The following is a 275788-nucleotide window of genomic DNA, read 5'->3' as shown; positions in this document are numbered from 1 at the left end:
GAAATACTATTGGATACTAAGATATCTCTTGTGGGAAATATTTTCTATTTTTCTATTTATTCTGTCCAGATAAGTATACAGTAGTAGTAGATAGGTAAACATGAGGACTCTTTACTGCTCATGTGGCATAAATTATTACAGCTCTCTGGCAAGTAGCTCTTTGTAAGATTTCTCCCAAAGACATCTGATCCCCCAAAATAAACCTCAGGGTATAAGTATAAAGTTTAAAAAATGCCAAGAAATCATGCCAGTTAACCATATTTATTTTAATATCTATCAGATTTTAAAAGTTTCCAAGCAGTATTACAGCTTTGAGACATTAATTAAAACTGTACAAATACACATAGCCTTAAAGATTAAACTTGTGGCACATTATCATCAGAATAAATCTTTAGATTTTAACATTTTCAACAACTTCTGTGGCAAAAACACCATATAATTATTATTTTATAATGTGCCTTTGGATAATGCCCTCAAGATGACTTACATTAGCATTTTTACAGTCATAAAATACATAAAAATATCAGCAGTTGATAACATTTTTTAAAAACATACAGTACTAACGTCCATAAAATGGCAAGTTTAAATAGAATAATCCTAAATTTAAAATATCTATTTTAAATACCAATTTGGAAATAAAAAATAAGAAAAAAATGTATGTACTCAGTGAAATCACTGCTGTAGTAACTGCATACATTTGAGAGCAACTGTAAAAGTCAGAGCAGAGTCCATGATCTGCAGCAGCAAGAGTTTGCTTTGGGAACCAGCTTGCACACCTCAGCTTTGTGTACCGTAGGAACATGGAACCGAAGTGTTTTGAAAGCCTGATGAACAGACACCCAGCCGTTTCAAGAGCTTTCTTAATGATAGAACAATGAGAGAACTTTAACTTGGTTAATTTGGAAGTCATTAAGCAAGGAATTAACAGCATTTGTATTGGTCACATCCATGCTAGAGACTCTTTTCTCCATTCAAATCCAATGGCATAGTTTTAATATTCTCTGTATTAAAGATAAATTTATTTCTAAGGAAGACATCTTACTCAAGATTAGAATTACCTTCACTTCTGTAGTTTCAGAGTAGAAAAACAAATGATAGACTACAGTCTATCTGCCATTGCCAAAGTGGTAGAGTAAAGGCTTACCCAAATGAACTGTTAATGGACACCCCACAGGGGTCTAATTGCTACTAAAAAAACAAAACCCACAAAAACCGACTGAGGCCATCACTGCATAACAATGCCGTGATGAAATATTAAATAATTGAGGCAAACACACAACAAATGAAAACTAAAATTCTCTAAACGCTTACTCTCTGGAGGCATTTAAAGAAAAGATTTTTGTCGTATTTACCATCTATTAATTTGCAGGTCAAATACTTGGTACTTTGGCAAATAGTTTATTCAACACTTTGTACTGTCCTACCTGTATATCAGCACTGTTGGCAATGATGCTAAGCAAGTGCAATTCCTTTCTAGGAAAGGAATAAAATAGGAGACGACTTTTGCTCTTTAAGGTACCCACTATAGCATAATTTTCCCCAGAACTCAATAGAAATAGACATCTGTAGACATTTCCCAGGGTCAGGTGACTAGCACCCACTGAAAGGAGCAGTGCTGCGGGTTTCACACCAGAGTGCTCCTACCGGTGGCCTCCGTACTTGGCCACCCAATCTGTCCTCCCGTGCACCGAGTGAACGGGCTGTGCGCGGCTCACAATGCTTAGATTTTTTGCTGTAGGAGGGTATGTAGGTCCTGAAAACTGCCCCCGACTAGTTTTTGTGTTCCAGGTATATTCTGAAAGAAATCAAAATCAGAAATTAGAGTTTTATTCATTTGATTATCAAATTCAAAACAAAGTGCTTTATGGGGGAAATTTTGAATTTATTTTAAAATGATTAATTCCATGGTCTCTTAAGGATTTTTATTTTAAAACCAAGAATTCTAGCAGAGTATTATGTTCACATCAATTAGAGTTTTCAGTCACTTAAGAGCCAAAATTTTGGATTTATAGTTCTGATTTGAGTTTTCTTGAAACAGCCATCCAGAGAGGCAACACCAAATAGGATGGCCAAGGAAAAATTCTTTGTTCAAGTCCAAAAAATCACACTATGGTTAAATATAAATATTACTCAAATGCAGTATTACTACAGAAAATTTATTTGGAATTAAATCCTAGAAAGCTCTGGATTCATGGAGCTACAAAGTGGGGCCCTATACTTCCCTTTTAAAAATGAAAATGTGACTTCTTATAGTCAAGAAACTTAATTTTTGATTGGGAAAATTATGGATGATAATATAACCCCTTTGAAATATAATGTGTTCCTAGGATCCCAAACCTTTAATCACAAGGTGTGTTTTGTTCATACATTTGGCTGATTAAAAATCTGTTAAAATTTTAAAATTTCTTAAACATTTATTGTTATAAGAGCCAAAATTGCTTAAACATCTCAAATGACAAAACACAGCACGTCATTTTACAGAGAACTCTGACTTTGACGGACTGTAAAATGGTCCCTCCTTCAACCCCTTTCACTTCAAATTGACAGCTAGATATCATAGGTATTCTATCTGAGGAGGGAGGCTTGACTTTCCATTTAGGATTTAAATATCTTCTCTCATGGGACAGCATCTGTCATTCTTGAATTAAATTCTAAATGTCAATATGAAACAAATGTGACAGTTTTCTGCCTGGAACACTTGCTGTATTACCATATTTACTTGCATGTTTTCTGTCTTTTTCTCCTTATACTTTTACTGTAAAACTGGGAGCAGAGGAGGAAATTATGTGAGTATATGGGTACTGGTGTGCTGCTAAGCTCAGTTTAAAATGAGCAAAGCGTTAAGTGAGGAACAGTGCTGGATAAGAGGGTCATCGATCATGCTGGGCAGTTTGGTTGGAGCAGGGAGGGCTGGAGCCCTTCCCTTGCTGGCTTGATAGGTTGTTGCATTCCACTTTTATTGGGCTTGAAATTCTTCTAATTAAAGCCACTGAAGACTTACATAACAAAGGCAGGGACTAGAAGGGCCAGTTAAAATGCACCATGTTTTCCAGGAACGGGCCTTTAGTCATAACCCGTTAGACTATAAACAAGCATTAGTCTGTTAAATTGCTAAGTTGACACATCAAGTCTGGAGGTCAAAGTGGTACCTTGGACATAGGAGAGTGCTATGGGGAGCAGGAAGCCATAAACCCAGTGATTGATTCAGAGAAGGGGAAAGGGAGAGCAGACTTAAATTAATGGAAGAGGCTCCTGGGACGAGGAATTGAGGGATTTATGGAATAACAAAAAGGGAAGCTATTTTCCAGGCCATGGAGTAGCCTAAATCAAGTTCTAAATGCATTTAAAGGAGATGTGTCTAGGCCAATATTTAAAAAAAACTTCAAAGAGAGAATCACTTTGCCAAGGGATCAGAAGGTAGTCATGTTGACTTTTAGGATTTATTTCTTAGAAATAATACAGCCTTGGGGAGGAAGAACCCAGCTGGCAAAGGAACCCAGGTCTCCTGGCCGAGCTCCAAAAGGCTTTGTCTTTTAGCCCACCCATCCCACAGCTTGCTGCTCCCCAAGAGCAGTGCAATCACCTCTGGAATGCAAGCTGAATATTTATTTATTTATTTATTTATTTATTTATTTTACATTTATTTTTAAAAACTGCATTTGTCTTGTAAAAGGCATTTAACTTGCTAGAGGAAGGAATTTGCCTCTAGTTATGGATTTAATTGATGCCACTACTATATAACTTTTAGTAAGAGATAAAACCTCTGTTAAATGGAGATCATAATAGTACCCCATAATCAAGCCACAGGGAGGAGTAAATGAGTTAGTGTATACAGAACTTAGGACAGGGCCTGTGCTTCCACAGGGTGTCTCTAAGTGCAAGGAGTCACACCTCAAAGGCTTTGTGATTTTCAAAGCAGGGGATGAGGGTACTAGGACGTTTGGGTGAGAGATTACAGAGGGAGGGAGAAGAAGAAAATACTTTTGTTTTTCTTCTCAAAACTTGACAGTGAGGAACAAGAGCAAAGAGGGAAATTATGAGAGGAGGAAGAGTAGTCAAGTAAATATGGTAATGACCTGGTTTTATTTTCTTGTGGGAAACTGTCACACAAGTGGGAGAACTGGAGACACATCTCTTAACAGAACAATGTTTTCCTAAGGATTTGCCTTTACCACTTGAGAGGGATTAATATTTACTTCTTTTTTTTACCTTTTCTCCTATCAGCATCTGTAGAAAAATCTGATAAGCAGAGTAAATGAAGAGATGAAAAAATTATGAGAAAACATTTACTTAAAAAAATGAAAGCAGGAATATGCATGCTAATCTGCCAGAATAATTAATATATAAAGGCCTTCAACATCTTACAAAAATAATTTTAAAAATACCCACTCTTCAACTAAACAGACAATGACAAGTGCAATCCATATCCTGGGATGGAACTAATAAAGGAGGAGAATGGCCCAAAAGAACATTATTGGGACATGTGAAAAAACTGGAATATAGACTATAAGATTTTTACCAGTGTTAAATGGCTTGAACTTGATAACCACTTCGGTGGTTACATATCTATGTTCTAAGGAAGGATACATGGAAATATTAAGTGTTCAATGAGCATGATGTATACTCTGCAATGTTTAGAAAATGAAAGAAAGAGTGAGAGAGAGAGAGAGAGAGAGAGAGAGAGAGAGAGAGAGAGAGAGAGAGAGAGAGAGGGAGGCACGGGGAGGGAGAAAAGGAAGGAAGAAAAAGAGAAAGGGCAAATGTTGCAGAACATTAAAAGTTGGATGTGGGTATGTGGGTTTTGCATTATTTTTGCAACTGTCCTGTAAGTTTGAAATTATTTCAAAATAAAAATTTTTAAAAAACCATACACACACATTAAAACACCCACTCCTGGTTACACAACATTATGAATATACTTTATTAATGCCACTGAATTGTGGCATTCATTCACTGAAGTTAATTAACTGCGTAAAAATGGGTAAAACGATAAATTTTATGTTATGTATATTTTTACACAATTAAAAAAATTCCCTCTTTCATTTCTAAGAACAGATACCCAGATAAAATAATTTGAAACATTATGATTTGTGGCTTTTATATTAAAAATTGCTACTAAGTCACAGTGAATGACTCAGTTAAGGCTGCTTTATAAAGATCATTGCTGAGTACAAAACGTTTACTTATTTATTTTATTTCAGCAGAGAGATGAAGCACTTCTTGTCACAGAAACTGAGTACTGTTTACTTTAAGCAGCTCTACTCTGGTAAGAAGAAATTACTGAAGTCCAGTGCACTGTTTTTGTTTGTTTGTTTTTTGTTTTTACATTTAGGCAAACTTTAAAGTTTGGCCCCTCCAACCAGGGTTTTGAATGTAAGATTCAGGTTAGAACAGGGAGTGAGAACACTTCTGCAGTGAACTTTTTAAAAATAACTGCAATTAAGTATCTTTCCAAACTTCTGATTATGTGCCTTTATGCTTATTTTAGGTGCTGTGATAAGATAGCTATTTTAGATTTTATTAATTGAGAGAACATTCATAGTCAAATCTGGAAGCTGCAGCAGAGAATCACCGCCCTAAATTTCAAGGACGTGCTCTGAACATGGCTGTTGTGGGCCGTGCCACAAGAGCAGCAGACATAAATTCATCATGACACTGGAGGGCAGAGGAATAAATCTTTCATCCCCAATACACAAAGCAAAAGCCATGGTGTGCAAAGGCCACCACAGCTTATTTCTATATTCTAAAATGGAACAGTAGAGAAATCGCATATAAATTTATAAATAAAAACAGTATTAACTTCTATTAAGCCTTCTCTCTGTGCCAGGTGGCATCTCATTCCATAGCATAGCAGGCTTTTGGGAACTGGACAAATCGAGTTTCTGTCCCAGCTCCCATATTTACTAGCCGTGTGACCTTAGGTGAGATACTGAGCATTAATTTCCTCCTCTGTAAAAGATAGGTCTACCCTGTCAAGATTGTGAGGATTAAATGAGATCATCCCCCGTAGAGCCATTTACTCTGTGCCTGGCAGAGAGTAAGCACATAAAGAGGTAGCTCTTATGAGACTCTCAAACCACATCTTTGGAAGAAAAACAGAACATTTTGCCAAAACAGAGCTGTGTTAAGGTGAGATTAATAAAACTCGACACTTGGGAAAAATGACTGTATAAACTTGAAAAAGGAAAAGAAAAAGAAATAGCTCCTTTCTGATGAGAAATCCCCAAAACTGTATCTAAATTTCTTACCTGCAGCTGTAGCACCTAGAGGTGCTAAATGTATCCTCTGGCCAGCTGACCCAACTTCTTTTTTGAGAAAGGAAGGAATATATCCTGACTGATTGTAAGTAGCATAACTTCCAAGATTTCCTAGTGACGTATCATAAAGTTTCATAGTCAGAAGGTAAATATTTTAAAGCACCAATTGAATAACTGAATACTACCCTTACTACTTCTACATCTATTGATTTGAGCATCTATTGTATTCCAGGCACTGCACTATTTTCTTTACAGATATTCTTACTCAGTCCATATTAACAACCCTCTTAGATGCACAGTTTAGCCACATTGTGTGGCTCTTAGATATTAAGTAACTTGCCTAATTTCTCAAAGTTGATAAGTGACCAAGCTTGAATCAGAATCCAAGGTTAAGATCACCCAGAACACAGCAGGCTTTTTATGACTCCAGTTGTTAACATGGGGGTATATTTCCTTCCAGGAAACATACCTTTCCTGTAGCCTTTGCTGTGCCTTGCTTTATTTTGTAACATTGTAATAGTAAGTGCACCTGTTGTCATAGGGTTGTTGTAGGGATCAAATGAGAAAAATATGCAAAGCACTTAGCAAAGAATCTGTTACTCCATAAATATTAGCTACCATCATCATCATCATCATTATCATTATATCATCACTGTTACCGAATGATCAGTCTGGGGACAGTATGGAGTGTTGGTGGGCTGGAGCAGAGGCAGGGGACTCTAAAGGAAGAAAACCCGTCAGGAGGTCACTGCTGTACCTACAATGAGGGAGGATGAGGTTCTGAACTAAGGCAGTCATGGAGGGTGAAGGTGGTCAGGGAAAGAGAGGGCTATAAACACCTAAGTGTCTCTCTTAGGTGACTAGGTGTTATCTAAGCAGAGCATCATAGGAGGAGAAGCTGGTTTAGGGGAAGCCATGGTGCCTGCAGATATCCAAGTAGTGGAGATCTAGGAGGCAGGCTGGGAGAACTCTGATGATCTGGATAAGGTAGACATGGACAAGCAAAGAGATGGTGGAGTGTGAGAAGCCCTAGAATGGAACTCCAATGAGTACCAGAGAGAACAGACAGAGAGATACATGGAAGAGCAGGGTGTGAAGATTCAAAAGAATACAGAATGTGATGAACGAAGGAGTGCCAGGTGAGGCAGAGAGATCTAATGGGATCAGCAGTGCCCATTGGATTTGGCCATTCGGATAAAGCTAGGACCTAACAGGAGCTGTGTGGGTGAACTGAGGCAGGCTAAGGACAGACTACAGTGAGTTGAGGAGCAAATGGGAGGAAATAAGAGTAAGCAGTGAATATAACTTCTCTTCCAAGGAACTTAACTGTGCAGGAAGGAAGACGGATTGATAGCTAGAAGGTAAAACAGGGCTCTGATATTCTTGGCAGTTTCAAAGAACTATTCATTTGGCAGCTTCGACTGAAGCCTTTTTTACATATGATTGCACATCTGGACGCTTAGCTCTGTATCCCTGGTATCTGGCACAGTGTTGTAAACAGCAGGCGCTCAGTAAGTGTTTGCTTTTGAGTCAACAAGTGTCAACAGCATTATTATTTATCAGACCCTAAAATATATTCCATAGTAAGCACATATTATCTGCCTATTACAATCTTTGACACTACTGAATTTTGCATAAGCACGGCTGCCTAAATTGACCTTTCTCTTCAACTTGGGGACTCATTCTGAATCACTCATCAGTGATTCAGAAAACTTTTTGAAAGGGAAGTTCAAGGAAGCTTCAGAACAAAACTCTCACTCTCATCTTCATCATCAGAGCCAACATTTATTGAATGCTACTGTGTGACAGAAAGCCTAGATATGGTTGTAAAATTAAACCTACTTTAATATGATTTTCTCCATTTTATAGATGGGAAACTGACATAGGGAGCCTAAATAACTTGCCCACAGTTATAACTGACAGAATGAGGGAAATACGCAGACTCTAAAAGGCATGCATTTAACAATAATATGAGGCTTCTTCGGCACTAAGAAAAAGATGAATGGAAAATTAGGTCTTCTTAAATTATTTTGGCTAATTATTTTATTATTTGAAGTACTTTTTGAGCTGCAACTTTTCAGGTCAGAGTCAGTGGGTGGCAGTGTTTAAACCAGTGACACTAAACCCCTAGGAAATCTATCATCTCTATTAACCTGATTAAGTTTTGCTTTTAAATGATTTCAAAATTTAAGAAATGGTTTTTAGAACTCTTTTAAAAATATATTCTAGGAATACTGATTACAAAATTAGAAAAAATCTTTACTATTTTTCAGTAGAATTATTTGCTTGGATTCTATAAATTGCCATAATTTAAGAAGACGTGTAGCACTTTTGAGAGAGAATTAGTCTTAGAATCCTCCCTCCTGAAGGAAAAGGTCCTTGATGACATGGAACACTACTCTTCTTTCATGATCTGACTTTGAAAAGCAGGTGACCTTGGCCTTCATGGTGGCCTTTTAAAAGGATTAGGGGCAAGTGTTGAGAAGAAAATTGGACAAGGGATCCAAACAACTAATTGTACTCATCTGTAATGCCCAGAAATTACCTTTTGTGTCCTCTAATTTTTCAGGAAAACTTTCATTGCATGATAGTTTTTCAATTGGTTTAATTATGCTTTCTTCTAAAGAGAAGGCAGATGGAAGGAAAGAATGAATAGTAAGGAGACTGTGTTAGGAAAAGCAAAGAAAAATGAGTTAGATGATTCATGAAAAGATACAGGAAGCACTTTTAAAATGAGAAATGTTCCCATGTGTCAGTCACAGTTTCAACTTGATGCCCATTGTACATTCTCCTGATACTCAAAGGTCTAGTGCTAGCATTTAAAATTATGTGTATAATCAGTTAGTTCAGAGTAAATGTTAATTTGAAATAACTGAGGAAAAATACGCAAATTATACTGCTGCAGTGCATGACAACTCAGAACTATTAAATGGTTGAGTCTTCAGAGAGACTGGAAAATTTGTAAAAAGTCCAAAGTGTGTTGATGTCACATCAGAATACTTCAGGAAACTACTCAAACTCTTTAGAACCAGTACTATCTAAATGTGTTTCAAAAGTAGTTTGTACCTATTCACACACTTGTAAGTTGATATCTAAAATTTTTCAGTTGCAAGGATGTAATTTCTGATGTATTAAAATTATTGACATGTAAAAATGAGACTGTTACATCTCTCCTTTAAGTGTAACCAGTGGAATCTAAATACCATAGTGATTTTATGCCTACCAATACCAGTTTAAAATATACATGAACAAATTCCATTGTAACAGTCAGAAATTTTACATGAATCCCTTTTTTTCTTAAAATTGAATTTTTATTCCATAGCCCACCCCTCAAGTTTTATCCACATATAATTTTAGGCTTTAAAATCTTTAATTTATTGCACCCAAAATATGTGATTACTAAACATCAAAAGTTTTTTTTTTTTTAACATATCTCTTGTGAAGGATGGGACTTTTTTCAAGTAGTTTGTGTATTCATGAGTAAATATTACTTACTGCTAAAAATCATACAGGGTTCAGCACCAATTCTCTTTCTTTTTCATATTTATAGATGGGAGCATTGAGGAACCTTGTTAACATAACTAAATAGTTGGGAATGAAAAGTGTTTTACTACAGCATTGCCACCAAATTATTTTAACTCCTTCCAAGTTATAGGCAAAAATAATATAGTGATCTGTCATAAAACATGTTTAATTACTTGTCAGCAAACATCTCAAGTAGGTCATCCTCCAATTTTTTGAAAGCTGAAACTGGAAACCAGGTGACTTTAGAAAGGATTTGTTCCCCAGTCATCAGAGCAATTTACCTTCTCAACACTGACATCAGTTTGTCAAACAGTCCCTTTGATTGGCACCCCAGGTATTTCTATACCTGGGGGTGGGAATGGAAACACATGGTAGTAAATAGTGGGAAGTATTCTTTACTTCTGTAAAGTGGGAGAAGGATGACTACATAAAGACACCTTTCTCAGGCAGCTGAGTTTTAGGAAATAATCCGTAGGGAAGTTGAGGATCTGACAAGTGATCCCACTAATGAGCTCCTTAAAACTATCTGTTCTCAAGTACTAGTTGGAAAATCTTGGGGTACATGAATCTGTTAGAAGAAGGCAGCAGTGATAGATCTTCAAGTAAAAACATGTAGGAGAAAAAATATGTAAATTTATATTTTCAGTTTACTCTTGCTTTACCTGCATTACTCCTTTTGAAAGGAAAGTCAGCCCCAGTGGGTCCCAATGACTTAGGGAATAACTGATTACTCCAAGTGTATGGGTACACATTCTTTCCACTGGCTAACAGGGACACGTTCTTAGGATTTACACCTTGGAAGAATAAAACAATCATTTCAAAGGTTAGGGTAAGATCATAACCTTGAAGGAGACACATCTAATATCTACAAAGACTAGAAATATCTTGAGAAGAATAGTAATAGTTTAGGTTAAACTGTAGCAAATGTTTGCTTTTTAATGAACCCTAACATGATGCTATGACCTAAATGCAATCACTTGCACTAATATTACCCCAATAATTAAATAAGTAAATAATTTCAACATTCTTTAATAAATAATATTTAACATTCTTGTAAAAATTGAGAAGACACAATTATTTTTCTTCAAAGAGATGACATTGCCACATCATTCACATGCTTATGAGTGTGTGCTGTGTGTAGTGGGGGGTTATCAACACCAGACCAAAGATTCCAGGGCAACCTGGGAAGTTCCGAAGCAGATGTATCAACTTTGTGGAGCTCATTTATGGTTTAGACATAGTAAAATCTACACAATCACCTGTGAACCAAAGAGATGATATTGGAAATTGCTTTGAAAAGAGGACAGTTTAAATTATTTATGAATTTCTGAAATCTGTGAACTGCAGAGTCAGCCCTGAACTTCGGTACTAGTGGCCAAAAGGAGTTGTTTTAATCAGTTTCAAAGAGATTTGAAAAACTCTTGAACTTTTCTTTTAATGATAATTCAATGTGATTAAGCTTGTGAATTGGTAGCGATATTATAGAGTCTAAACCTTTGATTCATGCATGTAGTGTTTTCTTTAGTCAGAACTGTTTCCAGGTAGTCTCAGCTCTTGCTTTTTCACAAAGGGAATTGGTTAGAAAGGTTTCACATTTACGAGCTACAGAAAAATAGCCCTTGTTTTGAAACCAGAAGTATTAAGTCTCAAAGGTTACCTATTTTTGGTTCTCTAAGGATACACTCTATCTGGGAAATAAATTTCCTTTCTCATAGGTTATACTCCTTATGGATTTTGGCTTCTAATAAACACAAAATAGAACTATAATAGGCAATTACCTGGCAATAAAATATGCACTATGTGGCAGTTACTCATATTAAAAACACCTTTACTTAAAAAGAAAGTGCCAGTATGGGAAAAAATAATCTCTTTAAGTCAATACAGTTTTTATAAATATAGTTCAACAAAGAATAGGCCCTGAACATTGTAATTATTTTAATTCAGTTAGCCTTGGGACTATCCCTAGTTTTTTTTGTTGTTTTTTTTAAGTCAATTTATACAATATTGAAGATGATTGGTTTAATCCTAGATCTTTTTAAGATGAAAAGAGACTTCAATTTGGTTTGTAATAGACACATCCTAGAATTTTAAATCATTTATTTATTAGTTTACAAGCTTTTATTGGGCACCAAACACTATGTAAGGGAGAGGCAGAAATCAATATACTATCAGCCCTCACCTCAAAGGAGATTAAAAGTCAGTTAGCAAATATTTACTGAGCACCTGCCTCATGCCAGGCAGTGTGTGTGGCACTGGAGAACAAGCGATTTAGAAAACAGACCAGTTTCTACCCTTTTGGGTCCTACAGTCTACTCTAATGAAGATTAGTTCTAAATGATCTTCTAAATAGCAGTGTGTGAAGCATTTAGAAGAATCTGGTGCTGGGGGTGGGCAAATAACAGAAGCAACAAGGCTGTACTTTCTTTAAAAAAGTAATTTTTAAGCTGGAATGTGAAGGATGATTGGGGCTCAGCCAGGCAAAGAGGGGAGTAGAGGGTGGGGAGGGTGGGGGGGTTCCTGGGAGAGGCACCGGCACAGGCAGAGAACCTGAGACAGGCGAAAACCCAGAGAAGTCAGCATGGACGGAACAAGGGAAGCAACTGGTGAGGGGGGGCCAGATCGTGGAGGAATGTGGGTGTTGGGCTAAGAAATTTAAGATGTGGGAGGTAGGGCAGGTATAGAAATGACACAGGAACCCTGAATAAACAGGGTGGAAAGAAGGATGGTGAGTGATGATGGCACTAGAGAAGTATCTGCAGAGCAGGGTTTCAAAAGTGCTAAGGTGTGAGCTGCTCTTCCGGCGAGTCCTGGTTCTGGGAGCAGGGAGTCAGAGGGCAACCGCCGACAGAGGGTCAGTGCTTCCATTGCATACTCTATTTGCAACTACCTCACAATAATTAAGTACCTAAGGCTTACAGGGTGAGCTGACAGGTGGCCGCAGTCCCATTGTAAGTAATAGAAAACAGAATTTCAAAGTCTTGCTCCAAGTACACAGCCGGTCAGTAGCAGGTCAATTACTATGACTCTTGTGTCTCTTTCCCTGAAGGCCAGTGTCATAGATCTGCCAGTCCTTGTAGTACAGCGTCATGCTGCCCTGCAATTATATGGTAAATTTCTAGAGCTCCCATAATCCTAAAGGTTGACAATTAATAAGACCTTTTATACTTGGCTTTATGGTGAAAAAAGAGGGCCCCCAAAGATATTATTTTTTATTCCTGACGATATCTGACTCTAATAAAAACTATGGATCATAAATAAACTGTCCCTGGTTCACGAGAGGTGCTCAATAAATGTTTGTCTAAGAGACTCGAACTGAGCTCAAGCCTAGTCTCAAACCTCATCCAGCTCTGGAGGGGCCATCTTCAAGACAAAAGAATGCAGACAGGGTCATCATAAGGCTCTTATATTTCAAACACTCCTTTTTAACGTTGAGTATGTTTTTAAAGTCTAAATTATAGTCATGCTTTTGACCCAAAGTAATTTTCAGAATTTCTTACAGCATTTTAGTTAAAAAGGAAAACCACATTAGGAAGCAGAGCTATGAGAAACGGATGTTTTGGATCCATTTATCCTTTGCCAAAAATTTACGGTAGTCTTTTCCACCACCAGATGGCTCACTTCAATAGGTAAGATAAAATACTGACTCGCTAAATTTCAGTCATTGAAGTGAACTTTCTTTAAAAAAGAGGGAAGTGTGTCCCCACCACCACCCCATCCCACCCAATGTCTTTTTACATCCCTGCTTTTGCAGTCAGTTTGGGACTCTCACATTGTTTCCACACCAAAATTTACAAATTACTGCTCTCTAAATAGAGAACAATTCTGTTTTTCCTTTGATTACAACAGAAGACTTATCTTTGCTCCTTGCAAAAGTGAACCCCACACAGTTTGGGGGGAAAAAAAAAGAGCGTTGAAAGAGACAATGACAATTAAATGCAGTGCATGATCCTGGATGGGATCTAATAATGGTGGGGGAGAAATGGCTTTAAAAGGACATTATAGGAACATATGAAAAAATTGGAATACAGATGGAAAGCTTTATATCAATGAACTTGATGACTGCACTTAAGATGGTTACATAAGTGAATATCCTTGTTCTTGGGAAATATACGTGGAAGTATTATGTGTTCAAGGAGCACGATGTATACATCCTACACTCATAGGTTCTAAAATAGAGATAGATGATAGACGGATAGACAGATGATAGATAGATGATAGATAGAATGATACAGAAAATGTGGCAAAATGTTAAAATTGGTGGATGTGGGTATCTGGGAGTTCTCTGTGTGGGTTTTGTTTTATTTTTGTAACTGTCCTGTAAGTTTGAAATTATTTCAAAATGAAAAGTTAAAAAAAAAAAGTGAGCCCTGTCTCTCATGCCAATTCCCACTCCTCTCACCTTCCTAAGGACTTCCATCTCTCCTTCATCCCCCTCTTCCCTGCATCATCAATTCCTCCCTCTGCGCACCTCCATCCCCATCCACATGCATACCTGCTCCAGAGCCCCTACTGTTAGAGTCCACTTCTCCCACCCCCAGTCTGCATCCCATTCCAGCTGTGGCTCCATTTCTAAGCTGCTCTTCACAGCAAAATGCCCCCAAAGAGCTGTGTACTTCTGCACTCCCCTATTCCTCACCTCTCATTCACTTTTCAACCCACTCCAACCTGGATCCTCCTTCACCATTCCACTGAAACCGCACGCCAGGGTCATCCCCCTAGGGACCTCTGGGTTGTTAAATTTAATCAGACATCTGTCCCACCCTATCCAACTGCTCAGCAGCAATCAGCTTGCTCTTTCAGGTGAACTCCTCCTTCTTGGCCTCTGGAGACCACCTTTTCTGGGTTTTCCTTTCACCTGTCTGGCCGCTCCTTCTCTGTCCCCTTTGTTAGGCGCCTCCTCCTCTACCTCTGCTCCCTCTAATGTCAGGCCCACTGTCCTTCCTCTGTCCATCTCTCCATGGGCGAGCCTGTCCAGTCCTGTAGAGTTAACTACTGTCACGCCTCCCTCAACTGTTATCTCAGCCCAAGTCCCTCGTTAGGCTTCCAACTACCCCCGACCTCTCCACGTTGTAATGTGTCACAAGCATCTCAAACGAGACATCTCCAAACAACACAAAACACCTTTTCCCCCACAATCCTGACCCTCCTGAGTCTTCCCCATCTCAGCAGATAGCACCACTATTCACCCAAGATCCCAGCCCCAAACTCACTTTTCCCTTATTTTCTACCAACAACCCATCCACAAGTCCGTTTCCAAATTATAACAAGTGTACACCTCTCCCTAGAACATCATCTTTTAACTAGATTATTGCAGTAGCTTCATAAGTTGCTTCCATGTTTCACGTTTGCCCTCATATAATCCATTCTGATTATGTTTTGCAAACATAAATCAGATGTCACTCACTTCATTAAGCCCTCCCAAAGGCTTCCCTTGGACCAGGAATAAAATGCAGATTCCTTTCCATGTTTGAAAGGCGCTATATAATCAGAGCCCTGCCGACTTCTCCTTCCTTACCTCACACTACTCTCCCTGACACATATTCCACTCCACATGTTTTCTGCTCTTCTCACCTCTGCCTGATAAACACAGCTTTTCACGGAAAGCTCACTTTCTGTCTTTTAGGTATCAAAGAGGGCCCACTCCAATGGAGTTGTTCTTGATTTCGTCTCCCTGTTTTCATAATAATTACACTGATCACCTCCTCCTAAATTTCTTTTTCTCTCTCTTTACTGGAATGTAAGCACATGGGAAGCGGACACCTTTGACTGTCTTTTAAATGCTATAAATCCAGTGCCTAGAACAGTTAAGTTCCTGGCACATGTTAGGTACTTAATGAATAATATTGAATGAATGAATAAAACAAATGAATCACCTGAATCAACAGAGAATGTTTCTGCTGCCCCCTCTTCCTCGAATGTTTCTCCCTCTTCTGCATGAGGAGTTGCTCCTCTTGCTTTAAGGATCAGCTCTCTCACCTCTTCTGTGGAGGCTCTGCCATTGTTCTAGCAGGGCTGGATGCAGCCCTCCTCTGCCCACCCCACCCTCTCACTATTTGTTACAGTTCATCCTTCACCGCCCTCTTTCCTTCCCTCCCAAGATGGTAAGCTCCCTGAGGACAGGGCCTGTCTCTGTCATTTGGGAATCCCCAACACCACCCCCATGCTCCTTGAATGAGTAATGAGGAATGAATCAAGTGCAGTTACTTTTAAGAAGCGCTATCAAAGAATCAACAGATAAGAAGCAGTGAAAGTCAGGCTGTGTCTTCATCATCTAAGAAGCACAATTATACACTATCTTCTGATGAGGGCATTTTTTGGCTGAGTAGGAAAATGTACATCAAGGCCGGGAGAGCCAGTAGATGAGGCATTCCAGGCTTTTCCCTGGCAATCCTCTTCCGGGAATACTGAAATGGAACCTAAGAGTGAAGCCACTGACTTTTCTGTCAAAAGACACTGCACATGGCGGCCTGCCCTAGCCTCTCCCTTCTCTTCTGGATTAGGTGGATGTTCAGCACTTCCTTCTTGTGGCTTTATTTCTATCTGCTTGAATTTCATTCTGCTTATAAAGGATTCTTCTGATAGGATTAAGACCCATCCTGATTGAGGTGGGCCACAGCTTAACTGCAATAACCTCATCAAAAAGTCCTATGTACAAGGGGTTCACACCCACAGGAATGGATTAAATTTAAGAACATGTTTTTCTGGGGTACATACAGCTCCAAACCACCACAGTTAATATTCAAAACTCAATCAATATAATTCACTTCCTTAAAAGAATAAAAGAGAAAAATATGATCATCTTGTATTTGCAGAAAAAAATCATAATAAGATTTAAATATCATCTATAATTGAACTTTTAGGAAGACAAAGTTTTTTTTCTTAATAAAATAAAGGGAATGAGACAAGGATTCTCACTATCAGCATTTCTGCTTAACATTTACTGAAGGACAATGGGAAAACAAAGAAATAAAGGGCACAAGTTTTTAAAAGAATAATATTGAAAGACCATTTTTCACACATGACTCATGTTAGTATTTATCATATTTTATGGTTGTACTTTATGTTAAAATATACTTCTTTTCATGTAAAAAAAAAGAATAGGGCAAATCCTGTTTTTTTTGTAACTGCTTATGTCATACACACTATACTGCATTGATATGTTTCACTTATCAGTACTACTTAGAAATGTTCTTATCTTTCTCCATATACACCTGCTCATTTTTTTTAATGGCTGAGTTTTATTCAGTGATGTAGAGCTACATTTAAGTAACTAGATCCTACTGTTGTGCATTAGTTTGTTTACTTACTCTTGCTGTTCCAAACAATTCTATGTTGACTGTCCTTGTGTATGTATCTTTATGCTTATATGTCAGTACATGTGAAAAATAAATTCACTGAAGTGGGGAAAAAAAAAAAAAAAAGAGTGAAGCCACTGAGGCCAGAGTGGAGTCCTATGACTTTCTGAAGCCTGGGACCCTCAAGGGACCCTGATTTTCTTAGACTTCCATAAGAGGAAGCAGCTTAAGTGAGTACTGCCATTTTTACAGTCTGATTGTAAAGAAAGCTGAGGGCAAATTAGTGCCATGGCATGAACATTTCCTGTACAAAATTGGGATTAGTTTCAATACTTTTTCTCACTTTCAAGGATTAAATTCTTAATGTCACAAATAGAAGACTCTTTCCCAAACCATAGGAGGGTTTCCAATTGTGAAATTTTGGTATGAGGAAGAAGAATAGGGATTTTAAGGTCAAGAGTAGAGTCCCAAAATTTACAAAGTATTTCCAATTTTTTAAAAACTGAAAAAATAAAAAGACACTAGCAAATGCCATGTTCACATCTTCTATCAGTAAAAATTTACTGTATAGTGGATTTTCTAATTCCCATCCCTTGCTCACAAGAGTCAGGGTCTCTTCCCCTAGCTATTTTAATGAGATACTTGGAAACTCATTTGGTATATGCTACTAATAATATAACAATAATTTTCTTTGTTGTTTATCTTTCCACCCTGGAGCCACAGAGCCTAAATAATTTGCTTCAAACCAAACTAAACATTATTTTACCCACTTAGATCTTTGCAGTCAAGTGTTTCTCAACAGCATCTCCAAATTACAGAGGGTTGTAAAGTTTTCTCTCTGCCCTTGGCAACTTCATACCAATTTCTTCAACCTTTCTTAGACAGATTTCAGCTTCCTCCATATTAATCAGCATAGGAGTACAGTCCTAAAGTCCTGATTTGCTTTTCATAAGTTTATTTCAATTTCTTTAACACATGTTGCTAGATCTATACATCCACTATGCCTTCTGTTTTCTCTCCCATTCATTTCTAAATCCTTTCCTCAGTTCTATTTTTTCTCTCTTTAATTACTGACAACAGGATTGGATCCCAGTTAGATTCCTGGAACTGAAATTTATATGGCTGCCTAAAAGTTACACAGAAAAATAAGTTAAGCACAGATCTCTTGCTAACAATTAAATCTCAACCTTTTCACTTGTCTTCCCTACCTCTCTTCCCCAAAAAGCTTCTGGAAAATTAAGACTGTGGCTTACTTCAGGAGACTTAGATGTGAAAGGCAAATCTTCCACAAATGGACACAGCTCACTGCATTTAGAAACCTGGAAATGAACATGCCCACAAAAATACAAGAGAAAAAAAATGATCTCCTCTTTTAGACTAAAGATATACCTTTACAGCTAGGCAGTGATTTAAATTTTTACTCCCTTTTAGATTAAATGGAATTTTTAAAATTTGTTTTTAAAGTGGATTTGGAGGAGAAAATGCTACTTGAAGGGACATCATAACCCCCTACCCCACCTTCCATCTGTCTAGATCTTTCTCTTTGGCTCCAGATTCATATATTCATATATCCAGTTGTCTACCAGACAGATCAGATCAGGTGTTAAACAGGCATCCCAAACAGGCATCACCATCTGTCTACCCAGTTGTCAAGTCAAAAACCCAGATGACACAAATCCTTTCCATTCTTTTGCCACCACTTGTGCCAGTCTATCAGCATGTCCTATTAGTTCCATTACCAAAGTATATCTAGATTTTATCTACTTCTATCTCTACTTCAGCCACTCTGGAACAAGCCATCATCCTCTTCTGTCTGGACATACGCAGTAGCCTCTTAACCAGTCACCTTCACCCTCGTGAGCCCCTTGTGGCCAGAATGATCTTTTAAAAACATAAATCAGATCATTTAGGAACCAGTATAAAGAATGTCTGCATTTTATAAAGTTGTAATGGGTATATGGAATTTTTAAAATAAAATTTAGTAATTACCAAATCTATTTCCTAGGAAGTAATGTTAATTTCCTCCCTCTCTCCAACCCTTTCTTTCCCCTCCCTCTCTCCCTCCTTCTCTTTCCCCTCCCTTCCTCCCTCCCTTCCTCCCACCCTTCCTTCCTTCTTTTCTTTTTTAACAAAATCTAGTCTCCAAACCATGCATAGCTTTAACAGGCAAGGGGTTGGGGGGTGGTGAAAAATTATTTGTCAAATCATATTCATTGTGTTGATTTGAGCAGACTTCAATTAATGGCAGAGGTACAGGCAAAGCACCCTGTGATTCTTCTTTTTATTTCTTTCGTGCCCTTTCTTCAAAGATGCCAATACACTTGAGCTTCACTGTTATCTGTATTCTAGTTAGTGTAGACATTTTATTTTCCCTACTTACCTGGAAGGTATCGTGATTGTTTTAAATAGTACTGTTTAGCCGTTGAAGCAGTTGACAATTCAGAATCAGATTTTAGGGGAACAGCAGCAGGTAAGCTCTTGTCTTCATCTGCTGAGTGATTGGAGCCTGAGGGTACTGAGTCTGGAATCCTTCAAAGTGAACATAGGTAGAGTTACAGCTGCAAGAAGACAAGATGACAGCTACTCTCTTCCTGCCCACCTCTGTAGATCATCTCAGACCAATCAATGGGATCTCACTTAAATGGTTTCCATCAGGCCCCTTCTGCTTACAGAAATATGAACAACTTCCCCCCAGTTGATATGAGGCAGCACATAAAATCATTTCTCATATTCGGCAGTATGTGACAGAAAACTTTACAACTGAGAGGCAAATTGCCCATGTATCAGGTTTGTGTTTTTCCTGCAGTTGCAGCAGTTGTGGATTTATAGTATGGGAAGATGGCACATTGAAGGAAAGACCATCATAGCCATCTCACCTGACTGCCTAAATAATTTATAATCTGTAAGGTTGTTTGGGGCACAGTTTGGATTGCGCTAAGGGAACTGAAGTGTGAGAATAAGTGCTCAAACATTTCCATTTAGCCTAGTGACATACATAGGAAATACATATTTGTTGAGATGTGCCTATTCCCAAATAGAACAGATGTGTCCCAGAGTTAACCCATCCCGGCTAGCTGTTTAGTGGTGTCAGGATTAAGATGGACTCTCTGCCTCTCACCCCCTGCCTCCCAGAGGTCTGTTCAGCTCTACGAACTGAGAACTTCCAGCTTCCAGGCTGAGCTCTGTTTAGCTCCTGAGGCCATTTTAACCAGCAGTACACAAGGCTGCCCATCACTCCCAGTGGATGAGGCTGTAATCTGCTTTGCTTCTCGTTAGTCAGTATGCTGCAGCGAGCCCTTTAGACTTTTCTCCCTACTACCCTGTGACCAGGCCTCTTTCTTTGCTGGGAATGCACTGCCCAGCTCTTGTCACCTGACTGCAACATCCACAGTTACCACCTAGAAGATTCATACTACCAAGTCCTACTTGCCAAATTTAGCCTATTGGAAATGGACACTAACTTGGTTGGCCTTTTGAGCTCCTGCCCACCGGCTCTGGAGACAGCCCTGGAGACAGGTAGGTCTGCTTAACTGGACAGCAGCCCCACCCATTTCTGGCTTCTTTCCCTTCCCCTCTGCCCAGTGCTGTTAGACCACCTGCTGAAATTCTACCCAACCCTCAAAACTGCCCACTCTCAAAAGTCTTCGCTCTTTCACTCAAAGTGGAACTCAGATCTTCCCACAGCCCCATCACTAATGGCATTTGATACACTGTCTTGTGTTATAGTATTTCTGCTACTATATGTTTGGTGAGTTGAGAGCAGGCTATAGCATGTTCATACCTTTGCTTAATACCAACTGGGTATTTAGTAAATGTCTATTGAGTATAAATACAAGTCTAAATATAAATGTAAGTCTCTTGTTTTTGTTCATGTAAAGAAAAAGCCAACCACTAAATACAATTTTTATAGTCTAGTATCTGGTACTCTGTATTCTTTATTGGGAAGCCCCGGCTATCTGAGAGACTAAGAGCAGGGCATAGCAGAGCCCCTTAAATCCCCCAAGTGTTTGAATTCCTATTACCTAAGAGGTAGTCTGATGTAGAAGAGAGAAAGTCCTGGATTTGAATTAAGCCTCAATTGACCTGGGAAAAGTTATCCAACCGAGTCTCAGTGTCCTATTTGACAGATATTTTTATGGGAGTCATGAAAGTTTCAGTAAGTGCTTAATATATGGTAGTAAAATAATAATAATAATCATTGTTAATTATATCTAGAATTGTGCAAGGCAATTAAAAGATACCAAAACTATAAAATGTAAAAGACATACATGAAAAATTCGCTCTCATTCTTTTTTAAAAGAATTTCAGAAAAAAGGGATAATTGAAGTAGCATGTTGAGAAAATTTACTAACTGTTCCCTTGCCAGAATCAAGCATATAGATTTCAACCTTGATTTTAACTACAGGTTTTGATTCATACCTTTTCCATCCCTAAAAACATATGGATAAAGTTCAGCTGAAATTAGAATTTACACAGGTTAAAAAAAACACAAAAACCTTAAGATAGTCTTAGTATTCAATTCAAGAATGAAACAAAGCTCTGTGTGTGATTTCCACCACTTTCTTTGCCGAATTCAAAGATGATTATTAAAATGTTATGACAGCAGGCAAATGAATACCCTTATCAGCTTATTATCTTCCTCAATTCCATTCCCATTTCCCACATTTGCCCCCTTTCCATATAAAGGGTGAATAAATGAAACCAAGAATAACAAAAATCATGTTTTATTCACTGATAATGTGGTTGTTTTATCTTTTTGGTCATTTTTTATAGTTAATACCCTCAACAGAAAAACTCCTACAGCAAACCAGAATTCAATCTGGCAGTCACAGGTTGCCTTTTTATAATGATTTTTTTTCTTATGTTGGCTATAAGTTTTCAAGTTATCTCCATACTTGACCAGTGGTCTTCAAATTTTTTTGCTGCCATTCCAAAAGAATTGTTTAGAAAACACTCAAATATGCAGCTACCTGCACATTTTTAAGTTGACATCTATAATTTTCATCATGTTAAATTTATGTCTTGTTTCTTGTTAATAAAGGAGATAGAAAACAGTAAATATTTTATAAGATGGAATATTATGATAAACTATTGTAATTGGAGTAAATATTTTATGATGACTTGATAAAGTAAGTTTTAACTACTTTAAATCATAAAATATTCCAAGTCTTCAAAAAATCATCAGTTTCATTCAAGAGTTTTGAAAAATCAGATGGTCCCACAGAACATTCTAGTCCATTTAAAAGAATAAGCATCACTAGGCTGTTACTTCAGTGGTTCTGAATCTCCCTGCTTTCCAACATTGGCTAAGATACCCTATTTCTAATTATGGGTTTTTCCCTTAGGAGATATACATATATATATGACAAGGAACAACAGAAAGCTTTTTGAGTTTTAGGTGCCAGTCTTCAATTTCTCCCTTTGTTTAGCACCTCAAAAGTTGTTATACCCCAGTGCAGTGTAATATTTGAAATGGCTGAGGGGTGTGGGAGAAGGATTAAGCAGGTTTATTCTCAACTTCATGTATTTTAAGGAACAGTACCTATGGAACGTGAGCATTTGGAAATTGGTCACAAATTATCCAAGCATATGTACCCCTTAGAGAGTCTTTGTGTATGCTCAGGAATATGTGTATCCTAAAGTGGAGACTTCTACACTAGACAATGATAAAGAGCTATAAGATAAGCATCCCTGACTCATGCCACACACTATTTCTCCCTATTCCTCCTCCATGCCAAAGAGGAAAAAATTTCAAGTATCCTTCCAAAATGTTCACCAAACATCATCCATCCTCACTTCAAAATTGAATAATGCACTAATGACTGACCCAATTTATAAAAAGAGAAGTTCAGAAAATGATAAAAGTTGAGAATAGCAAGCAAATTAATAACTAAATCTTTTTAAAATTTTTTAACTTTATCAAAAAATAAAAAAATCAAAACAAAACAAAGCAAAAGAATAAAACAATTATCCTAAAGTAACTTCATTACTTCCAGAATGCTCCTATCATACACAAAAAAATTAATGAACCATAGTAATTCCTGAGCATTCCCATATCATTAGGATTACCCTCAATATCTTATCTGTTCTTATGATATCATTTTTCCCCCCCTTCACTAACTGCTGTCTATCTCTAGGTGCTGAAAAAACCATTAAGGTTGTAGATTGTGCTTACTTTCTGCAAATACGCATGTGAATTTAAAATAATACTGATGATCAGAATTCGTAAGTGCTCCATAAAAATATAACAAGAGCCTCTCTCTCCCAACCCTTATCCATTAATACTGCAAATGATTACTGTGAAAAGTCAAGACTTTATGTGTAGAGATTTAGGTTTTGTGGAAGAAAACAATATTAAACCACCCATCTTTTCATGTCTACATTTATATTTAATGAGTCAAGTTGGTTATGATAAAAATATATTTTCCTAATGAATTTGAAATCTTACCTAAACGGAGAATCCTTTTTCCTCTTTTCTTTCAAAACACCCATGCTTGGCTTCTTGGAATGGGAGGCTCCAAAATCATATTCATCAAACTCTTCCCAACTATCTCCAGATTTGAACACAGTCTGACCCCAACGCCTCCTAGCACTTTTATGTCCCAACGTGCCATTTGGCTTCTGTGGTGGAAAATGAGTCATCATAATCTTGGTAATTATTTACTGAATGCCTTTTATGCACAAGCTATTATATTCAACACTAAGAGTCCCCTTCCTCAAGAAGCCTTCCCCATACACACATCTAAAAATACTAACAAAAATAGGTAGCAAAGACAAAAAAACTATAGGAGTGCACAGGGAGGAAATATCTCTGTGAACTTGGGTTAAAAGGAGACTTGAATTCTTAGGATCCAAGTTGACTTAGGATCTGGAAAACTGCCACTTGGCTGTCTTTTTGGACAAGTGATAACTTCTAAAGGCCTTGATTTTCTCATCCTTACATGAGGATATAACATCTTTATCTAATTTAGTGTTTCTGAATTTAATGGTAAAATACATCAAAAGTCCTTAGTTATAGTAAGGGCTACCACATAATAAGAGTTATTAAAGGGTAGGATTTATTATTACTATCATTATTACTCTAGAGTCTGGAAGAGGAAATGTAGAAAGCCTTTTTAATAGGAAAGTACCAGGGCAGCATCATATATGGTATTAAACTGATGTGGCCATCTTTGCCTTTTTTTTTTTTTCTTTCAGTCTAGGTAAATAATGTAGAACTCTATTGAGATGTTGAAATTCCTAAGAACTGGGCTTTCGGTATCACCATGTATTAGACAGGGACAGCAGTTGAAAAAATTGATTGTTGAACTGAGATATGCTTACGTAAGTGTCAAAATGATAGCATAGGGAAAGAGTAGAGGTGGTGGGGGCATGTGCATTCGGAATTTGCTTGGTGTTGCTGTCTTAACAGAATGGGATAAACAGGTATGAAGACATTTTTTTGGTAAATTGGTGCAGTATGGTTTTATGTAAGCTCAAAAACTTGACCTACTCTTTATAGATATCATATGAAAACTAACTTGAACAATTTTTGTCTATAATATATAATTGTACATTTAAGATCCTGTGAAATGAAAAATAACTAACAGACAAAAGTTGGTAAGATGAACTATCGGTAGCAGGATGAAAATCATTAGCTGAGAGGAAAATTTGTCTTTAAATGCTATGAACTGACCATTTTAAAACTTGTCAAAGTTTTAAATCTTTGATAAACTTGTCAAAGATTCTGTATAAAATAAATATGAAATTAATGACTGAAAAAAGTACAGGATTCTCATATACCATGCCATAATTAACACATAGCATTGGTGTGGTACATTTGTTACCATTGATGAAAGCACATTTTTATAATTGTACTATTAACTATAGTCCCTGGTTTAACTTAGGGTCACAGTGTAGTGCATTTCCATGGATTTTTTTATTTTTATTCAAGTAACATATACATAACCTAAAATTTCCCCTTTTAACCACATTCAAATATATATTTCAGTGTTAATTATATTCACAATGTTGTGTTACCATCACCACCATCCATTACCAAAATCTTCCCATGATCCCAAATAGAAACTGTAAGTTTTAAGCCTGAGCTCCCTCTTCCCTAGCCCCCACTCCATCCTGTCAGAGGAAGTAGGGCTTAATGTAGAGTGATCTTTTACGTCTTCCTCAGTGTTCTTAGAAACTCCTAGGAACAGAATCCTAATTGAACTAGTCAAACAATTTCATTGCAAGAATCATTTTTGGCAACTTACAGTCGGCATGGTTTTGACAATACTTGGAAAGAGCGTTTGCGGCTGTTTTTGTTGACTCTGTTGTTTCGGAGGTTGCTGGACGCTCATGTTCTGCGACAACTGAATGGGCTGCAGCGGTTGATGGCTGACATTTGGTTGGGGCTGTCCGACAGTCTGATCAATTATGTCTGACAGAGGCTTAGGTTCTAGTTCAACTAAAGATGGCTTTGATTCTAGTGGTTGTAGATGCTTACTTAAAGACTGTTTCGATTCCAGAAGATGTGAAGACGGGCCTAATACTTGACCAACTTGAAAATATGGATGTTTCAATGCCTATAAAAGCATAAAGATAGCAACATACGAAAACGATTCCACCGAAATTGATTACACACTCTTGGCTGGGAATATGCTAGGAATATATCCATCACTAGCTGAGTTAAGCTTCAAAGATTTAGAAAGTATCCGATTTGCGACTTAAAAAAAAAAGATAGCTGGAACAAAAATGATTCAAGAAATACATTTCATTTTTTAAAAAGTAAAAGTTATAAGTTACCAGAAAGAATGTTAAAACTTGTTTGCAATTTTCATACCCAAAGTAACTGATCTGTTTTAAAACTTTGTATGAAAGCAAAATATATTTTTAAGTATTGGCTAAATTCAATGTGGTTAATTCAAATTAAAATGCCAGATACTGATAATGGCTTAAAGTCCAACCAAAGGCATTTTAAAAATGAGTTAAGAAACTCTTCCACATAGCTTATTTAAAAATGATTAACTACAGCTTTAGATACAATTCAGGGCCACTCTGAGCCTAAGTATAACATACCTACCAGCAACAAAAAAAATTCTAAGAAAGGAGATTACAAATATATGTGTGTTACAGCTTTTATCAATACACCAACTAGGAGAAGAAATTGTCAGGAAGAAAATATGAAAGATCATTGAGCTTTAATTAGATCAGTCATCTAATTGTTGCTATTACATGGCTAGGAAACGATGATGTGGATGGCACAGACTATATCAGCGGACCTCAAATGAGGCCAGTTTTGCCCCCAGGGGACATCTGGCAGTGTCTGGAGACATTTTTGGTTGTCATGACTGGAGAGGTGGGAGGTGCTCCCGGCATCTGGGGGGCAGAGCCCAGGGATGGTGCTGAACATCGTGCAACACAAAGGGCAGCCTCAGGAGTGCTGAGGCTGAGAAAATTTGGTCTTGAGAAATGTCTGAAATCTTCTGTGCTGTTCAGCTACAGAAAAACTCTCCTTATCAGCATCATGTGCCTGGTAAAGGAGGCATGGTCCCTCCTTCAGTAGTTCTGCTACCTCTTGGCTATTTGGGGGCAGGGGGAGTTTAAGATAGCCCAGCCTTTTTCCCTTGCACCTCCTGCCCCTCTGTGATTACAGCCTTGACTGATGGTTAGGTAAACTTCTCAGAAGTGTAAGGGTAGATTTTAGAGGTTGAGAGGCAGCCCTGAACTTTGCATGGTCCCCATATCCTACCACTGGCTAGGCCTTTCTACTTCCACTAAAAAGCAGGGCTGTGAAAGAGAGTGGAAAAGGTAGAAATTAAGAGTTGAGGGAGGAGACCGGGAAATATATTTTGGCAGAGGTGAAAAGAGTTTTTATTATAAGATGTTCCCTACTGCAACTGATGTATAATTATATAAATATTGCTAACTAAGACACAACAACTATAATTTAAATATATCAGTACTCGGTACACAGAAGGCACTCAAATTCTGAATAATTAAATCATTAACTAATTAGTATGTTAACACTCCTAAATTAATAATGCCTATTTTGGAGCTGGAACCTTTGTGAATATGTTTTCTAATTTCAAGACTTCATTTGTAGCAAAGGGAAGCCCTTTAAGATACCAGTTACCATTCTTCAAGAAGAGACTCTTTGAAAAATATTCTTTTTTCGCTGATCATCATAGAGAATAAGGAATGTATAGAAAGTTTTCAGGAAGAAAATAAAAATTATCTGTACTCTAACCACTAACATTTTGGATATTTTTCTTCTCAGTTTTTTTTCTAGTCACATAGCATATGTATATATATTTTTAAAAGTCACATGTCTAATATTATAGGCTCCTTTTTAAAACTTAGCATATGAGCACAAAAATTCTCCCATCCTATTACTTTATTTTTAAATAAAAATTTAAAAATTTTTAAAAATTCATTTTTTATGGCAGCAAAATATTTCACATGAAGGATGTGTGTGCTTTAAATTTGGAAACTTTTAGGTTATACTTTTCAATGGGCAGTTTTCAACCAGCATACATCTTTGGGCATAAATCTTTATCCAACAATCTATTTGTTTCTAAAGTTCTTCAAATATATCACAAAATCTTTCCTTTACTAAGAGAGAAATAGTCTTTAAACTACTTTTTGCTAATTTGATAGATTCTCATTTTTATTTGCATTTTATGAGAGTGAACAAAGTTTGAACATTTAAAACACTTTTGGTAATTTTAACTTCTTTTTCTGTGAATGCTTTCAGGTCTCATACCTACTTTTCTTTTTAAAGTAAATTTCAAAGATTTTTATTATAGTTTTCTTACAAAAATAATAAATTAGAAAATATAGGTAAACATCTTGATATTTTTCTTATATTTATTTAGGAACCTTACATTACGGATACAAACACTGTCATATTTGTTACAAATAATTTTCATTATTTTGTCTTTCAATTTTACCATTTTTATAGAAAGAAGTTTATGTAATCAAATCTTATGAGTTTTCCCTTTGTGGTTTCTTCTAATACTTTCATACCAATCTTTTTCTTACCTTGAGATTGAATATTCACTTCTGTTTTCTTTTAGTTTTTAATAGTTCAGGTGTTTTTGTTTTGTTTTGTTTTGTTTTTAAACACCTCATCACCTAAACCTTCTGGGATTTATTTGTAAAGTATTTACTTTTTCCAAAGATTTACCTAATTGTCCCAGCATCGATTCATTGATCATTCCCTCTAAATCAGTCCAAATCCTCCCCCCAATTTATGATGCCATGTTTACCTTTTAATGCAACATCAAGCTACCTGTTAATTCTTATGCTAGTACCTTCCCTGTTTTATCAATTTATAGATGTTTTCAATATCTGATAGGGCAAGAAGTCCACCCCATCACTGCCTTCCAGTTACTTATTGTTTAAACATGTTATCACTATTCTTTTCTGTTTGTTCTTCTGGATGACTTTTGGGAAAATGTTCTCAAGTAAAAAAAGAAAAATAATTTTTTGGTAATGTTCATACTGAATTTATATTTAAATAATAAGAAGAATACAATAAAGCTTATTTTACTTTTTAATTTAAGCCTTTTACAGATAGACCCATGTCATTTTCATGAGACCTGAAATGGATGTGTGTAAGGTATAGTCACAGTGGCACTGAGCCAGACGCCCCCTGGTGCTGCCCTCTTGTGGGAGCCAGAGACTGAAAATTACTCTAGTCCTAGGGACGGATGATACTCTTGTGTAAAATGAGTAAGAATCCAATCCCTAAACTTTAAGGAGAGCATAGAAAAGTCTACTCTGTTGCATAAATTAAGAGATGCTTTTGGCACCCATGACAAGTACACTTGAATTTTTATCATTAGAGGTTGATTCCTTTCAGTCTTTCTTAACTGGGGTTCTTCATTTGAACCAGAAAACACAGAAAATGAGTGGGGTGACTATTTTTGCAATTTTCCCAAGAATGGTATATAGCTGGAAATTAATTTATCATAAACATTGGATGCCCTAGGGTTTACTTCTGTTGGTAAAACTCTGATTGAAAACAGACTTGTCTTTCTAAATGAAAATATCCTTGATATTGTAAAACCTCAAAATTCACACATTTACAATTGTGATAATTCAGTACTCCTATGAGGGCACTTGAAATTCATAATGAATAATATATTTAAATACAAGTATTTTAAATAATGTAATTTACAAAGGGCATAACAGAGAGTTTAGTCTTACCTGGCTTGCTGTTGGTCGTTTCTTTGGATCCCAACTCAGCATTTCAGTCATAAGCTGAATAGCTTCATTACTGGCATTGGGAATAAGAGTTTTTAAGTTTATAGGAACACACTGGGGAAAGCGGAAATTCATAGAGGATGCAAGCTGGTAGCCTTCTGGCCAGTCACTCTGTTTAAGGAATATAGAAGGGGGACAACAACAGAAAAAAAAAAAAAATGGGACATGAAAATTAAAAACTTTTGTGCATCAAAGGACTTTATCAAGAAAGTAAAAAGACAACCCACAGAATGGGAGAAAATATTTGGGAACCATATATCTGATAAGGGTTTAATATCCAGAATATATAAAAAACTCTTACAACTTAACAACAAAAAGACACCCAATTTAAAAAAAATAGGCAAAGGACTTGACTAGATATTTTTCCAAAGAAGATATACAAATGGCCAATAAACACATGAAAAGATGCTCAACATCTTTAGCCATTAGGGAAATGCAAATCAAAACCACAATGAGATACCACTTCCCACCCAATAGAATGGCTATTATTTTAAAAAAGGAAAATAACATGTATTTGGAGAAGGTGTGGAGAAATAGGAACCTTCTTACATTGTTGGTCTGAATGTAAAATGGTACAGCCACTATGGAAGACAGTTTGGCGGAAACTGGAAAATTGTGTATGTTGAGGGTATAGGATTTGGGAACTCTATACTTTCTTCATGATGTTTCTGTAAACCTACAACTGCTCTAATTAAAAAAGAAAATAAAAAAGTGGAGGGAGGTTGGGAAGAAAGGTTTTTTTTAGTAATTAATTAAAAACATAGCAATTATATAAAAATCACTCATGAAAATTTTAATACTGGTTTACATAAATGTGAGAATAAAATGCTAGACACCATATACAATTCAGTGCTACAAAGAAGATAGAAAGAACTTTGAACTGAAAGAAAAAAATGAGAAAGCACTTTTGTAAATTTCAAAATATTAACACTTGTCTGGTATTTAGATGTTGATGATGATGGCACTCTGAACGGAATGATGATGATACCTGTGTAACTGAACAAATAAGGACAAATGCTTTACAAAGAGCCTGATTATTAGAAAGATCCTCATTATATATTATACATCGTATTCAAAATTAAAAACTGCACATCACTGGGAAATTACAATTACGTTAAAGTTTTAGTATCTACATTTACTTGTCTAATGTTAACTACAAAGCACATACTAATTTAATTAGGATGGAATTATACATACACTTATTAAAAACAATTCAGAAAGTAAGGTCTAACTGAAATGTGATAGTTAATTGAAAAGCACTCCGTTTAAGACATCAAATTTCCATACTAGAGATATATAGAAGAAAATAAGAAAAGGTTAAGAGAAATTAAGGTCCAGGACACCTGGGGTTAATGAGTCACTGCCAATGGACATTCATAGAACAAGTACGAAAGAGTCTAAGTAAATCTGTGATGTGGTTGCCAACTGGTCAACCGAGTTAAAGGTACACTCTAAATTATCAGAATTTTTCTTTTAGTTGTTAAGGAAAGGCAAGCACATTTTTTGTTCATTCTGGTGAGATACGGACTCCTTGCAATCCTCACCTCACCCCAATAAAAAATAAGGATTATAAGAAAAGTAACTATTAAAGTACAAGTCTATTTGAAAATGAAAATACTGAATATCTTGTAAAAAGTTATAAAAACTTAGGGGCAAGAGTACTTACCTTTTTGGGAGTCCCTAATACTTGGCAAATTTTAAAGATTTCATCAACCTCACTTGTCCCTGGGAAAAGAGGTCTTAAAGTATATAGTTCAGCCATTATACTCCCAACAGCCCATATATCAATGGGAGAGCTATAAACTGAAGATCTTAATAAAACTTCAGGAGCACGATACCTTTGAAAACAGAAAACAGAACAAAATAAAAAGGATTATTTTGATTGTAGTTTCAAAGATAGATTGGCAAGAGAATTCTATTTGTGCTCATGTATTTCAATCAAGGAACAGGTGTTAAGTGCCTTCTGTGTATCAGGCATCTGTACAATGTACTTGTTTCAAACTGGACATAGCCTGTGTTCCCTGGCCACAAATCACTGTTGGGGCTGGAGTCAAATATAAATGAGATGTCCAAATAGCCTAAGATAAGATTATCTTATTCATTTAAGATAAGAACTCAGATGAATAAATGCAGACATAAATGCTATCTGATTGATAAATTAAGGAAACAGATGGGTGGGAAGCATGTTACAAAGTATTCTATGCAGTTTATATTCATATGAAAGATACAAAGCAAAAGGCTAACAAAGAATATCTGAGTAGTGGAATATATATTTTTTATTTTTTTCCTGCTTATCAGCTTGAAGTTGCTGAGTCCGTCAATTGACTCCTCCTCTTAATATGACCACCATACTTTTAATTGAGAAAATATTCACCTTACATGAGCAAAGGTACCTGGTAAGTCCAACACGAAGTCTGCTAAATGGGGGATATTATCAATTCTAATTTTTTGTATTGAATGTGTAAATATTTTAGTCCAACTATTTCACAGTACTGCCTTTTTTGCTTCCAAAATATTTGTTGACAAATATTTTTGACAGTATTTTGGATATATAACTCACCTACTATACAATTTGCCTATTTAAAATGTATAATTCATTGGCTTTTAGTATATTCACAGAGTTGTGCATCCATCACCACACTCAATTTTAGAACATTTTCATTACCCCAAAAAGAAAACCCATCTTCCTTTTCCATCTCCCAGCCCAATCTCCCCATTCCCCCAGCCCTAGGTAACCGCTAATCAACTTTCTGTCTCTAAAGATTTGCATATTCGGGACATTTCATATCAGTGGAATCATACAATATGTGTCTGCCTTCTTTCACTTAGCATAATGTTTTTAAAGTTCACCCATATTGTAGCATGTATCAATACTTCATTTCTTTTTATTGCAAAATAATACTCCATGTATGGTTATACTACGTTTTATTTATCCATTTATCAGTATGGACACTTGGGTTATTTCCACTTTGGGACTATTACAAATAATGTTGCTATGAACCTTTGTGGATAAATTTTAGTGTGGGTATATGTTTCCATTTTTCTTGGGTGATGTCTAAGAGTGGTAACTTGAGGAACCACCAGACTGTTCCAAAGTGGCTACCCCATTTTACATCCCCAGCAACCGTGTATGAGGATTCCAACATTGTAGTTCAGTTACTCTAACTCCACGTGGGTATAACTTATAAACTCTGACAACTACAGTTTGTATTTTGATTGGTAAATAACACCATTTATTTGGATTCATTTATAAAACAGATGTGCATCGTAACCAATTCCAAGTACATTTCTTCTTTCTAGGAACAATACTCTTATATGATGCTGTTCTTTACTAAAAGTTGTATTGCTATCATTGCTGCAAAAACAATTTTATCTTCAGTGTTGGACTTTTTAACTGAAATTGCAATAGCATTGACAGTAATTTCAGACATTTCCTCTTTGACAAAAAGCTTTCCTTTGATTCTAAGACTTGAATGAAAAATTAACCTTCATTAGAAATATTATAACTGGTTTTTCACTTTGAAGCACTTGAAAATGCTGATTTAAAACTGGCAGGGGTTGACTATGGCTTTTTCTCGCTGCTAAAGGAGCCTGGGCCTTCACATCCGTCACTTTACTTCTCATGCCTACACAAGAAAACTTGGAATAAAACAATGAATGAAATTAATTTAGAAGAACAGCTGTTTGCTTTGAATGAAAGGCAGTGCTTCACTGAGTAACGTGGAAGCTCATCCTCTGAAGCTGCACTTGCTAATGGCCTTCTCTGGCATGTTCTTCTTAGCAGAGCTACTACTTGTGAGATAGATGCTTCTGCTGCTTTGTGGGTTCCTGTTCTCACCAGGTCAGTGATTCATGGTCCCTGTGGTGGGCAGTAAAATGCCAACGAGCGTTTTATGTAAGTTCATCAGCAACTTCTCTTGAAATACAGAAATGCAATACTTAGTATTCTAGTTTGCTAATGCTGCCAGGATACAAAATAACCAGAAAAGGATTGGCTTTAAAAAGTGGGTTTATTTGGTTACAAAGTTACAATCTTAAGGCCATAAAGCGTCCAAGGTAAGACATCAACAATCGGGTACCTTCCCTGGAGACAGGCTATTGGCATCCAGAAAACCTCTGTTAGGTGGGAAGGCACGTGGCTGGCATCTGCTCCCAAGTTCTAGTTTCAAAATGGCTTCTTCCCAGATGTCCCTCTCTAGGCTGCAGTTCCTCAAAACTGTCACTCTTAGTCGCTCTTGGGGTATTTGTCCTCTCTTAGCTTCTCAGGAGCAAAAGAATGCTTTCAAAGGCCATCTCCAAAATGTCTAAGCTGTAGCTCCTCTCTCAGCTCCTGTGTGTTCTTCAAAGTGTCCCTCTTGCTGTAGCAAGCTCGCTCTGTCTGTCTGAGCTTATGTGGTGCTCTAGTAAACTAATCAAGGCCCATGCTGAATGGGCGGGGCCACACCTCCACGAAAATTATCCAATCAGAGTCATCACCCACATTTGGGTGGGTCGCATCTCCATGGAAACACTCAAAGAATTACAATCTAATCAACACTAGTACGTCTGCCCACACAAGATTACATCAAAGATAATGGTGTTTTGGGGGACATAATACATTCAAACCGGCACACTTAGTTTTCCACTAAATAGTGGAGCTCTTTGTTAATAAGAGTTCAGTGCAAAATTTAAAAAGCGGGACCAAACAAAAAATATTTGAAGATTAATACTATATGAAAACTACTGTAGAGAGAATATTCAGAGCACCTCCTCCATGCTGTATAAGAGCACTGCTCAGCGTTTATCTCCCATGTGTATTTCCTGTACACCTGATCTTTAAGTTTCTGCTTTTCCCATGATCCCACCAACTGGCATCTGCAAAGCCATGGCGCTGGCACCTCTGGCTGGTAGGGGAGTGGAATCAAATACTTCTCCTGCCATGCCCAAGACTGGAAGGAGTTAGCTGAGGACCACTCCTGTCTAAGCACATATTGTCACCGAGCTTCAGGTAAGGGTTGGGCATCGAGATATGGATCACTGACAATCTTTCATATTTAACCACTTGTTAAGGTGAGAACACTGTCCACTGTTTATGTGTCTCCAACATTACCAGATAAGACCATGGAGGGAGTGGTAAGCATGCAGCAGAAGTCTATTAAGCCCACCTGGCTTATTTTAATGCAACTATTAATAAAAGTATTTCAGTAAAACATGAAAGGTCTGGCACAAGTGCTAAACTAGATGGGATGCCAGCATATAGGCATCAGTTGAGACTGTCCTGGGCAATCCAGGGCATGTAGTTACTCTGTCTAAGCTCAGTCCTTAGACCTCTTCTCTTCACTAACCACACTCACTCCCTTGATCTCATCCCATCTTGTGTTTTTGACGCTGAGGATTCCTACATTTATCTCCAGCTCAGACCTATCCCCTGAACTCCAGAATCATACATGCAACTGCCTATTTTGACAGTTCCACTTGGCTGTCTCATAAAACATCTCACTCAGTCCAAATTGGAATTGTTCTTTTCCCTCAAAGAACTCCTCCTGCAGCCTTGCCCATTACAATGAATGGTGACTCCATCCTTCTGGTTGCCCAGGGCGGAAACCCTGGAGTCCTTCACTCCATTCTCTTATACTCCACTTCTCATTCATCAGGAAATCACATTTTCTCTACCTTGAAAATATATCCACAATCTACAGCTTCTCACCGCCTCCCACTGCACCAGGTCTAAGTCACTATCATTCCCCACCTGGATTACTGTGATAGCTTCTGACCTCCTCTCCTTGCTCTCCCTTTGCTTCACTAAACTCAACCAGAATGATACTTTTAAAAACATCACCTGGTGGTGGTGATGGTTGTACAACATTGTGAATGTAATTAATGCCACCATAGTTAATCATTGTACATTTGAAAGTGATTAAAATGGAAAATTTTAGGTTATATATATGTTACCTCCAATAAAATTAAACAAAAAACATAAGTCATGGTGTCACACTGTTCTCAAAATCCTGCAATGGCTCCCATTTCACTCAGAGTAAAAGGCATGGTCCTTACACAATGACCCACAAGGCCCTGTGTGTGGTGACCCCATAACTCTCTGACCTCATGTGCTACTACTCTCCTGCTTATTCATTCTGCTCTTTGCAGAATTCATACCTGACATGCTCCTTTCTCAAGGCCTCTATCCCTAGCGTTTCCTCTGCCCCAAAAGCCCTTCCCCAGTACGTGCTTGGCTGGCCACTGCTTCTCCTTGTCACTGAGGCCTTCCCTCCCCTCTCTTTAAAATAGCAACATTCCCTTTCCCTCCACTATCTCCCTCAACTCCCTGTCCCCTTTCCATATTTTATTTTCTCCATAACAGTGTATCACCATCTGACATAATAGATATGTTTAACTTTTTTTATTGGAGTATAATATACATACCAAGAAATGCATTGTAGTAATACAGCCTGATGAATTCTCACAAGTAGAACACACCCATGGACTCAGCACCCAGATCAAGAAACTTCATCCCAGAAGAAACCCCATGCCCTCTTCCAGTCACTACCCACTGCACGTGTAACCACAAGCCTGACTTTTTTTTTCTTAATTCAGTTTTATTGAGATATATTCACATTCCATACAATCATCCATGGTATACAATCAACTATTCACAGTACGATCATATAGTTATGCATTCATCACCACAATCTATTTCTGAACATTTTCCTTATGTCAGAAAGAATCAGAGTAAGAATAAAAAATAAAGGTAAAAAAAAGAACACCCAAACCACCCCCCTCATCCCACCCTCATACACTAGATAAAGGGAGTGTGATCCACAAGGTTTTCACAATCACACTGTCACCCCTTGTAATCTACATTATTATATAATCGTCTTCAGAAGTCCAGACTACTGGGTTGGAGTTTGGTAGTTTCAGGTATTTACTTCTAGCTATTCCAATACATTAAAACCTAAGAGGTGTTATCTATATAGTGCATAAGAATGTCCACCAGCGTGACCGCTCAACTCCATTTGAAATCTCTCAGCCACTGAAACTATTTCATCTTATTTTGCATCCCTCTTTTGGTCAAGAAGATATTCTCAATCCCACGATGCGGGGTCCAGATTCATCCCCAGGAGTCATATCCTACATTGCCAGGGAGATTTACACCCCTGGGAGTTGGGTCCCATGAAGCGGGGAGGGCAGTGAGTCCACCTGCCAAGGTGGCTCAGTTAGAGAGAGAGAGAGCCACATCTAAGCAACAAAGAGGTACTCAGGGGGAGACTCTTAGGCACAATTATATGCAAGTTTAGCCTCTCCTTTGCAGTAATGAGCTCCATAATGGCAAGTCCCATGACCAAGGGCTCGGCACATCAAACCGCCAGTCCCAATGTTTGTGACATCAACACCAGTCCAGGTGAGGAAGTCCAGCACTTCTGCACCTTCTTCCAGCTCCTCGGGGTGGGGGTGGGGGCTGTAAATATATTTTTTTCTCTGCCCAAATTACTTTGGGATGTGTCACTATTTCACTCTAACCTATACTAACCTACTGTATCTCACTTCCTATTCAAAGTTCCATGTAACTGTTGTGTTTGAACAAACCGATTGTAGAGTTATACTGTTTAGAAAATATAGATCCTGCACCAAATAGACATCTCTTCCCTTGGTCTCACATGGAAGTTGACGTTTTAAAACACAGTTTCAACCTTTACCCTTTGGCCCAGTTTGCCCTAGTCTTAACCAGATCTGCTTCATTCATATCACTAATTGAAGTCTGGGCTCTTTTTCAGCTTTTTTTTTTAACAGTTGCTGTATGCACTAATACTGACATTCACATCTGCCAAGCTCTAGCTCTGAGTTTCAGGTGTCTCAGTGTAGCCTGACTTTTAATAGCATGGATTTTCTTTCTTTCTTTTTGCACTTTATATATATGGAGCTATATAGTGTGTGCTCCTTTTCTGTCTGGCCTCCTACATTCAACACTTTATCTGTGAGATTTCAGCATGTGGCTCAAGACCTTCCAGTCTCATTGCTGTAAAGTACCCCATGAAGTGGATATGCTGTGCTACCACTGATGGATAATTGTGTAGTTTTCAGTTTGCAATTATTACCTGTCTTTTGTGAATGTATATATATATATGTATTTCTGTTTGTGAGACATAATATTTTTAAATTACTGATTTTTGTATTGTCTGTCATATAAGCAGCAGGAAAGCATATATATATATTTCTGTTTTGTTCACTGCTGTGTCCCCAAGGACTAAAATAGTGTCTGGCACATATTAGGTTTTCAATAAATATTTGTGAATGAGTGAATGAATGAATGAAATCTTTCCCCCTTATTTCATTAATCAGAACAGTCATCAGCCAACCCCTCTCTCTTTCTAAAGGAAACATACTGAGTTTATATTTTGTTTTTTAAACACTCAATATGGAACCTTTGGAAAGATACATAACAATACACTTTAGGAAAACTTCAACATAGACTTATGCCTAAGGAGAGTTGTATAAAACTTCTTACCATCTGGTAGATACATAATCGGTATATGGTGGCTGTGATCTTAATTCTCTCGCAAGTCCAAAATCAGCAATTTTCACAAGTTCTGGACCCATACAAAGCAAGTTTTCTGGTTTCATGTCCCTATGAAAAAAACCTTGGTAACAGAGAGAGGAAAAATGTAATAAATCCTCATGTTTAAACATAGCTTTATTTGATTTAAAATAAAATATAACTGAGCCTCTCTATTATAATTAGAAAGATGAATTTAGAAACAAAAATAAACCATATTTATTGTCTAAAGAGGCATGGGATTTGGGGGTCCTACTTTCAAAATAATTTAGCAAGAAAGTTCACACAATATGTATCATTAAAAAATAGCAACCCACTTAATATATATTTTTATTTGTGAATCCTTAAATTCAGGCAGTGGGCTAGGTAAGGGCACTGTGAAGGGTAACTTCATATGTCAACTTGGCTGGGTTTTGGTGCCCAGCTGTGTGATCAACCAAGCACTGGCCTGGTTGTCACTGTGAAGGAGGGTATTTCATGTATTTAAATCATTAGTCAGCGGATTGCATCTACCTCTGATTGCATCTACAATCAATAAAGGAGATTACCCTCAGCAATGAGAGGAATCTCCTCATCCAATTAGCTGGAAGCTTTAAAGGGAAAACTGAGGATTTCAGCAGTCAGAAAGAATAATTTCTATCTCTGCTTCAGTCAACCAGCTTCTCCTTGGAAAGCCCAAATTGCTCCTTCTCCTAGGGAATTCAACATCACAAAAGAACCCCAATTTATGACCTGCCCTATGGAATCTGGACTTCCCAATCCCCCTGATCATGTGAGCCAATTCCTATAATAAATCTCAATATATATCTCCTGTTGGTTCTGTTTCTCTGGAGAACCCTGAGTTTAAAAAGCTGTATTATTATTATCTCCATTAATTTGCACAACAGCTTTAAGGAAGTATTGTTATCACTGTCCTTTAACAGATCAGGAGGTTGTGGCCAGGAAAGAAGTAGCCTCGTTGATGCTCGTGGAGGACTTCGTCATCAGGCTAAGCCAATGAGGCTGGTTTTACTCTTTATCACATTGAAGTTTAACATGAGATTCCTTGAATACAATCACTTGTTTAAAAAGTCCATTAGACAAAAATGAACTACATTTCCACACATTTAAACTAATCCCTTCATTTAAAACTATTTTATTCAACAGTTCAGTTCCCTCTGGTGGCTGCTTCATTGAAAAATCAGATAATTATAATGCTTACAATACCAATTCAATATATAAGATAAATGTTTAGTCACAGAAGCTAACGGGCAGCCCAATGAAAATGAGGCAGAAAACTCAGGAGAAAAGAAACACTCTAAGTCCTTCTTTGCAAATTAGACTTACTTTGTAAGGAGCCTTTTTCTAAAGGAGATCTAAAGCATGCTGGGTGCATACGGATAGCTTGAATTCTAATAGCTTTGAGAAATGTATGTGGTGGATTGAGTTACGTACCCCAATTTAGACATATTCTTATTCTGCATTCCTCTGGGTGTGAACCCACTGTAAGTAGTACCTCTTGAAGATGTTAATTTTAGTTACGGTGTTGCCCAACTGAATAAGTGTGGGCTTAATCTGGATAACTGGAGGCCTAAAAACAACTGGAAAGTCACAGAAGCTAGAAAGGAGAGGACATTGGCAGGAATACAGCCAAGGAACCCCACGGGCTACTGGCAGCTAGCCAGGGGGAAAGCAAGCTGTGCTGATGTCTTGATTTTGGACTTCTTATAGCCTAAAACCATGAGCCAAAAAATCCTGTTTAAACTGACCCGTTGTGTGGTGTTTGTGATAGCAGCTCTAGTAAACTAAGAGTATTAATGAAGAGCCTGCTTATCAGTGTAGGTGATCATCATGGGAGGGTTTTTTGAGGGGTAGATGGACAGAAAGATTCTCTAAGCCTAGATGATTTTAATCACTTCAAAGCCAGGGTGGGCTCTATGTTTGTGACATCCGCAGCACCTCTGTACTCGGTTTATCTGGTACTTCTTATTCAAAATAGCTGTTAATATCCATTTCACTAATTTCTAAGAGAAACACATCATACTTATGTGGAGATAAGTAGAAGAAAGCAACATCAGTCCACAATATCTCGGAGCATTAAACCAGTCGCTTATTTGCATAGTTGAGGTTTTCCCCATCTTTGCTAATATAAATATATTGGTCATCTGATCCTTTTTTTTTTTTTTTTTTTGGCATTAGTGTTTGGTGTTTATTTATTGAGTCTCCCTCCAAAAGGGCATGCAATAAGTTTGACAAAACTGTAACATGGTTATTTATCAGAAATCAGCCATGTCTTGAGTAACTATAGTGAGTACACTCAATAGAATGAAAACAAAAGTACCCATGCAGTGTGGCCTGTGTCAGTGGAAAAGGATTTGCTTCTCTAGAAACACCTGTTTGTGGAAGGAATGATAAACTAGGACAACTCAGACCAAAGGTCATCATCTGTAATAATGTAACTCATGTGGCTATCTGGACCAGCGCAGGGAGACTGACAGGCTTTGTGCATCAACATTCACTTGAACTTCTATGATCCAGTGTTTGCAATGGCTGGAGGAGGGCAGGCCCGGGTGTGGCCATGAGCACCTCAGGCAGAACCTTGGGCTTGGGTGGCTTGAAGTCTGCAGGGGTCAGGGAGAAGCCCCAGCCCTGCACGGGACTGTGTGCAGCGGACATTGTACGTTCCAGCCACAACTAGAGACTGCCAGGCTGCCTTCTGCCACACTGCACAGGGCCCAGAACGACCTGTGGGGGGCCCTGGACGGAACAGAAGACCCTGCCATCTTGTGTTTAATGCTGGTTAGGAATATGCTTGTTGCTCCTCAGGGTCCTTCCTCTCCTAACTATCTTGGAAGCATAAGCTCGGAGGAAGGAGACATTCCTTATGCTCCTTGGATCAGTGATTATCAGACTGGGTCACACCCATCAGGGGATCATGAAATTAAGTTTATGGGTGACAATCAGCATTGTATTATGAAGCAGAATAGAAAATATTAGGATACAGAACATGTAGAAAGAAAAAGTATTATCTCTTGAAACTTTTCAGTTCTACATATGTGTTTGGGTGTGAATCAGATCGTGCTGCAAAGTGAATTTCTCACTGTGGGATTCACTGTCCAAAAAGTCTCAGAAACACTGGACCAGCCACAGTGTCCAGGCTGCTTCCTCAATTTTTCCAAAAATATGTCTTGCATTCCTTCTGGAAGTAAACATAACAAGCTTCTCATGCATTCTGTGGCATTTTCTCAGTGACTTAAAGAGTTCTTTTTATACTCCTTAAAATAAAGAAGCAGGTGAAAGCATCAGCACTGCCCTGTCAATATTTATCAAATTGAGTTTGAAAAACACGTACAGGTTCCCATTCATAAATGAGGAATGCCTTCACCCTAAACAGATGCTGAAAGGAAGTGGCGATTGTATTCTTGGAGGCAAAGTGGGTGTCTCTGGGCCCAGTCACTGTTCACATATGTCCATCGGAGGGCCTGCCTAGGAGGCTGAGGGAGCAACAGACAATAGCTCCTTAGTGGGGTCTGCTGCTGGACTCTAAGTGGGATCGTTTGCCAGAGGTCAGCACTCCAGGATGGCTTTCCTCCTCAGGAAATGTCCTCTTGTAGCTCTGCCCATTGGACCTTCCCCGGTGCCACTTGCAGATGTCAGCATTCAGAATATCCTGGATTTCCTGCATAATCAGTGTCCACAAAGAGACGCAGGTGAAACATGTCCTGGATCTCGTGGCCTTAGAAGATAAAAATGCCCTCAAACAGAATCATGTCTGCAGGGTAGACCACTGTCATCTCTAGTAACCTTGAGTAGGTCACAAAAATCGTAGGTTGTAACCTTAACAGTTTTGCCCTCCACAATGTTTTTCAGAGTCCTGTGCTTCAAATCATAATCAAAAGCATCTGGGTGGTCAAAATTATACAGTCCTGACAAGGCTTTGGCCTTCTGCTCTGCCGTCAGGACCTTATAGAACTTCCCTTAGCTTACAATGACCAACTTCCGCTGCCGGTGGTCAACTTCATTCTGCCCCAGCAGCTCCATGATCTTCTCATAAACAGTTGACTTCCCGCTGGTGATGCTGCTGTTCAGCAAGGGCGGCTTCCAGCTGAAGCCATCTCCAGCTCTGCTTTCCCCCATCGAGTTCCTCAATCCCACCCCTTCCCCAAACCCGGGTCCGACCCCCACCTCTGCGCAAAGGTCCCATTTGATCCTGTTTTAATTAAAACACAAATCTTCTTTTTTGACAACTACTTTTTAAAAATATCTGTTTTCTCAAAGTATTACATCTGAGATGCTTATCAACTACAGCAAGCACAATGTGGCCTTTGTAAAATTGTCTATTGTGCTTGGAGTCTGGTTCCCAAAATCAGTAGATAGTAAACTATGTAGATAACCTATATGTTATTGACTTTAGGCCACAATATTTAAATCCCAAGGTAACTTTCTCCTTCAATCCCTATGCTTTGGAAGTCACTTCTAGGTCATATATATCCGAGGCACCAAATCAAGCTTAAAATAGTATCACTGAAGCACAAAGCTGCTTCCAAAAATCAAAGAATTTGATTTGATGAGGCTATGGCTTGTCCACATCATATCTACTTCCATGAGCATAAACCAACCTGATAGATATTGAGTTACCATACTGGAGTTTAAAACAACTAAAACAATTAAAATAACATATATACTTTATCTCTATGTAATTAATAAATTACTGACCTTCACCAGTGGATTGTAGTTTATCATCATGGTTTTAAATATTTAAAAATACCAATAGTTTATATGGGACAGATAAAATATTAAGGGCTAGGAAATGTTCTTACAATGCTTAATGGAGTTGTACACAGTGTTTTTAGGAGATAAACTATTTCCTCTAGCAGTTAAAGGAGAAAGGAAAAAAGAAAATATGAAATATAGGATGAGACAAAAAAGGAGGCTACTGATGGGGATTTTGAGTGCATATTTTCAGAATGTGGCAATTGTGTGGCACAAAATTTTCTAATTTAATATTTAAATATCTAGTGATTCGAAACAAATCTTCATTAAAAATCACATTGATTTTTTTACAACTAATTATTTTGGTTTGATAGATATGTGAAAACTACATAATTTTAAATTACATAATATAACATGTAGAAAATAAAAACAAACATTTGCTTTAATTTCAAAGAGTTGAAACAACTGAATGTAAATACTACAGAAAACTATAAAACACCAGATTATGGGTCTTTTAAACTATTTAAATGTTAATAATTTATAATTGTAGGTCAAAAGATTCCAATCTTTTCTATAAGAGGGCCCTATTTTTTTATTGCCATAATAAAATTAGGGGGAATGAGGTTGCAAGATGGGTTTATGATGATTGAGATTCACAGAATGGATGACCTGTTAGAAAATTCTGCTATAAAGGAAGATAGTTTGCTCAAACTATAGAAATTTTCAATTTTTTTTACATAAAATGTTGTAGTTATCCAGTATTTACATTATGTAGTATTACATTATGTAGTTATCCAGTATTACATTATTTAATGACCTATATAAATTCCTATGTGTCATCTTTTTTTTTTTTGAATTTTTTTATTAGAGAAGTTGTGGGTTACAGAACAATCATGCATAAAATACAAGATTCCCATACACCTCCCCACCACCAACACGTTCATTGCTGAGGAAAATTTGTTACAGTTGATGATAGCACTTTTTTTGTAATTCTGTTTTTTTAACAATAGTTGCATTTGTTACAATTGATGAAAGATCATTAAAGTAGTATTATTAACTATTGTCCACAGTTTACGTAGGGGTATTTTTTCCCCATATTCCCAAACTATTTTTTTTTTCATGCATGTCTTTATTTTATTACTCATCTACCCATACACTGGATAAAGGGGCTGTCAGTCACAGGTTTTTACAATCACCCTGTGTGAGATCTTCACAGTAATCTAAAGAAGCAGGGAAATGAGACATAAAAGGAACTTACCATGTTTATGAATGAATGCCAGTCCTTGCAATATCTGATACATAATATTTCTGATGACTGACTCAGGGAATAGCTTGTTTCTGTGAAGAAATGAATAAATGAACAATCACATAATTCTGTCAAGCCTTTCTTAAGAGAATTCAACCAACCAATACAAACAAGAAAGTGGGCATTCCTTCTCTCTTGGAGCCCCTGTTGGCCTCGTGATACTGGCTAAAGTTATGATCTATGGATTTATAATGCTAGAGATCATAAATTTAAAAGGTGAAAATTGGATTTAAAAAAATTTTTTTAATTTGGTAAAAACTCAAATCCAACACTGAATGCATTACAAATATTTACCAGCTAAATTCTAAACTGCCCCAAAAGAAGCAAAGTAAATTGGAAAGTTGAATCAGCTCTCAGATCAGCCAAGCATATAAATATGTATAAATATAGGCTTTAAGGGTTTGGGGGCCATAAATGCTTCCGTTCCATACTTCATATCAGTGCTGTAAAATAGAGATATAATGTGAGTCACAAAAGAGAGCCACGCATATATTTGAAATTTTTCTAGTAGCCACATTAAAAAAGGCAAGAAGAAACAGGTGAAATTAATTTTAACAATATATTTTATTTAACCCAGTATGCAAAATATTATCATTTCAACATGTAATCAATAGAAAAATTACTAATGAACTTACATTCACTTTTTCAGACCAAGTCTTCAAAATCTGGTGTGAATTTTATTTTATAATTCATTCCGGCCATGTTTCAGCAACTTAATAGCCACATGTGGCTAGTGGCTACTGTACTGACAGCACAGCTTTATATGATATTTAGATAAAGTCTAAAGTAAGATTTTAATAAGGGTTAAATGAAGAGAGCTGAAAAATATTCATTGCTGTCCTGCCACAGATTAAAATGATCAATAACTAATTCTTTTACCCCCAGGTCACTCCATGTTCTAGAAGATATCAATTGCTTTAAGCTTTTTTTTTTTTTTAATTGAGATTGTTCAGATACCATACAATTATCCAAAGATCCAAAGTGTACAATCACTTGCCCCTGGGTACCCTCATACAGCTGTGCATCCATCACACTCAATTTTTGTTCAATTTTTAGAAACTTTTCATTACTCCAGACAAGAAATAAAGTGAAAGATGAAAAAAAGAAAAAAAGAAAAGGAAACTCTAATCCTCCCCTATCCCTAACCAACCCCCCTCAATTGTTGACTCATAGTATTGATATAGTACATTTGTTACTGTTTATGAAAAAATGTTGAAATACTACTAACTGTAGTATATAGTTTGTAATAGGTATATAGTTCTTCCCTATATGCCCCTCTATTATTAACTTCTAATTGTATTGTCATACATTTGTTCTGGTTCATGGAAGCGATTTCTAGTATTTGTACAGTTGATCATGGACATTGCCCACCATAGGATTCAGTTTTATACATTTCCATCTTTTGACCTCCAACTTTCCTTCTGGTGACATATATGACTCTGAGCTTCCCCTTTCCACCTCATTCACACACCATTCGGCGCTGTTAGTTATTCTCACATCTTGCTACCAACACCCCTGTTCATTTCCAAACATTTAAGTTCATCCTAATTGAACATTCTGCTACACTAAGCAACCACTCCCCATTCTTAAGCCTCGTCCTATATCTTGGTACCTTATATTTCATGTCTATGAGTTTACATATTGTAATTAGTTCCTATCAGTGAGACCCTGCAATAATTGTCCTAATGTGTCTGGCTTATTTCACTCAGTATATTGCCCTTGAGGTTTTGTCATCAACCCATTCTTTTTTAATATGGTTTTGTTCACTCACCATACATTCCATCCCAAGTAAATAATTGATGGTTTTCTGCATGGTCATACATTTATGTGTTCACCACCTTCACCACTATCTATATAAGAGCATCTATATTTCTTCCACAAGGCAGGAGGGAGAGTCAAAGAAGGTAGAGAGGCAAAAGAAAGAGGAAAAAAAAAATGACAGCTAGGAAGCAGCAAAAGGAAAAATAACCTTAAATCAAAGTAGAATAAAGAATCAGACAATACCACCAATGTCAAGTGTCTAACATGCCTCCCCTATCCCCCCCTCTTATCTGCATTCACCTTGGTATATCACCTTTGTTACATTAAAGGAAGCATAATACAATGATTCTATTAGTTACAGTCTCTAGTTTACACTGATTGCATCCCTCCCCCAATGCCTCCCCATTTTTAACACCTTGCAAGGTTGACATTTGCTTGTTCTCCCTCGTAAAAGAACATATTTGTACATTTTATCACAATTGTTGAATACTCTAGATTTCACCAAGTTACACAGTCCCAGTCTTTATCTTTCCTCCTTTCTTGTGGTGTCTCACATGCTCCCCACCTTCCTCTCTCAACCGTATTCATAGTTACCTTTGTTCAGTGTACTTACATTGTTGTGCTACCATCTCCCAAAATTGTGTTCCAAACCACGCACTCCTGTCTCCTATCACCCTGTAGTGCTCCCTTTAGTATTTCCTGTAGGGCAGGTGTCTTGTTCACAAAGTCTCTCATTGTCTGTTTGTCAGAAAATATTTTGAGCTCTCCCTCATATTTGAAGGACAGCTTTGCTGGATACAGGATTCTTGGTTGGTGGTTTTTCTCTTTCAGTATCTTAAATATATCACACCACTTCCTTCTTGCCTCCATGGTTTCTGCTGAGAGATCCGCACATAGTCTTATTAAGCTTCCTTTGTATGTAATGGATTGCTTTTCTCTTGCTGCTTTCAGGATTCTCTCTTTGTCTTTGACATTTGATAATCTGATTATTAAGTGTCTTGGCGTAGGCCTATTCATATCTCTTCTGTTTGGAGTACGCTGCACTTCTTGGATCTGTAATTTTATGTCTTTCATAAGAGATGGGAAATTTTCATTAATTATTTCCTCTATTATTGCTTCTGCCCCCTTTCCCTTCTCTTCTCCTTCTGGGACATTTCATCCTTGAGTTCCCAGAGACGTTGCTCATATTTTTCATTCTTTTCTCCATCTGCTCCTTTGCGTGCAGGCTTTCAGGTGTTTTGTTCTCCAGTTCCTGAGTGTTTTCTTCTGCCTCTTGAGATCTGCTGTTGTATGTTTCCATTGTGTCTTGCATCTCTTGTGTTGTGCATTTCATTTCCATAGATTCTACTAGTTATTTTTTTGAACTTTTGATTTCTGCCGTATACATGTCCAGTGCTTCCTTTACAGCCTCTATCTCTTTTGCAATATCTTCTCTAAACTTTTTTTTTCCTTTTTTTTTTAAATCATCATTTTATTCAGATATATTCACATACCACGCAGCCATACAAAACAAATTGTACTTTCGATTGTTTACAGTACCATTACACAGCTGTACATTCATCACCCAAATCAATCCCCGACACCTTCACTAGCACACACACAAAAATAACAAGAATAATAATTAGAGTGAAAAAGAGCAACCGAAGCAAAAAAGAACACTGGGCACCTTTGTCTGTTTGTTTCCTTCCCCTACCTTTCTACACATCCATCCACAAACTAGACAAAGTGGAGTCTGGTCGTCATGGCCTTCCCAATCCCACCGTCACCCCTCACAAGCCACATTTCTATACAACTGTCTTCGAGATTCATGGGTTCTGGGTTGTAGTTTGATAGTTTCAGGTATCCACCACCAGCTACCCCAATTCTTTAGAACCCAAAAAGGGTTGTCTAAAGTGTGCGTAAGAGTGCCCACCAGAGCGATCTCTCGGCTCGTCTTGGAATCTCTCTGCCACCAAAGCTTACCCCATTTCCTTTCACATCCCCCTTCCGGTCAAGAAGATGCTCTCCGTCCCACGATGCCGGGTCTAAATTCCTCCCCGGGAGTCATATTCCACGTTGCCAGGGAGATTCACTCCCCTGGGTGTCTGATCCCACGTAGGGGGGAGGGCAGTGATTCCACCTTTCAAGTTGGCTTAGCCAGAGAGAGAGGGCCACATCCGAGCAACAAAGAGGCATTCAGGAGGAGACTCTTAGGCACAAATATAGGGAGGCCTAGCCTCTCCTCTGCAGCAACCGTCTTCCCAAGGGTAAAACTTATGGTAGAGGGCTCAACCCATCAAACCACCAGTCCCCTATGTCTGTGGTCATGTTAGCAACCATGGAGGTGGGGCAGGCGAATACCCCTGCATTCTCCACAGGCTCCCCAACGGGGCACTACATCTTTTTTTTTTTCCTTGTTTTTCTTTTTTTTTTTTTTTTTAACTTTCCCTTCTTTTTTAAATCAACTGTATGAAAAAAAAAGTTAAAAAGAAAACAAACATACAATAAAAGAACATTTCAAAGAGACCATAACAAGGGAGTAAGAAAAAGACAACCAACCTAAGATAACTGCATAACTTCCAACATGTTCCTACTTTACCCCAAGAAAGTTACATAATATAGCAACATTTCTGTGAACTTGCTCCCACCATATCCATCAGAAATTAACAGACCATAGTCATTTCTGGGCATCCCCAGAACATTAAATAGCTTATCTGTTCTTGGATTATTGTTCCCCCTTCCTTAATTGCTCTCTACTGCTAGTTCCCCTACATTCTACATTATAAACCATTTGTTTTACATTTTTCAAAGTTCACATTACTGGTAGCATATAATATTTCTCTTTTTGTGCCTGGCTTATTTCGCTCAGCATTATGTCTTCAAGGTTCATCCATGTTGTCATATGTTTCACGAGATCGTTCCTTCTTACTGCCGCGTAGTATTCCATCGTGTGTATATACCACATTTTATTTATCCACTCATCTGTTGAAGGACATTTGGGTTGTTTCAATCTCTTGGCAATTGTGAATAATGCTGCTATGAACATTGGCATGCAGATATCTGTTCGTGTCACTGCTTTCCGATCTTCCGGGTATATACCGAGAAGTGCAATCGCTGGATCGAATGGTAGCTCTATATCTAGTTTTCTAAGGAACTGCCAGACTGACTTCCAGAGTGGCTGAACCATTATACAGTCCCACCAACAATGAATAAGAGTTCCAATTTCTCCACATCCCCTCCAGCATTTGTAGTTTCCTGTTTGTTTAATGGCAGCCATTCTAACCGGTGTTAGATGGTATCTCATTGTGGTCTTAATTTGCATCTCTGTAATAGCTAGTGAAGCTGAACATTTTTTCATGTGTTTCCTGGCCATTTGTATTTCCTCTTCAGAGAACTGTCTTTTCATATCTTTTGCCCATTTTATAATTGGGCTGTCTGTACTATTGTCATTGAGTTGTAGGATTTCTTTGTATATGCAAGATATCAGTCTTTTGTCAGATACATGGTTTCCAAAAATTTTTTCCCATTGAGTTGGCTGCCTCTTTACCTTTTTGAGAAATTCCTTTGAGGTGCAGAAACTTCTAAGCTTGAGGAGTTCCCATTTATCTATTTTCTCTTTTGTTGCTTGTGCTTTGGGTGTAAAGTCTAGGAAGTGGCCTCCTAATACAAGGTCTTGAAGATGTTTTCCTACATTATCTTCTAGGAGTTTTATGGTACTTTCTTTTATATTGAGATCTTTGGTCCATTTTGAGTTAATTTTTGTGTAGGGGGTGAGGTAGGGGTCCTCTTTCATTCTTTTCGATATGGATATCCAACTCTCCCAGCCCCATTTGTTGAAAAGACCATTATGGCTCAGTTCGGTGACTTTGGGGGCCTTATCAAAGATCAGTCGGCCATAGATCTGAGGGTCTATCTCTGAATTCTCAATTCGATTCCATTGATCTATATGTCTATCTTTTTGCCAGTACCATGCTGTTTTGGCAACTGTGGCTTTATAATAAGCTTCAAAGTCAGGGAGTGTAAGTCCTCCCACTTCGTTTTTCTTTTTTAGAGTGTCTTTAGCAATTCGAGGCATCTTCCCTTTCCAAATAAATTTGATAACTAGCTTTTCCAAGTCTGCAAAGTAGGTTGTTGGAATTTTGATTGGGATTGCATTGAATCTGTAGATGAGTTTGGGTAGAATTGACATCTTAATGACATTTAGCCTTCCTATCCATGAACATGGAATATTTTTCCATCTTTTAAGGTCCCCTTCTATTTCTTTTAGTAGAGTTATGTAGTTTTCTTTGTATAGGTCTTTTACATCTTTGGTTAAGTTTATTCCTAGGTACTTGATTTTTTTAGTTGCTATTGAAAATGGTATCTTTTTCTTGAGTGTCTCTTCAGTTTGTTCATTTCTAGCATATAGAAACATTACTGACTTATGTGCATTAATCTTGTATCCCGCTACTTTGCTAAATTTGTTTATTAGCTCTAGTAGGTGTATCGTTGATTTCTCAGGGTTTTCTAGATATAAGATCATATCATCTGCAAACAATGACAGTTTTACTTCTTCTTTTCCAATTTGGATGCCTTTTATTTCTTTGTCTTGCCGGATTGCCCTGGCTAGCACTTCCAGCACAATGTTGAATAACAGTGGTGACAGCGGGCATCCTTGTCTTGTTCCTGATCTTAGAGGGAAGGCTTTCAGTCTCTCACCATTGAGTACTATGCTGGCTGTGGGTTTTTCATATATGCTCTTTATCATGTTGAGGAAGTTTCCTTCAATTCCTACCTTTTGAAGTGTTTTTATCAAAAAGGGATGTTGGATTTTGTCAAATGCTTTTTCAGCATCTATTGAGATGATCAATTGATTTTTCCCTTTCGAGTTTTTAATGTGTTGTAATACATTGATTGTTTTTCTTATGTTCAACCATCCTTGCATGCCTGGAATGAACCCCACTTGGTCATGGTGTATGATTTTTTTAATGTGTCTTTGGATTCGATTTGCAAGTATTTTGTTGAGGATTTCTGCATCTATATTCATTAGGGAGATTGGCCGGTAGTTTTCCTTTTTTGTAGCATCTTTGCCTGGTTTTGGTATTAGATTGATGTTAGCTTCATAAAATGAGTTAGGTAGTGTTCCATTTTTTTCAATGTTTTGAAAGAGTTTGAGTAAGATTGGTGTCAGTTGTTTCTGGAAAGTTTGGTAGAATTCCCCTGTGAAGCCATCTGGCCCTGGGCATTTATTTGTGGGAAGATTTTTGATGACTGATTGGATCTCTTTGCTTGTGATGGGTTGGTTGAGGTCTTCTATTTCTTCTCTGGTCAGTCTAGGTTGTTCATATGTTTCCAGGAAATTGTCCATTTCTTCTACATTATCCAGTTTGTTGCCATACAGTTGTTCATAATATCCTCTTATAATTTTTTTAATTTCTTCAGGATCTGCAGTTATGTCACCTTTTTCATTCATTATTTTGTTTATATGGGTCTTCTCTCTTTTTGATTTTGTCAGTCTAGCTAGGGGCTTGTCAATCTTGTTGATCTTCTCAAAGAACCAACTTTTGGTGATATTTATCGTTTCTATTGTTTTTTTGTTCTCTATGTCATTTATTTCTGCTTTAATCCTTGTTATTTCTTTTCTTGTACTTGGTTTAGGATTGGTTTGCTGTTCATTTTCTAGCTTCTTCAGTTGGTCCACTAGTTCTTTGATTTTGGCTCTTTCTTCCTTTTTAATATATGCGTTTAGTGCTATAAATTTCCCCCTTAGCACTGCTTTTGCTGCATCCCATAGGTTTTGGTATGTTGTGTTCTCATTTTCATTCGTCTCTATATATTTAGCAATTTCTCTTGCTATTTCTTCTTTAACCCACTGATTGTTTAGGAGTGTGTTGTTTAACCTCCAGGTATTTGTGAATTTTCTAAGTCTCTGATGGTTATTGACTTCTAATTGTATTCCATTGTGGTCAGAGAATGTGCTTTGAATAATTTCAATCTTTTTAAATTTATTGAGGCTTGTTTTATGTCCCAGCATATGATCTATTCTGGAGAAAGTTCCATGAGCACTAGAAAAGTATGTGTATCCTGGTGATTTGGGATGTATTGTCCTGTATATGTCTGTTAAATCTAATTCATTTATCAGATTGTTTAGGTTTTCAATTTCCTTATTGGTCTTCTGTCTGGTTGATCTATCTATAGGAGAGAGTGATGTATTGAAGTCTCCCACAATTATTGTGGAAACATCAATTGCTTCCTTTAGTTTTGCCAGTGTTTCTCTCATGTATTTTGTGGCACCTTGATTGGGTGCATAGACATTTACGATTGTTATTTCTTCTTGCTGAATTGCCCCTTTTATTAGTATGTAGTGGCCTTCTTTGTCTCTCAAAACATCCCTGCATTTGAAGTCTATTTTATCTGAGATTAATATTGCTACACCTGCTTTCTTTTGGCTGTAGCTTGCATGAAATATTTTTTTCCATCCTTTCACTTTCAGTTTCTTTGTGTCCCTGTGGCTAAGATGAGTCTCTTGTATGCAACATATTGATGGTTCATTTTTTTTGATCCATTCTGCGAATCTATATCTTTTAATTGGGGAGTTTAATCCATTTACATTCAACGTTAAAACCGTGAAGGCATTTCTTGAATCGGCCATCTTATCCTTTGGTTTATGTTTGCCATATTTTTACCTCTCTCTATTAATATCCTTTATTGTACCCATACCGAATCTCTTTAGTACTGAACCTTTCTCCAAGTGTCTCTGTCCTGTCTTTGTTTCTCTGTCTGTAGGGCTCCCTTTAGTATCTCCAGTAGGGCAGGTCTCTTGTTAGCAAATTCTCTCAGCATTTGTTTGTCTGTGAAAAATTTAAGCTCTCCCTCAAATTTGAAGGAGAGCTTTGCTGGATAAAGTATTCTGGGCTGGAAATTTTTCTCACTCAGAATTTTAAATATATCGTGCCACTGCCTTCTCGCCTCCATGGTGGCTGCTGAGTAGTCACTACTTAGTCTTATGCTGTTTCCTTTGTATGTGGTGAATTGCTTTTCTCTTGCTGCTTTCAGAACTTGCTCCTTCTCTTCTGTGTTTGACAGTGTGATCAGAATATGTCTCGGAGTGGGTTTATTTGGATTTATTCTATTCGGAGTTCGCTGAGCATTTATGATTTGTGTATTTATGTTGTTTTGAAGATTTGGGAAGTTTTCCCCAACAATTTCTTTGAATACTCTTCCTAGACCTTTACCCTTTTCTTCCCCTTCTGGGACACCAATGAGTCTTATATTTGGACGTTTCATATTATCTATCATATCCCTGAGGTCCATTTCGATTTTTTCAATTTTTTTCCCCATTCTTTCTTTTATGCTTTCATTTTCCATTCTGTCATCTTCCAGGTCACTGATTCGTTGTTCAACTTCCTCTAGTCTTGTACTGTGAGTGTCCAGAATCTTTTTAATTTGTTCAACAGTTTCTTTAATTTCCATAAGATCATCCATTTTTTTATTTATTCTTGCAATGTCTTCTTTATGCTCTTCTAGAGTCTTCTTGATTTCCTTCATATCCCGTACTATGGTCTCATTGTTCATCTTTAGTTCTTTGAGTAGCTGCTCTAGGTGCTGTGTCTCTTCTGGTATTTTGATTTGGGTGCTTGGGCTTGGGTTATCCATATCGTCTGGTTTTTTCATATGCTTTATAATTTTCTGTTGTTTTTGGCCTCGTGGCATTTGCTGAACTTGATAGGGTTCTTTTAGGGTTTGTAGACCTATTGAAGTCCTTATCTCTAATTTATCAGATCTACAGCTTCGTGGAGTACACTTTCTCTAACTAACCAGCAGGTGGTGTCCACGAGCCACCTGTTCTCCACAAGCCAGTTCTCCCCTGCTTAGCCTTTTTGGTGAGTGGGGGAGTGAGTCTTGTGGGGCCCAATTGGTGTACCAAGCTTGCGTATGTAGTTGGTGTTGCCTGCCCTGTATGTGGGGCGTGTTTCTGGGCAGTCGGGGAGGGGGGGTGGCCCTAACAATCAAATCTCTCTGATGATCCTAGAGTTTTAAAGGTGCTGCAATAGTCTAATCCTTCAGTTCAGTCCTGCCACAGTTTGTCTCTGCCACTGACCCACAGGTCTTTGGTATTGGCGTATGGCTCCTGAGACTTGCAAGTTGGCCCCTCTTCCAGGCTGTGTACCCCGGGTCCTCTGTTGAGGGATGACTGTGCTATGTCACAGGTGAGTGCCGTCCCCCCAGGGCAGTTCTGGGCTGCTGGGCTGTGTAGGGAGGCTCCCAGTCTGCTCAAATGATGGCTGAATGGGGCTTTGTTAATTCACACTGCTCCACCTTCCCAGCTCTGGGACAATCAGCTGAGGTTGCAGGGAAGGCTAATGTCCACGCCCAGTTTTGTGGTGTGTGCCTGTTATTTGAAGCACTTCCGTCACACTGGGTTGTCTGGGGCAGCTCTGGGCTATGGGGCTGGTGATGGGCAGGAGTGTTTCCTGTCCCCCAGGATGGTGGCTGTGAGCGGACACCCCCATTTTCTTGGGAAGTTGTGGTGTTTAGTGAATTTTCTCAGCCACTGGATTATTGCCTTTTGTCTCAGAGCTCTCTTAGTTCTGCTCTTGACTTGACGTGCCCAAATTGCAATTCTTTGAAGCTTTCTGTATTGGGCTTCTTAGAGTAATTGTTTTAGAAAAAGAAAAAAGGATTAAAAAAAAAAAAAAAAAAAAAAAAAGGGCCCTCCTCAGAGATCTAATGGGTTATTGAAATGCTAATAGACAAAGCAACCAGGGCCATTAAGGAAAGGTCCACAGGGCAGAGAGATCAGCTTTTCTTCGGGATTTGCATATGCGCCTCAAGGCCTGAGCTCCGCCCTTCCCCTTTCTGTGTTCACCAGAACTCCAAAAATCCTCTGCTTTTATTTTGGAGTTTTTCGTGTTATTTTTTTTTTCTATGCCTGTCTCCTCTCTGCTGGGCTGGCAGCTCTCAGATTCTCTGGTGTCTGGTCTCAGTCTATCTATGGTTGGAGTATGGATCAGTAGAATGAGTTTCCGAGAAGGGCTGCCACTGCAGTTCTCCCTTCTCCTTCCCGGAGCTGGCAGCCCCTCCTCCCACGGGACTGAGCCTGGCAGGGAGGGGCGCGGTTCCCCTGGCCGCAAAAACTTACAGATTTCGTTGATCTCAGCAGTTCGACATTTTCATGAGTGTTGTATGAAGTATGCCCAAAGACAGATTGCTCTGTGGTGTCCAGTCCACGCAGTTCCTGGCTTTTTACCTACTTTCCTGGAGGAGTAACTAAAACTTACAGCTCACCAGTCTGCCATCTTGCCCCGCCTCCCTTCTCTAAACTTTTTGAATTGATTTTGCATTAGTTGTTTAAATTCCTGTATCTCAGTTGAAGTGTACGTTTGTTCCTTTGACTGGGCCATAACTTTGTTTTTCTTAGTGTAGGTTGTAATTTTCTGTTGTTTAGGCATGGTTTCCTTGGTTATCCAAATCAGGTTTTCCCAGACCAGAACAGGCTCAGGTCCCAGAGGGAAGAAATATTCAGTATCTGGTTTCCCTGCAGGTGTGTCTTAGAAAATTGCTCCACCCTTTGATGCTTCGGGTCACTGTGCTTTTCTGCTCAGCAGGTGACACCTGTTAGCCTATAATTCTTGACTGGTGTGAGGAGGTATGGCCGTGTTCCCCCAGGCTCTGGGGTCTGGTTCTGAATGGAAAGGGCCCCACCCCTTTCCTCCTAGAGAAGACACACCCTTCCGGTGGAGGTCATTAGCATTTCAATGGTCTCGCTCTCTGCTTGTGGTGTCTCTACCCTTCCCAGAGTCACAGCCCTGGAAACTGAAAATGACTGGGGCTTTCTCCACTGAGCCGAAAAAGAAACAGATAGTCCCCTTCAGACCCAGTCCAAGGCGACCCTCCGGCTCTCCCAGGTCAGTCGTCACCCAAAGCCTCTGTCTGTTTTTTGGGGCTGCGTACCTGTAGTGAGCAGTTCACACTCGCTACTTAAAACCCCAGTTGGAGCTCAGCTGAGCTGTATTCGCTTGCTGGGAGAGAGCTTCTCTCTGGCACCACGAGGCTCTGCAGCTCGGTCTATGGGGGAGGGGGTCTCCCGACCTGGTTCCACCGGTTTTACTCACAGATTTTATGCTGTGTTCTCGGGCATTCCTCCCAATTCAGGTTGGTGTATGATGAGTGGATGGTCTCGTTTGTCCCCCTGCAGTTATTCTGGATTATTTACTAGTTGTTTCTGGTTTTTTGTAGTTGTTCCAGGGGGACTACTTAGCTTCCACTCCTCTCTATGCCGCCATCTTGCTTTAAGCTTTTAAGCTTTTAAGCTTTATCGTTAATTTCAACATTTTCTATTATCTTTATTTCAGCATGTTTGATTGGACTTAGAGGGTCAATTCAAAATGCTCTCAACATACATAAAATGGCCTATTTTCCAACATTGTATTGTTAATCACATAATATGTCTATATTATATTCTAAACTGTTCTACCATTCAAATCTTTAGACCACCAAATGGATTTGAATCCCACAATAGACAGTAAAAGATAATCTCTTGTTTTATCTCAAATTGAAAAATAATATTAATCATATATTACTGAAATATTTTTAAAACTCACTTTCATAAGTTATAAAATTTCAAAGTAACCAACATATTTTTATTCTTGCTAACAATTTAACTTTATAAAACGTATGCTATATCCCTAAGGCGCAGTTATAGTATCAGAGCAATTAAATTAAAATTGAAAAGAAGCATAAATGAATAAAGAAGTTTTAGGTTATTTTCATCCTCAAAATAATGTTTCAGAAAGTTAAACTACCCAAAACAAAATGTAAAAATGTCACATAATCTCAAGTAGCCCTTCACCATTCACTATTGTTCATGGCAGTATTTATTCCTTTTACGTTGACTAATAAAATATAATTCACTTGTTTCCATTTAATTTAGAAATCCAGAATTGAATCATAAAATTCAAAAGTTGATTCTTTGTAGAATTCATTTGCTATTTTATTAAACCATTTCTACTGTCAAATTTATATATTTTTAAAAAATCAGACTTAAGCATAGGATTTCATATATTCATGTGGAAATTGAATTTATTTTCTTTTGACAAGTACCCTGCATTTATTTATCATTTTAAAATGCATAAACTATTACTAGATGCCAATAGCTATTTGTCCTAGTTAAGTAAAGGTTGGTATAGCCATCTAACAACACAGTAGCCATGGCAATGAAGAAGACTCAGTATCAGCATATAAAAGATAGTTTTAAGTGAAAGAAATTATCACCACTAAAATTACAACCCAATAAAAAGTATGTATGCCCACACACGAAGGCTAGGAGGAAATACAGAAAAATCAAAACTGACTTGAGACGTGGAAATTTTCTTTTATTTTAATGGCTAGTAACATTATCATGTTATCTGCCTGACAAAAATAACAGGCATTCCACAACCATTTTTTGAAAGAAGGAAATATTTGATTAAAGAAAAATTCACTTACTACCCTCAGACCTCCATTGTGTATGTGGGGGTTTGTGTGTGCACACATGTAAAAGAAAGACAAGGGAGAGAAATCAACACCCTTATATTGGAAAATTATTTTAGAATATTTCTAAAGTTTTTTAGGGTCTTTTGTCAAGTAACTCTGACTTTAAAAGAAGGAAAAATGAACATTAATCTCCAAGATGTAACTAGGACAACCAATACCAGGACATTATCTTCCCCAAGCCCTGGTGGACAAATGAAGTTCACTCATTGGAGATTCTATCGGTAGGTTTAAAAATTAAAATGAGAATACCACCGGGCTCAGTAACAATTAAGTCTTATCATTCTCTTATGCAGTCTAATGAGCATGTATTTATTAGATCTTTTCTTGAAAGCTACTTCATTTGCTTCTTCATTCTTTCATTAACCTTTTACAAGATGCTTGGGAGAGCAATGAAGATAATTTTCTCAATTTTTCCCAAGGCCAGCTTTATTACTGAGTATTAAACTATATAATTTTTATTTAAAATATAGATACCATATGTGTATATGCAATATTTACTTTGACTTTTAAGGAATTACAGTAGAAAAATGTTAGCCACATCATAGCTTACCCTTCTTCAATGTCAAATGCTATCCTTTCATAAATAGAAGTAATTGATTTAAATTCACCTCTGGCAGTGCTAAATCTGTATATCATAAAGTGTGATATATTTAAGAGATCCAAGGAGCTGACGGAGAAAAGAATAGGAGGAAAATTACAGCTTTCATAAAATAAAGACATACCTGTCTTTCATTAATTGATAGAGGTTTTCTTTCATATATTCAAATATAAAATAAAGATGGTCATTTTCTCTGATAACTTCTTTCAGTTTAATCACATTGGCATGATTAAGTTTCTTCAGAGACTGTAATACCACAAATAAGCATTAAAATTCTTCAAGTTACAGAAGTTGGCAAAATCTCATCAATGTTAAGTTATGATAACTACCATAAGTAGTTTTCTCCTTCTTCTGGATTCATTACTAAATTACAACATTTTAATATCTACATAACTTAAAATTATCTATTTTAAATATACCCACTTAAAGTAAGCAATAATTGTTTTAAATAATGCATGTGAGTGCAAAAACAAACCAAATAAGCAATAGCTAGCAAACATTTCTTTCCATGTGTCACTTGGGTCTATTAAATAAGTCTAATATTCCTCTGACTTAACTATGTGAAATTCCATGCAAAAAGTCTCCAAAAATTTATCCAAGTAACACAGCATAAAATATAACTACCATAAATGGTATGTGGTGATTTAAAAAGTTATCTTTCCTATGATTACATGGATTAAAATGATCTTTTATAAGTGACAATCTACTTTCAAATATGAGGATATAGTTATTTTCTGTTCTGTACTGACAGCAGAACAAGAAGAAATGAGCTGATATTACTTTAGAAAGAGAAAGTGAAAGCATAAGAAACATAATTATCTTTGGGATGCTGTCCACAGAGAAGAAAATAATCTCCTTTAGCAGCTGTCCTCAGAAATGAAATAGGCATGAGGTAGAATGTTCAGTTAAGGCCTTCTGGGGTTCTCTTCATTTCAAAGATTTTACCTTCACTTCTCTCAAGTTCATACATTCATCCCAAGAATAGAACTTCCTCTTCATCCTGAAATAAATAAGTTAAAGTTTTGTGTACACAGACTGAGGATTCAAGGACACAAAATACACCATGGGCTTTCTAAACTCTTATTTTGGGCAAGCTATGATATCTTTCTCAGTTTCCTTTTCCTTAAAAGAAAATCACCTTCCTTCTATGCATCTCAAGGTTAGTGGATAAAGGCTCAGAAGATGCCTATGCGATGTCCAAAATTCTGTCTGGGCACAAAGGTGATGGAAGTACTATTAATATTTCTTTCTGGCTGAGTTCTTACACTTCTCTAATTGTGCTTTTCTGGGCCTTTTCAGATTTCCTCTCTCTTTCCAGTACTTGATGGCTAAATATGACTTATACTTCCTATAATATACTTCCTATAGGGATAGGTGAAGAAATATTGGTAGGGAATTTAGTTGAATAATTTGATCTGCCAAACTACTTTAGCATTAAGCTCAGTTTTAGACAAGAGGCCATAAAGTTAAGTGATTTAAGTCAGCAAAGATGAAGAAGTAACCAAATTTAAGCAATAGCTTTCTTGGATTTTGTTCCTTATTTCCCCTCTTCCATCCTAAGTTGGTTACCATTAAGGAAAAACAGGCCAAAAGAATATTTAGGGTAACAAAGTAATTCCATGATATACACCATAGAGAAAGGTGGTATTTTTAGGTGAATCGAGTTCTAGTCAGCATATAAAATAGAAAACAAGGAAAAACAGGATTCCTGTTCTTAAAAATGTTTCTTCAGGTGTGGGAGTCACACAGGTGGGTTGTGAAAATTAAAGTAAATATGTCCTACTTCTTTTATTTAGCATTATCATCTTTTCTTGAAATATTCTAGAAGATTCTCAGGAATCTTAAAATTACATTTGTTAATTAGAATAATTCCTATAATCCATAGCCTGAGAGCATAATACCCAAATAAGGAAATAAGTAAAGAATTGGCAACATAGCATGGTGGTCAAGACCGGGGGCTGTGGAACTAAACGGCTGGGATTGAAATCCTCACTCTCCCCCACACTAACTGTATGTTCTTGGGTGAGTTACCCAATGATCTCTCTGTGCCTCATAAAATAAGTTTACTGCATAAGATCATACAAGTTTATTGTCAACTGCCTAGTTCAGCCCATGGTAAATACCAGATGTTCTTATTTATACCAGTATCTATGATAGAGTGTAATAAGACATGAAGAGATTCACTGCTATCGTTTCTAAAATATCCTTTAGTGAATCACAATTTCACTTATAGTTATTGAAGTACTAGAAATCTGTGAAGGAGCTTAATGAAATTGAGGGTTTACCAGCTTACCAAAAGGTACTTTTTAGTGCAATAGGTTTGTGTAATGTGTCTTACTAAAATGCGAAAGGTAAATCTGGCATAATGATGGATTTAAAATAGAAGTCAATTCAAATATAACAATAAAGAAAAGTAATTTAATAAAATGATCACATATAAAACTGCAATATAATGTGCTACGATTCTTAAAAAGTAATTTCAGAATTTTAAAAATCCAATCTTTTAGAAGCCAGATAAAAATATGTTCAAGCTAATTTTCACAATTTAGTAGAAATTCAAATGTTTATTCTACTTGTAAAATCTGTACTTGCTTCATCTACATTTACCAATATGCTACTTATTAAAATTCAATTTTATTTAAATTAGAGTAGTTATAGGCTTACGGAAAAATCATTTAGAAAGTATAGAGTTCCCTTATCCCCCTACTCATGCAGTTTTCCCTATTATTAACATTTTGCTTTAGTGTGGTACCTTTGCTATAACTGATAAAACCTTATAATTATAATTATATTATTAACTATAATACCTATTTTACATTAGGGCTTACTCTCTGTGTTGTACAGTCCTATTCTGATAACATAAATATAACCTAAAATTAATCATTTTAACCACTCTCAATTATACAATTCAGTAGTGTTAATTACACTATCTTGTGCAACCATCACTACCATCCATTACCAAAACTCTTCCATCACCCCATAAAGAAACTGTACCAATTGAGCAATTACTATTCGCAGAAATACTACTCTAAGGTGACGCATATATCTATCTGCAGCAAGTAAAGAAGACTCCTTACACAACAGTTATCCCAAAGACAAACCAATTTCTTGGGATAGCTGAGAAAAGGCACTCTTTTACACCCCCTGCCATCTTCTCTTTCATTTATTCATTCTGACAACAGCTACTAAATGCCAGGACAATGAACAGAGATGTGGTTACTGCTGTGTTCACCATCTAATGGAGGAAATAGTCTTGGAATCTGTTAACACAAGACACATTAACAAATCAGTTATAAGGAACATGAGTAGAATACCAAGGAGGAATTTTTTCAAGACTTAATGGCCAGGGAAGGCCTCTTTGATAAGGCAAGCGTTCAACTGAGACCTGAAACACAGAAGTGCCAGCATGTGAAGACAGAGAAAAGGAAGTGTCAGGCAGACAGTAACAGCATGTGTGTGGGCCCTGAGGCTACAAAGAGCTGCTGGCTAGTGGAAATAAAAGACCCTTATTTCTCCAATGCCCAAGGCTAATTTTCATGGCTATTTCCAACTACTGTCATCTTAAGAAATAACAATGCTGTTACCATCACCTGCTCTGCTCTGCTCTTTGTTTTTCGAAGCACTTATCACCGTCTAACATACTATATAATATACTTATTTATTAGGTCTAGTTCTTCTCCCCTCTCCCCAAATGTGAGGATACCCCCAAACACCTAGATCAGTTTCTGGCACACAGTCGATACTACATAAATATTTTCCAAATGACTGGATGAACTTCTGTACCCACAGGTGGGCTCTTGAGGGACTGTCCCACAGACAGGAACCCTCAGACTTGGAATTGCCACTCAACTCCTTAAAGGGCAGAAAGCTTAATAAATATTTGTTAATTTAATGAGTTGAGGGAAACTTTACCATCTTCTAGCATGAATTGTATCTTCTAGATTTCTTTGAAACGGCAGCAGATAACACAAAATTCCTTACCAGTGAACTTTCATCTTTTCGTCTTTTACCTTTTCTCTTGTTATTCACCGCATTCTCCTAACTTCTAACTGCTCACCCTCCAACTCATCCTAGCCACTTTTTACCACATTTCAAGCCTGTTCCAAAAAGCCCTGCCCCACTGCTTACTGAATTAAATACAAACTTTCTTCCTTGTGTTCAAGATTCTCCAGTTATACCACCTTGCCCATCACTTACCAACTGCCAGACCCCTGTTTTTCCTAGTCATCTCAGTATTATGTTAGCTCTCGGGCTCTTCTCTGTTTTGCTCCCCAATACCATTCATAACTGAGCATGTATAATTCCAATAGCCAATGACCCAAATGACTCCTTGGTTCTTTTTGGTTTTTGGAATGAAAAATACTTTCTTCCAGATGATGTAATTTCCCTTCAAGGGGACATGTTTACTGCCCTCCTTGAGGATTAAGGATAGGTAGATCTTCATCTGATGCACAAAATTTATGCCACATGGATTTATTCAACATGGATTTATTTTTTAATTGAGGAGAAAGGCATGAACATTAGATTTAAAGTGTTATGCTTGGTGCTACTGGAAAGTGAGACCTCCAGAATATTTATGGTTTAAATTGGGAGTGCCTAAAATTTCATACCACTAAGGATAAGATCATGGTCCTGATTAGATATTATGGGATGTGGGTAGTTAGGGTGACCAATAGGGCTAAACTGAGAATGGAGAATAAGGGGCATAGCCTCCTTGTCTGATGCTTGTAAGTGACATAAGGTCGAAAGACTATCTTAAGATTGTATCTTATCCTCACTATTATAGAACCTTTAAAGAGTAATAACAGTAGTTAATATTCATATCCATAATCCTGCCAGTAGCCTTCCTTCACAGTTTCATAACTTTAATGAGATGTTCGCCTCTATCCTACCATGGTATCTTAATTTCCTGGCTGCTAAAACAAATAACCTATAACAGGTTGGCTTAAACAATGGAATTTATTAACTTATGGTTTCATGGCTAAGAGAAGTCCAAGATAGAGGCATTGACAAGGCAATGCTTTCTCCCTGAAGACTGTGGCATTCTGGGGCTGGTTGCCAGGGATCCTTGGGGTTCCTTGGCTTTGGTGTCACATTGCAATGCACATGGTGGTGGCGTCTTCTCCTTTCTCTTCTGGGTTCCACTGACTTCCAGCTTCTGCATGCTCCCTGTGGCTTTTCTCTCTGTGGCCTTCTCTTTAAGGCCTCCAGTAATAGGGTTAAGACCCATTCTGATTCAGCTGAGCCACATCTTGACCAAAGAAACCTCATCAAAAGGTCCTAATTACAGTCAGTTCACACAGATTGTAATTGAAATGGATTAAGATTAAGAGCTTGTTTTTCTGGGGTACCTAATTCAATCTGCCACACAAGGTCACTGGTAAACACCTCGTGTCATGAGAAATAGTTCTGCTCTCCAAGATCTCATACTTTACAAGTTCAGACTCTCACCATAACCTCCTATCCTTTTCCCACCATCATCATCAAATTTGCTTTTTACATCCACTGGCTCAATTTCTTGCCCTTCCTACAAGAGTCTGCTCAGCTTTACTTGCCTCCTCTTTCAGCTTGAACCCTGTGATCAGCCTTTTACCACTACCCTCTTGAAAGTACCCACATACTGTCCCCCTCTCCCAACATCCCACCAGACTCTGGTCCTACCCACCTCTAACTAAGATTCCTACTCCTGTCTGGTCATCCTGTGTCCAGTCTGGGCCTTTTCAATTGGGACTCCACTCTTTTGCCAAAGAGATCATTCTCAAACAATATTGATCACATCAACTCTCCTGCTTAAAATCATTCAATGACCTTCTATAGATCTCATGATATATAAACTCCTCATGACTTCACCCTTCTTATCTCTTTAGCCTCACCTTCCTCCTCTGCCCCACTCATAATCTAACTTCAGCCACCTAAACTTCTTTCCGCTACTCAACCCCAGTCAAGCATTCACATTCTCTCTCTTGCCTCTGGGCCCTGGTACATACTATGCTTACTGCGCCCAGAGCAAGATTCCCCCCTCCTCTTTTTCTTGCTAATTTGTTGCCTTTCTTTAGTTCTCAGTTTCTATAGGAAGCCTTCTCTATGTTACCATAGAATCCAATATTCCTATAATTTGTCTAATTTGTTTATGTCTTCCCCACTTCACTGTAACCCATCTGATCACCATTTGTACCTAGCACCAAGAGTAGTAGGAGCTTAACAATTTTGTATTGAGTGAATTTCTAAATTTTCTTCAAGCTTTCCATGTGACTCCTCCTCTGATTGATTTTTTGCTCTATCCTTGTTAAGCTAGAACATTATCTGGTACATAGTGGATATTCGATGTGGCAGACATTGTTAGTTGACCACCCAAAAGCAATTCTTCTCTTCTTCTTTACTGACAGGGTCCAGTTTTTGTACAGGGATACAAAATGCCCAGATAAATGCTCAATTTCCCAGCCTCCTTGTAGTTTGTGTGTGCCAAGTGCTATACTTCTGGCCAATGAAAAGAAACCAGAAGTCTTTTGGACAGGAGTGTTGAAAACGTTTGTTTCCCTAATTTAAAAAGAGGCAGTAACTAACTAACCTCACCTTTTCCCTGCTTCCTCCTGCTTGGAACTCATACTCAATGTCTGGAGCTGTAGCAGCCATTTTTTGAAGAGAGAGGAGCCTAGGTCTTTGATTATATCATTTGAGACAAGGTACTAGCCCTTAGCCACCTACCTCAAGATTTCTTGTTATGTGAGAAAAATAAATCTCAATTTACATTACTTTTGGTTAGGATTTTTTATTTCTTACAACAAAAGCATTTCTGAATTATATAATAATGACCTCTTCTATTTGACTTCTTATAGCATTTTGCCCCTGAATTCTCCCAAGGCTTTACCTAATACCATGCAGGTTCATTTTATGAAATTTAAGAATATAGCAGTCATCATGTTCTTGCTACCCAGAAGGAATAATTAATATTTTTGTCATATAAAACAGAAAAGTTTTAACAACCTGTGACCTATCCCTCAGTCTCATTCTCTTATCCCTTTCCCAGAAGCGATAGCTATTATAAATTGTATGTGTATCCTTCTAGACCTTTAAAAATACTCTTAGAAAATGGCAGAAGATGGCAGCATAGAGAGGAGTGGAAGCTAATTAGTCCCCCTGGAACAACTAATAAACCACAGGAACAACTAGTAAATAACCTGTAATAACTTTGGGGAGACAAACGTGACTGTCCACTCATCATACACCAACCTGAATTAGAAGGAATGCCCGAGATCACAGCATAAAATCTGTAAGTAAAAACTGTGGACCCAGCTGAGAGCCCCTCCCTCATGGAAGCCTTTTTGGAGCTAGAGAGCAGCACTCTTTGAACAAGCAAATATACCTCAGCCCAGCTCCAACTAGGGTTTTAATGTTAACTGCTCAATACAGTCTGCAAATCCCCAACAAGCAGACAGAGGCTTTTGGTGACGACTGACCTTGGAGAGTCAGGGGACATATCTGTCTTGGGATGGGGAGCCCAAAGGATCAGGTGCTATCTCTGGCCAGTGGGTGAATCTGGGGGCCATAGACTCACCCTGAAGGGGGGGCTTTCTGTCCCTTTCTCTGTAAACCTGGGCAGCTCAGTGGAGAAAGCCTTAACCATTTTTGGCTTGCAGTGCTCTGCAGTAGAGAAAGTCAGCCATTTTAAACTCACAGCACTCTGACACAGACAAGGGTGGAGATAGCAGAGTCAGAAAAACAAAGAATCTATTTATATGCAAATGACCTCTCTCTAGGGGGCATATCCTCCCAAGAGGAAAGAGGTGGGGCCCAGCTCCACTACCTGCCTTCCATTCAGAACCAGACCCCAGAGCCTGGGGGGAAACAGCCACGGGCCACACCTCCTTACACCAGTCTGGAGTGACAGGCTAACAGGTGCCACCTGCTGGGCAGAAAAGCACAGGGTGTGTCAATCCTCTAAGACACACCATCAGGGAAACCAGATACTGAATTTCCTCCTTCTGGGACCTGAGCCTGTTCTCATCTGGGAAAACCTGACTGGGGTGGCCAAGGAGGTCAGATGCTTAGACAACATAAAACTACAACCTACACTAAGAAAAATGAAGTTATGGCCCAGTCAAAGGAACAAATTTACACTTCAATTGAGATACAGGAATTTAAACAACTAATGCTAAATCAATTCAAAAAGTTTAGAGAAGATATGGCAAAAGAGATAAAGGCTATAAAGAAAACACTGGGCATACATATGGCAGAAATCAAAAGTTCAAAAAAACAACTGGAAGAATCTATGGAAATGAAAGGCACAACACAAGAGATGAAAGACACAATGGAAACATACAACAGCAGATCTCAACAGGAAGAAGAAAACACTCAGGAACTGGAGAACAAGGCACCTGAAAGCCTACACACAAAAGAACAGATAGAGAAAAGAATGGAAAAATATGAGCAATGTCTCCGGGAACTTAAGGACATAATGAAATACAAGAATGTACATATCATTGGTGTCCCAGAAGGAGAAGAGAAGGGGAAAGGGGCAGAACCAATAATAGAGGAAATAATCAATGAAAATTTCCCATCTTTTATGAAAGGTATAAAATTACAGATCCAAGAAGCACAGTGTACTCCATACAGAAGAGATATGAAGAGGCCTACACCAAGACACTTAATAATCAGATTATCAAATGTCAAAGGTAAAGAAAGAATCCTGAAAGCAGCAAGAGAAAAGCAATCCATTACATACAAAGGAAGCTTAATAAGATTATGTGTGGATTTCTAAGCAGATACCATGGAGACAAGAAGGAAGTGGTGTGATATATTTAAGATACTGAAAGAGAAAAACCAACAACCAAGAATCCTATATCCAGCAAAGCTGTCCTTCAAATATGAGGGAGAGCTCAAAATATTTTCTGACAAACAGACAATGAGAGACTTTGTGAACAAGACACCTGCCCTACAGGAAATACTAAAGGGAGCACTACAGGGTGATAGGAGACAGGAGTGCGTGGTTTGGAACACAATTTTGGGAGATGGTAGCACAACAATGTAAGTACACTGAACAAAGGTAACTATGAATATGGTTGAGAGAGGAAGGTGGGGAGCATGTGAGACACCACAAGAAAGGAGGAAAGATAAAGACTGGGACTGTGTAACTTGGTGAAATCTAGAGTAATCAACAATTGTGATAAAATGTACAAATATGTTCTTTTACGAGGGAGAACAAGCAAATGTCAACCTTGCAAGGTGTTAAAAATAGGGAGGCATTGGGGGAAAAATACAATCAACATAAACTAGAGACTACAATTAACAGCATCATTGTATTATGCTTCCTTTAATGTAACAAAGGCAATATACCAAGGTAAATGCAGATAAGAGGAGGGCATGGGGGAGGGGTGTGAGACTTGGCATTGGTGGGGTTCTCTGACTATTCTACTTTGATCTAAGGTTATCTTTCCTTTTGCTGCTTCCTAGCTGTCATTTTTTTTCTCCTCTTTCTTTTTTCTTTTTGTCTCTCTACCTTCTTTGACTCTTATTCCTGCTTTGTGGAAGAAATGTAGATGTCCTTATATAGATAGTGGTGAGGGTGGTGAACACATAAATATGTGACCATACAAGGAACCATCAATTGTTTACTTAGGATGGACTGTATGGCGTTTGAACAAAACCATCATAAAATAAATGGGTTGATGACGAATCCTTTAGGGCAATATACTGAGTGAAATAAGCCATACACATAATGACAAATATTGCAAGGTCTCACTGATAGGAACTAATTATAATATGTAAACTCATAGACATGAAATATAAGGTACCAAGATATAGAACAAGGCTAAAGAATGGGGAGTGGTTGCTTAGTATGAGCAGAATGTTCAACTAGGATGAACTTAAATGTTTGGAAATGAACAGAGGTGATGGTAGCGTGTTGTGAGAATAACTAACAGTGCTGAATGGTGCGTGAATGTGGTGGAAAGGGGAAGCTCAGAATCATGTATGTCAGAAGGAAACTTGGAGGTTAAAAGATGGGAATGTATAAAACAATCAACCTTGTGGTGGGCAAGATCCAAGATTAACTATACAAATATTAGAAATCTCTTTCATGAACCAGAACAAATGCATGCCACTACAGCTGGAAGTTAATAATAAAGGGGCATACAGGGAAAAAATGTATACCTATTGCAAATTATATACTACAGTTAGTAGTATTTCAGTGTTCTTTCATAAACAGTGGCATGTGTACTGCGGGTCAACAGTGGAGGGGGAGTGGTTGGGGATATGGGAGGATTTGAGTTTCCTTTTTTTTTTTCCTTCTTTGTCTTTGTTTCCTTTCTGGAGTAGTGGGGTGTTCTAAAAATAGGACAGAAGTTAATTGTGGTGGTGGATGCACAGCTGTGTGATGGTGCCAGGGGCAACTGATTGTGCACTTTGGATCTTTGGATGATTGTATGGTATGTGAACAATCATGATAAAAAAAAAATAAAAAAAATACTCTTACACACAAATGTATTTATGCATAATGAAGTGTTTCTTTGGGAGAAGTTATATGGTCACATACTTAATCTACAAATAAGGATGATACTTTCTCATTTTGTCTAATACCTCCTTTCTTTTGTCTCTCAGTGTATTAGTTAGGATCTTCAGGGCACTCTTGATCAGTAGGGGCACCAATATCTTACATTAAGATGATGAATTATATAGGTTTTATCTGGCTAGGGAAGTTTCCTTTTATTCCTATTTGCTAAGAGTTTTTTTTTTTTTTTAATCATGAACGGGTATGATATTATATTAAGCCCATTCAGTAAATATTTCATGTCAGTTGTTGCTAATAATTGATAATAATGGCTATTTTAAAAATGTTTTAAAACATTATTTCCTTAAATATATTTTAGAGTATTACATTTAAACTTTTAATATTTGATAAACATATGTCAAAGCACTTAAATTTCAGACCTTCCTCACTTGGTGAGTGTAGTAGCCAGTTTCTAAGACCCACTCTGGTGAAAGTCAGCTGCCAGGTCAGGAGGACACTCAAGAATCCCTCTGGAGAGGTGCATGTGAGGAGGAACTGGGTACCAACTTGCCAACCAGGTGAGTGAGCCATCTCGGAAGCGGATCCTCCAGCCCCAGTCAAGCCTTCCGAAGACTGTAATCTTGGCCAGTACCTGGCTCAGGAGAGATCCCAAGCCAGAACCATCCACTTCGCCATTCCTGAATTCCTGATCCACAGAAACCTTGTGAATTCATAAATATTTGTTCATGTTTTAAGCCACTAAGTTTTGGGCTAATTTGTAATGCAGTAGTAGAGAACTAATACAGTAAATTAAAAATAAAATATAATTCTATTTAATTGCTAGACCCAGGAAAATACCATATGCCATTCAGAACATAATTTGAGTGTTTGCTTCTTTTGCTTTTCAGTTTTCTATACTGCACAATTAAAAGTTTGAAAAAAAAAAGTTATTTTAAAAATCTTAAAAAAAAACAAAACATAATTTGACATTATGAATAACATCTGATTTGAGACCTGTTGTTTTAAAGAAGTAAGCTTTACTCTGTACTCTAAAAGTTCAACTTTATATTCTAAAAACATTCAAAAAATTATACCTTCACTTTCAGACAAATTTATTATGCAGAATAAGAGGAGCACTTACAATTTTTGGCTCATCAGTGTAGCTGGACAAACTAGGAAATTAAAATATTATACACAAGGATCACCAGAATTCCTTTTTGGTAATATTTTTTCCAGAATGGCATTCTACACTGTCCAAATTGCCCTGAGGACTAAACTAGACCTCTCTCTGTGTTTGTCTATATTCTCAAGCAAGCAAAGGGAAATCAAGATCAGAATTTTAAAGGTAAGTTTTGCCTTGCAGCACAATGGTACCTTTTGATGGCCACCAGCTCTCCGGATTCATTGCTCTTGCCCATAAGGACACTTCCGTAGGTTCCATCTCCCAACTGTCTCATAGTTGTATATCGGTTCATTGTGGAAAAATAGTGCAGCAGAAATGGTTGACTGAAACGACTTCCTTCTTGAATAGAAATTTAAATGCTTCTTTATTTTTATTCCGTTTTGCCCTCAGACCATGGTTGTTAGACTGGTGATAAGTTTTGTCATCATTAAATACTGACTTGTCTCCGAGATTATGTAGGTTCATGAGACACAGCAGTTAGGGATCTGGCAAGGAAACAGTGCTCCCATTCTTATGAACACCCTATAAAAAACAAAACAAGAATAAAACAAATGTTCATTAAAGAGTTTCTTTAAAACATTTACATCTCTTTGCTCTTCAGGCTTACACTCTACTGGAGCCTTCCCCTAGCTCCAAAAATGTGCTATTGTGCCTATTCAAAGATAATACTGATCTCTGTCTGTGTGTGTGAGCAAAAACATCAGAGCGAAAACATCAGTGCTTCACCAAAGCATGGTACACATGCAGAGAGAGAAGGAGGAAATAATCCTATAACTGAAAAGTCTTCTACACTGGATCTTATCTCAATATACTTAATTCTTAGATAAACAACAAAATTTACTTTCAAAAAAAATAGAGGCAAATATTGTAGAGTCCCAGAAGCCCGACTGTTCTTCAGATGTTTTGCCACATGATTACACTCCACAGTTCTCTTAATGTTAAAATGGATATTTAAAATATTCTTAAGAATAGGAAACTGCCAAAAGGCTGTCCCCAGTGACTTAACACAGAAGTATGTACATAATCAAAATAGTGAATTTCAAATATACTTATAATCCTTTCATGTCTCTTCAACAAAGTTTGGAAAAAACACATTTACTGGCAACCTAGAGTACAGGGGAAATTACAAATAGTATAAATATGAATGTGTTAAATTTTTGTCAGGAAATCATTTGTGCTATGTGAAATGAAGTTCACACATAATAAACTTTTTTATAATAGACTCTTTATACTCATTTATTTAATCCTTCATTTATATGGCATTGTGCTGTTTATCCTATGAATGCTAAATGAATATTGGCTTATTGATATGCATGATTTACATTTTATTGAATATAATCTATGGTACTGCAAACTACACCTTGGCAAATCTTACATTTTTCATTCTTTTAGTCAATTTTTGCATCATATTTCATTTGGCACACTGAATTTAAAATTATGCTCTTTGTAAATTCCCTGTAGAATACAAGTACCTAAATCAGGTAAGTTAAGTAGAAAGCTAACTGGTGTTTTATATGAAGAGAAGAGCATCATAAAAGAATTTCATATTCTATTTAAATAGCATGCTATTTTATTTTACAAACTAAGAAAGCTTATCAAGTACTAATTCATAAAAGGAAATAAGAAATGTAAAACTACATTTACATATTTGTGTGTATTTGAGATTGTATATGAATACTTAAGAGGAAATTCAAGAGACAGAACCTGAACATTTTGGAAAGCTGTGTTTCATTAAATTGTAAAGAGCCCTGGGATTGGGAAAAAGGGGACTGAGGTTTGAATCTCAGCCCAGTCTCCAACTCCCTGCATTCTGGCAAAGCCTTTAATCTATTGAACACTTGAGCTAACACAACCGAGGGCATTCTGGCTCAAAGATTCCATTAGTCTATGTTTGTGCATTTTCCTAACACTTTGAACACCTACACACACACACAGACACACATACACACCCTTATACTTATACATGGAGTTCTGCAATTATTACAGCATCAAAAAAAACCCACAGTCACAGACACACAGAACAGACACAAAGGCACTCTTAAAACTGAAAAGGCTCAAAAACACAAACCAAAATCAAAGTTTAATAAAACTGCATTTTCTTACCATTTCCTCATGATGGCACATTTTGCCCCAGTGGCCCTCCTACAAGTGCCAGGTAAAAGAGTGGCCCATGTCACCCTGGGCCAGTGCCTCTCAGTGCTCCCAAGTCCTCCAGTTTAGTGGTGGTTTGTGGAGCTAAATTTGTCAGTGGAGACCTCATCTAGCTTCATCCTCAAGGATCCTGCTCTTTCACACAATGAATACAGTACACCAAAGCAAAACCCATCAACATAATTCCCCATAACACTTTTAAGAAAGGAACCCAATTATATGAAATGGTATAATCTTCCAAGTATTCCAAAAACGAATCACAGAACATTAAAGCTGGCATTAAGCTCAAAACTCTCATTTGATGGCCAATCATTTCCTCTAATTGTTGCGTGTTTATTTTTATTGGAAGTACAGAAATATATTTAAGCAAATGACTGAATAAGCATAACTGTGCCTAGTTATTTTCTGCCTTTGGATGAGAGGCTCCTTCCACCCTGTCCGTGGCATGTGACGTGCAGCGCCCCACTGTGGTAGGTAGGTGTGCACACAGGAGCACCGCTCCACTTGGTCATCTGACTTGCCCTGGCCAATGGAGAGTTAGCAGATGGGCCAGAAGCCACAGATCTTGGGCTCTCTTCAGGTGAAAAAGGAGCAGCACCACTGCCAATGGCCGCCAAATGGTGATGGGAGTGAGAAATAGAGCATTGTGGTTACAGGGTCATTTATTACCAAAGCAAAAACAAACACTAAACAGAGCAAGGGTCCTAAGTGCCTTTTCCCCTCTTAACTGTAAAATGGTTATATAATTGATATAAAAGCCTCTATACTAATAGATTACAGGTGCTTTCCTTCATGGAGAGGAGACTGCAATCGATATTTACTTATAATGCCTAATCACAAGATAATACATGTTGAGAACTGAGCAACTGCTCATGTACTCTGAAAACAATGCCAAGCATCAGTCATCTTTAAAACAGCAAAAGAAAACTCCTGCAGACTCCCTGTCATTTCCAGTTTTTCAATAATTACATTCCATAACACATAATACAAAACTTTCCAGAGTATGCTTATGTAAGGCTGCCCAAAATTCTGTAATGCAGTCAGACAAATGACAAGTCCAGAATTATTAACTGACATGCCCAAAGTTATAGTGGAGGGTGGTACAAGACCTAGTTCAAGATCTAATGCAAGGCTGATTCTGCCCGATTCTGCTGGAAGCCATGCCTGGAAGTCTTTGCTGACTTAGAATCAGAGGTGACACTCTCTCTGGGCAGTAAAGTTAGTAAAGGTGTTGACCAAAGCCAAAAGCCACAGAAAACTAACACCCCTAAGAGAAGCACTATGATTAGAAATTATAATATAGACATAATTTTGGACAAATATCCATGAATACTTGTAACAACATGTATATATACTTCTATTTTGAATTTCCCTTTAACAGAAATTGATTAAATTTCTCTCAAATGGAAATAAGAACTAATGATTTGCTTGTTATTGCTTGTGAGCTAGCATCAGACTGATGTTGGCAGAGCTTGAGTTACAGAGTTGGGGGTTTTTTTTGCATTTGTGTTTTATTTTGTTGATGTTTTTAGTATCCTCTTCTAATGTATAGGCCTTTTAATTTTTGTGTTTTAAACTTTTAATTTAGAAATAATTTAAAGCTTAAAAGTAAGTTGCAAAAAAAAAAAGTACAAAGAACACAGAGAATACACAAAGAACCCACATTTACCTATTGTTAATATTTTGCCCCATTTTCCTTATCATTTGTATACTCTTTATACTCACAAACTCGTAAAATTTTCTTTTTCTGAAACATTTAGGGTTAATTTTCATACATCATGGCCCTTTACCTCCATTTAACATTAATACAATATTTTAATGCACCCTTCACATTCTAATTTTGTCAGTTCACTCAATCATATAAGTTATAACTTTTTTTTCCTCCAATACAAGGATCCAGTCTATTATCAGGTATTACATTAGTTGTCATGTGGTTATACGATTTTCAAGTACATGACCAGCTACAAATTTAAAGTAAGGCATAAAGTAATACCAAGTTTATGTGTACAGTGACTATAGATGATTTTTCCTTATGACATTAGTGACCAAGAAATTTATTTTAAATGTTGATTTTATGAAAGGTAAATAAATGTATAAAGTAGATTGCCTTATATCATCTCTTTGAATCTCAAAAGGAATGAATCCAGGGTTCCTTCAGAAAGGACTCAGGAGGGTGATTTTGCAAGTTGTCCTTTGGGCAGTATACTCATCAAAGTTAAACCTTTCCCCTTCCTAACTCATTTTCCGGTTTGTGTCATGCCATCAGGAGTGGCCATTATCTGATTGAGCAGAATGGAACCATGATATTTATTAAGGAGTCACATAGGAGTGGTGTTGACATAGAGAATTTTGTACAGGCCCATGATCCCTCATGTGAAACTCCTGGATGTGGTGTGGAATTCAGAAATGTTCATATTTTAGAAAAGCAGTATGGCACATATACCACACATTATATAACATCTCCAAGTAGTGCTTTAATATATCTGCAGAAAAATGTATAAAAAGTAAAATAAATGGAGACTTTAAATGGCCTATGCCTTTTGGGTTTGTTAGCCATGTGCTCCAAAAGAAAAGAACTTTCATTTCTAGAGCTTTTTGGATTACAAAAGTGCAGTTAAGGGATTGTGGACCTGTTACATTTAGATACCTTTAAGGCTTCAATAGGTTCTGATTTTATCATTGCAATGAAAGGAAAACCAAACAAAACATGGCTTTAGTTTTACAACAAAGTTCAGTAGTTCCCTCCAATTGTTTTATTTTAGTTCTGCATTTCAATCAACTGTTTCTCCTTGCATACCTATTCATCATTCTTATTCTGATTTTAAAAATCATCATTCTGTTAGGAGGCTTTATGCTTAGTTAAAGATGGTAACAAAATGCTTGGCACCATTAAAATAAACATACTTTGTTTTTAAATGCCTTTATAATTTGATGCTTCATTCAAAGATTATTTTTCTCTTGCTGTAGTACCATCTCATTCCCACAAAATAAAATCATAGAAATTGCTTCTCTAATGTGCAGAAATTTAGGACCAACGAGGATATGTTGTGGACATCATAGTACCTAGGGCTTCCAGAAATAGGCTTAAACATCAACATGTGCAGGAAAATAAAGTAAAACTATGTTGTTTTCCTATATGAAGGAATGTCATTGTTCACAGGACACTTTGGAAGAATCCGTGGGGCTTTTAAATAACAGAGGATGTGTATTAATTTATCATTTATCTTCATACAGATAGAAAGCCCTTCAAAAGCACATGTGAAACAATTTAGACTATGCTAACTCTGGGCCTGGAGTCTCAAAAAGGAGGACAGCACAGTAGCTGCAATTTCTGTTCAGAGATTTCTTAATTTTTCACAGCTTAAGTCTGAGCTAATGGCCTGAAAAATTGCCAGTAAATGTTTCTTCATTTGCTCTGCAAATGAAGAGTTTTTTGTAAGTGGTTTTTTTTACATTATAGACACTGATTGTAAACAGTAAGGCATTATTGCAGAAAAAGGCAACACCTCTCTACCTGGTTCCTGACCCAAACAGATATCTGCCATTAACATTTCTTCAATCTCTATAAGCAAATGTAATTTTGAAATATCTTTGGGGTTGCTTATTTTGTTTTGTGCTACATGCTCTGATTGAACAAAGTCTGAACTAAAATATATTTCTTTTGCTCATTTAGCATTTTCTTTAATCAGCCTTTTGTCATTTACTACCAGCATATTAAATTGCTTTGCATTCTTTTCTAGTTACCTTATTTAAGATGACAAACACCTGTCTCCCTTAAGGAACTGTGCTCTCCATTGGTTTCCTGATCCTTTCCAGTTAAGTGACAATTTAGAGAATGCATTTGTCTAAAAGGCCATCCCATCCACCATGTCAGTAAGGTTGTAAAAAACACAGAAGGACTAAATGTCCCACCAATGATCAGCCAGAGAATCAGTGATGAAGTCAGTCCAATACTTGCATTAGGTCTGAAGCTATTTGTGCTTTTTATAAACTTATAAACAACCTGTTCTTATGAAATGGGGCTGGCTTTTGCAACCTCTGATGCAGCTAAAGGAAACACCTATCTTTCCTCCCAAACCATGCAGCCTCTACCTGACAACCTAAACTGCCCACCAACCTCCACTTTCAGATTCCTAATCCAACTCCTCCCCCTAAAGTACCAAGCACTACTGAGTAACTGGAAAGTGCAGAAGGTACTGCTCCCTACCCCAAGACTAAACCCTGAAGGCTACAGCTGGGTCATCTAGATATGCTGGAAGGACACTGTGAAAAACAACAAAGAGGCCAGAAACCATGAAGGGAAAGAAAGTGTGAGATGTTAGGGCTTGCCGATTACGGAAGAAAGAGACTCTCGCTGGACCTCCCCTAGAGAAAATTATTGAATTAAGAAATTCAATGAGATAACAGCATCTTCTTTTTGTTTGTTTGTTTTTAATCAAATTATTTTCATGTTGACACCTCACCAAGGACAACAAGCATTGAGGGCCTGATAGGTGGAAAGTAATTTAGGCAATTCTGGAAAAGGACACATTGCTTGAGAAGGGAATGAACCAGGGAGCTGCCTCCGGTAACATGAGGGTAGGGAGAGGAGGTGGGAACAGAAATTCAGAGAGAAAACAGTGCCAGAAGCAGTTGTCAACACTTTAACCTTGCGTTGGCCCAGCAACCTGCAGAAGTGGTGGAGCTAATTTCCTTTTCCTCTTCCATATTAAGGCCATCACACCTGCCTGGGCTGGGAAGAGCCATCCTCTATGGGCACCACTATTTTTGGCACCATAGGATCATGCAGCCAGTGGTAACTTTCTGCAAAGGCCCAGAAACCCAAGCAGTGTTTGCAGTAGCTGTTGTGGAAACTGCATTCCAAGCCTAAGTAACCAACTTACAAATAAACAGTGGAAACACAAATGTTTAAATTTAGGAATGCTATAGGATAGTGTACTTAATGTTTGGGGAAGAACAAACAAGGACTGCGGCTGTTTTCCAGGTTCTTTCTGTTGGAGGGATGGAGTAGGGAGGATTATGGATATGACAGGGAATAAAAAGTTCCAATCTGTGGCTCTGTGAGCATCTGTTCAGTTTGAGCCCTGACAGTTAGTTTGAAGTAAAACCAATTTAAACACTCCATGCCTAAGCAAAAACTTTGGAAAAGCCTGTTCTGAGCCAGATTAATTACAAAATAAATTTCTCTCCTGGAGTGAGAAACTGACCATTTCAGCTGTCCCCTCCATCCTCCTGACAATATAGAGACAATGGCCTAATGTAAACAGGCACAGATACAAAGATGAGAGTTATTCCTTTTATTATTCCCATTTACCTATTCATTGATAGCATGTAAACAACTACTTCTATCAGTGTAGCACAGCAAGGTCCTAAACTGATTACTAGTCAAAAACCAGAATATGTAATTTAAGAAAATAGACTTCCTATGGTCCTCAGTTCACAAACAATAACAGTGCTGTCCTACAAGTTAACAAATATTCCTCTCTGTTGACCTGTGGAAAGCTAACTCTGCAAAACAGGGATATATTAACAATTTCTTGCATACATGAATATATAATTATGTAAATATGAATATACATACTGTTTCATTTCCACAAAATAAAATACATAAAAACATATATGTATCTTTATATCTCTCTCTTTCTATATATATATACAACAAAACAAAGTCCAAAGTAAATGTAATACTGCTATGATCCTCAGTTAATTTAACAGAACTGTTACGTACTCTGTTGGAATTTTCTACAATCAAGCTACAATATTTATTGCCTTTCTATGGGGAAACAAACCTTATATTCTGATTTAAATAAAAAAGGCATTTTTTTAGAGGCTCAGTTACACACCTATGTTAAATAAGTGCCCTTATAATTTTTCTCCCATTCTGGTTCTTATTTTTATCTAAGGGCACAATTACTGTTTCTCTAAGTGCAAAATTATTGTACACTTGAGCGTTATTCTCAACAGCTTCTGCCAGCTAATTAGGGAATAAGAGGGGATTAAAGAAGATTAATATAGAGGGCAAATGGAGGATAAAATTTGTGACTGACAGTCACTGAACAGATGACATTTTGGATGTCTTCACTTTGTCTTTATAGAACACACTGAAATGATACCACTCCAAAGCTGGCATTAATGTAAAAAACAAAAACAAAAATGGTAATTGATGTTTTAAAAAATCACTAAGTTTAAAAAGCAAAACAGAACAATGATTTCAAACTAACCAAGTCATATGTTTACAGAAATTAAGAGGCACAGTTAAAAAGAGGAAAAGAAAGATTATATCTTTAAAAAAAAAAAAAAAGCACAGTGCTCCGTGCTAATATTCACAAATTATTAAAAAGCAAAACCAAAAACCACCCCAAAGAAGAGTTCAGACATCCCTGCCCAAGGCCAGCTTTGTATAGTCTGTCCTTCTGGGGAAGGACGTTTCTCCCCTGGAGGGTGTGGGGAGACAAAGGAGGATCAAAAGCCTGGAAAGTGACTTTTGCCCACATCACTGTTTTGCCTTAATGGGTTGTTTTTCCGATCTAAATAAGTAGCAGAACTTTTGGTTCCTTCTAGGAGAATTCTGTTATCATTAGAACAAGTGTCTGCTCATTTAAAAAGATTCTCTAAGCACAATCACAAATCTCTTTCCTTTTCGAATTGAGAGTACTGACCACCAAAACCCAATTTTATTGTTCCCCCACTCCCCAACACTCGACTCTTGCTTGACACTGTCCTTAAATTAAAATGTCTTATTTGCAGTAAAGAAACAGTGTGTGTTTACGTGGATCGTCTGATCCTTTTCGGCATATCAGGACCCTTAAAAGACTCCCGGGGCGGGTGTGATGGGGATTGCGGGGAAGGGATCGTCCCCCCGCGCTGCGTGGGCTCGGCGGGGCGCCTCCTTGGAGCCCCCTGCGCAGAGATCCCGCTTTCACTCGCGCGTCATTTGGGACCCTCGATCGAAGAATGGCTCTGAACCCAGATTAATCTTTCTCCTTCTCCCTTTCTGCTTTTCTACAGTTCTGAACTCAACTCCACCGTCTTCCCGGACCCGATCCCGCCGCTCCCTCCCTCCAGAGAGAACTGTCCCCTCAAGCCCCAGCAGCAGAGGTAGCGGGGTGGGAGGGTTGGGGCGGGGTCGCTCGGACAGCTGGAAGCCCCGCCGTCACCCGCGGTCTAGGAGGGCAGGGTGTCGTCGAGGGGACCTCGGGGAGCCCCGACCGGCGGGCTGCAGCGCCCCCTGCCAGCCGCCCCGCCCCTCCAAGGCCCTCCTCCCTCCGTCCCTCCCCTACCGGCGTCTGGGCCCGGGTTCTCGGCGGAGGCTGGCCCTGGAAGGACAGGGCGCCGGGGGGACATGCCGGGCCGGCCTCGCAGGACAGGCTTGGGCTGGGTCGGACGGAGGATGGCGGCCCCGCAGCCCGCTCGGGATTACCTGCCCGCGCCGGCCGCTTACCTCGTTCGCTCCCTTGTGAAGCTCCGGCGTCTTGCGTGTTTCATCTCCTAGGCGACAGCCGGGCGCACTCACGCCCCACCGGGAAGGGGGCGTGGCCTTGGTGGCAAAGCCACGCCCCTCCCGGCCCGCCTCCCGGGGGCGGGGCTTAAGGAAAACTGTTGAGCTAGTTTTCCCCGCCCTTTAGATTTTGGGCTAAAGAGTCTTGACTAACTTTCCAGTTCTTTGTTGGAAGCTGGTTTGTTGGGTCTTTTGTTTTTTGTTTTCCCTCCGATTCATTCGATAAAGTCTTGATTAATAAAATCGGGTTCCCAGACTGGACAGAAGGAGAAGAGAGCATATGTGTGCCACTGGCTTATATTTGTTTACTCGTATACTGCTTGGGCAGAGACTAGTCTTGTATTAAAGTTCTGTATATTAGTCAATTCCTCAAGTATGGATATAGAGCTCTGGAGGAGGAATTAGCCTTTGACGGGGGTAAATCACTCCTGAAGTAAGTAAACAAGGTGCAGATTGGGGTGGAGGCTGGAGGAAACTGGGTGGTGCTGGTTGGGATTGTGTTTTGATTAATTCAGAGCTGGGCAGTGTATACAGCTGTGTTCTGTGTTCTATGAAAGCATTACCAACGGCATCACTCCTCCCCATTTTTTTTTTTTTTTTTTTTTAGAGGAGCTAAAGGGAAAATAAAGTTATTTGACAAACTTCATTGAGCACCCACTACATGCAAGGCTCTGTTCTAGGTACTGGGAGGATACAGCATTGTCTTTCTGAGGATGAACATTTAAGCCAAGACCTGAGGGATGGAAGGAGCAAGCCACATAAAGACCAGGGCAAGGATACCACGCAGAAAAGGGAACAGCAGGGGCGTGTATGAGAGGGGGAGGATAGGACCAGATGAGGTCAGTGAGGAGGTAGTCAGGGCCCAGGAGTTTAGATTTTATTCTCTGTGTCATGGGAAACCTTTGCAGGGAATTCAGCAAGGAGTGATATGATCAGAATTACATTTTAAATACTCCACCACCTATCACCATCCCTGCCCAAGCCAACTTCAGCTCTCACCTATCCAATTGCAATCATCTGCTAACTGATCATCTGCTTCCACTTTTGCCTCTGTTTTAGTTTCCTACGCTGTTTTAAGCAACACCATGAAATGGTTCGGCCTAAGCAATGGGGATTTATTTGCTTACGGTTAGAGTCTGAGAAAATGTTCGGATCAAGGCATGATCAAGGCAACAATAAACTTCCTGAAGACCAGCTGCCTGCAATCCTTGGCTCCTCTGCCACAGGGCAAGGCACATAGAAGCATCTGCTGGTCTCTCCCTTCTCTTTCAGGTATCCTGGCTTTCAGCTTCTTGCTTCCTGTGGCTTTCTCTCTCTCTTTCTCTTTATTCATCCCATTTGTAAAGGATTCCAGTAAGAGGATTAAGACCCATCCTGAATACACCACAGGAATAGATTAACTTTAAGAATACGTAGCTTCAGTCGGGGCTTCTCGCCCGCCTGCCCCTCCCCGCGGCGCGTCGGCCTTGTCTAGCCCCCCGCCGGCCTGGCTCCCTCCCCGGCCCCGGCGGGCTGGCGGGCTGCGCTGAGGAGGCGGGGAGGGGAGGACTGGGCTGGCTGGCAGGTGGGCGACGATGCCGAACTTCTGCGCTGCCCCCAACTGCACGCGGAAGAGCACGCAGTCCGACCTGGCCTTCTTCAGGTGTCCGCAGGACCCGGCCAGATGCCAGAAGTGGGTGGAGAATTGTAGGAGAGCAGACTTAGAAGATAAAACACCCGATCAGCTAAAAAAACATTATCGGTTATGTGCCAAACACTTTGAGACCTCTATGATCTGTAACTTTTTGCAGAGGCATCAGAAAACTAAAGAAAGATTGGGTTATTTTATTTCTCAAAATTAATTGAAGCAGGTACTTGTGAAGTCATTGAAAGAGCCTTTATAGGACAGTTCTTCAAGATAATGCTATACCAACAATATTTGATCTTACCAGTGATTTGAACAATCCACATAGTAGACACAGAAAATGAATTAAAGAATTGAGTGAAGATGAAATCAGGAAACTGAAACAGAAAAAAATTGATGAAACTTCTGAACAGGAACAAAAACATAAAGAAACAAACAACAGCAGTGCTCAGAACCCAAATACAGAAGAAGGGGGTGAAGAACAGGATGAAGATATTTTACCTTTAACCCTTGAAGAAAAGGAAAACAAAGAATACCTAAAATCTTTATTTGAAATTTTGATTCTTATGGGAAAACAAAACATACCTCTGGATGGGCATGAGGCTGATGAACTCCCAGAAGGTCTCTTTACTCCTGATAACTTTCAAGCATTGCTGGATTGCCGAATAAATTCTGGTGAAGAGGTTCTGAGAAAGCGCTTTGAGACAACAGCAGTTAACACGTTGGAAAACACAGCAGAAACAGATGCTAGAGATATGTGAGAGCTGCATTCGGGAGGAAACTCTCAGGGAAGTGAGAGACTCACACTTCTTTTCCATTATCACTGATGATGTGGTGGACATAGCAGGGGAAGAGCACCTGCCAGTGTTGGTGAGGTTTGTGGATGAATCGCATAACCTGAGAGAGAAATTTGTGGGCTTCCTACCGTATGAAGCTGATGCAGAAAGTTTGGCTGTGAAATTTCACACTACAATAACTGAGAAGTGGGGGCTAAACATGGAGTACTGCTGTGGACAGGCTTACATTGTGTCCAGTGGATTTTCTTCCAAGATGAAAGTTGTTGCTTCTAGACTTCTAGAGAAATATTCCCAAGCTAGCTATACACTCTGCTCTTCCTGTGCCTTAAATATGTGGTTAGCAAAATCAGTGCCTGTTATGGGAGTATCTGTTGCATTCGGAACGATTGAGGAAGTTTCTTCTTTTTTCCATCGATCACCACAACTACTTTTAGAACTTGACAGTGTAATCTCAGTCCTTTTTCAGAGCAATGAAGAAAGGGCTAATGAACTGAAGGAAATTTGCCACTCTCAATGGACAGGAAGGCATGATGCTTTTGAAACTTTAGTGGAACTCCTGCAAGCACTTGTTTTATGTTTAGATGGTATAAATAGTGACACAAATATTAGATGGAATAACTGCATAGCTGGCCGAGCATTTGTACTCTGTAGTGCAGTAACAGATTTTGATTTCATTGTTACCATTGTTGTTCTTAAGAATGTCCTATCTTTTACAAGAGCCTTTGGGAAAAATCTCCAGGGGCAAACCTCTGATGTCTTCTTTGCAGCCAGCAGCTTGACTGCAGTGCTACATTCACTAAATGAAGTGATGGAAAATATTGAAGTTTATCATGAATTTTGGTTTCAGGAAGCCACAAATTTGGCAACCAAACTTGATATTCACATGAAACTCCCTGGCAAATTCCACAGAGCTCAGCAAGGTAGCCTGGAATCTCAATTAACCTCTGAAAGTTACTATAAAGAAACCCTAAGTGTTCCAACAGTGGAGCACATTATTCAGGAACTTAAAGACATATTCTCAGAACAGCACCTCAAAGCTCTTAAATGCTTATCTCTGGTACCCTCTGTCATGGGACAGCTCAAATTCAATATGTCGGAGCAACACCACGCTGACATGTACAGAAGTGACTTACCCAATCCTGACACACTCTCGGCTGAGCTTCATTGTTGGAGAATCAAGTGGAAACACAGAGGGAAAGATATAGAGCTTCCATCCACCATTTATGAAGCCCTCCATCTGCCTGACGTCAAGTTTTTTCCTAATGTTTATGCTTTGTTGAAGGTCTTATGCATTCTTCCTGTGATGAAGGTTGAGAATGAATGCTATGAAAATGGACGAAAGTGTCTCAAAGCATACCTGAGGAACACTTTGACAGACCAAAGGTCAAGTAACTTTGCTTTGCTTAACATAAATTTTGATATAAAACATGATCTGGATTTGATGGTGGACACATATATCAAACTCTATACAACTAAGTCAGAGCTTCCCACAGGTAATTCAGAAACTATTGAAAATACTTAAGAGACTTTTAAAATAGGTTTTCTCTTATATTTGGAGGAAGAACTGTAAGGTGTATGTAGGCTGCTTAATCACTGACTATCTTTGCCTATAGGTCTCCCATTGAATACATTTGTCATTAATAATCTACCTATTTAAAGGGCCCCTATTTGAACTCTCATGCTTTGAAGACCTGTCTGTTCTTTCAGAAGGTAGCATTGAAAGTGCCACATTTCATTTCTGCATGCTCTCCATTAGTGGCACTCTGGAATTATTTTAGTTAAGTCATTTTATACACAACATTAATCATCTCTGTGGCTCCAATTGTCAAGTTACCAGTCCAGTTATCAGTACTTTGAAGAAATAAATTTTGACGAGGTATGGAAGGAAGGAATGCATTTCATAAAGTGTTACAATGAGATTCACTATTGACCTTTAACTAGAAAGACTTTAATGTATGTTGTTAAAATTTATATTGGACAGTTAAGGGAATTACCAGAGAGTGAGAGAAACTGAGCTCGCCAAGCAGGGATTTCAGCGTAGATTTTGTCTTTATCAAATGAACCTAAAGGAACAAGTTACAGTTCAAATGCCTTTTTTCCACATCTGGTTGTTGCTGTTTACATTCCTTTATTGAGCCCATGCCTTCATAAGCTGTTTAGCAGGTATGTGTTGAACATTTCTGTTTCATGGTCAAGACAGAATCAGAGGCCATGGATACTGACTGCTGATTTGTCTGATTTCTTCTGTCTATTTCCATGACTATGTCTACTGCCTCATCTTGATTATCAGCAGAACCTGGAAAGCCTACAAAAATAAGTGTTTTTTGGTTCATCTAGGAATAATACAGAAAATATTGCTATTATTTTTGGTGAAGAAAATCAATTTTGTACAGTTCATTTCAATCTAAATAAAATGTGAATTGTGTTTAAAAAAAAAAAAAAAAGAAGACATAGCTTCAGATATAAAATCCAGAAAGTGACCCAGAACACCAGTTCCAGCGATGCACCAGCTGGACAAGGTCTGCTAAATCCACAGGGACCATGCACTTGGTGAAACCAGGAGTCTGCATTCTGAAGTGAGTGAGTAAGCCTGCTGAATGTTGGCCAGCCACACTGCAGTGTGGGGAAACTGTGTGTTGGCATTTGGAGGCTTTTTTAAAAAGTACATTTTAAAAAAACCCAAAATCAGCTACCGATACAGCAGAGAGAACTGCACAGTGAAGCGTGGCAGGAACGGGCTGTGCAAATGCCTCAATATCTGGCATGGAAGATAGCCTTTTGCACACCTGTTGCTAATTGTCTCAGAGTGAGGAAGGCAGAGCTGAGCCAAAAGGGGAAAAAAACCACACCCCTTACAGCCATCTTCCTGGAGGGCTGGGAATGCTCCTGCCCGGCACCAGAGCCACAGCCCAGAGCTGCGCCAAAAAACCCAGTATGACGGGAAGTGCTTCCAGCAACGCACATACACGCCACAATATTGGGCGTGGACAATAGCCTTTCAGGCACCTGCAGCTAATTGTACCAGAGCTAGAAGGCAGTGCTGTGTGAAAAGGGGGAAATTAACCTGCCCCATTCAGCCATCCTTTCAGCAGGCTGGGAACACCCCTACATGGCCCGCTGGCCCAGAACTTCCCTTGAGGGATGGCGCACACTTCTGACATAGCACAACCTTCCCTCAGCAGAGGCCCTAGAAGGGCACAGTTTGGAAAAGGGACCTACTAGGAAATCCCAGGGACCATACGCCAATACCAAAGACTTGTGGGTCAACGGCAGAGACAATCTGTGGCGAGACTGAAATGAAGGTTTAGACTCTTGCAAAAGCCTTAAATCTCCTGGAACACCTGGGAGGTTTGATTGTTAAAGCTGCCCTCCTTCCCTAACTGCTCAGACACACACCCCATATTCAGGGCAGACAGCACAAACAACACACTCAAACTTGGTGCACCAGTTGGACTACACAAGAATCAGACCCCAACACGCCACAAAGACAAAGTTGGGGAGAACTGACTTGAGGGGAATAGGTGACTCGCGGACGCCATCTGCTGGTTAGTTAGAGAAATTGTACGCCACCAAGCTGGAGATCTGATAAATTAGAGCTTGGTGTCTGAATAATCCTATGTATCCTCAAAGAACCCTATCAAGTAAAGCAAATGCCAAGAGGCCAAAAACAACAGAAAATTTTAAAGCCTGTGATAAAACCAGATGATATGTGTAACCCAAACCCAAACACCCAAATCAAAAGATCAGAGGAGACACAGTACTTGGAAGAATTAATCAAAGAACTAAAGACAAACAATGAGAGCATGGCACAGGATATAAGGACATGAAGAAGAGCATGGCACAGGATATAAAGGGCATGAAGAAGACCCTAGAAGAGCATAAAGAAGAAATTTCAAGAGTAAATAAAAAAATAAGTGATCTTAGGGAGATAAAAGAAACTGGTGACCAAATTAAAAAGATTCTGGATACTCATAGTACAAGACTAGTGGAAGCTGAACAATGAATCAGTGACATCAAGGACCACAGAATGGAAAATGAAATAACAAAAGAAAGAATGGGGAAAAAATAAAAAAAATTGAAATGGACCTCAGGGATATGATAGATAAAATATAATGTCCAAATATTAGACTACTTGGTGTCCCAGAAGAGGAAGAGAAGGGTAAAGGTCTAGAAAGTGTATTCAAAGAAATTGTTGGGGAAAACTTCCCAAACCTTCTACACAATATAAATACACAAAGCATAAATGCTCAGCAAACTCCAAATAGAATAAATCCAAATAAACCCACTCCAAGACATATTCTGATCAGACAGTCAAATACTGAAGAGAAGGAGCAAGTTCTGAAAGCAGCAAGAGAAAAGCAATTCACCACATACAAAGGAAACAACATATGACTAAGTAGTGACTACTCAGTGGCCACCATGGAGGCAAGAAGGCAGTGGCATGACATATTTAAAATTCTGAAAGAGAAAAATTTCCAACCAAGAATACTTTATCCAGAAAAACTCTCCTTCAAATTTGAGGGAGAGCTTAAATTTTTTCACAGACAAACAAATGCTGAGAGATTTTGCTAATAAAAGACCTGCCCTACTGCAAATACTAAAGGGAGCCCTACCGACAGAGAAGCAAAGAAAGGAGAGAGAGATTTGGAGAAAGGTTCAGTACTAAAGAGATTCAATATTGGTTCATTAAAGGACATTAAGAGAGAGAGGGAAAAAAATATATCTGACAAACATAAACCAAAGGATAGGATGGCTGATTCAAGAAATGCCTTCATAGTAATAAAATTGAATGTAAATGGATTAAACTCCACAATTATATAAGATATAGATTGGCAGAAGGGATCAAAAAATATGAACCCTCAATATGCTGCATGCAAGAGACTCATCGTAGACAGAAGGACACAAAGAAATTGAAAGTGAAAGGATGGAAAAAATATTTCATGCAAGCTACAGCCAAAAGAAAGCAGGAGTAGCAATATTAATCTCAGATATAATAGACTTTAAATGCAAGAATGTTATGAGAGACAAAGAAGGCCAGTACATACTAATAAAAGGAGACAATTCAACAAGAAGAAATAACAATCATAAATGTTTATGCACCCAATCATTATGCCACAAAATACATGTGGCAAACACTGGCAAAACTAAAGGAAGCAATGGATGTTTTTGCAATAATTGTGGGAGACTTCAACACATCACTCTCTCCAAACAGAAGACCAATAAGGAAACTGAAAACCTAAACAATCTGATAAATGAATTTGATTTAACAGACATATATAGAACATTACATCCCAAATCACCAGAATACACATTCTTCTCTAGTGATCATGGAACTTTCTCCAGAATAGACCATATGCTGGGATATAAAACAAGCCTCAATAAATTTTAAAAAGTTGAGATCATTCAAAGCACATTCTCTGACCACAATGGAATACAATTAGAAGTCAATAACCATCAGAGACTTAGAGAATTCACAAACACCTGGAGGTTAAAAATGAGGGGGAGATGAAAACATTCCCAGATAATCAAAAGCTGAGGGATTTCATCACCAGTAGACCAGTCCTATAAGAAATGCTAAAGGGAATTGTGCAGGCTGAAAGGAAGGGACACTTAACAATTGACTGAAACCACATGGAGAAATAAAGATTTCCAGTAAAGATCATATGGTAAATATAAATACCAATACTACTGTATTTTTGATTTGTAACTCCACTATTTACTTCCTACAGGATCTAAAATACATAAAGTGTAATGATAAATCAGTGGTTTTGGACTCAATATAAAATACATAATTTTTGACAAGAACTACGTAAAGGTGGGGGAATGGAGGAGTATAGAAACATAGTTTATGTGTCCTATTGATGTTAAGTTGGTATCAAAGAAAACAAGATTGTTATAGATTTAAGATGCTAAATTTAAGCCCCACAGTAAACACAAAGAAAGCAGAGAATATGATCATAGAGATGAAAAATAGAGTATGGGTTACGAGAAGTGGGGGGGGGGGATATATAGCTTCAAACCACCACACACCACCCTATGGCCCCCCAAAAGATGTGTTCTTTCCATACACAAATTCATTCATTCCATCACAATATCCCCAAAGCCTTAAATCAGTTCAGTAATAATATAAAGAACAAAGTCTCATCAAAATCAATTGTTAGTGTGGTGTGTCCTGGGGCACAAGTCCCCTCCATCTGTGGACCTCTGAAACCCAAGGAACAAGTTATCTGTTTCCAATCAGAGCAATAGGTATTGGTTTGCCTACAATATTGTGACTCTCCACAAGATAGCAGTGTTCTGTAATATTCCAATTCTGAAAATGATTTGCAATAGTCCATCTTATTAGGAAAATCAGTCTTTTAGTTATTTGTTGTTTCCCTGGTTAAAAATATGAGTTTCACTTTAGTTCTTATTGATACCTAATCATTTGTGAGTGATATTAACAATGAACAGTTAAGTAGATACAAGTGAAAATGCTAACGCATACCAAGTATTTTTTCTTTACTGATTCATTTTATTGAAATTTCATTTGGTAAACCATACATAACAATATGTTAGAAAATAAATAAAAATTATGTGCTCTCTCTACTGCTAATATTTTAGTGTATGTCACTTTAAAAATTTTTAATAAACTTTATTTTTTAATAAACTTTTTATTTTGGAATCATTTTATGTTTACAGAAAAGTTGCTAAGATAGCACAGAGAGGTTCCATTTGCCCTGTGCCCAGCTTCCCCTATTAGTTGTATATTTGGGACAACTATTGAACTAATAGTGATACATTATTATTAATTAGGGCCCATACTTTAATCAGATTTCTTTAGTTTTCCCTAATGTCCCTTTCCTGTTCCAGACCCTCATTCAGGTACCACATTACATTTAGTCATCTTGTTACTTAGGCTCCTCTTGGCTGTGACAGTTTCTCAGACTCTCCCCTTGTTTTTGAAGACCTTGACAGTTTTGAGGAGGACTGACCAGATATTTTTTAGAATGTCCCTGAGTTGGATTTGTCTGATGTTTTTCTTATTATTAGACTGGGTTATTATTGTGAAGGAGGAAGACCACATAGGTAAAGTGGCATTCTTATCTCATCACATCAAGGGCACGTGTATCAATGTGACTTACCACTGTAGATGTTGATCTTGATCACCTGGCTGAGGAAATGTTTGCCAGGTTTCTCCACTGTAAAGTTAATTTTCCTTCCCTTTCTATTCAGTGTGCTTTGGAAGGAAGTCACCATGCATAGCCTGCAGTTAAGGAGTGGTGAGTTATGCTCCACCTCTTTTAGAGCAGGGTATGTACATAGACTATTTGAAATTCTACGTGGGTGATGTGGTAGTTTGAAGCTGTCCATACCCCAGAAAAACATGTTCTTAAATCTAATCCATTCCTGTGGGTGTAAACCCATGCTAAGTAGGACCTTTGGATGAGGCTACTTTAGTTAAGATGTGACCCACCTCATTCAGGGTGGTTCTTAATCCTTTATAAGCAGAATGAAACTCAGAGGGAGATAGATAAAACCACAGGAAGCAAGAAGCTGAAATTCAATCGACTCAGAAAAGAAGGGAGAAGCCAGGAGATGCCGCCTTGTGCCTTCCCATGTGACAGAGGAGCCAAGGACCAAGGACGATGGGCAGCCAGCCCCAACAACGCCAGTCATTGGGAAGAAAGCATCACCTTAATGAAGCCTTGACATGGACTTTCTTTTAGTCTCATAACCGTGAGTGACTTAATTCCTGTTTTTTAAACCAACCCATTGCATGGTATTTGCTTGAGCAGCCCAGGAAACTAAAACAGATTTTTCTCTTTGCCCCCATTTATTTAATCATTTATTTATTCATTTCAATGGACTCATGGATATTTATTTTATACTTTGGTTTATAATCCAATACTACTTTATTTTTTTGCTCAAAATATTCCAGCTTTGGGAGTTCTTTCCTGTCACTCTATGTCCCTTTGACATTGTGTAGTTTGGGGTTTGTTTTTTTGTTTGTTTGTTTTTTGTCACTTCCTTGCTTTCTGGCACTCTAAGATACTCTCAGCTCATCTTATTTATTCCCTGCCTTAGCCATAGAATCAGGCATTTCTCCAAGGAGCCCTGACAACTGTTCTAAATAGATGATTTTCTCCTCCTCCTCCTCTTTTTTGTTATCTGTTGGTTTGGTTGATAGTTATTTTGCTGCCTTTGTAAACATGCCACACAGTGAGATATCTTTTCAGCATGAATATCTGCTTTCTTCAAAAATATGATATTTGGTGTTGGGAAATGTGGAATAATAGGGTATTAAATCAGATGTATATGATCTAAGGTAAGATTAAGGAGGATTCCATACCAGGAAAAACATCTTTCTCCTATGTTGTTTTTCTCATCCTTTCCAAAGTCAAAATTTGTAGCACATTTCCAGTAACAGTGCATGAACTTTTATTTTAAACTTTATCAAAAAATTAAAAAAAAACAAACAATAAAAAATTTTCAAACAAAACGAAGGATTAAGAAAAACAAATAATCTAAAATAACTACTTTGCTTTGAACATGTTCCTACCCTACCCCAAGAAAATTAACGAACCATAATCAAACAATGGAATAAGAAAAATAAACAATCTAAAATACTACATTGCTTCCAACATGTTCCTACTATATCTGAAGAAAATTAATAAACCATAATCAAAGGCATAAGAAAAACCACATAACCTAGAATAACCTCATTGAAGCTAATTTTTTAAATGCAATGACTTTTTTTTACTTTATCAAAAATTAAAAAAATTCAAACAAAACAAAGGAATAAGAAAAACAACCTAAAATACTGCTTTTCATCCAATATGTCCCTGCCGTACCCCAAGAAAATTAACAAACCCCAATAAAACAAAAGAATAAGAAAAACAAATAATCTAAAATAACTACATTGCTTCCAACATGTTCCTACCATACCCCAGAAAATTAACAGTGCAAGAACTTTTAACATGGGTTATTGTATTATAGCCTTAAACTTGGGCTCTATTTTCTTTCCCTACCTGTATGCTCCTTTTACCCAGCTTTTTCAGCTGTTCATTTGATTTGATTGTATGTGTTTGTATTTTCAGAGTTTTTTAAAAATGGTGAAAGTAAATAGATCAATGCAATTTAAATGAGGACATGGCACAGGGCTATTTTAGATGTTATGCCAGATTTAGTCCCCCCACCCCCACCCCGTTCAATACGTTTTCATTTCCTAAACCCCTTCACAGGCCACCAGACGATGCATTCTGAGTCTCTCTAGGTACAGGGGCTGTGAAACCTTCTTGGAAAGTTCATTTGCCACAGTCTTGCATTAAAAAAAAACAAAATGCTAGAGTTTATTCCCACTCACATTGTGTTTTATATCTTTGGAATTGGTGAGAAGTTGTGATAGCCAAATGAAAATTTTAAGTCCCCAAATTTTCTTTTGAAATCATCACATTTTATTTTATTTTGTTTCTAACTCACATTTTGAAATATTCCAAGCCTACGGAAAATTTGCAAGAATAGTATAATGAACACTCATATACCCTTCACCTGGATTTTGCCACATTTTGCTTTCTCTCTCTACATATATTAGTATTATTGTTTGTAGCTGCCATTGTGCTATTCTCAGATTTGCTGAACCACTTCATAGTAAATTGCAGGCACAGTGACCCTTCACTCCTAAGAACAAGAATATTCTCTTACAATGACCACGATATGATAATCAAATGCTGGGAAGTTTAACACTGATAAAATACTGTCATCTCATATACAGTCCATATCCAAATTCTGCCAGTTGTTCCTATAGCATCCATGATAGCAATTTTTTTTTCCCAATCCAGAGTCTAATCCAGGTCACACATTGCTTTTCGCTGTCATGTCTTTCATCTCTGCTAAACTGGAACAGTTCCTTAGCTTATCCTAGTTCTTCCAGACCTTGATAATTTTTGAAGGTCCTGTGCAGGCCACTTGCTTTGTAAAATGTATCTCAGGCTGGCCTGTCCTATTGTTTCCTTCTGATTTGATTCGGGTTTTGCGCTGTGGCAGGAATATCCCCTCTGAAAAGCTGTGCGGTGTGCCTCTCCAGGCATCCTATCAGGAGGCACATGCTGTCAGTCTGCCACGTTGCTAGTGATGTGAGCTTTGGTCAAGGTGTCAGCAAGGCCATGCCTTCTCGTCAATGTCTGTAGTGTTCTGGTCCTGGCTTGCCAAAATCCTTGAGGTCCCTTGGCTTGCATCTCTGCCTCTCATCCCATGAGGATCTCTCACTCCCTGTGTTTGCTCTTCTGGTTTCTACTGACTTCCAGATTCTGGCTCTTCTGGCTACATCTGAATTTCCTGTCTTAATAAGGCTTCCAGTCATATGGAGTAAGACCTACTTTCATTTGGTTTGGCCACACCTAACTAGGATTTTAGAAGATCCTATTCACAAATGAGTCTGCACCTTAAAATTGATAATACAGCTTCAAAGGGTCCTTGTTGCAAATAAGTTCACACTCACAGGACCTCACATTAATCTTAAGAACATGTTTTTGTTAAGGACAAAATTCAGTCTATCTATATATTTATATTACACACATATCTCCATCTCTCATTTATCCTCTATCTATATTTAAAGAACAATGTCTTCCTACTGATACCTCTAATTGCAATCCAACACCACAGGTTCTTTTCTTCATTCCCCAGCTCCATAATTTTAACTTGCTTTTCCTACAGAGAAATCTCCAGCCCCTCAAATTTCAATATACTCACTCATTTGCTCAGTCTTACAGTGCACAAAAAATGGTTGCAGAATGGCTGCACCCATATCACTAGCTACAATGAAGCCACTCAAATAAGGTTCAAGGTATTTCTGTGGGTATATAGTCAAAGGGCTGTGTTCAAAAGTTACTTGGACTACTTATTTTTGTCTTTTGTGGTTATGTATTTGATTTGATATACAGTTAGGTCAAGACTGAAGTTGACATCCTCGAAGAATCTGAAGAAAATCCACCATTGGGAAGTTCAGTATTTTAATGCAATTAACAACTCAAAGTTGTTCTAATCTCTACTATTGATACGTGCAACTACAGAAGATCCTGCTAGTTGAATGCATATTACTATTATTATTTTTTCATTGTAGCATCATCAGTGTTGGTATTTTCTCTTCCCCTCATCCCCTCTCCCTTTACGTTCTTCTTATATCCACTCTGGTAGGGCTGCCATGTTGTAGAATGAGAGCGGAGCTGGGTGGGTTGGGTATTAGGAGCATGAAGTTTACCACAAACTGGCTGTATGATGGTGGCAAGTAGCTGAACTTCCTCCCATTTTTTATTTTCTAACTATTATTAAAATTTATATTAAAATTCTGCTTTTATATTCTTATCTAACTATTCCAAAGAGGACCTTGCCTAGTGTACTTTTAGGAAAATGCAGGTTTACAACTCCTCAAAGAAATATGAAATATGGACAAAAATCTACAAATGCAACCATTTAAGGGAGTTGAGTACTTCCAGTTGCTTAGGCCAAAAATCTTGGCAAATTTTCTCTTTCTCCTGCACCCCCAACCAATTTGTCCATCAAATTCTGCAGGCTCTACCTTCAAAATACATCCAGATTCTGATTACTCCTTCCCACATCCACTGTTGGTCCAAATCACCATTTATTGCAATAGCTTCCTACAGGTCTCCTTCCTTCCACTCTTGTCCCTTACTGTAGAGGGCGATTAAGGTAGCATGTATAAAATCCACCCTCAGCAATGCCGGAAATATGCAACATGGCCGCCAGGGCTGATGCAACAACAGCTTAAGTTACCCTCAGCCTTCTTTACGGAAGTAGTTCGTGCCAAAAGTGCTAACCTTACATCTGCCATCTACCCTAGCAACAGCAGCCACCAATCCTAGACCGCCACGAGCCCTTGCTAGCCACTTCCCCTTCTCCTAGAGTATATATACTCTGCCTCTTCAATAAAATTTTGCAGCTTGATCAGAAACCTGTCTTGCTGTCGTTCCTCGCGTCTCTTGTCCCATACCATTCCTCCCTCACAGGATTCGGAGTCTCCGTTGAACGTCCCGCGGGCCGGGACACCTTACAGTCTATGCTCAACACAGCAATTAGAATGAACCTATTAAAACACAAATCACATTATGTCATTCCTCTGCCCAAAACTTTCCGATGGCGTCCATCTCATTCAGAGGAAAGCCAGAGTCCTTCCATTGGGTTTATAAGGGCCCGTAAAAGCTGGCCCCGATTATTTCTCTTGGCCTTTCTCCTATTATTCTTGCCCTTGTTCACTTTGCTCTGGCCACACTGCTATCACGCTCTTGTGCAAGGAGGCCAGGCACATCCCCACCTCAGGGCCTTTGCACAGCCGTGCCCTGTAGCTGGAGCTCTCTTCCTGAGAGATCTCATGGCTCCCTCCCTCATCTCTTTCTAGTTTTTGCCTACCGATGGGAATGAACTGATCAGTATTTAAAATTGCAAGCTATCCAGCAAGCAACCTCTATCCACTTTCCTTGCTAAATTTTTTTTTCATGGCACTTACCTTGTAATACCCTATATAATTAATTATTCATTTTGTTTATTGTTTGTTTTCCTCTCCATCCCCACTAGACTATAATCTTCACAGGGTAGGGATTTCATGAGTTATGGTCATTGTTGTTTCTATAACACCTAGAAGAGTGTTTGGCACATAGCAGGTGCTCATTAAACATTTGTTGAATGAATGAATGAATGAATGACTCAGATTCTGCCTGCTAGCAGCTTATGTTCTAGAATGGGACTTTGCAGTTTACTTAAGAAACATATAGTCTAGTAGGGGCTATGTGTTTTAGGTTTGATTTACTTTCATTGTTATATAGAGATTCTTAACAAATTGTTTCTTGGGTTTGTTTTTCTGAGCAGCTGCTTTGCATGAGAGGCATTTTATTTTTTAAATGTCTTTTATTAACTTTTCTTTTTATTAGAGCAGCTGTAGGTTCACAGAAACATCATTCAGAACATACAGAGTTCCCATATACTGCCTCCCCCCAAATACACTTTTCACTATTATCAACACTTTGCATTAGTGTAGTACCTTTTCTACAACTGATGAACAGATATCACTAAATTCATATAGTTAAGTGCAGTCCATATTTTACATTAGGGTTCACTCTTTGTGTCGTGCAGTTCTATGGGTTTTTAAAAAATCTTTATCCTAGTAACATGTAAACAAACTAAAATTCCCCACATTAACCACTTACAGGTAAATAATATTTGGTATTAATTGCATTCAAAATGTTGTGCTACCATCAACACCATCCATTACCAAAACTTTTTCATCACCCCAAACAGAAACTCTATACCAATTGAGCATTAACTCCCCATTTCCCACCCTGCCCCCTGGTAACCTGTATTCTAATTTCTGACTCTATGAATTTGCATATTCTATTTCACATAGGTGAGAACATTTATGTCTCTCCTTTCATGTCTGGCTTATTGCGCTCAACATGATGTCTTCCATCATGTTGTAGCATGTATCAGAGCTTCATTTCTTTTTCTGGCTGAATATTATTTCATTGTATAGAGACATCACATTTTGTTTATCCATTCATTTGTTGACAGACACTTGGGTTGCTTCTATCTTTTGACAATTGTGAATAATGCTGCTAAGAACATCGGTGTGCAAATAATCTGTTTGAGCCCCTGCTTTCAATTTTTTGGGGTATATCCCTAGAAGTGGACTTGCCGGGCCGTGTGGTAATTATAAGAGGTGTATTAAATTTTATTTTTAAAATATAACATTTATTTTCAATGTTTAAAATACAAATAAAAAGTAAGAAAGTGGAAAACACAAGCAAGTTTAAAAGGAGAAAATATATTATTTTCCTCTCCTTACTGTTGAATATGTTGATATATTTCTTTCCATTTTTAATTATAGTAACATATATACAACTCAAAATTTCCCATTTTAACCAGTTTCAGGTGTACAATTCAGTAGCCTTTATTACATCTATGATATTGTGGTACCGTTACCAATATCCATTACCCCAACTTTTTCAACAACTCAAACCTCTCCATTTTTAAAACCAGTATCTTTGCTTATAAAATAGAAACTGGTATCACTGAAGAAACCAGTTCCTCAAATTACATAAAAAAAAATGCAATGCTTTTCCAAACAACCCCTTAAACCCCGGACATAAAGGAAACAGCTTCACATCACATGTAAATAGATTTTCTACTAAAGTGAGAATATGTGAGAATGTATTGGGTTTCCTAGTGTCCTCAGCTTGTTGCTTTTTATAAGAGCAAGAATGTCAGTGCCATTCAATTATCCACAACAACAACTTAGTTAAGTGGCATCCGCTCCCTGTTCTGGGACCTTTTGCACTTACTTTGTGGTGGTCCCAGAGGTTGCAGGCAGAAACTAGGGAGGCCCCATATGGAGATCAAAAGCTAGCTAACCCCAAACACTCACTGGAACCGAAGGCACACAAAACATCCCAATGCATGAACTTTATAGTCTCCCAAAGGGTCCCAGGCAGGGATGGGAATCTGAGATATGGTCTGTCTGTCAATAAGTAACTATTTCACTGAATTACGTTTGAATAGACTCTTCAGTTCACTTCGTCCCTTTCATAAACAAATCTTGAGGTTGTCTCGCTTAGGAGGAAGTAATAAATTATATCGCCTCAAGTACATTTGTTTCTGTCAAAACGAATTTGTGGAACTGATCTTTATCAATATGTTTCTAGGTCCAGCAACTTTGTTGATAGTTTTATTCACTGACTTAGAAGGTTTTTACAGTAATATGATATATCATGAAGTTCGTGCCCAAAATGAAATTGAAGAGGCCTGAAATAAAATTTTTAAAATACTAGAGAACATAATAAAGAAAGGCGATTATTAAAATTTTTATTCCATTTCCAGCTTCTTTGATTTCTTAAGGTGTATACTTCTTGATTTGGATAACAATGGGACAGTTGGGGGAGGTTGTGTTTTACTCAGGAAATTCATGCAGTTTTTTAAGCAGAGGAGGTAAATATAAGCTGAAGATTTTTAAAACACTGCATAAGCCTTCAATTTGTAAGTGTAGTTTTTAAACGGCTTCATACTGACATTTTAGAGAGATTTATTAAGATACCTGTTGCTTTTATTTATGTCCAAGTCTATGGTCTTTCTATAGAAGAAATGTTTGTTCTGGTAAGTTCACCAGTTACATAAATTAAAAATTAGACTTAGCCCAATCCACTAGGTATGTTGATAATAACTGCTGCTCAGCTTTTGTTTGTTTTTGTACAGTCACACAAGGCCTAAATCTTGGGTGAATGAGGAAAAGGAAACTACTATTCCTGAGGAAAAATGCTCACCCTTTCCACGTAAAGACATAAAGACAAGACTAAATGGCAAACGTGAAGGAAGCTGATTCTGGCTGCAGAACTTAGATGAGGTTCAGCAGTTGGGTAAAACAGGGATCCTTGGTGAGGCTGAAGGCAAAAGGATTGGCTGAAAGTTTGTCAAAGTAGCAGTTAGACACCAGATCTTGTCCTATATCCCACTCAACCAGGCGACTGCCCCTCCTTTGCACAGAAGGCACACGTGACACCCCTTGAAAATAGGAGGGTTAACAGACAGATGCGTTTTGAATCCTGAGACCTGAGTCCACTTCTTCTGTTTGGTTTCCAGAAAGCTGGTGGCTGGCTTATGCCTGCGTAAGAGATTAGAAAATTCCTCTCTGGGAAAATGGATTAAACCATGAACAAGTCCACTGACAGCTAAGTCCGCTCATTGGCAAGCCCCACCCAAATAAGAAACACATGCTATTTGAAGAAATTCTGTAATTCAGCAGGAAAAAAAAGACAATGCAGGGAAGCTTAAAAATAAACCACAACTAGGCCCCTGCAAATGTCAAGGGCCATTGCTTCTGGGCTTTTGGGCAGAAGAGACAGGGCTTAATGGGGAGGGAGTGTTGTGCGGAGGTGGGAGGGTGATGGAATTTCTCTATAAAAGGGGAAAATAATAACCAACTGGTTAGGGCCAATATTTTTGTTGTAAATAGTACTTGACATGGATATTACATTAAATTCTGATGTCTACTATATAAAAAAATAAACTACAAGTATACTTAATACACTGCAAGACATAAAGAGGAAATCTTGTATCCATGGAACAGGGGAAGGATTCTATTAAAAAAAAAAAAGGTAACATTTGGAAAACAAGAAAGGCCTCTTGGCAAATAAAACCAGAATAGCTGGAATTCAAAATAAATTCTGTAACAGTGGGAGACAAACTTAAGGAAACCTCCTGAAAACTGGAACAATTTAGCACATAGTTAAAAAAAAAAATAGCAGGAGAGAAAAGATGAGAAAATGAGAGGACCAATTCAGCAATCTTTCCTCGGACTAAAGGAAGTGCAGAAAAGGAAAGAAAAGAGGAAACAGAAAGGGATCAAATATCAAAGAAGTAATACGAGAATAACACAGAATTTAAGGACACTTATTACCAGATTGAAAGAGCCCACCAAATGCCCAGTGAAAGAATAGGGGGAAACACACACATCGACACAAGGTTGTGAAATTTCAAACAACTAGTGGTAAATAGAAGATTCTAAAAGCTTCAAAAGATTAAAAACAGATCACACACATGTGACTAGAAATCGCAATGGTAGCTGATGCTGGAAAGCAGGGAAAAAGCCAAACAAACAGAAAAGAGCAATGGCTTCAAAACCTGAGGAAAAAAAGGATTTTGTACCTTAAGTTTGAAACTCAAGCCATCCCTCAAGTTTGCAGTTTGCTCCCTTTCTCTCACAACTTCTGAGGCATCCTTTCTCAGAGTGCCCCTGGAGGATGTGATCTGTCAAGGAGAGAGAAATCAATAAAGAAAATGTAGGGGAAAAAAACAAGCAAACAAACAAACCAGGATAGTAGTGAAAGGAAGAAATAGCCATATAAACATATGGTTTAGAAATAGGGCAATAAATATCAGAAGAAATGCATGAGAGGCTTGAAAGTGGTTAGGGGCAACCCAGGGACTGCTAAGCTTATTACACTATTTGATATATATGTAGGGGTATATGTGTATACCCCTACATACATATATAGTTAGGAGTAATTTTAGAAAAAAATAATCTTTAAACTTTTAATGGCTTCCTAGTGGTATTACCAATTACAATGAAGATTCTGTTATATCAAAATACTGATTTGAATGAATTCTTTATTTCATCTGAATAAAGAATCATCTTAGAGTCATCAAATATGTTTGCAATTTAAATTAAGCATCACTTCCTTTTCACGGCTGGGATAAGTCACGCCTAAGTGCCTTCTGTTAGTTAAGGATGATTGAACGGTAAAGCAAAAATGGCACACACACAATCACTTATGAAGAATGACGGTTCAGGATATCTACTATTGTTAAATCTGACTAACTCTCTAAATGAAGAGCTATCTAGAAAATCCAACTCTCTTTTTTTCCCCATCTTAATATACACAATTCCAGATTTTTAACTTTGGAGCAATTTGTATTATATTGGCAATTACCTCAATTTTCATTTTCACTTTGAAGATAAGGATTTAATTTATGCTTTAAGCCAAACAACAAATGCTGTAGGAGGAATATCATTGGATTCTATTAGTGCACATTACTCTTTTGTTGGGTCATTTTAGGAGAAAGTTACGGCCTTAAAACATGCTTGTGCACTACTCTTTTCTTTGCATTACCAAGATGCTATGGAATACTAAGTACTCTACAATGTGCAATATTAATTAATACTCCTTCTATAAACCTAAAAATTTTTTATTTTTTTTAAATAGAGAGGCTATAGATTTACAGAAAACTCATGTAGAAAATACAGCATTACCATATGTTCCCCTATTGTTGACACTTTGCATTAGTGCAGTGCCTTTGTTACAATTCCTGAAAGAATATTAAAATATTAGAGTTAATGATCATTTATAGTTTACATTAGGTGTATTTTTCCCATATGTCATCTTATTAACACTTCAAAATAGTGTTGTACATTTGTTATAATTCATGAAAGAGCATTCTTATATTTGTACTATTAACTACAGTCCATCATCCAAAACAGGGTTAACCGCATTATAGTCTCATGTTTTATCTTCTAACTTTCCTTCTAGTAACATACGCAATCCAAAACTTTCCCTTTCAACCACATTCACCAAAGTAATTCAGTGCCGTTAATTATACTCACAATAATGTGCTAGTATCACCACTATCCATTTCAAAACATCTACAATCAACCTTAATAGAAATTCTGCACAAATTAAGCATCAGCTCCCTTTTCCCTGCACCTATTCTATACCCTGATAACCTATATTCTAGATTCTGACTCTAACGGTTTGCTTATTATAATTAGTTAATATCAGTGAGATCATACTATATTTGTTCTTGTGTGTCTGGCTTATTTGACTCGACATAATGTCCTCAAGTTTCATCCATGTTGTCACATGCATCAGGATTTCATTCCTTCTTACAGCTGAATAATATTCCATCATTTGTATACACCACATTTTGTTTATCCATTCATTGGTTGATGGAGACTTGGGTTGCTTCCAACTTCTGGCAATTGTGAATAATACCTCTATGTTGGTGTGCAAATGTCTGTTTGAGTCCCTGTGTTCAGTTCTTCTGGGTATATAGCTAGTAGTGGGATCGCTGGATCATGTGGCAATTTTATACTTAGCTTCCTGAGAAATCGCCAAACTGTCTTCCACAGCAGCTGCACAATTCTCCATTATCACCAGCAGTGAATGAGTGTCCCTATTTCTCCACACCCTCTCCAGCACTTGTAGTTTCTGTTTTTTTAATAGTGACCATTCTAGTAGGTGTGAAATGATATCTCATTGTGGTTTTGATTTGCATTTCCCTAACAGCTAGTGAGGTTGAACATCTTCTCAAATGGCTTTTTAGCCATTTGTACTTTCTCTTTGGAAAAATGTCTATTCAAGTCTTTTGCCCAATTTTTAATTGGGTGGTTTGTCTTTTTATTGTTGAGTTGTAGGATTTCTTTATATATTCTGGATAGTAAATCCTTATCACATATGTAGTTTCCAAATATTTTCTCCCATTAGGTAGGCTGCCTTTTCACTTTCTTGACATAGTCCTTTGAAGCACAAACATATTTAATTTTGAGGAGGCCCCATTTATATATATTTTTTCTTTCATTGCTTTTGCTTTGGGTGTAAAGTCTAAGAAACCACCACCTACCACAATATCTTGAAGTTGCTTCCCCATATTTTCTTCTAGGAGTTTTATGGTCCTGGCTCTTATATTTAGGTCATTGATCCATTTTGAGTTAAGTTTTGTATAAGGTGTGAGATAAGGGTCCTCTTTCATTCTTCTGGCTGTGGATAACTAGTTCTCCCAGCACCATTTGTTAAAGAGACTTTTCTGTCCCAGATGAGTGGATTCGGCAGACATGTCAAAAATCAAATGACTATAGATGGGAAGGTCTATTTCAAAAGTCTCATTTTGATTCCATTGATCAACATTTCTATCTGAATGCCAGTACTGTGCTGGTTTGACCACTGTAGCTTTGTGGAAGTGTGAGTCCTCCAACTTCTTTCATCTTTCTCAAGATATTTTTGGCTATTTGGGGCTCCTTGCCCTTCCAAATAAATTTGATGATTGGCTTTTCCATTTCTGCAAAGTGGACTGTTGGAATTTTGATTGGGATTGCACTGAATCTGTAAATCAATTTGGGTAGAATTGACATCTTAACAATATTTAGAATTCCAACCCATGAACATGGAATGGCCTTGCATTTATTTAGGTCTTCTTTGATTTCCTTTAATTTTGTGGATTTACGGGTCCTTTACATCCTTGGTTAAATTTATTCCTAGATGTTTGATTCTTTTAGTTGCTATTGTAAATGAAATTTTTGTCCTTGATTTCCTCCTCAGATTTCTCATTACTAATGTATAGAAGAAACACTACTGATTTTCACGTGTTGATCTTATATCCTGCCACTTGGTTGAACTCACTTATTAGGTCTAGTAACTTTGCTGTAGACTTTTTGGGACTTTCTAAATATAAGATTATGTCATCTACAAATAATGACCATTTTACTTCTTTCCTTTCCAATTTGGATGCCTTTTATTTCTTCTTCTTGCCTAATTTCTCTAGCTAGAACTTCTAGCACAAAGTTTTATTACAGAGGTCACAGTGGACATACTTGTCATGTTGCAGTTCACTTTCAGGCTGCAAGACTACCTTTAGTATTTCTTGTAGGACAGGTCTCTTGTTAATGAACTCTCTCAACTTCTGCTTATCTGTGACTATCTTAAGCTCTCCTCAGTTTTGAAGGACAGTTTTGCTAGGTAAATAATTTTTGACTGGCATTTTTCTATTTCAGTAACCTTAAATATATCATACAACTGCCTTCTTGCCTCCATGAGAAATTGGCACTTAATCTTATTATTGTTTCCTTGTATGTGACAAATTGCTTTTCTCTTGCTGTTTTCAGGATTCTCTATATTTGGCATTTGATGTTCTGATTAGCATGTGTCTCCACATAGGTCTACTAGGACTTACTCTATTTGGAATACGTTGCACTTCTTGGACATGTATATTTATGTGTTTTATAAGAGTTGGGAAATATTTGGTCATTATTTCCTCATATATTCTTTCTGCCCCCTTTCCTTTCTCTTCTAATTCTGGGACACCCATGACACCTATGTTTGTGCACTTCATGCTGTCATTCAATTCCCTGAGACCCTCTCATTTTTTCTTATTCTTTCTCTATCTGTTCTTCTGAGAGATTTCAATTGTCCTCTCTTCTAGTTCATTGATTTTTCTTCTCCTTGTTCAAATCTGATGTTATATGCCTCTACTGTATTTAAAATCTCTTCATTTGTGCTTTCCTTCCCATAAGTTCTGTTTTTTCCTATTCAAACTTTGAAATTCTTCTTTATGATCACCCAGTGTCTTCACAATATCCTTTATTTCTTTCGCCATATTTTCCTCCATCTCCTTCAATTCATTTAAATTTGTTTGAACATCTTTGATTAGTTGTTCCAAATTCTGTGTCTCCTCTGAAATTTTAATTTGTTCCTTTGCATGGGCCATATCTTCCTGCTTTTTAGTATAACTTGTAATTTTTTGGTGATGCTAGGCATTTGATTATCTTGATAAGTTTACTCTGAAGTTCAGCTTCTCTCTCTTACCTCAGGTTTTATTGTTGCTTGGCTTTGTTTTGAAGCTTTTTTTTTTTGACACTGTTCAACTTATTCTAGACCTTTAGAATTGCTCATGTTTGATCAGGTTTTGTTGGTTTTTTGTTTTGTTTTGTTTTTTAGCTCTTCTTCATCTGATTCTTGCCCTAGGTATATGGTAAAATTTTTAAGATTGCACTGTGTGTGCCATTTTTTCCCTCCCAGGGGAAACTTTCCTTTCCTCTATTCCTTCTCTGGGAATCTTGATCTGTTCTGTTTGTTTCTGTGTTGTCTGTATCATTTTTTTTTTTTTTTTTTTTACTCTCCTTTCATTGCCTCTAACCACTTTTGCCTGGAGGGCAAATTCTGAGAGGAGGATCACACTGGAAAGAACTTTCCCAAGTAAATATTTCATAGCCAAAACAGGACCAGGATTACATGAAGGAGACCTAAAATTTTTTTGTAAACTCTTATGGAGCAGCCTGAGAATGTATATCCATGTTCAAGAATTTAGTATTTCTCATCAAAACACTTTTCAGTAGGAATAAAACACTTCCTTAGGCTATTCACCTCTCTAAAGTTATTTAATTTCCAGAAAAATATACATATAGAGTTTTTTTTTTTAATTTGGGGTAAAACTTGCAGACAGCAAAATTTACAATTCACTGGGTTTGATAAATGTATACACTTATGTTATCATCACCCTGATCAAGTTATAGAACATTTCTATCACCCCAGAAAGCTCCCTGTCCTCAACTAGCCAATCCCTATCCTCCATGGGCAGCCTTCATTTATCATCATAGATTATTTTTGCCTATTCTTGAACTTCATGTAAAAGTATTGATAGAGTAGGTACTCTTTTGTGCCTGACTGCTTTTGTTCAATATAATGTTTTGAGATTCATCCATGTTGTTGCATGTATCTGCAATTCATTTTTCAAATTTTTTAATAGTATTCCATTGTTTGAATATACCACAGTATTTTTTATCCATCTTCCTCTCTGTCATTTCCAGAACCAGAAATTCAAGAATTTGCTTTTAAGTATTGATACCCTCAAGTTTTCAAAACAATTTTGGATCCCATGATCTCAAATATTATTTCTATTTTTATTCCTTGGCATGTAGATAGGCAATAGCAAAATGGCAGAATATATATTCTGATCCTCAACATAACATCATGATTTGCAGTCATTTAATATAATAATTTTTTTTCTTGGGATTACCCCCTATACTTTCATACTTGTGTTTTCCATAAATTGTTTCATTCTCAAATAATCAATTTTTCAGTGGTTAAATCTTAATAGAAATTTCTTTTGATTCATCTTACAATGTGGAGTGCTTAAAAGGATGTATGTTTTTAAACTACCAGCATATTTCTTATCAAAGTTTGGTGGTATGTCCTTCAGTACATGATTACTATCAAAACAATGGCTGACCTAGCAGCTTCATGCTTTCTCAAGAGTGTGCATTTCACATTTGAGGTTTTCATTTCCTCAGAAGATAAGCATTCTTGAAGATGTCATTATGCTGCCTTTTAGAAATGCCAATTAATAATACTTTGTAAGACTCTAAATTATTGAGAACTCTGAACTTCTTAGTATTTAATATCAGAAATAAAAGCATTGTGGAGTAGAACAAGAAAAACTTAAGACTTGCGTAAGTCCTATTTTCCTAACAAATGTGTTCCACTTAAAATATCTTTTAAAAACTATCTTTAGTGTTCCAAATAGAGGGCTTGGTGTACCAGTTTGCTGTTGCCTTATATTCATGAGTAATTGCTAGATAATGATACTTTATATTTGAGAAGCATTTTACAATCTACAAATGCAATGTATTATTATATGCTGATGACTACCAAATTTGTATCCCCAAATCTGTGCCTCTATCCTGAACTCTGGACTCATATATCCAACTGTCTGCTCAACACTTCACTTAGAAATCTAATAGTTTGAATTTAACAAGTTCAAAATTATGCTCCTGATATTTTCACCTCGTCCACCCCCCCTCTTCCAAGCTGCTCCACCTTCAGCCTCCTTCTCAGTTAACAGGCAACTCCTTGTTTCCAGCACTCACCATACATTTGCTCTGTCATCCTTGAATGTTCTCTCTCTGATTTTCCTACTCATTCCATTAACAACAAAACCCACAGCCTTTCCTTTATAACATATCCTGAATGCAGTCATTTCTTTCCAATCTGCTTCCCACAAGCCTGGTCCCAGCCAGCATCATCTCTCACCTGTATTATTGCAATAACCTTCTAACTAGTCTCTTAGTTCTACACTTTCCTCGGTCTATTCCAAACACTGTGACCTGTTTTAACCTGTTAAAACACAGGTTAGATCATGTCTCTCCTATGCTTAAAGCCCTCCAGTGTTTTCCCATGTCACTCCAAAGAAAAGACAAAGTTCTTAAGACCTACCAGTCTCTATCCTATCTTCTGCTATCCGCCCCCCTCACTCAGATACAGCTTGTAGCTTGCCAAATGCTTATTATCACCTCTGCCTGAAATGCCCTTATCCTATATATCCACATGGCCAGCTTTCAGATTTTCTTCAGATTTAACCGAAAGTCGTATTCTCAGTGAGGCTTTCCTTGGTCTCTCTATCTGAATTTGCAACACCCCCACCCCCCACAACAATACACACTTCCATTTCCCCTCCTTTGCTTTATTTTCTTCCTTAGTACATGTCGCTAGATACTCTAGTATGTATTTCTTATTGATATCTTTTTTTATTGTCAGTCTCTATGACTGGAAAGTAAATGCGATTTTAGCTGGTTGTTTACTGCACCTTCAGTGACTAGATTGTGTCTAGCACATAATAGGAGCACCATCAATATTTGTTGAATGAACACCAGAGGGCACTTTCATACATACTGCCACATCTAATCTTACAACTTTGTGATATGGATATTGACTATCTCCATTTTACTATGTTCAGGGTGATTACATGACTTAATGAAAGGCACATGGTCCATTTAAAAGACAAAAATCAAACCAAGATTTCTGAATCTAGATTCAGAGACATTTCCATGGCACCACACTGCTCCACCCCAAAGTTGAAAAGATTGTGGTCCTGAATCGCCTGAATTCAAAGGATAAATCAGATGCTGTATTCATCAACCAATGAAAGTTGTTTCAGGTCTCTAGGTGTCTCAATTTCTAAATTATTATACCTTCCTCTGAACTAGCCATACAGATTTTTAATGATAGTTTTTTGTTTTGTTTTGTTTTGTTTTGTTTTATTTTACAGATTATGTTATGATAAACTTAGGTAGTCAGAAGAAAACTTGGAAAACCAAGAAAACCTCTCTGTGTATCTGTTTCTTCCTTTTTAAATCAACACTGAGATGTTTCTACCTTTTTTATTGCACTATTGCTAGGTTCTGTTGGCTTTCGAAGAAAAATATCTCATATATAGCACAGTGATATATACATTTTGGGGGGATGGTTAGTATTACTACTCATAGCATATTCTTGATACTTACTTTAGAATTGTCCATAAAGTATACTTCATATTTTCTTTTGTTAGCCAAGAGCTCTCTTTGGACTATAGGCTTTCTGTAAAATTGTAATACTTTATAAATATAAAAGTCTGTTTTGTATTATTTTATCAATTAATCATATGTTATATGATATATTGGTATTTTATTAAAATACTGTTTATTCTTACGAGACTTGTCTCTAAAACTTGCCATGCCCTTTCCTGTCTCTTGGCTTTCTCTGGGGCATGTGTGTGTGTGGTGGGGGGTTCCACTTTTCCTGAAAGCTGTCTCTGTTCTCCATCTACCAAATCCTCTCCACACCCCAAGGCCCAGGCCTACTTTTGTGAGGTTTCACCAGCAACACAAAGTGTCACTGATTTTCTCCCCCTCCAAATTTCTCTTACTGCTCTTATTGTCTACACCACATGATTTATCACTTTAATTGTATTCTGCTCTGTTTTGTTCCTTATCATTTTATCACTAGCTATCCTGGAGCCCATTACATTTTCCACTAACTGGGAAGATATGACTAGACTCCTTCAAAGTTTCTTGCAACTCTGAAAATCCTGATTGTGTGTAATAGTTGTTTTTTCTTCCTATATTACAAACTTCTTGAGACAGGCACATATTTTTTAATCCCATAAGACACTCTGCTCAGCATAAACAGGCATCAGTAAATTATTAGTCACCAAGAACATGTCAACAGAACAGTATGACCCCCAGAAATGATAATGATATTTTAGCTCAAATTAGTAGAGTTACAATGTTCAGGATTTGGAAGTGGTGGTCTTGCTTCTTGTTCTGGTCACAACAGCCTGTAATAATGTGTTCCATTCAGGCAGGCTCATACCAAAAGACAGATCTTTCAATTGGATGCAAGCCAGTTATGGTAGATTCTGGAAACCACGATATAGGAGGCACCGGATGCATTTAACCTGGATAAGAAAAGATTAACAAGAGACAAGATCACTGTATTCAAATGCTTAGGAATATAGAATAAAGGCAGAATTATTTTGCATATCCAGAAGACAAACTAGGACAAATAAATTGCTTTCAAAAGAGTGTGCTTTCAGTGTAGCACAGAAACATTTTCATAAATTTCTCATAATTTGAACTAGGTAGCAATAAAATGAGCTACCTGCCTCAGTGGGTTATTAATTAATTGTGTAAATATTTATTGAATGCTGACTGGATGCCAGGCACTGTTTTTGACACAGGCAACACAGTAATGAATGAGATACTCCAGAACTCTGCAATGAAACTTACATTCTAGTGGGCAGATCAACAGTAAGCAAGAGAACATCTCAGGTAGTTATGATGCCATGAAGAAAATACGACAGGGCACTGTGGTAGAAAGAATGAGGATGGAAACGGGAGCTGGGCAAGATTAGATGGTGTGGTCATGGAAAGTCCCCCTTGAAGACAACATCTGAATTGAGACTTAAATGATCAGAAGAACCAGCCATATGCATATCTTGGGGAAAGGCAAGGGTAGGCATTGGAGGGCTCTTGGCCAATGGCCCCTTCCTGAGAGTTTCTGCGCTATCCACTGTGAAATGTCTATGATTCTACCCCAAGTAGGTGAGTGTGGATGGTGGAACTCCAATGGTTTATGATGCCAGAATTATTTAGGGACTGAAAATGCTGTTAGAAGGCAGTCTAACTTCACAAATATTTCTACTATTGACTCCTACAGTGTGGTGGGGATGCATGCCCCTTCAAATGTCCATGAAAAAGTGGAGAATTCACCCCTTATTCCATTTCTGCATTTCAGAGTTGTTTTCTCATTTAATTTAGAGCTGTGCTTGGAAAGCATTTAGAGAGTAAGAGGCATTTTGGGGAGTTCAAATTGGATTTGTCCATTCTTTGCTGGATTATTTACAATGGAGATTTATATTTTTGAGAGCAATTTTTAATTTATATTTAAAGTCTAAGGAATACTCTAGAAATTCAAGTTGGAGTACATGGTCTAAGAAATGTAAATTCTAAGTTAATAAATCCCTATAGTAAAAGCCAACCCATGATTGTTTGGTTTGCTAAAGCAGTTGGAATGCAATATACCAACCAGCAGACCTTTTTGATTTATGATCTATTACGAATACCTGAGAAATCACCTTGAAATGAAATGATTTTCCTGGCATTTGTACAACTGATACAGGTCACTGATAACATTTTTTATTCTGTCATCACTTGCTACTGCCTTCAAATCACTCAGATGTTTGGTGTAACATTTCACAAACTCAAAGTCACATCTCCTCACCCAAAGAACTGAATCTCTAAGATCTCATGGCCATTGCTGACATCTTGGGAATATCTTTAGTATTTTCCCCCAGTGGTACAGTGTATAAAAGAATATTGTTAACTGCAGAATGACTAGTAGTAGAGTACAAATTACAGATTATTATGGTAAATTCATCATATGGATGAGTAGACATAAAATCTTACATGTATTAGTGTGTTCATTATTAGTTCCCTCTTCTCCATGTAGAATACATTTAGTTTTTTAATCCATAATCTTGTCTAATCTTAAATTATGTTAACTAAGTTTTGTCAAAATAAATCAAGACTTTAAAGTATGAGTATTGGAAGCTTTTTTTCCTGATAGGCAGTTTGTAAATCTGACCTGAATTTTTGTCCCAAATGAGACATAGAAGAATATAAAATGGAAAGATGTGCAGTGGAAATGGTTATTTGCAAGGCTAAACATTTGAGACTTTGTATTCTCACTTTATATCTGCCTTCAAAGGATGTTTTGAGTCCCACTTTTGGAGAGTTTAGCTTGATTAATGGACTCTAAAATCCAGGAAAAGGCTCCATGATTGTTTGGTTTGCTAAAGCAGTTGGAATGTAATATACGAGAAATGGGTTGACTTTTACTATAGAGATTTATTAGCTTAGAATTTACATTTCTTAGGCCATGAAAATTTCCAGCTCAGGGCATCAACAGGATGATACCCGGACTCTGTAGACAGGCTGCTGGCATCCAGGACACCTCTGTCATATGAAGGCCCATGGCCAGCATCTACCGGTGCTTCTCTCCCGGGTTTCGTAGCTTTCAGCTTCTGGCTTCATTGTCTTCCTCTCTGCTTTCTGTGGGTCCTCTCTTAGCTTCTCTGGGGCTTTTCTCTAAACTTCTATGGGCTTTTTTCTGTCTTTTATCTTCTTAAAAAGGACTTCAGTAAAAGGGTTAAGACCCACCCTGGGGCATGCCTCAACTGAAATAACCTAACCAAAAAGTTCCACCTACAATAGGTCAGCACCCACAAAAAATGGATTAAAAGAATGTTATCCCTTCTGGTTACATACAGCTTCCAAGCTACCATGATAATAAAAGGTTTTTGCTTAATCTGATACATTTCTCCCCAGTCTTTACCTCTGCATCTTCAATGTATCACTGCTAAGCAAACTCGTAGATGACACCTCATTTTCTGTCTCACCTTCATTCCTTATCTTTAGAATATAAAGCACCTATTTCCTGTGCTCCTACGTAAGTCCTTCCAAGTTATTTAGTCTTTGTCCTAAATAAGGAGAGATTTCAGATACCCTGAGGAGAAGGAACTATTTAAGGAACAATGGCCTTTTGGTAGCTCTCAAATCACCCCAGGAATGGAACTGCCTATCACATCCTCACTGTGTTCAATCTCAGCTCCCACTAAATAGCTGTGTAAGCCTCAGCGAAACCCTATCTCATGCTCACTGTCTTCAGTTCAGTCTGATTGCAAAGACCACACCTAAAACTTCACGCTCTACTACTTAATTCCGTTTCAGCATAAGGTTTCTTCTGATATTTCCACACATTTATCATGTCCCAGCTGAGCCTTCTAGCCAAATGGCCCTTGTCCCTTTAATCAGTCTTTATCAAGCAACAAAATATTTCATTTTTTCATCATCCCCCTTACTCTTTTATGAATACTTTCCAGGTTCCTAATGCCCCACCTAATATTCTCAAGATATGATGAGTACAAAGTAGAGCAATATTATTATCATCTTCTAGCCCCAGAATAATCTAGTGCTTAAGATCAAGATCGTGAACAGAGAGAGAGCAGCCTTCCAGCCCCCACCCCACAATTTTTTGACTTGTACAAGTTACTTAGCTTCTCTCAATCTCACCATTATTCTAAATGGTGGCAATAATACTAACTACATCAGAGTATTTTAGATGCAAGAAGAAAGGCTACTCTTACTCCAGGGAAAGAACCAATGGCTCTTTGGCTTTAGCAGCAAATAACGCCCAGAACCAGGTTTAAGCCCATCCTAACTGATGAATGACAGCTTGCTGCAGCAACCAGTAATCCATCAGCGACAGCCTCACATTTCCTACAACAGCCCATTAGCAATAGCTTCACCACAGTGAACGCATTGCTGAAGGTCAGCCCGTCAGCAGCTTTCTCGTGTCAGCTTCCACAGCGAAATAACCCATCCCTAATACTCTTGATTCTGAAAATGCACAGTCCCTTAACACAACGCATCTCCAAACCCTATCTAAGATCAGCTCTCTACTTTGCTCAGAGACACTAGTTTATAAGCACAGGTATCCTTATTTAGCCATAATTTCAACTTTTTTGTTTCAGGTATAGAGTGGTATTTTTTAGGTTTATAAGAATTAACAAAATAGTAGAATCGCCATATACCCTCCACCTAGTTTTTCCTGTTATTAACATCTGTGTGTTACATTTATTACAATTAATTAACCAATATTGATACATTATTATTAACTAAGGTCCACGCTTTATTCAGCTTTCCTTAGTTTTCCGTAATGTCCCTTTTCTGTTCCCGGATCCCATCCAGGACACCGCATTACATCTGGTCACTATTGTTAGGCTCCTCTTAGCTGAGACAGTTTCTCAGACTTTCATTGTCCTTGATGACTGTGGTAGATTGAATTATGTGCCCCAAGAAAGCATATGATTAATTTTAATCTGTGTTCCTGTGGGCGTGAGCTCATGTGCAAACAGAACTTTTTGAAGATGTTATTTTTAGTGAAGGTGTGGCAGTCTGAATCAGAGTGGGTCTTAATCCATATTACTGGAGGCCCTATAAAGAGAAGAAAATGGAAGCCAGAAGTCAGAGAAAGCCACTGGGAGAAGCTGGGAGTTAGAGGAAGCAGGAGGAGCAGGTGCAAGGAGAAGGTGATTGTCCTGTGACAGAGGCAGAGGTGCAAGTCAAGGGCCCCCAAGGACCGTGGCAAGCCAACAACAGAACACTACAGACTTTGGAGAGAAAGCATGGTCTTGCCAATTCTTGATTTGGGACTTCTAGCCCTCCAAACCGTGAGCCAATGAATTCCTGTTGCTAACCAGCCCACTGGGTGGCAGTCATCATAGCAGCCTGGCAAACTTAGACAATGACCTTGAGAGTTTTGAGAAGTGCTGTTGGGTATTTTGTAGAATGTCCCCCAATAGGGTTTTGTGTGATGTTTTTCTCAGGACTAGACTGGGGTTCTAAGTTTTGGAAAGAAAGACCACAGAAGTAAAATGCCATTTTCATCACATCATACCAAGAGTACATACTATCAACATGACTTTCAGGCTGAGGTTAACCTTGATTACCTGGCTAAGGTGGTAGTTCTCAGGTTTCTACACTGTAAAGGTTTTCTTCTTCACCTCCTTCCCTACTATACTTTTTGGAAAGAAGTTGCTGTGCTCAGGCCATACTTAAAGAGTGGGGAGTTAGTTACGTATATTCTACCTCCTTGAGGGCAGAGTAACTACAAAAATTATTTGGAATTCTTCTGCATGGAAGATTTGTCTCTTCTTCCCCATATATTTATTTATTCTATCATTTATTTATATCAGTATGGACTCATGGATATTTATTTTATACTTTGGGTTATAATCCAATGCTACGTTATTTATTTTTTCTCATGTTGTTATAGTTTTGGCCACTGGGAGTTGGTCCAGTTTCCGTCTATGTCCCATCAGTGTGGGATTTATTTCTTTGGTGGGGGCATTTCCTTACTTTCTAGCACTACAAGATGCTCAGGCTCATCTTGTGTATTTTCTGCCCCAGTGCTAGAATCAGCCATTCCCCAAGGAGCCTTGGTTCTTTTTATTGGAAAACTGTATTTGAAACCAGGATCTGGGTGCTGAGGGTGATGGTGCTGTTTGGTACTGGGAAGTTGTTTCTTTTAGGCCCTCTCAGCTGACAGAGTAAGGAAATGTGTGTGTGCGTGTGTGTGTGCGTGTGTGTGCGCACGCGTATAGTAGGCAGATTTTAAAGACAATTCATAAGAAAGGCCATGAATCAACCATTTTTGTATTTCCTTTTGCAAAGTATTTCTGTTGAGGCAGAGACAGATAAGACGTATTTGTAGGATCTTCTCTAATAACAATAGTTCCCATTTGCTGAATGACCACCTGGCTCTGCATTAAATGTTGTTATGGTCACTGTATAAGTTGGTTTAATTTAATTTAATTCCCATGATAGCCCTAAAAGAAGAATATTTTGTCCTCCTTTTGAATGTAGCAGGGTCTCAAAGCTGTTTTTTTTTAATTCAGTTTTATTGAGATATATTCACATACCTTACAATCATCCATGGTGCACAATCGACTGTTCACAGTACCATCTTATAGTTGTTCATTCATCACCCCAATCTATTTTTGAACATTTTCCTTACACCAGAAAGAATCAGAATCAGAATTAAAAAAAAAAAAACCCACCCAGATCACCCCCCCCCATATCCCACCCTATTTTTCATTTAGCTTTTGTCCCCATTTTTCTACTCATCCATCCATACACTGGATAAAGGGAGTGCGATCCACAGGGTTTTCACAATCACACTTACTGTCACCTATTGTAAGCTACATTGTTACACAATCATGTTCAAGAGTCAAGGCTATTGGGCTGGAGTTTGGTAGTTTCAGGTATCTACTTCTAGCTATTCCAATATATTAAAATCTAAGAGGTGTTATCTGTATAGTGCATAGGAATGTCCGCCAGAATGACCTCTCGACTCCATCTGGAATCTCTCAGCCACTGAAACTTTATTTTGTTTCATTTCGCATCCCCCTTTTGGTCAAGAAAATGTTCTCAATCTCATGATGCTGGGTCCAGATTCATCCCTCGGAGTCACATCCTGCATTGCCAGGGAGATTTACGCACCCAGGAGTCAGGTCCCACGTAGTGGGGAGGGCAGTGAGGTCACCCACCAAGGTGGTCAAAGCTGTTATTTTTAATACCAGTTATCATCCTTCCTCTCTCTAGGGAAATTCCTTGACAGATTGCTTTAGGTGGGTGTGGGGTGCAGTGAGACCACCAAGTTGTGTCTGCAGGGAGACAGGGGAACAAGGAGACGCTGCTCTTCTGTTCACTCTCATCAGTATATTCTTTTTATGAGTGTATTAAAATATTCATAACCGAGAAGAATATATTTATGAAAATAGTCATTGACTATATTCATAGTCATGAAGAATATTTCCTAAAGAATATGTCATGAAAATTATTTGTGAAGAATGGGCCCATGAAGCATTTTGAATAATAATATATTAATAAGAAAAGACTAATGAGGACTATATTTTAATATTTAATGAAGAAAATATTCATGAAGAATGTGGCTCAACTTCCCTCTCTCTGCCTGAAGGCTCCTCTCTGCCCAGCCCCCTCCAGCTGCAGAGACAAATTCAACATTCACAGTTTCAGTGCTTTCAATAACCCTAAAATCAGCAAGGAAAGGATCTTAGAAACATTTTCTGTTTACAAAAAAAGTTAATGCCTGTAATAATGTACTGCTTTGTTCTGCTATTTAACGCGTTACTTGCTATGCCTTATTCTCTGGTTTATCAGAAAGTTCTTGAAGGCAAAGACTGCATTTTATGCTTCTGTATGATTTCCATAGTGCTTACTTGGCACATATCTGGCAAATGAATATATCCTGTTGAATATGTCATGATCTTTTTTCCTAACTACCAGATACATTTCCCTGAGGTGATTCAGAAGGAAAAAGTTCACAAAACCAAAAAGTAAAGTTGTGCCTTTATTTTAAATGCCCCTGTGAGAGTTCCAAGATGACAACAATATTCTCGAGATGAGGATAATAACACCCAAAAGAGAAAATGCACGGGCTGTGTCAGGAACCCCACAGGTTCACTCCAGTCCAGATAGAGAAGACTGGAATAGATGACTACCACACATGCATTCTGGTATCGAATTCTGTGCTCACTTGAATTCAGGGGTTTTATTGCTACGTATTGGCAATAGCCAGAAAGGATCTTCAAAAGCACAGTGTTTAAGTGACTAAGGGAAGGAATTCAGGGTGGTTCATGGTAACCTGGTGGTGTTGTCTAATAAATAAACCATCTGTAGGCAGAAGGCGTTTCAAATGGGCTTTTTTTTTTTTTTTTTTTTAACTTCGCCCTTAAGAGGCTTTAGAAAAGAGAATGTTTTATTTTCCACAGGCAGAGACCTTGATAGGCAGACAAGGGGCATTTTTACTCAGGAGTGCCCTTCTGGTACCTCTTTTGGGAGCTGCAGATGGCCCAGATGGGAGGGTGATTTCTTCTCTCTCTTCTCCCCAATGCTCATGGCCATGAAATGCCTCTTAGTTTAAAAGATTTATCAGACAAACCTTAAAACACAATGTTGTGTGGGTAGCTCAGCTGTCTGAAAGAGGACCAGCAAAATCAACTCTTATAGGTCAATTAATGGAAAATATATTACTAATGCAGGATTAAAGGAGAACAGTTTTGCTTAGAGTCTAATGCTTTAAACCAAGTGTTACACAAGTGTGAATGAATGGGGTGACTATCTGCTGACAAGGCTAGTGGGAGGGACTCTGCTCGCTCAGTGTGGTTTGTAAATAGAAATGTTAAAGGGTGATTTTGGCTTTTTAAAAAATCTTTATTAAGTTTAGCTATGATGTATAAAACTTAAAGGATGATAAATATATTCTTTCCCTTTAAGTAGAATATACCATTAAAATGCATACCATTTTCTCATAATGTCCTAACAATCAAATAGTTTTGTGTAAACATACTTTTAGCTTCTTAATTTATCAAACATCACTTACCATATTTTGGAAGAGAAATTAAGCTATTATATTCCCACCAAGTAGGAATGCCAGATAAATTCCAGGATGCCCAGCTAAAGTTAAATTCACATTGAACTGCATGACCTGTATTTTTATTTGCTAAATCTAGCAACCTTACCACCAAGGCAATTTCCCTGGTAGAAATTTGAAGTTCTCTCTACAGTTTTTAATCAAACACATAGATTTTTATTCACACTTCAAAATCAACATTACATCATCCATAGAATAGAGAGTACAGATGCTGTCTCCAACTCCTTACTTCCTTCTTGCTCTCAACCCATTCCAATCTACCTTTCATAACCTTTCACACCATGGAAACAGCTTTTATCATGGTCACTGATGTGGACTGAATTGTCTTCCCCACTTTGGACATCTTCTTGGTCTTGATACACATTCTAGTGGGTGTAGACATTTGAAAATAAGATCTCTTCAAGATGTTACATCAGTTATGTTGTGGCCCAGTTAAATCAGTGCAATATCAAGAGTGGGCTATGATCTGGATTGCTGAAGTCCTGTATAAGCAGACTGAAAGGCAGATGGAGAGAGAGAAGCCATGAGGAGTAGCCAGAAGAAGGAAGTCAGTGGAACCTGGAAGAGAAAGAAGACATCACCATGTGCATTGCCATGTGATGGAAAAGCCAAGAAACCCCAAAGATCGCCAGCCAGGCAGAAAATACCAACCCCCGAAGGAAGCAAGCCTTCTAGCCTCTGAAACCCTGAGCCAATAAAGTCCCATTGTTAAGCCAACCCATTGTATGAAATTTGTTTTAACAGCTAGGAAAAGATTTCACCAATGATTTCCATCTTGCCTGATCCAATGAACAGTTTCCTCATCTTAATTTGTCAGCAGCATTCAACAATGTTGACCTCCATGCCCCTCTTGAAAGAATTGTGGCATCTGTGACACCCTTTTGTGGTCACTAATTCTCCTCTGTCAGATTCTTCTCTGCCAACTCCAAATTTGGGAATTCCCCCGAAGTTCCATTCCAGGTCCCCCTTTCTTTGCACTTTACGCTAGCACTGTCCAACAAAAATATCTTTGAGAATAGAAAAGTTATATATGTGCTATCCAATGTAGTAGTCACTAGCTACATGTGGCTACTGAGCTCTTGAAATATGGCTAGTGCACTAGAGGAATTGATTTAATTTAATTTAATTTGTTATAACTAATTTATATTGCCACATGTAGCTATGGCTACAATATTGGACAGAGCAGCTCTAGACTACCTTACAAGGTGAGCTATTCTTGGCTTAAAAATATCTTTATGCTGATGATTCTCTGGTTTTTAATCTGTAGCTCAGCTCTGCACAGAGCTCCAGGGTTATATCCATCTGATGACTCAGATGACTGACAACATTTAGGGTTCATTGGAGTGTCACAAATTGCTTTTTCCCAGTTGCCATTATTTCAGAGAATGCCAACATCAGCCACTCAGTTTGCCAATGCCAGACATCGATAGTCATTCTTGATTTTGCCCTTTCTTACTAGTCCATGTCCAAACCATAAGTAAATTCCACAGCTTCTCTTCTGAATTACATCTTGAATCTTCCATCTCCACTGCTACCATTAATCCAAACCATCATCATTTCTTGCCTGGACCACTTGCGATAGTCTCTGTGCTTCAGTTCATTATCAACATAGAATCTCAAAACATGAATCAGATCATGTCACTTTTCTGCTTAAAATTCATCTGTGGTTTGCCATTGATCTTGGAATAAAGTCCAAATTCCTCATCTTGGACTTCAAGACTCTGGACCCCGCTTGCCATTCCAATTTCATTTTACACCGTGTTTTTCCTTGCTCCTATTCTCTAGTCCTTCTGGTCTCCCTTTAAATTCCTGAAACCACCATATTCTCTGCTGCCTCAGGGCCTTTGCATTTGCTATGCCCTCTGTCTGTGTTCTCTTCTTCTGGCTGTTCATCTGGTTGGCTTTTTCTCATCCTTCAGTTCCTAACTCTCAGTTCCCCAGTGAGCTCTTCCCTAACCACAGTATCCAAACAGATTCACTTGTTTTTACTTATTCTCTATCTCAGCATCTGTTTTCTCCTTTATTCTCTTCCCATCTGTAACTAGTGGTTTGGTTTTTTTTTTACCTCTTTATTAGATAATAAAGTCCACCAGCCTATAAGCTCCAACAGGACAGAAACTTCTATTTGAGTCACCTCTGTATATCTAATACTAGTAAAACATTGATTCTTAGTAGGCACTCAATAAATATTCATTGAATGAATGAACTAATAATTTATAGGCAAGGTAATATATCTAATTTATGTTGCTTTTAAAACCTAATTTTTAATTTGTACTTTAAATAGCACCAAGTAGAGAACTTTTTTCCTTTTTTTCATTAAATATACAGAACAATGGCATCCAGGTGAAAGTTAAAAATCAAGAAGATTAATTACACTGAGGAATACTTTTTCCAAGCTGCCACAAGACCATATTGCTATCAGCTTCCTGGGACTCCTTACACTGAAGTGGCTTCCCGTTTTCTTCAGACAAACTAGACAGTGGTGTTCAACCTGACTGCCACTGGAATCACCTGGGGGGCTTTAAAGTATACTGATGTATAGATCTCAGATTAATTATTCCGAGGTGGGGTTTTCAGAGCTCCCCAGCTGATTCTAATGTGTAGCCAAGGTCGATTTCCAGAGAAGGTCGTTGGTACAGTGAGAGACTGTGATGGTTTGAAGCTGAATGGACCCCGAAAAGATCATGTTCTTAAAGCTAATCCATTCCTGGGGGTGTAGACTTCTTGTGGATGGGACCTCTTGATTAGGTTATTACAGTTGAGGCATATCCCAGGTGGGTCCTAATCCTCTTTCTGGAGCCCTTTGTAAGAGGATGAAATTCAGAGAAAGCCACAGAAGCTCAGAGAGAAAGCCACAGAAGCAAGAACTGAAAGCAACAAATCCCAGAAGAGAAGAGAGAGACCAGCAGACACCACCATGTGCCTCGCCATGCGACAGAGGCATCCAGGTGTCGTCTTGATGATGCCTTGATTTGGACATTTGCACGGCCTCAGAACTCTAAGCTTGTAAGCTAATGAATCCCCATTGTGAAAAGCCAGCCCATTTCTGCTAGATTGCATCTCGGCAGCCTAGCAAACTAAAACAGACTAATTTTCAAATCATTTTGTTAGTTGTGAATTCTATTTGCGATAGTTTTCCCTGTGCAGTGACTCACAGATTATTGGTTAATGTTGTTCTGTAAGATCCTTAAATTGGGAAAAGAAGCCCATTAGCATTTCTGACAAATGCCCCCTTGCCACCATCAGAGCTTAGGTTCATTGCTTCAAGGTTCTTCCAGGTAACTATTATAACAAGTGTAAATATTGCAGAAAGTGCACTGTTCATAAAGAAGGGAAAATGGTTAGCAAGCGAATATTGCCTGTTTCTATTTCTCATCCCAGGGCACTGGTTAAGCCTGATTGGAGAAACCCTCCTTGATCACAGGTGCTAGCCATCAGCCTGGTCCCCCCCACCCCACTTTGTTTTCTCCACCTCTGTTCTCCACAACTGAGGTAGGTAGGGTGTGTTGGCAGCTGTGGGCTCACCCCATTCATGAGCTCATCAGATCACAGCCCCCGCAGCCCTGCCTTATACTCCCCGTCTCTGAAACCTAATAATGAATTAGTAAGCAAAAGTTATCGGTAGTAGTATTACTAATTAATATTTAGTATTAAATACCATTAATATTAATAGTATTAATAATATGACCGCTAGGTCCTTGTAAATTTCCTACTTCCACTCATTTCCCACAAAACCCTTGTTCCCTAATAGATGGGTTTTACAGAGTCTAGGCCTTCCTGTACCTTCCTCAGTTGACCCAGTCTGCAGGGGCTGTTCTGTGCTGCACGGCCATCCTCTCCTGCAAGCTGGCTCTCAGAGGATGGGGAGGCTGGGGGTCCTGGCCAACACTCGGAGTGTCCTCTCTTCACCTGCCTCTTCGGGGATCGGTTCCCACAGCCTGGCTTCTGAGCCTTGCCCACTGCCTGGATTCTTCAATAGTGGGGTTAAACTTTCCCATCTGCATCTGACCACGTTTTCCCCATTGGACCCTGCTTCATACGATCTTATTGTCACCATTTAATCTTTCTACCTGGGCCCCTCCTTCCCAGTCCCTGGCCCCTGACTCAAGGGTGCTGGGTCTTATTATTCAGTGGTTCTCAAGACATTTCAATGATTTTTGGCATTTCCTTGTAATGCCTATATTATTATTTGTTTACTGTTTTTCTTTACATTGCCTTGCCTTAAAAAAAAACAAAAACGAAAATCTATTTTGCCTTGTTTAGGCAAAAATATCTGAAATCATAGGTTTGATGGATTCTTTCTACCTTCCCAGGACACATTAAAATAAATCCATAACTATTAAAATAGCAAATCACTGCGGACTGTCTAGGATCATGCAGAACACCAGAGGCCCCAGGTCAGCACTTTGGGAAATGCTGATCCAGGGCCTCCACCCGGGGTCTGCCCACTCCCAGCCCTGCTGGCCCTACCATCCTGCATGGGTCCCCCAGTTGCCCTGTGGACAAATAGAGAGAAATAACACAACTGGCTACTGGGTGTTGGTACCAAACTTGTGACGTGCAAATGGAATTGCATTGATAAAGGACTGTCCTAAAAGCTCATAGAGTGCAGTGGTTAAGAACACACACACTCTGCTGCTGACCTGAGTTCAAATCATAGTTCTTACCGTGTAAGTGACTTCTACTCTGTGAGGCAGCTCAGAGGACTGTGGTGAGGACAAAACCAGTTCATATATGCTCAGGTCTTAGGACCGTGTCGGGCCTTGGTAAGTGCTGTGTAAGTTTTAGCTGTATTTTAAGCCGTGAGTTTTGGCAATGAGTCTCTAAAGGGAAAAGTAGTTTATGCGTGTACTAGGCGCCCTTTTCTCTGAGAAAATCTTGGCTAGGAGATCATAGACATGTAATCATTCTTGTAGTTAAGTCCTGTATGTATTTATTACAGCATGGTATTGGGGCTTTATGAATCAGTTGGGCAATACACATCACAAGAGCTCAATGATGTAAAATGGCATCTGGCTTATTGCATATTAGTTATGCAAATTGGGTTGTCTATGCAAATTTGAGGATCATTCCCCCCCCCATTCTTAAAAATTTATTTCTTATGCAGGTTTGTTATTATTACTTTACAACTGAATATTTTTACTTACTGCATACTGGTTGCTGTGCAAGAGTGTGTGTATGTACACACTCAAAATGTTTTGAAAGCCTTTCCGTTATTACAGAAAATACGGCAAATAGGTATTTAATCTATTATAGCATCTGTTTTACAATCATAATATGAACAATATTCTTCCTATATCTGTTTTGAAATAACTTAAACATCAGCTACATTACTTTAAAATGTCATTATATTTAATTGAACAATATTATCAATCACGTTTATGAAGATTAAGAAAGGAACAGTAAAACTATATTTGAACAAAACATTTGCATTCTAATCTTGAAGCCTAATTTAAAAATGTATTTTATAGCAATAATCCATTAAATACACATCATTATTGTTAGGCTGTCTCTGTTATGAAAACAATCATCGATGTTAAGAAAAGGTATTTAGCTTGTTGTGAAAGATGAAATTCTTTTAAGAACAACTGAACTTTGCCATTTCCAAAGATGAAGAAAAAAGCTGTAGATACATACTTTGGAGATAACATCATCAAAGTTACTTCCTGAGTCTATTTTAACAGGTTCCTATATGCAAATAAAATTTTATGCAATGATTCAGGAGATGATTATAAAGATTTCTTCTTGAACCTATTTTGGCAGCCTCTAAGGACCAAATAAGGATGTGTAAAATTCCCTGATTGGTTTAATGGGAAAAGGGTTGGGGTGAGAACCAGGATTCTTGACTTCTACTTCCACTAACAAGTCAACTGAACTTAGGCCAGTATTTTATCCTCACAGTCTCCAGGTTTCTGATTTGTTCATTTGGGAGAGTCATACCTACTTCTACGTACTGTAGCAAGTTTATAAATGCTTTGTGAAATTTTCCCTATACCATCTAAACATTTCCAACTGCTAATGTTCACAACTCATTGGCATTTTTACTACCATAAATATTTCTTGGCATACAAGATGAATCTCCCATCTCAAAAAGGGAGAGTTGCCATGTCCCTTTGCACTGCTTGCATGTGCACCAGCGTTCTGTTGTACCCTGGACCTTCTTTCAAAAGCCTGCATTGTCATAGCCAAGGAACTGACCGACTCTGTCTGAATAACTGACTGCCGAGCCCAGCCCAGATGGATACACATCCCAAGTTTCTGCTCGGTTTGCCCTGGAGGGAGCTGGCTCTTGAGGAAGGGCCAAAGTGGATCTGACTACCTGACAATCTTCGGGGACTTTCAAAGGAAGTGGCCCCACTGGAGAGGCTGTCCTGGTGTCTGGAGCTGGAAGGTCTAGGACTTCTGGATAGATGGACACTGGGGCATTTTCATAGCTACAGCTCGCGAAGCTCTTGACATGGTGCACGTTATCACTGTATTTCAGAGCAGGAGGCTGGTAGGCCTGATAGGACACTTTGGTGGTGGTGGTGATGACGGTCTGTAGGGCTGGGGCAGCTGGTGAGGGAGCCCCGAGGTACTTGCAGGGATGCTCTGGGTTGTAATAAGGGTAAGTGGCCATGGCCTGGAACTGTCCGTGGTCAGCGCTGTGCACAAGGCTGGGTTTTCCAAGAGCTGGTTTCCAGCCATGTGGTTTACTACTGAAATCAAAGCTCCTTTCGTAGCTGCTGCATGAATTGACATTATACTGTAGGGCATTCAGATGAGTCCAGTCTGTGTCATTAGGGCTATCAGCTGAATCTTTATAAAGACTGGGACATGGGCTCGAATCAGTGTAACCAGGGCCTGCCAATTCATAGCTACAAGGTGGCATGGGCAAATAGATCCTTGGATTTGGATATTTCTGAAAGGCTGGTGTTATGTCTCCTTGGAAGGTGGCTAGGTTATGGGTAGTTTTGTAAGCATCAGAGTTTGGGAAGGAAGGGCAAGGCCGCCCTGGAGTAGGGAAGCCAGTTTCAATAATTACATCAAGCTGTTTTGGATTGTCCAGAGGAGTTATGTTGCTGTAATGTCCATGGCTGTCTTGATTCTCTCCTTCCTGAAACATGATACAAATACAGACATATGGCAGGTTAATTGTGTGGACACCCTCAGCTGTAATAGCAACAGACCAACCAAACTCCCAGTAGGTAGGTTCTGTGTTGTGAACACTGCTTGGGTCCATTATTTTGGCATGTGGTCCGTGGGTTGCAAACTTGAGCTGGTTCAGGCCTGAATATCACGCTACTGAATGTGGAGGGTCCGTGGTGGCCGGGCAGGAGGGTCTGAGTACAGTTTGTCCTGGTCTCCCCCATACCATGCCCATAATAGCAGGGGCTCAGGAACCACTCAGACCTGGGTTCCAATTTTGGCTCTATCCCTCTCTAACTGAACAAGTTACTTACCTATCTGAGCCTTAAATTCCTCATTTAAAAAAAGGGGCTTACACAGTATGCCACGCCCTAACCAACAGTAGTGCCAAAATACCTAGGTCCCTATCTGAGACTCTATAAAATTTCACTCGCTAAGTTTCTTTTTCAGAAACTTAAATCCACCAGAGTGTTCCTATGCCAGAGAAGTCCTAAAACCCAGAGGCAACAGCTTCTTTAAGAACATCAGCTAGATGTATAATGTTGACACCCCTTTTCAATATGAACAAATTAGGGTGGTCACTGTGTAGACACCCCTGAAGATCAAGAAAGTGATTAAACAAGAGGAAGGGGTAGCAACAGACAAGATAGGATAAAACAGGATTACGAATACTGAATATATAAATAAATTTTTTTAGATGCTAGGGTATTAGAATAGCTAGAAGGAAATAACTGAAATGGTGGAACTGTAGTCCATAACATTCTTTGAAATTTGCTCCCTAACTACTTGTTAAATCGTACTTTGAAAGTTATCACTGTTATGTATATATGTTAAATTTCACAATAAAAATCTATTTTAAAAAGTGGAACTTAATAATTAGAAACCTCCGGTTGGGGTTTTTGTGATCATCAAATGTGTGAAATTCTTAGACTAGGGCTTGGCACACAAAAGTGCTTAAACAATGTCAGGATCTACTATCCTCATATGAACCGTCTGCCTGCTTGGCATGTTTTGGTTAGAAAGCCAAACTGGATCAAGTTGCCCAGAGAAATTCTATCTGTTCCCATGTAAAAGACAGAAGGGCTCTCTCAAAGATGCACGGCTAACTCACTGTTGATATGAACAGTCAATTCTCACCATTCTCAGTAATTATGTTCTATAAAGTCACCATGAACACTAAATTAGCGAATACTTAACCACGGCCCCTGGGGAAATGCAGGGTCAGGTTCCTGCAAGCTTCTGGTCACTACATCTTCATCAACCAAGTACATATAACCTGGTTTTGTGTGTTTCTGTTTAATGACACCTTGTTTAATAGATATTGGTGATTCATAACATTGAACTCACGGACAACAGCTTTATAACTCATGCCTGAACGAAGCTTACCTAACGTGTATTCTCTCCATAAGGCACATTGCAGCCTTCTTGTGCTTAGGAACACTGGACAGCACTTCAGCACTACTCTTGGGGACCATTTTGAATGGCAAAATCACCAATAAAAAACACAAAAATGTGGAAGAACAGTGACACTGAATATATCACAGAAAGGATACTTGTTTATAGTAGGAGAGCTGAAACAAGAAGGCAGAGCATCAGTTGCTATGGGGACATGAAGTTGTACTGCTCAGAGCATGTCTGCAAATGACTGCACAAATGCCACGAGTATTGATTTGGGGACTACAAATACATTTTAGTGAGTAGGCAAATTTGTAAATATGGAGTCTGCAAATAATGAGGACTGACTACATTTATTTCTTTATTACTGTAGGATAATTTCCTTTGATCAGGCTGTCAGCACATATCCTAACTGTATGATTGCCTATAGAGTTAGAACTTTTTGGTTTGTTTTTAAAGACGAGGGGATCAGGAACCCTATCCAGAATGTTGATTCAATGACATTTTGTTAGAGAGTTTCATTTTCACATAAAATCAAACCTTTGTAATTAGCATATGACATTTCCATGCACATGATTATCAGGGCATCATGCAATGAAAATGAACACAGACCATGGTGCAATGCCAGCCCTCTCATTACCTCAGATTCTCTAATAGCCTTTTTCTGGAGTTGGTAAGAAGGGGCTATTTGTCTCTTGATGGCACTTCTTCTAGCTTCCGTTTCTGATTTACTCTCTGGTCTGGGGTGATCATGGACTCCCTTGGCCTGCATTAACAAAGAAATATATCATATACTTGTTTCTCTGAGGACAGCTGGTAATGCTGGTCAAAAATCTACCTCAATTATTATTATTTTATTTTTTCAAACTGGCAGAGAATAAAAACCTTGAACTAATAACACAGCTTTAATAATAGATGTCTTAAAAGATTCCCCACAATCCTTTCACCATATTAAAATAAACTATAGCAATAGCTTGGTTTGCTATAACTTGCCCTTATAGAGCACAGTAGGTGATCTAATTCCTGCGAGTCAGGTAGGTTTGGGGGGAGCTAGAGCAACTATTTCTGGCCATCCAAGCTGTCTTTGGGTTGGTCCAGAGTTCCCAAGGCATGTGGCAGGTGGTTGGTCCCTGCTGGGTCTTCTGTGATAAGGCATGCTCCAAGCAGCAGAGTGAGGGTGCACAGCAGGTGGGGATCTTAGAGTCATAGGTTCCCTCTTCCCAACCATTTTCCCTTTTCTTCCACCAGAAGGGTCAGGAGTGGGGATGTTAATTAGTATTTCCCCCTTTGAGTTTTGCAGAGAAAGCATAGGTCATCAAAGATCTTATTTAGATGAATCCAGGTGGGCCTTAATCCAAACAGCTTAAGTCCTTTATAAGGTCTTTGCTTATAGAAAAGGAAATTGGACACAGACACAGAAGTCAGAAGGCAGAAGTCAGCAGAAATCAGATGAGCAGACACAAGGAGAGATCGCTGTGAGAGTGAGGGAGGATTGCCAGAGCACTCCAGACTCTAAGAGAAAGCAAGCCCTGCCAATACCTTAATTGTGGAAATCTCCCCTCCAAAACCACGAGATAACAACTTTCTGTTGTTAAACCAACCCACTGTGTGATATTTGCCATAGCAGTCTTGGTAAACTAAAACAGTCCCTATCGAAACGATGAAAATATCCATTACAAACTGTGGTTTAACCCCACCTACCTGAAAAAAGATGGCGTTGCCATCAAGCCGCCAGAAGTTGGTGACAGGGTATCCGCTGTGCCCTCGGCAGGGTATCAACTCCAAAGCGGAATGACAGTTGGGGCATGCTTTTTCTGCAAAACCCAGAGGGGAAACTATTAATACCAGCCCCACGTCGGAACACTCTAGTGGAGGAAAAGGGAAATTAGTTGGGAGGGGAGAACTTATGTCTCTAAGACCCCACGCCCACCCCAGCCCGCGGTGCGCGCTCACTCTGCTGCTTCAGGCGCGCCTTGTCGCAGATGGCCGGCCGCAGCTGCAGGCGGGAGCCGTCGGGCAGGGCGCAGGCACGCACGCACACCACCACGCCCAGGCAGGACTTTTTGAGGATGTGGCCGTTGTGGTTGTTGGTGTTGCGCATGGCCCAGCCGCTCAGGTGGCGCTGCGCCTTCTTCTCGTCGCCGCGGTAGATGAAGCGCACGTAGCCGTCGGGCCACTCGCAGAAGTGGTCGAAGTGGGTTGGCTCCTGCGGAAGGGGACGGGCGCAGGAGGCAGAGCGGTAGTTTATGAAGCTGAAGCTGCAGCCGTTAGGCTTTTATTTCTTTTCCAAACACATTAGAAGAAAAACTTTGTTTTTTTTTAATCCAGAAAGGTAAAATCCAGAAATGATGCTCCTACAAAATCCCACTCTGAATTTGTTCCACATTCTCAGAATAATAAGTGGTCATACTTTATAGTGCTTAACTCCAAAATGCTTTACGTGGTTGAATTCATCTAGACTTCACGACCCAGGCAGGCAATAGTTACTATTATTATTTCTATTTACAAAATAGGAAACTGAGACCAGAGAGGTTAATTGACTCACCCAAGTTCACACAGCTAGCAACAGGCAGCTCTGGAGTCCGTGCTCCTTACCACTATGTTGTATCGTTTCTTGGTGTGTTTAAATGTGGAAAACATTTTCAAGTTAAGAATCAAAGTGCCAGAATTAAAAGGGATTGGAATGCTCTATGACTGAAATGGCATTTAGCTTGCCAATACCTTTACTTCCACCCAGCGCTGCTTCGCCAAAAGCTCTTAGCTCTATGCCAAACCTGTGAGTTACATTAGTGATACCCCGGATGTCAGAGAGGCAAAAGCTGCTTTGACCCCACTTCCAGCTAAACAGCTTTCCAAGTGAAAATGGCACTGCGTGATGGAGAACCTAACCATCAAGGTGAGCCCGGAGCATTTAGGGTGTTGGAGAGTCAGAACCCAGTATGGAACCATCATTCTCCACAACAAATAATCACGTGGTTGAAATATCAAGTTACGTCTAAATTACTGATGGCTGCTTTACTAGTCATATTTGGTGGTCATTTTTTACTGCAATAAAGATATCTCTTGTCTATAACTTTAATACAAAATTCCTGTTTACTGAGCACTCACTATTTACTAGGCACTCTCTAGGGGAGGGGTGGGCAGACTGGGGATGAGGGGCCAAATACCAGCTGCTGCCTTTTTTTTGTACACAGCCTGGGGGCTAAGCATGGTTTTTACATTTTTAAATGGTGGGGGTGGGGGTGGGGTGGGCAGTGAAAAGAGTAATTAGATTTTGAGACACATGAAAATTGCATGGAATTCAATTTTCAGTGTCCATAAATAAAGTTTTATTGGAACACAGCCCCGGTATTTGCTTACTATTGTTTGTGGCAGCTTTTGCATTACAATGGCAGAGTTGAGAGGTTGGGATTGAGACAGAATGGCCCATGGAGCCATATTAATTAGGAGTTTCTTATGCAGCATCTAATAATTCCTACCACAACCCTGCAAGCTGGGCATCCTTACTACTATTTAACAGGAGGAAGTGGAGAGTATACAGATAACCTTCCAAGGTTGCAGAACTGGAATTTAAAGAGAAGATATGTAGCAGCTATGCCCCACGTGCTTTTCCAGCATGATAGAGGCCCAGGAGACTATTATCCCAGTGGTAAGTTATTTGCACCTCCCCTCCCTCCCATTACCCTAGAGACATTAGATGCAACATTCGCAAAGCAAAAGCACTCTCAGTTGGCCAAGTCCGGCTTGCATTAGGATTGTCCATTCTAACAGTAATAAGGTAAAAGAGTGATTTTCTTTCCAAAACCACAAGGATGATGTTGAAATCATTGTTATATAATAGGCCTTACTTAGCTTCTCTCTGAAATGTTGTCACTGGCATAAATTAATAGTCACAATGAAATATAGAATGATGAAATCAACTCTAAATGTAAATATGTTTGTTTTAAAAGTGAACATTTCACTCTGAGAATATTGGTAACAAGTTGACAATCTTCCAAAAGAGAGTGTTCCTTTAGTGCTCCCCAGTAGGGGTGTAGAACAGGTCCACATGTCTCACACAAGCTAATGAGGTAGTGACCCTGGAGGTGAAGCCACAGACTATATTTTTAAATGAAAGCAGTAGCAGAGGACATCCAAGACTGGGTTTCATTAGCTGTAATGTGTTGATGTTACACACACACACACACACACTGAAAGTGACTGCAGACCTGGACAAGAGTTTGAGATCATTATCTAGTGCTACCATTTGATGACAGGTGAGTAGCCTGAGACTAAGGTAAGTTCAGGGACATTCTCAAGGTCATACACTCAGTATACTTTCTACCCCAGTTAGCCAGGGCAGGGCTGGGATTAGGAGTTCAGCCTCCAGTTCTCTTTCTATATCTCAGTGTCTGTCCCTTATGAGATGTTACATACCCTCTCTGTTTAGGATCTAATCTCCCCAAAGAAAAATAATTCCTATTTACATAGGAAGTCTAGAAAATACTTGAAAGATGAGCCATGTTTACATTATTTGGACGTGAGGCTCTGTCTTAAAATGCAATATTAAATTTGTTTCTTATGACAATTTAAGTGGACAGAAGCCAGTGAGAATGCAAGGCACATATGTACTGTGGTCAGTTGCACAAAAATGGTGCAGTATGACTCCCAAGTAAGCAGTCTTTAAAACAAACAAAACACACCTTCCACAAATGTGTACATCCAAAAGAGTGCTAATTCCTTGGAAAGGCTACAAAACCTTGCTAATGAATTGTTACCCATCTGAACACTGACACATAATAGATGATGAATAAATGCAAGCCTCTCATGCCACAGTTTATGCCACAACATTGCCTGATGTCATGTTTGTCAATGCTTGGAGAGCCGCTCACCATCTCCTGCCATGTACAACCAGGACTTTAAAGAAAGTCATTCAGTTTTTGACCTAAACCAGTATGGCCAAGCATATTGCCCGGTTCTTTCCCTGGACTTGGTCCTAAACTTCTTTGGGCCATTAAAAAAAAAAAAAAATCAAATTCGCCCTAAAAGGATGAAGATTTCCTTGATATTGGAGAAGAAGTAAGTTCAGAATTTACGTCCAAAATCCGAACTCCAGAGGCTCTTCGAGGCCTTTTGGCCTGATTAGAATGAGCAAGGGGCCTCAGAGAAGCTGTGCTTAATCTGGGCAGCCGCGAACGACTGAGTAAATTGTCCAGGTCCCCTCTTTGTTTAAGATTTGGGTCACCTCGATTTACAGTTCTCTCTCGCTGTTCTGTTGAGAAGCAGTGGTATTTACATCCAGTGCTATTTTTTCCCTAAGTTTCTCGTGGATTTCAAAGAATGGATAAGGAGGGTAGTACCTGGTCTCTTCCCCTAAAGCCAACCTTGCTTAAAGGAGAGTGCAGGGAGGGCACCCGTCCCCGCCCAGACGCGGAGCTTGGTGGGCAGTTCCCGCTGCCTTTCCGGGGTGTTTCAAGGCAGGCGCATGGAAAGAGCTGGGAGATGATAACTGCTCTAAACCCAACTCTACCAGTTGTAGAGTCTGGAGTTCTCTCTACATTTGAGGGCTCTCGGGTGTGTTTGTGTGTGTGTGTGTTGGGGGTGGGGTGGATCTGCCAACAGAGTTAAAGGCCTTGGATGACAGGCCCCCATTCTTTGGGGGGCACACCTGATTCACGCACCTGAGGCATCTGAGGATCGTTGATGTCCCAGGTGAGCTTCATCCCGTAGAGGCAAACGCTGTCCGCCTTCCGCTCTGCGTGCGCCGGCATCTGCCTCTCCTCGCTGGCGCTCCTAGCCCAGGATCCAGAAAGACAAAAAAGCCAGAAGTACGCTAGGTGACTTTTTCTCTTTAAAAAGAAAGTGGCGCGCCTGGGCGCGCAGGTATGTACAGAGACAGAGACAAAGTGGGAGGAGGGAAGGAGAGAGAGAGACTGCGATTTGCTCAGAAATCCAGAAGCAGCGGACAAGGGTTCAGGACCGGAGGGAGCCCTGTCCTCCCGCGCGGTGCTGAAAGGTGTCCTCCCGGACCCTCCGCAGCTACAGCGCATCCTCTGGCCACCAGTACTTTTATACCGAGACGCGCTCTCCCGGCTCGCCATCCCTACCCCGCCTTCCCTCCGCTCCAGCGCCAGCGCCCAGGCTCCAGGCACCAGGAACGGAGGGGGCTTTGAGCAGAGTCCTTGGGAAGAAGAGAACCTGAAGCCAGATGGAGTATTGAGGAGGTTGGGATGTCTTATTTAAGTTACAAAGCATTTTTTTTTTTTTTTTTCTTTTTCCAAAGAGGCCCCTCCTCCGAGGTTTAGCTTAAGTCCTAGGCGGAGGGTTTTGAGGCAGGGGCTTCCCAGCCAAGGCCTCTCGGAGCCAAGACAAATCTAGGACAGCAGGGGAGCTGTTCCCGCGCGCGTAACGCCCTGTTTGGGGCGGGCCCTATTTGGGCCTCTACTCCCGACTTTTGCCCGGGCCGTTGTGCTTATCTGGGCTCGGCTGTTAGCGACATCGGTGGCAGCGCCGAGCGCCCCGGTGTTCTCGCGGGCCTCTGCGCACCCACGCTGCCGGGGGCTGCAGAAGGACTTGGCCCCGTCGGAAGAAAGTCCTGGAACGTGAACCCCGGCGAGGTGAGGGAAGGTGGGGGGAGGTGAGCTTGAAGAAAGTGGAAGGGGAGTGTGGAGGAGAGTTTCACGGTCCCGGGCAGAGCCAGAGTGTCTCTCCAGACACGGAGCTCTCTAGCCTGCCTTGGCTCCCTCTGGGCCGAGTTTCTTTATCTTTTAAACGAGGGATTGGTGCTGGATGAGCTCACAGTTGTCACCCACCTGAAACAACTCTTGAAAAATCCCCATTGTTGATATTGTCGTAGAAATACCACGACAAAATCGTATTTGCTCCTATTCCAGGCTCTGGAGATTTTCTGGGGACTGGAGGGCCCCCAGTCCAGGGCAGAGGATGCTTTGTGTTCCCCAGGGCCAGGACGAGGCCTTCTTCACCTGAGCACCTAGGCGATTGCCTGATCACCTCAACTTCACCTGACCGCCTCACCTAAGGCGATTCCCGCTCCTGGAGGCGCCCAATAAACGAAATAGATTGAAGCGACTTAAGTCACTCTTTGGCCACATCAGGGCCCTGAGCGGCGAGGGAAGATGGGCTACAGGAATGTATTCCCTGCTCCGGTGTTAAGCAGCCGCGTCGCTTCGGTTCCCTGCTGCAGCCAGAGAAGACGAGCCTGCCCCTGAAGGCGGATCTCTGTTAGAGCAGGATGCTCCGAACCCACATTCCCCCCATACCCGGAGACTGACGCGCCCTGGACATTGGCACAGCCAAATGCGCGCCGGACGCACTGACCAATGCTACTCCGGACGCCCCATCAGTCCCATGCGTTGGCCACAGGAGGGAAAAGCAGGCGCGTCCGAGAAGCAAAGGAACGAACACCCTCTAGGTCCTCCTAATTCCTGGGTCCAGGGCACGGTTAAGTTTCCGTAGAAAAGTCAATGGAACAGCGAAGTGCATCTCTTAGCAGCCCGCCAATGGCTAAAGACCAGTGGGGAGCTCTCGCGGTTGGGGGAAATGCCAGTTTGCGGCAGTTCGGGGAGTTTTCTTCTTCCTTAAGCTTTAACCTGGGGTTGTTCTAAGCACAGCCGAAAAGTCCTCGCAGAAGAAAAGGATCTGTTCATCCTCCAGCCTTTGTCCTCCAAGGTTCCCTTCTCCTGAAAGGTCGTGTCGCTCAGGGTTTAGGATTATAGTCACTCTCATCTGGTCGCCATGACGGTCTGGGTGGGAAGGAAGGGATTGTCTGCTCCTTACCCAGAACTGTCATCCACAGACTTTCATATTAACCTTTGGACTGCAGAAGGTCCCTGCAACTCCTGTCATTCAGCTGTTGTTGTTTTTTTTTTACTGCTGTTTGTTTTGTCTTCCAGACAAAATTATCAACAATTCATTTTTTGAAACAAATTGATGTTTTGTCAAATGTGATACTTTCAGATAATTTATATATTAAATTTATACTTTAAAATATTTTTTAAAAATAACTTTTTAAATATTCGTTTAAAATTGCCTCTGAAAATGTACAGAGATTAATTTCTGGACTTATTACAAACACTGCTAAACTATTTCTTGTCTCTATGCATTTGGAATGTTCCCAGAAAGCCCTTATCCTTCAAAAATATAAATAAATATAATTTTTTATTATTAAGGGCAAAACCATTAATCATATACTTTTTCTACATGGATTCTGGTGTCCAAAGAAATTTCATAAAGCCTCCACCCTATTGAGTTTGAGAAGAAATAGAGGATATATTTTAAGTTGACCTAAAATGTCTGCGTAAAACATGTTACTAGAAGAATCCAATCAAAGTATTATAAAATCAAAATAAATGAATGATATTGTTGTCTATTATCTTCAACCTTTTTTGAATATGTGAATGCATCATATCCTAGAGTTTGGGACAAAATTTTCCCAAAAGTCTGAAAATAATTGAGCAAGAAGTTTTCTACCTAATATTAAGAAAAGCTTAATTGTATTATATTTTCCAAAACAAAATGCATTTTAAACTGTATTTTATTCGTATTTTTAATTATCGTTCAAGTCCTTCTTGCATTAATATTTGCAATGATTCAGAACACTTTTTAAATATTCCCAGCTGTCTTTTCCTTGATTTCTATTTTTATATTGTAATATCCCATTACTTCAAAAGGAAAGGAACAAACCTTTGGATTTCCTAGGTTTAGATTAAAATCGGTAAATTAATCTAGGTATATTTACAAAGTATTTACCAGGAAATGGATATGAGGAACTTTGAATTAGGTATCGTTTTGAATGGACTGGAGGCGCCTGCGCACTCCCGGGCTAAGAGGGATTCTGGTTATACATTATTTTCTGCTTTGAGGTAAACAAATATCTTGTTGAAACATCATGCCATGAAAACTCATAGCATATGTTATAGGGCAAGTCAGTTTTTACACAGTGACTATTTGGATTTGAGGGATTCTGTTCATTCGTTTGTTTTTAAAGAAAACTCCAGATCCACTTATTTTTGCCACAGTGCGCACATTAACAGACCGCCTTACGGCTTCACACCCGGCTGTTCCTATGCATTCTTGTTGGCTTAAAGGAAGTGGGCAGAAAACAAACCAAACTGGATGAAAATATTTGCTTTATTATTATATTTTTACTGAATATAACCATGGTACTTAAAACAAAAATCTTCTTCTGTTAGGAATATACCTGCTGTTTCGGGTGCAAGTCTGATCTCTATGGGAAGGAGTTCAGCTTTTGTCCCTACATGTATCAGTGAACCCAAAAGAGCTCACTGGGCTGAAAGGGTTTAAGGTGGCGAGAAAACGGGAAGGCGGGCTAGCGAAAAGTTTGAAATTTCCCACTTAACGGAAATTTAAAAGGCATTGTTCACATCCTCTAAGCACTCGCTTTCTCAAAGGCGTATGTGTTGGGGGTGGGGGAGACGCGCTCCCAGGTGGTCTGACTGATTGCTAGCTTCTGGCACGCATTTCTTGAGTTGCAAACACGAGGTTGTAATTGACTTCAGCGGCGGGTTCAGCAGTTACCGTTCCTGGCGAGGATTCCTACGCGAGGGGGGCAGAGCGCTGCAGCCCTCTGGTTAGCACCGGACATCTCCAGCCCCGCGTGCGCAGCTTCTCGCCGGGAGCCTCGGGATGCCGGCGGTGAGTGACCCGGGAGAGCCCCGGGGGCGGTCGAGCGCGGGTCTCCTCTCCACGGTCGTGCAAGTGGCCGCGAGGGCGCAGGGTCCTCCCGCCACAGGCTTCCCCAACCCCAGCGCTCGCCCCTGGGCCGCACAGCCTGGCGTATTCGCTCGGGGACCGGGCGCGGGGCACAGTCCCCAGCCCCCCGCGGCCCTCTGAGAGCGTCAGCCTTCTTAGGTTTGCTTTGGAGTTTTGATCAAACAACGAGGCAGGATAGAAATTTCTGGTACCTCGCTAGGAATGCACGGGAAGGGAAGGGGAAAATTAATGTTCAGAGTCAGTGAGGTCGTTCTTTTCAAGTTGCTGGGAATGTTCCCCCGGCCGTTTTCCAGCTCTTTCCCTCTTGCTGCGTAAAAATACAGTGACTTTAACCCAGGGAGCCCAGAACTGCGGTCACAAGTGTTGGAATTTCAGCTAAATGCTTTGCAAATTATAAGCCCTAAAAGCGCCCGGGGACCTCGGCCGCTCCCAGTGAGCAAACTTTTCAGAATTCATTTACTGAATACTCTGTTGGTGAAAAGTAAAGAAGTCCGGATCTGGGTTTTCGAATTCTGTTTTTCATATTTATAAGTAATGATGATACATTTATGGGCTTTGCTCAAATTCATGCAGAAGTAGGACTGTTAAACTAAAAAAAACCTCAAAAGAGATTTTCTAAAAGATATTTTTGATGTATTGTACTTTTCAATTAAATTGTTTTGTTGAAGTGAGCAGATATTTAATAACAGTTCTGTTATTTAAGGTAGCATAATATGAACAGACGGTAGACATGGGGTTCACTTCCTGAAGAAAAGTGCCACAATTCATTATTCGGTGTTTTGGGTGTTTCCCTTGGGTTCTTGATATTTGATTTTTGAAATTTCAGATAGACTTCCTAGAGTAACATTTAAAATGTATGTAAATCAGAAACAAAGCATAAGCGTATGCCTGGGCTTGCAAGACACTTTTTATGTAACTTTATTTTATAAGCTCTCATTCTGAAAAGTTGATTAATTCAAGCTTTTCCTTCAATTTATATCCATCACTATAGAGGTTTAAATTTATTTTATTTGATCATTTATTCAAAGGACGCTTGCTTTGCTTCTTGTGGTAGCTTGTACTGTTTTTGTCATAGACAATACTAAAAAGGTTGGAAAAAGTTTTCAAAAAAAAATTCTGTCATCACTAAAACCTATAATCAGTGACACGAGCAAGCAGAAAGATTTTATTCATGAAAAAGTAAAGGTTTATTTTATTTTTAAAACTTGAAATGCAATTCTTTGTAATGTATTTAAAAAAAAAACAAAAACATCTTTTTGCACACAGAAAAAAGAAGGTCCTTTGCAATCTGTTAAGGAAGATGATGGCAGTGGGACTGCCCAAGATGCTTTCTGGGTAAAGATTGTGTTTATTTTGTATTCTTTGTGTGTGTGTATGCTTTTTCTAAAGCTTTTTTACAAAGGAAGTATTAATTTGTCTTTTTAATGTATCTTAGATTTAGTAACAACTTATTCTTTTTCTCATCCAAAAGCACTAATGAGCAAAAATGGTTCTGACCAGCAAAAAAAAAAAATTAATTTCTGTTTAACTACCATGACTTCACCACCTTTGTCTTTGACACCTTAAGCTCCACAGGTCAGACTGATATCAACCTGGTTAGTCCTGTCTTCCTTGGGTCATTAGCACAATTGTTTGTCCAGTTGCTCAAACCAAAAACAGGAATCTTCTTGGCTTCTTCTCTTTTCCTAGTCTCTCGAATCCAGTTTATCACTAAATCTTGCCAATTTTACCTTCAACTATCCTACCAGCATAGTAGTCTAAGCTATTTTGTATCTGGTATTATTGTAGGTATAGGTAGAACTGTACTGAACAAAACAGAGAAGATTCCTGCCCTCATGGAATTTACAGCCCAGCAGAGAGACAAAGAAACAGATTAGCAAGGCAGTAGGAAAAGAAAGAACATGGTATTGTAATGGAGAATAATTGGAGATGAAGGTAGCTACTTGGCCTACTACCTACTAGATATGGTGGTCTAGAAGGCCTATCTGAAAAGCTGAGTTCTGGGGGAGGATGGGGTGGTGACAGGGAGTCAGCCAAGGGGACAGTAGTGGGGACAAGCAGTCTAGGCATAGAATAGCCAGTGCAATGTCCCCGAGGCAAGGAAGAGCTTGACTTTTGCTGGGAGTCATTCCCAGGGAAGTTGGACTGAAGAAGTTAATGGATATCTGATCACGCAGAGCTTTGGGACAAAGGCCATGTGTTTGGATTTATTTTGAGTAGGTGGAAGCTTGATGATCTGAGTCACATAATCTGGGTATGAATGAATCCCAGCTGGGGATCTCACGCACCTTCTTGATCTTTCTCAGCCTTGGTAGTATCCATGTAAACAATCTAACCTCTCAGAGTGGTGGTGAGTATTAAATGAGAACATCTGCAGAACACTTAACCCATTTGGCACATAAGGCTCACTGTGTGGTAGGTTAATAAAGAAAATAGTCTGTTTAAACGGAGTGATTTCAACTGTTTCCTCATTTAAACTGGTACTAAAGATAAGTGGAATTTTGAGCTGTATACAGTGAAGTGCCTCCTTATTAATATTGCATATGATTTGGCTTGTAGGCTTGGACTGGATTTTTTAAAAATTAAAAATCATATCTTATAGTACAATTATTTAAGGAGGTATCTTAGTCAAGTGTGTACATTTAGAAGTATATCTTGACTAATGTTCAGGCAGAAAAGATCAATTTCATTCATTAAGGTCTAATTTGCATATTTCTCATCAACTTCCATAATCTGTAATTATTAGTTTTGAATTCATTTCCTTTTTAGTCTGATCATTTATGTCGATTAATGAGTGACAGTCTTGAAATTTTAGTGTCTTAGAATTTCTCACATAACTGAGGATAAAATCTCTTTACCTACTGATATCTATAAAGTGTAGTTTTCTTTCAGTCACTGATGCTCAAACTTTAGCATGCATCAGAGTCACCAGTGAACTTGTTAACACAGACTGCTGATTCCTAAACAAGTTCCCAGGGAAGGCTCCTGCTATGGTGGTCCAGGAACCACATTTTGAGAACTACTCTCTGAAGCAAAGAAAAACTTCAATTAATTCACTAAATGATATTATTTACTGTTCAAGATAGAGATCTGTATTCTATATTGACCTTACATTATTTCTACACTGCATTGTTAATGATGTTGATAATTAGTTGGAACTATTGCTATGAAAGCAATGTTCTTGGGGGGAAAAAGTAATTTGCAAACCACCCACTTTCTAGCTTCAGTCACTTATTGTGGATGCATCCCATGGTAAAGGGTTTCAGAAAATGAATGAGTATTTTCAACGGAGTGAGAGCTACGTTCCTCAAAAATATAATCATCTTCTATTACACCATCTTGACAGATCAGTAAATGAGGCAAGTAAGTTGCTTTTGTTTGTTTGTTTGTCTTGTGACCAGAATACGAATGTGTAATCATTTCTAAGGGTTTTAACTTGGTGTGATCTAATACCTAGGAACTGGATAAAAATGAATTTCAGTATGTTTCCCTGTTGCTGAAGTGTGTTCAGCGATTCTTCATAGATGGACTCAGAGAAGATGAGCCTTTGCTAATTCAGCAGGGACTGATCCCAAAGATAAGTGTCCTATTTTAATTTTGGAGGGCTTTGGGTAATTTGACTAGAGTGGATTCACTTGTTTAGATAAGTTTGGAATTTTCTGTTCCTTTGAAATCAAATTTGAAAAAAAAAATTGATACTGATACCTATATCCAATCAAAATTTAAATTCAACCATGTTTTCTGATCTATGTGCTATGCAGGGCACTTTGGGGGTGAACAGCAAAGCTTAAGACCTAAAACCTTGCTTTGACCAGGCTCGACAGGAGAGAGTACTACAAAATAGCATGTTTTTATTGTTTCAGTGAGTTTGACTTGGGAAGGTAAGATGAGTAGATAGTCAACTATTATGTAGTTTCCTCTCTACCCCCTAAGGCTCTATAACTATTTAACAGACTTTATTAACAAGATTGGACCTAGAAACATTACCATCAAATACCTCCTCTTTGCCCTAGTAACATCCCACTTTTTACACATGCTATACTGTGCTTTAATCTGAAAAACAAAGCGGCTTTTTGTTTGCTTTTATCACCCCAGTTAGGAAATTTTATTCCATTTTTTTTTTTAATTAACCAGAAGATAACACTATGAGTGTTTTTTTAATGGCATCTGGAAGCAAAGCAGAGTTTGCAAAATCTCTTGCTGCATGTCCTCTCTTTTCATCATAAGGTTTTGCAGCCCTAAAACTGTTTACTGGTGAGGCGAGGGGCGTGAGGTAGAGGGGCAGAAGGATTTTCTGGCTGGTATAAAATCTTTGATTTGCCAACCCCTGCCCCCCCACCCTGGACTTGAGTTGCTGAAGTTTATTAAGACCAGGCTGGGCCAGGGAGTGCGTTCTCTGTTTTTACTCTAAAATGCCTCTAAGTATGGGGCTTCCACTCCAGCAGGGAAAGATAAACTCCAGGCTTTCCCTAATACCTCTCAGGGACTTTAAAAGTAATTGGGGGAGGCAGGGATCTAAGGACTGTACTTACATAAACCGTATTGTATTTCATTTTGCATTTAACCCTACCTAACTGCCTGATAGATTTACTCATGCAGATAACAGGAAGTAGGGAAGAGGGGATAAAATTCCAAAGAAAATGGGTAGGGATGTCCCAGGAACCTTAAGCTGGTATGTTGAGGGGTGGCGGTGGGGAGTTGGAATCGGCTGTAACCTGAATTTCCCACTTAGATTTAAGAAGGCCCTCCAAAGTTTTAAAAACAAAGCATCCTATCAAATCTCCACTGGAATTTTGGAATCAAATTGGAATTTCCATATTCCATTGGAATTCTACTTGGTAATGGAAATGTCTGAACCATAATTTAGACACATTCTAAGATATCTTTTATTTCATATAGGTTTGTCCAAAGAGAATAGATCTGTATTATCAAAGCAGATGGGAAAATAGACTCTGCACTTTTAGCCATTGTGTATTCAGGCTCAACGCAGAGTGAACTTGGAAGTTATTCTACTCCATAAAATAAGACTTTGCTACAATAATGAATGTATTTACTTCCGTACCCTATGATCCAGGAAATTTAAGCAACTTTTTTGATACCATATGCTTAACAAGTAGTTGGTGTTATGTCTGGCTTCTGGTAAAGAACAGCTGTGGGGTAGCTGGTGAATAATCATGGCAGATAATGGGGTCAGTGACCAAGTATTGGTCAAATAAAGCGGCATTTCACCCATTTCTTTCTTTCTATACCCAACCGATATCTATACTTATATTTGGGCAGGGAGGTAGACAGGATTTGGGATGATACATGGATTGATGACACATGTATTCAAAAGCATAGAATTTTAAGCATGTATTTATACATAGAGAAAAATACAGCCTTAGCAATGAGTTCTGTGGGGAGGGACACTCCTTCCCTTGTGGAAAGTTGGGCTGAGAGCAAAATTTGCTTCAGGAGAAGGTGAGTGATTCAATACAATGCAAATATTTGTAGGATTTGAGATAAAAGTAACATTACTTGGAACATAGTAGCGGTTCTCAAACTTGGCTGTATGTTGGAATCATGGGGAGAGCTTTAAAAAACACAGTCTGGCTCCTGTCCACAGATATCCCGATTTAATTGGTCTGGAATGCGTCCCAGGCTTCAGGCCTTTTTCTTTTTTTATTATTATTTTTATTTTTTTGGAAGCTCCCCAGGTTTTCCTAACATACAGCCAAAGTTGCAAACTGATTGGTTTGTTCATGTTCTTCATTTGGGATTCTTTAACATGGACAAAGCCTCTAAAGCCTACTCCTGTGAGAGTTTTTCTTCACAAACACGTTTTTATTAAACTTATAGTCAAGCTGATGATTTTCTAACTTTGCACACAGGATTTTTTGTGTAAAAAAAATGGTTCAAAGATGACCTTCACTTTATTGACTAAATAAATTCCAGGAAGGTTTATAAATGCTTATTCTATATCATAGCAATCCTAAGAACTTATTATAAAATTGGGTCTGTGTTCTGATAGGGAAACAATTTTGGATGAGAAAGGCAGCCAGGCCTGAGGCGCATTTTCTGTAACCATACACACTTGGGCATTTTCCAAATGCTGTGTGCCCTTTGGTGGTTTGTTTTCTGCTTCCCAGATTATGAGAATTTTTCCTGGGTTGAGGAGGCTCATTCATCTCTTAAGCTCTACCCATTTGCCCCTTATAAAGACTTTGTGACATTGATTCTGGCCAAGCCCTCAATTCTTGTGGCTTTTTGAGTATTCATTTAATATAACCATGTAGCAGTGTGACTCCCATCCCGGAGCATTCTGAGCTGGAGGCCCCAGAGCCAGGCCTAACTGAAATGTGAAATGGCAAAGTCTTGGAAGTTATTTTGCTTTAGTGAGAGAATTATCTTATGGAATTTTGTAGCACAGGCAATCATTATTCAGTCATAGGTGGCTCCATTGGTGTTTCTTTTCCCATATACATGGTTTCCTGGTTTGAAAGGACAGCAGAATTTCTAAGCATGGAGGACAGTGCGTCAGATCTATCCCTGATTCGTGTTACAGAAGACTTCTTTGACACATCATTGGTAAGGATTGGGGTGGAGGCTTCATTTAGCAGATCCCATAGGTGATCTGCAGGAATCAAGTCATTTATAAAACTTGATTTTCTGTAAGATGTGGGTCTTGCTAAAAGACTCCATATTTTATTATTAGAATGTATGTGAAATAGAAACAAACCATTTGTTTGTAGCCAACTTAGTTCTGGAAACAATGTTAAAGAAAAATGAGATGATTTACTTTCATATGTACAATATATTTTGAGGGTGATATGCTGATTTTGATAAAGTGCTTGAAGCCCAAATAGGCTTTCTTTAAAGTTTTCACCTGTATTTAAAGTTCACTCCTGCTTATGAGAGAGATCTCGGCATTAATGCGTTAAATGTTATTGGTTATAATGCTATTTTTATGACACGTACTTTTTCTTTTGTTTTTCTGTTAGATTATTTCCAGGAGTAGTAGTAAAGGTGAGTGTTTTTCTACTTATAATTGTTCATTAATAGGATATTCTGGTACAAAGAGAAGAATTATCTAAATGATACTGAAAAGTAAAGTGAGTTTAAAAATTATAATTTGGATTTATTTTCTACCTTCTGATAGTCTTATTATGCTGAAGTGAATTTTTTTGTAAAGAATGTCTTGGCTTGTCTGAGGGGCATTTTTAGTTAGCTTCCTCCTGTTACTATGTGGCTATTTTGCTCTATTCAGATGTAGAGAGCCACCTTTTTCATTCCAAACCAGCAGAAGTTTAGTTCTTTCACCTTTAACTTGAAGCTGATTCAGATGCCTTTCTCTGTCTTCCAAAAGTGAAAAGGTAAAATTTTAGAAATTTTGGAGATTATACTGATGACTTTGTTCACCTTACCTCAAGTTAAAGATAACTTGACATTTTTGAATTATGTTGTCATGGAGTCAAAGATGCATTCTTTGAATCAATTTCTGAATATTTCTGAAATTGGGGCCATCTTAGATATATCCTTTTCATATAGTTGTGTTTTTTTGTCTTCTGAAAGCTGTTACTAAATAGCTACAACATCCTACAGTATGTGGTATCTTGTAATTGAGGAAATTCACTACTAGAAGCTGAAGTGTGCCTGGTGCTTAGCTGACTTTAAAAGAGGCCATCAGAATTTAAGTCAGTGGATCCAAATATCAAGTCAATTTTGTTATGAACTTCACAAGTGATAGCTACTGTCTCTAAAAGTGATTGGCAAAATACACAGTGGTGAAAACTACTTTGGCCTTTGTAACATTTAAAAATAAACTTGTCTCTTGTTCATGACAGCAGTATGCGTATACTATGTATTTGGAATATGATACATATGTGAAAACTTCATTCATTGCTTGATGCATTTGACATAATCCCTGCAGTGGCCTCATTGCCCCGTGGAGAGGAAATGCTGCTCTATGTGACAGTTTGTGCTTGGCATCCCCTCCTCTTGCTTCCTCAGTGGGCCTGGGTCTCTGCAGGTATCTCCAGGTGGCCTCTCACAGTCATGTCAGGGAAGCATGTTCTGCCCAGGCTCCAAAGAGTTGGCCTCCAATCCCTCTCTCTGAAGTAAAAAGATGTTTTCACTGACCTTCCCACCTCCTCCTGCCACTGACAGAATTCGTTACTCTATCCTTTTTGTTCTGAGACTTTTGTCATCTGACAGTATGCATTCCATTTTTTGTTCCTCTTTTGTTTTGCTATGTGGACTATTTTGTTCATAATTAACCCCTTTCTAGTTATTTGAATGATTTATGACCTAGTTTCATTCTACTAGGACTCTTAATTTAATTATCCACATCAAAATGATAGTACCTTATTTCTTATTTATATACCTCAAAGAATTTAACACATTTTTATTCCTCCATCTTCTAACCTGTTTAATTTAATCTTGGGTTTTAGGGCCATACATATGTGTATCTTTATAAATAAGATTATAACACAAGGTAAAGAGCAAATCTTTTTTTGATAGTTTTGTGCTCACTACCAACCCTTTTATACCATGGCATCCCCATTCCTGAGTTCTTCATTCTGCTTGATCTCTATCCACTATAACATATTTTGAAGAACATAATGAAGGTCTGTGTGTGGGACGTGCTCATACTATAAATCTTGCTTTTCAGGCTTTCCCTCTCTAAGCCCTGTCTCATTGTCATGTGATAATAAGGGTTGTGAGTACACACAAAGCCTGAAATGAGCTTGAGATGCTTTGTTCTTTTATAGGTAAAATTTAAAATTTTCACCATGGTATGTCATTGGATGCAGGTGCACATGCACACGAATGTCTGTTTTACGTGGTTCTTGATGAATTATTTCAAATCAAATCTTACTTTAGCTCAGGAAAATTTTATTCTTTGATAATTTTATCAGTTAGAATAGGAGTTCTTAGCTTTGGCTTTGTTGGGAGCTGTCCTGCACATTTTAAGATATTTAACAGAATCAGTGGCCTCTCCCTGCTCACTGCCAGTAAATTCCCCTAAGTTGAGACAATCCAAATGTCTCCAGATGTTGCTAAGTGACTCTGGGTGGGGGATGGGGGTGGGGCAAAATCGACTCTGTTTGAGAGCAGAGTTCAAACAGGCTTTAATGATAAAGGTTATTTGTTGGCTCAAGTAACTACAAAGTCCAGAGATGGAGTTTCAGGTGCATTCTGGTTGTGGCTCTGTTCCATTTCTCTTTAGTTCTTTCGGTTCTGACTCCTCAGTCTTTTCTTTGCTCCCAAATTCATTTCTCTTAATGGATACCAGCAATCAGGGATCTGGGCTCCCATATTCACATCCGGGGGAGAAAGATGCACTTCCTGTGACCACCACCAAAGGCAGTCCCTAGCTGTGCTCTGATTGGATTACCCCCTCCCCTGTGTACCAATCACGAAGAAAAGATAAATGTGGGTTCCCTGAATGGTTTAAACCAATCAGGAGCCATCTAGAAACTGGTTCCACCCACCCAACTAGCGTGACTTATACATAACAGCAGGGATGGAGAGGATGGTGGGAAGGCTGGCTCAAAGTCTGTAACAGTTATTGTTTCTATTCTACTACTCTCTCTGTAGTTGAGGTGTCATCATTCAGCCATTGCGTCTTTGTTTTTGTCTTCATATGCAGCTTTGTTCTCACTCATTTCCCCCATCCCTGCACTTTGAGAGCACTTCTCTAGGTTTTTTTGTTTTTTGTTTGTTTGTTTTTTAAGTCCTGGCTTCTGTTAATTCAGCTCTTATTGCTTCCAACACAGACTTCAGTTCTCCTGTGGGATCTTTGTTTCTTTGAAACCTTGAGTAGTAGTGATTTGACTCTGCTCTCAGATCTATTCCTGCTCGCTCTCTTTCTCTGTTTTATAGTGCAGAAATCTTTCTCCAGGCTTTCTTGCCAACTGGCTGCTGGCTAGGTTTAGCCAATGGAAAGGCTGGCAGGAAATTGGAGGTAGGAGGGGGAAGAACAGGTATTTCTTCTCCTTCTCTCTGCCACAGTGCTATCTCCAGCTCCTTCTGGGCAGGCCCAGTTGTGGTTGTGGCTTTTGCTAAGAGGCCTCAAGTCTTGGGATGAGATAATACCATTTCCTCCTGCCACCCTCCAGCTCCAGGGGTGGTGGTGGCTTCCTGCTGATACTACTCTCTGGCTGCCTTACTGCCCCTTACTTGGCTACCCAGCTCTTCTATCATTGCAACCAATACCCCGTATTAAATTCCCTCATGTTGAAATACCTAGAATGGTATTTCATCTTAGACTGTTGTGTTCTTTTGCAAGTCTCGTTTCTTATTTCATAGAATTCATGTTCTCTTGGGTTTTGAGAACATGAGTCGGGTGCTTTCTAAACTTTTCAGTATCCCAAAGTATATATATTTCAGAAGTCACTCTTCTGCTACCTCTTGAGTTACCATGCTCCTTTCCTTTTTTGTGGGGCCATATGTTGATAATTTCTCTTTACTACTTTTTAAATGCAGAGATGGAGTGACACTGATATTTGCCAATTAATGGAGTACGTAAATACCTTTAGGGTCTCTTGCTGTCCACCTGGATTCTGTTAGAATCTTTCTCTCAGATTTTAAGCTGTCAGACGGAAGTTGTTGGCATCACCTGTCATGAAACTTCTGGTTTCCAGCACTCATGTCAAGCATGGCTTCTTTGAACTGAAGAGGGAACTTTTTAATTTCTACTTCCTGATTTGGATTCTATAGCTTCATGAGTTATATGGGAGTTTAAAAATCAATAGTTTGTGATAAATCACATCAAAATTTTACATCTGAAGCTATCAAAGTTATGCTATAACCTTACCATGAGTTTTTGCAGGACACTACCATTGTTCTTCTAAATATTATCATAAATGCATACAAATGAAACCATAAACATTTAATAGACATAAATTATTACCCCACACCCTATTTTTTACTATGTACTGACATAAATAGCCACAGAAGTTTCTATGATTATGCTATTGATAAAGCTCAGCATTTTATAAAACAATTCCCTCTTCTGCATAAGTCTAAGACTATATAAAATTTCTATTTTTATAAAATATGCAAATGTAAAAAAACACAGAATAAACTGGAAACTGTATGCAAGAGTTGCCCTTTGCAGATTGCTCAGTTGGGATAAAAAAAAAGTACCTTTGGGATATGATAATCATAGTGAAGTGAATTGTCACACCACAGACACACGTGTGCACATGCACAGTTTTCTTTCATGGGTATCTATGGGGTTTCTGTAATTCGAAGCAGGCTGTAACTTGTTCCTTGCCTAGATTATAATTTCTGAAAAATTTACCGCCTTTTCTCTTCTTGCTGTGTAGGTATCATTTCCTTATTCTTTTTAGCACAATTTTGATTATTTTAAAATTGCACTTTCAGGGAAAATTCAGATGTTGGACTCCTTCATGCTTAGCTTAGGATTTCTGGTGACAAGAGCGACTGTTACTCATTTGATTCGACATGAGGTGAGTTGCAAATAATAAAACAGGTAACAGTTGCTCTGGAAAACTCAGATTGGTGCATATGTCCCTGTTTTGTTTCTTCACCATGAATGCCTTCTCCCATTCCAAAAAGGCTTTGAAGACCTTGAATGGCATTTTGGATGCTATACCTCGGGAAGACAGGAAAAAACTCCCTTCGTCAGAAGACGTGTGTGTTCTTATGTAAGTGACCTGGGACACAATTCTGTGACATGGTAAGGGCAAAGTCTCTCACTATTATAAATCTTCAACCTTTGTTCTCCGTAGTCCAGATTATTTCATTTCTTCCTTCAGTAAATGCTTTGTCACCTGTGTAGCAGGTACCATGCAAGACAGTGAAGGAAGAGTAAGGAAAAAAGCCAGACTTGGCTAAATTCTTCATCAGTTGTCTCTCTCTCTCTCTGTGTGTATCAAACTTGTGAGGAGAAACACTTTCTTAGGCAATAGATTATTTTATTTCTTTGTGAATGGGAGCTGGATTAATGATCCATGATAGAATGTTAAGAGTACAGACCCTGGAGCCAGATTGCTTGGGTTCAAAAACTGGCTTGGCTACTTGGTAGCACCGTAATCTTGAGCATATACTTACCTCACTGTGCCTCAGTTTGCTTGCTTAGCCAGGGTCAGCAATAAAGTCTACTTGATAGAGACATTGTAAAGGCTAACTAAGGTAGTGCATTTAAAGTGATTAGTTGGCAGATAGTAAATACTCAACTATACCAATAGGACATAGACTTCCTATTCTTTTTCAAGTAGTGGATTTATTTATTTATGTATTCATTCATTAATTCATTAATTCTGGTAATCTAGCCACAGTTACATAGTTCTTGGGATATGAGATTTGGAGGTAAGGTTGTAATGTATGATCATGGAAAGAGCAAAACCAGTGAGTGTATCAGTGTTCTTAAGAGAAACAGAACCAACAGACTGTGTGTGGGTGTGTATAAGTGGATTTATTGTAAGGAATTGGCCCATGTAACTTTGAGGACTGGCAAATCTGAACCCCATAAGGCTTGGAGTAGGGCAAGCCATAGGCTGGAAACTGTGATAAATGTGATATTGAAGTCCTGAGTCCAGATTCTCCAGGGGAAGCTGGCAGGCTGGAAATTCTGGGTTGCTGTTGAGTCTTGAGGCAGAAGTCCTTCTGACCTCTGGAACCCTTGGTTCTTGCTGTTAAGACCCTTAATTGATGGGATGAGGCCCACTCACATGATGGAGGGTCATCTTCTTTACTTACGGTCAACTGATAGTAGATGCTAACACATCTCCATAGAACCTCCACAGTAACAGCCAGACCAGTGTTTGATCAAAAAATTGGATGCCATAGCCTGGCTGAGTTGACACACAAAGTTAACTGTCACAACCAACATCCTATTTTGAAACTGAATCTATGCATATGACTGTGTACTAAGCAAGTCATGAGTCTTAAGGGTGTTGTCGTGGCACGACTTCATTAGAGCGACATGCAGTTGTGACTGCAAGAGGAAGGATGGTTGAGTTTACCCTGTAGGGCCTGAAAGGGGTGATTGGTGAGGGCGAAGCTCCTTGCCATCATGTGTATCCATTTAACTGGTTTCTGCAGGAAGTTGTTTTTCTACTGAATGTTTCATTAAAAAAATGTTTATTGAAGACATTAGTGAGATCATCACTCTTAGGGGAGTATTTGGATTTGGAGAACAGCTAGTCTGAGGTTTTCTAAGTTTTCAAACTAATCTTATGATCATACTACTCTAGAAGGGGCACATTCCAAATCTGAGTTCTTCACTTGGCACGGCTGATGGAGGTCACACCGAACCAGGCTGGGAAGGAAAAAAGGTTTATTTACCCCAGCAGGAGACAGTGGAAGCTTTCTCAAATCTGCCTCCCCAAAATGTTTCTTCAGTTGGTTTTATGCAGATTTAGAGACAAAGAGAGATAATTATTTAATTAACATGCAACAAGAGTGATAGACAAAGACTTATCTGTGTCTTTAAAGGTTTGGGGCAATCTCCCAGTGATTCTTTAATTGGCTAAGCCCATTAGAGACAAAGGGAATAAATTATTTTAGTTATTTAGTTTGGCGAACTTCGGTAATTTTGTTATTTCCTGTTTTCTTCAGGAACTGGGTGGCACATGGGAAAGGTATCTCCAGGTGTCAAGGGAGATGGATGAAAAGGCTAATATCTGGGTGCAGACTTTACATTTACATGCTGCTTCAGACTTCACATATTTCTCCTTTGTGAGAACAAGAGCTTCCATTATAGCCTGTTTCCAGCTTTGAAGGTTACATTTTAAGGCTACTTGACAATTTCCTCCTTGCTTACAGTTTTAAGATTATATTTAAAAAGTCACTGTTATACTACCTTATTGTCTGTATGTTCTGGGAATTCTGAAATGCTCTGAACTACAAAGTTAAAATCCGCAAGCATAAAAGTAAGCCAAATTTTCAGTGGTACTCTTTTAGGGCTTCTATTTAATAGTAACAAATCAATCAGATTGTTACAAGAAATTGATCTGTCACAAGATTTCTTTACATCTGTTCTTTAAAATGGGAATTGATTGGTTCAGACTTTTCAAAAAAGATCAGCATCATACTTGTTAGCATTTAATTGAAATTCTTAAAGAATACAGACTGGAAACTGGTTAGTTACAATAGTGTACTAACTTAATTCAGTACATCTCTAACTTAAAGTTTATCAGTTTTTTCAATCAGATCAAACAGCTCAGAGAAAGACAACACCTACTGTCTTGATTCCTAAGGTAACTTTCAGTGGACATGAACATGTACAGGCTGGTGAGGTGACTGTAAAACTGCAGATCTTAGCATTTGATGAATCATCAGAGATCCTTCAATTGAAGTCACCTTACAGAAGAAGAAAGAGAACTTCAGTGTATAGTAGCCCTAGCATCTTAAAGCAACAAAACAAAACCCATTCAGGTCACTAATATATAAATTTGAGAATATTTGCCTATAAAAATGTCTTATTGACATCTGATAAGGAAATTCTGATCCATGTGTGGTGCTGATTTGAAATCAATAAAAATTTCAAAAATGTACTCTTGGTTTTTAAATTTAATGGTAATAAAATAAAGTTGTACCTGTTTTTAAGATCATTTCAGTAAAATGTAATTTATCTAAATGTTTCAGGAAAGAACTTGCAAGGACAATTGTGACTGTGGGTGGTAAGAAGTTCAGAATTTTATATCTTAGAATATTAAATATTGGACACTGGGGGTTTTATGAGCATCTTGGAATTAGAATAAAATTATGGTCAAATTGAAGATAGGGATTAAGATTTTATTTTTAATTCATTGAGATTTTAGCATGTTGAAAACTATAATAAATAATTAACTCATTCACTTATCAACCAGCGTTGTCAAATTTTAGCATTTTGCCATATTTGCTTCAAATCTTTTTTAAAGTAAAATAAATCAGACTTGGAAATAAAGCCCCTTCTGTCCATGTCCCCGATCCCATTCTTATCTCCTTTGGCAGAGAGAATCCTTATCTTGGATTTGTTTTTACTCCCAAGCATGTTTTTCTACTTTTACTCTATATATTCAAAAGCAGCATACACTATTGTTTTGCCTATTTTAAAAAAAATTTATAGATGCCATTCTGTTGTACATTTCAGTGGCAACTTGCTTCTTAACCCTTAAAATTATGAGATTTAAACATGTTGATAATGCAGTTTTAGTTTATCTGCTGCAAATACCACAATTTATCTGAGGATTTTGTATTTGTAGTAGAAAATATTTTTAAGCTGTTGGATAAGCTGCTTTTGATGAATGTTTTAATATATCTAAAATATAAAACCCAGAAATATCACTTACTTTTAGAAATTGTTACATGATGACCTATTCAGACTTTTTTTCTAATAATTCTTAAATTCTGAATTTCTGTGATTGATTACTCCAGGATACAGCTTGTCGCTCATTACTTTAAGACACATGCTAGTCTTCTAAGGTGGAATTTCTTAGAGAAAATTCTAATCCATAGAGCCCTTTTGTCCCATTTTTCTTTGTGCCCCAAACTATCCATGTCCAACATGTTTTTAATCCTTAGATTATGACCAGCAGGTTGCTATTTCTGAAGCCTTGTGTAGACTGGTGATTAAAAAATCAAGGGGTGACTTTGTACATCAGTGGTTTGAAGATGAGGACATTGCTAAAGGTTTTGAAGAAATGAAGGATCGAGAATTTGAGACGGTGAGATTCCTGGTCATAAAAGTTCTGTTTAATTGATATGTATTAATCATCCTCACAGCATTTTCCAGTGTGTTAGGTTTAGGGGAGGAGTGTGTTTCTTAGATGTGATTAAAGATCTCATTCTTAAACTTCCTTTCTTCTGGTTTACTAATGCTGCCAGAATGCAAAACACCAGAAATGGATTGGATTTTATAAAGGGGGTTTATTTGGTTACAAAGTTACAGTCATAAGGCCATAAAGTGTCCAGGGTAAGTCATCAACAATCGAGTACCTTCACTGGAGGATGGCCAGTGGCATCTGGAAAATCTCTGTTAGCTGGGAAGGCACGTGGCTGGTGTCTGCTCCAGAGTTCTGGTTTCAAAATGGTTTTCTCCCAGGACATTCCTCTCTAGGCTGCAGTTTCTCAAAAATGTCACTCTTAATTGCTCTTGGGGTGTTTGTCCTCTCTTAGCTTCTCCAGAGCAAAAGTCTGCTTTCAAAGGCTGTCTCCAAAATGTCTTTGTAAGCTGAAGCTCTTCTCTCAGCTCCTGTGCATTCTTCAAAGTGTCCCTCTTGGCTGTAGCAAGCTCTCTCCTTCTGTCTGAGCTTATATAGTGCTCTAATAAACTAATCAAGGCCCATGCTGAATGGGCGGGGCCACACCTCCAGGGAAATTATCTAATCAGAGTCATCACCTACAGCTGTGTGGGTCGCATCTCCATGGAAACACTCAAAGAATTACAATCTAATCAATACTAATATGTCTGCCCACACATGATTGCATAAAAGATAATGGCATTTGGGGGAACATAATACATTCAAACTGGCACAGTGTTTCACCTGTAAGTGAAACAATTTGAAGACAAAACAGGCAGAGTAGACATCTACAGGGCTACAGAGAAGACCTTTTTATAGGTAACTTAGACTGGAGGCAGAACTGTGTGAATTTGATGGATCCAATGGAAGAGAGTGTCAAAGAGGGGATAGTGATCTTCAATGAACTTTGAAGGGTGGTGAGAGAGGGCATTTCAGCCTAGCAGGGAAGTACTTAAGCAATGAAGGAAGGCTGACGTTGGCATGGAATGTTCTAGTAGCAGAGGAGCATTCTGCGGTGGTTGGGTTGTGAGACAGCCAGCCTCTACAGTCAGGAGGAGCAATGTTTTCAGTGTCCTTCCACACGATCTGGGCTTATGATTTTTGTTGCATCCCCACCTTTAGTCTAAAATAGCTAAAACATTTTTTCCTCCTTTTAAAAGGTAAGAGATTTTTGGGAAAAGGTAAAATTCTCCAGAGTTCATATTGACCAAACCTCTCTACTCAAAACTCCAGCATAATCAGGGTTTTATCAAATCTGAACTTTTAAATATATTATTTCAGACTTTGAGCTTATTGCCACAAATGTGTTATTTAGGCAGGATTCGGTGTGATACAAATGGAAAGACCATGAGCTTTGTGGTTATCCCAACTTGGATTTGAATGCCACCTCCTTTAGTTGATGTATGCTTCTTGGCAAGATAGTTGACTTGTGATGCCTGGATGTCCTCATGTATAAATGAGAATAAAATCTAGCTAAAACTCTAAGAATTAGATGAGAGAAACTGAATGTGCGTGGAATATCATGGGCATTCGGCTATTAGTTTCCTTTATCATCTGTGCCATACCCTTATCTATCAAGGAAACCTAATGTAAATAGGATGCAAGTAATTATCCTGTCTCTCAAATCATTGTTCTCCCCAAACCATCCAACTTCTTAATTGAATTGCTTTTAGATGAGAGGCTTAGACTAGTGATATCTGTTTAGTCCCGAATAAAGACACACTGAGGGTGAGTGTTTGAATATAAGAGCCGATCCTTGCTAATGAAAAGGAATGGAAACCTGGTTCAGTGTCCATATTTGGCTTTAGAAATTTTAGGGGCAACAAATTAACCTTCCTACTAGCTGTGGAGTAGGTGAATTCTAGAAAAATTCTTTATTTTTAGAACATATGCAAGAAGAGAAAACCCAGGAGAGTGGGATAGAGATCTCCTGATCTCTGATAAAGAAAAGTAGAACTGGATAATATACTAAAATTGATCCAAGGTTGATAAGTTTTATGGGTTTGGAGTTGGCTTCTGTTGGGGCTGATGGTTACAACAGGGTAAGCAAATACTATAACCTGGGTCATCGGGAAAATGTGTCTCTCTTGCTTACTCTCTCAACTCAGCAAAATGTAATTGTGCATATAACTTTTGGAGACCTAAGCATTCCTTAGCTGAAAACCCCATGGTGAGGGTTGGGGGGAAATCCTTCCAGAAACATGTGTCTGGAGTCCCCTCTTTGTGACACAAAGTATTGTTTTAGTTAACATATAACAATGAATCCTTGTGAGGGGTTGTGATGTTACTGGATACTGGAATTTTAGAAGCAAACACTGGCCTCTAGGTGCTGGAAAGGGTAGTATTTAAAAAGGGAATGTTGGTGTTTTGTTTTGTTTCTAAAAGAAGTTTGCATTATTTACTTTGAAGGACAGTAGACAGTTTCTCAATCACCTAAATGAAAGCCTTGGTGACGAAAGAAGGTAAGATGTCTTTCTGAGCATTATTTCACTTACTAGTCGTGTTCTGAAAATGTCTAACATTTTAGAAGAATAATCTAGGATCTGCTTTATTTTATTTTAGGAGAGAATATAGGATACATAATTTACCAAGCACTATTGAGTGGTCCATTGAGTAAAAACCTCATAAAATAGACCCTGTTAGCCTAGTGTCTTATTTGAGTGTATTTAAAAATGATCTCAATCAGTCTTTTAGCATATTTACTCATGACCTGGGATATTTTTAATACTACATCCTCCAGGGAGCCCATAAATTTTAAGAGCCATTACCCAAAGACTGGAGCTCCCTGGAGAAAGGCATATTATGTATGGTTGGGTCCTTGATGAGAAAACATTTGCTGAGTTCACTCCCATCATTGGGAATTGTGCCATGTGGCTGGGTTGAGACGTAGAATCAGTAAACCTGGCTTGTTGCCTGCTGGATGCTGATCTCCATTTGCAGGTGTGAGACTCCCTACCATACTTCGTGTAAAGAGACAACGGCATACCCTGGTCATGAATGCTTGTAGTAAACATCTGAAAGTTGCATTTGGTGTCCATTCATATTTTACTTTTCTGATTGTGAGGTTTTTTGCAGGGTCTACTCATTTCCATGCATTGCTGCTTTTGCTGATGGGCATGAGGTATGTTTCTCTTTCTTGGAGGTCATGAGGGTGGGCTGTAATGAAACTCAAAGTTAGGTCTATGTAGGTCAAGCTTCTGCTTTCACTACTCAGAAGGGCTTCTTAAAAAGGGAGCTAATTACTCTTAGGGACTCCAACACTGAAACTACCTGGCCCTTCCCCTGTTTTCTCTTCTGTTGTGACCTGGATGCATTACCAGTAAGTTTTTAGGGCACTACTGTTACTATTGGATAAAGGAATTTTGGGGTCCATACTGTATATGTGAGGCCAATTATCGGAACCTAATCCCATTTTACCCTTGTTAAATAATGAATGATATTATTCCTGTCTAGACAGGAGGGAAAAGGCAGTTTCCTTCTTTCCTTGCATCTTTCCTCCTAGTGATGCTTTCAACTCTATCCCCAGCAATTGGAGCCACTGTCCTTTCTAGTTCATTATACTTTGTACTTTATGGTCCAAGGTTGAGCTTCATCCCCTTCTTTGGGTTTCTAGAGGAGCAAAGTCCTTCATGTAAAGGTATCCCAACCTGCAGAATTATAGTTTCAGGGTAAAAAGCTTCAAAGGTCTTTGAATCTTGACTCAGCAGAGGTTTCCTGGACCCTGTCTTCAAAATGTCCTCAAACAATTTCTCTGTTTTGGATTCAGAGCATTTTTCTTGGCCTTCATGAACTGAGCTTTCAACCTCATGACTGTGCATCAAATCCCTTCTCTCTAGAATTGATTTTGATGGACTGATTGCTGCATCTCAGTTCTGTCTATATGTCCTCAGGTGGGCTGGAGACTCCGAATCTCTGCTTGGCTCTTCTTCCTTCTAGGGCTTTGAACGTCCATCAGCTACAGTCAGGGCCCTTACTCTTACCCCTTGCATTGGCCTCCAGTTACATGCATGGCAGATTAAAACCAGCTATTAAAAGGTAGGCAGTTATAATGAAAAGGAAAGATGCTCAAGAAATACTATTTATTAGAAAAGCAGCTTGCATAGTAAGCCTGGTGTTCGTTCTGTTGTTAGGGAATGTATGAGTTTGTCAGAGCTGCTATCACAAATACTGCATGCTGGTTTTGGCTTAAGAAGAATTTACTGGCTCATGGTTTTGAGGCTAGAAGTCCAAATCAAGATATTGGCAAGGCTTGCTTTCTCCTCAAAGACTGTAGCGTTCTGGTTCTGGTTGCCAGCGGTCCTCAGGGTTCCTTGGCTTGTTTATCTACCTCCTGTCACATGGTGATGTCTCTCCTTTATTCTTCTGTGACTTCCAGGTTCTCTTTATAAAGCCCCCAGTAATCCACATTGAGGCCCACCCTCATTTAGTTGGACCACACCTTAACTAAAAGTAAAATCTTCAAGAGGTCCTATTTTCAATGGGTTTTCACCCACAGGGATTTGATTAAGAACATGCATTGTTAAGGAACATAATTCAACCTACACTGGGGATAAAAACTTTACATATACTTCCTGAGACATGCATAGAAAGTGTCTAGGAGGAAACACAGGCACTGTTAATGGTGCACGTGGGAAGGTACCTCTGGGAAGCTGGGAGGGACAGAGAGATCTTTACTACTTTCTATAAACACTAGACACTGTTAGAATCGCTCACTCTCTCTCTCTCTTTTTTTTTTTTTTTTTTTTTTTTTGCTATAAACTTGTATTTCTTTTATAGTAGTTAAAATGAAGGTAATTTGAAATCTTCAAGTCTCATAGCTCTGCTCTAATGGATGGCAAATTAGATGGCATTTTATGTAAAATGTAAAAATTACATTTTATCACCACTACCTCCTCCTGTAGAGGTTTCTATCCATATGCTGTGTGGATTGTTATTGCTTCAACATAGAGCTGTTTTCTTTGTGAGTCTCATCAGAAAAAAAGATAGCATGTTTGGATAGAGCCAGCTGACAAATTTAAACATCTGTTACATATGCTAAGATAGTGAGTCTTATAAGGAAATGGCTCAGTCACATAAAATGAAGACGCTTCTCCTACTTTGTAGAGATGAATGAAACAATAAAGAGAAACCCCTATAATATCAGGGTTGTGCTATTCCCACTAAAGTGTGAGTTCTGTTTTTAAGGATTAATTTTTGTGTGGCTCTTTAACATGATTTTTATTTATATACTATATGTTGAAATTCTTTTACAGATGAGAAAACCGGCAGATGAAAAGTTAGAGAAATTTTGGATTGATTTCAACCTGGGAAGTCAGAGTATAACATTTTATATAGACAACCCCGAGGTAATGACGTTTCATTTCTGATTACACTTAAGTGCTTAGCGATTGTCAATCGGCAAGTATGTGTGTATGTGCTCATGACTTTCACTTATTTTTCTTCCCCCCAGAGTGCTCTGTGGGATTCAGTAAGGCTTTTCAAGGAAGCAGTGATTAACTTCAGCATAATGGGTGAGATGAAAATTTTAAACTACCCCACATTTAGTTTGGAATATTGTTTCTGTTTGTATCTGCAGTATATGTGTAGTTAATTCTAGAGCAGATTTTGGCTGTGCCTGGGCAGAAGGGGGCTGGTGGGATACAGTGGAGGAAGCATTGCATGGTGGCCAGGACACAGGGGTTACTGTGCTAGAGATTCCTTTGCTTTATGACTTTGGGGTTCAGAAAAAATTGCTTGCTGGTTTACTCATCATAAAATGGTTACAATAGCTGCTTTCCCTATCCCATGGAATTATAGTAATAATTAATGAGTTTATGTGCATGTGTAGCCATTTCTATTTAGATATCAGCTCTCTGCACCTCCTTTTCAACCTCCATCATTCATCTTTTTGGTGGTTAGGGTTAAACGGTCCTTTTCTGGGTGAAAACAAGTAAGTCAGCCCAGTTTAGCAGTTCGGCTTTCATCTTACTTGATCAGGATTCCTGAATTGGGACTTTAAAAAATAAAGGAATATTTTTGAAAGTAACTCAGGATACTTAGCATTTTTTTAAGTGATAGGGTTAACTGAAGAATTAAAACTAAATATCATGTAATTGTATGGCTAGTATACCTCACTTCTTTCCACAAATGATTTGGGGCAGCTTATGCATTTATATAAAAATAAGAGATAGAAAATTGGAACCGCAGAAAAAGAATGAAAATGTCTACTGTGAAGGCTAAACTACAGTGGTTACCATGAAGATTCAAATTTGGTTCTTAGCTTCCTGGAAGCCAGGATGAAAAGTGAAACTAGACCTGTCACACGATTCTCCTCTAGAACTCCTGGGGAGAGCAAATCCTGTCTAGCCTTGAACTCCAGTTGGAGGTTTTCCCATGGGACTAAGGATCAAGTCATCCTTCAGTCCTGAGTACCCCTTGTTGGAAACTCTGGTTTACATGAATTAACTTGAGTGTTCTGTTAAAAAGATATTTTTTGAAAAAGCAAATAATGGCCTTCATACAAATATGAAATGAACATGTGTTAAATGGTTATTTCATTCATTCATTAATGAGGAAACCAGTAAGATGTCATAACTGGTTTGAAGGAGAATTCAAGGGTGAAATTAATTTATAAATAGATGCAAAACTAAACAGTTGCATTCCACAGTCACAGTTCATCTGTGTTTCTATAGACAAAAATGAGTTGATTATCATCAGTTTTCTTCAACTTATGGAGCATAAACTAGCTCAAAAATGTTGAAAGGCACACACAAAAACCTGGAAGGGAATGTGAGATGGGGCAGCCTGTGATTTTTGGTCCTTTTCAAAGTCTTCCACAGTTTCCCCTATGTAGTTCTTTTCCATGCCCGTGAGAATTTGTCCCAGTGCACAGGAATTTTGAATTTCTCCTGTGGGAGATTATTAGAAATCGAGGGGACTTGAGATTGGAAATAGACTAGGAAGTAAAGCAAGTGGCAGAGGAAGGAGGAGAGGTTTTCCCAGTGAAGCTCAGGGAGAATAAAGGAAGATGAATAGAAAACCTGGATTTTTGGAAGGCTGGGAGTTAAGAGAACTGTGGGAATAGGGGAAGGTGGCGGCAGCAATGAGGCAGACACAGAACTGGAAAGATACTGTACCTTGAATTGAAGTTGCCTCTTATCTGCAGAGAAGGGGTTTACAGTCATCTCACTAGGAATATAAATTAAGTGTACTTATAAATTAAGAGCAACTTAATTAAATATGCACATAATGTCATTGATATTTGCACTAAGTAAATATAAATATTTCATAAAGGCTTCCCTGGGTTTTCCAGGTTGTAAGTTCCTCATCCTAAAACCCCAAAGCTATGGCAGTGGTTTTCAGGAACCAACTTGCCAAAGTTAATATTCTAGACTGCATTAATACATCGCATTGCTGTGGGGCTTTTGTAATTTACAAAATGCCCTATGGAATATGGAGGCAGCAGGCGTTTCCATTTTTTTAGCCAAGGAAATTGAAGGTTGTCTTGCAAAAGCTTCAAGATTCAGTTTTGTACGTAAAGCCATCTGGCCAAGGAGTCGATACTGTTTCTGAGCCTGTTTGAGAAGTGGGCAGCCCTCAGGCTGTTTCTTCTGACCCTTTTTTGGTTGCATTGACCCTACAGCTCAACCAGCTAGTTATCTTTTCTGATATTGTTCACAGTTACTTTGTTGCAGGATTTTTGCTGCAGTGACTAAATGACCAGTCACTGAGGGATCATTGAGCTTAATCTAGTCCAGCCCTGTCCATCTAGAGAAATTTATTGTGAGCCACATATTTAATTGTAAATTGTCCACTGGCCACAATTAAACAGTAGAAAGTAACAAGTGAATTAATTTTAATATTTTATTTAATCCACACTGTCTGCAATATTAATACTTCATGTAATCCATATAAAAATTATTAATGAGATATTTTACAGGTTTGTTTTTTTTTTGTACTGAGTCTTTACAATCTGATGTGTTTTACACTTACAGCACATCTCAGTTTGTGCTGACCATGTTTCCTGTACTCAATAGCCACCTATGGCCATGGCCATCATGTTGGACAACCAGATTTAAATCCACATGGGTCTAGGGCTTTTTGCCTCGTTCTGGTCTCATCAATTCGTGGCTGGCAGCTTTGCCTGCACTTTCATGGAATTCACTGCCTTTTATCTCCTGCTTCCAACTCAGCTTGAATTTACTGTGGCTCATTCTTGGACTTTTTCTTTTTTTTTTCCTTTTTTTTTTTTTTTTTTTAATTGAGATTGTTCACATACCATACAACTATCCAGAGATCCAAAGTGCACAATCGGTTGCCCATGGTACCATCAAACAGCTGTGCATCCATCACCACAATTAATTTTTTTTTTCCAATTTTTAGGACATTTTTCATTACTCCAGAAAAGAAAGACAAAAAAAGGAAACTCCAATCCTCCCATACCCCTAACCACCCCCCTCCGTTGTTGAGTCATAGTTTTGGTATAGTACATTTGTTACTGTTGATGAAAGAATGTTAAAATACTACTAACTGTTGTATATAGTTTGCAAAGGGTACATATTTTTTTCCTATATGCCCCTCTATTATTACCTTCTATTTATAGTGTCATACATTTGTTCTAGTTCATGAGAGGGATTTCTAATATTTGTACAGTTAATCACGGGCATTGTCCACCACAAGATTCACTGTTTCATTCCCATCTTTTAACCTCCAACTTTCCTTCTGGTGACATGCGTGACTCTGAGCTTACCCTTTGTTTCATTAGTTCTTTGGTTTTAGCTCTTTCTTCCTTTATAATTTATGCATTGAGAGCAATAAATTTCCCCCTGAATGCCATCTTTGCTGCATCCCATAAGTTTTGATATGTTGTGTTCTCATTTTCATTCATCTCTAGATATTTAGCAATTTCTTTTTCTATTTCTTCTTTAATCCACTGATTGTTTAGGAGTGTGATGTTTAACCTCCAGATATTCGTGAATGTTCTAAATCTTTAATGGTTATTGACTTCTAGTTTATTCCATTGTGATCAGAGAATGTGCTTTGAATAATTTCAGTATTTTTAAACTTATTGAGGCTTGTTTTGTGGCCCAGCATACGATCTACTCTGGAGAAAGTTCCATAGGCCCTAGAGAAGAATGTATATCCTGGTGATTTGGGATGTAATGCTCTATATATACGTCTGTTAAATCGAATTCATTTATCACACTGTTTAGTTTTTCATTTCCTTATTGTTCCTCTGTCTGGTTGATCTACCCATAGTAGAGAGTAATATATTGAAGTTTCCCACAATTATTGTGGAAACATCTGCTGCTTCCTTCAGTTTTGCCAATGTTTGTCTCATGTACTTTGGGACACCTTGATTGGGTACATGGACATTTATGGTTGTTATTTCTTGTTGTTGAATTGTCCCTTTTATTGGTATATTGGGTCCTTCTTTGTCTCTTATGACATCCTTACATTTAAAGCCTATTTTATCTGAGATTGATATTGCTACTGCTGCTTTCTTTTGGCTGTAACTTGCATGGAATATTTTTTTCCATCCTTTCACTTTCAATTTCTTTGTTTCTCTGGGTCTAAGATGAGTCTCTTATAAGCAACATACATATTGGTTCATATTTTTTAATCCATTCTGCCAATCTGTATCTTTTAATTGGGGAGTTTAATCAATTCACATTGACAGTTATTACTGTGAAGGCAGTTCTTGAATCAGCCATCATATCCTTTTGTTTTTATTTGTCAGATGCATTTTTTCCCTCTCTCTCTTTATTTCCTTTAACGTATCTTTACTCAGCATTTGTGAAGATTTTAAACTCTCCCTCGAATTTGAAGGAGTGCTTTGCTAGATAAAGAATTCTTGGTTGGCAATTTTTCTCTTTCAGAATTTTAAATATGTCATACCACTGCCTTCTCGCCTCCATGGTGGCCGCTGAGTAGTTACTACTTAGTCTCATGTTGTTTCCTTTGATGTGGTGAATTGCTTTTCTCTTGCTGCTTTCAGAACTTGCTCCTTCTCTTCAGATTTGACAATCTGATCAGAATATGTCTTGGAGTGGGTTTATTTGGATTTATTCTGTTTGGAGTTCACTGGGCATCCATGATTTGCATATTCATGTTTTTTAGAAGGGTTGGGAAGTTCTCCCCAACAATGTCTTTGAATACTCTTCCTAGTCTTTTACCCTTCTCTTCCCTTTCTGGAACACCAATGATTCTTTTATTTGTGTGCTTCATGTTGCCCATCATATCCCTGAGATCCATTTCGAATTTTTCAATTTTTTTCACCATTCATTCTTTTGTGCCTTCACTTTGTAGCCTACACTCTTCCAGTGTGCTTATTTGTCCTTCAGCTTCCTCTAATCTAGTGCTATGTGTATCAAGAATCTTTTTAATTTGATCAACAGTTTCTTTTATTTCCATAAGATCCTCTATTTTTAAATTTACTGTTGCAAATTCTTCTTTATGCTCTTCTAGGGTCTTCTTGATGTCCTTTATATCCTGAGCCATGGTATTTGTGTTTGTGATTACTTCTTTGATTAATTTCTCCATGTTCTGTATCTCCTCTGATTTTTAAAATTTGTGTGTTTGGGCTATCCATATCTTCTGGTTTCTTTATACACTTTATAATTTTCTGTTGTTTTTGACCTGTTGGTATTTTCATATCTTGATAGGGTTCTTTTAGGATATGCAGTCTTATTTAAAGAATTATCCATAATTTGACAGAGCTACAGCTTGACCTGACCTACCAGCAGATGGTGCTCATTAGCTACCTCTTATCCTCTATCCAGTTCTCCCCAACTTTGTTTATACAGGAAGTGGGCGTCCAAACCATGTGGATGTCCAATCAGTGCACCAATTTTCTGTGTACACTGGTGACCACCAGCCCTGTGGGTGGGGTTTGGGCCCTGTGCAGTTTGGCAGGGACAAGGGCTTTAAGACCCAGTACTCCCAACCCTTCCTGGGGTTGCGGCTGTGATACCTTGGGGCTGCGGCAGGTGTCCTCACATTCAGCTCAGACTCCCCTCAGTCCCTCTCTGCTGTGGATCACAAGTCCCTGGGCTTGGTGTAGGGCTCCTGTCGCTTCTGTGTGGCTCTCCTGCCTCTAGGCCGTGGATGCCATGGGCTTCTGCGGCAGAGGAGTTGTGCTGTCACAAGCCAGCTGAGTCTCAAGTTCCCTTGAGGAGGCCGCAGTGCTGTGAAAGGGTGGCTCCCAGCCCACTTCAAAGCTGGTGGCACAGGGCATGGAAAATACCCACTCTGCAGTTGTCTGCTTGCTACAGTGGCTTGTCCCTGACTTGGGGGCCTTCAGCTGTGGGTGTGCAAAGGGCTATCACCCATGCCAGTTACCGAGGTGGGTGCCCAGGGTGTGGAAGGCACTCCCCACCACGATTGACTGCTGCTCCCACTGCCGTCTCCCCGGCAGCCCCCAGGTCCCGCTCCAACCTGCCTCCAAATACAGTGCGAGTCCAGCTGCCGTTTTCCCAGCAGCTCTCCGGATCAAAGACTTACACGATTCCGAATGCAGGCTCTTGGCTTCTCCAAATGTTCAATCACTATGGATATATAAGTCCCTGCCCAGTTGGTGGAACCCTGGAAACAGTATTCTGTAGCACTTTGTCTTTTATCTAGTGTTTACCACAGAGAATTTTCCTCTGTCTCTCCTGATCCACTATCTTGGATCTCCCCAGTTCCTTGATTTTAGATTTTATTATGTATAACTTTTGAAGTCCCAAGTTTGACTGTAATGATAAATAGCTTTCCCTTAACAATTCTAAGTTGAGGGTAGGGGGAAGAGGATTTATAAACAGTAGGCTTGTTGCTCTTCATTGTCATGCTACCACTTACACTGCCATTAACATCTTAGCTATACTTTCTTTGGACCTCGATATACGTTGGCAAATTCATCATTGGTACTTCAGGGTTTAACACTTGGGAAAAAAACTGGTTTTGTGCAACCGTGTCTGGAATTCCAGTTAAAATTCCATTAATTCCATTAAAAAACATGCAGATTGAAGATTTTCTTCTTTTGATTCCTGTACATAAGTGAGGAACTCTATATGAGTTCTTTATATTTTGGCAGATTTGTGCATATAAAATAGACTACTTGTCTTACAAATTTTCTCCTGGCTGATACTGCTGCTCTGTAGCAGTGAAGTAGTCTTCCAGGAAGGACTGAATATATTCAAATGTTGGTCATTCATCAGGGTCCTTCTTCCAACAAAGTTTCAACAGTTCATGTAGGGATTCTGGACAGCCCTGAGGGCAAGGCATCCTATATCCCTGTTCCACCTGCTCCAGTTCATCGCGGGTTACCTTGCTTGATTATGGAACTCTCCCCTTTGTTACCAGTTCTGTTTGTAGAATTCCACATCAGACTTTATTGTAAATCAGCCATACAGTGCAGCCTCAGGAGCTGTCCATTTGATTGGGAATTTTGCACCTTATCTTGCAGTATATTCATTGTCTTCAATTAACCTTGCTAAACCGAAATCTGTGATTTTGCACACGAGGTTTTCTCCTACAAGAATATTAGCAGCCCAAAGGTCATGGTGGATATAATTCATTCTTTCAATATATACTGTGCCATCAGCAATCTGTAAGCCATATCAACCAGTTGTGGGAGCTTCAGATACTTTCCATCTCTCTCCTTAAGGAAATCTAGTAAACTCTGTTGTGACATAAATTCAACGACAATGTAAATTGGCTCTTCAGAAACAACTGCATAGAGTGGAACAAGTTTATCATGTCTTAATTTCTTCATAATCTGACACTCTTGAAGAAAAGCTTCTGGCATCATTATACCTGGTTTTGGTTGCTACTTTTGTGGTTCCATTCCATGTTCCCATCCATACTTCAGCAAAACATCCTTGTCCTAGGTTAACCTCTAGTCACAAAGATTCTCAAGGGATTTCCCAAGCATCTTTTGCTGGACCTTGAGTCTGGGGTTTCACAGGTGGACACACAGTTGTTAACTTACGGCATAAACCATCAGCATGCTCTGTGTAGTGTTTCATCAATTTCTGCAGAGTATCAAATGATGCTCTGGTTGTGATATGGTGTCCACCATTGTCAAGTTTCCTAATTTTGTGTTGTTTCATATTGTCACTTCTTACTTCATCCCAATCATGAATAGAGAGGGAATAAGCACTTTAGTAGTTTCACTCTCTCTCACTAAGAAAATACCTCATTGATTTCCAGGATTCGGAAGTAATCTTCAGCGTCTTTTCTCCCCATTTTGCCAAAATACCATTGTTCTGCCTTAATGGAATCTGCCGGTGCTACATAATTGCAAGGGATATAACCATTCTTTCCTGTAGCAATTGATCTTGCTCCCCACCAGTCTCCTTCCGATTGTTAGTTATCTGGAATTTCACCCTTTTTAAATGAAAGGTCTTCTATAGTTCTAGCTTCATAATCATATAAAGCCACAAATACAGTAACACCATTTGTTAAATCAGTAGCGTATGAAGTTGGCACCACTGGGAATGAGGAAGATGCTCCTCCAAAAGGTATCACCCCTGATGATTCTCCAAATGGTGTTATGGAAAGATTGCTAAAATTAACAGACGTTCCCTTTGCTGATGATGGCGGTGACATTGCAGTGTGTTCTGCTCCATAATGGCTGACACTTGTGCTGTGACAGGCTTTGGAGTGTTTTCAGTTCTATATTCAATGGCAGGACTTTTGTCCTCTTTACTTTTAATGCAGCCCATTATCAAATCTGTTCCCTGGCCATGATTGCCTGAGGCTCTGCCGCGGCAGCTCAGATGGAGGGCAGGGGGCGGCAGTGAGGCCCGGGGCCCTCTACCGCCTCCCCCACCTTCGTGTCCCGGGATGCCAGGTGGCAGCAACTACGGCAGAGCCAGACCTGACTTGTTCTTTGGGAGGAGGGAATTCGAATATTATTTTGAGCTATAGAAATAGATGCTATTCTCAGAGGGAGGGGGAGGGATGGAAGGAGTAAGGGGGAAGGGAGGAGGATAAAGAATGAATGAATACTATGTTTAGTATATAGGGAAGCAAAATACCTGATGCTGGAGATAACTTTGTATTCACAAAATGGCCTTAAAAAAAAAACCAAAAAACTGGGCAATTTGCAGAAGACAAAGCTATCTCCATTGCTTTGCTGTTAAGGTAATTGCTTCCTATTTCTGCAAGATCAACCACTTAATCAAATTGTGTGTGTGTGTGTGTTTTTGTGTATAAACACCCACACAGATATGCATCTAATAGAAATGATTTCAAAGTAGTTTAATTTAACGTGATTTCTTTTCAAATTCTTATCACAGAAAAATCTGAACAGTTGACAAATATCTCAGTGCAGTTATTGAACATTATAAGATTTAAAATAAAAACTTTCCATGTACTGATATACCTTGGTGCACTTGATTTTTTGATAGAAACTGAGAAGATGAAGATGCTCTTCATTTACCTGGAGAATCCTATTATTGTCAGCAACAAAGAAGTGATGAAAATAGAAGTGCATTTTGATTTGCAATTCAACATCACACAAGCTTCTATCAAAGCTTTAGGAGAAGACAAACAGGTGTGCTACCCAACCACGGTGAAGTTTTTGCCTGATGCCCTCAAATGACCAATTCCTGAGAGACCTGGGTTTCAAAGAGAGAGTTTATTGCTAGGCGTGAAGCAGGAGATGAGATGGCCTATCAGCTCAAAATCTGCCTCCATGAACTGCAGTAATTCTGAGAGTTTTATAGTATCAAAAGATAGGCAGGTTTTAGAAGAGCACAATGTAATTAGAAGTGATCTAAATATTGAGTATGTGCAGATTGATTGCATGCTTAGTCACAGAAAATATTAAGAAAATAATCTTAATATGGTGATGGGCATGATTTTTACTATTATAATGAGGTATGGGTTACTTGTAGGTTCAAGTCTAAGCTACTGCACATGTCAGGCGGGCCCATTTTGGTTAGATCCAGCTTCGGTTATCAAGAAACTTTGGACTTGGGGTGGGTTAGTTCTGGGCTGATCCAAGACCCTTCAATAATAAACATTAGGGACCATCTTTAGTGATCGTAAGACTCTGAAGTTGAAAAAACCAGATGAAATGGGTACAAGTGAAGGTCAGTCACAAGGTTTTTACAATCACAAGGGCACAAGATAAAGGTTGTATAATCATCAAAGATCAAGGTGACTGGTTCACGGTTTGACAATTTCAGGTATATCCCTCTGGCTATTCTAATATACTTAGAAAGTAAAAAGAAATATCTATATAATGATGTAATAGTTATAATCATTTTTTAATTCGTAACTTCTTGGTTACAAGTGGCAGGCATCATTCTTTTTAATTATTTGAAAATGTTTTAGTATGTTTCTCAAATTTCCTTTTTGGATTTTGTTGTGAACATCTGGTCCAGCAGAAGTCTTCATCTGCCGGGTTCTAATTTCAGCTCTTCCTTTTCCTGTATCATCTGTCTTAGCTCTGTAAGATGCGAAGCCTCTTTGTACCTCAATGCTTTATTCCCTTTATTATGAACGAATGAAAGCTTCTCTAGGATAACATCACCTCTTCACATTCTTTCTAAAATCCTGAGGGTATTCATTGTGGGCTCCCTGGAACTTTCTTTTTCAGCTCTTCTTGGATGCAGGGGAATGATTACGAATAGGGTTTCTTAGGAAGTTTTTCCAAAGTTCTATCTACTCATCTTATCAGAAATGGTTGACACCTATTCTCGACTTCTATGGTCTCAGTTTCTCATTTCCTATTTATACATAAGAGCAAAAAGGCTTTCTCTATCATAGCGGTAGGCAAGGCAAAGAAATCTGTGACAAGAAGACATGAAATGCCATGGGAATGGATTAGGGAATTGGATTAAGAGATCAGAGACCTGCAGGAGGAAGTCTGGTCTGGGTTCCTTTTGGTTTTGTGCCTATATGAAAGCATTTTCTAGATAAAGTGCTCTGCAAATATGGTTCCCAAAGACTCGTCCTGTGAAAATGCAACTTCACGGGTGAGGATGAGGTTGAGAAACACAGTAGAATCAATTACTTAATATAAAACAACCCCCTCTCTCATCTTATATATGAATTTGCCTGAATCTATAAGTTTGCCTTTACTCAAGATAAGTAGCCAAATTACAAAGTGAATAAAAGTGTTTGGGGGGAGAATTAGGGTTTGGATTTGACTGAGTTGCAGCTCCTGGGATGTGAGGTTCTGTGAAGAAGGGTTAGAGAGATCTGGAAGTTGGGAACACACTGCAGATCATCCTGGCAGTAGAGCCTCACCAGGTAGGGCCAACTTGCAGCCCAGGCGAGTGAAAGTGGGGTTAGAAGTTAACATGGGGGTTGGCCTTGGGCCAGAGGAAGGAACAGCTGAGAAGACAGAGCGGTTGAGAGCAGCTGGTCTTGGAGGAAGGAGGCAGGAAGAGAAGGTGGGAACAGGGCAAAGTGATCCCTCAAAAGAGAATGGATTCTTAGATATGACAACAAAAGCACATGCAACAACAAAAAAAATAAATTAGACTTTGTCAAATTAGGGACATTATCAAGTAAGTGAAAAGACAGCCTCCAGAATGGGAGAAAATAGTTGCAAAGTTGCAAATCATCTATCATGAAGAACTCATTTATCATAAAGAACTACAGCTCAATAACTAAAAGCTAAATTAAAAATGCGAGAAAAACTTGAATAGACATTTCTCTAAGAAGATATTCAAATGGCCAATAAGCACATGAAGAGATGTTCATTAGGGAAATGCAAATCAAAACCAAAATGAGATACTATGTCACACCCACTAGAATAGCTATTAAGAAAAAAGGCAAAATAAGTGTTGGAGAGGACATGGAGAAATTGGAACCCTTCTGCATTGCTGGTGGGACTGGGAAATTGTACAGTTTCTGTTTAAAACAGTTGGTCGTTTCTCTAAAAGTTAAGCACAGACTTATTATAGGGCTGGGCAGTTTTATTTCTAGGAGCTCGAATAGATATTTGTATGCCAATCTTCATAGCAACATTATTCACAATAGCCGAAAGGTAGAAATAACCCACGTGTCCATAAATAGAGGAATCGATAAACAAAATGGAATACACATACAATGGAATATTACCTGGCTGTAAAAAGGAATGAAGTTCTGATACATGTGACACAATGGATGAACGTTGAAAACATTGTGTTAAGTGAAATAAGCCAGACACAAAAGGACAAATATAGTATGAGTGCACATGAAATACCTAGAATAGGCAAATTCATAAGAGACAGTAGATTACCAGGGGTTGGGTGGGTGAAATGGGGAGTTATTGCTTAATGGGTACAGAGTTTGTGTTTGGGGATAATGAAGTTTTGGTAATAGATGGTGGTGGTGGTAACATAACACTGTGAATGTCATGAATACCACTGAATATATACTTGAAAATGTTTACTAGGCAATTTTTTTTTTTACATGTATGGTTACCACAATAAAATGAAATAAAAAACTAATGTCTTCCTTAAGGACTTGGCAAAACTAGAAGTTAATGCTTTAAACATGAAGCTCAGCTTTGCCAGAATAAATGTTTGTTTTTTTTTAAAAAAAAAAGACAAACTGAAGACTAACTTCTAATTTATCAGTTTACTGGGTTCTGAGCTTTAAGTTTTCCTTACATTTTTTTTTTTAGAAGATTACTGCTTTTAAAAGTTGTGTGGCTTTTGGCTTGTATTTCAGCTATTGCCTGGCCAAACAAAAATCTCCACAGAACTTTTTGGTAAGCTTGAGAAAGAAGACACTGAGATGCCTACTAGCCATGGAAAAGAGACAGGTATGTTTGGAAATAACACAGTTCTTCCTCTGAATTCCCTCTAAAAACAATGATAAAATCTACTTGGAAGAGGTCAATGAGAACCTATGGACAGAGAAGAGTAGTAATTGTGTGATTATACCTTTGGAGAAAGAAAAGCAGTTACTAGCCTTGAATCACCTTCCTCACCTGATAAAGTCTCTGGTGGGTCAATTGGAAATGATGAAGAATTAAACATGAAGGCGATGGGGTAGCCAGAGGCAGGAGATAGGGGTCCCGAGGGTCCTGCCACATGCTGCTTAAATAGTCTTGAGAAGGGCTTACCTCGCCCGCCCACAGAGCCAGCCCTGCACTCAGTTAAATCCCAAGGCTGCTTCCCAGAGTGCCCAGCAATTGGTTTTTTCGATTGGAGGCAGGACCCAATTGCCACCTCTTACCAAAAGGTGGCGTTGTAGCAGCAGTATGCATTCCCAAAAAGAGCAAATGGAGCATGTGCCCAGCATTATCCGTGGTTGTTATTATTTTTTTATTTTTTTTTATTTATGTGTATAGACAGGGCAGAAGAATCCACCGACCGGGCAGAGTTAATGAGTGTTGGAGATGACCGTTGCCTAATAACTCTGCCCTTAAATGAGCAGCCTGAGTCAGCCGTGAGTACAGGGAGCTGGTGACAAGGTTCTGAGCTCTATCCACTGGGATACGGACAGAGGGAAGCCAGCTCTCCTGGCTTGAAGTCCATTTTCTCCAATTACATCAGCTGTCTTTTTTGACTATCCCTCTTCTAGTTAATTTTTGTCTGCTGTGCATATATATTCTTTCCTTTCATGTAACTTGGTTCTCTCATGCAATGCATGACTTGGAGGGCCTCTGTTTCTTCCCATCCTTCGGGATCTGGAGACTGGGAATGATGGGAATGGAGACTAATGTTTAGAGTCAGACCTGGTTTTCACTTAACAGCTATAGGAACCCGATACCGTCAAGCCTGTACTTTCTCATCTATAAAATGGAGGTAATAGCTATTTCACAGGTATATGAGGATTAAAAAAGAATGGACATATAGCACCTACAGTGTTTGGCATGTATAAACACTCAGTCCATTCCTCATTGCTTGGCATTTGTTTATATTGGTACACTATCCAGAAGTGTGATGAGTGTCGTGATTTTTAATAAACACACCAGAGAGAATTCCTCTAGATAGTCATCTTTTAAGTAGTCTCCTTGGAAAGTTGTACATTTATCTGCAAAATACTTCATTGAAAACATTTGTGTAAGCCTTCCTTTGGCATTTCCCCTAGTAATTGTGACATATTCTGCAATTGTCTTCAATAGTGGCAAATCTTCTCCTGGATCTGAGATTGTGGGGGCAGTCAACAGTCCTTTGGAGCCAAGTCTAATGCATAAAGAATCTGGTATCTCAGTATTCAGGGAAATATTTTTCTTATGAGATGTAAAGTGGCTCCAAAAGAATTTCAACAGAGGTGCTTCAAGGGTGCCATAATTATTTATTTATGTATATTTTATGCAGCAAACAAATACAGCTGATAGTTCACCCAAAAAATTGACACTGGACAATACCCCACAAGGTCAGTTATTTTTTTTTTTTACCTATCCTAAATAAGACTTGAGTGGTATTTTTAAATGTTTACCTGAGATGCTTAATAATTTGTGTTTTTAATTTTCATTATTGGAAGTTACTTCAAAACATGAGCAGTCTTCAGATTTACAAGATCCACCAGTTAACATTCAGGTTCCTGAATTAAACGACAAATCTAGGTAAGTGATTTTCAAATTGAGTAAACCATGTAGATTGCTATTAATTCAAGTACTGCAAATTGCCTAATCATCTTGGTTTCTAAACTCTTTCCTGCATCTTGCCGCTCCCCACCCAGTGGGAGAGCATCAGGTGCAGCCTTCCCTAGTATGACTCAGTTGTGGATCATCCTCCTGCCTCCAAAACCTTTGGCATTGTCATCTTTGGAAATGTATTTTTGCTCAGGTAAAACACTGAATATTCCCAGTCAGAAAACATCTGTTCCTTGGCAGTATCATCATTGCGGGCTTTAATTTATTTACCACTTTTCCGTGTAGACCTATGAGGAATGAATTGTGGGACAAGTGAATTTTTCTTACAGCTTTATTGAGATATAATTAACATGCAATAAATTGCACATATTTAAAGTACACACTTTGGTAAGTTTTGATGTGTGTGTACACCCATGAAAACATCACCATCATCGAGACACTGAACATATCCATCAGCTCCAATGATTTCCTTGTGCCCCTTTGAAATCCCTCACTCCTACCCTTCTCTGCTTTTCACCTCCATTCACAGGCGGTCACCGATCTGCCTTCTGTCAATATAAATTAGTTTGCAGATTTTAGAATTTTAGGTACGTGGAATTAAATAGCATGTACTCTTATTTTTTTCTGGCTTCTTTCACACATTTATTTTGTGATTCATCCATGTTGTATGTATTGATTCTTGTATAGTGCTGTAGTAGTATTCCATTGTATGGGTATACCAAAGAAGTGTTTATCCATTCACCTGTTGATGGCCAGTTGCGTTGTTTCCAGTTTTAAGCTCTTAAAAATAAAGTTCTTAGGCGTATTCATGCATGTCATTATATAAATGTATGCTCTATTTTGTCTGGGGTAAATGCATAGGAGTGGAATAGCTGATAGGAATATGTTTAAATTTTTTTTTGATGGCCAACCTGTTTTTCAAAGTGGTTATAGCATTTTACATTCCTACTTGCAGTGTTTAGAGTTCTAGTTGCCAATACTCGGTAATGTCAGCCTTTTTAATTTTAGCCATTCCAGTGGGCTGTAGTGGTATTTCCTCAAGGTTTTAATTTGCATTTTTTTAATGAAACTGAGCACCTTTTCATGTGTTTATTAGCCATCCATATATCTTCTTGGGTTAAGTGTCTGTTCAAATCTTTTACCCATTTTTTAAAAAATTGGGTTGTTTGTCTTATTGTTGAGCAGTAAGAGTTCTTTAAATATTTTAGATACACATCCTTTGTTGGATGTATCCTTGCAAATGTTTTCTACCAGTTTGTGTTTTATCTTTTTATTTTCATTATAATGAACTTTAAAGACCAACATTTTAAATTTTGATGAAGTCCAATTTATTGATTTTTTTCTCTTTTGTAAATTTATGCTTTTTTTGTGATATGCTTAAATCTTTGGAAACTTACAGTCTATAGGATTTTCTCCTATGCTTTATTCTAGAAGTTTTCATTTTTAACTCCATTTTGGGTTAATGTTTATGTATTGTATGCAATAAGGGCTGAGGTTTACTTTTATTTTTGCACGTGAGTGCACCATTTGTCATAAAGATTACACTTTCCCATTGAACGGGTTTAGCAACATTGTTGAAAATCAATTGATCATATATGTGCTGGTCTATTTGTGAACCCTGTATGCTCTTCCATTGTTCTATTTGTCTATCTTTACATATTATCTTAATTACTAAAACTTTATCTTAAATTTTTTAGCTCACTTTGAAATAAGGGGTGTCAAACCAACCTTGCATTCCTGGGGTAAACTCCACTTGGTTGTGATGTATTAGTTTTTTTATACATTATTGGGTTTGATTTACTAATATTTTGTTAAGAATTCTTGGGTCTATATCATAAAGGATATTTTATTAATATCCCCACTGTAATTTGCAATATTAGTAATTTCTGTCTTATTTTTCCTAAAAAAAATCTGGCTAGATTCTTGATTTTATCCACCTACCAGCTGTTGGTTATATTAAATTTTTCCCTTCTATTTTTGTTTTAAGTCAGTTTCTACTCTGATCTTTATTTTCATTTTTCTGCTTGCTTTGGGTTTGATTTCCTCTTTTTCTAGTTGCTTAGTTAAGGTAGAAACTGAAGTCACTGATGTTCAACATTTCTTTTTTTCTAACACAGGAATTAATTTTTTTTTAAATGTCTGTATAAGCACTGCTTTAGCTATGTCTCCCAAATTTTGATACATGTTATTTTCCTTTAGTTCAAAATAATTTCTAATTTCTCTTTGATTTCTTCTTTCACTTGTGGGTTATTTAGAAGTGAGTGATTTCATTTCCAAATACTTGGGGATTTTTCCAGAGATATTTTTTAAAATTTCTAATTTAATCCTGTTGTGGTTACAAAACCCACTTCTCATGACTTGAATTCTTTTATTCTTTTGTATTTATTGAGATTGAAACTTGCTTTATGGCCCAAAACATGGTCTGCTTTGGTGAATGTTCCATGTGCCCTTGAAAAGGACAGGTATTCTACTATTGTTGGGTAGAATGTTGTATCAATGCCAAACATATCAAGATGTTTCATATTGTTGTTCTAATCTTCTATAGCCTTCCTGGTTTTCTGTTTGTTCTATCATTTTTTTTTCTATCGATTGTTAAGGGAGGGAAATTGAAATCTCTGACTATAATTATTATCATGAATTTGTCTTTCTCTTTTTTAGTTCTATTTGTTTTTGCTTCAGGTATTGAACAACTGTTATTGCCTAAACATTTTGGATTGTTATGTTCTTTTGATGGATTGAGCACTTTTCACTAGGAAGTGGCTTTCTTTACCTCTGGTAATAATCTGTGCTCTGAAATCCATTTTGCATGTTATTTATATGGCCACTCTAGGTTTCTTTTCATTAATGTAAGTATGGCATATCTTTTTCCATCGTACTTTTGATCTACTTGGGTCCGTTTACCTAAGGTGGGTTTATTGTGGGCAGCATATAGTTGTCATGCTTTTTAACTCAATATGATGATATCTACCTTTTTACTGGGATATTTAGACCTTTATATTTTATGGTTAATAATATGGCTGCATTTCTACCTGTCACCTTGCTATTTGTTTTCTATTTGTACTGTCTGCTCTTTTCCTTTTTCTGCCTTCTTTTGGGTAAATTGAGTATCTTTTTATGGTTCCAGTTTATCTCTTTTGCTTATTTACTGGGTATAACTTATTTTAGCAGCTGCTTTGGACTTATGTATACATTTTTAATGTATCACCCTTGACCTTCAGGTAATCTTTTATCATCCATATATAAGAACATTACAACATTATATATCCATTTCTCCTCTCCTGGTCTTTATGCTATTTTTGTTCTAATTTTTACTTCTACATATGTTAAAAACCAAACAATACATTTTTATTAGTTTTATTTTAAGCAATTGTGTTGGGTGGTGGCCCCAAAGACAACTCAGGTTTTGCTCATTGGAGGACTCAGCATATAGTCATATTCATGCATAGGATTTATTACAATGAAAGGACACAAAGCAAAATCAGCAAAGGGAAAAAACACATGAGGCAAAGTCCAGGAGAAGCCAAGTACAAGCTTCCCAGAGTCCTCCCCACAGTGGAGTCACACAGCATGTGCTTAGATCCCTCTGGTAATGAATTGTGACAACATATGTGAGATGATACCTGCTGGGGAATCGCATTGGAGACTCAGTGCCCAGGGTTGTCATTGTAAATTGGTTAAGTAGGCACCCTCTGCCTAGCCTGTACCCCAATTCCATACTCCCAGAGTATTTTCATTCTTCAGCATATGCTGCGTTGTTTGTAAAAAGAGTTTAGGTGCCATGGGGACTGGTGAGAACTCTCTCAAAATCCAAGTTCCCTGATGCCAGCCAAGGGCTCTTCGTGTAAACAGGACTTTCTAAAGAAAGTCTCAGATGTGTTAACACTTTACTGCACAAAAATCAATTATATTTGAAAGGTATTTTAAAAATAAGAAATTATTTTATATTTACCCATATATTTACCATTTCCGCTGATCATTATTCCATTGTGTAAAAAGAGATTTCTATCTGATATCATTTTCCTTCTACTTGAAGGACTTCAATGTTCTTGTGCAGGTCTGCTTGGTGAATAATTTTTTGGTTTTGTATGTCTGAAGTCTCTCTTTGTCTTCATTTTTCTATAATTTTATTATGATAATATATACAACAAAAATTTTCCAATTTTAACCACTTTCCTTAGTACAATACAGTAATATTAATAGCATTTACAATATTGTGCTACCTTCACCATGTTCCATTACCAAACATTTTTTTTTAAAGATGGGGGTATTCATGAAACTATTTTGGTGTAATAATACTCCTTGTTTTATTAAATCATTTATCACAGTTTTTTATGGAAGGTTTTGCCTTGTAATTAATGTGATACAGCCTCTGTGGCTTTGGTGCGGCAGTTCCTATTGCAATATGATGAGGAATTTTTCTATGACCAAGTTGGTTTTCCCACTTCTGCCATAAGGAATTGTATTTATGTAAAAGTAACCTTGGTTTGTTCTTCCCTTGTTCAGAAAGATTAGAATTCTTGGTAATATTATTTTTGTATTTCTCACATGGAAATTTAATAATTTCTACTTCTTGATTTGTTGGTCTGATCCAAGGTACAATCTTAGCAGCTATTAAAGCATAATACAATTCTGTGGGGGTGACTTGCCCTTACAGCCTTATGTCCATCTACTTTAAAGGTTAAGTAGTACATAAGCATTCTTTGCTTACCATGAATCATTCGTATTTCTTCATATTCTTTTGTGTTGTCATCATTTAAAAATTTGTTTGGAAAACAGGAAACCTCTGCCGTTGAGTCATAATGTCCTTTAAATATTTTGTCCCTGTGTTGAACCTGAAATTCCAGTATGAGATATGGTAGAAGAAGAAGATGAGTGCACTTGTTGCACTAAGTGCACAGAACTGTTATTTCCTCCTGACTTTTGGGGCTGTGGATAACTCTGGATTCCTCTGTCTTTCAACTGATATCATTGCAGTTGTTGGTCTTGACGTTTTTGCTGTCTATAGGAATTTGGAGAGCCTCCCTTGGGCCTCTCAAACCATTGAGGGTGAATCGTATTGGGTCTCAGATTATAGCATCTCAGTTGTCTAGGAGGATCTTCTCCATGATTCTGAGGTTGTTGGTGCCTTTGGCATTGCGATCCTTCTCAATCCTATTGTCCTCTATTACCTCCAGAATTCCCTCTATTTCTAGGAATAGGGGGTGCTTGTGGAGGTTGCGGAGGATGTTGGGACAGATGATTGGCAATTAAGACTCCTCAATTTCGATTTCCTGTTTGTTGTTGTGTTCTTCCATTGCCTCACTGTTGATTAGAACGTTGTTGAAATCCTGATGAATGGTGCATGGGTTGTCCAAGAATATTGAGTCCTGGGGTTTGTCTTTTGGATTTTATATGTCATATCTTATATATTTTTTCCCTCTTCTTTTGCCTTTTCTGATAGTCTTCATTTCTACACTCTACTCCAGACCTGCCTCTTCCGTCTTTTCCTATCAGCCTGTAGCACTCCCTTTAGTATTTCCTAGAGTATTAGTCTCTTATTCACAAACTTTCTCAATGTCTGTCTGAAAATATTTTACTCTCTCATTTTTGAAGGACAGTTTTACTGGATATAGAATTCTTAGTTGGCAGTTTTTCTCTTTAAGTATCTTAAATATCTCAAACCATTGCCTTCTCACCTCCATGGTTTCTGTGGAGAAATCTGTACCTAGTCTTATTGAGCTTGTCTTGTATGTGATGGATCACTTTTCTCTTGCTGCTTTCAGGACTCTCTCTTTGCCTTTGATGTTTGATAATCTGATTATTAAGTGTCTTGGCATAGGCCTATTCAGATCTATTCTGTTTGGGGTATGCTGTGCTTCTTGGATCTGTAATTTTATGCCTTTCATAAGAGTTGGGAAATTTTCAGTGAATATTTCTTCCATTATTCTTTCTGCCCCTTTTCCCTTTTCTTCTCCTTCTGGGACACCCATAATATGTATATTCATGTGTTTCATGTTGTCATTCAGATCCCTAAGCACCTGCTCATACTTTTTCATTCTTTTCCCTATCTGTTCTTTGTGTGTATGATTTCAGATGTCCTGTCTTCCAGTTCATTGATCCTTTCTTCTGCCTGTTCAAATTGACTGTTATATGTCTCCATTGAGTTTTTCATCTCTTGTAGTGTACCTTTCATTCCCATAAGTTCTGCCATTTTTTTTCCCAGCTTATGAATTCTTCTTTATGGTCATCCAGTGTATCTTTCATCTCTTTTGCCGCAATTTCCTTCTGCTCATTGATTTGATTTAGGAGGTTTGTTTGAGCATCTTTAGTTGTTTCAATTCCTGTGTCTCAGTTGAAGTTAGTTTGTCCCTTTGGCTGGTCCATATTTTCATGTTTCCTAGTATGGCTCATTATTTTTAGCTGTATAGGCATCTGACTTTCTTGATTAGTTTATTCTAGAGCTCGTTTTCACTCTTTTGCCTAGGATTTTCTTGTTGGTTGGCTTTGTTCTCTATCTGCTTTTTGGCATTCAGTTCAACTTATCCTAGACCTCTAATATAGCTTCTGTTTGGTTGATAAGAATTTTTCAGCTTTTTGTTTTTCTGGTTCTTACCCTGCCTCTGTGAACTCTTTTTTTGAGAAGGTCTTCCCAGATATGATTGACCCCAGTCAGATTCTCCCAGTCCAGACAGGCCCAGGTCTCAGCAGAATGGTATGAAGTTTTCCTGAGAATGAGGCCCTGAAGGTTGTCACATCCTTCTGTGAAGCCTCTAGATTCTGTGCTTTTCTTATCCTGTCCAGCAGGTGGTGCTTGTCAGCCTGCAGTTCCTCACTAGTGTAAACAGGTACAGTGCCTTTAATTCTCTGCAGACTCTGTCCCTGCAAGGGACATGGCTGACTCAAGCTGTTTCTGTTATCCCACCAAAACTTTTAATCATACACAAAGAAACTCTGTATCCATGAAATAGTAATTCCCCATTCAGCATCCATGGGAATCTGTATTTTATTTTCTGGCTCTATGAATTTGTTTATTCTCAGTATTTCCTATAAGTAAGATCATATTATATTTGTTTCTTTTTTGTCTGGCTTATTTCATTCAACATGTTTTCAAGGTTCATCCATGTTTTATATGTATCAGAACTTCATTCATTTTTTAGGACTGAATGATATTCCATTATATGTATATACCACAGTTTGTTTATCCATTCGTCTGTTGATGAACACTTGGATTGTTTCCAAGTTTGGGCTATTGTGAATAATGCTTCTATGAACATGGGGGTACAAATATCTGTTTGAGTCTCTGTTTTCAATTCTTTGGAGGATATACCTAGGAATGGAAATTCTGGGTTATATGATAATTCTGTGTTTAAATTTCTGAAGAATTGCCAAACTATTTTAGACACAGGCTGCACAATTTTACATCCCCACAAACAATGTATGAAGGTTCCTATTTCTTCACCTCTTCTCCAACACTTATTTTCCATTTCAAAAAATAACAGCCATTCTAGTAGGTATGAAGTGACATCTCATTTCATTTGTGTTTCCCTAATGGCTAATGATGTTAAGCATCTTTTTATGTGCTTATTGGCCATTTTTATATCTTTGGAGTATCCTTTGGTTGATATATTACACTAATTGATGCTCTTATGTTGAACAACCCTTGTATATTTGGGACAAATCCCACTCAATCAAGGCGTATAATCGTTGTTGGATACTATTTGATAGTACTTTGTTCAGAATTTTTGAATCAGTATTCGTAAGGGAAATTGGTCTGTAATTTCCTTTTCTTAAAGTATCTTTTCCTGACATTGATATTATAATGATGTTGTCCTCATACAATGAGTTACAATAAGTTAATGCTCTCTCCTATTCAGTTATTTGAAAGAGTTTATGCAGCAGTGGTGTTAATTCTTCTTGGAATATTTGGTAAAATTAACCAGTGAAGCCAACTGGTCCTAGGCTATTCTTTGTTGGGAGTTTTTGGTTACTGATTCAAACTCTTGATTTGCTTTGGCCTATTGAGAGCTTCTATTTCTTCTGGAGTCAGTGTAGGTACTTTGTATGTTCCCAGGAATTTGTCCATTTCATCTAGTTATCTAATTCAGTGTAAAGTTATTATAGTACCCTGTTAAAATCTTTTTTGTTTCTCTGGGGTCAGTGATAATGTCCCCCTCCCTTCATTTATGACTTCAGTTAGGGTCCATTGTCTTATTTTCTTTCCCAGTCTAGCTAAAGATTTGCTGATTTTTCTAATCTTTTCAAAGAAACCATTTTGGTTTTTTGATTCCCTTTTTAAATTCTGTTTTTCATTTGTCTCTAATCTTTTTTATCTCCTTCCTACTGCTTTCTTTGGGTTTAACTTACTCTTCTTTTTGCAGATCCTCCAGTTGTGAGGTTAGGTCTCTGATTTGAGATCTTTTTCTTTTTGTTGTTGTTGTTGTTTTTATTCCTTTTTTTATTGTGAACTTTAACATATATACATAACAGTGATAATGTTCAAAGTATGATTTCACAAATAGTTAGAAAATTTGAAAGAATGTCATGAGTCACAGTTCCACAACATAAGCCATTTCCATTATTGTAAAATATAACATACATACAGAAAGGTGTCATCTCTCAATGTACAGCTCAACAAGCAGTCATAGGTAATTTCAGAAATTGTTATGAGTTACAGTTTCACAGTTTCAGTTCTTTCCATATTATGCACTGCAAGGTATATGCAGAAAGGTAAAGACCTTCAAGGCACAATTCCATGAGCAGCTATAGAACTAATCCCAGAAGATACTATAGGTTACAGTTCCACCAGGTCATTCCAGCCATTCCAACACCCCAGCATTTTTTTTGTGTGTGTGTATGTGTGTGTGTGTGTGTGTGTGTGTGTAAAGTTTCAGTATTCATAGACCTTTGTTAAATTTTTTTAGTCTTTTTTTTTTAAATTCAGTTTTATTGAGACATATTCACATACCATACAGTCATCCATGGTGTACAATCAACTATTCACACTACCATCATACAGTTGTGTATTCATCACCCAATCCATTTTTGAACATTTTCCTTATACCAGAAAGAATCAGAATAAGAATAAAAAAAATAAAAAAGAACACCCAAATCATCCCCCCCCATCCCACCCTATTTTTCATTTAGTTTTTGTCCCCATTTATCTACCCATCCATCCATACATTGGATAAAGGGAGTGCGATCCACAAGGTTTTCACACTCACACTGTCACCCCTTGTAATCTACATTGTTGTACAATCGTCTTCAAGAGTCAAGGTTACTGGGTTAGAGTTTGGTAGTTTCATGTATTTACTTCTAGCTATTCCAATGCATTAATACCTAAAAAGTGTTATCTATGTAGTGTGTAAGAATGTCCACCAGAGTGGACATCTCTCTAGTAGCTACTGCATCTCCCTAATAGCTAGTGAAGATGAAATTTTTTTCATGTATTTCTTAGCCATTTGTATTTCCTCTTCAGAGAAATGTCTTTTAATATCTTTTGCCCATATTATAATTGGGCTCTTTGTACTGTTGTCGTTGAGTTGTAGGATTTCTTTATATATGCAAGATATCATCTTTATTAGGTACATGGTTTCCAAATACTTTCTCCCATTGTGTTGGCTGCCTCTTTACCTTTTTGACAAATTCCTTTGAGGTACAGAAGCTTTTGATTTTGAGGAGTTCCCATTTATCTATTTTTTCTTTCATTGCTTGTACTTTGGATGTAAGGTCCAAGAAGCGACCTCCTAATACTAGGTCTTGAAGATGTTTCCCTACATTATCTTCTAGGAGTTTTACAGTACTATCTCTTCTATTGAGGTCTTTAATCCACTTGGAGTTAATTTTTGTGTAGGGTGTGAGGTAGGGGTCATCTTTCATTCTTTTGGATATGGATATCCAGTTCTTCCAGCCCCATTTGTTGAACAGACTGTTATGTCCCAGTTCAATGGATTTGGGGGCTTTATTGAAAATCGGTTGACTGTAGATCTGGGGTTCTAATTCCAAATTCTCAATTTTATTCCTTTGATCAGTATGTCTATTTCTGTGCCAATACCATGCTGTATTGACTACTCTTGCTTTATAGTAAGCTTCAAAGTCTGGCAGGGCAAGTCTTCCCACTTAGTTTCTCTTTTTTAGAATGTTTTTAACAATTCAAGGCAACTTTCCCTTCCAAATAAACTTGATAACTAGGTTTTTCAAGTCTGCAAATTAGGTTGTTGGAATTTTGATTGGAATTGCATTGAATATGTAATCAGTTAGGGTAGGATTGACATCTTAACAATGTTGAGCCTTCCTATCCATGAACACAGAGTATCTTTCCATCTCTTAGGTTCCCTTTTATTTCTTTTAGTAAAGTTATGTAGTTTTCTTTGTATAGGTCTTTTACATCCTTGGTTAAGTTTATTCCTAGGTACTGGATTTTTTTAGTTGCTATTGAGAATGGAATCTTTTTCTTGAGTGTGTCTTCAGTTAGATAATTTCTAGTGTATAGGAACATAACTGACTTATGTGCATTAATCTTGTATCCCACCACTTTGCTGTATTTATTAGTTCAAGTACTTGTGTCATCGATTTCTCAGCATTTTCCAAATATAAGATCATATCTCAAATAATGAGTTTTACTTCTTCCTTTCCAATTTGGATGCCTTTTATTTCTTTGTCTTGCCAGATTGCTCTGGCTAGCACTTCAGCACAATGTTGAATAATAGTCATGACAACGAGCATCCATGTCTCATTTCTATCTTAGAGGGAATGCTTTCAGTCTCTCACAGTTGAGTACTATGCTGGCTGTGGGTTTTTCATATATGCCCTTTATCATATTGAGGAAGTTTCCTTCAATTCCTTAATTTTGAATTTTTTCTTTTTATTAAAAAAGGATGCTGAGTTTTGTTAAATGCTTTTTCAGGATCTATTGAGATGATCATTTGATTTTTCCCTTTTAATTTGTTAAGTGTTGTATTACATTGATTGATTTTCTTATGTTGAACCACCCTTGCATGCCTGGAATAAACCTCACTTGGTCATGGTGTATGATTTTTTTAATGTATCTTTGGATTCGATTTGCAAGTATTTTGTTGAGAACTTCTGCATCTATATTCATGAGTGAGATTGGCCTGTAGTTTTCCTTTATTGTAGCATCTTTACCTGGTTTTGGTATTAGAGTGGTGTTGACTTCATAAAAAGACTTAGGTAGTGTTTCAGTTTTTTAAAGAGTTTAAATAGGATTGGTGTCAATTCTTTTTGGAAAGTTTGATAGAATTCCACTGTGAAGGCATCTGGCCCTGGGATTTTATTTGTAGGAAGTTTTCTGATGACTGATTGGATCTCTTCGCTTGTAATTGGTTTGTTGAGGGCTTTGTCTTCTGTTTCTTCTCTGTTCAGTATGGGTTGTCCATGTGTTTCCCAGAAAGTATCCATTTCCTCTAAATTATCTAGTTAGTTGTTGTACAGTTGTTCATGATATCTGTTCTAGTTTGCTAATGCTGTGGAATGCAAAACACTAGAGACGGATTGGCTTTTATAGAAAGGGGGTTTATTTGGCTACACAGTTACAGTCTTAAGACCATAAAGTGTCCAAGGTAACACATCAGCAATTGGGTACCTTCACTGGAGGATGGCCAATAGCATCCGGAAAACCTCTGTTAGCTGGGAAGGCATGTGGCTGGTGTCTGCTCCACTGATCAAGGCCCACCCTGAATGGGTGGGGCCAAGCCTCCATGGAAATATCCCATCAGTTATCATCTACAGTTGGGTGGGGTGCATCTCCATGCAAACAACCTAATCCAAACATTCCAACTTAATCCCCACTATTATGTCTGCCCCACAAGATTGCATCAAAGAATATGGCTTTTTCTGGGGGACATAATACATTCAAACCAGCACAGTATCCTCTTATGATTTTTTAAATTTCTTCGGGATCTGCAGTAGTGTCACCCCTGTCATTTCTTATTTTGTTTATTTGAGTCTTCTCTCTTTTTGACATAGTTAAGGGTTTGTCAATCTTGTTGATAGTCTCAAAGAACCAACTTTTGGATTTATTTATTCTCTCTATTGTTTTGTTCTCCATGTATTTTTTTCTGCTTTAATCTTTGTTATTTCTTTTCTTCTTCTTGCTCTAGGGTTAGTTTGCTGATCCTTTTCTAGCTTCTTAAGTTGTTCCATTAGTTCTTTGATTTTAGCTTTTTCTTCCTTTTTAATGTAGGCCTTTAGAGCTATAAATTTCCCCCTCAGCACAGCCTTCGCTGTATTCTATAACTTTTGATATGTTGTGTTCTTGTTTTCATTCGTCTCTAGATATTTAGCAGTTTCTCTTGCTATTTCTTCTTTGGCCCACTGATTGTTTTGGAGTGTGTTTTTAATCTCCAGGTATTTGTGAATGTTCTAGATCTTTGATGGTTATTGACTTCTATTTGCATTCAATTGTGATCAGAGAATGTGTTTTGAATAATTTCAACCTTTTTAAATTTATTGAGGCTTGTTTTATGCCCCAGCATATGATCTATCCTGGAGAAAGTTCCATAAGCATTAGAGAAGAATGTATATCCTGGTAATTTGGGATGTAATGCTCTGTATATGCCTGTTAAGTCCAGTCCTTTTATCACATTGTTTAGGTTCTCAGTTTCCTTATTGGTTCTCTATCTGGTTGATCTATCTATAGGAGAGAGTGTTGTATTGACGTCTCCCACAATTATTGTGGAAACATCTATTGCTTCTTTCAGTTTTGCCAATGTTTGTCTCATGTACTTTGAAACAACTTGATTGGGTGCATAAACATTTCTGATTGTTATTTCTTCTTGTTGAATTGTCCCTTTTATTATCTTTGTCTCTTATGACATCCTTGCATTTAGATTCTATTTTATCTGAAATTAGTATTGCTACCCCTGCTTTCTTTTGGTTGTAGCTTGCATGGAATATTTTTGTCCATCCTTTCACTTTCAATCTCTTGATGTCTCTGGGTCTAAGGTGAGTCTTGTAAATGACATATTGATGGTTCATATTTTTTAATCCATTCTGCCAATCTATGTATTTTAATTGGAGAGTCTGATCCACTCACATTCAGAATTTTTACTCTGAAGTGTGTTCTTGACTCAGCCGTCTTATCCTTAGGTGTTTTTTTTTTTAATTTATTTTTATTTTTATTTTTATTTTTTTTTTACATGCAGTTTTGTTGAGCTATATACACATTCCATACAATCACCCATGGTGTACAATCACCTTTTCACAGTACCATCCTATAGCTGTGCATTCATCACCCCAATCCACCTTTGAACATTTTCCCTACACCAGAAAGAATCAGAATCAGTATAAAAAAGAACACCCAAATCACCCCTCCCCCATCCCATCCCACTCCTTACCCAGGTTTTGTCCCCATTTTTCTACTCATCCATTCATACACTGCACAAAGGGAGTATGATCCACAGGGTCTTCACAATCGCACTGTCACCCCTTGTAAGCTACATTGTTTTACAGTCATCTTCAAGAGTCAAGGCTACCAGGTTGGAGTTTTAGCCTCAGGTATTTACTTCTAGCTATTCCAATATATCAAAACCCAAAAAGTGTTATCTATAAAGTGCACAAGAATGTCCACCAGAGTGACCTCTCGACTCCACCCAAAATCTCTCAGCCACTGAAGCTCCACTTTGCATCCCCCTTTTGGTCAAGAAGATGCTCTCAATCCCACAATGCCAGGTCTGGGTTCATCCCTGGGAGTCATATCCTATGTTGCCAGGGAGATCCACACCCCTGGGAGTCAGGTCCCACATCGGGAGGAGGGCAGCGAGATCACCCGCCAAGGTGACTTAGAGAGAGAGGGCCACATCTGAGCAACAAAGAGGCATTCAGGGGGAGACTCTTAGGCACAATTATAAGCAGGGTTAGCCTCTCCTTGCAGCAACCAGCTTCACAGGGGCCAGCCCCAAGACAGAGGACTCAGCATATCAACCCATCAGTCCACAGTGTTCGTGAGAGCACCAGCAATGATCCAGGTGAGGAAGTCCAACACCTCTGCATCCTTCTCCAGGTCTTAAGGGGGACCCAAATATATATTTCTATTCTCCACCCAAATCACTTTAGGATGTATTGCTATTTCATTCTAACCTATACAGACTCTTATAAATTCTTCATGTTCTTCTAGTGTCTTTTTCATGTCCTGAGCCATGATACTGACATTTGTTTGTACTTCTTTGATTAATTGCTCCAAGTTCTGTGTCTCCTCTGGCTTTTAAATTTGGACATTTGATTTATCCATAGCTCACTTCCTGTTCAAAGTTCCATGTAATTTTAGTGTTTGAACAAACTGACTGTATAAGTTATATTGTTTAGAAATTAGAGATCTACACTAAAAAACATCTCTTCCCTTGGTCTCACATGGAAGTTGAATTTTTAACACACAGTCGGTTTCAACTTTTACCTTTTGGCCCAATTTGTTCTAGTCTTAACCAGATCTGTTTTATTCATATCTCTAATTGAGGTCTGGGATCTATTTCAGTATCCTTAGGTTTTTATTTATCAGATGTATTTTTCCCCCTTCTCCTCACTTCCTTTAAGGTACTCTTACTAAAACACTTCAGTTCTGTGCCCTTCTCCTGACCTCTCTCTCCTTTCTTTTTTTCTTAGCCAGTAGAGCTCCCTTTGGTATTTCTTGTAGGGCAGTTCTGTTGTTAACAAATTCTCTCAGCATTTGTTTGTCTGTGAAAATTCTAAGCTCTGCCTCAATTTTGAAGCAGAGCTTTGCTGGATAAAGAATTCTTAGTTGGAAATTTTTCTCTTTCAGAATTTTAAGTATGTCATACCACTGCCTTCTTGCCTCCATAGTGCCTGCTGAATAGTCAGTACGTAGTCTTTTGTTGTTTCCCTTGTATGTGGTGAATCGCTCTCTCTTGCTGCTTTCAGAACTTTCTTCTCTTCAGCATTTGACAGTCTGTTCAGAATATGTCTTGGAGTGGGTTTATTTGGATTTCTTCTATTTGGTGTTCATTGGGCATCTTTGATTTGCACATTTATGTCATTTAGAAGGGTTGGGTGGCTTACTCCAACAATTTCTTCAAATACTCTTCCTAGCCCTTTACCCTTCTCTTCCATTTCTGGAACACCAGTGATTCTCATATTGGTGCACTTCATGTTGTCCATCATTTCCCTGAGATCAATTTCAAATTTTTTTATTTTTTCACCATTTGATCTTTTGTGCTTTCACTTTCTATCATGCTATCCTTGAGTTTGCTAATTTGTTCCTCTACCTCTTGAAATCTGGTGTTGTGTATCTCAAAATCTTTTTAAATTTGATCAACAGTATCTTTTATTTCCATAAGATCTATTTATTTACTCTTGTAAATTCTTCATGTTCTTCTGGTGTCTTTTTCATGTCCTTCATATCCTGAGCCATGATATTGACATTTGTTTGTACTTCTTTGATTAATTGCTCCAAGTTCTGTGTCTCCTCTGGCTTTTAAATTTGGACATTTGGTTTATCCATATCTTCTGGTTTCTTCATAAGGTTTATAATTTTCTGTTGTTTTTGGCCTCTTGGCATTTGCTTATCTTGATAGGGTTCTTTTAGGATATGCAGGCTTATTTGAATTATTTATCTGTAATTTGACAGAGCTACAGCTTTGTGTCATGCACTTTCCCTGACCTACCAGAAGATGGTGCTCCTGAGCCACCTCTTACCCTCAAGCCAGTTCTCCCCAGCTTCGTCCATGCACTGAGTGGAGGTCCAAGCTATGTGGAGGTCAAATCAGTGCACCAATTTCCCATGTACATTGGGGACCACCATCCCTCTGGCTGGGGGCTTGCCCTATGCAGTTGGCAGGAAGTCCACTCCAGGTTACAGTGGTCCCAGCTGTTCTGTGGCTGTGGATAGAATACTCTGGGGCTGCAGAACTGTGTTTTTCATCTTCCAGCTCAAATGTCCTACTGTCCCTGTCTTCCAGGTGCCTAGGAGTCCCTGCAATTGGGGGAGGGCTCCTGGCACTTCTGTGGAGCACCCCTACCTCTAGGCTATGCAAAACATGGGTTTCTGTGGAGAAAGAGTGAACACCATCGCAAGCTCACTGAATCCTGAATTCCTTCAAGGGAGATTTCAGCTGTGGGGCTGTGAAGGTTTTTCTCCTAGCCAGCTAAAAATATGGCTGCATTGGACATGGAAAGCTACTCTCTTCCATGATTGTCTGCCTGCTCCAAAGGCTAGTCCCTGACATGGGGGCTCTTGGCAGTGGGTCTGGGAAGGGTTATCACCCAAGCCAAGTGCTGAGGAGGGTTCCTGGGGTGTGGAAAGCTGCTCCCCACCCCCATCCATCAGTCAGCTCCAGCTGCCCATTCCCTGGCAGATTTCCAGGCTGAATAGTCACCCGTCTCTAAATGCACCCTCTCAGTTTCTCCAAGTACACACTCACTACGGGTATAGAAGTTCCTGCCCAGCTGGTGGAGCCCTGGAACTGCTGTTCTGGAACACTTTCTGCCATTTATTTAGTGTTTTTCATGGAGAAAAATTTTTCTCTGTCTCTCCTAATCCTCCACATTGGATCCCCATTTCCTTTTTTTTAATGTAAGTATTTAGAGCTATAAATTTTCCTCTCAGTACTACATTTGCTGCATACCATAAATTTTGGTAGGTTTTGTTTTCATTTTTATTTGCTTCTTGATATTTCCTACAGTTCCTTATTGTTTCTTCTTGAATCGTGTGATTAGGAGCACATTGCTTAATTTTTACATATGTATGAATTTTCAGTTCTCTGTTGATTTCTGGTGTCATTCTGGTGGTCAGAGAAAATACATTGTATGATTTCAATATTTTTTTAAATTTACTGAGGCTTATTTTGTGACCTAACATAGCATAGAGTCTATCCTGGAGAATGGTCCTTGTGCACCACAGAAAAATATGTATTTTGTTGCTGTTCTATATAGCAACATGAAGTGTTCTATACATGTATGTCGTATCTAGTTGGTTTCGAGTATTGTTCAAGTCTTCTATTTCCTTGATATTCTGCCTATACATTCTATCCTTTATTGAAAGTGGTGGTTGAAGTCTCCTACTATTAATGTAGATGTGTCTGTTTCTTCCTTCAAATCTGTCAATATTTACTTCATATATTTTGGGAATCTGCTGTTAGGTGCATGGTTTCAAATGGGAAGTAATCACGTAAACTTATTGGGTCTCTGTTGTACATGACACATTGCTTCTCACTTGCAGCTTGTAGGTTTATCTTTGTCTTTGGCATTTGACAGTTTGAATATAATATGTCTCAGCATGATTCTCTTTGAGTTTAAATTTTTTGGGAGTTCAGTGGTATTCTTGAATGTGTATATTCATGCCTTTTGTTAAATCTGATACATTTTCTGACATTATTCCTTTGAATATTCCTTCTGCCCCTTTTCTCTCTCTCCTCCTCCTGGGACTTCCATAATGCATATGTTGGTATGCTTGATGGTGTCCTAAAGGTCTCTTTGGCTCTGTTTTCTTTTCTTCAGTCTTTTTTTTTCAAGCAGTTTAATTTGCACACCAAACAATCCATTCCAAGTATACAGTCAGGGTCCCTTGGTATAATCAAAGAGTTGTGCGTTCATCCACAGAGTTAACTTGAGAAAATTTTCATTGCTCAAAAAAGAAAAATCCCATATCCTATTTACCCCCCTATTATTGATACTTATCATTGGCGTGGTACCTTTGTAACATTTAATGGAAGAATATTACAATATTACTTGTATCTATAGTCCATAGTTTGCATTAGTTGTATATTTTCTCATATGCCAACCTATTATTATTTTTTAATCTGAAACTGGTCTTATACCCTGAACTTCTCTTTTATAGTGCAATTTTATTGAGATATATTTACATGATATACATTCCTTCAGATTTTACAATCAGTTCATAGTTGTGCATTGATCACCACAATCAATCTTTGAACTTTCATTCCTCCAAAAAATAAAATAAAAATTAGAATAAAAAAGAACATCCAAAACATTCCATTTCCCTCCTCCTTCCATTGTTCATTTCCTTTTTTTACATTCATTGTTTTTTTAACTTTACCAAAAAATTTAATAAACAAACAATGAAAGAAAATTCAACAAAACCCAAAGAAAGGAATAAGAAAAACAACCTAAAATAACTACATTGCTTCCAACATGTTCCTACCCTACCCCAAGAAAATAAACAGACTATAATGTAACAAAGGAATAAGAAAATTGACCTAGAACAACTACATTTTTGCAAACTTGTTCCTACCATACCCCCCAGAAATTAACAAACCATAGTTGTTCCTGAGCATTCCTATAACATTAAGTTTACCCCCCATAATTTTATCTGTTCTTATTAGGTTATCATTCCCCCTTCACTATTTGCTGTCTATCTCTAGGTCCCCTACATTCTACAATATAAACCATTTATTTTACATTTTTCACAGTGTTCACATTAGTGGTAACATACAAAATTTCTCTTTTTGTGCCTGGCTTATTTTGCTTAGCATTATGTCTTCAAGGTTCATTCATGTTGTCATACGTTTCATGACACCATTCCTTCTTACTGCTGCATAGTATTCTATAGTGTGTGTATACCACATTTTGTTTATCCACTCATCTGTTGAAGGACATTTGGGTTGTTTTCATCTCTTGGCAATTGTGAATATTGCTGCTATGAACATTGGCGTGCAGATAGCTTTTCCTGTCGCTGCTTTCAGATCTTCTGGGTATATACTGAAAAGTAGGATTGCTGGATCGAAGGGTAACTCTATATCTAGTTTTCTAAGGAACTGCCAGACTGACCTCCAGAGTGGCTGAACCATTATACAGTCCCACCAACAATGAATAAGAGTTCCAATTTTTCCACATCCTCTCCAGTATTTGTAGTTTCCTGTTTGTTTAATGGCAGCCAGTCTAATTGTTGTGAGATGATATCTCATTGTGGTCTTAATTTGCATCTCCTTAATAACCAGTGAAGCTCAACATTTTTTCATGTGTTTTTTGGCCATTTGTTTTTTTGTCTTCAAAGAACTGTCTTTTCATATCTTCTGCCCATTTTATATTTGGGCTGTCTATATTATTGGTGAATTGTAGGATTTCTTTATATATGCAAGATATCAGTTTTTTGTCAGATACATGGTTTCCAAATATTTTTTCCCATTGAGTTGGCTGCCTCTTCACCTTTTTGACAAATTCCTTTGAGGTACAGAAACTTCTAAGTTTGAGGAGTTCCCATGTATCTATTTTTTCTTTCATTCCATGTGCTTTGAGTGTAAGGTCTAAGAAGCAACCTCCTAATACTAGGTCTTGGAGATGTTTCCCTATATTATCCTCTAGGAGTTTTATCATACCATCTGCAATGTTGAGGTCGTTGATACACTTTGAGTTAATTTTTTTGTGTAGGGTCTGAGGTAGGGGTCCTCTTTCATTCTTTTGGGTATAGATATCCAGTTCTCCCAGCCCCATTTGTTGAAGAGACTATTCTGTCCCAGGTCAGTGGATTTGGGGAACTTATCAGAAATTTGTCAACCACAGATCTGGGGGTCTAGTCCCAAATTCTCAATAGTAATCTATTTGTTTAGTGATTTTTCCCCCAAAGTATTTTTGTGCAGACTGTATTCCTTTTTGTATGTTTTCACTGAAGTCTCTATTCTTTTAGCTGGTATTCAAATGTTACAATAGAGGTTCCTTGAATTACAAGAGATAAAACATGCCAAACAATCCCAAAATGGGGATTCATTCATGTAAGCAAGTAATTTTGGTAATGTCTAACATGAACATAGATAGAATTATTTATAATTTACAAATTAAAATTTAAATTTAATTATAATAAGGTAATAGCAATATTAGTTTCTTACTGTGCTATAACAAATTACCTACAAATTTAGCAGCTTAAAACACAAATTTTATTCTGTTATGATTATAGAGCTCAGAATGCTAAAATAAAGATGCTGGCAGGGCTGCATTCTTTCTGAGGGCTTCAGGGCACAGTCTGTTTCCTTGCCTTTTTCAGCTTCTAGATGCAGCCTGCACTCCTTGTCTCAGGGCTTTTCCTTTCATAGCTCCAACCTTGCGCTACCTTTGTTACAACACATTTTGTTTCCTGTGCTTTGGGTGTAAGATCTAGGAAGTGACCTCCTAATACAAGGTTTTGAAGATGTTTCCCTACATTATTGTCTAGGAGTTTTATGGTACTGTCTCTTACATTGAGGTCTTTAATCCATTTTTAGTTCATTTTTGTGTAGGGTGTGAGGTAGGGGTCCACTTTCATCTTTGGATATCCAATGCTCCCATCTCCATTTGTTGAATAGACTGTTATGTCCCAGTCCAGTGGTTTTTGGGGTCTTAATCAAAGATCAGTTGACCATGGATCTAGGGGTCTGTCTCCAAATTCTCAATTCAATTCCATTGATCGATATGTCTATCTTTATGTCAGTACCATGCTATTTTGACTACTGTGGCTATATAATAAGCTTCAAAGTCAGGGAGTGTAAGTCCTCCCACTTCATTTTTCTTTTTTAGAATGTTTTTAGCAATTTGAGGCATCTTCTCCTTCTACGTAAATTTATAACTAGCTTTTCCAAGTCTGCAAAGTAGGATGTTGGTATTTTGATAGGAGTTGCAATGAATCTGTAGATGAGTTTGGGTAGAATTGACATCTTAATGACATTTAGCCTTCCAATCCATGAACAAGAAATATTTTTCTGTCTTTTTAGGTCCCCTTCTATTTCTTTTAGTAAAGTTATGTAGTTATCTATGTGTAGGTCTTTTACATCTTTGGTTAAATTTATTCCTAGGTACTTGATTTTTTAGTTGCTATTGAGAATGACATCTTTTTCTTGAGTGTCTCTTCAGTTGGGTCATTTCTAGTGTATAGGAACATTATTGACTTATGTGCGTTAATCTTGTATCCTGCTACTTTGCTAAATTTGTTTATAAGCTCAAGTAGCTGTGTTGTCAATTTCTCAGGGTTTTCCAGATATAAGAGCATATCATCTGCAAATAGAGTTTTACTTCTTCCTTTCCAATTTGGATGCCTTTTATTTCTTTGTCTTGTTGGATTTCTCTGGCTAGCACTTCTAGCATAATGTTGAATAACAATGGTGACAGCGGGCATCCTTATCTCATTCCTGCTCTTAGAGGGAAGGCTTTCAGTCTCTTGCCATTGAGTACTGTGCTGGCTGTGGGTTTTTCATATATGCCCTTTATCATATTGAGAAAGTTTCCATCCATTCCTACCTTTTGAAGTGTTTTTATCAAAAAAGGATGCTGGATTTTGTCGAATGCTTTTTCAGCATCTATTGAGATAATCATTTAATTTTTCCCTTTGGTTCATTAACGTGTTGTATTACATTGATTGATTTTCTTATATTGAACCATCCTTGCATGCCTGGAATGAACCCCACTTGGTCATGGTGTATCATTTTTTTAAATATGTCTTTGGATTTGATTTGTAAGTATTTTGTTGAGAATTTTTGCATCTATATTTATAAGGGAGATTGGCCTGTAGTTTTCCTTTCTTGTAGCATGTTTACCTGTTTTTGGTGTTAGAGTGATGTTAGTTTCATAAAATGAGTTAGATAGTATTCCATTTTCTTCAATGTTTTGAAGGAGTTTAAGTAAGACTGGTGTTGGTTCTTTTTGGAAAGTTTGGTAGAATTTCCCTTTGAAGCCATCTGGGCTTGGACATTTATTTGTGGGAAGTTTTTGATGACTGATTGGATCTTTTTGCTTGTGATTGGTTGGTTGAGGTCTTCTGTTTCTTCTCTGGTCAGTCTGGGTTTTTCATGTGTTTCCAGGAAATTGTCCATTTCCTCTACATTATCTAGTTTGTTGTCATACAGTTGTTCATCGTATCCTCTTAATAGTTTTTTTAAATTTCTTTGGGATCTGCAGTAATGTTGCCTTTCTCATTTATTATTTTGTTTATTTGGGCCTTCTCTCTTTTTGATTTTGTCAGTCTAGCTAGGGGCTTGCCAATCTTGTTTATCTTCTCAGAGAACCAACTTTTGGATTTATTTATTCTCTCTCTTGTTTTTTTTGTGCTCAATGTCATTTATTTCTGCTTTAATCCTTGTTATTTCTTTTCTTCTACCTGGTTTAGGATTAGTTCTCTGTTCATTTTCTAGCTTCTTCTGTTGTTCCATTAGTTCTTTGATTTTATCTCTTTCTTCCTTTTTAATGTATGCATTTAGAGCTATAAATTCCCCCCTCAATACCGCTTTTGCTGCCTCCCATAAGTTTTAATAGGTTGTGTTCTCATTTTCATTCATCTCTATATATTTACCAGTTTCTCTTACTATTTGTTCTTTAACCCACTGGTTGTTTAGGAGTGTGTTTATCCTCCAGGTATTTGTGAATTTTCTAAGTCTCTGATTATTATTGACTTCTAATTGTATTCCATGTGATCAGAGAATGTGCTTTGAATAATTTCCATCTTTCTAAATTTATTGAGGTTTGTTTTATGGCCCAGCATATGATCTATTCTGGAGAAAGTTCCATGAGCACTAAAGAAGTATGTGTATCCTGGTGATTTGGGATGTACTATTCCTTATATGTCTATTAATTCAAATTCATTCATCAGATTGTTTAGGTTTTCAGTTTCCTTATTGATCCTCTGTCTGGTTGATTTATCTACTGGAGAGACTGATGTATTGAAGTCTCCCACAGTTATTGTAGAAACATCTAGTGCTTCCTTCAGTTTTGCCAATGTTTGTCTCATGTATTTTGGCGTACCTTGATTGGGTACGTAGACATTTCTGATTGTTATTTCTTCTTGTTGAATTGTCCCTTTTATTAATATATAGTTACTTTCCTTGTCATTATAACATCCTTGCATTTGAAGTAAATTTTATCTGAGATTAGTATTGCTACTCCTGCTTTCTTTTGGCTGTAGCTTGAATGGAATATTTTTTCCATCCTTTCACTTTCGATTTCTTTGTGTCCCTGTATCTTGAATGAATCTCTTGTAAGCAGCATATTGATGATTCATATTTTGAAATCCATTCTGCCAATCTATATCTTTTAATTGGGGAGTCTAATACATTCACATTCAATGTTATTACTATGAATGCATTTCTTGAATCAGCCATCCTATCCTTTGGTTTATGTTTGTCAGATATATTTTTTCCCATCTCTCTCTTTATTTCCTTTGACATACCCTTACTAAATCTCTTTAGTTCTAAACCCTTCTCTATACTGCTCCTTTCTTTGTTTCTCTGCCAGTAGGCCTCCGTTTAGTATCTCAAGTAGGGCAGGTCTCTTGTTAGTCAATTCTCTCAGTATTTGTTTGTAAATATTTTAAGCTCTCCCTCAAATTTGAAGGAGAGCTTTGTTGGATAAAGAATTCTTGGTTGGCAATTTTTCTCTTTGAGAATTTTAAATATGTCATACCACTGCCTTCTTGCCTTCATGGTGGCCACTGAGTAGTCAACACTTAGTCTTATGTTGTTTCCTTGTATGTGGTGAATTGCTTCTCTTGCTGTTTTCCGAACTTATTCCTTCTCTTCAGCACTTGACAGTCTGTTCAGACTGTGTCTCGGAGTGGGTTTATTTAGATTTATTCTGTTTGGAGTTTTTTGTGCATTGATGATTTGCGTGTTTATGTTTTTCAGAAGGGTTGGGAGGTTTTCCCCAAGAATTTCTTTGAATACTCTTCCTTTACCCTTCTCTTTCCCTTCTGGAACACCAGTGATTCCTATATTTATGCACTTTATGTTGTCCATCATTTCCCAGAGATCTATTTTGATTTTTTCAGTTCTTTTCTCTATTCTTTCATTTGTACTTTCACTTTCTATTCTTCACTCTTCCAGTTTGCTCATTCTTTTCTCAGCTTCCCCTCATCTAGTACTGTGTGTATCCAGAATCTTTTTAATTTGATCAGCAGTTTCTTTTATTTCCGTAAGATCGTCTACTTTTTTAATTTACTCATGCAAATTCTTCCTTATGCTCTTCTAGGGTTGTCTTCATGTCCTTTATATCATGTGCCATGATGATGTTGTTTGTGATTACTTCTTTGATTAATTGCTCCAAGTACTATCTCTCCTCTGATTTTTTGATTTGGGTGTTGGGGTTTGGGTTATCCGTATCTTCTTGTTTCTAAATATGCTTTAAAATTTCCTCTTGTTTTTGGCCTCTTGGCATTTGCTTATCTTGATAGGGTTCTTTTAGAATATGCAGGCTTATTTGAACAATTATCTGTAATTTGTCAGAGCTACAGCTTTGTGGAGTGCACTTTCTCCAACTTACCAGCAGATGGTGCCACCAAGCCACCTATCCTCAAGCCATTTCTCCCCAGCTTTGTCTGTGCAGTGAGTGGGGGTACAAATCTTGTGGGGGTCCAAACAGAGCCCCTAATTTCTGTGTATTTGGTGCAGCCAGCCCTGAAGGTGGGGGGTCTGCCATGTGCAGTTAGGAAGGGAAGGCGGCTTTAAAATTCAAATCTCCTACTTGTTCATGGAAGACTTAAAACTGTTGCATGAGCCCAGCCCTTCGGCTCAGACTACCCACAGTCTCTACTGTGGGCCCACAAGTCCCAGGGACTGATGTAGGGCCCTTGGGATTTTTGCACGGGACCCCATGCCCTCCGCAGGCCTCCATGGAGAGAAGACTGCACAATGTTGCAGGTGAGTGAACTCCCCTAGGGATACTTGCAGCCGTGGCGCAACACGGGGGTGTTCCCAGCCTGCTGAAAAGATGGCTGTATGGGGTTTGTAATTTCCCACTTCCATGGACCTCCACCTTCCTAGCTCCAGGACAGTTAGCTGCAGGTGTGCAAATGGCTGTCATCCACACCAGATACTGAGGTGGGTGTCCGGGGCGTGGAAGGTACTCCCCACCATGCTCAACTGTGTGGCTCTTGTTGCCGGATCCACATCTGCTTTTGGGGTTTTTAAACCAATCTATTTCCAAATTCTGACCCTTGGTGTTCTAGTTTGCTAATGCTGCCAGAATGCAAAACACCAGAGATGGATCGGCTTTTATAAAAGGGGGTTTATTTGGTTACACAGTTACAGTCTTAAGGGCATCAAGTGTCCAAGGGAGCACATCAGCAGTCAGGTACCTCACTAGAAGATGGCCAATGGTGTCTGGAAAACATCTGTTAGCTGGGAAGGCTGTGGCTGGCGTCTGCTCCAAAGTTCTGGTTTCAAAATGGCTTTCTCCCAGGACGTTCCTCTCTAGGCTGCAGTTCCTCAAAAATGTCACTTTTAGTTGCACTTGGGATATTGGTCCTCTCTCAGCTTCTCCAGAGCAAGTCTGCTTTCAGTGGACGTCCTCAAACTGTCTCTCATCTGCAGCTCCTGTGTTTTCTTCAAAGTGTCCTTCTTGGCTGTAGCTCCTCTTCAAAATGTCACTCACAGCTGCACTGAGTTCCTTCTATTATGTCAGCTCATTTATGTGGCTCCAGTGACTCAACTTAGATCCACCCTGAAAGGGTGGAGCAACACCTCCATGGAAATTATCCAATCAGAGTCATCACCCACAGCTGGGTACAGCACCAAAGAAACACTCAAATCTAATCAACACTGATAACGTCTGCCCACACAAGGTTACATCAAAGATAATGGCATTTGGGGGACACAATACATTCAAGCTGGCACACTTGGTTTCTCCCAACCACAGCATGGCTGCTGTTTCCCCAGCACCCTCACTCAGTTTTTTTCTGAGTGCAGCCTCTCAGTTTCACCAGGTGCATAGTCCCTGTGGACTTAGCTGACCTTGTCCAGCTGGTGCAATGCTGAAACTGGTATTCTGGATCACTTTCTGTTTTTTATCTAGTGTTTTTCACTGAGAAATATTTTGCTTTGTCTCTCCTAACCCTCTCCCAACCTATTATTAAGACCTTATTATAGTGACATATGTTTGTTCCAGTTCATGGAAGAGCATTGTTTTATTTGTGCTGTTAAAAAGATTTATCATCCATGACAGTGTTCACTATGTTATACAGTCCCATGTTTTATCCTCTGGCTTTCTTTTTAGTGACATACGTGACCCTAAATTTCCTCTTTCAACCACAATCACACCCATAACTCAGTGCTATTAATTAGCCACAGTAATGTGCTACCACCACCAATATCCATTTCTGAACATGTACTGTCAATCTGATTAAAACTTCTGTACAAATTAGGCATCAGATCCCCATTCTCTACTCTCATTCTATCTCCTTATAACCTATGCTCTAGATTTTAACTCCATGAGTTTGCTCATTGTATTAGATCAAATCAGTGTGGTCATACGATATTTGTCCTTTGTGTCTGACTTATTTCACTCGACATAATGTCCTCAAAGCTCATCCATATTGTCCCATGCATGAGGACTTCATTCCTTCTTACAGCTCAATAATATTCTGCCATATGTATATTTGTTTGTTCATTCATCATTTCATGGACACTTGGGTTGTTTTCATCTTTTGGCAATTGTGAATAAAGCTGCTATGAACATTAGTGTGCAGGTGTCTTTTAGCAATTGTGAATTAATGCCACTGTGAACATTGGTGTCCAGATGTCTGTTTGTGTTCCTGTTTTATTTCATCTGTGTATATTACCTAGATGTAGGATTGCTGATCATAAGGCAGTTCTATACCTAGCGTCCTAAGGAACAACTGTCTTCTGCAGTGGCTGTACCATTTTACATTCCCACCACAATCTCTCCAACACTTGTAGTTTTGTCTTTTTAGTAGTGGCCATTCTAGTAGGTGTGAAATGATATCTCATTGTCCTTTTCATTTGCATTTCCCTAATAGCTAGTGATGTTGAACATCTTTTCAATGTGATTTTTAGCCATTTGTATTTCTTCTTTGGAAAAATGTCTATTCAAGTGTTTTTAATTGGGTGATTTGTCTTTATTGTTGAGTTGTATGATTTCTTTATATATTCCAGATATGAAGCCCTTATTGGATATGTGGTTTCCAAATATTTTCTCCCATTGAGCAGGCTGCCTTTTCACTTTCTTGACAAAGTCCTTTGAAGCACAAAGGTTTGTAATTTTGAGGAGGTTCCATTTATCTAATTTTTCATTCATTGCATATACTTTGGGTGTAAGGTCTAAGAAACCACTGCCCACCACAAGATCTTGAAGATATTTCCCTACATTTTCTTCTAGGGGTTTTATGGTCCTGGTTCTTATATTTAGGTCTTAGATCCATTTTGAGTTAACTTTTGTATAAGGTGTGAGATAGGGGTCCCCTTTCATTCTTTTGTTTGTTTGTTTGTTTGTCTTTTGTTTTTTAAAAAATGCAATTTTTATTGAGATAAATTCACACACCATATAATCCATCTGAAGAATACTATCAGTGGCTCACAGTATCATCATACAGTTGTGCATTCATCGCCACAATCAATTTTAGAACATTTTCATTACTCCAAAATAAAAAAAAATAAAAAAGAACACCCAAAATATCCCATACTCCTTAACCCCCCTATTATTTATATACATTTTTTTGTCTTTATTTTACTACTTATCTGCTCATACACTGGATCAAGAGAGCGTTAGTCACAAGGTTTTCACAATCACACAGTCCCACAATAAAAGCTATATAGTTATACAGTCATCATCAAGAATCAAGTCTACTGGATTACAGTTCAACAGATTCAGGTATTACCATCTAGCTATTCTAATACACTAGAAACTAAAAAGGAATACCTACATAATGCATAAGAAAAACCTCCAGAATGACCTCTCGACTTTATTTGAAATCTCTTAACTACTGAAACTTTGTTTCATTTCTTTTCCCCCTTTTGGTCAAGAAGGCTTTCTCAATCCCACAATGCCAGGGCCAGGCTCATCCCTGGGAGTCCTGTCCCATGTTGCTAGGGAGACATACCCCTGCAAGTCATGTCCCACATTGAGGGGAAGGGTAGTGAATTTATCTGCAGAACTGGCTTTGTAGATTTTTCTAATGGTTGAACATATAATGCTTGCTGCATAACATCACTGACTAGCAATCTTCCAAGCTAGCTCTTCTTGGGCCTCATCAGTATTTCCTTGCACCCATTTCTTCATGTCTTGTGAGAACATGAATCCTTTTGATTTCTTCATATCGGGTTCAGGCTCAGATTCTCGGATGAACTGCCTCAGGTCACTGACTCTTCCAAATGTCATCTTCCCTGCATATGTCCGCTGATACAGTGATTCGGGATCCAGACTTGCAACATCTACAATTATCATTTCATCAAAATTTTTCAGAATTTTCCCACTTGCTTTTTCCACACTGGACTGGGAAACAGAGCTGTCGGGGCCGCCCGGGTGAGACTCGTCAGGGGGCCCGGCAGAGCCCTGGGCAGACAGGGGAACACTCCCTCCCAGGAAGTCGTCTCCACGAACCGAGTGGATGAGATCATTCAAATATTTATAATAAAGATTGCTGGATAAAAAGCCGAGCAAAAAGACCTTCTCCATGGTGGTCCAGGCCTGATGTAATGGAGTTGTGAAACAGTTAGGGGGTGGCCCACCTTCCCTGCAGATATTGGATTCAATTTCTAATCGGACCACGTCATCAAATCTAAGAGGATGTGTGGCTTGGAGGGAGAAGTATCTGTCATATAAAATCATGGCATCGTTCTGCACCTCCTGTCCATCATACTGGCCCTTTTTGGCAGCAAGCTGAGACTGGAAGTTATCAGCTGCCAACCAGAACTAAGATAGTCACGGCATCCTCTTTTTCCATGTACTCAGAGAAGTAAAAGAGGGCTGACTCACACAAGAGAATGTCAGCCAGGTAAACAGTTCCACTGGTCAGCACATCAATCTGGTATTTACAGAAATGGTGACTTCGCAGAAACTCACTAAAGTGCTCTTGCTCCATTGCACTAAAGACTATGGACTGTGCCAAAACAAAACAGTTGAGATCCACCTGTCCATCTTCTCCACAAATCTTTCCTATGATGTCATTCTCATTGCTTCTGTAATTGGTATTGGCTTAGCAGCATCTGGAGATATATATTTGGTAAACGTATTCACTGCATCTTGTTCTATACTTTTCATTAGTTTTCCTGATAATTCCTTTAGTGGAGAAGAGGAAGTACTTCTACTGGCTACTATAAGTCTGGAGGATTCTTGGTTTTCCATGGAAACTTGATGAGTTCCTGCTCTGGCTGCTTCAAGATGGAAAGAATGGCCATTGTGACATTCCTGGGAAAGCAGCAAGTGATTCTGAGTATTTTTAGTTCTATTGTTCAGGTCAGTTCCTTCTGATTGGGTCATAAGCAACTGTGCTGAGCTAGAATCCTCCAATCATTTGTCAAGAGACTCGGTTACAAAAGATGCTATATTTTCGTGCTTTTTAGATGGGGAGACAGGCTCAGCCAATGAGCTCTGCTTCACGGTATTTAGACTGTGTGCTCTTATTCGGGACCAAGTTGTAGAGTGAAAACTTTCGGCCTCTAGCCAGAATTTAACCAAATGTTCCATTCTACGAAGTTCCATGAATTGAATGAAATAAGGGAGGACAATAGTGTTGTGCAAGACTTGCTCAAGGGTCTTTGAAAGACTTGATTTGGTCTTTTGAGTCTGGTAATCCAGACAAGATCTGCCCAGGTCGCCAAAGTGGGCGGCCTCCATGTGGCTTGGCTGCCTCTTGAGTGATGCCGTCCTGCCCCTCGAGAGGGAGTCCATGTTGGCAGAAATGGCACTGATTGCAATGTGACTTGGTCCTGTGGCCTCCAGCAAGGCATGATTTTTGGTGCTTTTTTGTGGGGAATGTACGGATATTGAGGCTTTAACCGATTTGACATCTGAGGTCTTCTCTTGTTCTTTGTCTTTCCGCCACAAGAAGGACAGGGTGGGGTCCGGGTCAGGGTGGGGGGTGTGGTGGGACTGTCATGGGGAGGGCCCGGCTCCCCTCATTCAGCCACTGGCCTGGACTTCCGGCTTCACAGCGGCCGCCGCACTAGCCCGAAAACGGACCCTCTTTCTGGGTGTGGCCCCCACTGCCTCCTCGAGGTGCCCAGGCAGCTCCTGCCACCATATTATCAGCAAGCCGCCTGCCCGGAGTTCCCTTGCATTCTTTTGCATATGGATATCCCACTTCTCCCATCAGATTTGTTGAAAAGACTATTCTGTCCCAGTTGTATAGACTTGGTAGCCTTGTTGATGTCAGTTGGCCATAGGGGGTCTATTTCTGAACTTGCAATTTGATGCCATTGGTCAGTATATCTATCTTTATTCCAGTGCCATGATATTTTGACCACTATAGCTTTGTAATATGCTTTAAAATCAGGCAGCATGAGTTCTCCACCTTCATTCTTATTTTTAAGGCTTTGAGTATTCAGGGCCCCTTACCCTTCCAAATAAATCTGATAATTGGCTTTTCCATTTCTGCAAAGTAGGATGTTGGAATTTTGATTGGGATTGCATTGAATCTGTAAGTCAGCTTGGGTATAATTGACATCTTAAAAAATATTCAGTCTTCCAAGCCATAAATACGGGATGTCCTCCCAATTATGTAGGTCTTTTCTGATTTCTTTTAGCAGTGTTTTGTAGTTTTCTGTGTACAAGTTCCTTTACATCGTTGATTAAATTTATTCCTCTATGTTTGATTCTTTTAATAACTACAGTAAATAGAATTTTTTCTTGATTTCCTCATCAGTTTGCTCATTACTAGTATATAGTAACATTACTGATTTTTGCATGTTGATCTTGTATCCTGCCACTTTGCTGAGCTCGTTTATTAGCTCTAATAGCTTTGTTATAGATTTTTCAGGACTTTCTAAATATAAGATCATGTCATCTGCAAATAGTGAAGTTTTGCTTGTTCCTTTCCAGTTTGGATGCCTTTTATTTCTTTTTTCTTGCCTACCTACTCTGGATGGAACTTTCAGCACAATATTGAATAACAGTGGTGACAGTGGGCACCCTTGTCTTGTTCCAGATCATAGAGGAAAAGCTTTCAGTCTTTCCCCATTGAGTGCAGTCTTAGCTGTGGGTATTTTTTTAAATAAATGCCATTTATCATGTTGAGGAAGTTTCCTTATATTCCTATCTTTCAACGTGTTTTTATCAAGAAAGGATGCTGAATTTTGTCAGATGCCTTTTCTGCATCAATTAAGATGATCATGAGGGTTTTCTCCTTCAGTGTGTTAATGTGGTATATTACATTAACTGATTTTCTTTTATTGAGGCATACTTGCATACGTGGAATAAAACCCACTTGATCATAGTGTATAGTTCTTTTAATATGCTTTTGGATTGTATTTGCAAGTATTTTGTTGAGGATTTTTACATCTATGTTCATTAGAGAAATTGGTCCGTAATATTACTTTCTTGTATTATCTTTATCTGGCTTTGATGTTAGGGTGATTTGGCCTCATAGAATGAGTTAGGGAGTGTTCCCTCTTCTTCAGGTTTTTGGAAGAGTTTAAGCAGGATGGGTATTCATTTTTCTTGGTATGATTGGTAGAATTCACCTGTGAAGCTATCTGGTCCTGAGATTTTCTTTTTTGGGAGGTTTTGTGACTGATTCAATCTCTTTAATTGTAATTGGTCTGTTGAGGTTTTCTCTTTCTTTCACAGTCCATGTAGGTTGTTTATGTGGTTCCAGGAAATTTTCTATTTTATCTGTGTTGTCTAATTTGTTGGCATGGAGTTGTTCATAATGTCCTCTTAAGATCCTTCACATTTCTGTGTAGTGGTCAGTAATAATGCCCACCCCCCTTTTCTGATCTTATTTATTTACATCTTCTCTGTTTTTTTCTTTGTCAGTCTAGCCAAGGGTTTGCCAATTTTATGGATCCTCCCAAAGAACCAAGTTTTTGGTTTTGTTAATTTTATTGTATTTTGTTGTTGTTCTCAGTGTCATTTATTTCTGCTCTAGTCTTTGTTATTTCTTTCCTCCTCCTTGCTTTGGGATTAGTTTGCTGTTCTTTTTACTAGTTCATCTAGGTGTACTGTTATTTCTTTGATTTTATCTCTCTCTCCTTTTTTAATGTAGGCATTTAGGGCTATGCTTTTCCCTCTCAGCACTGCCTTTGCTGCATCCCATGAGTTTTGATATGTTTGTTCTCATTTTCATTTGTCTCGAGATATTTACTGATTTTTTTAATAATTTCTTCTTTGACCAATTGCTTGTTTTAATTCACTTCAATGTATTTGTGAATTTTCTAGTTCTCACTGATTCTTTCTTCTTCCAGTTCTGGGAAATTTTCCACTTGAGTTATTGGGGACTTAAAATCAGTATTTCTGTTTGGTTCCTTTTAAAAAGTTCTATTTCCTTGTTGAGATTCTCATATTGTTCATTCTTTGTTTTCCTGATATCCTTTAGTTCTTTCTCTGAATTTTCCTTGAGCATACTGAGGTGTTTGTCTTCATCATTGGTATTTTCTGGATTGTTATCCTTTTCCTTTGGGTGGGTCATCATTTCCTGTTTCTTTGTTTGTCTTGTAATCTTTTGTTGTACATTATACATTTCAGTATTTTAAAGTGTTGTCCCTGAGCTCACTGTTCCTTAAGTTAGTTTCCAGCTAATGATATGAGAGATTTCCTTGAGTGCCAGGAACTAACAAAAAGGAAACACACTAATGCAAAAGACACATTTCATAATCTTTGCAGATTGGCTCTGTGTTGTATGGTGCTCTCTTTCAGAGCTTAGCCTGCCCACCTACCAAAAAGATTACTCAAGGCAAAAGCACAGGATCCTCTCCAGTCTTTTCCGAGCATACATCTGTCCTGGGCATGTGGTTATGGCCTTATATACTTCCTGTGTGTAGAGATCTGAATGCCCCTTCTTCTCCCTGTGGAACAGACCTTCTTTCCCTCCTGGTTGCTCTATCGTATGTCTTAAAGCTGGCAATCCTTTTCCCTAGAACACTTCAACTTGATCGTTTCTTCCAATGATTTGGCTGTACACAGTTTCTTCTGCAGGCTGGGCATATTCTGGGATGGTGAGCAGAGACCAAGCACATGGTTCAGTCCTTTAGGCTGCCACTACATCAATGCAGACATACATGCACCCCAGTATGCATGTAGCGGTTACTCTGCTCCCTCCCGTACTGGACAGGGACCTACACTGAGAGCACAGGCTGGCTATGTACCAAGCCAGGGAGGGGATGGGACAGGGGCCACTAAGTATGCCTCAAGCTTTTACTAACTTTTAAGTTGATATTTCTTGATTTGGTGCTTGCTCCATTACCGTAACCCTCTAACTTTCTGGAATTCTGAGGAAGATGGCTTTGTTGGTTTTTGCTAGTTGTTGAAAGATGCTGTGAGTGCACAGAACACTGGAGAGTCATCTTGATTGCCCACCGTCATCTCCATTGCCCACCATATATTATTTTAAATGAATTTCAAAGTGGGCTTGATTTATGTCAATGCAATCTTTGCAGTGGATAAGAACAATGAGTATGCAGCATATTGGAGTTGTCAGAAAAATAAGCCCACATTTAGAAATTATTTGTCAGAATTGTCAGATTGTTTTAACTTTGTTACAATTTGTGGACTTGAATAGTAATGCAGGATGAACAACTTTGTGGTCTCCTACCTTTGAGGGACAGTGGATAAGAAAAAGGTGAGTCAGCTGAGAGTTTCATATGTTTGTACAGTGAATTTAGTGACAGCAACAGGACCTGTTTTACCATTTAACTCTACTCCACAGCTTTTATTGGTTCTAGTATTAAAGGTTGGGTACATGTTTTAGTTCAGTCCTTTTTGAATACAGTTATATTCAATGTGTCTTAAGCAGGTAAGTTAGTATTCTTTCTGCATATAATTTAAGTACTTGAGATATTTCAAGGTTTGCCCACAACAAATATTTAACTCATCAAAATCTTGTTTTAGGATAATATTTTAGATAATATTTTAAAAAAAGATGTATGAATTTATTTTTTTAACATTTTATTTTGAAATAATTATAGAATTACAGGAGTTTGCAAAGAAATGTACAGGGCAGAGCTGTTCACCCTTCCCCAGCCTCCCCTGCTGTTAATGAATGTCAAAATAATTAGACCAAATGAAAGGAGCCAGACAAAAAAGTAATGTATGATTCCATTTATATAAAATGCCAGAAAATTCAAAGTAATCTGTAGTGACAGAAAATGGATCAGTGGTTGTGTGGAGATAGAGGTGCATGGTGGGTTTGAGGGAGAGATTACAAAGAGGCAGGAGGGAACTTTTGGCTGTGACATGTTACTTTGATTATGGTTATGGTTTTGTGGGTGTATACATATGTCAAAACTGCTCAAATTGTACCCTTGAAATATGTACAGTTTATAGTAGAGCAATTGTATTTCAGTAAAGCTGTTCAAAAATAATTTCTCTGCAGGATCGTTGTCATGGCTTACTGATGGTTTATATACAGTGTTTAGTACAGTGAATAGCATTTGTAAGTAAGACGTCCAGAGTGGCTTAGATTTTGTTTATTGGCAAAAATACTAAGCAACTTTTTATCAGTTGTCAATTCCATGGAGGTGGTTTATCTTTTCTTCTTTTAATTATATTGTTCTTTAGATGTATTCATAAGATTATTTTTGAAAGCATTTCAAATGCATTTGAAAGCACAATTTCTTAATTTGATTGTCCAAATAACCTGAGACAGCTGCTATTATGCGCTCATTAGATGAGAAAATGTTCACGTAAATTATCTGTCAAACCAGAATACTTAATTCCCAGACATATGTTCTATTCTCTGTACTCTTATCTTGTAGAAGTTAGCATCAAAATGTCCATAATTTCAGATTTCCTTTTGGGCAGGGCCAGCATTTATGGGTGCAGCAGTTTACCTGCATTTGGATTTCATTGGTTCAGCAAAGCCTTATTCACATCCCTGTTTGCAGCCTGGGATACTTCTTGAAATTCCCCTCTTGAGAGCTTCTCTGGATAAAGCTTTTTCCCTAGGAAGCTTCTGTTAAAATGTGTGGATGGCTTGGAGGGCTGTTCTAGATGGTCAGTGAGTTAGCTAGAGAACACCAGGGGCGGATGGCTCATCCCATTCTTCCCTGTAACTCACTCCGTGAACTGGGAGGATTAACTGCTCACAACAACACCCAGAATCTTCAAAGCATGGTCCTATTTACTGTAGAGGAGGAGGGCACAGCAAGTCTAGAAGAAAAAGTGGAACTCCCCACAGCCCTTCATCTCCCACCCTTGGCCCCAAGGCAAGTTGTTCCCCATAGGCTGGTGCAGGTGATGCCATGGTAGAACTGGGCCCCGGCTTGGCAACTTGGGCCCCCAAAAGTAGCTGGTCCAAGGGGAAAGTGAAGGAGTCTAGTTTATAACTACTTGGCCCTCTTAGGGTGGGTTCCCCTACTGCTGCCATCAGCAGCGTTGCTGCCCCTTCTGGTCCTTCTCCCCCCACACGGTATGTCCTACCCCCTGACTCTTTGGAATCTTTAAGGGTCTAACTCTTTAGGGCTCAACCTGTAGGGGAGCATCCTTCCCTGCTTCTTCTAGCTTCCAGTGGTTGCTGGCAGTCCTTGGCATCCCTTGGTGGCATTAACTCCAGTCTCCTCCTGTGTCTTCACCTGGCCTTCTCAGGAATATTTCTGTGTCCCCAAATCTCCCACTCCTTATAAGGACACCAGTCACTGGGTTTAACACCCCCCACCCCTACCCCAATCCATTGTGACCTCACTGTAACTTGATTACATCTGCAAAGACCCCTTTTCCCAAATAAAGTCACACTCAGAGGTACCCAAGGTTAGGACTTGGGTGTATCTTTTTTTGGGAGGTAGTGGTAGTGACCCCACAACAAATAAGGAAATAATTTGCTGACAAGTCCAAGGTGTTCATTACTTTCTTTATCCAAAGCCACACATTCTAAGTTTAAGCACTTTCAACTATTCCATGACTGACCTGCTGTTGTCAAAGGTAAATTGACCCTAACTGTAGACTCTTAGAAAGCTTCCTTACAAGGTCTTCACATCACTGGACAAACTAATGTGGGTTAGTGTGTTTTCCTCTGTGAAATCATCACGGACTACGAGGTGGATGGGATTAATTGCTCTGTGGCTGTTTTTAAACCTGGATGCACTTTAAAATCAACTGGTGAGTTTTAAAAGAACATAGCTGTACCCAGGTCCCTGGCCTGGACCAGCTGAGTCAGAAACTGGGGTGGACTCCAGCATTGGCTCTCGTTATTTTTTATTTTATTTTTTAAGCACTCCAGGTGATTGTAAGGTATAAGTGGACTTGAGAAGCTCAGCTCTTCAGCATTGCTACAGCTCTCTGGTTTACTTGCCCACCCCACCCTCTTCCTACCTGCCCTTAATAGCAGTTGTGGGAGAAAGTTGTACCTACTCAGTGAAGATTTGTTTTGTTTTAAACAAGTAAATAGTGGCTGCCTGGTGGAGAGTCTGAGAACAGTTTGCAAGATAAGATGTTTTGATGGAAGGAAGGACTTCAATTCCAGGAGTTGAGGGAGCCCTGGACTCATGATCAGACAAAAGGCACATGGAGGAGGAAAAAAAAAAGCTAGGGCTGTGAAGGGGAAAGGAGGAGGGTGATAGTCCTACAAGTTTCGTTTATTTAGCCTATTTTGTTTTAGGGCATATTCTGCGTTCAAGGGCGACAGGAACCAAGAAGGCAGCATATCGGTAATAAAATAACTTTTATTATTTTAAGACAATGTTTTGCAACTTTCTGTTACTTGCATACCATCTTCAAAATTAGTCATAGCTGTACTGTTCTTCGGTATATATTTCTTGGATTTGTCTTAAACTTATTTTAAAAAGAACTACTTCACTTTCAAATGGAAAATCAGCATTACTTGTAGCAAATAGTAGATAAACTCACAGATAAATACAATAAAAAATAATGGTACCTTATGGAAGCTATGCTTTTACTTGTACTAGGTTTTGAGCGTGAAGACTGTTCTTGCTGTTAAAAAAAAAAAAAAAAAAAAGGATTAGTAATTTAAGAGAGGTATTAAAAGGCTCACTTAACTGAGACTGCTCCTGAAAAGAATCAGAAGTATTTAAAGAATTGAAAAGAGAGTTTTTCACCCTGAGAGTCTGAGTTTTTCAAAGGTATGTTTTTGTACCTGTGTGCACCAAATCCCTTCTCTACCAGGTACCACTTTGTGAAGCACGCTGCTCTAGGTCTACAGTCAGTATCTCTATTTTTTAGTCTCTATAATGAACATTAAATGAGCATTTTTTCCTAATTTTGAGATCATGATCTTCAAGTAAACTAGGTAAGGCTCTTTCTGGCTTTCTTCTGGCAATGGTTCCCAACCTCTGCTGCCAAGTCCTCGAATTGGCATCCCCTGGAGGAGTGTAGGCTGTATGGGGGCCTGGGTCCTTTCCCCAGAGATTCCAACTTAACTGATCTGCCTGATGCTGGGGCATTGGGGCTTTTAGAGCCTCCGTCCCCTCATGATTCTGTTGTGCAGCCAAATTTAAGAACCATTGCTCTAGAGACTGGTTTTGGTAAATAACTTTCAATGCCTTGCTGCATAGCTTTTTAAATCAGGTGTATTAAGTGACGTGATGTTTGCTCTGAACAAATGTGAGGTCCCCCAACACTTCTTTTTTTTTTCTGAAAGTTAGAGTAAGATGTAAATAGGAATAAATTTACAGTAAAATTTGCATAAAGAGGCTTGACTCACAGAGTTCCTTTTATAAAACAGCCTTCTCTACAAAACGTTGAAGGGCTGGAATTTTTATGTGAGCGGCAGTTGGGTCTTCAAAAATGAGCTCATTTGGAAAACAGATAGCTGGAGTCGCCCACCTTAAATGTTAGGGATCATATAATTATGTGTGTTAACCCTCATCCTAGCTGGCGGTGGCCTTGGGAGCTGAATCTATACTTGGTCATTCCACATTTTCTCTGGTTGACACATTTAATTTTTGAGAAGACTACCTGAGATGCTTTCATCACGTAATACATTTGGATTCATGAGAATCCTACCTGGCTTGAAATGAGAATAACTTTTTACCAGCTCACTAGTGGAGTCCCTACCTAGCCACGGTAATATGAGGTGGTTTGAGTTTGCTTCCTTAGGACTACAGTAGACAGAGCTCAAATAGAAAAGGCTTAAAAAAAAAGACTATGCTTAAAAAGAAAAAAAATCTAACAACTCCATTTAGAACCAAGCATAAACATTTATTAGTCACAGCATTTGTAAAACTAATGCGTAAACAGAAAAAGTTCCAAGCAAATATAAATATCAAAAGATAATTGAGTAAATCCACCAGAACAGATTACCCTAAATCTCTCAACTTTTATAGTTCAGGCTCAGTTTTAAATTGCTTTAATGTTTAAACAGAAATGACCTTCCTGTCTTATTTTATTTCCTCTAAAACATAGAGAAGCATGTCTTTGCAAAAAGTATTTTTATGCTTTATTTTGTCATTTATATTAGTATTTTGAACTTATGCTGTTGGATAGATATTCAGGTGCATCACCTTTGGAACATTCACCTAACTTTTTAATTGCAAGGGTTTGATTAGAGAGGATTTTGTCCTATTTTACAGTAGCAACTTGGTTAAGGATTAACTGATAAAATAAGCCTTTTTTTTTCTTTTTCTCCCCCCTTCTTACTCCTGTACCTTTTTTATTATGTAAGAGAGCCCAGTGTTTCAAGAGAAAGAATTCTTTCTCTTTTGTATAACTTGGAATAATATGTTGAGCTGTAAATAAATGGCGCTGACATCCCGTTAAAAGTTCTCATTTGTCACCTGTGTTTGTAGAAGTTTGATTACAGGAAGCATCTTTTCTCTGAGAGTAATCAAGAGTCAAGTAACAGTTCCAGTGAGATATCTTGGACCACTGTCCAAAAAAGGAAATCTCTCAAACCATATTCCAATAGAAAAAAGACAAAAGTCAGAAGTAGCTTACGAGGTAAGTTTGCTGTGTGTCTCCTTTTGGGTCACCTTTCAAATAAATTAGCAAGTATTTATTTTTCAGGATGTGATAGAAGAGGGTACCAAATATGTGATAATGTAGTCCCCCTCCCTTGCCACAGTTTCATAAGAAAGGCAAACCTGCCTTACAGGAAACAGTACAGAAGAATGTGGGATTAATTAATACTTGTTAATTATGGATTACAGATAAACAGAGTAGGAGCTCAGGTAAGAGGACTCATATATGGTGAAATTATCAGGAAAGCTTTCAAGGAAGGAATGGATAGAACTCAAGCTAACACTTGAAAATAGAACGGATTTTGAAGAGCTGTGGGGAGGGGGAAGCATTCTGAGTTAGGTAAACGTGCAAGGACAAAATGGGGGTGTGAAATGATGTTCCTGGGACACGATCTGGAGCAGGGAATTCATGTCCGATGGTGAGAAAGAAGCTGAATGATGAGAAGTGGGTCTTAAGAGCAAGCTGAAGTGGGAAGAGGGATTTTGCTTCTTGTGTTGACACATGTATTAGTTTCCTGGTGCTGTTGTAACAAGTTACCACAAATTTGGTGGCTTAAAGCAATGTAAACTTGTCTCAGTTCTGGGCCCTAGAGTTTTGAAATCGAGGTGGGGTAGGGTTGGTGCCTTCCAAAGGCTCTGGGGGACAGTTTGTTCTGTGTCTCTCCTTGCTTCTGACGATGGCCAGCGATGCTCAAATCTCTGCCACCACCGTCACACAGCATACTCCCTGCTGTCTGTGTGTCCAAATTTCCCTCTTCTTATAAGGACTCCAGTTACTGGACAAGGGCCCCTCCTAATCCAGTCTGACCCCAAATAACATCTGCAAAGACCCTATTTCCCAATAAGGTCACATTCACAGGTCCTGGGACTTGAACATATCATTTGCGGGGTACATAATTCAGCCCACAGCAATGTGTATAATCAGTAGAGGGAGAAACAAATTTTTGTACTTTCCCATCTAGTAAACTTATCTATTGTATACTTGATTTCTTTCAGTTTTGCCACATTTCTCTCTCAGCAGTAGCAGTGATCACGAGAAAGACCAAGTAAGTGAATTTCCCCTGGGCTGCAGTGTGCCTTCATTGCATCAGACATGGGGTGCTGTCTTTAGGGTTAATCTGTGTTGATTTCTCAAAACACTTCTTTCAGGAATATGAGAATAAAAAACCAGTACCCTATAAATAGCTGCCAGCAGGAACTGCAGTTGCTGTATCTACCGTGTCAGAGGAGATGTAAATAGACTACAGAGCGTAGTGCCAAACATTGGAGGGTTTTGTGAGAGACAGATGCTGTGATTCTGAGGGTTTCAGTAGCAGGCACAGAGGTGTCGTGAGGTTAGCCAAGGACGGTTCTCCAAGCTGCCCTGGCCCCAGCCTGCCTGCTCCATCAGCCTGGGCAGATGTTGCCTTTTGTGTAACTAAGGGCACCCACGTTCTGTAATGCCAGAGAGTTTAAACGTGTGAGGCATGCACAGTAGGTACTTACGTATTTGTTGAATATTTCAATCTGAAATAATGAGTGAGTTAGAAAGGAGCCAAATGAAGTGTCTAGTAAATACAGATTTTCTTTTAAACAAGCACCAAAATAAATAAATAAATAAATAAAACCAAAGCTTCAGCTAGAACCTGGGAATCCACAAATTTAAGCCGTGCAACCGGCAAGAAGTCTGTGCCAATTTCCAGTGAAGACATTGCTGATTTTGTACAAATGTTGGTATTCAAAGTACACTTCTCTGTGAGTATGAGAGAATAATTTAGAGTGGGTGTTGGCAAACATTTTCTGCAAAAGGGCAGAGAATAAATATTCTAGGCTTTGAAGACCATATGGGCTCTGTGACAACTACTCAACTCTGGCTTCAGAGCCAGAAAGCAGCCATAGATGATATGTGAACACGTGAGTGTGCTGTGTTCCAATAAAGTTTTATTTATAAGAACAGGCAGTGGGCTGTAGCTTGTCAACACCGGATTTACAGCAGTGGCTTTCAAATGTAGTGATCATAAGAATTACCAGGATGGCTTATTAAAATACAGATTGCTAAGTCCTGTCCCCAGATTTCTGACTGAATAAATCATAAGTGGGGCTTGGGAATTAGCACTTCTAACAAAGTCTCAGGTGATATTTAAGCTCTGTTCTGGTTCTGGAACCACACTTTGAGAACCACTGGTTTAGAGTTATCAGTTGAAATACGCTGTAATGTTCTTCCAACTCTGGGATCTTATGTTCTTAGTGTTTCTTTTCAAATGGACTAAACTCAGTACTTCCCCTTTTTAAAAGGATATTGCAAATGTTTTTGAATGTATTGCTAACCTCATTTGTTTTGGATGGTTTTGAATGTTAACACTTTTTAAAATATACTGTATTTTAGGTTAAACTTCTAACACCGTTATGGAAAGATACCTCCAGGCAAAATGACACCACGCCTCCCAAAATTTCTGGATCAAAATACCAGAGTGGTTCTGCATTTTTAACTCCTGAGGAGTCTACCCAGATGAAAGGTACATGATTTTCTATTTATGTAGAAAAAAATATATTTTGGGAAAAGTAGGGTGAAGCTAGCACACCAATTTTCTTTTATTATGTATTGCAGAAAGTATGAAGATATTGTTCTCCTCTCTAAGGCCCCCATTAGCAAAGGATGGAGATCATTGTGTTTTAATTTTGCTCTCATAATTAGGATCAGCTTAGTGGGCAATTGTTGGTGTGTTTCCTGTTTTGGCAATAAATCTCAAAAGATGACCAATAGCAGGGTTTGATAATTTTCTTTTTCTGTAAAGGATGAGATAGTCAATATTTTCCACTTTTCCATGAATATGGTTGCTGTCAAAACTACTCATCTCCAAGTTGTAGCATGAAATCGGCCAAAGAAAATATGTAAACCAATGGGTATGGCTGCATTCCCAAAAAAAGTTTATTTATAAAGCAATGTATGAGATTAGATTTGGCCTGGGGGATGGAAGTGGGCTGACCCCCTGACTTCTACTGCATTACCTGACTTTATCTTAACCCTTACATTTTTTAAAATTTACTTTTATTTTTTTTTAATTGAGATTGTTCACAAACCATACAATTACCCAAAGATCCAAAGTGTACAATCTATTGCCCACAGTACCATCATACAGCTGTGCATCCATCACCACAATTAATTTTTTTCAATTTTTAGAACATTTTCATTACTCCAGGAAAGAAATAAAGACAAAAAAGGAAACTCAAATCCTCCCATACCCTAACCATCCCCCCCATTATTGACTCATAGTATTGGTATAGTACATTTGTTACTGTTAATGAAAGAATGTTAAAACACTACTAACTGTAGTATATAGTTTGCAATAGGTATATATTTTTTTCCTATATGCCCCTCTATTATTACCTTCTATTTATAGTGTCATGCATTTGTTCTAATTCATGAAAGAGATTTCTAATATTTGTACAGTTAATCATGGACATTGTCCACCACAAGATTCACTGTTTTATACGTTCCCATCTTTTAACCTCCAACTTTCCTTCAGGTGACATATGTGACTCTGAGCTTCCCCTTTCCACCACATTCACAGACAATTTGGCACTGTTAGTTATTCTTACAATGTGCTGCCATCAGCTCTGTCCATTTCCAAACATTTAAGTTCACCCTAGTTAAACATTCTGCTCATAATGAGCTAGTGCTCCCCATTCTTTAGCCTCGTTCTATATTCTGGTAATTTACATTTCATGTCTATGAGTTTATATATTATAATTAGTTCCTATCAGTGAGACCCTGCAATATTTGTCCCTATATGTCTATCCTATTTCACTCAACATAATGCCCTCATGGTTTCTTCATCAACCCATTTTTTAAAGACAGTTTTGTTCACACACCATACATTCCATCCTAAGTAAACAATCGATGGTTCCCTGTATTGTCACGTATTAATGTATTCACCACTATCTATATAAGGACATCTCTACTCCACAAAGAAGGAGGAAGAGTCAAAGTAGGTAGAGAGATAAAAGAAAAAGAGAAAAGAAAGAGGAAAAAAAAGACAACACAAAACAAAACAAAAAAATATGACACCTAGGAAGCAACAAAAGGAAAGATAGTATTAAACTAAAGTAGAATGAAGAGTCAGACAACATCACCAATGCCAAGAGTCCCATACCCCTCCCTTAGGTCCCCTTCTTATATGCATTTAGCTTTGGTATATTACCTTTGTTTCATTGAAGGAAGCATAATATAATTAATTAGAGCCTCTAGTTTGCATTGATTGTATTTCCCCCCCAATCCTATTTTTAACACCTTGCAAGGTTGACATTCATTTGTTCTCCCTCATGTAAAAATATATTTGTAACTTTCATCACAATTGTTGATCACTCTAGGTTTCACTGAGTTATACAGTCCAAGTCCTTATCTTTCATCTTTCCTTCCGGTGTCCCACATGATCTTAACCTTCCTCTTTCAACAGTCGTATTTGTTCAGTGTACTTACATTGCTGTGCTACCATCACCCAAAATTGTGTTCCAAACCTCTCACTCCTGTCCTTTTCTATCAGTCTGTAGTGCTCCCTTTAGTATTTCATATAGGGCAGGTACCTTGTTCACAAACTGTCTCATTGTCTGTTTGTAAGAGAATATTTTAAGCTCTTCCTCATATTTGAAGGACAGTTTTGCTGGAATAGGATTCTTAGTTGGTGGTTTTCTCTTTCAGTATCTTAAATATATCACCCCACTTCCTTCTTGCCTCCATGGTTTCTATTGAGAAATCCACACACAGTCTTATCAAGCTTCCTTTGTATGTGATTGATCGCTTTTCTCTTGCTGCTTTCAGTATTCTTTCTTTGACTTTTTTTTTTTTTTTTTTAATCATCATTTTATTGAGATATATTCACATACCACGCAGTCATACAAAACAAATTGTACTTTCGATTGTTTACAGTACCATTACATAGTTGTACATTCATCACCTAAATCAATCCCTGACACCTTCATTAGCACACACACAAAAATAACAAGAATAATAATTAGAGTGAAAAAAGAGCAATTGAAGTAAAAAAGAACACTAGGTACCTTTGTCTGTTTGTTTGCTTCCCCTACTTTTCTGCACATCGATCCATAAACTAGACAAAGTGGAGTTTGGTCCTTATGGCATTCCCAATCCCACTGTCACCCCTCATAAGCTACATTTTTATACAACTGTCTTCGAGATTCATGGGTTCTGGGTTGTAGTTTAATAGTTTCAGGTATCCACCACCAGCTACCCCAATTCTTTAGAACCTAAAAAAGGTTGTCTAAAGTGTGCGTAAGAGTGCCCACCAGAGTGATCTCTCGGCTCGTTTTGGAATCTCTCTGCCACTGAAGCTTATTTCATTTCCTTTCACATCCCCCTTTTGGTCAAGAAGATGTTCTCCATCCCACGATGCCGGGTCTACATTCCTCCCCGGGAGTCATATTCCACGTTGCCAGGGAGATTCACTTCCCTGGGTGTCTGATCCCACGTAGGGGGGAGGGCAGTGATTTCACCTTTCAAGTTGGCTTAGCCAGAGAGAGAGGGCCACATCTGAGCAACAAAGAGGCATTCAGGAGGAGACTCTTAGGCACAAATACAGGGAGGCCTAGCCTCTCCTTTGCAGCAAACCGTCTTCCCAAGGGTAAAACTTATGGTAGAGGGCTCAACCCATCAAACCACCAGTCCCCTATGTCTGTGGTCATGTTAGCAACCATGGAGGTGGGGTAGGCGAATACCCCTGCATTCTCCACAGGCTCCTCAAGGGGGCACTACATCGTTTTTTGTTTTTTTTTTTTTTTTTTTCCTTGTTTGTCTTTTTTCTTTTTTTTTTTTTTTTTTTTTTTTAACTTTCCCTTCTTTTTTCAAATCAACTGTATGAAAAAAAAAGTTAAAAAGAAAACAAACATACAATAAAAGAACATTTCAAAGAGACCATAGCAAGGGAGTAAGAAAAAGACAACTAACCTAAGATAACTGCTTAACTTCCAACATGTTCCTACTTTACCCCAAGAAAGTTACATACTATAGCAACATTTCAGTGAACTTGTTCCTACTACATCCATCAGAAATTAACAGACCATAGTCATTTCTGGGCATCCCCAGAACGTTAAATAGCTTATCTGTTCTTCTTGGATTATTGTTCCCCCTTCCTTAATTGCTCTCTACTGCTAGTTCCCCTACATTCTACATTATAAACCATTTGTTTTACATTTTTCAAAGTTCACATTAGTGGTAGCATATAATATTTCTCTTTTTGTGCCTGGCTTATTTCGCTCAGCATTATGTCTTCAAGGTTCATCCATGTTGTCATATGTTTCACCAGATCGTTCCTTCTTACTGCCGCGTAGTATTCCATCGTGTGTATATACCACATTTTATTTATCCACTCATCTGTTAATGGACATTTGGGTTGTTTCCATCTCTTGGCAATTGTGAATAATGCTGCTATGAACATTGGCGTGCAGATATCTGTTCGTGTCACTGCTTTCCGATCTTCCGGGTATATCCCGAGAAGTGCAATCGCTGGATCGAATGGTAGCTCTATCTCTAGTTTTCTAAGGAACTGCCAGACTGACTTCCAGAGTGGCTGAACCATTATACAGTCCCACCAACAATGAATAAGAGTTCCAATTTCTCCACATCCCCTCCAGCATTTGTAGTTTCCTGTTTGTTTAATGGCAGCCATTCTAACCGGTGTTAGATGGTATCTCATTGTGGTCTTAATTTGCATCTCTCTAATAGCTAGTGAAGCTGGACATTTTTTCATGTGTTTCTTGGCCATTTGTATTTCCTCTTCAGAGAACTGTCTTTTCATATCTTTTGCCCATTTTATAATTGGGCTGTCTGTACTATTGTCATTGAGTTGTAGGATTTCTTTGTATATGCAAGATATCAGTCTTTTGTCAGATACATGGTTTCCAAAAATTTTTTCCCATTGAGTTGGCTGCCTCTTTACCTTTTTGAGAAATTCCTTTGAGGTGCAGAAACTTCTGAGCTTGAGGAGTTCCCATTTATCTATTTTCTCTTTTGTTGCTTGTGCTTTGGGTGTAAAGTCTAGGAAGTGGCCTCCTAATACAAGGTCTTGAAGATGTTTTCCTACATTATCTTCTAGGAGTTTAATGGTACTTTCTTTTATATTGAGATCTTTGGTCCATTTTGAGTTAATTTTTGTGTAGGGGGTGAGGTAGGGGTCCTCTTTCATTCTTTTGGATATGGATATCCAACTCTCCCAGCCCCATTTGTTGAAAAGACCATTATGGCTCAGTTCGGTGACTTTGGGGGCCTTATCAAAGATCAGTCGGCCATAGATCTGAGGGTCTATCTCTGAATTCTCAATTCGATTCCATTGATCTATATGTCTATCTTTGTGCCAGTACCATGCTGTTTTGGCAACTGTGGCTTTATAATAAGCTTCAAAGTCAGGGAGTGTAAGTCCTCCCACTTCGTTTTTCTTTTTTAAAGTGTCTTTAGCAATTCGAGGCATCTTCCCTTTCCAAATAAATTTGATAACTAGCTTTTCCAAGTCTGCAAAGTAGGTTGTTGGAATTTTGATTGGGATTGCATTGAATCTGTAGATGAGTTTGGGTAGAATTGACATCTTAATGACATTTAGCCTTCCTATCCATGAACATGGAATATTTTTCCATCTTTTAAGGTCCCCTTCTATTTCTTTTAGTAGAGTTATGTAGTTTTCTTTGTATAGGTCTTTTACATCTTTGGTTAAGTTTATTCCTAGGTACTTGATTTTTTTAGTTGCTATTGAAAATGGTATCTTTTTCTTGAGTGTCTCTTCAGTTTGTTCATTTCTAGCATATAGAAACATTACTGACTTATGTGCATTAATCTTGTATCCCGCTACTTTGCTAAATTTGTTTATTAGCTCTAGTAGGTGTATCGTTGATTTCTCAGGGTTTTCTAGATATAAGATCATATCATCTGCAAACAATGACAGTTTTACTTCTTCTTTTCCAATTTGGATGCCTTTTATTTCTTTGTCTTGCCGGATTGCCCTGGCTAGCACTTCCAGCACAATGTTGAATAACAGTGGTGACAGCGGGCATCCTTGTCTTGTTCCTGATCTTAGAGGGAAGGCTTTCAGTCTCTCACCATTGAGTACTATGCTGGCTGTGGGTTTTTCATATATGCTCTTTATCATGTTGAGGAAGTTTCCTTCAATTCCTACCTTTTGAAGTGTTTTTATCAAAAAGGGATGTTGGATTTTGTCAAATGCTTTTTCAGCATCTATTGAGATGATCAATTGATTTTTCCCTTTCGAGTTTTTAATGTGTTGTAATACATTGATTGTTTTTCTTATGTTGAACCATCCTTGCATGCCTGGAATGAACCCCACTTGGTCATGGTGTATGATTTTTTTAATGTGTCTTTGGATTCGATTTGCAAGTATTTTGTTGAGGATTTTTGCATCTATATTCATTAGGGAGATTGGCCGGTAGTTTTCCTTTTTTTGTAGCATCTTTGCCTGGTTTTGGTATTAGATTGATGTTAGCTTCATAAAATGAGTTAGGTAGTGTTCCATTTTTTTCAATGTTTTGAAAGAGTTTGAGTAAGATTGGTGTCAGTTCTTTCTGGAAAGTTTGGTAGAATTCCCCTGTGAAGCCATCTGGCCCTGGGCATTTATTTGTGGGAAGATTTTTGATGACTGATTGGATCTCTTTGCTTGTGATGGGTTGGTTGAGGTCTTCTATTTCTTCTCTGGTCAGTCTAGGTTGTTCATATGTTTCCAGGAAATTGTCCATTTCTTCTACATTATCCAGTTTGTTGCCATACAGTTGTTCATAATATCCTCTTATAATTTTTTTAATTTCTTCAGGATCTGCAGTTATGTCACCTTTTTCATTCATTATTTTGTTTATATGGGTCTTCTCTCTTTTTGATTTTGTCAGTCTAGCTAGGGGCTTGTCAATCTTGTTGATCTTCTCAAAGAACCAACTTTTGGTGATATTTATCCTTTCTATTGTTTTTTTGTTCTCTATGTCATTTATTTCTGCTTTAATCCTTGTTATTTCTTTTCTTGTACTTGGTTTAGGATTGGTTTGCTGTTCATTTTCTAGCTTCTTCAGTTGATCCATTAGTTCTTTGATTTTGGCTCTTTCTTCCTTTTTAATATATGCGTTTAGTGCTATAAATTTCCCCCTTAGCACTGCTTTTGCTGCATCCCATAGGTTTTGGTATGTTGTGTTCTCATTTTCATTCGTCTCTATATATTTAGCAATTTCTCTTGCTATTTCTTCTTTAACCCACTGATTGTTTAGGAGTGTGTTGTTTAACCTCCAGGTATTTGTGAATTTTCTAAGTCTCTGATGGTTATTGACTTCTAATTGTATTCCATTGTGGTCAGAGAATGTGCTTTGAATAATTTCAATCTTTTTAAATTTATTGAGGCTTGTTTTATGTCCCAGCATATGATCTATTCTGGAGAAAGTTCCGTGAGCACTAGAAAAGTATGTGTATCCTGTTGATTTGGGATGTAATGTCCTGTAGATGTCTGTTAAATCTAATTCATTTATCAGATTGTTTAGGTTTTCAATTTCCTTATTGGTCTTCTGTCTGGTTGATCTATCTATAGGAGAGAGTGATGTGTTGAAGTCTCCCACAATTATTGTGGAAACATCAATTGCTTCCTTTAGTTTTGCCAATGTTTCTCTCATGTATTTTGTGGCACCTTGATTGGGTGCATAGACATTTACGATTGTTATTTCTTCTTGCTGAATTGCCCCTTTTATTAGTATGTAGTGGCCTTCTTTGTCTCTCAAAACATCCCTGCATTTGAAGTCTATTTTATCTGAGATTAATATTGCTACACCTGCTTTCTTTTGGCTGTAGCTTGCATGAAATATTTTTTTCCATCCTTTCACTTTCAGTTTCTTTGTGTCCCTGTGTCTAAGATGAGTCTCTTGTATGCAACATATTGATGGTTCATTTTTTTTGATCCATTCTGCGAATCTGTATCTTTTAATTGGGGAGTTTAATCCATTTACATTCAACGTTAAAACCGTGAAGGCATTTCTTGAATCGGCCATCTTATCCTTTGGATTATGTTTGCCATATTTTTCCCTCTCTCTATTAATATCCTTTATTGTACCCATACCGAATCTCTTTAGTACTGAACCTTTCTCCAAGTCTCTCTGTCCTGTCTTTGTTTCTCTGTCTGTAGGGCTCCCTTTAGTATCTCCAGTAGGGCAGGTCTCTTGTTAGCAAATTCTCTCAGCATTTCTTTGTCTGTGAAAAATTTAAGCTCTCCCTCAAATTTGAAGGAGAGCTTTGCTGGATAAAGTATTCTTGGCTGGAAATTCCTCTCACTCAGAATTTTAAATATATCGTGCCACTGCCTTCTCGCCTCCATGGTGGCTGCTGAGTAGTCACTACTTAGTCTTATGCTGTTTCCTTTGTATGTGGTGAATTGCTTTTCTCTTGCTGCTTTCAGAACTTGCTCCTTCTCTTCTATGTTTGACAGTGTGATCAGTATATGTCTCGGAGTGGGTTTTTTTGGATTTATTCTATTTGGAGTTCGCTGAGCATTTATGATTTGTGTATTTATGTTGTTTAGAAGATTTGGGAAGTTTTCCCCAACAATTTCTTTGAATACTCTTCCTAGACCTTTACCCTTTTCTTCCCCTTCCGGGACACCAATGAGTCTTATATTCGGACGTTTCATATTATCTATCATATCCCTGAGGTCCATTTCGAGTTTTTCAATTTTTTTCCCCATTCTTTCTTTTATGCTTTCATTTTCCATTCTGTCATCTTCCAGGTCACTGATTCGTTGTTCAACTTCCTCTAGTCTTGTACTATGAGTGTCCAGAATCTTTTTAATTTGGTCAACAGTTTCTTTAATTTCCATAAGATCATCCATTTTTTTATTTAGTCTTGCAATGTCTTCTTTATGCTCTTCTAGGGTCTTCTTGATTTCCTTCATATCCCGTACTAGGGTCTCATTGTTCATCTTTAGTTCTTTGAGTAGCTGCTCTAGGTGTGTCTCTTCTGGTCTTTTGATTTGGGTGCTTGGGCTTGGGTTATCCATATCGTCTGGTTTTTTCATATGCTTTATAATTTTCTGTTGTTTTTGGCCTCGTGGCATTTGCTGACCTTGATAGGGTTCTTTTAGGGTTTGTAGACCAGTTGAAGTCCTTATCTCTAATTTATCAGATCTACAGCTTCGTGGAGTACACTTTCTCTAACTAACCAGCAGGTGGCGTCCACGAGCCACCTGTTCTCCACAAGCCAGATCTCCCCTGCTTAGCCTTTTTGGTGAGTGGGGGAGTGAGTCTTGTGGGGCCCAATTGGTGTCCCAAGCTTGCGTGTGTAGTTGGTGTTGCCTGCCCTGTATGTGGGGCGTGTTTCTGGGCAGTCGGGGAGGGGGGGGTGGCCCTAACAATCAAATCTCCCTGATGATCCTAGAGTTTTAAAGCTACTGCAATAGTCTAATCCTTCAGTTCAGTCCTGCCACAGTTTGTCTCTGCCACTGACCCACAAGTCTTTGGTATTGGCGTATGGCTCCTGAGACTTGCAAGTGGGCCCCTCTTCCAGGCTGTGCACCCTGGGTCCTCTGTTGAGGGATGACTGTGCTATGTCACAGGTGAGTGCCGTCCCCCCAGGGCAGTTCTGGGCTGCTGGGCTGTGTTGGGAGGCTCTCAGTCTGCTCAAATGATGGCTGAATGGGGCTCTGTTAATTCACACTGCTCCCCCTTCCCAGCTCTGGGACATTCAGCTGAGGTTGCAGGGAAGGCTAATGTCCACGCCCAGTTTTGTGGTGTGTGTCTGTTATTTGAAGCACTTCCGTCACACTGGGTTGTCTGGGGCAGCTCTGGGCTATGGGGCTGGCGATGGGCAGGAGTGTTTCCTGTCCACCAGGATGGTGGCTGTGAGCGGACACCCCCCTTTTCTTGGGAAGTTGTGTTGTTTAGTGAATTTTCTCAGCCACTGGATTATTGCCTTTTGTCTCAGAGCTCTCTTAGTTCTGCTCTTGACTTGACGTGCTCAAATTTCAATTCTTTGAAGCTTTCTGTATTGAGCTTCTTAGAGTAATTGTTTTAGAAAAAGCAAAAAGGATTTAAAAAAAAAAAAAAAAAAAAAAAAAAACCGGCCCTCCTCAGAGATCTAATGGGTTATTGAAATGCTAATAGACAAAGCAACCAGGGCCATTAAGGAAAGGTGCCCAGGGCAGAGAGATCAGCCTTGCTTCGGGATTTGCATATGCGCCTCAAGGCCTGATCTCCGCCCTTCCCCTTTCTGTGTTCACCAGAACTCCAAAAATCCTCTGCTTTTATTTTGGAGTTTTTCGTGTTGTTTTTTTTCTATGCCTGTCTCCTCTCTGCTGGGCTGGCTGCTCTCAGAGTCTCTGGTGTCTGGCCTCAGTCTATCTATGGTTGGAGTTTGAATCAGTAGAATGAGTTTCCGGTAAGAGCAGCCACTGCAATTCTCCCTTCTCCTTCCTGGAGCTGACAGCCCCTCCTCCCCCGGGACTGAGCCTGGCAGGGAGGGGCGCGGGTCCCCTGGCCGCAAAAACTTACAGATTTCGCTGATCTCAGCAGTTCCACGTTTTCATGAGTGTTGTATGAAGTATGCCCAAAGACAGATTGCTCTGTGGTGTCCAGTCCACGCAGTTCCTGGCTTTTTACCTACTTTCCTGGAGGAGTAACTAAAACATACAGCTCACCAGTCTGCCATCTTGCCCCGCCCTCTTTGACTTTTAATAATCTGACTATTAAGTGTCTTGGCATAGGCCTATTCAGATCTATTCTGTTTGGGGTATGCTGTGCTTCTTGGATCTGTAATTTTATGTCTTTCATAAGAAATGGGAAATTTTCATTGATTATTTCCTCTATTATTGCTTCTGCCCCTTTTCCCTTCCCCTTCTGGGACACCCATGACACATACATTCATGCGTTTCATGTTGTTATTCAATTCCCTGAGACATTGCTCATATTTTTCCATTCTTTTCCCTATCTGTTCTTCTGTGTATAGGCTTTCAGGTGTTTTGTTCTTCAGTTCCTGAGTGTTTTCTTCTGCCTCTTGAGATCTGCTGTTGTGTGTCTCCATTGTGTTTTTCATCTCTTGTGTTGTGCCTTTCATTTCCATAGATTCTGCCAGTTGTTTTTTCAAACTTTTGATTTCTATCTTATGTACGCCCAGTGTTTTCATTATGCACTTCGTCTCTTTGACCACATCTTCCCTAAACCTTTTGAATTGATTTAGCATTAATTGTTTAAATTCCTGTATCTCAGTTGAAGTGTAAGTTTGTTCCTTTGACTGGGCCATATCTTCGTTTTTCTTAGTGTAGGTTGTAGTTTTCTATTGTCTAGGCATCTGACCTCCTTGGCTACCCCAATCAGGTTTTCCCAGAACAGAACGGGCTCAGGTGTCAGAAGGGGGCTATAATATCAGGTTTCTCTGAGCGTGTGTGTGATGGTTTGGTTCATGTGTCAACTTGGTCAGGTGATAGTACTCAGCTGTCTGGTCAAGCAAGCACTCGCCTAACAATTGCTGCGAGGATGTTTGTGGCTGGTTAATAAATATCAAACAATTGGCTGTAGCTGTGACTGATGACTCACCGAAGGGCATGTCTACTGCAATGAGAGAATGCAATTGGCTGGATTTAATCCAATTAATCAGTTGAAGACTTATAAGCAAGACAGATAGAGGACCTTCACTTCTTCTTCGGCTGCCCAGCAAAGCATTTCCTGAGGAGTTTGTTGAAGTTGCCAGTTCATTTCCTGAGGAGTTCATTGGACATCTTCCTTGGAGTTGCCAGTTTGCTGACTGCCCTACAGAAATTGGACTCGTGCATACCCACAGTTGCGTGAGTCACTTTTATAAATTTTATAGTCATAGATACCTCTCATTGATTCTGTTTCCCTAGAGAACCCTAACTAATACAATTTGGTACCGGGAATTGAGAAACAGAATCTTAAAATGGGCTTTTACAATCTGTTTTCTACTCTGTTTAGACTCAAAGGCCCTAATGACTCTATTTCTGATAATCAAGAGGGAACTGACAGTCCATGGCATGAGTTGGCAAAGGAGATATGCAAAATAGCACCATTTGATTCTCCTAATCAAACTCTCATATGAAGCAAGGCTCTGGGTGACAGTGTTTACGATCCTGCACAGAGTTTTGCAGAATTAAGAGGTATAATGATGTTGGCTGGCTGTTCTTAGATACATTGGATAAAGTTGTAAGAGAAAGGGACAAGCTAAAGGCTTCAAATTCAAAACTTAAATGCCGTATGGCAGATGTAAAGGTTTCTATGTGTGCCCTGAAAGAAAATCTTATTTCCTGTGCCCGCAGACTTGAGGTGTCTGAAAACCAGATGCAGACTCTCATTGTGTGAGTAGCAGATTTACAATGTAAACTAAAATCTCAACCTCTCAGGTTGTCTGCTGTTAAAGTAAATGAATTGATTGGAAAAGAATGGGATCCTGAAACTTGGGGTGGGGACATATGGATTGATAATAATGGCAGTGAGGACATTGGAACCCTGGATTCTACTGAGTCATTATTAGATTTACCTGTAGAGGGCTGTCCTGAGGAAACAACTTCCCCACCTCCAGTCTGCCCTAAGGAGCTTGCCATCCAACCTCCACCTAAAGAGATTAACCCTTCAGTGCCTGCTAATTCTGTAATCACCTCCCCTGAGGAATCAGCCCTCACTCCTCTGTCTGGAGAGATTAATCCTGTTTTAAGAGATGAAAATGCAACAGAATGTCCTGAGGTAAATGCCTTGAGGGATAATTCTAACTCTTTTCATGACTCACCCCCACCACCAGTCTTTGCTTCAAGACCTATAACTAGACTAAAGTCCCAACAGGTCCCGAAGGGTGAGGTACAAAGTGTGACCCATGAGGAAGTACGCTATACTCCAAAAGAACTATATGAGTTTTCCAACTTATGCAGACAGAAACAAGGGGAATATATGTGGCAATGGATATTAAAGGTGTGGGATAATGGTGGAAGGAATATAAGGTTGGATCAGGCTGAATTTACTGAAATGGGCCCACTAAGCAGAGATTCTGCATTCAATGTTGTAGCCGAGGGGTTAGAAAGGGCATTAACAGTCTGTTTGGGTGGTTGGCTGAAACATGGATCAAAAGGTGGCCGGCATTACCAGAGGTTGAAATGCCAGAACTGCCCTGATACAATGTGGAGGAGGGGATTCAAAGGCTTAGAGAGATTGGAATGTTAGAGTGGATTTATCGTGGAAGACCTGCTCATGCAACCCTGGAATGTCTAGAGGACACACCTTTTACTAGGACTGTGAGGAATAAATTTGTGAGACTAGCTCCATCATCCCTGAAGAGCTCTGTAGTCGCCCTTCTCTGTAGGTCAAATATTACTGTAGGAACTGCTGTCACTGAGCTGGAATCCTTAAACACAATGGGGATAATCGGCTCCCAAGTTGTCAGAAGCCAAGTGGCTGCAGTTAATTGCCACAGACAAGGTGGGCGTGGGTACCATAATGGAAAACAGGCTCAAAGCAGTAATCAAAATAATATGACTTGCAGAGACTTATGGCGTTGGCTACTGGATCATGGAATACCAAGTAGTAAAATAGATGGGCAATCAACTAAATTCTTGTTTGAACTGTATAGGCAGAAGAATTCTAGGTCACGTGAACAAAAGTCTCCCTTGAATTACAGAAAGAAAGAGTCATGGCCCCTTAATCAATTCTCAGACTTGAGACAGTTTACAGATCCAGAACCCCTTGAATGAAGGGAAGGCCAGGTACCCTTGGGGAAGGACAGTTATGCTGCCAAAAATTTATACTGTTAATCTTCCTCCCAGCCTTCCCCAGGGAGACCTACAGCCTTTTACCAGGGTAACTTGCATTGGGGAAAAGGAAATGATCAGATATTTTGTAGATTATTAGACACTGGTTCAGAAGTGACATTAATTCCCGGAGACATTCCCAAAATGTCACTCTGGTCCACCAGTCGGAGTTGGGGCTTATGGAGGTTAGGTGATCGATGGAGTTTTAGCTCAGGTCCATCTCACAGTGGGTCCAGTGGGTCCCCGGACCCATTCTGTGATTATTTCCCCAGTCCCGGAATGCATAATTGGAATAGACATACTCAGCAGCTGGCAGAATCCTCACATTGGTTCCGCCTCGTGGAGTGAGTGCTATTATGGTGGGAAAGGCCAAGTGGAAGCCACTAGAACTGCCCCTGCCTAGCAAATAGTAAACCAGAAGCAATGCTGGATTTCTGGAGGAACTGCAGAAATTAATGCCACTCTTAAGGACTTGAAGGATGCAGGGGTGGTGATTCCCACCACATCCCCATTCAACTCTCCTATTTGGCCTGTGCAGAAAACAGATGGGTCTTAGAGGATGACAGTGGATTATTGTAAGCTTAACCAGGTGATGATTCCAATTGCAGCTGCTTTTCCAGATGTAGTATCATTGCTTGAGTAAATCATCACACCCACTGGTAACTGGTATGCAGCTATTGATCTGGGAAATGCTTTTTTCTCAATTGCTATCAGTAAGGACCACCAGAAACAGTTTGCATTCAGCTGGCAAGGCCAGCAGTTTACATTCACTGTGCTACCTCAGGGTTATATCAACTCTCCAGCCTTATGTCATAATATTGTCCACAGGGATCTTGATCATTGCTCCCTCCCACAAGACATCACACTGGTCCATTATATTGATGATTTCATGTTGATTGGACCTAGTGAGCAAGAAGTAGCAAATACTCTAGATTTGTTGGTAAGGTATTTGCATGGCAGAGGATGGGAGATAAATCCAACAAAAATACAGGGGCCTTCCACCTCAGTAAAATTTCTAGGTGTCCAGTGGTGTGGGGCCTGTCTAGATATTCTTCTAAGGTAAAGGATAAGCTGTTGCATCTGGCTCCTCCGACAACCAAAAAAGAAGCACAACGCTTAGTTGGCCTCTTTGGATTTTGGAGACAACATATTCCTCATTTAGGTGTGTTACTCCAGACCATTTACTGAGTGACCAGAAAAGCTTCTAGTTTTGAGTGGGTACCAGAACAAGATGAGGCTCTGTGACAGGTCCAGGCTGCTGTGCAAGCTGCTCTTCTGCTTGGGCCATATGATCCAGCTGACCCAATGGTGCTGGAAATGTCAGTGGCAAATAGTGATGCTGTTTGGAGCCTTTGGCAGGCTCCTATAGGAGAATCACAATGCAGGCCCTTAGGATTTTGGAGTAAAGCTTTACCATCCTCTGCAGATAACTACTCTCCATTTGAGAAATGGCTGTTGGCCTGCTACTGGGCCTTAGTAGAGACAGAATGCTTAACTATGGGCCACCAAGTTACCATGAGACCTGAGTTACCTATCATGAGCTGGGTGTTGTCTGACCCACCAAGCTATAAAGTTGGGCGTGCACAGCAGCACTCCATCATAAAATGGAAATGGTATAGATGAGATAGAGCTCGAGCAGGTCCTGAAGGTACATTTAAGTTACATGAGGAAGTGGCCCAAATGCCCATGGCCCCCACTCCTGCCACCTTACCTTCCCTTTCCCAGCCCACAGCTATGGCATCTTGGGGAGTTCCTTACAATCAGTTGACCGAGGAAGGGAAAACTCAGGCCTGGTTTACAGATGGTTCTGCACGATATGCAGGCACTACCCGAAAGTGGACAGCTGCAGCCCTGCCACTGTCTGGGATGTCCCTGAAGGACAGTGGTGAGCGGAAATCCTCCCAGTGGGCAGAACTTCGAGCAGTGCACCTGGTTGTTCACTTTGCTTGGAAGGAGAACTGGCCAGAGGTGCATTTGTATACTGACTCATGGGCTGTTGCTAATGGTTTAGCTGGATGGTCAGGGCCTTGGAGGGAATATGATTGGAAGATTGGTGACAAAGAAGTCTGGGGAAGGGGTATGTGGATAGACCTTTCTGAGTGGGCAAAAACATGAAGATATTTGTGTCCCATGTGAATGCTCACCAGAGGGTGACTTCAGCAGAAGAAGATTTTAATAACCAAGTGGATAAAATGACCCATTTGGTGGATACCAATCAGCCTTTTTCCCCAGCCACTCCTGTCATTGCCCAATGGACTCATGAACAAAGTGGTCATGGTGGTATGGATGGAGGTTATGCCTGGGCTCAGCAACATGGACTTCCACTCACCAAGGCTGACCTGGCCACAGCCACTGCTGAGTGTCCAATCTGCCAGCAGCAGAGACCCACACTCAGTCCTCGATATGGCACCATTCCCCGAGGTGATCAGCCTGCTACCTGGTGGCAGGTTGATTACATCGGACCACTTCCATCATGGAAGGGGCAGCGATTTGTTCTTACCGGAATAGACACATACTCCGGATACAGGTTTGCCTTCCCTGCACGGCATGCTTCTGCCAAAATTACCATCCATGGACTTACAGAATGCCTGAGCCACCATCATGGTATTCCACACAGCATTGCTTCAGACCAAGGAACCCACTTCACAGCAAATGAAGTGAGGGAATGGGCACATGCTCATGGAATTCTGTAGTCTTGCCATGTTCCCCATCATCCAGAGGCAGCTGGGTTGATGGAATGGTGGAATGGCCTGTTGAAGACTCAATTATGGTGCCAACTAGGTGGCAGTACCTTGCAGGGCTGGGGCAGTGTTCTCCAGGAGGCTGTGTGTGCTCAGAATCAGCATTCGCTCTATATTGCTGTTTCTCCCATAGCTAGGATTCATGGGTCCAGGAATCAAGGGGTGGAAATGCATGGCATAACTCACTATCACTCCTAGTGATCCACTAGTTAAATTTTTGCTTCCTGTCCCTGCAAGCTTAAGCTCTGCTGGTCTACAAGTCTTAGTTCCAAAATGAGGAGTGCTTCCACCAGGAAACACAACAATAATCCCATTGAATTGAAAGTGAAGACTGCCACCTGGCCACTTTGGTCGTTTTATGCCTCTAAATCAACAGGCAAGGAAGGGGATTACTGTACTGGCTGGGGTGATTGATCCTGACTATCAAGGGAAAATAGCACTGCAACTATACAATGGAAGTAAAGAGGAGTTTTTCTGGAATACAGGAGATCCCCTAGGGCATCTCTTAGTACTACCATGCCCTGTGATTAAAGTCAGTGGAAAACTACAACAACCCAATCCAGGCAGGACTATCAATGGCCAAGAAACTTCAGGAATGAAGGTTTGGGTCACCCCATCAGGCTAAGAACCACGGCCAGCTGAAGTGCTTGCTGAGGGTGAAGGGAACATGGAATGGGTAGTGGAAGAAGGTAGTGATAAATATGAACTATGACCATGTAACCAGTTACAGAAATGAGGACTATGATGGCATGAATATTTCCTCCTTGTCTTGTTATGAGTATGTTTGTATTTGTCTGTAAAGCAAATATCTTTGCTTTCTTCTCTTTCTTATCCCCTTATCATATGGCATAACCTGTACTGTTCATTTTGCTGTATTTAAGCTAAAGGAAATCAATTTTAAGAGCTAATGTCACCCAAGGACTTGCACCCTATTCTGGAGAGATTTAGTGCATTTCCAGTCTTACGCTGCACAGCAGAGTATTGTTAGGCAAAATATATGTCTGTTATTGTTATCTACTTAGAGGTAAAGTATGGTTTTAGGTGGTGTGTATAACTGCCAAGTCGACAAGGTGTAGACTGTGATGGTTAGGTTCATGTGTCAACTTGGCCAGGTGATGGCACCCAGCTGTCTGGTCAAGCAAGCACTGGCCTAACAATTGCTGCAAGACTGTTTGTGACTGGTTAATAAACCAGCAGGCTGATTAATAAATTATCAATCAGTTGGCTGTAGCTGTGACTGATGACTCACTGAGGAGCATGTCTACTGCAATGAGAGAATGCAATTGGCTGGATTTAATCCAATTAATCAGTTGAAGACTTATAAGTGAGACAGATAGAGGACCTTCACTTCTTCTTTGGCTGCCCAGCAAAGCGTTTTCTGAGGAGTTCATCAAAGTTGCTGGTTCATTTCCTGAGGAGTTCATCAGACATCTTCCTTGGAGTTGACAGTTTGCTGACTGCTCTACAGAATTTGGACTCTTGCATACCCACAGTTGCATGAATCACTTTTATAAATTTTATAGTCATAGATACCTCTCATTGATTCTGTTTCTCTAGAGAACCCTAACTAATACAGTGTGTCTTAGAAGATTGACACACCCTGCGAGGTCTCAAGTCACTGTGCTTTTGTACCCAGCAGGTAGTCCCTATCAGCCTGTCACTCCTGACTGGTGTAAGGAGGTGTGGCCTGTGGCTCTTGTACTCCAAGCTCTGGGGACTTGTTCTGAATGGAAGGTGGGTAGTAGAGCTTGATACCACCTCCTTCCTCTTAGGGAAGATACACCCCCTAGGGAAATATCATCTGCATTTCAATAGTCTCTCTAACTCTGCTGTCTCTACCCTTGTCTGGGTCAGAGCACTGAGAACTGAAAATGGCTGAGGCTTTCTCCACTGAGCTGAAAAAGGGACAGAAAGCCCCCCTTCAGGGCCAGTCCATGCACCCCCTCAGTTTCACCCATCAGCCAGAGAAAGCACCTGGTCCTTTGGGTCCCCCTCCCTCCCAGAGAGGTCCTCTGGCTCTCCAAGGTCAGTCATCACCAAAAGCCTCTGTCTGCTTGTTGGGGATTCATAGCTTGTATTGAGCAGTCCACACTTGTTAATTGAAACCCCAGTTGGGGCTGGACTGAGCTATGTTCACTTGCTCTGGGAATGCTGCTTTCTGCCACAGTGAGGTTTTGCAGTTTGGGCTGCCATGGGGAGAGGGGGGCTCTTGGTTCAGGTCCACAGTTTTTACTTAGATTTTATACTATGGTCTCAGGCATTCCTCCCAATCCAGGTTGGTGTATGATGTGTGGACAGTCACGGTTGTCCCCCAGCAGTTATTCCAGATTATTTACTAGTTGTTCCTGGTTGTTTATTAGTTGTTCCAGGGGGACTAACTTCCACTCCTCTCTATGCCACCATCTTCCTCCTTTATATATTCTTGATAGTAAACCCTTATCAGATATGTGTGGTTTACAAGTATTTTCTCGCAGTTTTTACTTTCCTGATGAAGCCCTTTGGGGAAAAGATTTTAATTTTGATGAAGTCCCATTTATCTGTGTTTTCTTTTGTTGCTCATGCTTTGGATTAAAGTCTAAGAAAGTATTGCCTAACACAAGGTCCTGAAGATGCTTTCCTATGTTTTTTCTATGATTTTTATAGTTTGCATTCTTATATTTATGTCTTTGATCCATTTTGATATAATTTTTGTATTTGGTGTGAGGTAGGGGTCCACCTTCATTCTTTTTCATATGGATATCTATTTTCCCCAGCACCATTTGTTGACGAGACTGTTCTTTTCCCACTGAGTGAACTTGGCCCCTTGTCAATGTTGTGATTTATTTCTGAGCTCTCAATTCAATTCCATTGATCAATATGTCTGTCCTTGTGCTGGTACCATGCAGTTTTGATTACTTTGATTTTTGTATCAAGTTTTGAAATCTGAAAGTGTGAGTCCTCCAACTTCATTCTTTTTCAAGATGGTTTTGGCAATTTGGGGCCTCTTATGCTTTTACATAAATTTGATGGTTAGCTTTTCCATTTTTGTGAAGAAGGCTATTGAAATTTTGATAGGGATTGCATTGGCTCTGTATATCACTTTGGGTGGAATTGACATCTTAACATCATCTAGCCTTCCAGTCCATGAATGTGGAATGTCTTCATTTAGGTATGTCATCTTTGATTTTTTTAGCAAAGTTGTTTTCTGTGTATAAGTTCTTTACATCCTTGGTTAAGTTTATTCCTGGATTTTGATTCATATAGTTGTTATTGTGAATGGAATTTTTTTCTGTATTTCCTCTTCAGTTAGTGCATTGCTAATGTATAGAAACACTTGTTTTCTTGCATTGATTTGTACACCCACCATTTTGCTGCACTCATTTGTTAACTCTAGTAGCTTTATGGTGGATTTTTCAGGAATTTCTATATATAGGATCATGTCATTTTCAAATAGGGAAAATTTTACTTTTTCCTTTGTAATTTGGATGCATTTTATTTCTTATTCTAGCCTACCTGCTCTAGCTAGAACTTCCAGTACAATGTTGAATAACGGTGGTGACAGTGGGCATCCTTGTATTTTCCTGATCTTAGGGGGAAGGCTTTTAGTCTTTTACTGTTGAGTGTGATTGTTAGCTGTGGGGTTTTTTGTTTGTTTGTTTTTTATCAGTGTCGTTATGTTTTTATTGAAGTCAATGAAGAGGAAGTCAACAATTACTGGTTGATTAAAGGACTGCTAGATTTCACAATCATAACTACTAATGAAGACACATTTTGTTCAAATTGTACTTCATAAGTTTAAGAAAATGTTTATCAATGTGATGTACATGGTTTTTATAAAGAAAGGTTAAGAGTGTGGCACATGCAAACTGACATTCTGGCCCCAAAACCTCATTCAACTTGCAAAGTTATGTGAACTCTGTGCCTCCCCTGTAAAATAGGTGTTATTTGTATAATTTTCATATAAATAAAGAATATTGAAGTAGATTATCAGGTAGCCTTGCTCTAAGCCCTACCTCTTATTTAACATATAAATGAACAGAAAATATCTGTAAATATGTATGAGCAGTACTAGGAAGTTAACAGGGGGTGTTACCACAATGTATATTTAAATATATATGTGCTTCAAACTAAGATTTAAAAAGCCTTAAAATTTAAAATCGTATTGATTTCCTTTTTGGTTTGAACAATATTCCAGGAATTTATACTCATCACTCAGTGGTAAAGTTAAAAAGATGAAAAAGAAAAAAGATGAATTCTTTCCACATAAATCCCTTATTGTTGCTCCCAGTGAAGGTCATTTCAATAGCAATTTGTTTTGATATTCATCGTATTTTGGAAACAGTTCAGCATATTTCCAAAAGACTGTTTCAAATTTAGATTTCATGGTTAAACATCTGGGTTTCTTTCTCCATCCATTTAGCTGCGTTGAATATATACATGCTCTACTCCTTCAGAAAATAAAAATAGATTTTGTGAAAAATCAAGAGGTGAACGATAACAGCATTACACAAAATTAGGGGTTTGAGGGACTCAAGTTGGACAGTCAGTTTTAATTTTGGAAAACACGTTGAGATCCCTTGAGGAAAAGATACTATGCATATTTTTGCATCATTACATAAAGGCCGAGTTTCAGAAGTCTAGAATATACTCTGAATTCATTTGTTCTAAGAGAAGTCACACAATAATATTTAAAATTATTTAATAAAAAATTTTATTATATAGCCTTAAGTACTTAATTTTATCTACTCTCTTGACATAGGATGTATTGGCTTGTGCAGGAATCTTTATCATCAAAGCTTTATATATTCAGAGCTATAATCAATATGCTCTAGAATCTCACAAAGTAATTTTCTATATTCAGAAAATTGTTATTCCTTCCACTTACAAATTTTGAACTGGTTTTTGGAACATGAATCTTCAGATATAGTTTACACTTTTTTTTTTTTTTTTTTGCTATTTTGTATTATTCTGTTTATACTAGTTTAAAAACTGTAATATCTCTTTGGGTCCCTGCTTTCAGTTCCTCTGGGCATATACTTAGAAGTGGGACTGCTGTGTTATTTAGTAATTCTATACTCAACTCTCTGGGGAACCACCAAACTGTCCTCCACAGCAGCTGTACCACTCTACATTGCCACCAGAAATGATTGAGTGTTCCCATCTCTCAGCATCCTCTCCAATATTTTTATTTTTTTAATAGTAGCCATACATACAATGGATTATTATTCAGTCATTAAAAAGTAATGATGTTTTGATACATGCAACAACGTAGATGAAACTTGAAGACATCATATTGAGTGAAATAAGCCAGATACAAAAGTACAAATATTGTATGATCTCACTGATGGGAAATAATTAGAATAAGCTAAGTCATAGATTCAGAATTTAGAACATAGGTTACCTGGGGATGGGGTAGGGATAGGGAATAGGGAGTTACAGCTTAAAATGTACAGTTTCTCTTTGGAGTGATGGAAATATTTTGGTAGTGGATGGTGGTGATGATAGCACAACATTGTAACCATAATTAATAGCACTGAAATAAATATCTGAATGTCATTAAAAGGGGAAATGTTAGGTTGGATATATGGTAATAGAAAAAAAATCCATGAAACGTCACTAAACAAACAGCTCAAAGTCAAATCATGGACTACAGCCAATTATACAATTATTTTTTTAAAAAGTGCTTTCATCAATTGTATGCAAGGTGTTAATTATCGGGTGGTGTATGGAAATCCTGTATTTTGTGCCTGATTGTTCTGTTCTGTAAGCACACAGTTTCTCTAATTAAAAAATATTAAAAAAAAAAAAAAAACTTTATAGCTCTTTCTCCTATAGTCATTCCTGCTATCAAGTTAACATCTAATATGCTTTTTGAAAACTCTTAAGGTTCTATATTTTCCTATTAACACATTCTCCAAGAGCATGTTTTTCTTCTTTTGTTCTGGTTTTCATAGTTTTCACACATATTTAACAGCAAATATGCCAAGTATTTCCTTAAATGTCATTCCCAGATTTTGAGCAGTTTAGCTTTCTATATTTACATACAGGCTGCACAGAGCTTTTATAAATATCCCTTGTTAGACTAGGGCTTGACCTATAGTAAGCACTAAATATTAGTTGTTGTTATTATCATTTCTGTGAGTACTCCTGAATGTAATGACACTCTTGCCTTTTCCCATGAGAACTGAGGATTAGATGACATAAAAAGAAGCTAAGTGGAGGAGCCATCAGCTCAAGAGCTATATGAGTCTTATCAGCTGTGGGTTTTTAATGAGCCCTTTATCATGTTGAGGAAGTTTCCTTTTTTCTTAGTTTTCTGTGTTTTTATCAAGAAGGGGCGCTGGATTTTGTCAAACGCCTTTTCTGTATCAACTGAGATGAACATATGTTTTTTTCACTTCATTCTATTAATGTGATATATTAAATCAATTGATTTTCTTTTTTTGACCTACACTTACATGCCTGGGACAAATCCCACTTGGTCTTGCTGTGTAATTCTTTTATGTGCAATTGGATTCAGTTTGCTAGTATTTACTGGTCATTTTTTGCATCTCTATTCACAGAGGATATTGGCTTGAAGATTTATTTTCTTGTGGTGTCTTTATTAGGTTTTGGTATTAGGGTAAGGTTGGCCTCATAGAATGAGTTAGAAAGTGTTCTCTTCTCTTAAATGTTTTGGAAGATTTTAATGTTTGGTAAAATTCACCAGTGAAGTCTTGGGCTTTTCTTTGTTGGGAGGTTTTTTGATTCCTGAATCAATCCCTTTACTTGTTTATTGGTTCGTTGAGATCTTCTGTTTCTTCTTGAGTCAGTATAGGTTAGTTTGTGTGTTTTTAGAATTTGTCCCTTTCATCTAGGTTATTTTATTGTTGGGGGGAGGGTACTGTTGTTCATAGTATCCTCTTATAATCCTTTTTATTTTGTAGGTCAGTCATAATGTCCCCCCCCCCCCTTCATTTCTATTTTGGTTTTCATCCTCTCTCTCTTTTCTTTGTCACTTTAGCTACAGATTTGTCGATTTTACTGACATATTCAAAGAATCAACTTTTGGTTTCATTGATTCTATTATTTTTTTTCCTTTATTGGAGAAGTTGTGGGTTTACAGAACAATCACACATGAAATACAGGATTCCCATACACCACCCCACCATCAGCACCTTGCATTTTTGTAGAACATTCATGTAACTAAGGGTGATAGCACATTTTTATAATTGTAATACCAATTAAAGTCCATGATTTAACTTAGGTTCACTGTTTATGTAGCACAGTTCCATGGATTTTGTTTAACATTCTTATTCTGTTATTAAGACTTGTGTTGTGACTTCAGGTATGGTCTATCCAGGAAAATGACATGTGTATACTAGAAAATGTATTCTGCTGTTGGGTGAAATGTTCTATATATGTTTGTTAGGTCTAACTGGTTTAGAGTATCATTCAAGTCTTGTGTTTCATTATTGATCTGTCTAGATGATCTATCCGTTATTGAAAATGGTGTATTGAAGTCTCCTATTGATATAGAACATCTGTTTGTCCTGTCAAATCTGTCAATACTTCATATATTTTGGGGCCCAGCCATTAGGGGCATATATATATTTATAATTGTTATGTCTTCTTGTTCAATTGACTCCTTTATCAGTATATAGTGACCCTCTTTGTCCTTCATAACAGTTTTTCATTTAAAGTCTATTTTGCTGATACTACTATAGCTACTCCAGGTCTCTTTTGAATACCGTTTTCATGGAATATTTTTTCCATCTTTTCACTTTCAGCCTACCTTTACCAGAGGTCTTTATTTCTTTATGCTGCTTTGATCTACTGTCTAGTGTCCTTTCCTTTCAAGTTGAAGAACTTCCTTGTAGGGAAGGTCTGGTGATGACAAATTCCCTCAGGTTTTGTTTATCTGGAAATGTCTTAATCTCTCCCTCATTTTTGAAAAAAAAAAAAAATCTTGCTGGATATAAAATTCTTGGTTGACAATTGTTTAAGCACTTTAAATATTTCATATCAATTCCTCTTTTTCATCCATGGTTTCTGATGAGAAATCAGCACTTAATCTTACTGGGATTCCTTTGCACATAATTTGTTGCTTTTCTCTTGCAGCTTTCAGAATTCTCTCCTTGTCCTTAGCTTTGGACAGTTTGATTACTATGTTTCTGGGTGTGGTTGTCTTCAAATTTATCCTGTTTGTTGTTCATTGGGCTTTTTAAATATGCCTGTTGATGTCCTTTGTTGTAGTTGGGAAGTTTTCTGCCATTATTTATTTGAATCTTCCTTCTGCCCTTTCTATTTGTCTTCTTCTGGGACTCCCATAATGCATATATTGGTGCACTTAATGGTGTCCCATAGGTCTCCTGTGCTTTTCACTTTTTTCATTCTTTTTTCCTTCTCCTCAACCTGAATTATTTCAGTTGTTTTCCAGTTCACTGATTTTTTTTTTCTGCCAGCTCCAATCTGCTATTGAAACCCTCCTGGGAATTCTTCGTTTCAGTTATTGTAGTCTTCAACTCGAGTAGTTATGTTAGGTTCCTTTTTAAGATTTCTGTCTTTTAATTGAGATTCTCACATTGTTCATTCATCATTGTCCCCGTATTCTTCAGTTCTTCCTCTGTGTTTTCCTTTATCTCCTTGATCATATTGAGGATCATTTTTTAAGTCATTGTCCAATGTGTTCAAATCTTGTCTTCTTCACTGATATTTTTTTAGTCTTGTTCTTTTGGATGGGCTATCATTTCCTTTTTCCTTGTTTGTCTTGTAATCTTTTGTTGCACATGGTACATTTTAATATTATAATATGTTAACTCTGGGATTTAGTCCCTGAGCTTGTCTGTTCCTTGAGTGTGTATCCAGCTAGTGATATGGCAGATTTCCCTGAATTCCATGAGCTATCTCCTTCAGAGTTTAATCCTCCTACAAAGAGTATCAGCCTGGGGCAAAGTGAAGTGCAGTGTCCTCTCCACTTTTCTGAGCCTTGTCCTGTGCTAGTGCTTCCTCATAGCCTTCAGGGTTACCTCACTTGCCAGAATCTACGTGTCCCCTCTACTCCCTTTAAAATAGACCTTCCCCCCCGTGTTCTGTTGTATGTCTTAAAGCAGGTAACCCTTTGCCCTAGGCAGCTTAGTCTTAATTGTTTCTTACACTGCTTTAGCTATCCAAATGCTGCTTCTACCTGCAAGGCAAGTTCTTAGAGGGCAAGCTAGAGAAGGGTTTTCTGGTTCAGACTTTCAGGCTGCCACCTACAGGCACCCAATATGTACAGAGGTCACTCTGATACTTCTGTAACAAGGCCAGGTACCCACAGTGGGGATGCAGGCTGACTCCACACTGTGCTGGGCAGAGGGTGCAGGAGTGGTCAGCAATGGCACCATGAGCTTCTCCTACTGTTTGTAAAGCTGCATTTTTTTGATTTAGTACTTGCCTAGTTACTGCAACCCTTTTGACTCTTTTCTGGAGTTTTTAAGAAGATGGCTCTGCCAGATTTTGCTAGTGCAAAGAGTCTGTGGGATAGTGGCATCCTGGAATGTCTTACACTGCCATCTTGGTTAACTGGAAGGTGTCTTTTGGTTTTATTTATTTATTTATTTATTTACTTATTTATTTAAATTTAATAGAACCAGTGAAATATCATTGCTTGAAGTTGTTTCTTGGTGTGTTTATTCATCTGAAACTTCTCTCTAATACTTAGAACTTCGAAGTCCCCACCCACTGAGTGATCTCTCCTCCTTGGAGCACCCAGAAGTTGAAGAAAATGCATCAGAGGTACTATTTAATGGTTGTTCATTCATCTGATTTTTTCTGGGACTAATATTTTTGCGTAATATACTGTCTTATTCCTTTTTAAAGGATAATATAGCATCATTTGTTTATTATTTTTGACATAAAATACATATATTTGTGGTCTATTTGTTTTTAAGATAGTGAACCAAGAGATGAAAAGCCCTAGCTTCAAACGTAAGCTGCAGAACTTGGAAGACAGAGGTGAGAGAATGATCAACCATTTTTGCAGAATAAAGTGAAATCTGATTTTGGTGTGCTTGACTATTCAAATCACAGCAGAGAGAGCAGTGTGAAGATCAAGGGGGAGAAAGAGAGGGCTCACTCAAGACCAATAATCTCTTGTGTATGCAGTTTATAGCCTGGGACACAAATTGCATCAAACAGCACACTTCCTCTCTGGCTCAAACTAGGGCTTAGGGGAGCACTTTCCTAAGGATCTAGCCCAAGGGGCTTGTTCCATCACAGGGTACAGAGGCCCCCTTACAATTTATAAGCAATGTCCTAAAATTTTATGTGGCCAGGTTAGTAAAAATTACTGATTCCTTTTCTTATGGTAGTAGTGGTATGAAGGTTTGAAGGCTGGTTCTTAATGCTATGAGTTTGTGTAGAACCTAACCACTCTTTATGCTGGTTCCTTACAGTATGTTTTTTCTTATATTTTAAATTAAATATCAAAAAGATACAAAATAGTTATAGATTATGCAGAGGATATTTAGCATATTTATACAACAAGCATCTGCAAGCAAGCATCCCGCTTAAGGAATGGAACATTATTATTACTTGCAAAATCTTGGTATCTTCCACCCCAAACTCATCACTGCCCCATCCCCTTTGCAGATTACTGTCCTTAGTTTGGGATTTGATGTCCTTGCTTTTATTTTTTTCTACTTCTGCATTGTGAAAAATATCATATATTCAGAAAATAATAGAAAGCATGAGTACAGTTTAGAGAATAATTACAAAATGAAAACCTGTATAACCATACTCAGATTGCGAACTAGAAAAGTGCTGTGGGCTTGGAACCCTTCCCTACACCAGTTTGTTCTCTATTAATCCCTTCCATCTCTCAAGGAGTGTTCTAGTTTGCTAATGCTGCCAGAATGCAGAACAACAGAGATGGATTGGGCTTTTATAAAAGGGGGTTTATTTGGTTACATAGTTACAGTCTTAAGGCCATAAAGTGTCCAAGGTAACACATCAGCAATTGGGTACCTTCACTGAAGGATGGCCAGTGGCGTCCGGAAAAACTCTGTTAGCTGGGAAGGCACGTGGCTGGCATCTGCTCCAAAGTTCTGGTTTCAAAATGGCTCTCTCCCAGGACGTTCCTCTCTAGGCTGCAGTTCCTCAAAAATGTCACTTAGTTGCTCTTGGGGTATTTGTCTTCTCTTACCTTCTCCGGAGCAAGAATCTGCTTTCAATGGCCGTCTTCAAACTCTCTCTCATCTGCAGCTCCTCTCTCAGTTTCTGTGCATTCTTCAAAGTGTCCCTCTTGGCTGTAGCTCCTCTTCAAAATGTCACTCACAGCTGCACTGAGTTCCCCCTGTTCGTTAGCTCATTTATATGGCTCCAGTGACTCAACTTAGACCTACCCCGAATGGGTGGGGTAACACCTCCATGGAAATTATCCAATCACAGTCATCACCCACAGTTGGGTGGGGTGAATCTCCACAGAAACACTCAAAGAATTACAATCTAATCAACACTGATAACGTCTGCCCACACAAGGTTACATCAAAGATAATGGCATTTGGGGGACACAATATATTCAAACTGGCACAAGGAGGTAAATACTATCATGACTTTTCCATTGCTTTTCTTTATAATTTTACTTTCTTGTATGTTTCCCTAAGTACTATATAGTTTAATTTTTTATTTGAGATTTGTACAAATGACATCATACTGTGTATATCTTTTGTTGCTTGCTTCTTTTGCTCACAATCATTTGTAAAACTGATTCATGCTGATGCATGTAGAAGGAAGTCTATTTTGATCACAGTATATTATTCTATTACATGAGTTATCAGTACATTGTGATTTATTCATCCATTCTAATGCTGTTGGATATTGAATTATTTAGTTTGAGTTTGGTTGGTTGTAAATAATTCCACTGTGAAGACTGTATCATTTCTCCTGATACACACACACACACACACACACACACACATATATACACGTGTGTGTGTGTGTATGTGTGTATGTGTATTGTATATATGTATATATATGTAAAATCTTTTCTCCTTTTTTTTAAGTGTAGAATTGTTACGTCATAGAGACTATATTTTTAACAGTTTTAGTTGTGCCACACTGTTTTCTGAAGTTGTTGTGTCTATTTCTTTTCCTATCAGTGGTATATGAGAGCTCCATTGCTCTATATCCTCACCAACACATGATATTTTAAAATTGTGCCTGTATTTGTGTGTGTGAGATTACATTGAGGTTTGGATTTGAATATCCGTGATTAAGGTTAAGCATCTTTTAAATATGTTTATTACTCATTTGGATTTCCTCTTTTGTGTAGTGTCTAAACTCTCTTGCCCATTTGTCTATAGGGTTGTCCTAGGAGTTCTTTATATTTTCTGGACATTAGTCCTTTGGTTATGTTTTGTTAATACCTTCAACTTCATGACTTGTACTCCTCTTTCTGTATGATGCATTTATGGTCACTTTTTTGATAAACAAAAGTTATTAATTGCAATGAAGTCCTGTTTATCAACTTTTTTTTTTTTTTTTTTTAACAATTGGTGCTTTCTTAGTCTTGAAATCCTTCCCAACCACAAAGTCAAAGACATTCTCCTACATTCTCTTATATATTATATGCATTTAATATGATACATTTCTCTGTAAGTACTGCTTTGGTGAATCTCACACATTGTAATGAATAGTATTAGTTATTGTTTAGTTTAAAATATTTTCTACTTTTCATTTTGTGCATCTTTGACCTCAGGTTTACTTAGAACTGTGTTTCTTAATCCCCAATGGTATGGGATTTTCTAGCTTCTCTTTGTTTTTTTTCTGGTTTGTTTTCATTTTGGTTAAAGAAAATCATCTGATCATTAATCTTTTGAAATTTTCAGACTTAGTTTCTATGTCAAATTTTTAAAGGTCATTTTGTGGTTTAAAGAATGTTTTCCACAATTTTTGGGTGCAGTGCCTATGTTTATTCATTAGGTCATACTTCTTAACTCTGTTGTTCAAATATTTTGTGTTCTTACTATATCTATATCTATATCTATATATCTTGCTCTACTCTCTCTGGCTGAGAGAAGTGTATTAAAACCTTTCACAATTTATGATTGTGGAATTATGAATTTCTCCTTATTTTGTTCAGTATTTACTTTATATAAATTAAGGATATGACTTTAGGTGCTTGTAAATGTAAAATAGTTTATCCTTATGGTATATTGAAACTTTTATCATTTTGAAGTGACCCCCCCCTTTATCTCCAGTAATGCTTTTTGCCTTCAAGCCTGTTATTTCTTTTGTTTAGAATTTGCATAATATAGATTTTCTTACCTTTTTATATTTGACATATATGTATTCTAATGTTGTTCATGTAACAGCTTGTAATTGGACTTCCTAACCCCTCGACTCATAGTCTTTGCCTTTTAACTGGAGTTTTTAGTCCATTTACATTTAATGTAATTACACATATATTTGGATTTGAAGCTACCTAGTTATTTTGTGGATGAGTGTGTGCCTCGTTCTAAAAGCAATAGGAGAGCAATAACCTTCCCTAGGTCTTGTTCATCCCCAGAACATTCTCTCAGATTCCCCTGTACAGAGGGCTTCATGGGTTCTTTATCAGTTTGGGGGATATTTTAAAGTTTCATAACATGCAAATTTAGTCCATGCCCTTAGAGTGTCCAGTTACTTATTTTGGCTTCCTTGGGGCACATGGTGTGAGGCTGAGCAGAGCAGGAACCTCTGCTGACATGAAAAGAGCAGATATTAGCTAGTTGTTTCATTATTATGTGGCATTCTTCAGAAGCAATCTTTATCACCTAATAGACAGGAAAGTCATTGAGTTGTCATGAAGATTAAATGATATATGGATGTGAAGCTACATATGAAGTCATGTAGAAGCACTCAATACATGTTACATGATACTACTGCTACAATTGGGAATATAAATATTATTGCTATCCTTAATTTGACCTCATTCCCACTATCTTTGCTCTGCACTATCTTCCAAGAGAAATGATAACTTAGAATACCTTCTCATATGCTTATTTATTTCTTTTTATAGTTCCTGGGGTATATAGATTTAAGATAAGTAACTAAAATGAAATCTTTAAAAAGTCTTTATAAATGGCCATCCTTTTCTTTGATGAGATTTTTTTTTTGATGACTAAAATTTACAGTATTTTTCATTTCATTGCAGGAGGTAGCGATTTTTTTCAGACTATTTGAGCCACATGGATGAGGGCAGCTATATCCCCCCCTAAAGTGGGAGATGCCCAGTTAATTTTCTTCAGAGAACACAGTGGTCTTTGAAACCTTTCAGCTCGGCTGATTCCTAATAGCAACCTCAATCCAATGTCAACTTGTGGTTTAATATCTACCATGTAGTTTTTTGATATGTTGTGCTCCCAGAACTGTAAACAAACGGAATAATTTTATTTATGTTTTTGTGTGTTTGACTTCATCTACCTTCTTGGAGAGGCCTCCAGAACTGGGTAAAAGTCATGAGGATAAGAGCTTTGTTCTTTTCAGTTCTGTGAATGACTTATTTAGTGTCTGGCACATAGAAGGCATTCAATAAATATTTGTCAAGGGAATGGAATAAGAAAATTAGAAAACCCAAGCATTAATTACGAACCTCCTGCTTAATTCCATATTTAAATAAGCATTTACATATAGTAAAAAGTATATACCAATTCATTTGCATATTTTAAAATGCATTAATTCATTTCAGCAGTCTCTATATGACTGAGCAATTCAGCAGTGAGGTTTGTCTTTAGTTTTTCATTTTCTCAACACTTGAACACTGGTAGATTAAACAAACGAATTGGCATTGGGAAAGTGCCATAAATGTCACATGGAGGATCTTCTGTTAGAGAAGACTCTATTCTTGTCCAGTTAATATAGTTGGCTTTCATTCTTCTTGGTCACAGGGTATCACTTCAGAACAAGATTAAAAAAAAAAAGAAAAATCATTACTGTAGGGGTACTTGTTTATTAACCATAAAACCGGGTTGGCTCTGTGTAACATTGAAAATCAGATAAAGTAGGAATAAATAAATGTAACCTGGGCACACGGAACTATGTTCATTAAAACTTGTTCCCTAACAGGCCACCTTCAAAGAAGTTCAGAAGCAAAAGTCTTCTGTTTTCACAGCAAATGAAGAAAGTTATGTTTGAGTGCAAAAGCACACACACCCCTGCCAGTCCCCAGCTAACAGATGGAGTTAACGTTAGTTTGAGGTCACTTTAGTAGGTCATGGGTGTTTATTATGTTTGTGTTCATTTTTGTGGTGTTCATTTATGTAGTTTTAATCCTCTGATGAGAATTTGGGAAAGAGATAGTGAGAAGAGGCAGACAGTTACCATGGAAATCATAATGAGCCAACTCCATCTCTTAGGACCTGCAGGCTTTCAGATCACAGCACTGGAGGCTGCTCTTGATGGAGAGCCACATCTTTGGTACAGGTGAAGCACTTTTCAAGCATTTCCATTTCAAGGAAGGGTTCCAAATGCCAAAACTATTTCCATTGTCCCTGAAGCGGTTCATTGGATGATGTCTTGTTGAAGGTTCACAAATTCCAAGCAACTATCCATAGGGTGACCAGCTTATTATGCAGTTTTTCCTGGAAACCTCTTTTTGCATGGAAGTAAGTAGTGTTGGTGCCAGCAGATTCCTGCTTCACCACTGGATGGCGCGTGAACATGAGAAATCGAAAATCAAGGCTAAGCTTTGGGCTTTTGCTACAAATCCCTCATTCAAGAGAAGAAGAAAAAAATCCCAGAAGGAGCAAAGAAGGCAGCAAGGAAAAAAAGTGTTTGTTCATCAGCGTCTAATTGGGGCTACGAGAATCCTTTTTAAGTGGTTTCTTTGGGACTTTCTTTGGGGGTTATGGATGCCAGGTGAAATCAAGCATGGGGTACGTTGCTGGAAGACAAGAAGCTGGGCTGTAGCTGGATTCCTTCCTTGATTTTAAAACCTACTGTAGCCTTGAAACAATGCAGCCCTCTAGAAAATATCCATCCAAACTTTTCAGACAAATGGACACACCTTAAACCTAAGGGCAATGAGAAGAAAAAGGTTGTGATTCCTATAAGGTACCCCTCATTTCTTAATGACTTTGGCTTTATTTTTACTACACAGGGGCTGGGAAATGAGCTCTAGTGAACTTTTCAGCTTTAAATTCTATTTTATGGCATACCAACTAGAGTGTAGCAGGCAGTTCATCATTCATAGATAATTATTTTATTTATATATCTGGTATTTCTAGTTTAATCCTTTCTATTTTTGGATAATACTTTTCTCCCTCAATTTGTATTTGTTACCTCCTTGTTTTGCTGTTTCCTTTTTTTAAAGAATAAAATATAAGGTAAGTTGACATTTAAGCCTAGGTTATATTCACTTTTAAAAGATTTATTATCTCACAGAGCACGAACACTGATAGTTCTTGATTTTACATACATTTAACAGATGAATTAATTTCTTTTAATATCTTGAGGATTGTGACTGGTATTTTCTGTTAGTGCTATTTCTCAAAATTAGTATATGAACAATTCCCCCCAAAAAAGGTAGTTTTTTGCAGAGCTTAAAATGTATTAATTTCTATTTATTTATATAGTATATATTTATTTATATGTATATCCATTTGGGTCTCTAACGGTTATGGTCTTCCTCTACTTTTATGCTCACCGCTAGTATAAGAGAATAAATTCTTATCTATTTTACTGAGATTCTGGTTTGGAGATGTCAGTCAGTATCTTATTTGTGTGAGTTTGGGTGTTCTGCAGCATTTATTCATTTAACAAATGAAGTAGAAGTCATCCAAATTGGAAAGGAATAAATAAAATTTTTGTATTTGCAAGTGACATGATCCTATATATAGAAAATCCTGAAAAATTCACAACAAAGCAACCAGAGCTAATAAATGAATTCATCAAAGAGGGGGCACAAGATCAACATGCAAAAATCAGTAATGTTTCTATACACTAGTAATGAACAATATAAATGGGAATTCAAGAAGAAAATTCCATTTATAATAGCATCTAAAAGAATCAAGTATCTAGGAGTAGATTTAACTAAGGTTATAAAAGATTTGTACATCGAAAAAACTACAAAAGATTGCTGAAAGAAATCAAAGAAGAGTTAAATGGAAGGACAATTCCACAGATTACAAGAATAAATATTGTCAAGATATCAGTTCTACCCAAAATGATATACAGATTCAACACAATTCTAATCAAAATCCCAATAGACTTCTTTGCAGAAATGGAAAACTCAATCATCAAATTCCATATGGAAGGGTAAGCAACCCTAAGTAGCCCAAACCATCTTGGGTAAAAGAAGAAAGTTGGAAAACTCTCACTTTCTGATTTTAAAACTTATTACAAATCTACAGTAATCGAAACGGCATGGTACTGGCATAGGACAGACATTTCCTCCGAGGGAGTAGAATCGAGCTCAGAAGTAAATCCTCCCACCTTTGGTCAATTGACTTGTAAATGAATTGTATTAAAGAAGGTGTAGGTTTATAGAAAAATCATGCAGAAAATATAGCATCCGCATATCTTCCCCTATTAACACCTTGCATTAATCTGGTACATTTATAACTGATGAAAGAAAATTATTACAATTGTACTACTAACTGTAGTCTATGGCTTACTTTAGGTTATTCTGTGTTGTACAGTCCTATGGTTTATTTTTTTTTAAATTTTTATTCTAGTAACATATACAACCTAAAATTTTCTGTTTTAGCCACCTTCAAATATGATTCAGTGCTGGTAAGTACGTTCACAATGTTGTACTATCATCACCACCATCTATTGCCAATTCTTTTCCATCGACCCATATGGAAACTGCACAATTTAAACATTAACTCCCTTTCCTTACCCCCTACCCTAGCTTGTTTCTTTTTTTAATTGCATGTCTATTTTAATATTCATCTAACCATACACTGGATAAAGGGGGTCTCTATCAGAAAGTTTTTATAATCACACAGTCACAAGATAAAAACTAGGTAAACAGTAATTATCAAAGATCAAGGCTACTGGATTACAGTTCAACATGGCCAATTGACTTTTGACAAGGGTGCCAGATTCACTTGATGGGAAAAGAGTAGTCTCTTCAAAAAATGGTGCTGGGAGAACTGAATATTCATGTGCAAAATGTGAGCCATAACATAAACACTGGGCTAAGGTTAATAACATATTTATTTCATCAGATGTAACAAAGGTACCATCTAATACAAAATGTTAATAGGGATAACTGTGTGTGAGAGAGGGGATTATATGGGAACTTTATACATTTTGCATGGTTTTTTTGTAAACCTACAACTACTGTAAAAAAAACTTTTAAAATGCCTACTTTCATTGGAGATTACATTCTAGTGAGGGAAATAGATTATACAAGAGAAAAGTAATTTATGTATATGTTATGTTGTGATAAAATCTAGGAAAAGGGTTATGCTGGGAGAGAGGGTCTGAAAAGCTTGAGGGCTGGATTGAAATATTAGGTTGGATGACCAGAAAAAAAACACCTAGTTCAGATAACAGGGGAAAGTGGTCTCAACCGAAGGAACGAGACCAAAGCCCTGAGATGGGAATGTGCCTGAGGGAATAACAAGGAGCCCAGCTTTGGAGCTGTATGTACTCCAGAAAGACATGTTCTTGAATCTAATCTGTTCCTGTGGGTATGAACCCTTTGTAAGTAGGATCTTTTGATGAAGCTACTTCAGTTAAGGTGTGGCCCACCTCCTTGAGGATGGGACTTAATCCTATTACCCCTTCATAAATGGAATGAGTATATATGGAGAGGGAGCCAGGGAAGCAAGAAGCTGAGATAAATGAAACTCAGAGAATGGAGAGACCAGCAGACGCCACCATGTGCCTTGTCATGTGGCAGAGGAGCCAAAAGTCGCCGGCAGCTGGTCTTTGGGAAGAAAGCGTCACCTTGATGACACCTTGATTTGTGCATTTTCTCAGCCTCAAACTGTAAACTAATAAAATTCGCGTTGTTCAAGCCTAACCATTTCATGGTATTTGCATTAAGCAGCCTAGGAAACTAAATCAGAGGGAAATTCATCCCTCTGGTTCTCCCCTGTCTTCCCATCACATTGTGCAGCTCCTTGCAGAGAGTAACATTCAAATGATTATTGAGTGAATTAATGAAATTCCAGAACTTTCAGAAGTAAAAATCGTGACTGGTTGGATGTATGAAGAGAAGGGAAAAAGTCAGATGACTTCCCAGCTATATAGGAGGCTAAGTATATGGTGGGGAAGAAAGTTGTTTGGTGGTGTGAAATAAAATCAAGTAGGTTTTGAGATGCAGTTGGGAAACAAACTTGCTTAAGAGTGCTGTAGGCAAGAGAGGGGTTTGTGAGGTGACAGCTGACATTGTGGGCCTGAATAACATCACCCAGGGAGAAGGCCTCAGATGGGATCCCAGGGTGGGGAAGCAGGGAACGGATGGGTTCATTTCAGGTGTAGGATCTGTGGACTTGATGTTGGAGGATGTGCAGAAGGTAAAGAAAAACAGGAGCCGCGCACAACACCTGTGCTACGCTGACAAAGGTGGTGGTGTTGATAAGATGGGGAGAGGGTGTTTGGGGTGAAAGTGAGCATCAGAATAGAAATATTTAGTAATGCACAAGATTGAAATGGGGGATCTATGTGTAAACCCTGTAAGCTGAGGCTGTCAAAGTCACCTTAGCTAGTGTGGAGCCAAGATGACCTCACTTTCGCCGCATCCCTCAGTGCAGGGTTGAAGCTTCAGTGTCATTGTGTAAAGATTGGAATGATTAGATGAGACTCAAAGGGCTCATCTGTGTGGAAACATTGCTCCCTTGCCGTGTAGCCAGGAGCCCTGGAAATGTTTTTGATGCAGACCATTACTGTTTTTTGTTTGAGTCAGTGGGTACCTTGCTAAGCAGAGCTTTCAGCAGTACTGAGCTCATCAAAGGGATGCTTGTTCCCAGGTGTCCTCTTTCATCAGTAAACTCAGTGCTTTGATTCTTGTGCCGTTCTTTGACAAAGTGCCAACTGATAAATGGTTAGGAACAGTCAGTGAACAAGTTTGATTTGCTGCCTGTCAAGGTTACATATTAACTGGGAAAAAGAGGACAAGACCAATTTAGGGTGAAAGCAGAACATGTTTGGTTCTCATTGTGCTGTGCTTATCTTCAGACATATCGAGTGGTAGTTTTCCCAAGTCTAAACAGTCGAAATCAGAGGAGGAAGATGTTCCGGGATCCCTTTCTTCGGAAACAGAAGGAAAAGACTTGGCAGGTAACATGAGGCTCCCAGCCAGCAGTTCAAGTGGGAGTTTGAGAAATGTGCAAGCACTGGATGTTTCCACGTGAATTACGAGAGTGTTACAGTTTCAGATCCTAGTGGCTCCCGGGCCCTAAAATCCACACCTTTTGTTCTTTCAGAGATATGAACATTGTTACATGGTTAGAAAAAAGCAAGCACCATCTCCTCCCAGTAGTTTGATTTCTGCCTTTAACTTTTCTTTATTGCAGTTTTCAGGTCCTGAGCGTTTTTCAAGTTTCAGGTCCTTGGTATAGTTTATTGTTTTTTTACTACGTTTTTTGTGTTGGAAATGTACTATCTCTACCAAGGAAGGAGAACATCCTGAAATGTTCACATATGTGGTACTAGCCTTCTGAAGGAATGGTGCCACTATATTTTGAAACAAAAGGGTCCAAAAAGGCAAATCTGGACACAGGAAAAACTACATGGTACTGGTTAACAGCATAGATTCAAATCCTGGAGCTCTGGTGAAACCTTGCCCGGGTTATGAAATCCTCTGTTAAATATGGATGATAGCAGGGCCAACTCTGCATGACTTGTGTAAGGATTAAATGAGTTAATACAAGTAAATCTCTTAGTCTAGTGCCAGACTCACAAGCCCTCATGCGGTGGCCCTTAGAAGCTGTTACTCTTGGCAAAATGTTGGCGTTACCACCATTAGAAATGCCTTACATGTCTGTCATACCCTCCTCAAAACCTCTTCCAACACCCCAGCCTGCTTCTTAGACATAATAGCAGTTAATGCAATTTAAAATGCTTTGTAGTTCAGAGCAGGTTTGGGTGAAGCAAGCACTTGCTAGAGGGGGGCAGGTTGGTGAGAAGTGGCGTGAATTGCCACCTGGGTCTCTTAGCTCCTGCTGACCTTATATGGTTATAGCTACAGTGGCAAACGGGGTATCTGGGGTGCATGCTGGGGTCTGTGGCCTGGCTATTCCATCCCATCGGCACCCGACGGACAAGCACATTAATGTCTGAACACTTTGTGAGTTTTATTGAATGTTTTACTTTTCTTTTTCAGAAGGAACTTCTGCCCCATCCCTGGAAGCTATCCCAGAGAGTTTGAGTGGTTCTGCTGTTATCTCAACCTTTGAAAACTTCACCAAAGAACTGAAAAAAAATTACCAGGTAATGGTCCATTAGAAATGGAAAACTAGCTCGTTATGGATTTAAAGTAACAAGCTCATACTGCTCATCACTACCGTTGCTATCCCTCATATGTGAGGGTCTTGGGGATGGGCATTTGCCTTAGCTGTGGTCACAGATTTTAGTCCCTTTTTAACTTGGGTTTGACTTACGAGGCAGCCAGTCCCTGTCTAATCGCTTCAATGGGACCAAGTAGACCTACAGGAAATCAGACTCATGGTTTGTTTCATGGGTAGCATTCTCAGATACCTGGATGTCCAAGAAGCAATGATTTGGTCACAGTGATTGACAAGGGAGAGAGGAGAATGACTGAAGAGCAGGGAACTGTGCGGACAGGAGAGGCACCTGGCCAAGGATGGGGGTCCGTTGTGGCTGGCTGCTGAGTGGAAACAAGTCTCTGGAACATTGAGCACATAGGATGCCCCAATATCTTGTCTGCAAGATGAGCACTGGGACCATTTGCAGTCCCCTCCTTTTTGGTCCCATTATTTATAAATCCCTAATGAGTTATTTATTAGCATATTTGAGAAAAGAATCTTGCCCCAACCAACATTCATTTTACTAAGTTGAGAGATCTCAAAGTCTTATTTTATTGCAATGCCTACAATAAGCCAATTTACAGTGGGAGTTTTTTCATGATATCCCATACGTGTAATTGATAGTGTGAATGTAAGTTTTCCTATTCTGGCTTTGTTGCTCTTGATTGGTACCAAACCTGGGATAACATGGGGGAAGGAGTATAGCATGGTGCCCTGCTACAGTTCATTAATAATAATGCTTGCTATGAATGTCATTATGTAATGGCAGTGTCTCTTTAATACAAAGCAGACGCTTACCTTCTGTAGTTGTGTTTAACCCAAATGTGATCCTTTTGTTATTGTTGCTATGGTTTAGGTTAGGTACAGAAAGAGCCAACTTTATTCAAAAACTGCAAAGAAAGCACCAGATTGCCTAATAAAGCTTTTAAACCAGATATATCAGCGCAGGTAAGTATTGGATGCAAAAGCAAGTTCACATAAGTGTGATTAGTCACAAACAGCATGTGTCTAACGACCCCTGTGCGCTGCCAGGAAGAGTTAAAACCTGCCCCAGATGTGAAGTTTGGTACATTGTTTAACCCTTCTTCCTCTATAAGAGGAGGGGTTGAACTGATGATCTCCTTAAGACTCTTCAAGATCTACCATTGTATAATCCTAAAACACTGTTCTTAAAAACTTTATAATTCATTTGTGAGAACCAGGCAAATGCAGATCTATTGTTGTAGAAGTAACACACACACAAACATACATGCACACACCCCAATGACTGTGGAAAGAAGCACAGAGGCACCAGAATTTCAGAGAGAAGTGAAGGCTGGGATTTGGAGTGGACGTGTGGGTCTCTGTAGTGATAACAGTTAGCCAGAGGGCTCACAAGGTTAGGGCTTCTTGAGTGAGTTTTTGGATAAAATATTTCAAGAAAAAGGGAGAGCTTGTCTCTCGTTGGAGAGAATGGTTTATAAGTGTTGGAGGGGAAGAAAGAGATGGCAGGTTGGTTTGCTTAACTGGACTAGAAAGTTGGGTAGGGCAGAACACATGATTTGAATAGCAATTTACAGTTATTTTTCTAACGCTTTTATACCTATAATGTCATTTGAGTCTCAGAACAAACCCGTGAAGGACATTGGGCTTGGGGAATTCCTGTTATCTTTTAGAGGGTACACATTCATCCATTTATTCACTCAGCAAATACACACCAAGCAGCATTGGGGGCTGGGTCAGGGAGAGCAACAGGAGCAAACTGCACAGCTCCATGCATTTGTGGAACTTTCAGACAATAAGAAAGCCAACAAATAAGCAACTTATGTGGCAGTTAGACACATGATAGTAATTTTTAGGAATTTTGGAATGAAAATGTAGAGGTGTAAAAAGAATGTAAGGGCGGGTGCAGACCACAGCTTTCAGGATTGTATTAAGATGAGAGAGGTAGGAAGCAATGGGAGCCCTGGCTGGCTTTGCAGCTTCTGTTCCAGGTAGTCAAAGTCTCTTCCTGGAGTTGTCTGTGCTTTGCTTGTACCCTTTGTCCTTTCCTAAGAATAGGTTTTCAATGCCAACTTCCTTGGGCCTTGTTTGAAAGGCTAAATGAAAGTATGACTCCTCAACTCTGCAGAGATGGGGCTGGTTAGGGAGGGTGGGAGGAGAGAGAAGGGCGACCCCTATACATTCCTTTTTTTTTAATGTAGCCACTTTATTGAGATATAATTCACATACAGTACAATAAACCCATTTAAGGTGTATGACTCATTGACTTTTCGTATATTCACCAAATTGTGGGATTAATTTCAGAACGTTTTGATAACTCCAAAAAGAAACATTAGTCTTCAACCCCCAATCTCCCTCAGTCCTGGCAACGTGTCTCTAGATGTACCTGTTGTCATATTGCATATAAATGGAATTCTACAATATGTAGTCCTTTGTGACTGGCTCCTTTTACATAGCATGTTTCAAGGCTCACCTGTGTTGTAGTATGTATCAGTACTATTTGTGTTTTTTTGCTGAATAATATTTCACTGTATAGATACACTTTTATTGATCCAGCCATCAGTTGATGGACATTTGGGTTGTTTCCACTTTTGGGCTTTTAAGAATGATGCTGTTAGGAACATATCTCTTTAAGTTTTAGAGTGGATATGTGTTTTCACTTCTCTTGGGTATAAATCTGGGAGTGGATTTGCTGGTTCATAGAATAACTGTTTTACGTTTAGAGGAACTGCCAAACTGTTAGTTGTCCAAAGCAGCTGCACCATTTTACATTCCCACCAGCAACATTTGAGGGTCCTAATTTCTCTACAACCTCACCAACACTTGTTATTATCTGTCTTTTGGGTTATGGCCCTCCTACTGGGTGTAAAGTGGTAGCTCACTGTGGTTTTGATTTGTATTTCCCTGATGAATAATGATGTTGAAGACCTTTTCATGTGCTTGTTGGCCATCTGTTTTTTGGAGAAATGTATATTCAACCTATATTAATTAGCAGTTTGTTCGTTGTAGAAATGTCATTCAACTTACGTGTCCTTAAAACAAGAAATGTCTGGAAAAGAATATGAAGTTTCCTTGTTATATTCAGATGTAATTGTGTCTTTTTGTCACACCCAAGCAGCCCCATTGAAACTTGTTTCTTTTGTTTAATCAGACTGGATAAACTAGAGCAGTTTCACGATTTTGTTCTTCAAGAGCTGAGCAATCTTGAGAAGGATATTCATGCTCTGAAAAAACTTGAAAAGGATGTTCTGGTAAGGTCTTTTTGTTTGAGGCCTTCTCAGTGACTTGAGAGGCTGTTTCAGAACAGAATAACAACTAACCACATTAAAAAATTTTTTTGTTCTATTTTAGGAATTTTGGAGGAAACAGTCTGTTGACTTGAAATCATTCTGTGATTTGCAATTGCTAAGGTATTTCTTAAAAGTATTTTTTTCTAGAAAAATCTTAAATGACATATTTTAAATGACATCTATTTATGTTTTATTTCTATTTTATATGTATAAAAGCAACAAATCAGTTTATCTCTCCACACATTCCTTTCACTGTAATTAATTCGTATGCATTCTGAGGTTCCTTCCTCTGGGGATTATGAAGTGGGGGAAATGGAGTGGAGTCCCTCACTCCTCTACTTCTTTGGGCGAAATTATAGTGTTGTCTTCCTATTTTAACAATCCAAAGGAATCCCTATTAAATGTGTAATGGCTAAAGCATTATCTACCAGCTGAGAGTCAGTTTCTATTACAGACATCTGAGTCAAATGGTTTTGGAAAGAATATTATTCTGATCATGTCATATATTTCAAGGCAAAAAACAAGTGTTTTTTAAAAATTTTTGACTTATCCATCCTATTGTTTACTTCAGTTAACGCAATTAATGATGCCAGCGTGAACCACAGATTTTCAGAATTCTTCCCCACATGCATTTCCTTCCATGTACCGTTGAACATAATTAAAGGTGATACCCCTTTAAAACACAGAATTCCCATGACTTGTGATTCTCAAGTTTGTTGGAAGCAGGACTCCTTTACATACTTAAAATTTATCAAGGATCCCCAAATGACTCTTATTTTTCTGAGTTATGTCTATGAATATTTTCCATATTAAAAATTGAGACTGATATTTTAAAAAAAATATGTAAAGTAACATTAATAAACCCCTTACATGTTGATATAAATAATAGATTTTTGTGAAAAATAACAATGCTTTTCAAAACAAGAAATGTCATGTTTTATGATGTTGCAAATCTCTTTGATGTCTGGGTCAGTAGCGGACAGCTGGCTTCTTGCAGCTACTTCTGAGTTCAATCTGTTGTGATATCACACGTCATGTAGCCTCTGGGAAATTCCATTGTACGTTTGTGAGAAAATAAGAACAAAAAGCAAATAATGTCTTAGTATTATTATCAAGATAGTTTTGACTTCATAGAACATTTGGAAGCTTTGGTTCCCAGTCCACGCTTTGAGGACAGCTGATACAAAGCAAATCCATGTCAATTACTAAAGAAGATTGCATTCCCAGTTGCCTGGAGAATTCACTTATTTTAACTATGTCCCCTCCACACACACACAGACACACATACATACACATTTTAGGCACCTGTCTGTACAGCTCAAGCAGGTTAACATTGTAGGATATTAATTACCTTTTGCATTCATCTCCTTTGGTAAAGGCTCCTATGTGAATTTAGAATACCCCAAATAACAGCCATACGACCTCCTCTTCTAAATACCTATCTCTTAGAATTCTTGTTTGCTCTCCTCTGTTCCAATCGCACTTGAGCAAATTCATCTGGCTGCAGCTGAGGGTCATTGGTGCGGCTGTGAACTCACCCTGAGCGCTGGCCACGTGCCTTGTTCTGGGCCAAGTACCTTTTATGTAGCAGCTCCATGAGACTTAGGTGGGTGAATTAGTTTGGTCAAGACACAGCCAAAAGCGTCTTTCCTTTTGCCCTAGTTTCCTGTGAGTAGATTTAAGTAGTTTTCTAGGGAAGTGAGAAGGTTATTCCCTAGCTTATTTCAGCCCCCTAGCACAGTGCCACAAGGAAATAGGGATTCAGTGCTTTGAATGGTGATCATGAAATACCTGCTGTGTGCTGTTGGCCAGTGGTACAGACAGAGACATGCCTAAAATACAATCAAGCCAGATGATTAATCTCTTATGTTCATGTCCTGGTTTGCCACTGACCCAGCCTTAGCTAACATCAAGAAATGAGATGATCTGTGAAATAACTGAGGTATCCGTAAGCATGTGTATGTACGTTTTTGTTTTTAAATTGCCTGATGGGAACTTAATAAGAAGAGATGGACCAATTTCTTCCAGGCTCAATCCGATTCAGCCTTCATGAGGAGAGCCAAAGCCTGTGTTGTTAGTGAATCACTGAGGTAGGTACTAAGGCTTGGTGTATTCAGTCAATGTGAATTGGGGAGGAAGGAAGCAAGCCCTAAAAGATATTCTGATGCCTTTCCCATAATTTGCTGCTACAGCTGAACTTCCTGCCCTGTTACAATCTCTCTCATCCTAGAAATAATCCTTTTGGGTCAAGGTCATACATTCGCTCAGTAGATATTTGTAATTATGTGCTTGTTCTCCCTCAAGGATGTGGTAAGCACTGAGAAGCAGTGGTTACTCCAACACACACATTCTCTCCCCCATTAAAAATCAGTTCCTTGAAGGAAGCCAGAAAAAAACAAAAACAAGTTAACAGGTAAAATAATAGCAAATTTGCTAAGTGCTTTGAGGGATGCTGACAAGGTGCTTTGGCAGAGAGCAGTGATGTGACGTGTCAGCATGAGATAGGATGGTCATCGAAGGTCTCGCCGAGGAAGTGGCATTTAAGATGAGGTCTTACAGCAACAGTGTGTACAGGAGCGAACTTGATGTCTTTGAGGAATTGGAAAGTTCTTGGATCCCAGTGAGTGTAAGGTTAAGAAAACAATAGTACCCAAATCTTGTAAGTCTTCATTACCATGTTGAGGAGTTTGAGTTTTACACAAGGGTAGGGGAAGATGTTGATAAGTTTTGAGCCAAAGGCACTGAGGATTTGAGGTTAGTATAAATTGATTTATATTTTAAGAAAAATCATTCTAGCTGTTATGTCGAGAATTGAGCTTGAGCAAGGAAAAAAAAAAAAAGGATAGGGAAGACACGGTTGAAATTAGGACCAAAATGTAGAGGTTACGATACAAAGAGATTTTTTTTATAACGTAAAAATATAATATAAACAGCTAGCCTTCAGTAGATTTGAGAACTTAAAGGGACAACTTCTTAGCACTACATGAGTTTCCAAAAGTTACTTAAGAAGAATAATCATTAAAGAAATTAAATTGGTATTTTAAAAAGGCACGTCCTTAATTTAAAAAATGAAATCCTGGTTTGTTTTTTTTACATAAGCTTTATCATATTTATAAGGAATAAGTAATCCTTATAAAAATGATTCCAAGGAAGAGAAGAAAGCTCTCCAGTTCATTTTATAAAGCTTCAATAACTTTGCTATCAAAGTTGGAAAAGGACAATGAAGAGAAGAAAAGTATAAATCAATCTCAGAAATTAATGTAAATACAAAAATGCTAAGCACAGTATCAAACCTGCATGAGCTGTAGTGTATGTGTGTGTATGTAGTACAGAGAAAAAAAATCAGATGTAGGTGTATCTCATGAATGCAAGTATTTAACATCGAAAAATCTATTAATTTATTTTACTCTGTCGATAAGATAACCACATCAACCTACCAGTAGACTCAGAAAAAGCAATTGATACAAATTCAACACCCATTCATGATTAAAACCCACCAATCAACAATAAAGCTCTTAGAAAACTGTGGCAAGAGAGGAAATAGGGTATCTCCGAAAGTCTGCCGACAACACCACACTTAATGGTAAAACATTGAAAAGCATTAATGAGTCAAGAATTCCAGTTCTTACGTCCTATATGGCATAATGTGGAGCCTAGTAATTTCTGGTCAGCTTTGAGTGCCCTTTCGAGGTTTCTAATGTTACGATCAGCTTCACTGTGTGATTTTTCTCCAGCAAAGTTCTGCTCAAGTGTAGGCATAACGGAGGTGGACGGTGGGGATCTTCTAGGGTTGTGGTTTTGCCAGACTCCAGAGGGAATCAGGGCACAAGGAAGTGAGGTTGTTTGCTCAGGGGTTGATGCACCGTAGAAACCAGATGGGTAGAGAGGAATCAAAGCCAATAACTGACCAGTTATAAAGTGATGGGGTCGATGGGTTGGCAGCCTCCATGGTATCAAAGTTGTGCCAGTGGAGAGAGGAGAGCAAGCAACCTGGAAGGCCAAAAGTAGTGGCTAGAGAGGAGGATGCTGAGAAGAGTTCAGGGCGGGAGGAGGGGGTAAGGTAAGATGGGGACATGGTCTGGGAGCACAGAGCTGGGGGGGAATTGAAGGCAGGGCTGCAAAAGGTGAAGAGCTGGAGAGCAGAGGTCCCTGGAAAAGAACACGGGTCCTTTTTAACAGCAATAACTAGGAAAGCTGATAGGAACTAAGCAAACTGAATAAAGGCTGTGAGGCTGACAGTGATGCCATCGGAGGGCGTGAGTGTCAACAGGGAAGTTTCTACTGGAGAAGGAGTTGTGAGCTGTGTGTGGCGGTGGGGAACAAAAAGCGGGATGCCCACCCCTCCTCTGGCCATGAATTAATGGGATATCAGGGAAAACAATAGCTTTTCACTGAGAGAAAATTGGATGAGAACATGAGTGGGAGCGGCTATCTTTTTGGCAGTTCCTAAGGCAAAGAGGGATTTGAGACCAGATGGGATTGGTTCTGAGAGATTTTTAAGGGGAGGGGGTGTAGATATTTCTCACTGTGATCCCTCACGCTCTCCCTGGTGGCCCAGCAGCTCGGGCTGCCACCCCCTGAGCTTCCCGGCAGTATTAGAGGCCCACAGAGTAAAGGGATGTGGAATGTGGGGAACTACAACCAACTAGCTTGTTCTTGGATACTGTCTCTTTAAGGGCAGCTTCCCTCCCACCCAGTTGGACTCTTTGAATATTACTTTGTTCATTTCCACAGCATTTAATAAAGGGGCTTTTGACTCAGATATGAACTTTGAGGTTCTCTTCAAGTAAGAGGTTTCAACTAGGTTCTCTAAGAAGACCATATCCAAATAAATTTTTATAAGAATGCAATTGCGTTTGTGTTAAAGAGGGCTGTAATTGCAAAAGCAAACAACAAATAACCCAAAAAACCATATATATGTATATTTATTTGTATATTTATTTTGGGGGGGGATAAATGAAGGAGATGAATTTTTTTTTAAAAACCACTTTAGGGCCCAAAGTTCTGTTTTGTGATCTTTGACTGAGCAGTTCCGTGTCTAGGAAATTTTCTTACAGATGAAACGGACATGTGCAAAGCTTGGTACAATGATAAGTATTATAAATTTTGGTTCTAATAGTGAGACATTGGAAACTACTAACAGCCTGGCTAGTGTTTGGCTAAATAGATTGATCTATTCATTTGATATGCATGTAGCCATTGAGAAGAATGATTTAGATAGTGTCAGTTGACTTGGGAAGATGTTTAACAGAGTAAACAATAAAAGCTTGTTACACAGCAGCATGTATAACATATATAACATGAATCCTTCTGTCTAGAAGGTTGCATGTGTGTGTACGTGCTTACTCAACAAACATTGGGGTATGTGTGGAGGTGGGGGTGTCTCCTAAAGCCTTAAGGCCCATGGAAAGGAGTTTGGATTTTTTCCTGATTGCAGTGAAAAGGGCTATAGGCAAAGGACTTGTTATCAAAGGCATGTATGTATGGGGTGGGGAGTGGATGATGTGGGCGGTGGAGATGGAGAGAAGGGGACTGAGGAGAGACAGACCTGGAAGGACCATGGATGGACTAGATGTGGCAGAGGAGGAAAAGACAGAATCAAGGACAACTTCTAGATTTGGGGCCTGAGCAACTGGATGGAAACTGGTGTCATTTAAGGAGAGAGGGAAGATTGGAAAAGAACAGTTCTGTTGGTAGTTAGGGTGGAGGAGAATAGAGGACAAAAGTTTTATTTGGGACATACAAAATTTGATATGTCATTTCAACCTCTGGAGTCTTCCAACAAGTAACTGGATATTTGAAACTGAAGCTCATGGAAGAGGCTGGGCAGGGGACTGGATGAGTTGACCTCGGGTCTGAAGATAGAGAGAGGAGGGCCCAGGACAAAATTCTTGGGCTAGCCTAGCATGTCAAAATCAGATAGAGGAGATGAAGCCAGCAAAAGAAGATGAGGAAGAGTTACCAAAGAGCTAAGAGGAAATCAAGGAGGTGGTGTTGTTATACAAGATGAGAGCTTGTGTGCAAATACATACATGCATCCATAGAAGTCTAGATTCTAGGATATTTCCCAAAATGTTAACTGTTATTTATGTGTGGTGAGGCTTAAGGTGAATTTACTTTGTATCTTATGCTGTTTTGTATTTTTAGAATTTATTGCAAGATATGAGTTACATTTGTGTAATAAACAACATACAAGTTTATAAAGTAAAAAGTTAAAAAATTTCCTTCATTCATGATCCAGAGATAACTGTCTCCTTACAGTTTGGTTCGTCTTCTTCCAGATATTTTTTTCCATGCTTACACAAGAATATATACAAATGACTGCCCAAGAACACACCTATATATGTTTTAAAATAACAAAAATGATATTTTGCTAATTATTGTATACTGTTTAATCAGCAATAAAAGTAGGATTCCTTTCCAAGTCAATAATATGGCTCTACTTATTTTCTTTAAAGCTGCAAAATAGTCTAGTTTATGGGCATATATACACATATATTTAATTCCCTATTTATAAACATCCAATTTATTAATATTACAAATAATTTATAGTGAATATCCTTGTACATAACTCTTGAATTGCTTTCATAATCAGGAAAAATAATTACTGTTCGATTTGGGGGAAACATTAGTAACAGCAAATCCCCAAACCAAATTAGTGCTGAAAGAGTGTATGGCAAAAAAATCAAATCAGAGTGTCTTAATTTGCCAGGGCTGCTATGACAAATACCACAGATTGGGTTAGCTTAAACAACAGGAGTTCATTGTCTCACAGTTTTGGATGCTAGCAGGCTGTGTCTTCTCTGAAGTCTGGAGTGTTCTGGTACTGGCTCAGGATCTGCCTCTGTCACATGGCGATCTGTTTCTTTCTGTCTCCTCCTGCTCAGTTATCTCCTCACAGAGACTCTACTCATGGATTCAGGACAACTCTCATGCAGTTTGACTTCATCTTTACTAGTAGCATCTTCAAAGGTCCTATTTACGGATGGGTTCCCACCCACAGGACCGGGCATGAGGACTCGAGCCTGCCTTTTGTGGGGGACATGATTCAACCCCCAACACAGGGCTAAGGATACTGGAGTAGTTCCCAGCCCCACTGGGGACTTACATCCAATGTGAGTTAAATGTACATGTCCCATTTGGTCACAAGTAACAGAAACTGGAACACAGCAGCTAAACCAAATAGGGGTTTACCTTTCCCCCATTAGAAGCAGCTCAGAGGGAAGTTGTCCAGGGTGGTCTAGCAGCTTCAGTTTGTCATTAGGGACCCAAGTTACTTTAGCTTCTTGCTTTGACATCCTTCACATGACTTTGGTTTCTGTAGTCACAAGGTGGTTGCTCTCCTGTTGGGCATCGCTTTTGCACACAAGCAGGAGTAAGAGGATGGGTGAAGGTAACAGTAAAAAAAAATGTGTGCCAGAAGTGTATATTTTTTTAAAAATCAGGGAAACGGTTTCATGGAAGCCCAAACCCATAGACTTTTTTTTTAAAATTCAATTTTTAGTGTAATTTTATTGACATGTATTCACATACCATACAATCATCCAAAGTGTACAACAGATGTTCACAGTTTCATCAAATAGTTCTACATTCAACTCCATACCAAATTTTTGAAATTTTCATTACTCCAAAAAATAAAAATGAAAATAAGAATAAAAATAAAAGTAAAAGACAACGCTCAGAGCACCCCATACTCCTCCTCCCCACCTCATTTACTTTTAAAAAAATATTTTTAAAATTGAAATATTTCACATACCATATAATCATCCAACATGTAAAACAATCATTCAAGTTGTGCATTCATCACCACAATCAATTTTTGGACATTTTCATTACTCCAAAAAAATAAAAATAAGAATAAAAATAAAAGTAAAAAGAATACCCAAAACGTCCCATAACCCTCTCCTCCATATTATTCATTTACTTTTTGTCCCCATTTTTCTACTCATTTGTCCATTCACTGGGTAAAGGGAGTGTGAGCCATAATGTTTTCACAATCACACAGTCATACCATATAAGTTATATAGTTATACACTCTCCTTCAAGAATCAAGGATACTGGATTACAGTTCAATAGTTTCAGATATTTCCTTATAACTATCCTAATAAACTAAAAACTAAAAACATATATCTATATAACACATGAGTTACCTCAGAATGACCTCCCAACTCCTTTTGAAGTCTCTCAGCCACTGAAACTTTATTTTGTTTCAATTCTCTTCCCCCTTTTGGTCCAGAAGCCTTTCTCAATCCCACGATGCCAGGGCCAAGCTCATCCCTGGGAGTCATGTCCCATGTTGCTAGGGAGATTTATACACCTGGGAGACATGTCCCGTGTGTGGGGAGAGGGCAGTGAGTTTACCTGCCGAATTGGCTTAGAGAGAGAGGCCACATCTGAGCAACAAAAGAGGTTCTCTGGAGGTGACTCATAGGCACAATTATGAGTAGGCTTAGCCTCTCCTTTATAACAAGCTTCATAAGGGCAAGCCCCAAGATTGAGGGCTTGGCCTACTAAGCTGGTGGTCCCCAATGCTTGTGAGAATATCAGGAATCTCCTAGCTGGGGAAGTTTTCCCAGGTCCCCCAAAGAGGCTTTGCAAATACTTTTTATTCTCTGCCCAAATTACTCTGGGTTGTATCGGGGCTTCATGCTAACCTGTACAAACCAACAAAGTCTCACTCCCTAGTCAAGTTTCCATGTAATTATGGCATTTGAGTAAAGTGTCAATACAAGATAAATTGTACAGTGTGCTACAGAAAATATGGATTTTGCACAAAGTAACCATCTCTTCCTTTGGACTCATACAGAAGCCAAAGTTTTAAAACATGGTTAATGTCATACTCTACCCTTTAGTCTGATCTATCCCAATTTCAACCAAGTCCATTTCACTCATATCTCCAATAGAAGTCTGATCTCCTTTTCAGGGATTCATGGGGTGATGCTGACACTCACAACTGCCGAACTCTGGCTCTGAGTCCCAGCTGCCACACAGACACCCGAAGCTCCAGGGACCAACCACGTCACACACAAACAGCTCAGAATCTCAAAATTTAGAAATAGCTATTAAAACTCATGAGTAAATGTGACTGCTGTGAGAGCTTACAATCTAGGAACCTTTACATAAGCCTTCCCCTTATAAACCATGCCCCCAGATTCAATTCTCACAGTTTACACATTGTTATAAGTCCATATTAGTGAGGCATTATAACGTTTGTCTTTTCATTTCTGACTTATTTCACTCAACCTACTGCCCTCATGGTCCATTTACTTCATTGCATACTTCACAACTTCATTCCTTCTTGCTGCTCCCTCACATAAAAACATTCTTAGATGTGTACATTTAATCACATTCATTGACCACTCTGGGTTTCAGTAAGTTACACAGTCCCAGTCTTTATCTTCTGTCTTTCCTTCTGGTGTCATATATACCCCTAACCTTCCTCTTTCAACTGTACTCACAGTCATCTTTGTTCAGTGTACTTACAATATTGTGCTATCATCACAGTGTATCTTGCTATACATTTGTGGACCTGTACAATCAATCCTGTTGAACATTCTATACTCCTTCAGCATCAAATGCTTGATCTCTACCCTCTTTCTATCTCCTGATAGAGATCTTCTCCAGACCTCTCTCTCCTGTCTTTTCCTATCTGTCTGTAGTATTCCCTTTAGTATTTCTTGTAGAGAAGGTCTCCTGTTCACAAACTCGCTCAGTGTCTGTTTATGTGAAAATATTTTAAACTCTCCCTCATTTTTGAAGGAGAGTTGTGCTGGATATAGGATTCTTGGTTGGCAGTTTTTCTTTCAGTATCTTGAATATGTCATACCATTGCCTTCTCATCTCCATGGTTTCTGCTGAGAGAACCACACTTAGTCTTATCGTGCTTACCTTGTATGTGATGGATTGCGTTTTTTTTTGCTGCCTTCAGAATTCACTCTTTGTCTTTGACACTTGGAATATGATTAGTAAGTGTCTTTTGGATCAATTCTGTTTGGAATATGCTGTGTTTCTTGGATCTGTAATTTTATGTCTTTCATAAGAGTTGGGAAATTTTCATTGATTATTTCCTCTATTATTCCTTCTGCCACTTTTCCCTTCTCCTTCTGGGACACCTATAACATATATTCATGCGCTTCATGTTGTCATTCAGTTCCATGAGACCCTGTTTATATTTTTCCATTCTTTTCCCTATCTGTTCCTGTGTCCAGGATTTCAGATGTCCTGTACTCCAGCTCACTGATCCTTTCTTCTGCCTCTCCAAGTCTGCTGTTGTATGTCTCCATTGTGTTTTTCATTTCTTCTATTGTGCCTTTCATTCCCATAAGTTCTGCCATTTGTTTTTTCAAGCTTACAAATTCTCCCTTATGATCACCCAGTGTCATCTTTATATCCTTCATCTCTTTCATCACATTCTCTCTCACCTTGCTGATTTGATTTAAAAGGTTTATTTGACCATCTATAATTAGTTGTTTCAACTCCTGAATCTCAGTTGAAATGTTAGTTTCTTTCTTTGGGCCATATCTTCCCATTTCCTGATGTGGCTTGTGATTTTTTTTGCTTGTGTCTAGGCATCTGATTTACTTGATTGGTTTGTTCTGGAGGTTGTTTTCTGCCTTTTGCATAAGGTTTTCTTTTTGGTTGACTTTGAGCTCTGTCTTTTCTTTGTTTCTCTCCCTGGCCAATTTTTAGATGGGCTCTGCCCTTGAGTCTCCCCCCCCCCCCCCCAAATCAGGCACCCACCGTGGCCTGCCACAGAGTTGGGAGATAGGCACTGGACACCCTAGGAAGTTCACTGTGTGTGGTAATACAAATATGCTCTCTTCCAGTGGTGCTGTATTTTCCACCGGCTAGCAAGACCTGGGTTTGTTTTGGGACCCTGTTTTAACAGTTGGGTCTTCCCTATTTCTCAGCCAAAATAGGGCTAGGCTTCCATACAAGACATGTAGACCAACTCCTGTCATCCTAAGAAAGGGTCTGAAGCCTCCCTTAAAAAGTATTCTCTTCCCTGCACTTTCTGGACTATCCAGCAGATGGCACTGTTTGGCAGTCCAATAGTCCTCAGAGGTTGCTTTGCTCCTGTGCACAGGCTTTGTCTGACCCAGCTGGGTGAAACTGCAGGATTCCTATGCCCTGACTCTGCCAGCCAAAATCTGGCTGTATTTGGGGCTCCACCCATGGCAAGGCACTCCTTCAGCTGACCCAGCACTCCAGCTGTCTCCAAGGCAAGGAAACGGCCACTGGCCACTACTTTCCTCAAGGCTGGGGGAAGGGCTTTCAAACCCAGAGATGGAAATGCTCATCTGTCCATGTTTCCTCAGTCTCTGCATCTCTCACTATTCTGCACCTTGAAATGTCCCCATCCCACCCCTGTCCTCTGGGTCTCAAACAGCAAGCGTGGGAGGGTTCAGGTCCACTATTTCTGGGCCTTTCCCACATGGAAACTGAGTAAGGGGGAGAAGAGATGACCAGCTGGTCTGGGATGGAAACTTGCTACCTGATATTTCTTCTCTTTCTTCAATTTGGCATCTGCAGGGTCTTTCTCCAGTCTATATCCTCCTCCAGAGTTTTAAACAATTCAGAATTGTCCTTTTTTCATTGAATCTCTGGAGAGAAGTTTTTGGTAGCTGTTTACATCACCATGTTGGTATTACCCTTAAATTCAATTTTTTTGAGGTATATTCACAAACCATGCAGTCATCCACAGTGTGCAATCAGTTGTTCACAGTACCATTATATAGTTGTGCATTCATCACCACAGTGTTTGAATATTTTCATTACACACAAAAAAAGAATAAGAATAACAGTTAAAGTAAAAAAAGAACACCCAACACATCCCACAGCCCCCATCTTATGTGTGCGAGATGCATTTCCCTAACAGCTAGTAAACATGAAAATTTTTTCATGTGTTTTTTAGCCATTTGTATTTCCTTTTCAGAAAAATACCTTTTCATAACTTTTGCCCACTTTATAACTGGACTGTTTGAATTGTTGTTGAGTTGTAGGATTTCTTTACATTTGCAGGATATCAGTCTCTTATCAGATCTATGGTTGCTAAATATTTTCTCCCATTGAGTTGGCTGCCTCTTCACCTTTTAGACAAAGTTTCTTGAGGCACAGAAGTTCTTGATTTTTGAGGAGTTCCTATTTATTTTTTCTCTCCTTGCTTGTGCTTTGGGTGTAAGGTCCAGGAAGTGACCTCTTAATACTAGGTCTTGAAGATGTTTCCCTACATAATCTTCTAGGAGTTTTATATATTGAGGTCTTTGATCCACTTTAAGTTAATTTTTGTATAGGATGTGAGGTAGGGGTCCTCTTTCATTCTTCTGGATATGGATAGCCAGTTCTCCCTGCTCTGTTTGTTGAAGAGACTGTTCTTTCCTACTTCTGTGGATTTGGGTGCCTTATCAAAAATCAGTTGACCATATATCAAGGGGTCTATTTCTGAACTCTAAATTTGATTCCATTAATCAATATGTCTGTCTTTATGCCAATACTGTGCTGATTTGACCACTGTAGCTTTGTAGTAGGCTTCAAAATCTAGAAGGATAAGTCCTCCCACTTCATTCTTCTTTTTTAGGACTTTTTGGCAATTTGAGGCCCCTTTCTCTTCCAAATAAATTTGATAACTAACTTTTCCACATCTGCAAAGGAGGTTGTTGAAATTTTGATTGGAATTGCACTGAATCTCTAGATCAGTTTGGGTAGAATTGACATCTTAACAATGTTGAGTCTTCCTATCCATGAACATGGAATATTTTTCCACCTATATGGGTTCTTTTTAATTTCTTTTAGTAAAATTTTGTAATTTTCTGTGTAGAGGTCTTTTACCTCCTTGGTTAGGTTTATTCCTAGGTACTTAATTTTTTAGTTGATATTGTGAATGGAATTTTTTTTTTTGGATTGTCTCTTCAGTTAGGTCATTACTAGTGTTTAAGAACATTACTGACTTATGTGCTTTAATTTATATCCCACCACTCTGCTTAATTTTTTTTATTAGCTCAAGTAGCTTTGTCATCAAATTTGCAGGATTTTCGAAATATAAGATCCTGTCATCAGGGAGAACCTAAGATGGCGGCTCGGAGAGACAGGGCAAAAAAACACCTCCATGAAAAATACTAGCTAAAAGCCAGAAAGTGACCCAGAACACCAGTTCCAGCAATGCACCAGCTGGACAAGGTCTGCTAAATCCACAGGGACCATGCACTTGGTGAAACCAGGAGACTGCATTCTGAAATGAGTGAGTAAAACTGCTGATTATCCAGCAGCCACACTGCAGTGTGGGAAAACTGAGGGTTGGCATTTGGAAGCAGACTAGTTCTTTTTAAAAAAAAAAACCCAAAAGCAGCTGCAGATACAGCAGCGAGAACTGCACAGTGAAGTGCGCCAGCAAGGGGCTGTGCGAACACCTCGATATCTGGTGTGGAAGATAGCCTTTCGTGCACCCGCTGCTAATTGTCTCAGAGCGAGGAAGGCAGAGGTGAACCAAAAGGGGAATAAAACCACGCCCCTTACAGCCATCTTCGCAGTGGGCTGGGAATGCTCCTGCCCAGTGCTGGAGCCACAGCCCAGAGCTGCGCCAAAAAACCCACTGTGACAGGAAGTGCTTCCAGCAACACACGTACACACCACAATATTGGGCGTGGACAATAGCCTTTCAGGCACCTGCAGCTAATTGTACCAGAGCTGGGAAGGAAGTACTGTGTGAAAAGGGGGAAATTAACACTCCCCCATTCAGCCATCCTTTCAGCAGGCTGGGAACGCCCCTACATGGCCCGGTGGCCCAGAACTTCCCTTGAGGGGCGGTGTGCACTTGTGACATAGTACAACCTTCCCTCAGCAGAGGCCCTAGAAGGGCACAGCTTGGAAGAGGGACCCACTTGGAAATCCCTGGGACGGTACGCCAGTACCAAAGACTTGTGGGTCAACAGCAGAGACAATCTGTGGTGAGACTGAAATGAAGGTTTAGACTCTTGCAACAGCCTTAAATTTCCTGGAACACCTGGGAGGTTTGATTGTTAAAACTGCCCTCCTTCCCTAACTGCTCAAACACACACCCCATATTCAGGGTAGACAGCACCACCAACACACCCAAATGTGGTACACCAATTGGACTCAAGAATCAGACCGCAACACACCACAAAGGCAAAGTTGGGGAGAACTGACTTGAGGGGAATAGGTGACTCACGGACGCCATCTGCCGGTTAAAGTGTATGCCACCAAGCTGGAGATCTGACAAATTAGAGATTCGTCCTTGAATAATCCTACATATCCTAAAAGAACCCTATCAAGTAAAGCAAATGCCAAGAGGCCAAAAAACAACAGAAAATTTTAAAGCATATGATAAAACCAAAAAATGTGGATAACCCAAATCCAAACACCCAAATCAAAAGTTCAGAGGAGACACAGTACTTGGAGCAATTAATCAAAGAACTAAAGACAAACAACAAGAGCATGGCAAGGATATAAAGGACATGAATAAGACCCTAGAAGAGCATAAAGAAGAAACTGCAAGAGTAAATAAAAAAATAGATGATCTTAGGGAAATAAAAGGAACTGTTGACCAAATTAAAAAGATTCTGGATTCTCATAGTACAAGACTAGTGGAAGCTGAACAACGAATCAGCGACCTTGAGGACCACAGAATGGAAAATGAAAGAACAAAAGAAAGAATGAGGGAACAAATCAAAAAAATCAAAGTGGACCTCAGGGATATGATAGATAAAATAAAACATCCAAATATAAGACTCATTGGTGTCCCAGAAGGGGAAGAGAAGTGTAAAGGTCTAGGAAGAGTATTCAAAGAAATTGTTGAGGAAAACTTCCCAAACCTTCCAAACAATATAAATACACAAAGCATAAATGCCCAGTGAACTCCAAATAGAATAAATCAAAATAAACTCACTCCAAGACATATTCTGATCAGACTGACAAATACTGAAGAGAAAGAGCAAATTCTGAAAGCAGCAAGAGAAAAACAATTAACCACATACAAAGGAAACAACATAAGACTAAGTAGTGACTACTCAGTGGCCACCATGGAGGCAAGAAGGCAGTGGCATGACATTTTTAAAATTTTGAGAGAGAAAAATTTCCAGCCAAGAATACTTTATCCAGCAAAGCTCTCCTTCAGATTTGAGGGAGAACTTAAACTTTTCACAGACAAACAAATGCTGAGAGATTTTGCTAATAAAAGACTTGCCCTACTTCAGATACTAAAGGGAGCCCTACTGACAGAGACGCAAAGAAAGGAGAGAGAGAGAGATGGAGAAAGGTTCGGTACTAAAGAGATTCAATATTAGTTCATTAAAGGACATTAAGAGAGAGAGGGAAAAAATATATCTGATAAACATAAACCAAAGGATAGGATGGCTGATTCAAGAAATGCCTTCACAGTAATAACATTGAATGTAAATGGATTAAAGTCTCCAATTAAAAGATATAGATTGGCAGAATAGATCAAAAAATATGAACCATCAATATGTTGCATACAAGAGACTCATCTTAGACCCAGGGTCACAAAGAAATTGAAAGTGAAAGGATGGAAAAAATATTTCATGCAAGCTAAAGCCAAAAGAAAGCAGGAGTAGCGATATTAATCTCAGATAAAATAGACTTTAAATGCAAGGATGTTATGAGAGACAAAGAAGGCCAGTACACACTAATAAAAGGGACAATTCAACAAGAAGGAAAAACAATCATAAATGTTTATGCACCCAATCATGGTGCCAACATAATACAGGAGACAAACACTGGCAAACTAAAGGATGCAATGAATGTTTCCACAATAATTGTGGGAGACTTCAACATATCACTCTCTCCTATAGATAGATCAACCAGACAAAAGACCAATAAGGAAATTGAAAACCTAAACAATCTGATAAATGAATTTGATTTAACAGATGTATATAGAACATTACATCCCAAATCACCAGGATACACATTCTTCTCTAATGATCACAGAACTTTCTCCAGAATAGACCATATGCTGGGACATAAAACAAGCCTCAATAAATTTAAAAAAATTGAAATTATTCAAAGCACATTCTCTGACCACAATGGAATACAATTAGAAGTCAGTAACCATCAGAGACTTAGAAAATTCACAAACACCTGGAGGTTAAACAACACACTCCTAAAATAAATGGTTGATAATGTAGAATGTAAGGGAACTAGCAATAGAGAGCCATTAATGAAGGGGGAACGATAACCCAGTAAGAACAGATAAGCTATCATGGGTAAATTTAACATTCTGGGAATGCCCAGGAATGACTATGGTTTGTTAATTTCTGATGGGTATGGTAGGAACAAGTTCACAGAAATGTTGCTATATTAGGTTATTTTCTTGGGGTAGAGTAGGACCATGTTGGAAGTAAAGTAGTTCTTTTATGTTAGTTGTGTTTTTGTTACTCCCTTGTTATGGTTTGTTTGAAATGTTTTTTTATTGTATATCTTTTTTTTTTAAATTTTTTTGTTATATAATTAAAAAAAGTTAATTAAGCGTGAATGACAATCAATGCAATATATGATACTGGAGTGGATCTAAGAATGGAGGAGAAAAGCTCAAAGGGGGCATAAGGAAAAATTGGAATATAGAATTTAAGCTTTATATCCATATTAATTTTCATGAATTAACTACAGTTAATGACATAAGCGAATATCCTTGTTTGTAGGAAATGTACATGGAAGTGTTATGAGTTCAAGGAGTATGATATACGCAACCTGCTCTCAAATGTTCAGAAGATGATAAATGGGTAGATATATAATTGATAGAAAGATAAAAGATACAGTTGAAAGAAAGAAAGGGGGAGGGAGGGAGAGAGGAAGGAAGGAAAGAAGGAAGAAAGGAAGGAAAGAGAAAGAAAGGTACTGCGAAGGTAGCAAAATGTAAAATTGGCAGATACAGATATCTGAGGGTGGAGGGTGTTGGAGTTCTCTGGGGTTTGTATTTGCAACTGTCCTATATGTTTGAAATTATTTCAAAATAAAAATTAAAAAAAAAAGATCCTGTCATCTACAAATAATGACAGTTTTACTTCTTCCTTTCCGATTTGGATACCTTTTATATCTTTGTCTTGGCAAATTGCTCTGGCTAGAACTTGTAGCACAATGCTGAATAATGGAGGTGACAGTGGGCATCCTTGTCTCATTCCTGATCTTAGGGGGAAGGCTTTCAGCCTTTCACTGTTGAGTATTATGCTGGCTATGGTTTTTTCATATATTCCCTTTACATATTAAGGAAGTTTCCCTCAATTCCTACCTTTCGAGGTGTTTTATCAAAAAGGGTGTTGAATTTTGTCAAATGCTTTTTTAATGTTTGCTCCATGGACTTTTATCTCCATCTTCTGGGCCAGAGCAGAGTCACATGGCCCAGCCTAGCTGCAAGGGAATCGGGGAGGTGAGGCTTTCACTGAGCATACTACTGTTTCAAATGGGAATATAGTCTGGTAATAGGGAAGACAAGGAGCATGGATATTGGATAGATAATTAATAGTGATGTCCTGACTGAGTTAAATTACATGTGCTGAACCCAGAAAAAAAATGGATCGAAACTGAAATCACAAGGCTCATTCTCTCTGCCATTCTTCTCAATGAGTGTGGCCAAGAGTGAGTATGGGTGGAAGATGAAAATCTGTACTCTCAGTTGGTATAGGCTCCTGCCTGCCTTGAGTTTCACGAGCACCTGATTGGGGTGAATGCCAATCTGGTTATTAACACAAATATTTTTCATGCTGCATGGCCCCTAAAGCCAAGACACCCATTTTGCCTGATGCTCCACCAAAAACCAACCAGCTGTGTTGAACCATGGACAGATGGCATATATGTCTTCAAACTGGCATGTGCTTAAGTGATTTTCAAGGGTAATTGGACTGCAGTCACTTGTCACTTAGTGAACTGTCTTTAGCATCCATCATATGTGTTAGATGCAACTTCACTACATATCTGAGTTAGTGATGTTGCCTATAAAAGAGAATGACATTTGTATTGGCTCACTGAGTTCTGGGGACCTAGAGAGGTAGAATCTCTGGCTTGACTAACTACTATTTTCCTTTTCCTTTCAACCAGTCCAAACCTCCTGAAGAAGACTGTGATGGAGCTACTGTTGGCTCAGGCTTTCTACCACTCTCTGTGCTCATACATTTTGTTCCACTGCAAATGGAATCCCTGATAATTGTTGAGTTGGAATAGAATGTAATATGTCAGTAGTTTGCAATTGTGTTATTGTCCATTTGTTCACAAAGTCAACCTTTTGTATTAAAATTTGATCAGAAAATATGAAGTTCAGGATTAGCCACTTTGAATGATACTGCTTTTTAAAATGATTTTAAAGGTAAAATTGATTTTTATTTGAAAAGTGTCTTTAAGTTTTTTGGGGGACAGACAACCTTAAGAGCATCTGTATAAATAAGATTCAGTGTACCTCTTTGGGGGAGAAATTTAATTTGAAAATGATGACAATGAGGTTTCAGTGGACAATAAACATGGCTGGGCCCAAACTGTAGTGCCTTCATTGGCTTGATTAGAAGGACTTTTCTGCAGGTGAGAAGGAGCCCCTGAAGACTTTAATAGCTGTGTTCACTTCCCAGGGCTACCGTAACAAAGAACCACAACACCAGGCCTTTATTCTCTCTCTCTCTCTCTCTCGAGGCCAGACATCTGAATCAAGACATCAGCAGGGCCAAGCTTCCTCTGGGGGCTCTAAGGAAGAATCCTTCCTTCCCTCTTCCAGCTCTGGTGGCTCCTGGAGTTCCTTTGCTTGTGGCAGCATCACTTCAACCTCTGCTTCCCTCTTCACACAATCTTCTCCTCTGTGGGTCTCTCTGTGTCCACTCCACTCCACTCCTTATAAGGCACCCGTCATTGGATTTAGGGTCCACCCTAAATCCAGGATGACTTCATCTTGAGATTCCCATCTAATCACATCTGCAAGATCCTACTTCCAAGTAAGTCAAGTTCTCAGGTTCCAGGTGCACATGAATTTTGGGAGGACGCTCATCAATCCTCGACATTAGGAACTGGTTTAAGAAGATTAAACGGGTAGCAGTATGAACGGGTGGAATTCAGCATGCCAGGAGGTTATTGCAGCAATAAAGGCCTTAACTAGGACAGTAGTATGGAGTGAAAAGGAGGGCCAGATGTGAGAGTTTAGGGTGGGTGTAGGGCTGGAAAGAGCTAATTTTGAGGATGGGTGCTCTAAGTTGCAAAAACAATGAGCTTTAAGCTTTGGGGAGATCTCTCTTTGAAAATATCCACCAAAGAGTCTTCTCTCAACATTGTTTTATTCACTGAATCCTTATGGAGCATTTACTGTGTCCCAAGTGCTGTGCTTGATGCTAAGGATTCAACACTGATATTGTCACTGCCCTAGACATGCCAGCTGTATGACCAGATATGAATGTTAATCAGTTATCCAAATCAAAGTTAAAAGCAGCTTTGACAAGGGTTCACCCACATTGTGAGCTGCCCCAGCCTGGAGAGTGGTGGGTGGGATGGGGTGACAGGACGCCAGCAGGGACAAGCTCTTTGCGGGCAGCACAAAGAGAAGAGGGAGCATGTTGCATCCTGGAGGACTGATGTTCAGCAAGTAGAGGATGGAGAGCAGAAATATCAGCTCCCTCATCTCTTTGATCCTCTTGACCTATCAACTTCTGGGCTCTTTCCCAACTCTAGATCAATGCAGATTTCCTTTCTCACTCATTCCTATTTGAGAAATGCCCCATACAAACCCCAGTGGATTCCATCACTCTTTGATGACGTTCCTTCAGCTGCATTCATCATTTCTAATCCTTCTGTGCTCTAATCGGCTGTTCTCCATAACAGCTCTTCCAAACATTTACTCCTATCCTCATGTCATCGCTGTTCTGAGTTCCTCACTCACTGGTTATCTCCTGACTCTTGTACTTTGTAAACATAAGGCAACCCCCATGAGCTCCCCTGCTCTCTGCATTCCTCCCACCTCTTGGCTCCTCTTCTGGGGTCTTGGTCCTCTTTCCTAAGGGGGTGTCTGTGAGCAGAGGTGGTTACAACCTCTCCCAGGAGCCTGAGGAATGGGGCATGCTGTGTGAGAGGCAGGAAGATAGTGGCACTATAGGGACAAGTGCCAAGGAGTTGAGAATGTTGATGCTTTTCAGAAAGCTTGTATATGCAAGTGTGGCAGATTGTTTTGGACCCCATGGGGGAAAAAAAAACACATTCTTAACCTTAATCCATTCTTGTGGATATGTAAATAGGACCTGTCAAAAATGTTATTTTTAGTTAAGATGTGGCCAACTGAATCAGAGGTGTCTTAATCGTATTACTGCAGGCCTTATAGAGAAGATCCCTAGGAAAAAGGCATGAGGAGGAGTAGGAGGCTGGGAGTCAGTGGAACTGAGAAGAGAAAGGAGAAGTCACCACGTTACATGAAAGCCAAAGAACCCAAGGATTGCTAGTCCACCAGATGCTACCGACCCCTGCAGGAAGCAAGTCTCCTATCCTCTGAAACCATGAGCTAATAAATTTCCATTATATGGTATTTGTCCTAGCAGCATGGAAACTAAGACAGCAAGCAAAGCACTAAAAGTCCATGGTGGAAAAACACAGCTCTGCGGTAGGTCAAGGATAGCTCATTTCCACACTGTCAGGGGCTTATGGTGTACTGGCTAAGCTGTGCGTGGTCAGGCTCTTAATTTTCTGATCATTTATGCTTTGGCCCATTGATGATGTATCATCATTTCTGACCAGAGAAAGGAGGAAAAAAGAAACTTGGATTCTGGCTTCAAGGAGACTAGAGCTCAGCTAAGTTAGTGTTTTCCTCTCAGTTTTTCTATTGGGCCCACTGGATTTATTTCTTCATGTGACAAGGCAGTTTTGATTGCTATAACAGGGTACAATGGCTTTGTAATGTGTCAGTATGGCTAGGCTGGACTACATTTCCCAGAATCCCCTTCCTTGTATGTTGCTAGTTAGAAATGGCCAGGTTCTTGTGGGTGTGGAGGGCAGAATGAAGCAGCCACCGTTGTTCAGTGCGCGTCGTTGCTGATCTGATGGCTCATTGTATTGGAATGGGGGGCAGTGGCTGGGCCTGTAGCTGCTCCACCTTCCCCTGATCCTCTTTCCTCTTCTCTACCTCCTGGGACTGGGGTCTGGGTTTAGCTCTGAGATACAGGGCTCTGTCTTCTGCAGGACGTGCTCATCTCCGAGGTCAGAGGCCACAGGAACTGACAGAGGTTTCAGTTTGTCCTCATGGGCTCCAGCTTGCTTTTGATCTTCTCCACTTTGCATCCGTCTTCCCTTTTTGTCATCCCCGTGGACTTCAAGTTCAACCTCAGACACGAAGACAGCAGCCATACTGAGACTGCTAAGTCACTTCCTCAATCGTGTAAGGTCAGATCCTTGCAACCTATCTCTTAATGTATGTATGTACATATCTCCTGCTGGTTGTGCTTCTCCTGTTGGACTGTGGCTAATACATAAGACAATAGTTCTTTTGTTACCATGGGGAGGGGGAGGGGGACTTAAGTTGATCCTCTGCTTAATTAACTACACGGATTGATGCCAGTTCCATCATCTCTGTCATTTTTCTTAAGCCAGGAACACTAGAGCAGTGTTGTAAACTGACTCGGGAATCATCAGTGATCTTAGCATGCTTATTTGGTTCCACATGTAAATGGGGTGGGGCTGAAACCTGATGGGTTTAACAGTTAACCTATCAGGTATCTTACAGAATGTGATAATTGCCTGTTTCCCAGTAGGGGGTATCCACTAGCTAGTAGGCTCCTTGAGAAGAGAGCCCTTATCTATTTTTTTCCTATTTTATTCCAAATCAGGGTACATTGCCTGGCATGTGGACTTCACTCGAGTACACTTGCTAAAGGAATGGTTATTCCCATTAGAATACTAGGGGTTTGACGTTGGAGTTTTCTTGAATGCATTTCCTCAGTCCTTGTGTCTGTTGAACTCCTCACCCCCACCCATCGAAACTAAGCTCCGGTATTCCCTCCTTTAAGAAAGTTTTCTTGGTAAACCTTTCTCAGTACTTATAACTAAATGATTCTCTATCTTATGAGACTATGAACTCTAGCGGCAGGTCTTTCACCTTGGTTGCTTCTGTATCCTGTAGTGTGTAGTGCTGGGCAGGTAGAGAGCTGGTTTTTTCAACTGAATATTATTATTTGGAGAAGTTTATCACAGTCCATAGGACTAAACTAGCTATGGTGGTTTGGAGATATATGTACCCAGGAAAACATCTTAAACTTAATCCATTCCTGTGGGTGTGAACCTTTTGATGAGGTGACTTCAGTTAAGGTATGGCCCACCTTAGGATGGGTCTTAATCCTATTACTGGAGTCTTTTATAAGAGAATGAAATTCAGACAGACAGGGAGAGAGAAAAAGCCATAGGAAACAAGAAGCTATGTTATGGGAACCTGGAAGAGAAGGGAGAGACCAGGATTCACCACCATGTGCCTTGCCACATGTGATGGTTGGGTTCATGTGTCAACTTGGCTAGGTGTCCTAGCTGTCTGGTCAAGCGGGCACTGGCCTGACGATTCCTGTGAGGCTATTTGAGGCTGGTTGGTTTGTCGGATCATCAGTCAATTGACTCATCAAGGGGCATGCTTCCACAGTGAGAGAATGCAATTGGCTGGATTTGGTCCGGGTGATCAGTTGGAGGCTTATAAGCCGGACGGTTAGAAAACCTTCACTTCTTCTTCAGCTGCTCAGTGAAGCTTTTCCTGGGGAGCTCGTCGAAGTTGCCAGTTCATTTCCTGAGGAGTTCGTCAAAGTTGTCGGTTCGTTTCCTGAGGAGTTCTTCAAAGTTGCCGGTTCGTTTCCTGAGGAGTTCGTCAAAGTTGTCGGTTCGTTCCCGAGGAGTTCATCAGACGTCTTCCTTGGAGTTGACAGCTTGTTGACGGCTCTGCAGAATTTGGACTCGTGCGCTCCCGCAGTTGCGTGAGTCACTTTTACAATTTGATAATAAGAGACATCTCTCATTGATTCTGTTTCCAAGGAGAACCCTAACTAATACACCACATAACAGAGGAGCCAAGGATCACCAGCAGCCAGCCCCAGAACACCACAGTCTTCAGAAGACAGCATCGCCGTGATGATGCCTTGATTTGTACTATCTTTTAGCTTCAAAATCATAAGCTAATGAATTCCCAATTTAAATCAATCTGCTTTATGGTGCTTGCTTGAGCAGCCTATGGGAGTACAACACTAACTTTAAAAAAAATAAAGGCTAGTTCTACACAGCTAATCTTAGGTAAAGTGCTTAAATCTCTCAGTGAAATTTGCAACTTCTAATACTTGTTACTAGGGCCATAGCAGAAAAGGTTAAGTTCATTTCCCTCTCAGTATATGACATCAGCACAGGCAAAACTGCTGAATTTTCCCTCTCGATGTTCAGTGCTCAGAAATCACAAATTCAAATACCTTCGGGGGCCAGCGAGATTGGTTGGCTGAATATACAAGAACACATCTAAATGCCATCTAAATTAGGCGTTCACATAGTTACAGACGTGGTGCAGGCAGTCACCAAGGTCTATGCAAAGAGCTGAGAGCAGTGAGGATGGCTGAGCTTTGCCTCACCCACAGACACATTTATGATCGACTCCCAGTGGGTTGCACCTAAAATCCACTATGACTACGCTTATACATTGCCAAGTGAGGGTGTGAATTACCGACTTACTTGTCCTCTTGGTATTATTCCAGTGTTGACTCAGTGCAGTTTCATCAGAGGGAAAACTGAGCTATAAATCGATGACTTTTGTCTCTTATTTTCCAGGACTTAAAGTCATGTTTTATCGAAAGTCAAGGAGTTATGTGACTCTAGTTAGTCTTGTATATTTCTTGCATGCCCTGAGCTAGAACTCTTCCTTAAAGACATGAACGTAATTAGATTTGAAAGGAAGCCTGCTGTACAAAAACACTCATTGGATTTTTCTTTATGTGAAGACTTATTTAGGTAAACTTTTGTCATGCATAAGCAGCTCTTTTAAATTGCAACTAGAGTTATTAGGCCTTGCCATAGAGACATGGGATTTGTCTTTTATGTTTAAACCCTGAGTTTTAATGAATTGTCTCTACTCACTATATAAAAGAATGAAATCCTATGTCGTTAAGAGGAGGCTCTTTAAAATGTCCATCTCCCCACCAAACTCTAGCCCCCATTCAGATTGTTAAAATACATTTTAGCTCCAACACCACCCTCCCATTTCTTCTTCCCCTCCAAAATATCCAAGAATGTAAGCCACTTTGTGATCCGACTTTGAGAATGTCATTTGTAATTTTCTTTTGGATCCATGTCTTGTCATCCTTAACACCACATTCATTTTTATACTCTGCATAAGTTGTTCCCAGGTTTCCACGATTAAGCTGCAGTTCACTCACCTGCCCCCACCTCACTGCTGGCTTTGAGAGCATTGTATGACACTGCTTCTGTCTAATATGTTCTCCTTAAACAAGTTGTGTCAGTTTGAATATATTGTGTCCCCCAAACGCCATTATCTTTGATGTAATCTTGTGTGGGCAGATGTTATCAGTGTTGATTAGATTGTAATTCTTTGAGTGTTGCTTTGGAATGTGCCCCACCCATCTGTGGGTGATGACTCTGATTGGATAATTTCCATGGAGGTGTTGCTCCGCCCATTCAGGGTGGGTCTAAGTTGATCAGTGGAGCCATATAAATGAGCTGACATAACAGAAGGAGCTCAGTGCAGTTAAGTGACATTTTGAAGAGGAGCTACAGCCAAGAGGGCCACTTTGAAGCACAGGAGCTGCAAATGAGAGGCATTTTGAAGATGGCCATTGAAAGCAGATTCTTGCTCCGGAGAAGCTAAGAGAGGACAAATACCCCAAGTGCAACTAAGAGTGACATTTTTGAGGAACTGCAGCCTAGAGAGGAATGTTCTGGGAGAAAGCCATTTTGAAACCAGCTTTGGAGCAGACGCCAGCCACGTGCCTTCCCAGCTAACAGAGGTTTTCCGGACACCATTGGCCATCCTCCAGTGAAGGTACCCGATTGCTGATGTGTTACCTTGGACACTTTATGGCCTTAAGACTGTAACTGTGTAACCAAATAACCCCCCTATATAAAAGCCAATCCATCTCTGGTGTTTTGCATTCCAGCAGCATTAGCAAACTAGAACACAAGTCTAGTTCCCTTCCCCAGGTTAGCAGACATAGCATTTTTTAAATGGCTAACCTCTATAGCCTTTGCTTATCTAATTGGTGTTAAATTTGTCTTTCCTTCTGAATGACCACAAAATTTTCTGAAACAGATTAGTTTATTATATGAATATCATGTAAA

At 38.8% G+C, this 275788-nt stretch overlaps 3 protein-coding genes, 2 long non-coding RNA genes and 4 pseudogenes across 14 annotated transcripts; 4 read left to right on the top strand and 5 right to left on the bottom strand.

Annotated features, from left to right (window-relative positions):
• Positions 1-252: 252 nt before the first annotated feature.
• On the bottom strand, positions 253-79022 carry MAK (male germ cell associated kinase). 9 transcript variants are annotated; one of them, XM_037844117.1, is made up of 15 exons: positions 78965-79022; positions 69564-69894; positions 68630-68895; positions 58649-58703; positions 57828-57949; positions 43804-43883; positions 37806-37938; positions 30990-31161; positions 29267-29434; positions 25327-25638; positions 23526-23698; positions 19458-19606; positions 10445-10576; positions 6249-6368; positions 253-1795 (listed from the first exon to the last, which is right to left on the bottom strand). In XM_037844117.1, exons 4-15 carry the CDS (start codon positions 58700-58702, stop codon positions 1641-1643), a joined length of 1770 nt encoding a protein of 589 aa, XP_037700045.1. In that variant the 5' UTR covers position 58703; positions 68630-68895; positions 69564-69894; positions 78965-79022; the 3' UTR covers positions 253-1640. The 9 variants fall into 9 exon arrangements, with proteins under 9 accessions (XP_037700045.1, XP_037700052.1, XP_037700043.1 ...); XM_037844124.1 differs by lacking the exon at positions 68630-68895 and adding an exon at positions 8803-8877; XM_037844115.1 differs by lacking the exon at positions 68630-68895.
• LOC119540099 lies at positions 19228-24400 on the top strand. 2 transcript variants are annotated; one of them, XR_005218038.1, is made up of 3 exons: positions 19228-20593; positions 23635-23729; positions 24275-24400. It is a non-coding gene; the product is annotated as an uncharacterized LOC119540099 (long non-coding RNA). The 2 variants fall into 2 exon arrangements; XR_005218039.1 differs by having other exon boundaries at positions 23592-23729.
• On the bottom strand, positions 41353-41969 carry LOC119539638 (annotated as a pseudogene).
• LOC119540100 lies at positions 68593-78548 on the top strand. The gene is made up of 3 exons (XR_005218040.1): positions 68593-68913; positions 69426-69534; positions 78532-78548. It is a non-coding gene; the product is annotated as an uncharacterized LOC119540100 (long non-coding RNA).
• Positions 79023-80374: 1352 nt separating the features above from the next.
• LOC119540288 lies at positions 80375-83235 on the top strand (annotated as a pseudogene).
• Positions 83236-121246: 38011 nt separating this feature from the next.
• Positions 121247-129356, bottom strand: GCM2 (glial cells missing transcription factor 2). Its single transcript, XM_037844869.1, has 5 exons — positions 129267-129356; positions 125560-125812; positions 125308-125420; positions 124247-124372; positions 121247-122179 (listed from the first exon to the last, which is right to left on the bottom strand). Exons 1-5 carry the CDS (start codon positions 129354-129356, stop codon positions 121247-121249), a joined length of 1515 nt encoding a protein of 504 aa, XP_037700797.1.
• A 7290-nt stretch (positions 129357-136646) lies between these two features.
• Positions 136647-268921, top strand: SYCP2L (synaptonemal complex protein 2 like). The gene is made up of 30 exons (XM_037844308.1): positions 136647-136701; positions 136796-136915; positions 139801-139905; positions 140319-140343; positions 144709-144794; positions 144904-144992; positions 147937-147971; positions 148855-148997; positions 151482-151534; positions 152148-152193; positions 154325-154417; positions 154522-154582; positions 163445-163590; positions 166707-166800; positions 167332-167429; positions 168305-168362; positions 168471-168552; positions 204983-205031; positions 207129-207279; positions 208296-208345; positions 209665-209794; positions 235466-235539; positions 235695-235758; positions 245917-246018; positions 247064-247170; positions 248083-248174; positions 250360-250459; positions 250560-250618; positions 252527-252588; positions 268562-268921. The coding sequence occupies exons 1-29, from the start codon at positions 136693-136695 to the stop codon at positions 252549-252551; spliced, it is 2346 nt and encodes a 781-aa protein (XP_037700236.1). The 5' UTR covers positions 136647-136692; the 3' UTR covers positions 252552-252588; positions 268562-268921.
• Positions 161154-162757, bottom strand: LOC119540225 (annotated as a pseudogene).
• LOC119539634 lies at positions 195976-198354 on the bottom strand (annotated as a pseudogene).
• Positions 268922-275788: the final 6867 nt, after the last annotated feature.

This window comes from Choloepus didactylus, chromosome 7 (genome assembly GCF_015220235.1).
Source record: "Choloepus didactylus isolate mChoDid1 chromosome 7, mChoDid1.pri, whole genome shotgun sequence".
In the NCBI taxonomy this organism is placed as follows: domain Eukaryota; kingdom Metazoa; phylum Chordata; class Mammalia; order Pilosa; family Megalonychidae; genus Choloepus; species Choloepus didactylus.
The sequence above is the reverse complement of the archived record's forward strand: the minus strand, read 5'-3'. Positions and strand labels throughout refer to the sequence as shown.

Bases quoted from the DNA above. Each gene is read 5' to 3' on its own strand.
- MAK (XM_037844124.1), bottom strand. From the start codon at position 69,664: ATGAACCGATATACAACTATGAGACAGTTGGGAGATGGAACCTACGGA. The intron at 43,884-57,827 runs GTATGTCTTTAT...ATTTCTTCACAG, and splicing joins TATCAATTAATGAAAGACAG to AAACAAGCTATTCCCTGAGT. The intron at 8,878-10,444 runs GTAAAGCAAGAG...CCTTCTCTTTAG, and splicing joins TTTCAAAAGGAGTAATGCAG to AAGAAAGCATAATTAAACCA.
- GCM2 (XM_037844869.1), bottom strand. From the start codon at position 129,356: ATGCCGGCGCACGCAGAGCGGAAGGCGGACAGCGTTTGCCTCTACGGG. The intron at 125,813-129,266 runs GTGCGTGAATCA...CCCCTTCCGCAG, and splicing joins ACGATCCTCAGATGCCTCAG to GAGCCAACCCACTTCGACCA. The intron at 125,421-125,559 runs GTGAGCGCGCAC...TGGGTTTTGCAG, and splicing joins GGCGCGCCTGAAGCAGCAGA to AAAAAGCATGCCCCAACTGT.
- SYCP2L (XM_037844308.1), top strand. The intron at 147,972-148,854 runs GTAAGAAGTTCA...TTTAATCCTTAG, and splicing joins GACAATTGTGACTGTGGGTG to ATTATGACCAGCAGGTTGCT. The intron at 168,363-168,470 runs GTCAGTTATTTT...CATTATTGGAAG, and splicing joins ACTGGACAATACCCCACAAG to TTACTTCAAAACATGAGCAG.